The sequence below is a fragment of the Anolis carolinensis genome, chromosome 1 (assembly GCF_035594765.1).
Source record: "Anolis carolinensis isolate JA03-04 chromosome 1, rAnoCar3.1.pri, whole genome shotgun sequence".
In the NCBI taxonomy this organism is placed as follows: domain Eukaryota; kingdom Metazoa; phylum Chordata; class Lepidosauria; order Squamata; family Dactyloidae; genus Anolis; species Anolis carolinensis.
The window spans coordinates 319,326,552-319,614,909 of record NC_085841.1 but is presented as its reverse complement, the minus strand read 5'-3'; the positions used below and the strand labels follow the sequence as shown (position 1 = coordinate 319,614,909).

General features: G+C 40.8%; 1 protein-coding gene and 1 pseudogene across 6 annotated transcripts; one reads left to right on the top strand and one right to left on the bottom strand.

Moving 5' to 3' along the window:
• Positions 1–4,614: 4,614 nt before the first annotated feature.
• Positions 4,615–4,735, bottom strand: LOC134295738 (U2 spliceosomal RNA; annotated as a pseudogene).
• A 94,286-nt stretch (positions 4,736–99,021) lies between these two features.
• On the top strand, positions 99,022–218,933 carry stxbp6 (syntaxin binding protein 6). 6 transcript variants are annotated; one of them, XM_062968221.1, is made up of 7 exons: positions 99,022–99,203; positions 133,854–134,041; positions 185,772–185,902; positions 187,815–187,980; positions 207,149–207,306; positions 211,838–211,873; positions 213,981–218,933. In XM_062968221.1, exons 2-6 carry the CDS (start codon positions 133,888–133,890, stop codon positions 211,850–211,852), a joined length of 624 nt encoding a protein of 207 aa, XP_062824291.1. In that variant the 5' UTR covers positions 99,022–99,203; positions 133,854–133,887; the 3' UTR covers positions 211,853–211,873; positions 213,981–218,933. The 6 variants fall into 6 exon arrangements, with proteins under 6 accessions (XP_062824291.1, XP_062824290.1, XP_062824288.1 ...); XM_062968220.1 differs by lacking the exon at positions 211,838–211,873 and having other exon boundaries at positions 99,024–99,203; positions 133,858–134,041; XM_062968218.1 differs by lacking the exon at positions 211,838–211,873 and having other exon boundaries at positions 99,024–99,203.
• The last annotated feature ends 69,425 nt before the right edge of the window (positions 218,934–288,358 follow it).

Sequence of the window (288,358 nt, the reverse complement as noted above, 5' to 3'; positions counted from 1 at the left end):
GGGCTCCACAGAAAAGTGTACCTTCTAACATTTTACAGATGAAAACTGAGACAAGATTTCCCTACCCTAAAATGATGCATTTTAATATATTGGGTTTATGGTTCCCGTCCCCTTGATCTGGTCATGTAAGTGTTATTTATTGTTATAATTGTATTATTTTACTTTGTTTAATAATGTGTTATTATGTTGTTATGTAATGTTTGTGTTGCTTTTATGACTGTAAACCGCCCTGAGTCCCATCCAGGAGATAAGGCGGTATATAAATAAAGTTTTATTATTATTATTATTTATTATGTATCCTAGATACATCAAATTGTGATCAAATAGCAAATGAAGAAGAACATAAGCTAGAAGAGACTGCAGCAGCTTACTTTTTCCTGAATCTACCCCTCCTCCCCTCTCCCTCACTAAGTTAATTTAAGTAAGCCAAGAACAAAGGGGAAAAATTGAAAAGATGACAGAGAAACTGGGATATCATAAAAGCATCTGAAAAACTGGACTAATGGAGAATGGCCCCCATCAAATCAAGACAACTATCTTTTCTCCTTTTATATAGCAGGGCTGAAAAATAAATCTGTTCACATATGACATATGATGTGTACTATATTGCAATATCCTACTATATTCTCTCTTGTCTTGAGGAACAATGAAAGGAGGTATGTATATATAGTATCCAGCTCTCTTAAAGCTGCATATGGTTCATGAAGCTTCCATGGTTGAATGAATGTGCTCCAAATATTCCTTTGCTCAGTGAAAATAAACTGGAATGATGCTGGAAAGCTCCCTCGATGGATTGTCACCTTGCTGTGGTGAAGGGGCTTGTGTGTTCCAATGAACCTGCGGGCACAACCACTGGAGTCATGCACTCCCAAGAGGGCTCACAGGGGAGGATCCAGACCAAGAACAATCCGAAGACCCGAAGACCTCAACGGCGGAGCAAGCAGAGGATAACATGGTACATGTTACAACAGCTGTGAAGGCAGAAGAAGGCTGCAACAGACTGAGAAGCCATGTTCGTCATGTTAATCATGCCACTGGCTGGGACTTCACTCTGTGAAGACTGTGTGTTGACCGGCCATGCACCGACTTCCACACATTTAAAAAAATCACACACAGGCATCTTCCAAGAAAAATAAAAACAAGTCCCATGGCGATCAGCGAGTGGCGACGGGGGCAGGACTTTGAAATCTGGAAGCCTCTAGTCACAAACTGGCTCATGAGCAGTGGATACAGACTCAGTCATTCTACCTCAAGGTCCGAGGCAGTTGAGTAGTTCAGTTGCTCTATCCATGACTGAGCAGCCCTTTTTAGGATCCGCTCTGCTCACCCCACACAGGGAAGGGGCTAGAAAAGGTGCTCTAAACATAGTCTGCCTCTCTTATCCCTGACTGGACTGCCGCATCCAGAGGGGTCATCACTCTGCGACCTAAAAATTAAAATGAACTTTGGAACATGGAACGTACGGACACTGTTGGATAACACTGACAGTGAACGCCCCGAACGCAGGACTACTATCATTACAACGGAGTTGGGACGCTTTAACATCAACATAGCAGCCCTTCAGGAGGCCCGGAGAGCAGGAAAGGGACAGCTGAAGGAAGAAAAAGGAGGCTACATCTTCTTCTGAAAGGGACTACCTGAAGAAGAGCGAAGAGTACACAGAATTGGCTTTGCTATCAGAAATGACCTGGTGAAACACTTGACTGAAGCACCCATTGGCATTAACGAACGACTCTCAACCCTTCGAATTAACCTTGCCAAAAACCAACAGGCAACCATCATAAGTGCCTATGCACCAACACTAGATGCTGATGAAGACATCAAGGAAAAAAATTATTGTCAGCTGGACACTGTCCTATCAGAGATACCTAAGGAGGACAAAATCATCCTCCTGGGGAATTTTAATGCAAGAGTCAGACGGGACTCCGACCTGTGGCCAGGGATCATAGGAAAAGACGGGGTCGGAAACAGCAACTCGAATGGCATCTTGCTTCTCACCAAATGCGGAGAACACAACCTTGTCATCACCAACACACTCTTCCACCAGAAAAACAAGCTCAAGACATCATGGAAGCACCCCCGGTCAAAGCATTGGCACCTCTTGGACTATGTAATTACACGTGTCAGAGACCGCCACGATGTGCTTCTCACAAGAGCCATGACAGGTGCTGATGACTGCTGGACAGACCACAGGTTAATCCGATCCATGATGGCTATCAAGATCGCCCCCAAAATCAGACTCCAAGGAAGAAAAATAAGGCGCAAAATTAACACCCAGACTGCAGAAACTATCGCGGTATCTCCCTTCTAACCTCCGCTGGGAAAATCCTCACAAGAATCCTTGCAAACCGCCTTCTTCCTGTTTCAGAAGACACCCTCCCAGAATCCCAGAATGGCTTCCGCCCCTCCAGAGGAATACTGGACATGATCTTCACTGCACGACAGCTTCAAGAAAAATGCAGAGAACAAAATCAACCTCTGTACATGACATTCATTGACCTTGCAAAGGCATTCAACACAGTGAATCGCAGTGCTCTCTGGACCATCTTCCAAAAAATCGGGTGCCCTGACAAATTTGTGAACATCCTTCGGCTCCTCCATGATGACATGATGGCAACAGTCTTGGTCAGCAACGGCTCCCAAAGTGACCCATTTAAGGTGGAATCAGGTGTCAAGCAGGGATGTGTTATTGCCCCTACCTTATTTTCCATCTTCACCGCTATGATACTTCACCTTGTTGATGAGAAACTTTCCACCGGACTGGAAATCATCTATCAGACAGATGGCAAGCTATTTAACCTCAGCAGACTGAAAGCCAAAACCAAGGTCAACACAACATCTATTATAGAACTCGTAGTCTGTGCGCATTCAGAAGAAGACCTACAAGCCACTCTAAACACCTTATTTATTTATTTATTTATTTATTTATTTATTTATTTATTACAACATTTGTATCCTGCCCTTTTCACCCAAAAGGGGACTCAGGGCAGCTTACAATAAAACACATGTATATAAAAATATAAAATACAATACAAATCAATTTAAATAGTTAACTAATTAATTACAGCAACATTCATAAAATACAATACTAAATAGCAGATAGGCGCAATCAGATCTAAAAATACGAGTCTATCAAATTGAGTTCCAGCACATATTATAATACTTAATGCTGCTAGTGTTGTTCGAAGGCCCACAACCAGGTCTTAACTTTCCTACGGAAAGATAAGAGGGAGGGAGCCTGCCTGACTTCGCTTGGGAGGGTGTTCCATAGGCAGGGAGCCACCACTGAAAAGGCCCTGTCTCTTGTCCCCGCCAGCCGCACCTGTGAGGCTGGCGGGAGCGAGAGCAGGCTCTCACCTGAAGATCTTAAACTTCGAGGTGGGTCGTAGCAAGATACATGTTCGGACAGATAAGCTGGGCCGGAACTGTTTAGAGCTTTATAGGTTAAAGCCAGAAGAAGCATATGAGAAACTCGGCTTCTCATTGAACATCAAGAAAACCAAAGTGCTCTTCCAACAGGCACCAGCTAATCCCTCTGCAATGCCAGGAATACAGCTTAATGGTGTAACATTAGAAAACGTTGACCATTTCCACTACCTTGGTAGCCACCTCTCCACAAAAGTCAACATTGACACTGAAATACAACACCGCTTGAGCTCTGCGAGTGCAGCATTTTTCTGAATGAAGCAGAGAGTGTTTGATGATCAGGACATCCATAGAGATACCAAGGTGCTCATTTATAAAGTCATTGTTCTCCCAACCCTACTCTACGCCTGCGAAACGTGAACCATCTACAGATGTCACGTTCAACTCAATTTCCATCAGCGTTGCCTCAGAAAAATCCTGCAAATCGCTTGGGAAGACAGGCAGACAAATGCCAGCATGCTGGAGGAAGCAAAGACCACCAGCATTGAAGCGATGCTCCTATGCCTTCAACTCCGCTGGACTGACCACATTGTCCGAATGCCCGATCACCGTCTCCCAAAGCAGTCACTCTACTACCAACCCAAGAATGGAAAACGGAATGTTGGTGGGCAGGAAAAGAGATTTAAAGATGGGCTTACAGCCAACCTTTAGAACTGTGGCAAAGACACTGAGAACTGGGAAGCCTTGGCCCTTGAGCACTCTAACTGGAGATCAGCTGTGACCAGCAGTGCTGCGGAGTTCGAAGAGGCACGAATGGAGGGCTTAAGAGAGAAACATGCCAAAAGGAAGGAGCGTCAAGCCAACGCTGACCGGGACTGCCTTCCACCTGGAAACCGATGTCCTCACTGTGGGAGAACATGCGGATCAAGAATAGGTCTCTTCAGCCACCTACGGACCCACCCCCAAGACCCCACAAATGGAGGACCATCATCCTTGGCCTATGAGGGATCCCCTAAGTAAAGTAAAATGCTGGAAAGCATGGTTCATTATTTAATCCATTAGTTGTGTGTCATTAAACTATGTATAGCATATCTATGTTGTAGTGCTGGATTGTGCCATTGTATAAGTAAACACATAAATGGTCTCCTGATTATGAACTCTCCCCTTGTGCAGGAGTTACTTCAACTACCTATCACCAATAAGGATATTTCTTAGAGAACTTTCTAGGCTATGTATGTTTGCTTACTCAAGGGCTGATGTTGCTATCACAGGACCCATTTAAGATATAGTTCTCTAGAGAACACATCAGATATTAAACTGAAAAGAACAGATACTACAGTTGGTCTTAGCCAAAAGGCTGAGAAGTAATCAGAATACCATTCTTGTGTAGTGTTCACAAAATTTGATCTACTTGTGAACAAGCAGGATTTTTGTAAGCATTTTTTTTTAAAAAAAGATCCAGACCAATGTTTCTAGGTGGACTTAGGCCCTTTTTATATTGACCAATATTCTAGGATCCAATCCCAGATTATCTGCTTTAAACTGGATTATATGAGTCTCGACTACCATAAAATCTGAGATAAGTAAATAACCTGGGATCAAATCTTGGGATACAAGGCAGTGTGGAAGGGGCCCATATAGGGCTGCTTGGTTTTCCTGGGGAGAATGGTGGATAACAGTGATGTATCTAATTTTAAATGATTAGGAGGAGATATTATCAGCTGAAGTTCATGAAGTCAAACAATGTTCTAATGGGCACATTAGCTTTCTAGAATAAGCCACAGGAAATTTTAGACAATTTTCTGAAATAAATAGTTGCTATGTACAGATGATTTCATGATGTAAATTCCTGTGGTGAAAAACTAAATGTGGCATCTAGCAAATTAAAGTTATCTAAACAACTCTTTAAATGCAAAGAGAGGTATTAAATATTTGATGCTTAGAGTAGCTCAGCTTGGGGAAAATATTTACATATTCTTTTTTCATGTTCCCAGCTATTTAGGGTATAAAATCAAAAGGCTTAATCTATCTTGTGTTAAATTTAAAAAGCATAACCAAGCAGCAAATATAATTCTTGATTAATGTTTAATCATTAGGACCGCTGGTTTAAAACAAGAAAATGCATGAGTTTATTTGACTAACTGCTTGTTGAATTGGCTCTAGAGACCATTTTTCACTCTAACAGGGTTTTTTTTGTAATGCAGTAAAACCCACTGAATGCTTCAGTTTTGGTTAGCTGTGCAAACATACTTTACAATACCAAAGGAAAACACAAAGAATACAGCATGCTTTTGCAGAGATCTTAACTTCGCAGTCCATATTCAAAAGCTAAACTATGTTTGACATTTAAGCATCCTCATGACTTGAAACAAAAAATGCCAAAGGATCAACTCTCTCCCAAAAATATTTTAACCCCCCCCCCCCCCAAAAGCACATTCTCTCCACCTAAAATATCTTCTGCAATATACGCTTCCCTTTTACATTTGTTAGGTAGGATCAGCCCTGTCAACCAAATCCACCTAGCCGCTGAAACAACTGTGGAACAGACAAAGCCAGGATGTCAGTACATTGACAAACAAACCTGGTGGTGGAATACAAGTGTACAAAATGCAATCAAGAAAAAGAACCAGGCATTTTTGACATGAAGAAAATCACACCTCCAAATAGACAGGACAAATACAGACTATTGAAATCAGCAGCAAAACATGCAGTTACTGATGCAAAAAATGCCTACTACCAACATGTCTATGATGAATTAGATACACCAGAAGGAGCAAACATGGTGTATCGACTTGCTAACTCACACCAAAGGATGACATAGGACATTACTCATGTGATGTACATCAGCTATCACAGCCACTGAAGTAAAGGCAGCCATACAAAACTAGAAGAATGGAAAGGCTACCGGCCCAGACATACCAAATGAAATTTGGAAAATGTTCAAAGACTGTGGTGCTACCTTTCTAGCATCACTATTCAACAATATCATAACAGAAAAATTACCCCCGCCCTCCCCCAGGACTGGACCACCAGTGTAACTATACCAATTTGGGAGAGCAAAGGAGACATCTGCAACTGTTCAACATTCCATCCAATAGGCTTATTGTGTTATGCAATGAAAGTATTTAAAGAATACTGGATGAAAGGCTAAGAAGTCACGCAGCAGCAAATGGTGGCAAACTACTGGCATTCTTTATGACTCAAAAATGCCTGAACAATTCAAGGCTAAGATCTACACTACTATAGTTCACCCAGTAGCCCTCCACAGGGAAGAGTGCTGGCCAGCAACAAAGAAACATAAACAAATCCTTAACACAATGGAAATGAAAATGCTGAGATGGACACTTGGTTTGACACTTCTTGACCATGTGCCAAATGAAGACATCTGTCAAAGACTAGGAATAAAAATGATCAGCAAGAAAATGCAGGAAGACTATGATGGTATGGCCATGTAATGAGAAGAGAACCCACATCAGTAGCATAAACAGCAATACATTTGGAGATTGCAGGATGACAACCACGTGGTTGGCCAAAGAAAAAATGAATGGATACCATCAATGAAGACATGCGTGCTGCCAACTAAGACCTAAAGATAACTAAAACAAAGCTCTGTGGAAACAAGAGTCACAATGCTAACCCTTCCATTGGGAAAATAGCTTAGAAAGAAGAGCAGTAGGTGTCTACAGATGTGGGGGCTTTTGGGGGTTTAGTTTCATGATGTACTGTGGATACCAGAATCCATAGATGCTCAAGTCGCATATACAACGGATTAGAAAAATGTCCCTTAAACAAAATGGCAAAATCAAGGTTGGTTGTTTTGTTTGTTTGTTTGTTTGTTTGTTTGTTTGTTTGTTTTAATATTTTCAGGTCAGGAATTATTAAATACATAAACCATAGATGCAGAGAGCCAACTGTATCCATAAATTTCAATGCAAAAGAATTTTTAAAAAAAATGTTTTGCAGCCTTTTTGAGTATTGTCCTATCAGATGATACATTTTAATATTGTAGAATTCACACAGAACTAGAATTTCAAGACAGGCACTTCAAGATACTATCTCCCCAATACCTGTAAATATAACTCTGAATCTTATTGGTGGTAAAGATGCAAAAAAAAATTGAGGTTTTCCAAAGACCTGCGGATACTGTACTGAGGGATGCCTGGCGTGCTTCACTAACTGTGAATGTTTTGAGTCAGGAATCAGGACTCTCACCAGGTTGAAGGTAAATGACAGAAGCTTTATTCAATCTGCACAGAAGAGACACTTGTACAGCAGTAGGTGTTCAAAGGGTACAAGCATAAAGCACAAGGAAAAAGCAGGAATCTTAATACATAGAAGTTTTCATGCATTAACATTGCTATGGTTCGAAATTTCCTCCCATCTCCCTGACTGGCCAGCGCCAGAAAGCTGGCCTGTAGATAGCTGAGATCCCAAAGGTGAAGTTCAGGGTTGCAAGTGCATGGCCTCCCACTGGCAGACAGGAAAACTCTTTGTCCAACAAATTATGTCTCGTCTCTGTCTCCCAAACAGGATGTGAAAGGAGTATCTGGAATGGCTGAGATTGTCCAGCGGTTATCAGGGTTCATGCTGGTCTGCCTTCTAATTCATATACCTAGTTCAATAAAATAAAGTAATAAAAAGATATGAAAAACAGAATTCATATGATGCTTCAATACAAGTTCTTAGGTGAAAAGAAGGGTGAAGGGAGAAGGGTCTCGTCTTGGCTGCATAAAGGGCAGGAAAGGTAATTTGATTTATTTATTTCAATTCATTCCTCTGCACTCATACACATAAGAAAAAAGGGAAAAAAGAGAAAGATACTTTGTACAGGACAGAGTCTAGAAATGAAGCTATATGATGCAGTGTAGACAGCTAGGCTGCAACTTGGTTGTGGTAAGAGTGAGTGGGACTATGAGGTGATGTCCAGCAGAGGTCTTGATGATTGCAGATGCGGCCCAGCTCAGGCTGAACAGCTGAGCCAAGGTGTGCATGTGTGGGGGGAGTTGGGAGTTATGGGGGATCTGCTGTTACTGGTCCAGGGATTGCAGAGAGAAACTTGAGGGATGGAGATCAATGTGGTTCCCATTGACTTCAGGTCCTTAGGGAAACTATGCTCTCTTGGCGGAAGAAACACGGAGATTGGAAAAACTAAGGACCAGGAAAGCACATCTACTGTGCTCCCTGACCTTCCTTCTACGCTGCAGAGACACAGATACCATCCCACAATTTCTTGCAGCCAAAAGGACCTTCAAAACACCACAGGCTCATCGCATTTACAACCGCCTGGAACGCAACCTCTTGAGAGAGAGAATCCACACCATCCGTAAAGAACTCGCAAACACAGACAAAGAACTGCTGCACCTCCACATCAACATCAGCCATAAGATGAATACCCAGGACTGGGATAAAATAGACAGCCTTACCTACAAGAAAATGGGAGAAAGACATGGTTCTCCACACCAAGAGACAAAAACAAAAATTTGACAAATGCCGTAAGCAACAGCCAAAGCCAGAACTGGATAAATCACGGACCATCATCAACCTGACAGACAGACAACTCACTGAAGACCAAGTATCCATTCTAGAAAAAGGAGGAAATTTTGCAGTCACCACCACCAGGATCCCAGTAGAAAACATCATTGCCAATGTTGAATCAGCAATTTACCAGCTCCCTGAGGAAGAAGCAGAGGAGGTAAGAATGGAAACAGCAAGGATCCTGAGAAATGCAAAACTCCCCCCCAGCAACATAACGAGAAAAGAAAGACAGGCCATCAAAGATCTCAACTCAGATCCTGAAATCATCATTCTTCCAGCTGACAAGGGGAATGCCACAGTAATCATGGAAACAAAACAATACAAAGAAAAAATCAGACAACTTCTAGATCCCACAATTTACAAGAAACTGAAACAAGACCCCACTAACAAAATCACCAGAAAAACGAACACTCTAATCAAGAACTCCTCCATTAACTTTGACATACGCCAACAGCTGTGCAAATCAGAAGCTCTCCCACCCAGGCTTTACGGACTCCCCAAAATCCACAAGGACTCCATCCCACTCAGACCCATTGTAAGTGCCATTGGATCGCCGACTTACAACCTGGCAAAATTTCTGGCTACACAGCTACAAACCCACATTGGGCTCACTGCACATTATATCAAGGACTCTACACACTTTATAGAAAAGATCAGCAACCTCAATCTAAGCACCAAGGACATCCTGATCAGCTTTGATGTGGTGTCCCTTTTTACCAAAGTCCCAGTAGCTGACACCCTCACACTAATCAAACAAAACTTCCCAGAAGACATCACAGCCCTGTTTCACCATTGCCTCACCACTAGCTACTTTCAGTGGGACACTGGATTCTATGAACAGAAGGATGGAGTGGCCATGGGGAGCCCTCTCAGCCCAGTAGTAGCAAATTTCTATATGGAATACTTTGAAAAACAGGCCCTAGAAACAGCACCAAAAAAGCCAACTGTTTGGTTCAGATACGTAGATGACACCTTCACGATTTGGAGCCATGGAGAGGAAGAACTCAGCAAGTTCCTGGACCATCTTAACAGCATCCACCCAAACATCCAATTCACCATGGAAAAAGAAAAGGAAGGAAAACTGCCATTTCTAGATGTTCTGGTCATCCGCAAACCCAATCAACAATTGGGCCACACAGTTTACAGAAAACCTACACACACAGATAGATACCTTCATAAAAACTCCAACCATCACCCAAGTCAAAAAAGGAGCACAATCAAAGCCCTGACAGACCGTGCACAAAGAATCTGCGAACCTCACCTCCTTCAAGGTGAACTCAACCACCTAAACTGGGCTCTACAGGCCAATGGATACTCCACCACAGACATCAGAAGAGCTGCAAGGCCAAGAACAAGCCATGAGAGTCAAGACAAAGATCCACTCAGAGGAAAGGTGTTCTTACCATACATCAAGGGAACTACTGACCGCATAGGGAAGCTGATGAAGAAGCACAACCTACAAACCATCTACAGACCCACGAAGAAAATCCAACAAATGCTACGGTCAGCGAAGGACAAGAGGGATCCTCTCTCCTCTACAGGAGTCTACCGGATACCATGCAGCTGTGGACAAGTCTACATAGGGACCACCAAACGCAGCGCTCAAACAAGAGTCAAAGAACATGAAAGGCACTGCAGACTAATTCAACCAGAGAAATCAGCCATAGCAGAGCATTTGATGAACCAGCCTGGACACAGAATACTATTTGAGAACACAAAAATGCTGGACCATTCTAACAACTATCATGTCAGACTACACAGAGAAGCCATTGAAATCCACAAGCATGTGGACAACTTCAACAGAAAGGAAGAAACCATGAAAATGAACAAAATCTGGCTACCAGTATTAAAAAACTCAAGAATCAGAACAGTAAATAAAAAGCAATACTCTGAAAACAGAGGATTTCCAGACATGAATCAACCTAGGGCAGTTAACGACTCTAAACAAAGGATGCCCCAGAGGCAGGAAGAAGACAGCAGATAAGCTTTTCAATGCTAATTAAAGTGATTAACTACACACATTCACACTGACCTCTCTCACCCTAGACTTTCCACAGATATATATTTACCTCTTTGCTTAGTTTTCTCCATACCTCACAACCTCTGAGGATGCCTGCCATAGATGTGGGCGAAACGTCAGGAGAGAATGCTTCTGGAACATGGCCACACAGCCCGAAAGACACACAACAACCCTGTGATCCTGGCCATGAAAGCCTTCGACAACACGAAGTATGTTTCTTCTTTTTATTAGGGGTGCAGGTGGTCGTGTTCGATAACAGTAATATTTAAGATAAACCCATTGAATCAACCATTGATTTACCATTTAACAGTTGATTAATTCAACCACTCTAGTTAGAACTACCAATTGGATGCAAATCAAGCCTCTAATTTCCACATTTATTTTTACTACAGAAATTACCTCATGAATTTATACATGCATGGTAACTATTTCCTTCTTGGCCAAACCTGCTTATGGTATAACATATTCTGGGTTTGTTGTTTTTGCTATTGATAGTTGAAGCATACAGGGAAGCTGGTGAGAGCAGTCAGATGAGAAACAACACCTCCTCTCTCCTCAAAAGTGGGAGGGCATCCAGTGCACATGCATTCGATCTGTCCAGGAAGGGCAAAGCAGCAGCACTGATGTAATAAGAGGAAGGAATGAAAAGACCTCGCACAGACACCCACAGACACCACATTGTGGAGAAGGCAGAGACATCGTTGGGAAATACCCAAAGTTACAAGTAAAGAAACAATGTTAAAAGCCCCTTGAACTGCTCCTCACTGGAAAGGTTGAATCCCATCCCAGAGAAAAGGCAGAGTATAAACCCAATAAATAAAGCCTAAGGTGATAGGGGATGGAATTGCAGTGGATTGTGATTTATGCAATTTAATGCCACTTCTATAGGCCCTCTGCTTTTGCAGACGTTAGGAGCGCAGAATCTCCACCAAAGCAGAAATGTGCAAATTAAAATTCACTAATGTTTTTCTACTTGAGGAAACACCTCTCTAGAAATCTTTGTGTCCCTTGGGGTGACCCTCGGGTCAACTTCCATTGAAATATTCAAATCTGCACAATGTAAACATGTAAATAAGAAGAGACAACTGTATGGACAGGTTGCTCACCTGTAACCATGTTTCTTCGAGTGTACTCTGTGAATTCACACTAATGGAGAAGCTGCGCCTGCGCAGGTTCCGACGGAAACTCTTCCAAGCTGAAGTTCAAATTTTTGGCGGTAACCACGCCCCCCTTCCCAAGGGGCATATAAGGCAGCCCCAGGCGCCCGCTCTCCAGTTCCTACGCCGCCAAGGCAACGAGAAAGGGAGAGGTTTGCCAGAGGGGAAGGAAGGGCGGGTTTGTGTGAATTCACAGAGTACACTCGAAGAAACATGGTTACAGGTGAGCAACCTGTCCTTTTTCTTCGTGTACTCTGTGAATGCACACTAATGGAGACTAACACGCTAAGGTCCCGGATGGTGGGACAAGGCAAACTCGACAATCAGTGAATGTCCAAACACATGTTTATTAGGACATAGAAAAAATAACCGTCCCAAGGGACCAGTGCAATAAATTGTCCGAAAGGACCAGTGCAATGCAACATGAGCATCATAGAAGAGAACATAACATGGAAGGAATTTTTCAATAAACATGATAGAGAAAAATACACAATTGCGTAGTGCATATAAACGCTCTCCCAGGGGGAGAGGGACAAACACATCTTGGTCTTTGGCATATCCGCCAGGGCCAACGAGGCGGTACAAAGCAACAGAGCAACTGCTCAATACAATCATGGGAAAAAAACATATCCCTAGAGGTAGGTATGGGGAAAAAACCCCGTCCAACTTGAAGGAGAGGTATAGAGAGTCACCTGTGGGTGAATATGAAGAGAAAAAACGTCTGAGAGTCAGGAGAGGCAAGATGAGAGTACTGATCTTGCAAAGGCCGAGTCTTTAAGGGCCTTACTGTCCAGCCTGTAGTGAGAGACAAACGTGAGAGGGTTTGACCAGATAGCCGCTTTACATATGGAGTCAAGCGGAATACCCCTAAGGAAGGCGGTCGACGCCGAGAGGCCCCTAGTCGACCTCGGGCGGATGGAAGGAGGGGGAGGTCGCTTGGCTAGTTCATAGGCCAACTCAATGGCCTGAGCGATCCAGTGGGACAGTCTTTGGGAAGAGATGGGATTACCCAACTTGTCCTGGGCATAGGCGACAAAGAGTCTTTGTGACTTACGAATGTCCTTAGTACGGTCCCTGTAGAAAAGAAGTGCTCTCCGAACGTCGAGAAGGTGCAGTTTTTGCTCGAGAGGAGAGGAGGGGTTAGAGAAGAAAGCTGGTAAGACAATGTCCTGGTTGAGGTGGAAGGCTGACACCACCTTAGGAAGAAAGGTAATGTCCGGGCGAAGAACAGCGCGGTCATGGTGGAAACGAAGATAAGGCTCGTCGACTCTGAGGGCAGCGAGCTCGGATGGCCGTCGTGCCGACGTGATCGCCACCAGAAAGGCCAACTTCCAGGAGAGCAGGCGTAGATCGGTCGAGGCAAGCGGTTCGAAGGGAGCAGAAGACAGTTGAGAAAGTACAAGTTCGAGGCTCCAGCCCGGCGTAGGTGGTAGCGACGGCGGGCAGATGTTATTGTAGCCCCGGAGAAAGGTTTTGATCAGGTGGTGAGAAAAAAGAGATGGCTGGCCGTGGCGCTGAAAGGACCAGGAAAGAGCTGCGAGATAAGCTTTTATAGAGGCAAGAGAAAGTTTCTTCTCGACGAGAGTCATGAGGAAGTCGAGGACCACCGATACCGAGGTCGGGAAGGTGTCGACGTTACGGGATCGAAGGAAGGCATGAAAGCGAGAGAGTTTGTAGGAATAAGCCTTGGTAGTAGACGGCTTATGGGCTGCCCGCAGGACGTCTTGCAGATTCTGCGGAAGAGAGGCTAGGTAAGAATCCTCCATGCAGTGAGATGAAGGGAAGAAAGGTCCGGGTGAAGAATTTTGCCGTCCTCCCGTGAGAGAAGGTGCGGCGAGAGAGGCAGAGGGTGAAACGATCCTCTGGAGAGGCGAAGAAGGGCTGGATACCACGGTTGGCGGGGCCAGGCCGGAGCTATGAGAATCGCCGTGACCGAGATCGAGAGAAGTTTTTCGAGAACTTTCGGTATGAGGGGAAACGGTGGAAAAAGATAAAGCATCTCCGCCGACCAGTCCAGAAGAAAGGCATCCCCTAGGCAGCCGGGGAAAGAGTTCGGGGGGAGCCTCGCTCCGTAGCGGGGTAGCTGAGCGTTGTGGGGAGACGCGAAGAGATCCAGAGTAGGGCGCCCCCAGAGACGGAACAGACCGTCGAGGACCTCGGGATTGAGCTTCCATTCGTGAGAGGAAGAAGTCATCCTGCTGAGGGCATCCGCTAAGCCGTTTTGGGCGCCCGGTAGGTGGATTGCAGAGATCTGTACGCCGTGGGCTATGCACCAAATCCAGAGACGAGAGGAGAGGAGCATCAGTTTCCTCGAACCCGTACCACCCTGTTTGTTGATGTAGAATACTGCTACTAGATTGTCCGATTGAATGAGGATGGACTTGTGGCGGATGAGGGGGGAGAATGCTTTTAGGGCTTTGAGAATGGCGAGAAGTTCGAGGAAGTTTATGTGGTTGGCCCTCTCTGACGGGGACCAAAGATTTTGAACCGTTAGACCGTTCATGTGGGCTCCCCAAGCGTAGGTGGAGGAGTCTGTGGTTATGGTTAGCGATGGCGGGGCTGGATGGAAAGGAAGGCCCTTGCACACGTTTTGGTGAGACATCCACCATGAGAGAGACTGGCGGACGGACGACGGTACCGACAGGTATCTGGAGTTGTGGTGGTGGAACGGTTTGAAAGTGTCTATAAACCACCTTTGCAGGGTCCGAAGGCGCAGCCTGGCAAACGGGGTCGTGAGAACCGTGGAGGCCATGTGGCCTAGAAGGACCTGAATGACACGGGCTCTGACCCTCCGGGCAGATCGACAAAGGGCGATATGGTGGCGGAGAGCCAGGAATCTGTCGAACGGAAGTGACACAGTCTCTGCGACGGAGTCGAAGAGGGCCCCGATGAACCGGATTCGGGTTGACGGGGAGAGATTTGACTTCTCGGAATTGAGTTGGAGGCCGAGAGATTTTAGAAGACGCAGCGTGAAAGAGACGTGATTTTGGAGAAGAACCGGGTCGGGCCCGACGAGAAGCCAGTCGTCCAGATAAGGAAAGACCGTGATGCCATGTAGCCTGAGGTGGGCCGCTACGGCGGCGACAACCTTGGTGAAGACCCTCGGGGCCGTGACGAGACCGAAGGGCAAAACGGTAAACTGGTAGGTTTGGTCGAGAACTTTGAAGCATAGGAACCGTCTGTGCGCCTCTCGTATTGCCACGTGGAAGTAGGCGTCTCGTAAGTCTATGGAGGCAAAGTAGTCTCCCCGCTGCAGCATCGGGAGGATAGAGGCAATAGAGACCATCCTGAATTTGGAGGGGCGAATGAATATATTGAGTGCCCTTAAGTCCAGAATCGGGCGTAGCCCGCCTCCTCTTTTCGGGACTGTAAAGTATCTGGAGAAGAAACTTAAAGGGTCCAGTTCGGGAGGGGAGGGACGGATAGCGCCTTTGGCCAGTAGCGCTTCGACTTCGGCCAGTATCTCTGGGGAAGGGTTTGAGTGGAGAACGTGACCTGTAGGAGGGAGGTCCATGAACTCTAAGGCGTAGCCGTCTTGGACAATGCGGAGAACCCATGCATCTGAAGTAATAGAGTCCCATTGATTGTAGAAAGGGGCTAGTCGGTCTGCAAAGACACCGAGGGGACGAGGCAGCGTGGGCTCTACAACGGTAGCGGGCGAGGAGCTTTGGCAGGGGTTGGCGTCAGGTACGCCGATTAGGCTGCGGAGGAGCAGGGGTGGATCGACCGCGTTGCTTTTGCGGATGAGGTCCCCGGCGAGGTTGGTGATGGGCTTGATTGTTCGAGCCCGAAGGCCGCCTGAAAGAATGGTGTCTGAAAGATTGCGGCGGGAAACGGCGGGAACGGTGCGGGAACCAGCGAGTGCGCTGAGGTTGAGGTTGGTCGCCACATTTAGACGCAAGAATTTTAAAGTCATGATTAGACTTGAGTTTGTCATCGGTACCGGCGTGAAACAGTCCGAGCGCGTCAAAGGGAAGGTCCTCAATGACCTGTCTGGAAGATGAGGAGAGACCCGAAGACCTCAGCCAGGCGTGGCGGCGAATGGAAATCGCGTGGGCAATCATTTTACCCGCAGTATCACCTGTATGCTTCGCCATTTGTATTTGGTGGTGAGCGAGCGAGTCTGCCTCCTGTTGGAGGGTAGTGAGGACGGAGCGGTCTTCGTCCGACATCTTAGCGAAGAAGGGCTGCGCCTTCTCCCAGATAATTTGTTGGTAGGCACCCATGCAGGCTCCATAATTCGCCATGCGGCAAAGCAAAAGGGCTCCGGAATAAAGTTTTCGACCCACGGCGTCGAAGCGCTTCCCCTCTCTGTCGGCCGGAGTATTCGACTGACGACCTGAGGATTGAGAGGCCTTAACGACCAGGGAGTTAGGGTCGGGATGGTGTTTGAGCCACTCCAGGGTATCATCGTCGGTACGGTACCAAGTCTCGATCCTCTTCGAGGTCGGAGGAATGGAGGAAGGGTTTTTCCAGGAGGCCTGGATAACGTCCAACAGATAAGGCAGAAAGGGGAGTAGCGTGGCCGGCGGAGCTTGGGCCTGCACCCTTTTGAAGACTGGGTCAGACACTGCTTTGGAGGTTTGCTTGATCTCCAAACCCAGGGCGTCGGCCATCCTGACCATTTGTTCAGCGAAAGCACGAACATTGTCAGTAGGAGAAGGCGGGTCCGCCTCATACGCGTCGTGGGGAGGAGAGAGGTCGAGACCGAGAGAGACCACCGAGGCCGAGAGGACAGAGTCTGGGCGGTCGACATCAACATCTTCCTCCTCAGCCCCTTGGGGGGACTGAGGGGGAGAAGACAGCACAGTCTCGGGAGGAGGCAAGGCCTCGCGGGAAGAGAGGGCCGGAGGCCGAAGGTCCTTAGAGGCTGAGGCCTGGGCTGCCCGAGCCAGGCGAGCCGTTTGTCTGCCACGCTCCGGTGTCGAGGTGGGAGGGAAGAGCTGTTGGCGCGACGAGCGAGGCGGCGCAAGGGGCTCCGGCACCGGCACCCTGACCACCGTTTGGGTAGAGTGGTGGGGTGAGTCCTGCAGCTCCCCATCAGACAGGGGGTGCAATGGAGACTGAGAAACATCTCTAGGCCTCTGGGCTGGTACAATAGGAGAAGACCTTCTCGAGGAAGTTGTCGAGGAAGATGGCGGGTCTTTCTTTGAGGAGGCCGAGGAGGAGGAGCGCTGAGTTAGCCGTTTCTTCGCCGGCGGTTGCTTGGATGCAACCCTCAAGGACTTGCCAGGTGTGGGAGGAACCACAGCTGAGTCGGATTGCGCTCGACGAGACTCCTCGTGAGCCCTTTTAAAGGCTATTTTGATAGCAGAGGAGGACGGAGGGGAACCGATACGAGAGCGGATCGAGGTCACCGAAGCCAGAGAGCTCGACGTCGAGGAAGGTCCCACCTTTCCGGAGCGGGTCGACACGGTCGCCGTCGTCACAGTACACGGTGGTTTGACCGGTTTAGCGGCCCTGGAGGTCTTGGACGCTCTGGACGAGACCGAGGAAGCCTTGGCTGCCGGAGGCTTAGTTGGTGGCGCCGACATAGCTCTCGAAGCTGAGGACGCCGACGTACCCGACGTCGACGGAGTCGGTTCTGGCGCGAGAGATTTTTCGTAGAGCGCCGCTCTAAGCCTAGCGGCTCTGTTCTTTCTGGCCTGAGCCGTGAGAGCTAGGCAAAAACGGCAGGTACTGACCACATGAGCCTCGCCAAGACAGAAGAGGCACTTGGCGTGGCCGTCCGAGTCAGGAATTTTAGCAGCACACTGCGTGCAACGCTTGAAACGAGTAGTAGACATGCGAAGAGTCCGAAGTGAACCTTGCGGCGGAAAAAAAGGAACTGGAGAGCGGGCGCCTGGGGCTGCCTTATATGCCCCTTGGGAAGGGGGGCGTGGTTACCGCCAAAAATTTGAACTTCAGCTTGGAAGAGTTTCCGTCGGAACCTGCGCAGGCGCAGCTTCTCCATTAGTGTGCATTCACAGAGTACACGAAGAAAAAATATCATTGCCCCATCAGAATTAAAGTACCAAAATCATAATGATGAGTGGAGGAAGAGGTATAAATATAGCTTGTGTCTCCAGGAAAATGAATTGTAGAAGCCATTTCAGGCTTCTTCATAGTCAAATATTAATGGTTGTCCAGTGGCATACAAAGACTTACTTAGTATGTTGTAAGCACTACTAGGTATAATACTTTTACTTTAGAATGAGTGTTCAAGGATGTAGAGGCAGATCAGAACAGATTGTGGAAGTAACCTTTCTGTTAATATATTTGCAGAGTCCTCATAGGACAGAAGATGGGTCATACTTCTATACCAGTGATTCTCAACTTGGGGTCCCCAGATATTTTTGGCCTTCAATTCCCAGAAATCATAACAGCTGGTAAACTGGCTGGGATTTCTGGGAGTTGTAGGCCAAAAACATCTGGGGACTCCAGATTGAGAACCACTGTTCTATAGTTTTCTTTGTTTAGTTCTGTCTTATGTAGCCTTAAAGATTCATCTTGTATTTAACTGTGACACATTATCCAGCAACAAGGATCTGCAGTGTTGGGACTGGGATAATTTGATTTGATTTCATAGTTTAGGGATGTGGCTCTACCATTGGTTTGTGGGGCTACTGGAAACTATCCACAGAAGTCTTATAATGTTTTCCACGCGGTAGGCATCTTGCTGAATAATTTCAATCAATAAAACATTTCTTATAGTAATGATGTATGCCAGGTTTTGTTACCAGATGAAACCTTAGTGGGGGCTGGAATTGCAGAGCAGAGAGGCCAGGGAAGGACAAATGCACCCATATTTGCCAAATTATGACATATGACATCAGGCATCCTCCTTCCCCTTCAAATGTGACATTTTGAACCTGTATGAAACACTTTTAAAAAGATAATGGTCAGGTTTATTGTGGCATGAAAACTTTCTGTTGATGTTGGGAAATGAAGCTGAACAAATCTGGACAAGGAGCTTGTCGTTCGAATTGTCAGAAAGAAAGTGTGATGCTCCACATGCAAATAACCCCTGAGAGCATATCAGTATCCATATCTGATTTCTATGATGACCTTGATCCAGACACATAGAGCTGGCTAATTTGGACAGCATGTAAACATTGTTTCATTTGAACATCTTGCCCCAATTAGTCATTTATGTTTATGCATGGCAGGGGGTTGTACTAGAAGGCCCATGTGGTCTCTTCTAATTCTATTATGTTATGTTTCTATGAACAAGTACACAAAAAATTTTTTTTAATCTAGCAGCACATTCCTAGTGCCTGTATTAGGAATGGGGACAGATTCACCGTTCTCTTCCCGAATAGGACAGGGGAGAAACAGGCATATTTATTTTTCCTTAGTTCACATAAGTGATTGACTGATATCAACCTGTTCACTACATGAGACCTCATTAGTTGGCATCACATAGTGAAGAAGCCCTTTCAATTTGAGAGCATATATACCTGTATCAAAGCAGTAAAAGACCCTAAAGAAAAATGTCAATGAAGCTTCCAAAAGAGATACAAATTGTAAACTTTAGGTGGCTATTGAATGATTGCCATTCAAAACAAAAACAACAATCTAAAAAAATTACCATCATATATAAAATGTCATGATCAGGACATCACTAAATTAATTACAGGAAAAAGGAATCCTTTGAAATCTGTCACCGCTGCATCAAACTTTACAGCAAACTTAGAAACTCTTTGTAGAATTTCTCTATCTAATTATTCCTCTTTTTTCAGATTGGCTCTTTGCCAGGATAAGAGTAGATTACAGGGTGATAAAAATTTAATGCATACCAGTATGAGAAAAATTAAAGATAAAAATTGAGGAGAAATTGAAGAACAAGAGTTAGTTTATGCCAGTTTTTGTTGCACTTCTGTCTTATTTGCAGTGCATTGAAGATGAGATTATGTAATTTATTTCGGATATAATTTGACACTTTCATGAACGGCTCATTCTAAAATGAATAGGATTTTGACAGTTCTGCAGTTAGCGCTGAACCAGTTTTATGTTGCTCTGTGTCACTTCCTCAGACTGCAACCACACATGAAACAGGAAAGGAGGAGAGGAGAGGAGAGCAGAGGAGAGGAGAGGAGAAGAGAGAGCTTTCCTCTTGAGGAATGAATATGAATCCAGCTCCGCTTCGTTTTCCAGAGTCACAGTGTTATATTTTTATTGAATCTGTAACTAAGCTGGACGTGTAATGTCTGGATTGTATTTGACTATGCAGCTAAGAAAAAGCAAGATTAATCCAATGCCTTTAGAGAAGTTGTAGCACAGAAAATATAAAATAAAATTTATGTTCAAACTTTCAAGGCAAAACTGAGTTTGAAGGAGACAGAAAGAAAATGCATGGTTACAGGGTGTTTTTAAATGCTTTAGAGCACATCACTTGCACATAATAGAAATCTGCATGTTTCTGTTTGTGTACTTGCATGTGTGTGATTAATCCATATGCATGTTCGAAAATGTTTTTCCCCCAGAACATATGTTTTTTTTCATTTGTGTTCCCTTTTGCACTGTAAGGTGACCATATTGCTATTTTATGTTGATGGTCCTTTATTTAAAACACGCTCTGTTTGATGATCCATTTAATCCAAGCTCGGTGTGATGATAAAGAACCATAAAAGGAAAAGTAAGGTTTATGGAAGTAGTCATCAACCACCTGCAACCTGAAGAGCAGTTTGAACCAAAGACCAGGCATCATAGTCTCTCTGCTAATACTATTAGATTTCTATTTATATTAGATTATTATTTCTAAATGCTTCTCCCTACATATAAATCAACATATCCATTGTTGATGCAAATCTGTACCCTCTTTTCTTTAAACCTGACTTAACTGCAATATTCATGTTTTTAATTGTGTTGTAACCTGCCTCGAGCCATAGGGAGAGGCAGGTAAGAAATTAAATAATAATAATAATAATAATAATAATAATAATAATAATAATAATAATAATAATAATAATAATAGGACAGTCCTTCATATAGAAGATCTTTGATAGGAGGACTATCCTCTACAATGTAAGATACATTATCCTATTACCATGAGATATGGCATTATAATAAATCATGGTGTGGCTTGAGGCATAGTCATATTTCTAAACTGTAGTGAGGTATTGGGTTCATTGTGTGTTCTATATGGCTTGCAATCAGTGGTTCACATCCTATGGCTCTGTGTTTCATACAATTTCCCAGAATCCTTAACCACTGACTATGGTAACTGGTACTTCGAAGTCTAAAACAGTTCCAGGCCCAAAAGTCAAGAACCGCAGCCTTAAAGTTAGTACCTCTCATGTAGTGCGGAATTCTATAGGATTCAAAATGGGATGCACATTCTATGACAACCCTTTTAAGTGTAGTGTGATGAGGCACCAAAGTTCTTTTCAAAGTTGAAAGAAAGGTTTTAGACTATTTAAGTACTTATGGGACTGAGAGACAAAAATGGAGAAAAGCAGCCACATAAATGAAAAAGTTCCAGAAGGCAGAAGGGAAACAATAAGCAGAGTGCAAATTGTTTTGGGTGAAAAGGAAGTAACAAAACTTGAAGAAGTCTGGCACACATTAGAGAGCTGGGTCAAACCTAACAAAATGAATTTCAACAAGTAGAAATGTAAGATGCTCCACTTAGGCAGAAAAAAGGAAACACACAGATACTGGATGGGTGATACCTGGTTCAACAATACCTAGTACATGTGAAAGAGATCTTGGAGTCTTAGTGGACCACAAATTGAACATGAACCAACAATGTAAAGCAGCAGCTAACAAAGCCATGGGACTTTGAGCTGCATCAAAAGGAGTATAGTGTCTAGATCAAGGTAAGTAATTGTCCACTCTATTCTACTTTGGTCAGACCTCACCTGGAATACTGTGTCCAATTCTAGGCACCACAATTTAAGAGAGATATTGACAAGCTGGAATGTGTCCAGAGGAGGGTGACTAAAATGATCAAAGGTCTAGAGACCATGCCCTATGAGGAGCATCTTAAAGAGCTGGGTATGTCTAGCCTGCAAAAGAGAAGATTGATGGGAGATATGCGAGCTATGTATTAATATTTGAAAGGATGTCATAAGGAAAAGGGAGCAGGCTTATTTTCTGCTGCCTTGGAGACTAGGACTTGAGCAATGGGTTAAAATTACAGGAAAGGAGATTCCACCTGAACATTAGGAAGAACTTCATGATCGTAAGAACTGTTCAACAGTGGAACTCACTGCCTTGTAGTGTGGTGGAGGATAGGGGTGTGGAATTCTAGCAAAAACCAGTGCCGTTTTTGGTGTCTGGTTTTTGGCTGCCCTCGGTGCCATTTTTAGGGAGCTTCCCGAATTCAGGAGGGGTTTCTGTTTTCATGCTGAAAAGATTTGGTTCATTGCAGTCAATGGAGAAACTCTAGAGGCTTATTTCTCTGTCATTTTTAGGCCTATCAGCAAAAAAAAACCTCACCTCACCTGTAGGCTACATTTACTTCTGCAAACCTGTCAACCTTCAGAACATTTTATCACTATTTACAAAAAATTAAGTTTTTACCATAATATTTAAAAAACACACACACAAGAGAGGGTTCTGGGAATTTAAGTCCCCAGCACAGGCCACAAGAGAGGAAGATAATGGACACAGGAAGGCAGGCCTCTGATTGGCTGAGAAATAAAGTGAGAAACACACAGAGAGAAAAACTTCAGTTCCCATCATGCCTTGGGAGGGAGCACAATGTTCCTTTAATGCTTGTGTAACACAAAGTGCTGCTGGGAAAGTGTGTTCCCATTTGCCTCAAGCGGACACATGGGAGAAGGGATGGAGGAGGCTGCCAGGGAAGAAAGTAAAAGAGGAGCAGCAGCTTTCCTGATTAGCGATGCTGCTGTGCCCACACACCACAGCTTCCGCCTCAGGTGGAGTGCTGCTAACTCAGCCCCATTGGTTTCTATTAGCCCCCATTAGCTGAAAAGATCCAGGTGTTGTGATCAGTTCTAGCTAAGGCTTTGGCTGTCCCCTGCCTGACTCATTTTCATGGATTCGGCAGTCAAATCCTCCTAACCATCCCAAGCCCGTTTTTTAAAATGGAAATATGCATGCCCTAGTGGAGGCTCCTTCTTAGGAGATTTTTAAACAGAGGATGGATGGTCATTTGATTTGATTGTGCTTTTCCACAATGGAAGGAGATTATACTGGATAGCCCATGCAGTCTCTTCCAACTCTATGATTCTATAATTCTATTATTATATGGTTATGGGAATAGAACCAGGGGTGTTCTGGCATGATTCACTTGCCTCATCCATTTTTGAATGCGAGTGTGGTATAGCTATCCATCTGACCTGTGGTTGAGAGAAAAAGGAGGCCTTAATGATCCAATGAAATGTTCATACAGTCAATACAGGCATGCCACTTTCTTCACATATTGCCAATTTTTGTCTTCAACTTGTTTTTTAAAAAAGCTTTTATACATTGAAGTAGGGAGAAGGAAATGAAGCCTAGCTGGATACTGAAGTGTATTACATGGATTCCTGAACCCACTCCCCCACACCCTCCAAAATGTGGAAAGTCCTAAAGCTGGAATGAGTGTATGTTCAAGCACTTCACTAGCAACTGGTGCATTTCTAGGCACAATTCAAAGTAGTAATCATGATCTATAAAGCTATTTACAATCCAGACTATCTAAACTGTATCATACTGCTCCTTGCTTCTATTCCCAAAAAGTTTAGGTTTCTTGCTTTGCATACATTTGTCCACAAATGGGAACATGTGTTACTGAAGCTGTTGGTTTTACAGTTCTGCGGCACAACTTGTGAAACCATTTCCCTAGTGTTGACAGCATCTTCACTTGAAAGCACGCAGCATGACTGGCCGTTGAATCTTGCTGAATAATCTTATACTATTGCAAATTTTGTTTTACTTATTTTTTTTAATCATATGAATCATGAACAGACTTGGGCTCTACAGATTCTTACCAAGGACCTATCACCTCAAATAGCCTGTTTCACAGAGTGGCTAACAACATGGCTTTAGCATTCACAAGTAACATAGCCCTCTCCCACTGTTTCCCCCCAGAACAAGTATTCCGAGATAATTTTTCACCATGTCTAAATGTAATAGATACTTGTTGTGATTGGTAGCTATTTATGGGCATGCTGAATTTGTCTAATCCCTTTTAAAGGCATCTGAGTTGGAGGTGGCTATCAACACATTTTGTGGTAGTGGTTTCATCATGTTCTGTGTGAAGAACTATTTCTTTTTACTTGATTTGACTCTTGCACCAGTCATTTTTTGGATTAATTTGACTCAAGTTTTGTGAAAAGATGACTTTTTTTATATCTCCTTTCTATGAAATGGGCATTATTTAATGCATCTGAGCATGCCCCCCCTATTTCCAACCTAACTAGTCCTGAATGCTGTAGCCCATTCCATTCATTGTGTTTCCATGGCAGAACAGATATCTGAATTCTAGACTCCCAGTATCCTTGTCCAATACTCAAACCACAGGCAACTCTACACTAACCATTTACCTTGGGGCCAATCCAACGTGGCAAATGATTAATAGTTTATATTGATGCTGCCACAACCAACCTCCCCCCCCCCCCCCAAAGGTGTGAAGGTGGGAGGAAGTCCAGCAGTGCTGAATCTGGTTTGGTGCCTCTCAACAGCCATCCTTGCCATTCCCCCATAGCATTGTTGCAGTGGCCAGTGGGCAAGACGTATCTGGTCTAGATCACTCATTGGAGTGGGAGGGGAAGTGGGGAGAGGAGAAATCACCCCTCCTTTCCCTCTTTTCTTCTCTGGTTGCCTCATAACTCCAAGTAGCAACACTCCAAGCAACAAATGACCACCACTAGCCACGTTGTACCCAATGGCTAATGTGTCAATAGGGATAGCTCTAAGGGATAACTGGTGAGTGCAGATGTGTTCCACAAGCACACTGGTTCTTCAGTATTTGGGGTTTGTTCCGCCTTAGTTTACATTAAAATTTTCTGGCAGCTTTTCATTGACAGATTTTCTTTTTTCCGCAGGAATTAAAGCCGTATCTTCTGACTTTACATCATTTTTTATAGTGCCCAAGTCTAGATAACGCCAGGTGGAATGTTCATGCAGAAATCTTTGATAATATGGTCTGATAATATGAGGTTGAAAAAGTAAATATTGAGCAAGTACTGTTCTGTCCTTATCAATTTCATGTTTTACTCCTGAAACACATGGCTAAGTTAATACCTCAGCTATGCTGTCTGAAAAGTCCTACTCTATAGTGAATACATCAAAGTAAACATAGAAACCTTGAGATGTTAACATTGACCTTGAGATGCAAACTTAAAAGGAAGCATACATCTGAATACATCCCAAGCATACTTATTAAGATGTCAGTTCCTTTGAAATCAGTATAATGTTCATCATATGTTCATCATATGAAAGAGCACCACAAGTAAAATGAAACAGTGGAACCAAACTTTGTACTGGGAAACTTTAGACAACAGCTTCCAGAATCTCTTGGCCAACATGCTACTGGAGAATTCTGGGGGTTGTTGTCCAAAAGAGTAATTTTCTCGAGTCTAACAACTTCCAAGCTGGCTGCCTTCAGCAACATAGTTGATGAAAGTGAAAGTATGAATGAATGAATTTTACTATATGGTCACAGAACAGGAGTTTACAATATTAAAACATTAAAATTAAAAGTTCAAAACATCAAAAGCAGAACACTGAAGATATACAACCATCCTAATTGGCTTCATATATGACACTTAATTAAAATCTGTGTATATCGATATTAAAATCAATAGGTTAAAACATTATCCACTAAAATCATTGCAATTGGCCTCCTTAATTGTATAGCTACAGCACAAAACTTAGTCACTCTAAAAGTGATCCATGGTTCCTTATACTCTATTAGATGTTTTAAATAATAATTGTCATTTCTACCAGGGATCTTCTTTGCAATAGGAGTAATAAAAACAGATTAAATATCCCTATAGAAGTGACAGTGTAATAGGACATGCCTGGCAGTTTTGACTTCCTCAAAACTCCATGGTCATACTTGCTCATGATAGGGGATATGGGCAAACCTACCTTGCATTAGTGCTGATGGCATAACATTAAATCTGGCCAGGGTGAAGAATTTCCTGAATTTGGGAATGTCTAGCTTGGATAAGTAACTCACTGGAATAGACAACATCATGCTATTTTTAATTTCTGAGTGCCTGCCCATTGTTCTCAGATGCCCTTGCAACTCCACATTGCAAATACTTTACTTAATGGTGGATTTGGCTTTGTTATATCCTAGGATTATTAAAGCCTGAGGTGAAAACCCCAAGCTTCTCAGCTTCTCTTGCTACATAAATTTTCATTTTGTTTGAAACTTATCTATTAAAATGAGAGGGCAAGTCCCACTGGGGAAAAAAATCAATCTTAACCATAGTGGATCTTAAGGATCCAAACCAAGCTACAATCAAAATTTGACCTACCTCCAGTTGGACTGTAATATTTGAAACACAAGGAAGGACTCCAACAATGTGTGCACGAATTTAATTTGAAGGGTTTCAAAAAGGTAAACGTTTTTATAAGTGCATTCTTGTGCCCCATATAAAAGCCGAGGAATGACTGAAAGTGAAAGTAATGCCATATCACGTTTGCTTTCATTTTTGGCTGATTTTATTTGATATGTGTTTGGGGGTCATGAGTGCAATAGGCTATATTTTGTAGCAGTTTTGACCCATATGGAATGTGAGGGATGGGGGGGGTCACCCCAATTTTGTTTTAAAAAAAAGAATTAGTTCTGGAAGTTCTAAGAGGATTCAGGGACTATAACCTGAAGTCACGTGACCGAAAAGATGGACTTTGCCCACCCTTGCACTAGAGATTTGAATATAATCATGTGATCTTCAAATCATGAATCCTTCTTTTTCCATATTAGTGACTACCCTGTGACCCAGAAGAAGAGACTGGCCCACCTAAAATGTCCCAAAATGCTGTCAGGATGGCTGATTATGATGTTGATGAATAACCAGGAAATTAAATAACTTCAGGCCTGTGTAGTCAACCGTGCTTGCTGATTTCCATTCAGGAAGCATTGCACTTGATTATCCAGCATCCTACTTTCCCTGTGCTCAGGCAGCATGGGATGAGGGACGGCATCTACCATGCCTCTCTGTAACATAACCTAGCAGTGCCCACCAAGCAGCAAAATGGAGATGGACACTCCTCCAGGAGATCAAAGGGGCAACGAGAAGAAGGGGGAGTGATTCCTCCATTTTGGTATCCAGTGGGTACTCCTTAAGTAAGTCAGAGGGGGTAAAATGGAAGGCACGTGGTATCAAAGTGTTTTTGGCTTCATTCACCTGTGCAGTTGCTATTTAGCCACAAGGCTGTTCCTGGGGCTGATGGTGTAGCTTTCATGCAGCTCCCATGCTGTCTCAGGAGCTAACAGTGTGGTTACCATTGATACTTATCCAGACTAACCAACTTCTGATCAGCATGGGGATAACTGCCCCATCAGGATACACCAGTCACCTTGTCTCTTTTTTGTAAAATAATGAAGAAGATTTTAGTAAAGATTTCATAACATTTCATAGTAAAATGCTCTGTATTATGTGGTCTTCAAATACAGAGGGGGGAGAGAGAACTACAGACTACAACATGGGAAACAAAAATAATTTAATTCAAGCTGTGAACTAACTGGTACAGGAAGGGAGTGTGTGTGTGAATAAGACCCACAAAAAGGAAATTACATGAATATATGCTATGCCCAAATTCTTAAAGAAACATAGAAATTAGTGAGTACAGACTAACAAAGGTTGCTATCTCTGTTTTAAAAAGCCCAAAATAGAAATTTGGTATAACTTCTGATTTGTTTTCTAACCTCATGTCAACTAATTTTTAGATGGGCGCAGCCACTGAAAGCATGGAGGCATAAAATAGCTGAAACATCCTCGCTGGTTGCTTAGTCCAGAATTAGGCCTCCTTCATTTTCTAAAAAAAGTTCTTCCTCTGTTCAGTGAAAATGAGATATTCCAAGAGACATTCAATTACAGCACATTGGAATCAAGGCAATTGCTGGAATGGCCACCTAATCTGCTTAGATACTCTTTTTTTTTTTTTTTACCCTGAGTGGTGCTGTTCCCACTTTCTTCTGCAAAGACCCGCATTCTGGGTTTCGTTTTCTACACAATATTTTCCTATCACTTATCTGCCACATGTGTATGTTATTTTACAGGCTATGTTATTTATCAGAGAAGTGCATGCCTCATGGACGATGGTATTTAACATTAAAAATTCACCTCAGTTAAATAGTCTTAATATTTCATATGTGCTAATCTCCCAGACTACATTAGGATTGCAGGAGCTTTCTTCTTCACAAAAATGAAATGTTCACTTCCCTATCAGTACCCATTTGGTGTTATCCAATTTGCATTTATTCCAAGCAATTTCATCTTTCCCTTTATCTAACTGTGAAATGAATTTTTTGGATCAGACCAAAGGAGAAAACAGAAGAGCTCAAAGAGTTCTATAATAAAATATTAATGTCATCAAAGTTGCATATATTGAATGGACATGAGGATGCAAGCCATCAATGAAAGTGCACCATTATATGCAAAATTCTAAGATACATGCAGTTACAACTGTTTAGTTAACAACTGATTGTCCCTGGGGTACTAGATGAGGTCTAGAGCACATCTCACAAGAAAACCTAAATCTGGGGCCATTTTGAAGATTGCTGCTTCATATTGGTCCGGGATTCTGTTGAGGTGTTTATGCCTCTCTGCTCCCAAACTCCAGGGCAGTGGGAACAGAATTTTAGTTGTCCAATCAGATGGAACCCTTACCTTTTCATAGAATCATAGACTCATAGAATAGTAGAGTTGGAAGAGACCTCGTGGGCCATCTAATCCAACCCCCCACTAAGAAGCAGGAAATCGCATTCAAAGCGATTTTGTCCAGTGACCACAGAGTCCATGCCTTGCAGAAAGAAAGAGGGAAAGAAGAGGGAGAGCCCCCTCCTCTGTCCAAGCCATGAAGATGCCGTTGCTGACATCAGTAAAAGTGCCCAGCCATTGCCAGGAACACTACATAACTCTGCGGCAGTGACACAAAGGATGCAAAAGATAAGTGACATTCTCCTTTTCTCTGCACCATAGAGATCTGAGGAAAGGAGATGGTGGCATTGGCCCATGTGAACAGTGGGACAGGTTCCAAATTAGAAATGGCCACGCTGTTCACGCCAACCTCAAAATGCAAGGCTGCTTCAGAGTTTCAGGAAAGCTCTGGAACATCAACTTCTACTAATGCAGGATAAAACAGTTTTACACTGCATTGGGGATGGAAGTCCCTGTATGTTATATGGATGCCCAGGAGAGACTTCAGGCCTGATTCAGCATTTGTGACCAATGTAGATGGGCCACTACAAATATTGCAGAAAAATCTCAAATTGCATATAAAAATAATTGTCAGACTAAGTACCTGAGCCTTGTTATGTTGCTGGGGATGGCTAAAAGTTGTTGGCAGCAGCATTTTTCCTACTGCATAAAAGGAGATCTTCAGATCTCTCCTATTGTGTAACACATTGCTTCCTAGTGTAAGCAGCAGAGAGATATGGATTAACACATATTCAGTCAAGTATACTTAATAAATAAGTTAGTGTGCATCTACCCTATAGAATTAATGCTGTTTGACACCACTTTAATGGTCATGGCTCAGTGTTATGAAATCCTGGGACTTATAGTCTGATGAGACACCAGCCATCTTTGGCAGAGAAGGCAAAAGACCCTGTAACACAACTCCCATGTTTCCATAACATTGGCAGTTAACATGGTATAAAATTATATTAATTCTACATGTAGATCATTAGTTTTCAATGCTTTAACTCTGGTCCCATCTACACTGTCATATAATGCAGTTTTAAACTGCAATATATGGTTAGTATAGACTCATATAATACAGTTCAATGCAGTTAAACTTCATTATATAAGTCTGCACTGATCATACATGCAGTGTAGATGGAGTCTTGGTTCATAAACTGTCAGAATTTTTAAATAGCTGAATTTCCAAGTATCCAAGTTTATACTGATTATAGCAATGACAGAAATTCCTCCGTGATGTTATAATAATTCTGTTCCATTACATAGGCTATATTCATTTAAGCTATTATAGCCGTATAACAATGTTCATTTGACCAATCCTCCCTTGGGGAGAATCAATGTGGAAATCTAACTACATTTCATGGTCTGCTGCATAGAAACTATATGAGGCTTTCCCTTTATGATCTTCTATAGAGATATATTCTTAACAGGCTAAAATATTTTAAGCTCTGAGGGAACATCAGAGCCCCTTTTTTGAGGTCTAATATATCAATCACAATTGTCTTTTGTAATATTGTGCCTACTTTGCTAATATGTAGGCCTACTTTATTTTTGAATGGTTATTCTCTAACATGCTTTCTAATTCTTTTCTTTCAAATGTGATATTATCATAACTAACTCTGGGTAATTAAAGGGTTGAAATAATTAAAAAGAATGGAAGATAATTTGCAAAAAAAAATCATGAAAAATCAGACAATGTGATTTTCTGGATGTGTTTTCTCATGTTGTCTCTCATAGTTGAGATCTACCTATGATGTCAATTACAGGCCTCTCTCATCTTTTTAGGTGGGAGAACTTGTACAATTGGTATCTGACTAAATACCCCCCCCCCCCCACACACACACACACACACACTGTAATACAACTGGGATGAAATCCTGAGTGATCAGAGAATTTCAATTTCCCCCCTTGTCCAACCTTGCTGCTTCCTTGTTTCAGCACATAATTGGTAATGGATTATTGTATGGGAATGGAAAGCTTGAGCCAAAACTATAATGGACATGCCAGAATTGTGTTCTCTGCAGAGTGTTTTTCATTTAAACCAACTCTTTTGTAGTTCCAATGCAAGTGAAATCAACTCTTGAGTGAGTCCATTCCTGACTTGGGTCTAGTTTTCACTAGCTTTTCCATGAATGCTTCGAGCATCATTGGTGGTGTTAGCCTCCTTTTGGCACTTATATATTTGATGTTGAGTGCCTTCAAATCATTTTTAATATACGGAAACTCTATCATGAGGTTTTCATGAGAATATTTCTTCAGAAGAGGGTACCAGTGCCCTCCTCTGAGGCTGAGAGGGATTTGATTTGTCCAAGGTCACCCAATGGATTTCCATAGCTGAGCAAGGATTCAGACACCGGCCTCCTGAAATCTTAGTCCAACATTCAAGTCAATCTGCTGGCTCACTTAAACATTGCTAAACATATATCTAAGAGTCAATCAATCATTTTATTTGTTTCCTGCCTTACTCCCAGAATGGGATGCAAAGCGGCCCACACACTAAAAGAAATACAAGTATAAATATATAACTAAAAGCTTATACAATGTAATGCTTAAAATAAACTGTATGTAGAATTAATGCCATATAAACCACTAAGCTAAAAGAATAAATTAAAAACAATACAGCTCTAAAACAGAAGACACATTACAGTAAACAATCAGTTCCCAAACACCTGCTGGAATAGAAAGGACTTCACTTGATATTGAAAGATGTGGTCCATCAGATAGCCTGGACCCAACTCATAGAGTGTTTTAATGAGCATAACCAAAACCTTGAATTGTACCTGAAATTGTTCAATTGGCAGTGAAGCTGTTGTGCTAAGGAAGGCATCTGCTCCATGTAACAACCCTCATGAACAATCTGGCTGCTGCTTTTTGAACCAGATGAAGTTTCTGAATATTCTTCAAAGGCAGCCCCATCTAGAACATGTGGCAGTAATCCAAAGGAGGCATAACTAAAGTGCAGCTGCAACAGGCATACCTAAGAATGGACACAGTTGGCACACTAGTTTTAATTGTGCAAATATACTCCTAATTGCCCAAACCTGAGCACCTAGTTTCAAAGCTAATTCCAGAAATACAGCCAAGCTGAAAATATGTGTTTTCAGAAGCAGTGTAGGAGCCCCGTGGCATAGAGGGGTAAAGCCTTGTGACTTGAAGGTTGGGTTGCTGACCTGAAAGCTGCCAGGTTCAAATCCCACCCGGGGAGAGCGCGGATGAGCTCCCTCTATCAGCTCCAGCTCCATGCGGGGACATGAGAGAAGCCTCCCACAAGGGTGGTAAAAACATCAAAAATATCTGGGTGTCCCCTGGGCAACGTCCTTGCAGATGGCCAATTCTCTCACGCCAGAAGCGACTCAGGTTGCTCCTGACATGAAAAAAAGCAGTGTAACCCAATCCAGCACAAGTTCAATCGCTGTTCCCTGATTTTTGTTTTACAGAAGCATATATGTCTTATCAGAATTAAGATTCAGTTTGTTAACTCTCATTCAGATTATTACCATTGGCCAGCACAGTTTTAGAATTGAAACAGCTTTTCTGGATTGAAGAGAAAAGGAGAGACAAGAGTTGAATGCTATCTATGTTTCTGTGTACACCAGATGAAGGATGAAATTTTGTCAATTGAGTTGTGAATAAAGTAATACTCTCTTATCCAGAGGCTACACCTTATCTATAGGATACAACTCTAGACAGCATAGCCAATGGTGATGAATTTTGGGAGTTCCGATCCAATAATAACTGGAAGACCACTTGATTCCCTCTCCTGAATTTGGCACTGAATCACCCTTATCCATTTTCAGATTTTTCATTATCACATTAACATGAGATCTTTTGCCCATGATTTGATGAATTCTACCAGTGTAATCCTTGATTAGCACTGGTAACCTCCCCCAGGATGCTCACTAGTTTGACACCACTTTAGCTGCCATGGCTCAATGCTTTGGAATTCTGAGATTTTTGATAATGTGAGGCACTAGTGCTCTTTGGCAAGGAAGGTTATAAACAGCTTGTAAAATGACAGCTTCCATGATTCCATAGCATTGAGTCATGGCAGATAAAGTGGTGTCAAAACACATTAAATATATACAGTGATACCTTGACATACAAGTTTAATTTGTTCTGTGGCCAAGCTCATAACTCAATTTGCTCATATGTCAAAGCAAATTTCCAAATTGAAATGCTTATTAAGCTGTTCTGGAGCTTGGTCACGGAACAAATTAAACCCATTTGCCAAGGTCCCATGGGGTTCAGGGGCTTCACTCCTTCCCTTCCCTTCCCTTCTCTTCCTCTCTCCCTGAGTGACTCCCTCTCAACCTCCTACTGCCGCCCGCCCTTCAGAGGCAGAGATGGAAAAAAGGAGGCCTCCAGTTACCTGCACCAAGGCTCCTGAAATACAACACTGAAATACAACACTGCCTGAGCTCTGCGAGTGCAGCATTTTTCAGAATGAAGCAGAGTGTGATGACCCATGGGCCTTGTAGTCCTGCTCAGGACATTGTAATTCCTGATGAAGATGAAAACTTGGGTTTTTTACCTTCCCAGTCTGAACTGGATTCCTCTCAGCCAGATCTTTCCCAGGCAGATCTGGGAACCTTGCACCTGCAAGAAAGTTGTCTCCCAGAAGTATGTCAAACAAGCCCAGAGCCTACTTCTCCCGTATTCTTGCGCCGGGAGTTTTGTAAACAACAGAGAAGTTTGGATTCAGCTTCGCGCAGGAGTGCGAGGATTGCAGCTAAGAATGTGGCCAATTAAGACTGCTTCTCGTGAGAATCTTTGGGGAGTCTCACATCTGGTCTCAGAGTTAGCTTTCGGTTCTGATTCCCAGAGAACGGCTTCGGCGGGAAAGCTAGACTCTATTTAGGTGTTTTACCCGCGTAGTAACTTCGCGGAGTCAATTCGTCAGCCTTCGGAGCGAGTTGTTCTGGACAGCGCGCTCCGATTCAAGCCTCGCTCCTGCTCAAGCCTTGCCTTGCTATCCAGCCTTCGCCTTGCTTCCCAGCCTTGTTTATCTACGGACTTTGCCTTGTTTCCCAGGATCAATCCTTGCCTTGTTCCACGGATTTATCAAGTTATTCCACGGACCTTGTTCTTGTTCTTAGTTCCCTTGTTCCACGTTCAAGCCTTGTTTCAAGTATCAAGTTATTTCCTAGCCTCGCTCAAGTTTCATGGACTAAAGGACCTTGTCATCTCCCCTCACTTTGCTTGGCAAAGTGAGTGTTTCGGTTATTGGATTACAACTTTGGACCTTAATATTTCTTATTGGACATTGCTTTTTTGGACTAATTCTGACCTTTCCTGAAAGGTCTAATTCTGAACTATTTTCTACACTTGTTTTTATTAACTTTATATATTCCTTCAATAAAGATATTAGATAGATTCTGGCCTCTGTGTATGGTTATTGGTGCTCTGCAGCCTGGGTCGTGACAGTTTGACTCCGCCACCCTAAGCACCAATTAACCTCGGCCAGAATGTCTACCGGAGTCGTACCTGGGCCGAGCGGCCAGCCGATTACCTACACCATCGACAAGGAAGAGGTGGACCGAATCCGTGATAAGCTCAATGCACAGGATGGAGAAATAAGGGGTTTGAAGGAACGCGGAGTTCGTCTTCCGGCCATGGCGTTGCCAACCAAGTTTACTGGAGAAGCTTCTAAGGTTCATGTCTTCCGTCGCCAATGTCAAGCTTATCTGGAGGCCCGTGCTGCCGAGTTTCCCCAAGAAGACATCAAAGTGGCATGGGTTTACAGTCTTCTAGACGGGCCAGCGGCCAGCTGGGCGACGGCACTGTTCGACCAAGCCTCTCCACACCTAAGATCAGCGCAACACTTCTTGGACCACCTCAAGGAGACTTGGGGAATCGAGGACAATTTGGAGGCAGCCGGTCACAAACTCCGTCGCCTTTTCCAAGGAGACAGACCTATGTCTCAGTATATAGCCGAGTTCCGAGTGCTGGCCCACAACACCGGCTGGAACGATGTAGCCCTCAGGGGACAATTCCGGGAGGGTCTCAACATTGAAATGCTGGAAGAAATCTCCAAGGTGGATCCTCCCCAGACCCTCGAGGCACTCATTGATCAATGTTTACGGGCTGAAGTCATGATTGCCAACAGGAAACAGTGGGTTCGAGGCCAGGGCAGTAGAGCCGGGGCAAAACCCCCCGCTCCCGCCAGCGTTCAGCCACGTCCGGTGTGGAGACCCCCACCGCCAACCCCATACCCCAGAGGAGGCGAGGAGGTGCCGATGCAGTTGGGCAATGTGCGTCCCAGACTAGATGCCGCCGAGAAGGCCCGTCGTCAACGTTTAAACCTCTGCTGGTACTGCGGGAACGGGGGCCACTTCGCCAGAGAGTGCCCAGCCAAAGGGAAGCCTGCCGCCCGTCTTGCGGCGGCGTCCTCCACGGAGACGAAGGCGTCTGAGCCGACTGGCACACAGCCGGCGGGGGAAGCCAACGACCGGGTGTAGAGAGGCTCGCCAACCCGGTCAAAAAATCCATCCAAGAGCCGCCAACCGGGGTCCTGTTCCTTCTCGTGGTCACATTATGGTCAGCAAAAAGGGGACCCGTCATGATCCACGCCATGATAGACTCTGGAGCTACCAACAATTTCATCGATAGAGAGTATGCCGACTCTCTGGGATTACAATATCATGATTTCAAGAATGCCCGTGTGGTGCAAGCCATAGACGGCCGTCCCCTCAAGACGGGCCCCGTAAGTCAGTGGTCGGAACCCACCAGGATGTGGATAAGGGAACATATGGAAGAGATTTCCTTCTTTGTTACCGAGGTCCCCCATTTCCCTGTGATTTTGGGAATTCCATGGCTGACTCTCCACGACCCTAACATCTCCTGGTCCAACAGAGAACTGCAGTTTGCTTCACCGTATTGCCAAAACCATTGCCTCGTAGCCAAGGTATGCCATGCCACAGACACCGAGCCCATCATCACCTTGCCAAAGAAGTACTCCGAGTATTGGGATGTATTCAATGAGAAAGAAGCCGAAAAATTACCCCCACATAGACCTTATGACTGTGCCATTGACTTGGTGGAGGGGGCCCCGATCCCGCGAGGGCATCTCTACTCCCTGACTGAACCAGAGCAAGAAGCTCTCAGGGAATTCCTAGAGACAAACCTTCGCAAGGGATTCATCAGACCCTCTCAATCCCCAGCCGCCTCCCCAGTGATGTTTGTGAAGAAGAAGTCAGGGGAACTACGCTTGGTGGTGGACTACAGAGCATTGAACAATATCACCAAGCGGAACAGCTATCCCCTGCCCTTAATCTCGGATCTACTGGATCGGCTTCGAGGAGCCAAGGTTTACACCAAGCTGGATCTTCGGGGGGCTTACAACTTAGTTCGCATCAGGGAAGGGGACGAGTGGAAGACCGCCTTCCAGACCAAATTCGGATTATTTGAGTCCCGAGTTATGAATTTCGGTTTATGCGGAGCCCCCGCAACGTTCCAGCATTTTGTCAATGACATTTTTCAGGACTATCTAGACAGGTTCTTGATAATCTACCTGGACGATTTTTTGGTGTTTTCCAGATCACAATCAGAACATGAGAACCACGTCAAAATGGTGTTACAACGATTGCGGGATCATGGACTTTATGCCAAGCTGGAAAAATGCGCTTTTGATCTACAAGAGGTAGATTTCCTTGGTTACCGCATCTCGCCTCTAGGGCTTTCCATGGATCCAGCCAAAGTTTCAGCAGTATTGGAATGGCGGGCGCCAACTAACAAGAAAGAGGTGCAGCGTTTCTTGGGGTTCGCGAACTACTACCGCAAGTTCATTCCAGATTTTGCCCACTGGTCTGACCCCATCACTAGCTGCATCCGTGGAAAGCAGCCTTTCCGCTGGACTGATCAAGCAGAGAAAGGGTTCCAGCAACTAAAGAAACTATTCACCTCCCAGCCAATTCTACAGCACCCAAATCCTGGAACCCCTTTTGTGGTGCAAGCGGACGCCTCTGATGTGGCAATTGGGGCTGTACTCTTACAACCGGTGGGAGATCACCTCCACCCCTGTGCCTTTTATTCTCGTCAACTAACCACACCAGAGAGGAATTACACCATTTGGGAAAAAGAACTACTGGCCATAAAGGCAGCCTTTGAAACTTGGAGACATTGGCTAGAAGGGGCCAAATTTCCCATTGAAGTCCACACTGATCATCGTAATCTAGAACATCTAAGAACTGCCCGCAAACTAAATCAGAGGCAGCAACGTTGGGCTTTATTCTTTGAACGTTTCAACTTCCAGATCCATTATGTGACCCCAGCCCAAACCAAGCAAGCAGACGCCCTGTCACGTAAACCGGAATACGCTGCAGGACGCAAGGAGACCTTTGAATCCCAACTGCTACAACCTGAGAACTTTGCCACGCTCACGGTGGGGAACACCAAATCCATTCCCATTGGTTCAACTTCCCCTACTCCAGGACCCATATGTGCTCAAGAAATCAGGGCTAGTCAGCAAGCAGATGCCTGGGCGCAGGACCAACTTCGCCAAGGTCTGCATTTCCCCTTTTCGCTTAAAGATGGGCTGCTCTGCTATAGAAATCATGTTTATATCCCACCCGGACCGGGCAGGGAAAAAGCGCTTCGTCTGTGTCATGACTGCAAACCAGCAGGACACTTCGGACTATTTAAAACTATGCATTTGATCCTAAGGGATTTTTGGTGGCCCAAGATCCGCAAGGATGTGGAAAAATATGTCAACACCTGCCCAGTATGCCAGCGCTCCAAGATACGAAGGGAGAAGCCCTCAGGGCTTTTACACCCCCTTCCTACCCCATCTCGCCCATGGGAAATAATTTCCGCGGATTTCATCACTGACCTACCACCTTCCTGTGGATTCACCACGATCTTAGTGGTGGTGGACCTATTCACCAAGTTAGCCCATTTCATTCCCTGCGAAGGCCTCCCCACGGCCAAGGAAACTGCGGATCTATTTCTTCAACATGTTTTCAGACTACATGGATTGCCCAAGAGTTTAGTCACAGACCGTGGATCTCAATTCACCTCTCGTTTTTGGAAGGCACTACAAAAACTATTGGGCATAGACTCTCGCTTATCTTCAGCTCATCATCCCCAAACAGATGGGCAAACGGAGCGCACCAATGCCACTTTGGAGCAGTATCTTCGCTGTTATGTAAACTATCAACAGGACAATTGGGCTTCTCTGTTACCACTGTCTGAGTTTGCCTACAACAATGGAGTTCAAGCTTCTACAAAAGAAACGCCGTTCTTTGCAAACTACGGCTTCCATCCACGTTTCTTCCCCCCTGTCATTGAAACTTCAGAGGTTCCCGCAGCAGAGGATTGGCTGCAGGAACTCACAGCGGTGCAACAACTTTTGCTCCAGCAACTGGATCAAGCCAAGGAGGACTATAAACGCCACGCTGACAAACATCGCCAGCCGGGCCCCGAAATCAAGGTAGGAGATCGGGTTTTCCTGTCCACTCGCTTTCTGCCCTCCCACCGCCCTTGCCGGAAGTTAGATGCCCGTTTCATTGGTCCCTATCCAGTGGTGGCGCAATTAAACCCCGTGACTTTCAAACTCCAACTTCCGCGTTCAATGCGCATTCACCCAGTGTTTCACCGTTCCCTGCTCCTTCCGGCGGATGGTGTGCGACCTGATACAGACCAACCGGCCCCCCCTCCTGTTTTGATGAATGGGGAGGAGGAGTTCGAGGTTGAGGACATTTTGGATTCTCGCTTTCACCGCCGCCGCCTACAATATCTCATTGACTGGGTGGGTTTTGGCCCTGAGGAACGCTCTTGGGAAGACGCCTCCACAGTCCATGCTCCTGATCTAACCCGTCGCTTTCATCAGACCTATCCCACCAAACCACGACCTCGCGCCTCGGGGAGAGGGCCCCAGTTTGGGAGGGGCCTTGAGGAGGGGGATAGTGTGATGACCCATGGGCCTTGTAGTCCTGCTCAGGACATTGTAATTCCTGATGAAGATGAAAACTTGGGTTTTTTACCTTCCCAGTCTGAACTGGATTCCTCTCAGCCAGATCTTTCCCAGGCAGATCTGGGAACCTTGCACCTGCAAGAAAGTTGTCTCCCAGAAGTATGTCAAACAAGCCCAGAGCCTACTTCTCCCGTATTCTTGCGCCGGGAGTTTTGTAAACAACAGAGAAGTTTGGATTCAGCTTCGCGCAGGAGTGCGAGGATTGCAGCTAAGAATGTGGCCAATTAAGACTGCTTCTCGTGAGAATCTTTGGGGAGTCTCACATCTGGTCTCAGAGTTAGCTTTCGGTTCTGATTCCCAGAGAACGGCTTCGGCGGGAAAGCTAGACTCTATTTAGGTGTTTTACCCGCGTAGTAACTTCGCGGAGTCAATTCGTCAGCCTTCGGAGCGAGTTGTTCTGGACAGCGCGCTCCGATTCAAGCCTCGCTCCTGCTCAAGCCTTGCCTTGCTATCCAGCCTTCGCCTTGCTTCCCAGCCTTGTTTATCTACGGACTTTGCCTTGTTTCCCAGGATCAATCCTTGCCTTGTTCCACGGATTTATCAAGTTATTCCACGGACCTTGTTCTTGTTCTTAGTTCCCTTGTTCCACGTTCAAGCCTTGTTTCAAGTATCAAGTTATTTCCTAGCCTCGCTCAAGTTTCATGGACTAAAGGACCTTGTCATCTCCCCTCACTTTGCTTGGCAAAGTGAGTGTTTCGGTTATTGGATTACAACTTTGGACCTTAATATTTCTTATTGGACATTGCTTTTTTGGACTAATTCTGACCTTTCCTGAAAGGTCTAATTCTGAACTATTTTCTACACTTGTTTTTATTAACTTTATATATTCCTTCAATAAAGATATTAGATAGATTCTGGCCTCTGTGTATGGTTATTGGTGCTCTGCAGCCTGGGTCGTGACACAGAGAGTGTTTGATGACCGGGACATCCGTAGAGATACCAAGGTGCTTGTTTATAAAGCCATTGTCCTCCCAACCCTGCTCTACGCCTGCAAAACGTGGACGATCTACAGACGTCACTCTCAACTCCTGGAGCGTTTCCATCAGCATTGCCTCAGAATAATCCTACAAATCTCTTGGGAAGACAGGCGGACAAATGTCAGCGTGCTGGAAGAAGCAAAGACCACCAGCATTGAAGCAATGTTCCTACACTATCAACTCTGCTGGACTGGCCACATTGTCTGAATGCCCGATCACCGTCTCCCAAAGCAGTTCTTCTACTTCGAACTCAAGAACGGGAAACGTAATGTTGGTGGGCAGGAAAAGAGATTTAAAGATGGGCTTAGAGCCAACCTTAAAAACTGTGGCATAGACACTGAGAACAGGGAAACCCTGGCCCTTGAGCGCTCTAATTGGAGGTCACCTGTGACCAGCAGTGCTGCGGAGTTCAAAGAAGCACGAATGGAGGGCTTAAGGGAGAAACGTGCCAAGAGGAAGCAGCGTCAAGCCAACCCTGACTGGGACCGCCTTCCACCTGGAAACCAATGTCCTCACTGTGGGAGAACATGCAGATCAAGAATAGGTGTCTCTTCAGCCATCTACGGACACACCCCCAAGATGGAAGACAATCATCCTTGAACTACGAGGGATCACCTAAGTAAGTACCAAGCTCCCCCCCCCTCCCTTTCTTCCTCCATCCCTCTCTGAGATCTTGCCCTGCCTTTGGGGCTGTTTCTGGCTCTTCTCACCACTGATTTTTGAAAAATGATTATGTTGGAAACATCAAACAAATGTAATTGGTTGTCATTAACTGAAAGTTGCTGCATTGGAAGTAATGAAACTGTAGTTTGCAGCTAATCACTGATAGGTTTGGAACTTCATTGTAACCATTCCTGGGAAAGTGAGTTTTCCCAATGTTTTTTTATTCCCAATTAAGTCTAACCAAGGAAGTTCACATTTTTAGCGCTTCACTTTCTAGCTTTAGGCTAACAAGCTTATTTCTGCTGAGATTTGTTGAACATTCTATTCCAATTTTAAACAGTCTCTGGAAAGAACATTTTACTTCTGTACAAATGCAGTCTTCTCTTGTAGAATGGACACAGAATTCAACCCACAGTATACTCTTTCTAGGTCATTGTCACCTGCGCTGCCATAAACATCTAACCACTGATTGTTCAGGTCTTTCTATTTTCTGAGACTTAAAATATCTTCAAAAATCAATCTGTATTTTTACTGTGGGGTACTTTTTTTCTCAACAAATGTACAATACTTCAACAAAAATGCCTCATATGTTTTGAGGGCAAACCACAAGGTGAAGGGCTGTACTCTAAATATTAGCAGGCTGGCTCACACTGAATTCTCTGTCCATAGCATTGCTGCATCAACCATAAAAACTAGATATACAAACAAATATACGTGTGAAATGAAGTGACACTAAGGGTCAACATGAATATGTTGTAGGGCTTAAAATGTGTTAAAACTAAACTAAAAATCTAGCTGAAATTTTACAGAAATGGATGGCAGTATAATTGTGAACAGGCTATTTTTCTACAAGAAAGCTTGAGTGAAAATTCTCTTTATGTTCAACCTTGACCATGGCAGTTGCTCAAAGGCAGTGTATATAATTAATTCTCTTAGAAAAACCATTATTGCACAGCATGGTTCAGTATTAAATGCTTTGACCTCCAAGGCTTTTGAACTTCCAGACTCAATTTTAGATAATTAATGTAATCACAGAATGAGCTGTAGTTTGAGGCCAAACATGTGGGAGAATGGCAAGCCTTTTATATTTGAGGGTAAGCCTGAAAAATACTATAACATGGCTTTATCTGATAGAGGAACCATTGTTCCTAAGACTTGATAGTCATCAGTTAGATGTATAGGCAGATGCATATGTTGGCAAGCTTATTGTGACATATGCTTGTGTAACTGAGGATATATACATTTTTTGATCTTATGGAAAGAGATATCATCTTATCCTGAGACACCCCTACCCCAGCATGCAACAAAATTTAGAGGGTTGTTAGCCAGAGACTGGCTGAGCTTATATTTATGCTCCCTGCTCTTGAGGAAGGAAGGATCTACTTTAGGATGGTAAGATAGCACTGTAGCCAGAAACCCCATCACTAATACAAATCCAGGGGAAGAAATCAGACAACCCCTATCACCTGGATCTGTATTAGTGGTACAGACTTACACTCTATCATGGTGTAGGATATCAGCCCCCCAATCAAGTTTATTTGTTGTATGTCAATGTCCTAAAGCAGGCATGTGCAAATTTCAGCCCTCCAGGTGTTTTGGACTTCAACTCGCAGAAATCCCAGCCAGTTTACCAGTTGTTAGGAATGCTTGGAGTTGAAGTCCAAAACACCTGAAGAGCTGAAGTTTGCCCATGCCTGCCCTAAAGATATCAGATCCCATTTAATCTTGGAAGCTAAGCAGAGTTGGATGGGAGACCAATGGGAGTTGCCATAAGTTGACAGACAACTTGAGGGCACATGCAAACTCATAATATAGACAGGGAATGACCATAATATAGACAGTGAAGTTAGCTGCTACAAGTAAGTCAAGTAACATGCACAGATAATTCAAGAATGTAGCAGAAGATAAAGGGAGACATAAGGACAACATCTCAGACCAGGCCCATAGCCAGGATTTTGTTTCGGGAGGGGCTGGGATTTTGTTTCGGGGGGGGGGGGGGGGCTGAGTCTGAGCGATAGAGGGTCTACCCTAATAAACCTTTTTCATCATTATCTCAATACCCCCATGCATATATTGAGCATGGTGATCAGATCATGATATGAATAAACGTAACAGTTTAAATAATAAATGTAAGGCCTTGGACCAGCCTGAGAATTTCGGGGGGGGGGGGGGGGCTGAAGCCCCTCAAGCCCCCCCCCCCCCCCCCCGGTTACATGCCTGTCTCAGACAGTCCAGTATTCATTACACGAAGCCAGTTGTCTAAAAAGTTGAAAAAGTAAAGCAAGAAGACATTAAACCTAGCCAGTCCAGATATCCACTATTTTCCCAAAATACATAAGCAGTTAGAAAGATTGAATGACTGCAAGCAATGAGGAATCTCAGTAGATGCTGGGAGATTTATAGGTGACTGACTGAATGGCCAGATTTTGATTACTCAGCATTTTCTGTTTTAAAGACCTTGAATCTCATAATTCTGATCCTCCTCTTTTTACCAGACTTCTAAGGTCAGCATTCACATACTTTTCGATCCTGCTGGGAAAAAGGCCCCCAAGTTTCTCATATTTGAAGGGGGAGCCATACAGAAAACACTTGTAGCTCAATCCATCTATATCAAATTGCTTGAATTCCAAAGGGTGGTTTATGACATTAGGGTTTTTTTCTGATCTTTAACCTGCTAAAAAAACTGAGTCATTCCAGATGGAATTTGGGATTCATAAATCCAATTTAAGGGTTGTTTTAAAAATAGTAAATGTATAGGGATTACTAAGTGTGATAACCACCCAAAGGCAAATATAATAATATTGTTTATTTTATTCACATTAGAGAGTGAGTGACAGAACTGTACAATGGATAGATGGATAGAACAATCTCAACACAATTGTTAAAAAACACAAAATGTGGTTTTATGGAAGGCACCTGAAACCATATTACAATTTATACAATTCTACCAAGACATACATATAAGTCTCTCTAGATCAGAACTTCCCAAACATTTCATGTTGGTAACACACTTTTTACCCATGCATCATTTCGCAATGCAGTAATTAAGTTTTACTCACAAACCGGAGGTTCAACCAACTTCTTATATGATATACAGACACATACATAAATTGTAATAATGAAAAGTATGGGGACACAATAAATATCTTGAAAACCTTTTATTTGTATTTTTAAAAATATATTATTTCTAAGATAATAACATATTTTCAAGATTTTTGTCATTTCTCATTATGTTTGCATGACACACCAATACACTGCAGATGACACACTATCGTCTTGCAACACACAGCTTGAAAAGCTCTGCTCTAGACATTGGAAAGAATTTGATTTATGGTCTTTAATTGGGAATCACCTATAGAACATAAAAACTGACTCCAGTGAGTTGGTGAGGGACACACCTACAATAATTATGCACTGTTCCCTCACTTATTGCGGGGGTTACGTTCCAGGACCACCCGCAATAAGTGAAAATCCACGAAGTAGGGGCACTATATTTATTTTAATATTTACACATTATATTCATAGTTAGGTGGCCTTTCTCCCCTTCAAAAGCATTCTTTCTGAGCTTCTTCTTGGCAGCCTCCTCTCTGGCACCTGCCAGTTTCCCTTTTGCATGTGCACCTCCCTCTCGTTGGCATCCAGAGTGGTCCAGCTGGACACCGACAAGAGGGAGGGCACATGCACAAAAGGGAAACTGGCAGGCACCACCGCTCAGAAAAAAACCGCGAAGCAGTAAGGGAGTGAAAAGCGAACCACAAAGTAAGGAGGGAATACTATATATATTTACAATGAAGAATTGAACACTCAGTTGTTCTGTGGTGTAGAATACACTCTGTAGGTCTAAATTTAGGATTGTCTTGATAAGTCTAGACTAGTGATTCCCAACCTTGGGTCCTCCAGGAGTTTTGGACTTCAGCTTCAGCTCCCAGAAATCCCAGCCAGTTTAGCCGCTGTTAGGAATTGTGGGAGTTGAAGTCCAAAACACTTGAAGGACCCAAGGTTGGGAACCAGTGATCTAGGCTTATAGGTGTTTCTGCTACTTTTCTGTGAGAATTACATGCCTGCCTTTAGAGAAGAAACACTTTTTCTCAAACATAATATGATGAACTTTGAGCATTAAAAATGTTATATTCTCGCAATGGAATGATTCATTTGTGAGAAATACATTGTACAACAGCTGTACTTCTATTCAGACAAAAACAATATATGGAAAGGTTTGATAAAATGCTAAAAATCTTATCTATATCACCCAGAAAGGGAATGGCAAAAGTACCTTCAATGATGCAGATATTGCTGAGATTAAAGGCAGTGCTGCCTTTAACTCCTAAAACAACATTTTTCTGCTGGTGTTCTCCTAATTGAATGATTATTATTATGAGGAGGAGGGGGAGATTGCTATCACAATTTTTGCAACAATTAATGCAAACTCTACATAAAGATGTAGCCTACATTCTGTCATATGTACTTTTAAAGTGGTATTAGTTCATTGTACTGTATATCTGATTGCTCCTTGAAATGTATCCATTAGTTGAGATGAATGGCATGGGCAGAAGAAAAGCCTTTTCTCATGCAGCCTAGACTGCTTTATAACAAAACTGTTTCAAGACGTTATGAGAATGTCATTTCCATTAACTGTAGCCAGCATAACCAAAAATGAAGGTCACAGAGTTGCATTACTGAATCGTCATTAATTGCCCAGCTCTGCTCTTAAAGGAACAGGAAGGACAAATTATAATTACAATACAGGGGTGTAAAAGCTGTGCCTTTCCTGATGAACTTCAATATCAACTCCCATCATCCTGCCCATCAAGGCCAAATGATTAAGAATGGTAGGAGATAAAAGTCTGATGTCATCCAGAGAGCCAGAGCGTCCTCATGCCTGCTATGATGGACACCCTACTTAAAAAGTGCAGGAACCATATGAAATGAAGAAAGGATATTCATAACATTATTTATATGTGCATTCCTAACATCCTTTTCTTGACATAATAAAATCCATAAGATTTAAAGGGTGATCCCAACTTCAGGATGCACTAAAAATAAAAATTGCCAACTGTTTCTGCTAAGAGAAATGCTATTCTTAGCCAGGACTGAGATTGATAGCATTCTTAAAGTCTAAAAGAGCGTTTCCATAGTATAATAAACTCTATAATGGTCACTCCCACCTAAGGCACATAATGAGAAATGCCAGTTCTGTGCTGCAATGTGGCCAGACAAGGGCGCTGTCAGTCACCTCCATGGCAGGACACTGGTCCCACAACCCAAACATTTTAAAGCTGGTTCAGCACAACTGTGAATGGGCCTGGTTTCCACCCTTCCTTCACCCCAATTTTCTCCTCAAAAGAAAGGAAAAAGGGGTATACCTGATCTCCAACATCTTTCTTTCCTGGTGCCTCTCTATGTGGCCAGCTTCTTGACACAGAGGGTCCTTCCAGACAGGCCCCAAAATGCGGGGCCTTTGGGGCTTTTAACAGACGTATCCAATGACACCTACTGTAAAAGTGAATTAATTTGGGAGAAAGCAGGTAAACCCTGCTTTATCCCGTATTAATTAGGTACTCCATTAGATCTGGGCCTTCCTGAAAGGCCCAGGTCTAATGGGATATTGGGCCTGTGGGGATTCACCCTAGGTACTCCCGGGGGTGAGTTCCCATAGTAATCTTGCATCTTTTAGGCTCCTGAAGTCCAAAGGTGTGAGATAGACACCCCCCTCCCCTGAAGCTCCCACAAAAGCCCTTAAAATTTTAAAAAACTTACCGGGTCACAATTAAGCTGCTCTGACAGAGCTCCTGGCACATAGAAATGACATGCCAGGAGGCGAAGGGAGGAGGGGAGGAGCAAAATTGCAGCCCTGGAAGTTTTTAAAAAATTAAGAGCTATTTGGGGGGGGGGGGTCTGGGTGTCTGGGTACTTAAACACCCTCCCCCCCCAGGAAAGCCTGGATTTTGGGGTGAGGTGTGAGGACAAAAAAAAAACACTTAATAGTAGGTTTTCCCCCTGTCTGGAAGCACCCTAAGACAGCAAGAACATGTGGTATTTTCAATGTGTTGTGAGTGCTAAATGCCTTTCCTTTCTGTTTTTGTTTCAGAATATCTTCCATTATTTCTCTTTCATATTTTATAAAGTATATCCAGAGTAATAGAAGAAAACCAGGAAGTTCATTGGATAGAGAAGAGAAGGTAAACAGCAGCAGACTTTGGGCCCATCTGCACAGCACCTAAAGCACAGAAATTCCTGAATAAAAGGGTGGTGGATACATGACGCTAGCGCTTGTCAGGACCCAGGCTGCAGAGCACCAATAACCATACACAGAGGCCAGAATCTATCTAATATCTTTATTGAGGAAATATATAAAGTTAATAAAAGCAAGTGTAGAAAATAGTTCAGAAGTAGACCTTTCAGGAAAGGTCAAAATTAGTCCAAGAAAACAATGCCCAATATGAAATATTAAGGTCCAAAGTTGTAATCCAATAACCGAAACACTCACTTTGCCAAGCAAAGTGAGGGGAGATGACAAGGTCCTTTAGTCCATGGAGCTTAATGCAAGGCTAGGAAGCAAACTAGATTCTTGGAGAAACAAGGCTTGATTCAAGGCAACAAGAAGCGAGGAGCAAGAACAGGGTCCGTGGCGAATCCGTGGCGAGGTCCGGGGAACAAGGCAGGGCTGGAACGAGGACAAGGTCCTGGAAACTGGAGTAGCGTAGTCCACACACAATCTACTTCCGAAGCTGACGAATTGACTCCGCAAGGAATCCTTTGTGGCCAAGCATCTATATAGGATCTTGTTTTCCCGCCAAAGCAGACTTTCTCTGGGGAACAAGAACCGAAACCTAAACTGTCCAGATGCAGGACTCCTTAAACTTTCCCAAGGGAAATAGACTTAATCATCTAATTGTCTGGCAGCTATCCGGGCGCTTCGGCGAGTCGCCTCCCGCGCGTGTCTATCTTGATTATAATAAAGGCGGCGGGAAAATGGGGGAGATTTTTCCTCAAGGCTTGTTTGTCTGACTTCTTGTGGGCAAACATCCTGCAGCTGCGAGGGCTCCAAATCTGGCAGAAACGGTGGGAAACCCAAGTTTTCCTCTTCGTCTGTCACAACAGTACTAGGAACGGGACTACATGGCCCATAAGTCATCACACTATCCTCCTCCTCAAGGCCCCCCTCAAAAATGGGCTCTCTTCCCGAGGTGCGGGGCCGCGGCTTGGCGGGGTAGGCCTGATGGAAGCGGCGGGCTAAATCAGGGGCATGGACTGTGGAAGCGTCTTCCCAAGAGCGTTCTTTGGGGCCAAAACCCACCCAGTCAATGAGATACTGAAGGCGGCGGTGGTGGAAGCGAGAATCCAAAATGTCCTGAACCTCGAATTCCTCCTCCCCGTCCACCAAAACAGGAGTGGGGGCCGGCCGGTCTGCATCGGGGCGCACACCATCCGCCGGAAGGAGCAGGGAGCGATGAAACACTGGATGAATGCGCATAGAGCGCGGAAGTTGAAGTTTGAAAGTCACGGGGTTAAGTTGCGCCACCACTGGATAAGGACCAATGAAACGGGCATCTAGCTTCCGGCAGGGACGGTGGGAGGGCAAAAAGCGAGTGGACAAAAGAACCCGATCTCCTACCTTGATCTCGGGGCCCGGCTGGCGATGACTGTCAGTGTGGCGTTTATAGTCCTCCTTGGCTTGGTCCAGTTGCTGGAGTAATAGTTGTTGCACCGCTGTGAGTTCTTGTAACCAGTCCTCCGCTGCGGGGACTTCTGAGGTTTCAATGACAGGAGGAAAGAAACGTGGATGGAAGCCGTAGTTTGCGAAGAACGGGGTTTCCTTAGTTGAAGCCTGAACACCATTGTTGTAGGCAAACTCTGACAGTGGTAACAGGGAAGCCCAATTGTCCTGCTGATAGTTTACATAACAGCGAAGGTATTGTTCCAAAGTGGCATTGGTGCGCTCAGTTTGCCCATCCGTTTGGGGATGGTGAGCTGAAGATAAACGAGAGTCTATGCCCAATAGTTTCTGTAGTGCCTTCCAGAAGCGAGAGGTGAATTGAGATCCACGGTCTGTGACTAAACTCTTGGGCAATCCATGTAGTCTGAAAACATGCTGAAGGAATAAATCTGCAGTCTCTTTGGCCATGGGGAGGCCATCGCAGGGAATGAAATGGGCCAATTTGGTAAAAAGGTCCACCACCACTAGGATCGTGGTGAATCCAAGGGAAGGTGGTAGATCAGTGATAAAATCCGCAGAAATTATTTCCCATGGACGAGATGGAGTAGGAAGGGGATGCAGTAGCCCTGAGGGCTTCTCCCTTCTTGTCTTGGAGCGCTGGCATACCGGGCAGGTGTTGACATATTTTTCTACATCCTTGCGGATCTTGGGCCACCAAAAATCTCGTAGGATCAAATGCATGGTTTTAAATAGTCCAAAATGCCCCGCTGGCTTGCAGTCATGACACAGACGAAGTGCCTTTTCTCTGCCTGGTCCTGGAGGGATGTAGACGTGATTTCTGTAGCAAAGTAACCCATCCTTAAGTGAGAAAGGAAAATGTAGTCCTTGGCGAATTTGATCTTGAGCCCAGGCATCCGCCTGTTGACTGGCTCTGATTTCCTGAGCACAAAGGGGCCCTGGAGTAGAGGGAGTTGATTCAATTGGAGTGGATTTGGTGTTCCCCACTGTGAGCGTAGCAAAGTTCTCGGGCTGCAGCAATTGGGATTCAAAGGTATCTCTGCGCCCTGCAGCATACTCTGGTTTCCGTGATAGAGCATCTGCTTGCTTGGTCTGAGCTGGGGTTACATAATGGATCTGGAAGTCAAAACGCTCAAAGAATAAAGCCCAGCGCTGCTGCCTCTGATTTAACTTGCGGGCAGTTCTTAGATGCTCTAAATTCCAATGATCAGTATGGACCTCAATGGGAAATTTGGCCCCTTCTAACCAATGTCTCCAATTTTCAAAGGCTGCCTTTATGGCCAAAAGCTCCTTTTCCCAAATAGTGTAATTTCTCTCTGGGGCTGTTAGTTGACGGGAGTAAAAGGCACAAGGGTGAAGATGGTCTCCCACTGGTTGCAAGAGTACAGCCCCAATTGCCACATCGGAGGCGTCAGCCTGCACAACAAAAGGGGTTTTAGGATCCGGGTGCTGTAGAATAGGTTGGGACGTGAATAATTTCTTTAGTTGCTGGAACCCTTTCTCTGCTTGCTCTGTCCAGCGGAAAGGCTGTTTTCCACGGATGCAGCTGGTGATTGGGTCAGACCAGCGAGCAAAGTCTGGAATGAACTTGCGGTAGTAGTTCGCGAACCCCAAGAACCGTTGCACCTCTTTCTTGTTGGTTGGCGCCCGCCATTCCAATACTGCTGAAACCTTTGCCGGGTCCATGGAGAGCCCTTGTGGCGAGACACGGTAACCCAGGAAATCAACCTCTTCAAGATCAAAGGCGCATTTTTCCAACTTGGCATATAGTCCATGATCCCACAAACGTTGTAACACCATTCTGACGTGTTTCTCATGTTCTGATTGTGATCTAGAAAACACCAAAAAATCATCCAAGTAGATGATCAAGAACCGATCTAGATAGTCCTGAAAGATATCGTTGACAAAATGCTGGAACGTTGCGGGAGCTCCACATAAACCGAAATTCATGACTAGGGACTCGAATAATCTGAATTTAGTCTGGAAGGCGGTTTTCCACTCGTCCCCCTCCCTGATGCGAATTAGATTGTAAGCCCCCCGAAGATCCAGCTTGGTGTAAACCTTGGCCCCTCGGAGCCGGTCTAATAGGTCCGAGATCAAAGGCAGGGGATAGCGGTTCCGCTTCGTGATATTATTCAATGCTCTATAGTCCACAACCAAACGTAAGTCCCCTGACTTCTTTTTCACAAACATCACCGGGGAAGCAGCTGGGGATTGAGAGGGTCTGATGAACCCCTTGCGGAGGTTTGACTCTATGAACTCCCTGAGAGCTTCTTGCTCTGGTTCAGTTAGGGAGTAAAGGTGTCCTCGCGGGATCGGGGCCCCCTCCACCAAGTCAATGGCACAATCATAAGGCCTATGCGGGGGTAGTTTCTCGGCTTCCTTCTCATTGAAAACATCCCAAAAGTCTGAGTATTTCTTGGGCAAGGTGATGATGGATTCAGCGTCTGTGGCATGGCAGACCTTGGCTACAAGACAATGGTTTTGGCAATATTTAGAAGCAAACTGCAGTTCTCTGTTGGTCCAAGAGATGCTGGGGTCGTGGAGTGTCAGCCATGGAATCCCCAAAATCACAGGGAAGTGAGGAACCTCGGTAACAAAGAAGGAAATCTCTTCCATATGTTCCCTTATCCACATTCTGGTGGGTTCCGACCATTGGCTTACTGGACCTGTCTTTAGGGGGCGGCCATCTATGGCTTGCACCACCCGGGCGTTCTTGAAATCGTGATATTGTAATCCCAGAGAGTCGGCATACTCTCTGTCGATGAAATTGTTTGTTGCTCCTGAGTCTATCATGGCATGGATCATGACGGGTCCTTTTTTCGCTGACCACAAGGTGACCACTAGGAGAAATAGGACCCCGGTTGGCGGCTCTTGAGTGGGGTTTCTGACCGGGTTGGCGAGCCTCTCTACGCCCGGTCGTTGGCTTCCCCCGCCGGCTTTGCGCCAGCCGCCTCGGCCGTCTCCACGGAGGACGCCACCGCCAAACGAGCGGCGGGCTTTCTTTTGGCTGGACACTCTCTGGCAAAGTGGCCCCCGTCTCCGCAGTACCAACAGAGGTTTAAACGTTGGCGGCGGGCCTTCTCGGCAACGTCTAATCTGGGACGCACATTGCCCAATTGCATTGGCACCTCCCCGCTGTCTCTGGGGTATGGGGCTGGTGGCGGGGGTCTCCACACTGGACGTGGCTGGATGCCAGCGGGAGCGGGAGGTTTTGCTCCAGCTCTCCCACTCTGGCCTCGGAGCCATTGTTTTCTGTTGGCAAGCATGACTTCGGCTCGTAAACATTGGTCAATGAGTCTTTCAAGAGAGTTCGGAGGATCCACCTTGGAGATTTCTTCCAACATCTCGATGTTGAGACCCTCCCGAAACTGTCCTCTGAGGGCTATGTCATTCCAACCGGTGCTTTGAGCCAGCACTCGGAACTCGGCTATGTACTGGGACTGTAAGGGGTGATTTGGGCGTCCCCCAGACATTTATACATTACCTGAGTTCGCCAAGCCGCTATGAGACCACCACTCAAGAGCCCAAAATAGTTGAGGACAAAAACACCTTTATTAGGTAGCTACCGACAGACAGGGCAACATGGGCTGTTGCTGATCCAAACTGTCTGTCCAGAGCTAATCAGTATATACAATATATACCCTACTTGTTTACTACATTTCTAGTTCCCCTTTCTGGACTAGATTTACTGGAAATCCCCCAGTTCAGTTTGTGGTTAGCTAGCTACATCCTGCCTTGTCAACAACTCCAGGATGTGCTAACCACAACTTTCGACAGGTGCAAGCAGAACACATGTAATTTATATATTGCATACATTTCTCGGAATCGGCTGACCACAAGCTTGACCACAACTGAATTCTTGCTTAAACATAAAACACATGATGTCCTAAGACAGCAAGTTTTATCTTTAATTCAGAGGGGAGACTGATCTAGTTTCCAAGCAGACAAGCATTCTAAATTGGAGTCACTTTGGTGTCTCAGTGACCCCTTCATTCCCCCGTTTTTTCATGTAACCAAGAAAGACAATTTCTTGGTTGCACAGGTGTCCAATTACAGTGGGGTATTCCAAGGTATTCAGCTGTATGTAACATGTTGAACTTCTCTTCAAGCACGACCTGATACATGGCAAAAGAGACAAGGCAAAAATCATGATTAGCAACATGACAAATAATATTTTGATGAGGTCTCTCAGCCACCCAATCCACAAGGTAATCAGCGAACCTGTTCTAAATCCTTCTCCCTCAGTTAGATATCAGGATCATAGCCACGTTTTCATCATAAGCTCTTTTAGGCCTGTTTCACCGGTCTGTTGCCCAATGCCTGCAGGGGCTACTCTCGCGGGTGTATCTCAATATTGGTGGGGACTAGGGTACCAATGGTGCAGGTACCAACCCACTGTGGGGGCAAGACTTTACCTCCCCACTTCCCACATATCCAGAAATACCCCGGAGGCAATCCTCCCATGGCATGGTTATCAAGCAAAATACCGGGCCTTGGCCTTTCAGGAATTTGATATTCCATTGGGAAGTTTCCTCGTGTCCGGACCAGATCTTGCCGTGGTGGGGGTGCAGCTCTCACCACCGGTGATCGTGGTGAAGGTGCAGCACCACCCACAGGCGGTTGTGGTGGAGCTGCCGCTCCCGCCACAGGTGGCTGAATTGCTGCCTGAGGCAGCTCCGACCCGGGCTTAACCACATATCGTGCCGAACGAGAAGGTGGTTTCTTACCATCACCCTCTGGCAAGGAAGCTTGCCTTCTTGATTTTTTTTTCAGGTGACCATCTCTCTGTGGCTATTCAACTCTCATGAATATGTTGTCATAATATACAGGGAGAGTGAGATTACAATGAGGGTAATCTCCTACTTCTATGAGATTGACTTGGGGGAAGTTTTTATGATCAATTTCTGAGATCCCATCTGTGAATCTTGCCAAACAAGCTGATGCAGTTGGTGCAGAATCATCATGGGCCAACATAAATTGAGCCGAATCAGTCAACCCCTCTTGGTCAGCATATGTCCAAGGGGTGAACAATTTCCATCCAGATACATCCAGCAGTGGCCCTGCTTTCATGACCCAACCCTCATATTGAGAGTGAGGGCTATGGGCACAAATCCAGCAGTCTTTAACCTCTGCTTCTTTACTATATCTTTAATTAGTTGGTGGAACGTGTTTCTGTCCCAACCCATCTGGGCCTGCACCAATGGCATCATGATCAATATTAAAAAGCATAATTGTGTCCTCATTTTCACACTTGTGTTTGTCCTCAATATTACAGCACAGAGCACAAAAACAGAATACAATACAACCCACAAATCCCCACACCCAAAACCCAGTGTCCATTCGGTCTTTTGGGACACTCTCGGAAGTGTACCCTCCTTCCTTCTTCAAGGCGGTTCTAGGTAACCTGACCTCTGGGGCTAGCTCTAGGTAGCTTCGGGCCCCTCCTCTTCAGGGCAGCTCTTGGTAGCTTGACCCTTAGGGTGTGTGAATTTGAGTGGATTGTCCTTACGCAGGTTTACCTTCCAGATGTCAGGGTCTTTGGTGGTGTAGTCCTTTTTTTTTTTTTATGCAGGTGTAATGTACCCCCGGCTCCACATCGCTTAACTTCACAGTAGTAAGAGTTATTTGGACCACCTCCAGTGGTCGAACACCTCCAGTGGTTCCTTCCACCTTGGCCGAGGGGATCATACTTCCAATCTTTCAGGCAAACCTAGTCTCCTGGTGAGAAAAACATGTAGCGCAGTAACAGGGAAAGGGATAACGCAGCATTCCAGTAAGTTTATACAGTTTGTTTAACACCATATTCAGAATTTGGACCTCTTTCATCAATTCCTGTTTTCCCAATTCATGTATGTCTCATTGCAGAGGTCTAATTCTCAGAGAGGGTCTTCCATACAACAATTCATAAGGTTGGCAAAAGCCTGGTACTTTCATACATGTTGGTTAACAACCTGTCCAAAGATTGGACTTCTTTCCAGAGCCCTGTTCATTCTTTTACCCAAAGATTAGGGTCAATTACAATGCAATTTCCAAGCGGTGCCTCCCACCTGGGCTAGGCACCCAAGGACCTGGTGAACAAAGGCCGCGGGCCTCTGCCACCTGGTGACCAAATGACTGAGCCATTGTCACCCCAATGTGTAGAGCATCCCGTGCCCAGGGATTGCATCCCTTGACAAAGCACGCCTGACCTCTACAACTCTTTCAGCGGTGGTTGGAATCCACCCTGAATACTCCAGACCCTTGGCATCTTCGGCGAAATCAACTACTAAGGACTCAAAAGATTTAAAGGGTGTTGTTTACAAATTTCACATCCTGGGGCAGCAGCTCCGGCCAAGGCCTGCAAGCCATCCACCCAGAGCTGCCCCTCCAAGAGTGAAGCTATTCCAATTGCACCTAAATGGGTTTGTCTACTAATTTCTTTAATAATTTCCATCCCAAAGCTTTTGGGACATAAATTTTCTCATTGGGTAAGATAAAAACCTTACCCTTCCATCTTTCCCCTTCTGCTAGGGCCCACTCCTTCTCTTGTGCAGAGTAAGTCATGGACTCTACTACGGGCGTAACATCCAATTGTAAAACTGCTTCTTCTGATGTGCTTTCATCTGCTGCTTTCCTAGCTTGTTGGTCTGCCAGGCGATTTCCCTGTGTTACCTGATCCTCACCATACTGATGTCCTTTGCAATGCATGACTGCTATCTCTTTTGGTTCCCATACTGCATTTAAAAGTTGCAAAATTTCTGTTGCATTTTTGATCTGCTGTCCTGCAGAGGTCAGCAGTCCCCTTTCCTTATGAATGGCTCCGTGGGCATGCAAAGTGGTGAAGGCATATTTTGAGTCAGTATAAATGTTGACTCTTTTTCCTTTAGTCAATTGGGGGGGCTCTTATCAGAGCAATCTACTCGACCCGCTGTGCGGAAGTCCCCGGAGGCAACCCCTTTGCCTCTAGGGTCTCCCCATTGCTATTCACCACTGCATACCCCGCTCTCCTTTCGGAACCAACCACACGACTTGACCCATCTGTGAAAAGCACCCATTCCGGAGTTTGTAGTGGCAGATCTTTGAGATCTGGCCTACTTGAATACACTTCATCCATCACTTCTAAACAATCATGCTGCATCAATTCTCCTTCTTCCACTGGCATCAAGGTAGCTGGGTTCAAAGTGGCACACACTGTCAATTTAACCTGTGGATTGTCTACCAACATGCTCTCATACTTAAGCATTCGGCTATTGGTGAGCCAATGGTGTCCCCTTTGTTCCATTAAAGTCACTACTGTATGGGGACATTTTAAAATCACAGGCTGCCCTAAGGTCAGCTTGTTTACTTCTTCCACAAGAACCGCAGCAGCCGCTACAGCTCTCAAGCATGAAGGCCATCCACAGGCCACATTGTCTAATTGCTTAGACAAATAAGCCACCGGCTGAGTCAACACTCCTACAGCCACTCCTTTGCGTTCTCCTACATACATACATACATACATACAATGCTGGGGCAAACATCAAAGCTTTCTTCAATTGCTCAAACGCATCTTGCTGTTCAGTTCCCCATGCCAAGGGGTCTCCTGACTTCCCTTTGGTAGCCTCGTGGAGGGGTTTGGCATATAGTCCGAAGTTCGGAATCCATATACGACAAAACCCTGCCTCTCCCAGGAATTCTCTAACCTGTTTCCTAGTCCGGGGGGTAGGGATGGAGCAAATGGCTTCTTTGCATTCCACCTCTAGCCTCCGGAGACCTTTTTCCCAAAACCTTGTAACCTTTATCACAAAACAAAACTATAACAAAGCCTTAGTTCCTCTCAAACATTCTTCTCTACTATCTGTTCTAAGAACACGCAACAAACAAAGCATCTTAGGTTATAATGACACAAAACCACACTGGTCCCACAAAACTCACAAAACACACCTTGAGTCTGGATAGGGGAGGTCTTGCCTTCCCCTTTTCCTTTCCATTAGGATGCCAATTTCCATTTGGGAACCACCTGTAACTATAACTCTATTCCTTCCAGTCATCCCATTGTTTTCTGCCATACACTAACATTCTTCCACCCATTCTGGATCCTTTCGCACAACCTCACACAGATACACAAACTCTTAAAGTGTAAACAGGATCAAGTGAACCTTCGGAAAGTCACTGGGGAGTGAAGGGGAATGAGGGCCACTCTATCTCACGCGACACACGCAACTTGCATGCCTTTATTCCTTTCTATTATCCGCCTGCAAAGCTTCCAATAAGCTATAGTGTCATGCACTTTATGTTCTTCTCATACACACACAAATAACAGCCATATACATTTTCATACAATCATGCATTTTCACTCTTGTAGGGCACAATGCCCCAGCTCCCTTTCTGTTCATTTATATAGATATTCCTGGAAACTCAAATTCATCATCTTCTCTCAGAAAAACCAGCCCATGCTTCATCCAATGCAGGATCAACCAATCCAATTGCAACCGGACCCCTACTGGGCTGGTTAACAGCTCCACGGTTCTGTCTCCTTCCTTTCCAACTTCCACTCCCATTTTGCACTTTCCTATTCTGTCCTCCTCCAAGATCCACCTTACAATCCGCCGCCCAGTGCCTTTGCTTGTGGCACCGTGCGCATTTATTCTTTCCAAGCTCATGCCCTAACACAGCGGCTATAACCTTGGCCCTACGAGACACCGCTGCCTCTTCCCGTTTGGCTTGCACCACCTCCCGGGACAAATAAACCTGGTTTGCAATCTCCAAAATCCTTTCCAAAGTCAAGTGAGCCAAACCAGCATCTTTCTGTAACTTTCTCCGTATGTCTGGGCTGCACTGGCTAGAGAAAACACTCTTCAACACTATCTTTCCTGCCGCCTGATCCCTCTGATCATCCATGTCATATGGAGAAAAACTTTTCTAATGCTTCCCTGAGCCTTTCTAGAAATGCTACTGGACTTTCATTCTGCTCCTGCTCCATCTGGTAGATCTTTCTCAAATTTGGAACTCTTGGAGTCCCTTTTTCCAGGGCACAAACATTCAGGTTCTGATACAGCCTCAATGAGTTTCTACCATTTGCTGTATTCAGATCCCCTTGAGGGTCTACTCTCACTGGGAACACTTTCTCTTGGTATACATCCACAACATCCAAACTTCCAAACAGTGCACCGAGCACAAACACAAACCAAATACAGCATCCAAACCTCCAAACAAGGCACCATTCCTGCCTCGGCTGTGTACTCCTTCAATTGCTCAAAGTTATTCAACATACATCGGAGGGGGGTCATTGGCCCTCCTGTCCCTTTCGATTCTTTCCCACCCATTGGGGTACGCGGATTTGACCCTGGCCCGCACAGCCGGAAGATCAACGGTCTTTCTCCGCTTTCCCACTGGACGTGAAAGATTATTTTCCTAGTGGAGTATGTCCCCAGACCGTGGTCGGACCATCCTTGCACGTCTTGCTACTAGGGCCTGCCTCCGGACCTGGTCGGATTCCCCTTGCAGGTCTTTCCCAGAGCTCTCTTCCCTTTGGGGTTCTCTTGGTTCCCAAGGGATTCCTACGGGACCCCGAACTGCTTCTACAATTTAAAACTCTCCCTCCCCGCAATGCTAAACAACAAGCGGTTTTAAGAGGTATACTTGCCTAATTTTCGTTCCGTCCCGCGGCGGCCGGCCGACTTTCCCAGCGGTGGTTGTCTCACAACTTCTGTTTTGGAGGAGAGCACGCCTTTCCTTCGCTCGGGTGCCGCGAAGGGAACCACCGGTCTTTACCTCTATTTAGAGGCCGTGCGCACGTCTCGGCGCGGACCGTACGCAGCACCCCGGAAGGGGAAGTGGACACGCCTTGCTCCCAAGAGCAGCTCTTGAGTGGGCTACAACGGAACCTTGGCAAAACACTAGAAATCCCAAAATTCCGAAATCCCGGACGAGCCCCCAGAAATGTAAGGGGTGATTTGGGCGTCCCCCAGACATTTATACATTACCCGAGTTCGCCAAGCCGCTATGAGACCACCACTCAAGAGCCCAAAATAGTTGAGGACAAAAACACCTTTATTAGGTAGCTACCGACAGACAGGGCAACATGGGCTGTTGCTGATCCAAACTGTCTGTCCAGAGCTAATCAGCCCCGGACAATATATACCCTACTTGTTTACTACATTTCTAGTTCCCCTTTCTGGACTAGATTTACTGGAAATCCCCCAGTTCAGTTTGTGGTTAGCTAGCTACATCCTGCCTTGTCAACAACTCCAGGATGTGCTAACCACAACTTTCGACAGGTGCAAGCAGAACACATGTAATTTATATATTGCATACATTTCTCGGAATCGGCTGACCACAAGCTTGACCACAACTGAATTCTTGCTTAAACATAAAACACATGATGTCCTAAGACAGCAAGTTTTATCTTTAATTCAGAGGGGAGACTGATCTAGTTTCCAAGCAGACAAGCATTCTAAATTGGAGTCACTTTGGTGTCTCAGTGACCCCTTCAGGACAAGGGCCTGTCCCCTTGAGAAAGGCGCCGGAGTTTGTGGCCGGCCGCCTCTAAATTGTCCTCGATCCCCCAAGTCGCCTTAAGGTGATTCAGGAAGTTTTGCGCGGAACTTAGGTGTGGGGAGGTTTCATCGAACAGCGCCGTGGCCCAATTGGCCGCTGGGCCGTCTAGGAGACTGTAAATCCATGCCACCTTGATGTCTTCTTGGGGAAACTCGGCCTGACGGGCTTCTAGGTAAGCCTGGCATTGACGACGGAAAACATGAACCTTGGAAGCTTCTCCAGAAAACTTGGTTGGCAACGCCAGGGCAGGGAGACGGGTTCCGCGTTCCTTCAAGCCCCGTATTTCTCCCTCCTGCGTATGGAGCATATCTCGGATTCTGTCCACTTCATCCTTGGCGATGGTGTAGCTGAGTGGTTGGTCTCCCGGCCCGGTTCCGGTAGACATTCTGGCCTAGGTTAATTGGTGCTTAAGGTGGCGGAGTCAAACTGTCAGGACCCAGGCTGCAGAGCACCAATAACCATACACAGAGGCCAGAATCTATCTAATATCTTTATTGAGGAAATATATAAAGTTAATAAAAGCAAGTGTAGAAAATAGTTCAGAAGTAGACCTTTCAGGAAAGGTCAAAATTAGTCCAAGAAAACAATGCCCAATATGAAATATTAAGGTCCAAAGTTGTAATCCAATAACCGAAACACTCACTTTGCCAAGCAAAGTGAGGGGAGATGACAAGGTCCTTTAGTCCATGGAGCTTAATGCAAGGCTAGGAAGCAAACTAGATTCTTGGAAAAACAAGGCTTGATTCAAGGCAACAAGAAGCGAGGAGCAAGAACAGGGTCCGTGGCGAATCCGTGGCGAGGTCCGGGGAACAAGGCAGGGCTGGAACGAGGACAAGGTCCTGGAAACTGGAGTAGCGTAGTCCACACACAATCTACTTCCGAAGCTGACGAATTGACTCCGCAAGGAATCCTTTGTGGCCAAGCATCTATATAGGATCTTGTTTTCCCGCCAAAGCAGACTTTCTCTGGGGAACAAGAACCGAAACCTAAACTGTCCAGATGCAGGACTCCTTAAACTTTCCCAAGGGAAATAGACTTAATCATCTAATTGTCTGGCAGCTATCCGGGCGCTTCGGCGAGTCGCCTCCCGCGCGTGTCTATCTTGATTATAATAAAGGCGGCGAGAAAATGGGGGAGATTTTTCCTCAAGGCTTGTTTTTCTGACTTCTTGTGGGCAAACATCCTGCAGCTGCAAGGGCTCCAAATCTGGCAGAAACGGTGGGAAACCCAAGTTTTCCTCTTCGTCTGTCACAACAGTACTAGGAACGGGACTACATGGCCCATAAGTCATCACAGCGCTAAAGGCACTCTGATTCACTGCAATGGTCATAAAGCACGAGGCAAAAAGGTCCCTTTTATCCCGATTCCAGCCAGAAAATACACAGATTTACATCACTGTATATCCCCGCACTCGCAAAAACAAGTGATTTCCTTCTGTCCCCCTTGTGGAGACTGCTCTAGCAAACGCCCACTTTTTAAAAGCCCAAGACAGCTGATCAGCTAATTACGCTGTGAAATGGACACACAGCTGATTTAAAAGAAACACTAACCGAGAGCAATTAGATATCCCTGAAACTCTTTATTTTAAACTTTATAATATTAAACCGAGTTTGAATAAGCAATTGGTGAAGGGAGAAATCCTGCACAAGTTTTTTTAAAATCAATTTCCATTATTTCCATTATTTGCTGAACCTCATAAGCACACATGTAAATCTGCTTATATTTATATTAAAATATTTACATATATGCATAACAACGGGAAGAAATCCCGGGACTAACAGATCTGTGTGGGGACATGTATTCAGGTCCCGGGTTTTTTTTTTTCTCCCTTTAAAACCCGCATTTTCATGTTGTCTGGATGCGCCTTGATTCTCAGTTGCCTACACTGCCCTTGACAAGCAATTTATATTGATCAACATATGTTTATATCTCTGGTTCTTCAAAATATTTCTGACTGAGAAAAACATAATTGTTTGGTTGGTAGTTGTTTCTTTAAAATGATATCAATATTTTAATTAAGATGATGATGATGATGATGATGATGATTATTATTATTATTATTATTGGGCATTTGTAAGTAAATAGGTTTCCTGTAATCCACACAGTCATTTCATTCTCTCCAAAACAAAATACAAAGATGAAAGAGAGAAGAGTAAAAACATAGATGGGATTTTCCTTCTTTAATATGATAACGTGTTTAATGTAGCAATGTTGTTTTATTTAAACACCAGGTTTACATAGGTGCAATAAATATCCTCTTTCAAACCAAACATAATTAAGAAAATATGTGAGATTTTTAGTGTAAATGTGTGTACTTGCATTTCATCACTTCCTGACCTATTTCCAGCCAAGACACAGCTCTTAGCAAATGATAAATCCTTATCTAGCAAAAAAAAACAAAAACAAAAAAAACAACTTCCCATAAAAATGAAAGGAAACAAAGGAGTGGGAGGAAGAGGGAGGAGGAGGAGGAAGAATGAAAAGCAAGGATGGTGGAAACATAAAGATACTGTTGGAATGAATCTCTCATTTTCCTTCACCTGATGCTAGTGACAAAGTTTAACATCATTTACAGCTATTCCCCATTCATGTTTTAAAAGGGAAAAAATACATTATCTTTAACTGTTGTATGAACACTAAACTTATTTACATTATCATGTTTACCTAAATTTGAGTTACCAGTGCAGTTTTTCCTGAGCCACCGCAATGATTACAATTTGCTGTTGGATAAACGAGTAGAGAATCAATGCAAGAGGCTGTTACAAATATATTATTGCTACCGCAAGATTGTTGTATACGAAGAAATAGAAAACTACAGATATACCATCCCAGGAAAATTAGATGATGAAATAGCTGTAAATGACAAACATGGACAAACTATTGACTTTGATAAGAGAAAGGTCACTGAAGGAAATTTATATGTATATATTTTATAATTTTGCAAGAAGGAGGTGAACAGAATTTAATCACCGATTAACCTGAATTAGTAGTTCAGATTTTTTTTAGTAATAGATGACATCTATTATGTATCTAGAGCAGGCATGGGCAAACTTTGGCCCTCCAGATGTTTTGGCCTTCAACTCCCACAATTCCTAGCAGCCTGAAGTCGAAAACACCTGGAAGGCCATAGTTTGCCCATGCCTGATCTAGAGGAAATAGAATATATTATCATCAATTTCCTTCATAGGAAAGTTGTAAATCAACTTTTAACATCGATGTTTTTTCCTTTTTCCTTTTCTGTAATTTCTTTGTACTTTTTGGTGATAGTTTTAGTTTGTAGTGTAGAATAGTTGAAGCAGAAAATGGGATGTGTTAGTATTTTATTTTGGTTTTCATTTCTTAATTATTTAATAAATATTTTTTTAAATTATAAGTAGAATTTGCGTCTTGGCAGAACAGATCAATGGGGGCAAGGGAGAAAGAATCCATGAAGGAGGAGCTGTCATGTCTAAAGCTCTCCTGGCTGGTACTGACCAGAACAGAGCAGAAATGGGAGTTCCTGGGACTCCCTCTCTCCATTCCAACCTTTAAGTTTTTCCATTATTGAAGTAAGTAGACCTCCGGTGGCCCCAAAATGCCAGAAAATGTGAGTGTAAACTATCTCCCAAGTTGAAACTGTAAGTTTTTGCAATTTGCAATTGGGAGTCATGCTTGGAGTCCCCTACCTTACTCTTTGTAAAAACTGCCTGCATTGGATATATCTTGGAGTAGCCATCTTTTTCATAGTGGGAGAAGAAACCACGATAACAAGAGCTACTCAAATGGCTTGGAAGGTGCTTTTGCCCTTTGTCACCTCCAAACATAGAGTTGCCACAACACTAAAATACTATTATCGCTGAGTTAAAACAGATATGAAGACTTTTTCTATAGTCTTGTTATGATGTATTCACTTTCAGTTTTCAGCTGTAATTGGGTATCTAATGGTTGGTTACAAGTTATGAATATTTGTAAAATACATGTATATTATCAACTGCTTAATATACATTATGGACAATTCTACATTTCATATAGAAACATTCTAATTAAATTGCTGATATTTTAGGGCAAAATACTAAAATACTTTTTACATCACAGCTCAATTATATTGTCAGCACAGCATTCAAGATTATTATGCTGCATTCAAACTATAAAAGGTCTATGGATGCAATGTTCCTGAAGTAGATAGTAGGTAAGGAAATGAACAAACAAAAGAGTCAACAATTTGCTGGAACTCATCATTTTGCTTTATGTAACATCACCAAATAAAGACATGGGGGGGAAAAAATCAGCTACAAACCTTATCTTTTCCCTTATACCCTTATCACCCAACACAAATCAAATTGGTCCAATTTTTATGTCACATATGACCTTTCATAAAAATCATTTGTTGCTTTATTCCAATAAATGACTAGATGTTAGCAGAGTCTTAAAGATCTTAAAAAGGAATATAATATGCTTCGCAGACAGATAAAGTTTATCATTCAACAGCAGATTCTGTATGTATGTGTATAATAGTGAGGGGAAAGATTATGCATTTCATACTCCATTGTTACTAGAAGATGTGACATTGTTGGTTAATACTGCTTTACCCAAACCTTCTGAGCCCTTCCATCTAAAATGGATAGACAGATTGTATGCATACTAGTTTGAAAAACACATAATGCTGTTTAAAAACCCATTTTGGTTTAAAAGCATATAAAGACAATGCAGGCTAACAACAACCCTTTCATAGTTTAAAACCCATAATTTAAACATCTGAATATTATTTATTTCTCACATTTATAACCCGCCCTTCTCACCCGAAGGGACTGGGGGCGGCTTACAGTAATGGCAGCAATTCGATGCCCATACAAAATCAATATCAAACAGTGCATAAAACAGTTAAAACTATTAAAATACAATATAAATTACAAAATATAAATTTCAAACATAAAATCAGGTCCGTTCATCCTTATGCTTTGTCCGTAGTTCAATCCATGTCATCTTTGCCATTTATTGATTAAAAGCCTGGGCACACAGCCGTGTTTTTAGGGCTTTTCTGAAGCTCAACAGGGTTGGAATTTGACGCATCTCTCTTGGGAGGGTGTTCCACAGCCGGGGAGCCATCACCGAGAAGGCCCTGTCCCTCGTTCCCACCAACCGCACCTCTACGGCAGGTGGGACCGAGAGCAGGGCCTCTCCAGATGATCTCAGGGATCTTGCTGGCTCATAGGAGGAGATAAGTTCAGACAAGTAGATTGGGCCAGAACCATTTAGGGCTTTATAGGTCAAAACCAGCACTTTGAATAGGCCTGTCATAACAGATTAGTCTTAGATGCTGTTTTAAATTCATACAGGGTACCCAGCAGTCTTCTGGCAGGTCATTCCACAGTTTGGAGTGGCTGAAGGAAAAGTCTCTGAGTGACTGATGCCAATCTAGTCCTTGCTGAATGAAGTAAAACTTCCCCAGAGTATCTGAGTGTATGGAACAGATTACATGGGAGAAGGCAATTATCTAGGCAATCTTGGTAGTCTGTGGAATGATTTCAATTTTGGTGTAATATGATTACTCCTAGATATACCTGCAGCCAATCTGACTGCCATGTTTTGAACTAATTAAAATTTCCAAATTTGGGAACAGAAGTGATCCAATGTATAGGGTATGGCAGAAGTCCAGCCTTGAGGTAACCCAGCATGTGCATTACCATCTTTAGGTCCTCTAGCTCTGAGAAGTTGGCATAATGACTGAAACTGATAGTAAACACACCTGGCTCGGCTAACATTTAGAGTGATCGAACCAGAAGTATCCCAAGCTGCAAACGTAACATTTCAAAGGGTGTGTAACTCCATTCAGGACTATTTGACAATCCTTCAAATCTAGTTAGAGCGCTTGACAGTAAACACTCTGTCTTATCTGGATACATCCTTGGTATATTTTTTCTCATCCGACTCACAACTTCTTCCAAACATTCATTAAGAAGAAACAAACTATCTTTAGCTGATACTGTTTTTTGAGAACATGGAGAAGTATATTTGGATGTCATTGACACACATCCCCTCTTTGGATGATTTATCCGAGTAGTTTTGTTGGGGATGCAATGGCACCTTTTATTACAACATAAAACAACTCATTTTTTTGAGAAAAAGCTGTTGGCAGGGAGCACCATCTGGAATCTAGCTGAGTCATATGACCAGAACCTTTGAAGTATAGTGTTCACAATTCCCAAAAACTCCAGGTATTCCAAAAAGATACCATGTTTAATAGTCCTGAATGCTGGACCAACAGGGGCACAGTTCCCTTTGTCAATGCTCAAGTGAAGATCATCCAGTAAGATAACCACAGATGTCTCATCTCTGTGTCCTGCTCTGAAGCCACTTTGAAATGGGTCTAGAAAACATATATCATCCATGACTGCATAGAGTCGGAAGACAATTGCCCTCTCAATTACTTTACCCAGAAAAGAAAGATTCAATAATAATCTATAGTTGTTATAGTTTAAAAGGTCCACGCAAATAGTGGTATTCTCCAGATGGGTTGCTTGGCTTTGTTTTAATACACATCCACTAAAGGGAAAGTGACTGCTTTCCTTTCCATAGAAGACGTTAGTTGTGACATAGTTGATGCACAAACACATATGTTTCTTCCACCCAGGACAATCATAGGAGCAAAATAGGCAAGTATATGCAACCCAAAATGACAGGGACATGGTTTCTCTAACTGTTGTATCTGTGTATTTTACAGGGGGGGGGGGGGGAAGAGGAGACATGGCCTGCTTTTTAGAAACAGATGCCTAAGGGCTGATTTGTTTGGGGATATCCCATCTCTTCTAGAGGGTAAAATGTAATAGCTTTCTAACATCTACTAGCAAAACAAGCATATAAAATAGGCAAAATAAAGAGGATGTCAACATCATAATCAGTTTAAGGGGACTTAATTCTCATTGAAGTAGCAAATCAATTTCATATTCTAATCCAAAGATTACAAGAGCTGTTTTGCAGTAAGACTTTTAGGTAGCACCTTGAACATCTGAATTAAACCTTGGAGTGAATTAATTGCCTTACATATGTGGAAGCCATCGCCATTTCTGATCAACTGTAGCAAAATTCCAGCAATGCTAACTATATTGGAGGCTCCTTCTTTGGAGGCTTTTAAGCAGAGGCTGGATGGCCATCTGTCGGGGGTGCTTTGAATGCGATTTCCTGCTTCTTAGCAGGGGGTTGGACTGGATGGCCCATGAGGTCTCTTCCAACTCTACTATTCTATGATTCTATGATATGCCTTGCATCTGATATACAATAAGATCACATTGCAAAAACCTAATAAAAGAATATGACAGCTCTCAACATATATGGATTCTGCATCCATCGATTCTACCATTCATGGCTTGAAAATATCTCCCCTCAAAAAAAATTCCCAATACAAACCTTGATTTTGCCATTTTGTATAAGGGACATCAGGGCCCCCGGTGGCACAGCGGATTAAACTGCTGCGCTCCTGAACTTGCTGACTGAAAGATTGGTGGTTCAAATCCAGGGAGCGGGTTGAGCTCCCACTATTATCCCTAGCTTCTGCCAAACTAGCAGATCGAAAACATGCAAATATGAGTAGATCAATAGGTACCACTCTGGCAGGAAGGTAACAGCACTCCATACAGTCATGCTGGCCACATGACCTCAGAGGCGTCTACAGACAATGCCTGCTCTTTGGCTTAGAAATAGAGATGAACACCAACACCCCAGAGTTGGACATGACTAGACTTAATGTCAGGGGAAAACCTTTACCTACTAGTAAAAAATGGAACTTGAGCATCCATAGATTTTGGTATCCATAGGGTTCCTGGAACAAAACCAAAGAATATACCAAGAGCCCACTGTATTAAAAAAAAATAGACGAAGGACATTTTGAAAAGCCAAAGCTATGAAAAAATAAGGAGACATGTATCTTTTCAGCAAATCAAGTGCTTGCCAAAACCTATTACCAGTAGCAGCCCTTCCACATCTGCTTTTAATATAGACACAGCAGCTGCAAATGCTGGACTTAGCTGGTATCCTGGCAGGCGCCCAAGATGTTCAGAGCATGTTACTTGGGAGGGCAATCTCTTTTTAATACTATTTTATTTTACTATTACAAATGTACTCATTCCTCTCGTCATCAAAGAACAACCTGCATCTGAATAGTCGGCAGAATCTTCACACTTATTAGCCATGACAAAGAAAGGTGGCCTCATGCTTCCTCTGGACCAAGTGGAGATTACTAGAGCAATCAGGGACTGTTACTGAACAAGCACAATTTCTTCATTCCACATTAAAAAAAATACCTGCTGAAAAATAGGAAACAGGAAAATGTAACTAAGAAGATGAGATCTGTACCTAAAACCATCTCCAGGGCAGTAAGTAAATCAGTGAAAGAGACAATCTTTTAACTAGTGCATCTTATACTTGCCAAGCTTCCTTGCTTAAAGCTAAAGTGGATTTTCTACTCATTGACCTTGTGATTGGTCTTGATGCATAATCTGGACTCAGGTCAAGAGGTGACATAAAGATGGACTATGGAAAAGCACAATAGTTTCCAATTGGCAAGTGGGTCAGACAAGTCTGTTTTTGTCACCGTGTCAGTTTCATTTGTATTCTAACACTACACATTTTTACTACTTTGTCTCCACTTTAATTGCCACAGTGACATCCCATAGTGGGGCATTAGAGCTCGCAATCCTAAACATCCTTGAACTTCAAATTCCAGGATTGCAATAATACAAAAGGATACCTGGATTGGGAAAATAATTTTGCCAAAAAAGCTTATGAAACAGAATGAGGACTGGTGCAAAGCATGGTCCAAGTCTTACAAAAGAGATTTTAGTGGCATTACAGGAAAATTCAGTATGAGATGCCTGGGTTATTCTCAGTCCCAGATCCTGGGATTTTGGTTTTCACAGCATTTTGATTGTGGGTGAATGAATATGGATGATTAACTCATTAAGGGGTAAATGCAGGGAAACTTTCAGATCTCTCGTAGGAAGGGTAAGTGAAGAATCTCACAACGTAGACAACCAAGCAAATTATGCTGCAGAGTTTAGATGTTGGTGAGTTGATGGTCAGTGCTACATAACCAAACCAAACAATCTTATTCTGTTTAGTTATTTCTTCCTATCCTTCCTTGTGATTATTCTGATATTTCACTTTGCCAACTGAAAGGAAAGGTCCTGTCAATACCAAGAAAAAAATGACATGTTATAAATGTCCTTTACTCAAGGAGATAATATCATGGTCAATATCGCAGTCAGATCAGATAAGTATTTATGGACAATGTTTTAATTGTTATCACATTGGCTTCAATTTATGGCAACCCTATAAATGAGAGACCTCCAAGATACCCTCTTATTAACAGTCCCATTCAGGTCCTGCATAGGTAGGACTGTGACTTCCTTTGATTGAGTCTATCTACCTATAATGCAATCTTTTTTCTGTATCCTCCTAGTTAACCAAGCATCACAATCTTTTCTAGAGTTACATTGCTTCATGATATGGCCTAAGTACAATGGCAAAAGTACAAGAGCCTCAGTAGGGTCAATTTGTCCTAGGAACCATTTATTGATTATTTTGACTGCCCGTGGTAAACTCTCATCCAATACCACATTTCAGATGAGTTGGTTGTTTACCTGACAGCTTTCTTCATTGTCCACCTTTCAAAGCCATACATTAAGTACATTTAAGATTCATTTGTGTATAAAAAGAAATTTATATATAATTATAAGTGGGGAGATTTTAATTTGTTGATAATTGGGGGAGTTAATGAATTTCATTATATCTAACGGAGCCCCCAGTGGCACGATAGGTTAAACCCTTGTGCTGGCAGGACTACTGACTGAAAGGCCGACAGTTCGAATCCAAGGAGCGGGGTGAGCTCCCATCTGTCAGCTCCAGCTTCCCATGCAGGGACATGAGAGAAACCTCCCACAGGATGGTAAAACATCTGGGCATCCCCCGGGCAACGTCCTTGCAGATGGCCAATTTTCTCATACCAGAAGCGACTTGCAGTTTCTCAAGTCATTCCTGACATGAAAAAAAATCTAATAAAGAATTTATTTTATTAAATGCCATCTAAACTTTAATCTGTTTTACATGTATATTTTCTATCTGTAAAACCCTTTTAAAAAAACAAAACAAAACAAAAGCATGGCTTCAAGCACTTGACAAATTTAAAAAGGGATCCCTGGCAATACGCTTTTAGCATTTTTCTAGGAGTAGATGTGCTAACTGGCCTTTATATGATCCTAAAAGGATGAGACACATAGGAAAGTCCAGTGTGCTAAAACCTGTTAAAGAAAATGTAGCACACTGGTAAATAAATTACCACTTCTCTTTCATTTAATCATCTAGCAAACTGATCTAGACAGCAGCACTATCAGCTTTGGAATATCAAATAAACAGCTAAGAAGAAATCAGATTGAGAGAACAAACTATTTATTTATTTCAAGTTGGCCTCCCATAAAGGGAATAGGTTGAATTCCTCATTTATAAATGTGGGTATGTGAATTTTACTTGCCTCTGATTAAGTAATATTGGCAGAAAAGTCTGAAATGTAATAATTTAACAAAATTAGTTAACTATCTCTGCTCAAAATCCTCCCTAGCAGTTGAAATATATTGTTTTTCTATTTAAACTATAGTAATTCTAGCTAAATTTAAATCAATACACATCTATCTGCACAAGTAATTTTGATGTAAATTGGTGGCTTCTTTTTTCCTTTTATCTAGTGAGTCATATCTGCTTTTCTGGAAATATCAAAAAAGCCACCCTAGGAACAGAGGAAATAATGAGATTTTTATCAAATCAAAGACATTTTTTGCATAAATGAAATACATTTTTCAGTATTAAGGACTAGTTTAGCAGCAACCGTTTTTGCTAAGAATAACTACTTTGTTTCAATAATAAAAATAACATACTCAACAGGAAGGATGGATAGAATATGACACTTTCACAGGTTTTTCTTGTCAGGAACAACTCGAGAAATTGCAAGTCACTTCTGGTGTGAGAGAATTGGCTATCTGCAAGGACGTTGCCCAGGGGATGCCCGGATGTTTGATGTTTTACCATTCTTGTGGGAGGCTTCTCTCGTGTCCTCGCATGGGGAGCTGGAGCTGACAGAGGGAGCTCACCTGCTATCCCCAGATTTGAACCGCTGACCTGTTGGTCGGCAGTCCTGCCAGCACAAGGTTTTAACCCATTGCGCCACCAGGGGCTCCACTTTTTCTGTAAACAGTATGAACATATTTATTACACTGTTTTAAGATTTACAGAGTACATAACAGTGCAATTCTTTATGTTTCCTGAGATGTTCATATTCAGTATTCTTTCTCCAAGAGTGGGGGAAGGAAAACTGGGAGCATTGCTCCAGCAATTAAGAATACTACCCCCAAATGATTTTTTCCTTCAGCCCCTAGATTTCTACAATTGCAATACCTTAAAACTAAAGTTAAACATTTAAAAATGAAGTTTGGGCATTCTAAGATATTGGGCAGATAAAGTTAATAAGAAAAATTGACAAAGGAAATATGAAGAGTTGAAGGTGTGAAGGATTTTCAGTGCCTCACTCTCAGCAATGCCAGCAATTAAGGGAATGAAGAATATTTCAAGAATTATTGTTTGGAGAGAAAGACTCTTATTTTGCATTACAACTGCCAGTAGCTACATCATGGCTTTCTATCAGGCAACTGTCACACTTAAAGGATTGCAGCGAATACTGTATCATAGGATTCAGGGCAGTACAGTGAACCTGAGACCCTTTTACACAGGCACTAAAATACAATTTGAGGTAAAATCCAGCTCGAGGTTGTATTGTTTACAAACACACACACACAACCTAATGCACACTGTAACACACATCTAGCTAGAAACAGCATATTAGAAAAACTCACCAGAAATTCCAGAATAAACCATAAAATCCACTTGAAGCCGAGCATTGTATGGCCGCTGCAGAACAGGAAGCTGATGTGCGTTCCCATGTGAACACTTCCTTTCCCTTTCTTGCCTTGCCCTGATTTGTTCCAGCACTGATTGTCATCAATGCGCTGCATCATTTCAGTACATCTTGCTGGAGGAGATGCGGGGGGGGGGGGGGGGGGGGAGGTATTCCTTGAATCAGATCGATCCACATTCAGCAGATCTTTGTGGCTACCCTCCCAGCTACCAGATGGTTCTTGGGGTGCCTGTGTAGGCACTTTGCAGAGAACCAGTTCTATTTAATCCACTGGATTAAATGGCTGCTTAGAAAGGGCCTAAGTGTTAGGGTAGGACATTGGGAGACCAGAATTCAACTCTCTGCTCAGCTATAGGAACTCAGGGTGCATCAACACTGTAAAAATAATGCAGTTGGACTCCACTTTAACTGCCATAGCTCAAAGCTATAGAAGCATGAAAGTTGATGTTTGATATGATCTCTAGCTTCCTCTGTCAAAGGGTGTTGGTGTCTCACCAAACTACAAATCCCAGGATTCCATAGCAACAGAGCCATGGCAGTTAAAGCGGCCAAACTGCATTAATTCTACAGTGGAGAGGAGATACAACCTCAGTGAATGACTTTGAGTAAATCATATTCTTTCAAACAAAGAGAAAGGCAATGGCAAACTTCCTCTAAATACCTTTTACCAAGATAGGGTTAACATAAGTTGGAATCAAATTTTAGGCACATAACAACAACAGTAACATCAGATATAGTATCATAGCTCACACTTATATTTTCAGGATTTCCTATTTCTCTGGGGAACATTTCATTTTCAGATTACATAAACACACTCTCATAAAACACATACGTCTTTATTGCCAAGCATTAAAGTAATTCTAAATTGTTTTATTGGTAGATGCCCTTTTAAGAAATTGATTTTCTGTTCTTCTAAGTGAGCCAGATATTGCAGCAGTCAGAGTACCATTGCTAAAACTAGATATTAAGACTGCAATCATAATGTCATCACTGTCCATAGCAGCTGCATTATCTGGGTAACAGCAAACTAGAAGCATTAAAAGGATAACAACAGATTATGTAGATTTTGGCTTGAAGCTTTAGTTTATAGAGGATTCATATTAATAAAATAATTGAGAATAATGGATTGGGTGATGTATGAACTGAACACTCTTTAGTGTCATCCTTTCCATTTTAATAGCTTATTTAAGCTGATAGCTTTTCCATTCCTTACAGCTGTTTGTTTGTTTGTTTGTGCATTTGATTTTGAGAATTAAATAGGGTTTGCTTATGGCAGATATCTGTGTTTACATAGGCCAAACCAGAAATGGGCTGTTATCAGAACACAAACATGTGCATCAATAGTTCTTCTAGTAGCTTTGATGCTAAGCCACACAATTTCAAGGGATCGCAGAAGTAATACAGTTCACGTCAAAAGGGCTGTGCCTTTTTTTAAAATATATTATATGTGGAAGTAGGGCCACTTCAGGCATTCTTTTACCTGAGGAACAGAAGCAAATGATGATGATGATGATGATGATGATGATGATGATGATGATGATGATGATGATAATGTTATACTGTACCACCCTATCTCCCCAAGAGAACTAAGGGCTGTTTCCAACGTAAGGCAAAACATTCAATTGCCAAAAGAAAACCATACAACAAAATTAAACACCATAAAACAAAACATACAATCCTGCTAAACTACCATCAGACGGGTTCAAAATACCAGTGGCCAGAATTTCAGAATTGACATGGCCAACTATAAGGCCTAGGCAAGGACTAGTGCACAGAGTAACATAGGGCTGGGGAAATAGATAAGCCGTCCTAGTTGACACCCAAGGGAAGGGCCTAGGAACTTACCATTCTGGAAAACCTGCTGAAACCACCAGGTTTTCAGGTTCCTATGGAAAGAGGACAGTGTAAGGGCTTGCCCAATCTCTCTGGGGAGGGTGTTCCAAAGTCGGGGGGGCCACCACCAAGAAGGCCCTCTCCCTTGTCCCCACCAACTGCACTTGTGATAGTGGTGAGAGGGAGAGGAGGGCTTCCCCGGCAGATTTTAGAGCCCATTCCAGTTCTTATAGGGAGATGTGATCATGAAGATCGCTGGGCCTGAACCGTTTAGGGCTTTATAGGTCATCACCTGCACCTTGAATTGGGACCGACAGCTTACCCTGTTGCAGAAAGGCAAAATATATGGCATAGAAGTGATCAAGTTATTGTGGTATCTAAGAGTGACCCTCCTACAAGATCCTCTCACCTTCTTTTACAAGGAATAATCTTTCAGTAATAGTAATAACAATTATAATATAATAATAAAATTTTATTTTAGACCATCCTGTCTCCCCGGAGGGACAAACTACCACAACAATAAACACTTAATTTTAGGCATCATAAATGGGCAGCAAATTATTTGTCTTGCATAATTATTATGAAACATTGTTGATGATATAACAGTTATTATTTCCCTTATTCTACATTATTGTGCAATCATGACATGGTGAAAAATATATCTTTGCAGTTGCAGTTAAGCTTTATAAAATAACAAAGAGCTTCAGCTGCAGGGCAAGCAGACAGGAACACAGTAAGCTTAAGGGGGGGGGGGGGTGTAATACTTTCCTTGACTAGTTTAAAAGGGAAAAAAATCATTCTTCTGAAAAAAAGAATTGGTACTAGAAGGAAATCACCTATTACTTTCATTACAGTATTTGTGCAGCCCCCTTTCCCCAAAGCAGAACATCTGCAGTATCTAGAACTATTAGATACTCCTTCCACCCAGTGCTATCTGCATTTTGAAAAACTTGCACATTTAATGCAAAGATGCAGTGAAAGTCATATTTAGTTTGAATCTGCCACTTTTATATTTATAGAAAGTGAAAACAGCAGTTATCCTGAAGAAAAATAATCTACACATACAATCTCTATAAAAGACTTTCTTATTGCAGCGGAATATGGCAAAATTCCTTTTCTCAGGCAGAAAATGTCTTGTATGATTTGCTGTGAACCATTTTCTTTTCTAACTCAAGCATCTTACTTTAAAAAAAAACTTTTTGAATTTGTATTTATCCGTGCACAGAATACCAGAAAGCAAATCCAGGTGCCTGACTAACTGAACTGAACAAACCTTAAACTGTCAAATTTCATCTGCTAACAATTTTAAAAACATATTTGCAAAGTTAAGTTTCCCCCCAGGAATCTACCCTATTTTCAGTTTGCTGCTATATTTTTTGACAGTTATATATTATGTAAGCAACTACAATAAGCACATCTTAATGTGAGTCATGTCATATTCTTCTTGTGGGTCAAAAATTGTTGTTCACTGTCTCACTAAGGGCACATCTTCATTATAGAATAAATACAATTTGATGCCACTTTAACTTCCATGGATCAATGCTATGGAATCCTGAGAACTATAGTTTGGTGAGGCACCAGCACTCTTTGGCAAATAAAGTTATAAAGCTACAATTCCCATGGCAGTTAAATGGTGTCAAACTGCATTAACTCTGTATTGTAGATGCATCTTGAAGTAGGCTGTACTTGTAGAATGAAAGCAGAGATTCCACAACTCAACCCAGCCCCACCCAGAAGACCACTTAAGATTGGTAGTTACCAGTGACAGGGCAGTAGCATCAGTGGGATCATGAATCTGCTCTGGACTGCTTTTATCAACATTATTTCTTTCTTTCTATTCCTCTTTCCGTGTTTTTGTTTTAAATGTTCTGTTCCTTGGAGGAAACCAGATTTCAAATTTTGGGAGTGTTTTCTGCTCTGTTGCCAGCTCCAGCTCTTGTTTTACAGAAAGAAAACTGCTCAGACATAGAAACAAAGCAGAAAGTAGAGATTGGGGGCAGAGTATCTAACAGATCACGCTTTGTTGTTGTTAATTGTCATCAAGTCAATTTCAGTGTATGGTGACCCAATGAATGGGAGAGCTCCAAGTCACCTTATTGTCAACAGCCCTGCTCAGGTCTTTCAGACTTCATTGATTTGTGTCTAACCATCTGGAAAGTGGTCCTCCACTTTCCTACTGCCTTTGACTTTAGTAAGCCTTTTGTAGTGGGTCATAACTTTTCATGATGTCTCCAGAGTATGATACCATGTCTTCCATGAAAGAATTCAAGATTGATTTGCTCTTTGGTTCTTAACTGCTATCAAGTCAACTTCTTACCTCATCACATGGATGAGGTTCTGTGGGGTGATTTGCTATCACCCATGGCAAATTAGTGGGGCAATCTCGGTTCCTCGCCCACAGCTGATGCTTCCCCATTCCTATGTGGGGAAACATTACCACTAAGGGAAACCTTCTGCGCTGCTTTTGGTACACTTCCTCCCCCAGTGAAAGTTGCTGTACATCGTGTGATGGCAACCAGTGAGAAGTAAGTGTCTGGAAAGTGTCCTAGGTCACTTAATTTGCCTCATGTGATGAGGCTGTTCATAACTCTGCCATCAACCACGTTGTCCAGTTGTTGCAGATTCAGGGCTGTGGTCTTCTTGATTGAATTTATCCATCTTCAGTGAGATCTTCCTCTTTTTCTGCTGCCTTCTACCTACCTGGACAAATCACATTTTGCCCCCCACTAAACACAGCAAAAAGGTTTTTTCACAAAAGGCAACAGCTGTTACTCAGAGAAATGTACACAGATAAAACATGGTCAGCCATAACACAACATTAAAAATAAAACTGGAGGATTGAAATATACACACACCAGCTTAAATAAAGGCAACACCTCATTCTCTGTTGTGGTAGATAAAATAGAGATTTGTGCTGGAAAAAAAAGTTTGGAATGTAGCCTTGAAAGTCTGGCTTAGACAAGAAAGTAATCACTGCTTTACTAAGATAACACTTTGAATGTTCAGTACACATGCATAATTAGCTAATTAATATTAACTGACACACCCCAGGAGGGGCTTACCTGAGATTTTTAGTACATGCGATATATGATACATATGTTGGGGGGGGGGGGGGGCATAATAAGGAGACATGCAGGAGGTGGTCAGACAAGACTGTGACTTCAACGTCGACCACAGGCAATGGGAGTGAAGGAGGAAACTTGCAGCTGGGAAAAGGGAATAAATTGAGAGCTTTTGATGTTTGCCAGCTGTGCCTCTGTATTCGAGACACCCAAAACAGCTGCTTTACAAATAAAGGAGATTGTTCTCTGACTTTGTACTTAATTATTGTTCACCAAATCGATTCTCCCAACATCTGTCAAACTGTGTACCTCTTCCCACCCCACCACTCCCCTTCACACACTAGAATATTTCCCTAAGCTTCAGAATGAAATGCTACAATATCCCCTCATTTTTTAATTTATTTCATCTGAGCCCTACATATGGATCAAATTTGTTATTGGGCTGGGCTGTGGCGCAGCTGGTTAGTAGCCAGCTGCAATAAATCACTACTGACTGAGAGGTCATGAGTTCGAAGCCAGCCCACGTTGGATTGGAGGCCAGACCATTAAAAATAGCCCAGCTCATTGTTGACCTAAGCAACCGGAAAGATAGTTGCATCTATCAAGTAGGAAATTTAGGTACTGCTTATGCAGGGAAGCTAATTTAATTAATTTACAACACCATAAAAATCATCCAGCAGCGTGTGGAAAGGAATGAGGAAGCAATCCATGAAGGACTCGGTGTCACAGGATGATGAAGCAGCAGCTCCTCCTGTGGTCGGCATCGAGTATACCCTCATGAAGCAGGAAGCTGGAAAATGTTAAATTGCATCTGTGTCTCTGTCTTTATGTCGTATGTTATTTAATGTTTGCCATGTATATGTACATTTTGATCCACCCTGAGTCCCCTTCAGGTGAGAAGGGCAGAATATAAATACTGTAAATAAATAAATAAATAAAATTGGAAACGAAAGCAGGGCTGGAAAATGATCTTTTGTAGTGTATCAACTTTTTAAAATATTGACTGAGATGCTAGATCAGTTACTTAGGGTACATCTAAACTGTAAAATGAATGCAGTTTGACACAACATTAATGGCCATAGATCTATGCTATGGAATCCTGGCAGTTGTTGATTTACAAGGTCTTTCACCATCTCTTCTAAAGAGTTCTGATACCTCACTAAACTGAAAAACAAACAAAACAGTATCCCATAGCAATGAGCCATGACAGTTAAAGTAGTGTCAAACAGCATTCATTCTACAGTGTAGATGCACCTTAAGTTATTTGTTTAGTATCCTTAACTAAGTTATTGATGTTTTAAAAGGTGCTTTTAGGATGTTTTTAAGATGTTTTTTAAAGATGTTTTTAAGATGTTTTTAAATTGTTGATTTTAGCCGGTTCTTGTAAGCCGCCCCGAGCCCTAGGGGAGTGGCGGCATATAAGTTTGAAAAATAAATAAATAAAATAAAATAAGTAGAGTCTCCTGGCCCTGGTTTTACAAGGCAGCATCTGTGGTGAGTCATAGATATCTGTTCCTCTGCCAACTGAGGTGCATCTACACTGACATTTTCACCACCTGGAAGCAACAATCGAATTAGGATCCCTGTCAAGTCTTCCTCATACCAGTGTGCTGATTGGTCAGGAATTGAAATGTCGCTATGTTACTTCCTGATCTGTAAGGGACTTCCATCTCTGGTGGTCACTGTTGCCTAGAAAAGCTAGGGTCTCATCTACACTACCATATAAAATCCAGATCATTTTCTTTGAATTGGATTATATGGCAGTGTAGACTAATATAATCCATTTCAAAGCAGATAGTCTGGATTTTATATGGCAGTGTAAATGGGGCTAGGGTTCCACTACTTTTGTAGTCATGTCATAAATGCCACAATTGTAAACATGTAGGGACCATAAAACATTGCAGTTATGGGTGTGGAATTCTAGTTTATGCATTTGTAACTATGATAGTGAAATCCAGCCATAAAAACTAAATTAAAAAGAGCTGGGGCAGGCACCAATGAATATATGTTTGGGTTTACCAATGCCTTTTGGAACCAGACTGGGGAACAACTATGTGTGTACATTTCCTGTTTATTTATGTTGAGTTCCATTAATAGTCTGTCTTTCCTCCTCTGAGTTCAAAGCAGTATACTTGGTTTCAGAGGTTGGAAAGTTACTTTTATGATTAATAAATATAACGGCAAGCTGAAACTATCCCTGAACACTGGAAAAATGACATAAAGACAAAATGGATTTATGATTGAACTCATGCAAAAGCAGCACAGACCAGGAATAGACTGATCTATCCCTGTGAGTGCTAACATGAGTATTTTAAGATAGCTCTGATGCCTCAGAAGAACCATCACTGTCTCTCATTGCTGAGTAAATCCTATCATGATTACATCTCACTGTTCTTCTTAGGATGACAAATTTGTGATTATTCCAAATTCATTCTCACAACAGCCTGTAAAGTAGGTTAGCCTGAAAGATATTAAATGACTCAGCTTCACCTAAAAAATTTCAGGTATACACAGTAGGTCTTGGAACGTATTCCAGAGAATACAAGGCTTGTACTTTTATTTTAAACTGTGTGCTGCTGGTACCACCACTGCAGATTTTATGAGTGGGGGTCTCTGTCTGACTCAAATGTTCCTCAAATGTGAACTGGCTCCAAAACTTAGTAGCAGGGAGTGGGAAGCACAAGGGAAGACTAACAACATTAGTTTCCACTGCCTTAGAAATCATCCAATATGATCCACAAAAATGCTTTGTGGATGTTCCAAGGTTCCAAATTATGTGGAAAATCTCAGGACCTGGAATACTGCTGATCTGACAATCTGACTGGACATTATTAAATCGGTCTGAAAACTTAACCATTGGGTGCCACTAACCCTAGTGATGCCACTGCAGGGGCGACAAATTCACTCCCACATTTATCACCTCTTTCAGCTCAGATTTAAATGTGAGTCTTTCTGATGTTGATGAGCTTCTGAAAGGACAGGCCCCATCACCGGAAAAGCTTCATGTAGGAGCAGCAGTGGCAGCGAATCCAAGAGTAGATTTGCCACTTCAGTGGTGACAGATCTTCTGGCCACCTTTCAAGATTGATTTTGCTTTATATCTGTTGTTTGCTCCACAAGGCAATATATATTTCCATGTTTATATCCTACTGTATATCACAAAATCTCAGGGAGGCATAGAAGTAAACATACTTACTAACCCAGAGGTCCCCAAATGAAGGCCTGCAGGCCAGATGTGGCCCTCCATGGTTATTTACTCGGCCCGTGCCCTAAACTTTAGACTTAGGGTCACTCTAAGCCTGAAATGACTTGAAAGCACACAACAACAACGCTAAGGAACTTGACTATCTCATCACCCAAAAGCAGGCTTACACATTCCATTGACATACTGGTAAGTTTATGTTGGTTAAAAGTGTTCTTCCTCATCCTTCCATCTCCCCTGAGCTTCCTTCCCAGTGGAGTGCTGGACCTGTGTGCAGTCACAAGGAGGCGCCATGCTGAGAGAAGGATGGCGAAAGCTGTGCCCAGTCTCCCCACCGCCAACAGCCAACTGCCAAAGAGAGCCAAGGGGGGCCAAGCTACAGACAGAAACAAAAAGCACTCCCAGAAGGCCAGACAGGCAGTCAAGTAGGAGTACTGTACTAAAACCTGCTGCCAACTGTTCCAGCCTCCATCATCTCCAGACCTTCACCATCTCCACCCTCATTCTCCATTTCCCATGATGCCAAACCATCTGCCGATCATCTGCCGTGTGCTTATGTTAATTAAAAGTATTCTTCATTTTAAATATTGCAGTGTTCTTTCATGGTTTTTTGCACTACAATCTTACATTCACCCCAAAGAAAGAACAGCATCAGCCAAAAACACACCTCACACACAGCTGACAGGAATCTTTAAAAAAATGCCTCTAAAATTGCCCAGAAAAAAATACTTGCAAATGTCTCCCCTTCATAATATTCTAGTTAATGGTGTGACTTGTATTGTGTGTGTGTTAAATTATATGCTTCTGTCTACTATGGGAATAATGTAATCAATGAGAGAGGTATCTTTTGGTGCATCAGTTTAAGAATTGTGTACATTTGTTAAGTCTTGTTTAGGTTTTACATATTATTATCTGACTCAATGTTCAAAAAGGAAAATAAATGAAATAACAGAAATTCATATATGTATATGTATTATCTAAACAAAATGAAAGGCAACTATACTTGATTTTAAGTATTTGCAATCTGTCCAGATTAACTGTGGACCATGAATCACTGTCCTCACCAGTGCCCAAATTATCCTTCTTAAAATAAACACCATCTAATTTGAAATGTAATGAATACGCTGTGCAATGAGCCATGCAGGCACTGACATGTAGTTCAACTTTAATATATGGCTTAAAACATATTATAGCTAAGTAGAAGGGGTTACTACATGGATGTCCTCTTTGGTGCTTATGGGTCTATTCAACCTGACCAAATGTGTGTTGCTTTATTAGATTTTTTTTTTCAATTTCAGCACTTTGGCTGACTCGCTCTCAAAATAAATCCTTAGTAAGCCGAAACCCCCCAAAAATGAATCCTGATAAATGGAAAAGCCTGACAAACTCAAAGAAAATGATCCTAAAGGGCTTCCTAAGCTGTGGCTGCAGTGGCTGACTGCTGGCTGGCTGCTGGGTTAACAAAATGATCCTAAAGGGATCCTAAATTGTGACTAGCCACTGGTGGTGGTAGTCAGCTGTGGCTGCTAGACTGCTAGGCTACTGGATGTGACTGGATTTAAGAGAAACACCTGCAGCCGACCCTGCTGCCTCACTTCCCCACTCCCTCAGCCCTGATAGGCTGAGGAAAGCATGTGACGGAGCATGTTTGGTTGTGCCTTTAAGGAAAGTTTGCGCTCAAAAACAAGCGGACTCATAGAGCCATACTAAAATAAACAAACTTCTGAAAATTTTGGAGATGAGTGTTTTGATTCACCTGTGTTCAGTGGGGTTCGTAAGTCACATTGTAAATATGAATTTGCCGAAATAATTACGACACGACCCGCATCCAATTTTTTACACAGCTCTAGTATATATATAGTTAAACTTCCATATCCATGAGCACTGTATTCAACCATCCACAGCTTGAGAAGACCACCGCAGCCTCCTCCGTGCCCCGCAGGCCTCAGGGCGGCCCCGGTCACGAGAGAGCCAGAGCCCGAACCTTCCCCCCCGAAGAGCCACCTCCGCCTCCCGACAGGCCGGAGGAAGGCTGCAAGGCCGCAATGTTTATTTTCTTTTAACTATTTATTTTCTTTTTGAGATATTGGCCTGAAGGGGTGGCCTCAAGGCCAGGAAGCACCGCGGCACCAAGGAGGGAGGCCGCGAGGCCGCAATGTTTGTTTTTTTGTTTGTTTGTTTTTTAGATGGAGGCCTCCAGAGGCAGAGGCAGGCGTGGCCACAAGGCCGGAAAGAGCCCCCCCCACCATGTCCTGAAGGCCCTGAAGAGCCGGCGAGGGCCCAGGCCTGCCACATGGGCCAGGCCTGCAGAGTTAAACGGCGGCCGGAGGCCATGAAGGCCTAAACAGGGCCACCCGGGAGCAGGGCCTTGGCTCCTTGCACCCCCCTCCCTCCCCTTTTTCCCTCTTCAGACGAGGTCCCTACCTTCCCAGCCTGTGATGTCCCATGGACCCTTGGGCCGTGAACCTGACTCCATTGTGGACAACAGCGATGAGGAAACAGGTTTAGTGCCAATTCAGCAAGACTCTGCCCCGTTCCAGATGGACCCTATTGACAATTCCAGTTCAGTGCTCATTAAAAAGGACCTTGGAACGGAGCCTTCTCTTCCCAGCTCTCCTCCCTTTGATAGGAAAATGTTTGTACAAACGAACAGACAGGAGAAAGCGGGACAAAGACGAAGCGCGCGATTAGCAGCAAGGGAATCTGCTGATTAACCTATTTTTCCCTTGAGAACTCTCGGGGAAGATCGCATCTGGTGAAGATGTTGTGTTAGCTCTTTTCCCTTGGGAAAAGAGCATTTGGACACCTGCTCAGTGAAGAGATTTGAAGTTCCTTAAAAGTTCTGTGCGCTGGCTAGCCAGCGCGGAGTCAACGTGTCAGTTTGGAGGATTAACTTCACTTCCAGCCAAGTGTGGACTGCGTTTAAGTCCACTGCTTTCCAGCCTTGTCGTGCCTTGCCAAGCCGTGTTCCTTGACTTGTCTTGCCGTGAATCCAGTCTTGTCTTGTTGTGCCGTGTATCCAGCCTTGTCTTCAGTTTCTTGCCTTTGGACTTGCTTTGAACTCTAGTGAAAGATTTGGACGTTTTCCCCACTCAAACTGCTTGGAAATTTGAGTGTGTTTCGGTTTTTTGGATTACAAACTTTAAACTCTTATATATTATATTGGACAATATATTACTGGACTATATTTGACCTTTTCTGAAAGGTCTATTGATGGACTATACTTTCTACTTGTTTTCGTTTTAATTTCTTAATCCCTTAATAAAGATATTAGACTGTTTATTGGCCTCGGTGTATTGGTTTCCAGTGCTCTCGCAGCCAGGGGCGTCACACAGCCTCACTTGCCTGGGCCTCTATCTCTCTTCCAGGGATTGGAAAGAGGGGCCGCCTGCCTGTACTCTCAGGCAACAAATATAATATCTAAAATTACTGTGGTGTAATAATACAGAACAATATAATCTCTAAAATCAGGACATTAAATAAAGAACAACACTCTGAAAATGGGAATTCCAGAAAGGAAACAACCAGGGCCAGCTAACACCTCCCGACAAAGGATTCCCCCAGGCAGGAAGCAACCAGGCTTGCAAACAGCAAGGCTATTCAGTGCTGTTCAACCTAACCAAGCAAGATTTCCCCTTGATAGTACACCCTCAGAGTTTCAAGCCATGAGGCTACTCCGTCTCATTCAACCTGCCCAAGAAAGGATGCCCCTATGTAGAAAGCAGTCAGTCTTTGAAACAGTGAGGCTATTTAGTGCAATTCAAATTGGCTAAAAATCCATTTCCCTTCAATGCAAGTACCCAGCCTTCCAAGCACCAAACCTATTCCATTGTATTCCAGCTCACCAAACAAGGATTCACGTAAGGAGAAAACACCCAGACTTTAAGGCTGCAAGGCTATTCACTGCTATTTCACCTGGTCAACAAATGATTCCCATCAGCCACAGCAACGCATGGCCGGGCACAGCTAGTATTATATAAGATATAATTTATTTGCCTTTGCCTAGATTCCTTTATTGTGAATTCTTCTAGAGAATATTGTCTCTCTGATTTAGAACAGAGATTGGAACATTAATAGAGAAAGCTTAATTTTTTTAATCAGCCATTAACACATTTAAATGACCATGATGTCAGTCATTGATGTCAGTGTTAGAAAACAAAGACCGAAAGAGAAAGTGGCACACTAAACTTAGGTTTAAAAAGTTGCCTACCACTGGCACATTTGACTGTTGCATTTTTGGAAAGTACACATTGGGGATTTTAAGCTGTTTTACAACTTGGCACTCTCTGGATGTAGATAAACCCCACACCTGATTGTTGGTGGAGAAGTGAATACTAGCCATGGGCTGAGTATCTGTATCATCCATTTAATTCGTGCTTCCATTTTGTTCTATACATTCAGATGGCAATAAGGCGTGCTCCTTATTCAGTGCTTGGCTGCAGGCCCTGGTAGGTCCGTGTGCGTAGGCCCAAAGCGCGCAGGCTTGCCAGGGCCTTTCTGGGCCTCCACGGTTGTCGAGCAGTGGAAGGCAAGCCCCGACAACTGGCAAGCTGCCAGCCCTGTGCAAGGATCTCCGAGGAAGAGACCTCAACAGAAGTGGTGCAAGGTAGGTTTCCCAAGTGAATTGGGAAACAGCAGCAGCCCTAAAACTATAGGGAAGGGGAGCATTTGTATAGGATCACCCACCATTTGCTGCCTATGGGATGAAAATATTCATTTTTTTCAGATGTGAGACAAAGAAGTTCATTCAGAAAGGCGCCGTTTTCGGAAGTGGCGCTCGAAAACAAAAATTGGGCCATACGATGAAACAAACAGAAACAGATAGCGATCCTATACAAATGCATGAGACTAGTTAACACTCCAAATAATCTGGAAAGTACTCACATCTGGTTAAGGAAGTATGTTCTTAAAATGTGCTGCCTAACAACTTGCTCAATTGAGTTTTGTCATTGCATCTTCTTTAAACACTCACTTTCAGCCCCATCTAGTATGTTTGCTTTTTTTCTCCTATCCTATGATTGCTTATGAAAAAATGGTTTCAAATGTGAAAAAAAATCATTCAAAGGACGCTTTTAAATGCTTGAAAATTCCTTTTAAAATATATTTTAATAATAAATAGTCATTACTCATTATACTAGGAACAGCCAACAGTGTTACCACCCAACACTTTATTTTTTTAAACATACCATAACTCTATTATGCCCATGTCATCAAAACCAGTAACTAATTATTGATATAATTTATGTCTTCATGTATTTGGTATAATACCAAACAGTTAGGTGCAAAAGAGCTCTTTCTTCTGCTGCTCCCATTCATTCCAGCATTATTTGCACAGGAGATATTCCCAGCAGACTATGTTTTCTATCCCAATTTTGATTGGATTTTTTTCTCCCCAAAATAAGCCAGCAGGTGACCAATTCTGTGTTCAGATTCAACTGAATGAATTAGGTACTCTGGCAGAAGCGCACTGCAGTCTTGGCATGTCACTTACCCAAGCAGCAGGATCCTTTCAAACTAGGATGTTTGCTTTTCCTTTTTCTGGCAGACCATAGCTTGATACCCTAGCTAACTGAAGGAAAGCAAACATTTAAATAAAGCTTTAAAAAGACTCTTGGCCAGCTATTCTCTATTTCACAAATTCCAAGGGCATAAAGGGAACATTAGTATCATCTGGGATTACTGGGATAATGTATCAAAAACTCATTGAACACTCAAAATGTGATGTATAATTGCTAAGTATTATCATTTTGCCTGATTTCCTAATGCATGCTGCCCAAATTAGCCTTGACTGTACTTTGATGCATTTGACCATTGCACATATTTGAGCGTATCAATGAAGATGAGAGCTAAAATAGGATAAAACCTTTTAACGCAAGATTATACAGTGTAATATTGTAATGTACAATCTTGTTGCTTTTCATTTTATTATTTTATCATCATTTATGTTTGCTTACCAGCTGCTGTGACATCTGCTTGAGCTGCTATAAACAATTCTTTTTGTCATTATGGCCTTGAGGTCTTTAAACAGAGCTTGGGTCAACATCTTTCATAACTGCTTTAGTTGCATCTTCCTGCATGGATCCCCTGGTCCCTTCCAATTCTTAGATTCCATGATGAGTGTTTTGTTTTCTATCTCTATGGATATTTAATCCAAGAGTTCCCTCAACAGTTTCTCTTCCAGTTTGATCCCAGTCTTAACACCAAGCTAGAATTAACTTCAGAAGCCAAAGTATGATACCCAGTAACAAATAGTCCAAGGTTAAGAAGCCCTAAATCAGAACAAAGTCCAAATAAAGGAGTCAGAAAAAGCGCAAGGGTCATAAATCCAAGACTTATGATAGCAGAGTCAGATTGTCAGGCCACCAAGAGGTAAACTGAAAGTTTGTGTCTAGTAGCTAGTTGGGGGAAAACTTGCCTGCTTTAATAACACCCAGCTCAGCTCATGTTCACATGCCTGATCCTATTCAAAGAGCATGAATCACATCTTTAGGAACATGGCCTCTTGCTGCGTCAGTGAAGTTGGTCTCCTCCGTAAGCTGGTCATTTTCTCTCATGAGGTCTTTTTTCAGCTCTCCTTCTTGGTGAACTGGAGGAGGACTCAACTGTGCATCTGGCTGATCTTGAGAAGAATTTGGCTGTTCATCAGGCTAAACTGCTAGAAAAAGACTTGGCTGCCCTATGTCTTCTGAGAAGGATGAACTTTCCAGAACGGACATGATAAATTCTCAGCTTAAGAATATCTAGGTTTTCTGTGTGCTGACCAAATATAATTATTTTTCCCTTCTCAAAACAATAGACCAGCCAGGCCAAATTAAGAAACAAAAAATAGCCTGGTAGAATCTGTGTGAACTTAAGGCAGTTCTGGATCCCAGTACTGAGCTGCTAGGACAACAGCCTAGGTCAGATCTCACATTCTTAGACCAACAATCCATTATTGTATATTAACTGCGTTACATTTGTTAACAAGAGATTTTCTTGTTTATCAAGCCACAATTTACTGTTGTGTCCAAACTGGGGAACTTTTTAGAAGTCCTTGAGATGGGATTTTAAAGCTCAAGATTTCTAATTCTGGTTTACTGAGGCATCGTAAATTAGTTTTTGGTTTTGGATACCATAGAAAACTATTTTAACAACCAATACATTTTGCATTAAGATGACATGGACAGGGACATTGTGCAGGCATTTAACAAGTATCCAGTCTAAATCTAGATTGCTGAATATGGACTGTAATAGCTGAACTGGGTCAATATGTGACATTTCTCATATCCAAAAACCTCAGCACTTCAATGGAATATATTCTCTTAAAGGACATGGGAAAGGAAAATGAGCGTGAAATTTGAATGATCTATTTGAAAATGTTATGATTAACACATAAAGAAAAAATGTCCATCAATACAATGAGGGAAATAACTGTGGTGATGTCTTTCTAAGAAAGATTTCTTTAACTGCCTTTTTCTATTTTGTCAAAAATTATAATATAGGGAAAGGTAAACATCATCATTAAAATAATGACATTGGCTCCCACAGTGCAAAGCCTGGCAGGATTGTGAAATTTTTCAGAGCTCTCCAAACATTTTCAGTTAATATTTTCTGATTAAGTGTGCAAATCTTACTGGAAATTGGTAGAAAACTTATCTCATCATTCTATCCCTAATGATGGATCTGGCCTCATCAGCAGACTGAGGAAATAATCCAAATATCATCTGGGAAGTAGTATCAGCACAGAGCTTAGAAAGCTAGCTTGTCAAAGTAATTCATCACTATCACAAGTGTATAAAAGGAACTCTGTTGCTTGTCAATGCAGTGTTTAAAAAGGAACTCATTGGATTACGATTATACAGTATATCCCTTTAATGAAATAGATGTGTTCTTGGGCATTTCTTCCTTAACTGAAACCTTTATATGAGAGGCAGCAATAACATGTCCTTTGGGGATGGACAAGAGATTCCATATCCATCCTGGCAGATATTCAACGCAGACTCAGAACATTTGAGGATGGACCTTTCAAAACAACAGAAGCATCTAATGCTAGTTTCCCAGTTCAATTAAAGACTAACCATACACAGAAGCATCACTTCCTTAATTTGTGCTTTTTATCAGTGTGAGCCCTTGCCCAGAGGACTGACTCCTAGAGGCAAAATTAATGAGCACTGATGCAGCATCCACTGAATGTAAAAAGGTAGTATCTTTCCGTTTCCTCTTTGTGCTATGAAAGACAGCAGGAAAAGCAACTTTAAAAATGAATCTAATGTAATTTAAAATGACTCTAATGCAAGAAAAGTCTCTGTTAATTTAATAGGATAGCCACATCCAGAGCTCCAATCAGTATCAACAGGAGTAAATCTTGCAATTAAGTACCAAGATACATGACCTTGGTGGTGCTCTCAGCAAGGGGATGCTAGATATGGCCTTTCTAACTATAATGAGTTTTAAATTATTACCCCCAACTCTGAGCCAATGCTGTTCATCTCTGAAATATGATTTTCTGTGATTTTAACTGTGCTGATTATTTTTCCTGTTTCTCCTCCCCCACTCCAAGAAAAAGTGTGATCAGAGCAGCTCAGAAAATGAGAATAGAATCTTTCACAATAATAAATTCCAATTGCACACCATCGGTCACCTAGGAACAGGTGTAAAGGTCTATCATTTATGCTGTCTGACATCTGACAGTTTCTGCAGTCAGATAAAGATATGAGGTTCAAAGAATGCCAGCAAGGTGAAAGCCCCTGCGATTCAGAGGAGAGCTTTGGATATTAGTTATACCACCTGTAAGGCATAATAACATTATTCTTTACATTTTGATATTGACAGAGAACACTCCAAGACAGCCGAGCCATGGCTAATGATCCATTTATTTATTTAAAAAGTTTATACATAAGCCCTTCAGTAAGTTCCCAGGGTGGTTTACAAGGAATCAGTTTCATAATAAAAGCAATTGAAAGTGAAAACATTAAGGGCAACACATTTTAGAAAGGCATGATAATACGCGTAGCAACCAATATAAATGGAGCAGATTCAAAATAACATTAAAGCGTTTCACAGAGAGAACAAAGCAGATTTTCAAACTTGGGAAAGTAAAAAGGGCTTGCTTCTGAAAGTAAGTGCTTCTCAGCTTTGGAAAAGCAATCCATAAACTAGGAGGAAATACAATCTGCAGCAACCAGTCACATCCAAGGCCCCTTCTACACAGCTGTATAAAATCCACATTGAACTGGATATATGGCAGTGTGGACTCAGATAATCCAGATCAAAGCAGATATTGTGGATTATCTGCCTTGATATTCTGGGTTATATGGTTGTGTGGAAGGGCCCTGTGACACTGAGAGCATCCAATGGAGTGTGTATGCTTTCTTGCATGTAAAGGTATGCAATCCTTCGATTCTCCTGTGCTGTGAAAAACTGCAAAGGTCAGAACTTTGAATTATATCTTTCACCAGACTGTGAGCTAATACAGTTGGGGATAGCACTGATATAATATAATGATAACGCTAGGTGCTATTTGAATGTAATACCAGTTTCTGAACAATGTTTCCTCATAGAGTGCATTAATGTAATTTAGATCATATCTACACTAGAGATGGAGTATCTGAAGCTTCCCAGCCTCCTCCATATGTGCAGAGGAGCAGTTTGGAAGGGAAGGAGATGGGCAACTTGTTTTGAGTACAGACAATGAACCTTTGAAATGATACCATTTATATTTCTGCCACAGCTATATATTTTTAAAAAAATCTACCAAAGCAAAGAGTGCAAGGATCCTGCCTTTTCCAGGTTTGTAATTTGTGACGAAATACATTGGGAATATCCTAACAAACAGCTAGAAACTGGCAGAGAAGATTCTGAGAACAAGATTTTGAGCACAAGGTGTATAAGATTATAACACCTATGCTTCCTCAGTTATCATGGATACTAGCCATGGCAAGCTGTAATCCAAAGCAATAATTCTAGTTCTGAGCCTAGGAAAATTATAGTGGCTGGAGCTTGATTTTAGAAATCCTTCATAGAAGCAAGTAGCACTGAAATGGAGTCCATAAAATTAAAACCTTTTCACCCAACCACAGATGAGATAAATGAAGGGTTCAAGAGGCTGGATAATAGATTTCTGCTGCCTTTTGAGTCCCCTCCGGGGTTGAGAAAGGCGAGGTAGAACTGTCATAAATAAATAAATAAACAAACAAACAAACAAACAAATATGTGCTGGATCAAGACAGCAAAGGCACAGACAGCAGGTTGTGCTCATAATACATTCAGGACAAATACAGAAAGTCTCCCTTATCCAACTTTTGCTCATCCAATGTTCTGTATTATCCAATGCAGTCTGCCTCCTGCCCAGATCCACAGCTGTTTATCTAGACAGCAACACAGTTGGCCAACACGCCCAACCACAACACAAGTGCCGTCACGCTCCCAAACAAGTGGCAGACTTGTTGTAAAACATGATGTTTTGGTGCTTAATTTGTAAAATCATAACGTAATTTGACGTTTAATAGGCTTTTCCGTAATCCCTCCTAATTATTCAACATTTTCGTTTATCCAATGTTCTGCCGGCCCGTTCATGTTAGATAAGCGAGACTCTACTGTATATGAGAACAAGGTTTTCTAAACACAAAAGAGACCAAAAATGTAAAGGACAGAAAGATGCACTAGCAGCCCATATGGTATGTGGCTTGCCGAGACCAACAACATGTGACTGCATACAGCTAAGTGCATTAAATGTTGCTGTTTTGCAGCTCAAGGAAGGAAATTAGAAAGCTGCTGTTTTAGGCTGGATGGGATGAAAATTGTGCAGGTCTGAACCCAGTTAATTTAATTTTTTTTTCGTCTCAGGAGCGACTTGAGAAACTGCAAGTCGCTTCTGGTGTGAGAGAATTGGCCGTCTGCAAGGACGTTGCCTATGGGACGCCAGGATGTTTTGATGTTTTATCATCCTTGTGGGAGGCTTTTCTCATGTCCCCGCATGGAGCTGGAGCTGATAGAGTGAGCTCATCCACACTCTCCCTGGGTGGGATTCGAACCTGGCAGCTTTCAGATCAGCAACCCAACCTTCAAGTCACAAGGCTTTAATCCACTATGCCACCAGGGGCTCCACCCAGTTAATTATAGGCACTTACTAAGGACCACTTCACACGCGGCAAAAATGCTCTGATTTGTCGCTTTATTTTATGGCTTAGATGAGACTTACATCACAAAACGTATGGCAGGCCCCACCCACTTTCCTCCCAAAGTGGAGGTGCTTTGTCCTCCACCACGGGGACGAAAGTGCTGTTCGGGTAGCTCCGATGGACTTTTCAGTTGGAAACATAGCCAAAGTGGAGTAGAGGGAAAAATTACACTACAACACTCAAGTACATTTACCTTCAGTCTGGCAAGTCATAATTAGCTTCTCTGAGTCTAATGGGAGTAATAATACATGCTCAAAGTTAACAGTGTGGTAAATAAATGATAAATAATATGTTGTTTTGCTGTAACATAACTTTATTTCACATCATGCTAGAATTTGTGTGACTAAGCCATGTCTATATTTGTTACCCACCAAAAAGGCTCACTGGTAATCTTTCAACCTTTTCCCACAGAGCTCTTGATCTTTCTATCTCCAGACATGGAAGGCTGCACTTTTCCCATTTACTGAGCTAAAAGTCATGGTTCAACTTGTAAACAGTATTATAACAACAACAGAGAAAGTGCATGAAATTATACAACCGTGACTGTGGAATTTGTTAAACAATTTGAAATCTTGTCTAGCAGCTCGCTAAGTCAGATTTTCCAACAGCCAAGGAACGAATACAATTATTTGAAAATCTCCAGTTGCTGGCAATTTGCCAAGTCCTTTCAGTGCTCCCATCCCATCCAAATCACATTTCATTTTCTGAATTTTTCAGTTGAAAGATCCTGATTTCCCAGCATAGTAATGTCAGCAGTTTTACAAAGGTATGTCAATGCAAAACTACTGTAAGACATAAATTGGACACATTTGTGACCAGATCTGTTGGTGCATAACTAATTAATTTCATTTACATTTTAATTGGTGAAGTGAGGTCTTGGATTGAATCTAGAAAGGTGATCAGAATGGAGGTTTATATTTGTGGTGTGGACGGTAATAAAAAGTTAGTGCAATAGATAACAGGTAGGTGTGATACTAATTGGGTTAATTCTGGGGCTAAATAATCTGAATTATAACTGTGTCGTTTTGGTTGTGTAGACATGTCCTCAGTCATGGATATTGCACCCCTAGGCTGCATAGGCACCTCAAAACCACACCGGAGCCCCAGAATATAAGCAAACAAGCTGTTTATTGAAGATTATATGCAAGCAACAGCAAATTAAAGTTCAGAGTCAATAAAATGGGTTTAAATCCACAAGAACAAAGTACTTGGAAATCTTGAAGCAAGCGTCTATAAAGGTCTCCCAAAAACCATAGTCCAAACTGGATATCAAAGTAAGTCCCACAAAAGATATCACAAATATCACACAAGATTTCAAGGATTAATCCAAGGCATGAATCAAGCTGGAAACACAGGAAGGTACACTGGAATGCAGGAACAAAACTCCAAATTTAGTCCAAGGTACAGAGTCCAAGCTGGAACACAAAACAAGGGTCTTGGCTGGAACACAAGGCAAAGGTCTTGGCTGGAACAGAAATCCAAACTGCAAAATATCAACTGGAATCACAGGAACAAGCAAGGCTGGAACTTGAATCAAGATACAAGGCTATAGAAATACACACGAGGCAAAGATCTTCCTTCTTGAATTTGCAACATTACCACCTCTGACTGTGTCAGAGAAAACAAGACTTCTTATGGAAAATTCAAGGTCCCTTTCCGTGAGGTTGCTCATTATTTCGTTTCAAAAGCAGACGTCTACTCCTTCTAACACACTCCTTTTCTTTTCTCAACTGAGTTATCGCTCTCCACCTCTCAAGCTCATTATCCCTCTCCACCTTATCAGTTCCTACATCCAAACTAGAATGTCCATCTGGCACCTGGAGATCCGACCTTGACTGCTTTGTGGAATGTGATTCAAACTGCCTGCTTGCAACCAGTCTGTTTCTGGTCCCAGAATCCACTGGGATAAACTCTAACTGCATCTCAGTCCCAAACTCAGAGTCCTCTGGCAAGGCAGGTAGGGAAACAAATTCTGGCTGCATAGCTGACAAGGCAGGTGCAGGGACAATCATAGGCTGAATGGAGCCAACCTCAGGCTCACCTGACAGCTCAGATGGAGGCTGGACTACAACAATGGAAGACATGGCCCTGAGTTGTTAATGACTGGGGGAAGGCATGGAAGTCTCTCAATCATTGGATTGCCATAAACTGAAGGTGACTTAACAGCAAAAAACCACAACAGCAGCAGTAGCAGCAGCAACAACAACAAAAATTATTTGTTGACTGTTTTTCACTTCTTTTCCAGATTTACTAGCCATTAGGATATGTGACATAAACTTCTTCTAATGCATTTTGTTTATTGATATGATTTAGATTTGTATCATATTAGCTCTGAAAGGTTTCTGCTACAATTAAAACTGTAGTAAATATTGGCCCTCACAATGAAGAATCACAATAAAAAGGCCACAAAATCCTCATACCTTGTGAACACTGATTTATCTTCCCTGTACTAGAAGTAACAGAAAAGAACTACATAGAAGATTTTATATTCAGAATTACGTATTTTCTAGTTCTGACAATGTGTTTGTGTGTCATCTTATGCTGACCCTATTAATAACTATTGTAAAATGCATGATCTAACCAAAATTACGCATTTCAATTTTACTGTTTCTAATAGGAACAAGAAGCACATGTCTATAAAAACACAATTACATAGGAACGTGTCCTACTAAACATAATCAGAGAGTAGATATAAATTGAAGACTGCATTGTAAAAATGCATACCTATAACTGTGTCACAACCATTCCACATATTCTACAAAACATAGATACAATCCCAGTATCCATGGGACTTGTATCTGCAGTTTCATTTATCAATATCTGACAAGATATATCTTCTGTAGGCATTTTAGGTCCTCCAGCTCAGCCCTATTGTATTTTTGGGCCAGATGTTTGTTTGTTTTTAATTTCCATAGGATTTGCTAATATTCATAGCTTCTACATGAAGTCCGAGAACATATTCCCTGCAAAAATGGGGTTCATACTGAATTTTTGAAACTGGTGTTTTTTATCTACATTTATTTAAGTCTGCCATTCTTTTGTGTTGTCAAGCACATTTTTGTCTTTTGGTAGGCAGAGTTGGCTTGTTACATTAGGAAAGCATATTCACAAACATGTGATAGAACGGAAGAGAACATGCCAAGTGATTGCCTTGTTGTGCAATTCTGCATCAGACTCAGTGGCAAATAAGCTGCCATGTAAAACAAGACAGCTATTCAGTTAGGGGAACTTAGTCTGACAGCATCATAAAACAGGAGACCGAAGCCTCAGTCATTTTAAGTATGCATAAGAATCCCTCCTGGTTTTTAGAAAAAAACTTAAAACCTGGCTCTTGTCGCAGGCGTTTGGTGAATAGGAAACTATGGAATAAGACTTTAACACCTTAAATAACGGACTATGGATTTTGGAAAACAATTCGGTTATGAGATATTGACTCGGCATTTTATTTGGTTTTAATCTGTTTAATTGATTGTTATGTGTTTTAATTGCTCATGTTTTAGATTGTTGATTTTGTTGAGATGCATTTTAATGTTTGTAAGCCGCTTTTAGTCCCCTTTGGGGTGGGAAAAAGAGGGATAGAAATGAAGTAAATAAATAAATATATCAAAGACACCACTTCTATCCATGGATGCTTTCCTCTGACCACCTAATAGATGGAAAATATACATCCTTATTTATCTATGTTGCCCCCTATGATAAAATACATATCAGACCATCTCTGAACCAAGAACTAATTTCTTTTAATGGAAACTCATGTCTAATATTTCTGTTCATGGTGTTCAAAGGCAATATGTGCATCAATCTGAAATGATGAGAGGTGAAGGAGGGAGGGAGAGCAGGTTTGTATCATGATGTATAGAAAAATGAAACTGATGTGGATAATCACCATTTGTAAATCAGTATGGCAGAAATTATTTTATTCGCATCACTGCAATCATAAGCAATACCTAAAAGTGAGATTTTGGAAATGTCAGTAAGCATAAACAATTAATATTTCCAAGACTTATAATTTCGTAGCTTCACTAACTTTCACTAATGTAATAGAACCTATGATAGAGTAGATGCCTTAAACTTTGTAGTATTGTATTCCACCTTTTATTACACTAGATTTCATTTCAGGTATCTCAGAAAACTTAGAATACTGATACAAGCCTGGTTCCTTCCCCTTTCTTCTCTCATTATTGCATTTCAAACTGGTACACATCTTACCTTTGAACACCATTGACACAAATATCAGGCATCAGTTTCCATTGGAATATTAGTTCTTGGATCAGCCAGTTTGATGTTGCAAGACGCTTCCCAGCAAGCGAGAGTTCAAAAGTGGCAAGCTAAAACCCAGAACCTCAATCAGTGGCTGACACCAAATGACAAACTTCCTCCTGGGCACACTGAACACTGGGCAACTTGGGAGTTGCTGAACAGACTGCACTCTGGCACCACGAGATGCAGAGTCAATCTTAAGAAATGGGGCTACAAAGTGGAGTCCACGACATACAAGTGTGGAGAAGAGCAAACCACAAAACACTTACTACAATGCAGTCTGAGCCCTTCCACGTGCACAATGGAGGATCTTATAGCAACACTAGAGGCACTTCAAGTGGCCAGCTACTGGTCAAAGGACATTTAGTATAATGCCAAGTTTTTAAACTTTGTTTTCTGTTTTCAAATACATTACAACTTGTACCCTCGGTTCTCTTCTGACCCGATAAATAAATAAAGCTAGTTTAATGAGTATTTTATAACCCCAAGAGAATCATTCAGCTTGTCCTACATTTTATTTTCTATCTATAAATTATTACTCATTCTCTGTATAAGAGTAATAAAAGATAAACTCTATTCCTTTGAGTACTCACAGAGTGGTATATACACTTTATAGCAATATAGAGAAAGACAGTTTATACAGATCTATAGATGTTCTTAAAACCCAGCAATAACAACTAAACTGTAGAAATGAAGTCTATGAAACAACAAAAACTTTCACTATGGAGCTCATGGAGACATTATTATAGACTTCAACAAAATCTGCATGTTCCCCAAGAAGTATGGCTACATACATATATTACTGCAGGGGCAAATTGCGTTGGATAACACAGAATGTTGGATAAGCGAAGGTTGGATAAGTGAGACTCTGCTGTATTTCGATATTTAAAGTTGTTACTGTAACATTATTTTTGTACATGCTCTATCAATTGGTTGAATAAAATTGAACAATGTAAATAATGTGCATTGTGTCCAATCTACGTATTAGTTAATGGATGCCACACTTTTTCTCACAGACAAGAGATAGTTTTCCAATGCTCCAGTCATATGCACTGGAAAACCATGAGAACTGAGGATATTTGAATCGTAAGTCAGAAGGTTAGACCATCACAGTGATATGGATTAGGCTTGAATGTTTTATATTATCAGTTCTTCAGCTAGTAGCCAGCTATCGGTCTTTCAGATGTTTTGGACTTCAGCTCCTAAAATCACTTCCTTTTAGCCACTAAAACTCCCAAACCTCTGGCAAATCAAATGCTTGGCATTTCAGCTCTAGATCTTATTGAACTCATTCACCATAAAACCTTGTCTACATGTTCAATGATGAGGCACAATGGTAATAGAAATTCACAAACATCTGGAGGGCTGTTTGTTGCCCACCATTTTTATGATTTGGTTCAAATGAAGTCTTACATATGGGGTTATTTGTTTCTATTAATGTGAAATATGTATTGAAATCTACAAAGCTGTGTGTTCAGCAACTTCAGTCCCTGGTGCTTATTTATAAATTGGAAACTTAGAAATATTATGTTTTTTATTACAATGCCCCAAATGACTAATTGATTTGTAAATTTGCAGAACAGTAACTTTCCAAATTCACCAGAAACCCACAGGGAATTTGAATTCGGGTGGAATACAAGTTTCAAAATGAGAATAATTAAATAAGGAGTGTGGTGGGGAAAAATGCCATAACAGGCCTACTCCTTGAGTAACTTTTATTTTTGCTTTTTAATAGCAGGGTAAATGACCTTCAATCTCAAATATTTTTAAAGCATACATTTTATTGAAGCATCATTGGGAGCAACATGGGGAATTTTGATTGGAAGCTGAATTTCTCCTCTTCCCTAAGGAAGTAAACAAGATGAGCTTTCTATAGGGAGAAGAAAAATGAACCAGTACAGTATAAGGTAAAAGATGATCTAATTAAAAATAAATTGGAGGATGGTCAATGTGGCTGGAACCTTTAAACTCTCGCTGTAGTTAAAAGGCATATTCCAGAACTATGAAGTAATACAAGCAACATCAATACTTCAATAGCCAGAAGATCTTTCTGCTTAGACATGAATGGACATATATCCTTCTGATGTCAACTCTATGTAAATATTTTTACCATATATAGTCAGTTTATTCATAAGCTAACATGTATTTCTTCTTTCCTGTCTTTTCTCTTTTCCTATTAGTCTGTTTTGTCTATTTACATTTTTTTAGAATCCTAAATCCTAAGCAACTAAAAACAGCAGCATTCACCACTTACTGGGAAAACTTGATCACTGTCTGTGCAGAAGACACAGCTGTTATTCCAAATTGTCTTTTCTCTCTTCATTTACTCTCCTTTCAAGGAGACGTGGTAGGGGAAAGAATTGGGCTCTTTGGCTTGAATTCCAACTGTTGCGCCACTCAAAGAATAAACTCTGCTGAGCAAGTAAGAAGATGAGAGGGTTTCCCCCTACATGACCAATTCTTTAGGCTGACTACCCACAAGAGGTGGGGATGGGGAGTGACCTTTCTCTATAGCAGGACTAAGAATGATGCAGTACTTCAAATGCTGTGGAATTGCAATCTCAGAATTCCTCACTTGGGCTGCAGCTACACTGTACAATTAATACACTTTGACATCACTTTAATTGCCATGGCTCAATTATATGGAATCCTGGAAGATAAACATTTTACAAGATACCAGCACTCTTTGGGCAAGACAGCGAAGGACTTTGTAAAACCGTGACTCCCATGATTCCATTCCATTGAGCCATGGCAGTTAAAGTGGGGTCAAACTGCATTAATTTTACAGTGTAGATGCACCCATGGACTCGCAACATAATCTGGAGAGAGGCACCATCTCCATCCTTGGCATAATGAACAACTTGCTTTGACAATTTTATGTTAAGTGAGACTGAATGAAATTAGTATTGACGCTAGTATTGTATTTATTTAATTTATATGCTGTTTTTCTTTCAGAGCAGGACCCAAAGTCATTTACAAAACAAGTCTCCTGCTGATTAGAAATGTAACTTATTTGAACTAAAGCTCCCAAATATTTCTAATCAAATCTGTAAAGATTATTACTAATATATTCATTTAAATATCACTTTTTTCTCTTAAAAATTCTCAAAGCATGAACAACAGCAAAAACAATACAATATACAATTCAAAACTTGAAAACTATCAACATTAAAATAGAATTAAACTTAGACCTGTCTAAAGTGAATTAATAAAGCCATTAAAACCAATGTAGAATACGTAAAACAAACTTAAAAGCTACAAAAATCAAAACCCTATATGTGGAGGGACAACTATACATAATCACCCTCATTGTTGTTGTTGTTGTTATTATTATTATTATTTGATACATAACAAGATTAGTACACAGAAAACAAGATCACTATGCTGGCTGTTGTATTGAATCACATCAGACACTTCCCAAGTATCTAGGCCTATGTGATGTACTGGCGAATAATGTGTGCAGATCCGAATAGGGTAGCCTTTTGCAGCTGACAGATGATGATTTTGTCAGGGCCGGTTGTTTTCAAGTGCTGGCCAAGGTCTTTAGGCATTCCACCCAGCATGCCGATCACCACTGGATCCACCTTTACTGGCTTGTGCCAGAGTCTTTGCAGTTTGATCTTTAAATCCTCGTATCGTATAAGCTTTTCCAGGTATTATTATTATTATTTGATACACAACAAGATTAGCACACAGCAAACAATATCTCTATGCTGGCTGTTGTATTGTAGCACACGTCAGCCACTTCCCAAATGTTTAGGACAGTGGTTCTCAACCTGGGGTGCCCAAATGTTTTTGGTGTATAACTCCCAGAAATCCCAGCCAGTTTACCAGCTGTTAGGATTTCTGGGAGTTAAATGCCCAAAACATCTGGGGACTATGTGATGTATTGGTGAATAATGTGTGCAGATCTGAGTAGGGTGGCCTTTTGTAGCTGGCAGATGGCAATTTTGTCAACGCCAATTGTTTTCAAGTGCTGTTCAAGGTATTTAGGCACTGTACCCCGTGTGCTGATCACTACTGGGATCACCTTTACTGGCTTGTGCCAGAGTTTTTGCAGTTTGATCTTTAAATTCTCATATTGATTACTGTTGATTATTATTAATATTATTTTGAATGCAACATTCCAAAAACAAATTAAAACCAGTTACAGTAGAGTCTCACTTATCCAACGTTCTGGGTTATCCAATGCATTTTTGTAGTCAATGTTTTCAATATATCATGATATTTTGGTGCTAAATTAGTAAATACAGTAATTACAACATAACATTACTGCATATTGAACTACTTTTTCTGCCAAATTTATTGTATAACATGATGTTTTGGTGCTTAATTTATAAAATCATAACCTATTTTGATGTTTAATAGGCTTTTTCTTAATCTCTCCTTATTATCCAACATATTCGCTTATCCAACGTTCTGCCGGCCCGTTTATGTTGGATAAGTGAGACGCTACTGTATAATAAAACAAAACCGAAATGCACCAAAAACAGCTCTAATATTGGAAAATAAGGTTTTTTTTCCTTCATCGCAGACGTTAGAACAGTAGTTTCCAACCTTTGGGCCTCCAGGTGTTTTGGACTTCAACTCCCAGAAATCCCAGTCATCTTACCAACTGTAGGGAATTGTGGGAGCTGAAGTCCAAAACACCTGGAGGCCCAAAGGTTGGGAACTTAGAATACTGCCAGAAAGGAAGATTCCTGCTGCCTTGACACACCTCCACCGCCTCAGGTGAGTCCTCATACCTGAAGTTCAGCGCTTGTCCCGGTCACGTGGTACCAGCAGCGAGGGCGGGGGGAAGTGCGGATGGAATGGCTCGGCGAAGCTTGCTATTGGCTCCGCGCGGGCACGTGGTGTCCCTCTCTCCCGCCTTCGCCTCACAGCTGGGTGCCCCCTCCCCTCCCCTGCTTCTGCTGCTGTTGCGAAGCGCTGGCAGCGAAGGCAAAGCGGGAGCCGCTCCAGCACAGACCTCACCGCGAGGCGGGAGCCGGAGCGGGACTTGCCCGCGCTCTGGGGCGCTGTCGCGCTCTCTCTGGCCGGAGGGGAGGACTGAGAAGGTGCGCGAGGAGGGCAGGGTCGGGTGGGGGGTCGGGGAGGCTTGGGCTCCGTTCCCACCCTTTCCTCGATCGGCTTAAGTTGGGGGAAGAGTCCTTTTCGCCTCCCCTCAGGGGACTCTTCCCCCCGCGCCTCCTTTCCCGCGTCCGGACTTGACTGGAAGAGCTCGCTTTCAGGGGCACCGGGGGGGGGGGGGGGGAGAGAGACTTGTGAGGGAAGGAAGATTGGGTGAGGGACGGTTTCTGAGGGGAGACTTGAGAAGCAATAATTGTGAAGGAACACTTGGCGGGAAGATTTGTGAGGAGAGACTTGTGAGGAAATATATCTGAGGAGACATTTGCGAAGAAATATTTGTGAGTGAAGATTTGTGGTGGGAGACTTGTGAAGAAATATTTGTGAGGAAATATTTGTGAGAGGCGACTTGGGAGGAAGGATTTCAGAGAGGACTTGTGAGGAAATATTTGTGAGGGGAGACTTGTGAGGACATATTTGTGAAGGGAGACTTGTGAGGACATATTTGTGAAGGAAGACTTGTGAGGACATATTTGTGAGGGGAGACTTGTGAGGACATATTTGTGAAGGGAGACTTGTGGGGAAAGATTTGTGAAGGAAGACTTGTGAGGACATATTTGTGAAGGGAGACTTGTGAGGACATATTTGTGAGTGAAGATTTGTGATGGGAGACGTGTGAAGAAATATTTGTGAGGGGCGACTTGGCAGGAAGGATTTCAGAGGACTTGTGAGGAAAGATTTGTGAAGGAAGACTTTGGACATATTTGTGAAGGAAGACTTGTGAGGACATACTTGTGAGGGGAGACTTGTGAGGAAAGATTTGTGAAGGGAGACTGGTGAGGACATATTTGTGACGAAAGATTTGTGAAGGAAAACTTGTGAGGACATATTTGTGAGGGGAGACTTGTGAGGAAAGATTTGAGAGAAGACCTGTGAGGGGACATATTTGTGAGGGGAGACACTTGTGAAGAAATATATTTGAGGAGACACTTGCGAGGGAAGATTTATAAGGGGAGACATTTGTGAGGGGGAGACTTGTGAGGAAATATTTGTGAGGGGAGACAATTGTGAGGAAATGTATCAGAGGGGAGACTTGTGAAGAAATATATCTGAGGGGACACTTGCGAGGGAAGATTTGAGGGGAAAGAGTTCCTTCCACTCAGGAGGGGCCAAGCTTGTTTTCTGCTGCTTTGGGGACCAGGACACTATGGAGCAATGGATTCAAACGGGAGGGGAAAAGCCTCAACCTAAACATTAGGAAGAACTTCCTGACGGTAAGAGCTGCTCACCTCCTCGGAGTGTGGTGGAGCCTCCTTCTCTGGAGGTTTTTAAGCAGAGGCTGGGTGCTTTGGTTGTGTCTTCCTGCATGGCAGAAGGGGGTTAGACTGTATGGTCCTTGTGGTCTCTTCCAACTCTGTTTCTAGGATCTTCCTCGGTGGCAGTCCACCGGGAGCCTCTTCCTGTGTTGTGTTGGGAGAGAGGGAGGGGAAAGGTTCCCCAGGCCGTGGTCTGTGAGGTGGAGGCGACGAAACGGAGAGTTGGGCACCGAGGCGCCTCCATTTTCCTCCACCGCGCTTTGGGTGAAAGCGCTGCCAAGGATGAGCGAGAGCCCCGAGTCAGAGGAGTTGAATCTGGCAGTATCTATCGACCGCTCACACTGTTTGTTTTGTGTTTGTGCTGTTCCATGTAGAGACACGCCTTCCTTGTGGGATTTGGTCGTCAGTACTGTCGATATAATGCTGTTCGTCCCTACGTTAACTGTTGTGGCTTAGTGCTATGGAATAATGGGATTTGTAGTTTAGTATGGCACCACTGCTCTCTGGCAGAGAAGGCTAAAGACCCTGTAAAGCTACAACTTCCGTGATTCCATGGCTGCATCTGCGCTGTAGCATGAATGCAGATTGATATCACGCTTAACTTTCATGGCTCAATGCTCTAAAATCCTGGGAGTTGTAGTTTTGTTAGGTGTCAGTGCTGCTTGCCAGAGAAGGCTGCAAACCTTGTAAAATTACAACTCTTATAATTCCACAGCAGTGAGCCATGAAAGTTAAGAGTGGTGTCAAACTGCATTAGTCTGACAGTGTGGATCTACCCTTAGAGGCACCCCTCACTTAGTTATGAAATTTAGGGTGCCCCTACAATGTATAATTAATGCAGTTTGGGACCACTTAACTGCTGTTCCTCAGTGCTATGCAATCCTGGGAGTTGTAGTTTTTCAAGGTCTTTAGCCTTCTCTGCCCAAGAGTGCTGGTGCCTCATCAAACTACAACTTTTATGATTGCACAGCATTGAGTCATGGTGGTTAAAGAAGTGACAAACTGCATTAATTTGGGATGTAGATGCAGCCTATGCAGATGTGTTTGTTTGTGTGTGTGTGTGTGTTTCTTTTTAAAAATGTGTTTAAGGTTGAACGGTGAGATGGAAAATCTTTAGCTCTCTGGTTGTTTTGGACTCTCACTCCCTTACCTCTGGTCATACTTGTTGAGGGATTCTGGGAATTTAAATCCAAAAAAGGTGGAGGGTCAAAGGGTGCACATCTGGGTTTAAAAGTTCACTCTCCTTGTATGTTGAAATACAGGCAGGAAAATAGATTTTGCATGTGAGAAATCATTATATTATATAGAATTGTCCCCAATTCTAGAAGTGAGTTTTAGGGCCCTTCCACACAGTCATATCACTCAGAATATCAAGGCAGATGATCCACACTATCTGATTTGAATGGGATTTCTTGAGTCCACACTGCCATACAATCCAGTTCAATATGGATTTTATACAGCTGTGTGTAAAGGGCCTTAGTGGTCTGAGTACTGCACTACAGTCTGGAGTTCAATCACCAGTCTTCTGGGAAACCCGTATTAGGCAAGTCACACTCTATCAGCCTCAGAAGAAGACAATGGCAATCCTCTCTTGAGCAAATCTTGCCAAGAAAACTGTGATAGGTTTACCTTAGGTCACCATGAGGCACAAACACCAAGTAGAAGTGGCATTCTCAGCTCAAAAAATTGTACAAGGCTGTTTTAACCTTCTCACTTTCTTTTGCTTCAGAATATTGGGGACTCATAACAGTCTGGCCAGGTGGTTGAAAATTGGTACTAGATTCTTATGTGATCTAGAAAGAGACCACAAGGGCCAGGAAAACGCAATAAAAACACTCTCAATACCCAGCCTCTGTTTAAAAACCTGAGAAGGGGATTCCACATTGCTATCAAACAAACAGCTTTTCCCATCATTAAAAGCTTGGAAAGTTACTTTCACAAAGTAATCCATTATGTAACTCATCTCAAAACCTGCAAAGTAGCTTCTTTGCTGTAAACAAACATTGCCAAAGGCTTAATTACATGTCGGTTTTTAATATCTTTTTAAGAGGCCTTAATGTTGATAATGGAGCAACACTTTTCAAAAATTAGCTCAAAATGTTTCTAAAATGCCCATGAAAGTAACATAATATGTTACTGAGAACCCAAAAAGTAGGAAAGTTGACATTCATTAAGTTAACAATATAATGCCTTTCTCACAAAAAAGTCTCAGCTATGGTGTTTGACTCATTTAGCCATCCCTCCATATTCACTAATTTTAGGACCACAAGACCCCTGTGAAAGCGAAAACCCTTGAATTAATTTTTTTCAACCTGTGAGAACCTATCTCTAGGAATTTCTAGAGACTTGACTTTGTGGTCAATTTCCACTTGGAGCCTCACCGGAGGACCTAGAAATTCCTAGAAAAAAAACATTTTAATCAAGTCTGCAAAAGTCAAGCCTGCAAATGTGGAGGGCCAAGGGTGCATAATATCCAAACTCTAGTAATACTCCATATCTCGATAAGGACACCAAAGTATATTCATACCACTAAAGAGGCTTCCTTACCAAGTGGGTATATTAAGAACTGGAATGTTGTCATGCATATGAGTCATGTGTATCAGAAATCCTACTCAGTTCAATGGTACTTGCTTCTTAAAAAAGCTCTTAAGGATTGGGATTTTAATTAGGATGCATCAAGCTAATAATCAAATAAGTGTTTACTGTATTTACTTTTTTAATTTGCTTGGTTACAGTTAAATGGTTAATTAGAAAAATTGATCACAACTTTTTGTTTTATTCCAATAATAATATTTCAATTAAAATACATAAATACTTAAAGGCTCACATTAAAATATTCAGGCACTCCTTTACTTATCACTTTCATCAAAAACAAAGCACTGTTTCACAAACGTTGGTCTTTCGAGTATTTTGAAGTTCAGCTCCCAGAATTCCTGATAATTGGCAAGGCAGCTGAGGCTTTTGGGAGTTGAAGTACAAAATACCTGGAAGACTAGTTTGGGAATCACTAATATAGAATGTTACTAACTTCAGTGTGGCATTGTTTTTATTCCCTCATTTGAAATGGAAGTGGGTTACCATCCTAATGTTGTAGCCCACAAAGCAGCAAAATCAACATGTACTATATCTCACACAAATGCTTCTTAAGACTCTTAGGAATCTAAGGCCCCTTCCACACTACCGTATAATCCAGATTATCAAAGCAGATAATCCAGATTATTTGCTTTGAACTGGATTATATGAGTCTACACTGGCTTTTATATGGCAGTGTTGAAGGGGCCTAAGATGAAATGGAAAAAAAATATGGTGATACATATTCTTTTGGTTCTTTTTTATTGTGAAGAATGGATCTCGTTGAAAATACTTTTTGTTAGGAGTCTTCAAATCATTTCCAATTTATGGTGAATTTATCATGGAGTTTTCTTGAAAGGATTAACTCTTGGTTTGGCTCATAGAGGGAGATACTTCAGACAGGTAAGCTGGACTGGAACCATTTAATTTTTTTAATAGGCTAAAGCTAGTACTTTGAATTTTCCTTGGTAGCAGACTGGCCGCCAGTGGAGTTGACATAGCAGGAGGATTGTGTGCTCCTTGTATGTCGCTCCGGTGAGCAACCTAGATGCCAAATGTTGGATTGTTTGGCGCTTCCAGGCTATCTTCAAAGGCAACCCTACATAGTTTCTTGCAATAGTCTATTTGAGATGTAACGAGAGCGTGGACTACCATGGCCAAATCTGATTTCCCAAGGTATGGGCACAACTGGCACATATGTTTTAATTGTGCGAAAGCTCCCTTGGCCACCGCTGAGACCTGGGGTTCCAGGCTCAACAAGGAATCCAAGAGAACTCCCAAGCTGCAAACTTGCTACTTCAGGGGGAGTGCAACCCCGTCTAACACAGGCTGTAACCCTGTACCCTGTTCGGCCTTTCAACTGGCCAGAAATACCTCCATCTTGTCTCCGTATAAGTCTGTTTATTTTGGCATATGTTGGTTTATTTTGGGTTTTGGTTGGTTTAGTATTGTATCATATTTTGTGTTTGTATTTATTGTTGTTTCAGGCATTGAATTTTTGCCTTTTTGTTGGAATCTGCCCAGAGTCCCCTCGGAGAGATAGGGAGGAATACAAATAAAGTTATTATTGTTGTTATTATTATGATTACAAATGTCTCCTAGTTAAGAATGGGATGAAACAACAGGAAGTGAGAGTAATCTACCTTTCAGAAGGAAAATTGACTCCTGAAAGAGTTATCATGGGGAAAAGTTGTCTCCATTGAAGGTTTATCACCAATCCTTATTTCTACAAGCCAAAATTTTCAAAATCACAGGGTCAGAAAGTGAGGTGAAATACTCTGAACAGGGGCTCAGACAGCAAAACAAATGCCAGAGGGGTGTTAACCCTTCCCTATGCTATCCAAAGCTTATATATATATAGGTATCTGGCTGGAGTTGCACTAATTTTTTTTTTATCTATTCCAACTTGCATACAAATTCAACTTAAGAACAACCCTACACAACCTGTTTCATTTGTAACTTGGGGACAGCTTGTACTATGTTTTATCCATAAACTGTTTTTCCCCTTTTAATTAGTAGAAGAGAAAGGTGGTAAAATTTCAGAAAATGTGGTGGCATGGGTTATGCATAGAGTATGTATGCATAGATGGCATCTTCGAGATGTAACTTGCCATTTGTTGTTTGTTTGTTTTTCTTCTATTTACCTTTCTGTCTTGTTTGACCAGCCTATACGATGTTCTTAATCTTGTAGAATGATACAGGTTTCATGTCTTGTTTTGGCTAGTGGCTATTACAACACAAGAAAACTTACATCATATCCTGTATGTCTTGTAGCTTCTGTCCTGAATCAACCTGGACTTGGTTGCAATGCTGATTTCTGTTGCCTGTATTCATAGTTATTGCATGTGTGTGTTAAAAAATTGTCTCTGTTTACAATTTTACTTTTACTTGTTCTGCTCATCTATAAGGAACTGCTTACCGTGTTTCCCCGAAAATAAGACAGTGTTTTATATTAATTTTTGCTCCCAAATATGCGCTAGGTCTTATTTTTAGGGGATGTCTTATTTTTCCATGAAGAAGAATTCACATTTATTGTTGAACAAAAAAATGAAAATTTTTTATATACTGTACAGTAGTTGCCATCATAAACCAGCATAACCAGACAAACTGTGAATCCTATCAAGAATTTCTTGTTACTACCAATATTTCCATGTACCACACTTTATGGTATGTAAATTTACCGATCCTGCATGCTCTGGTGTTCTGTTAGGCGGTCATGCTTCCAAACAAAAACTTTGCTAGGTCTTACTTTCGGGGGAGGCCTTATATTTAGCAATTCAGCAAAACCTCTACTAGGTCTTATTTTCTGGGGATGTCTTATTTTAGGGAAAACAGGGTAGTTGTTGTGAGTCTTCTGCCATATTGTTTGGATATTGTTATTTGTGAATTCATCTGGAAGTCTAACTACTGGAATTGAAATAGCAATGGCTTTGTGGAGACCAGAGTGAAGGCCTTCTCAGTGACTGCCTCTATATTCTGGAAGGGCCAAATGTCCTTCTGTCAGCAGGCTAAAACCTTTTATTCAGACTGGAATTTAAAACAAATTTTTTACAGAATGGGGCTTTCTTGTTTTAACTGAAGGATTTTAAGAGGTTTTTACTGTATATTTTTAAATGATGTTTTATTTGCTTAGCTTCTTTACAGTTTTTATCTGGAAAGAAACAATGTTAACAATATGAACATAGGTGTAGGACTCTAGCATGTCTGGAACAGGAAGTGCCTGGAAATAGTTGTTAGGACTTGCGTAAAATAGGACTATCACGAGAAGAGAACATGAAATTATGTCTTTTTCTTTTCCTTTTAAAAAAGCTTTCCCTCAAGCCTATCTCCTGTGCTGTATACAGTAATTTGACTACTCAGTAGCTGACCTCCTGGAACCTGAACATTTCATTGCAATTGAAATTTATTTTGTGTCAAAAGCATTGCATAATAAGTTTAAAAGTGATAAAATAAAGGAATCACAAACAGCCAAATTGCAATTGAAATGAGTGGAGAGATATTACTGGAGACTGAAAAACTGTTAGTGTTTTTTCTTTTTCTCCCTTATGAAAACTCCAGGTATAACATGGTAGAATTAATATTTTCTTATCTGAGCAGAGGCCACTAGGGGGTGCTAGAGAGAGAAGGATAGTCCATTTTACTGGGGGGAGGGTTGAAGGAGTTGGCTATTTCTCCCTGTGTTCCTGTTATACCCCCCCCCCCCCATGTCCCCATCATGGAAACAACCCTAGTTTATATGGGAAGGGTGGGAGGGGGAATAACCAGCAAAAACGGGGGAAATTGTTTTCCTTAACTCCCCACCCCCCATAAAATGGACTATCCTATCTCTAGCGCGCCCTAGTGGCCTTTACCCAGATAATGGAACAATATCGGATATTTTTAGCCTGATGGTATGCTAATGTCAAGATAAGGTTAGGATAAGTACAAGATACTTCTAAGGATTTGGCAAGTCAATTTTCCTCCTCCCCAGCTTCATTTCAATATTCTGGTGCCTTCAACTTCCCAAGGGGTTTGAAAATAAGTGATCACAGGTCCTTGCTTGATGTTTTAGGGAATTCTTGATGTTTCATTGTGATGCCTCATGGGCTTTGTAGTCCTGTGCCTAGTAACATTGTGACAGATGAGGATGAAAACATGGAGTTTTCTCCAGATTTACGGCCAGAGTCTGAGTCTTTCCAGCTGCCTGAAGTTCTTGTCCAAGAATCAATTAAAACTGACCTTGGTCAATGCTCACCTCCCTTTGAGAGAAAACAGTCTTTCTCGGCGGATAGGGGAGCGAGAGAGAGAATTCGGAGGAGTGCCCGTATTGCTGCCAAGCAAGATGCTGATTAGCCATGTTTCGCCTGGGAAAATCCAGGGAGTCTTACACCTGCAAGCTGGGTCTTTCGTTCCCTGTTCTCTAGGGAAAGGGATCGCTGGACGCCGTTTGGCGGGAAACGAGACCCAGATAAAAGTATCGGGCTCTGTTAGTTCTTTGCGGAGACAACAGCTCAGCTTCGAGAGTGAATTCCATGTTCCCAGCCTAGTGCAGACTTTGCCAAGTCCGCGATCCAGTTTCCTTGCCTTGCCTTTCCAAGTTTTCAAGAATTGCCTCGCTTCGTTCTTAGCCACGGATTATGCTTCTTGAGACAAGTTTTGGACTACCTGCTTTGTTTTAAACCACGGACCTTGCTTCCTAGATTCAAGCCTTGTTTTCCAGTTTCCCTTCGGATTTACCTTAAGCCTCGAAAGACTTTGGACAGTTCCCCACACTATTGCTTGGCAAATAGTGTGTGTTTCGGTTGGATTTTACCTTTGAACTCTAATATCATTTATTGGACAATACATTTCTGGACTATATTTGACCTTATTTGAAAGGTCTGCTTCTGAACTATATTCTCCACTTGATTTTATTACTTTTATACAATTCCTTAATAAAGATATTAGATAGTTTTATTGGCCTCCGTGTTGGGTTCTTGGTGCTCCGCTGCCCTGGTGCATGACATTTATTTTAATTTGCAAACTAGTTCTGATGTTCTGGTATATGCAAGGGTTCCCTAAGCAAAACAACATTGTTTTTGATTGGCCCTGTTTCCCTTCTGATTCTGATACTTGGCACTTGGTTGTGTATTTTGAGAATATCTCATATATACTTTTATGAGAATCCTGTAATGTTTGGACAGGGCCGGCCGGAGATATTTTTTGATGTGAAGCGGGGGTGCTGAAAAGCGCCCCCGCCACCGGCGCCATGGCCCCGCCCAGCGTGCCCTGGCCCTGCCTCCCACGCTGCGTGGGAGGCGGGGCCAGGGCGAATAGTGAGGGGGCGGGGCCAGAGTTGGCCCCGCCCCCGCCCAGCGTGCCCTGGCCCCGCCTCCCACGCAGCGTGGGAGGCGGGGCCAGGGCACGCTGGGCGGGGGGGCGGGGCCAGAGTTGGCCCCGCCTCCCACGCTACCCCCGCTCGCCCGTCTGGCCTTTTGTAGCAGGCCAGACTTCAGCGGAGGTTCCTCCAGGCCGCAATCGCGGCCTGGAGAAACCTCCGCTGAAGTCTGGCCTGCTAGAAATGGCCAGACGGGCGAGCGGGGGTAGCGTGGGAGGCGGGGCCAGCTCTGACGCCGCTCCCCCCCCGCCCAGCGTGCCTTGGCCCTGCCTCCCACGCAACGTGGGAGGCGGGGCCAGGGCACGCTGGGCGGGGGGCGGGGCCAGAGCTGGCCCCGCCTCCCACGCTACCCCCGCTCGCCCGTCTGGCCTTTTGTAGCAGGCCAGACTTCAGCGGAGGTTCCTCCAGGCCGCAATCGCGGCCTGGAGAAACCTCCGCTGAAGTCTGGCCTGCTAGAAATGGCCAGACGGGCGAGCGGGGGTAGCGTGGGAGGCGGGGCCAGCTCTGACGCCGCTCCCCCCCCCCGCCCAGCGTGCCTTGGCCCTGCCTCCCACGCAACGTGGGAGGCGGGGCCAGGGCACGCTGGGCGGGGGGCGGGGCCAGAGCTGGCCCCGCCTCCCACGCTACCCCCGCTCGCCCGTCTGGCCTTTTGTAGCAGGCCAGACTTCAGCGGAGGTTCCTCCAGGCCGCGATTGCGGCCTGGAGGAACCTCCGCTGAAGTCTGGCCTGCTACAAAAGGCCAGACGGGCGAGCGGGGGTAGCGTGGGAGGCGGGGCCAGCTCTGAGGCCGCTCCCCCCCCCGCCCAGCGTGCCTTGGCCCCGCCTCCCACGCTGCGTGGGAGGCAGGGCCAAGGCACGCTGGGCGGGGGGGGGGAGCGGCGTCAGAGCTGGCCCCGCCTCCCACGCTACTCCCGCTCGCCCGTCTGGCCTTTTGTAGCAGGCCAGACTGCAGCGGAGGTCCCTGCAGGCTGCGATTGCAGGGACCTCCGCTGCAGTCTGGCCAGCTAGGAAAGGCCAGACGGGCCAGGGCGCACTGGGCGGGAGGCGGGGCACCGTCAGGGCGGTGCCCCGCCTCCCGCCCAGCCTGACGGCGCCCCCCCGGGCCTGCGCCCGAGGCGGCGGCGTCAGGGGCCTCAATAGTGGGGCCGGCCCTGTGTTTGGACAAACCACAACTCTGGACTTCAGCAGAATCTAGTTAGTTTTTCTTCCTCACATAGCATTCTCCATGTGCATCTCTGGAGCCATCTTTAGGGGTTGAAGGCTAAAAAAAGAAGGGAAGTTCCAACTTTCTACCAACAGGCAAAGACCTTTTTATTTAGGCAGACCTTTCATTTTTAGCAAATTGTAGCAGAAGGAACCTTTAATGGGGTATGTTGTGTTTATTCTTATGGCTTTTAATTATGTTTTAAATTACTTTAACTGTTTAATGTTTTTAATATAATTATTTTGATAGTTTCTTTGACTTTTGTACTTACAGGCTTCTTTTTAAGCGGTACTTTGTTTTAACTTGTTGTAAGCCACATGGAGTTCTGTGCTGGAAGAAAAGTGAGGTATGATATTAAGTGCTATATTGAATTTGAGCCTGTGTTCATATCCACATATGGTATTTAGGGACATAAAGATCAAGTATTTCTTTTCCAAAAGTCTAAAATCTGAAAGATTCCAAAAAACCTAAATGTTTTGGTGTCTCTGCCCCTTTTGCCTTTGAAAAAGAGTAAAAGCCTCATCAGATGTAGAGTTCACTCTGCTTCTGTACACTTCAAAGCCAGAGTTCCACAGAGACCATCAAACATCACAAGAGTTATTCTGTGAGTTTTCCTTGGTACTCCATCTTTAAACTGTGCATAGAAACAGCTAAAGCCAGGTATTTTGAGATGGGTAGGGAACTGTTGTTAAATTTTCAGTTTCCTTTGGAAACAGAATGTCACACTAAGATAATTCCACCCACTTTCCTCCACTTGTGGGATGAGGCCCTAAGTTACGCATCCTGTGCCCTGCTGGATTGGCTTTCCAGAATTTCTCTACCCTTTCATCTGCTTTTTATAATGGCTTTGTGCAAGTCAAGCCATAGGACCCAGAATCCTCCTTCCACTTTGCTTTTCCCACATCAAGTTTCTGACAGAGTTGGAACAAGAGCTCCTTCAGAAAAATTCAATGGGTATTGAATGTGTATCTAGCCCCTTTCTCATCTATCTTCATTCATTATAGATACTCAAAACACAGCTATTTCAAAAATGGAAAAAGATATAAAGCCTCTTTTAGATACATTTTAGATAAATGAAACAACATGTATATTGCAGAGGTTGGGGAAGGCTTGATATTATTGCCTCCTTGCTTTGTGGATTAGCATTTTAGCTACTCCCTGGAAACTGCTAACCTTTTACAAAGTAATGAATTTCAGTAGTTTTCTTTGTGCTCATGCTTAGAATAACTACTGCAATCACATTGTTCGGGAAAAGCTGATATTTGAGTAATACACATAAGTATCAGCTAATGCTTTCTGAATAAAAATACCTTTAGGTTAATTAAAGTAAACAGGTTAATGGAAAGTAAACAGAAAAAAAGAAACAGTATTGACACTGTTACTTAAGCAGTAGTAGGTTTACTTAAACGGGATAAGGAGTATTCTTCTGTTATGCTGTAGGTTTGGCATAGTTTATATACAAGCAGTATGGATACTCATGCTTACCTGTTGTTTGAAGATTGCAAGGAATGTTAATCAGTTGTAATTTCTTTGACTTAGACTGCCTCATGCAATTCAATCATTGCTTCCTCAGCAGCCTTTGAATGCAATCACTTATTCTTCTGTAGCCTAGCTATAAATATGACAAGAAGACATTTACATTTACATCCTCATCGGAGCTGGAGTCGCCCAACGTCCCACCAAACCCACCTCCAGCTGTTGCCCTTCTACGATCTCTCCAGCCAGTCCACCTTCTATCCAAACCCATAACTCCCCATCCCTCAAATGTACCACTGCTTGTGGGTTCCTCACAAATATCCCGGATCTCTTGAACCCTAGTCCAATCCATCTCTTCACTTCCAGAGTCCGATATCCCATCCTCCTGACTCCCAGCCCCATAATCCCCTTCAAAAGACGTCCGTAGACTCCCCCAAGGTCATGTGGCATGACTGCATGGAGTGCTGTTACCTTCCCGCCGGAGCAGTACCTATTCATCTACTCTCATTTGCATGTTTTCGAACTTCTGGGTTGGCAGAAGCTGGGGCTAACAGTGAGGGCTCACTCTGATCCCCCAATTCAAACCTGCAGCCTTTTGGTCGCTTTAACACACTCAGCACTCAGCGCTTTAACACACTGCGCAATCGGGATATTATTTCCTAAAGGTTGTGAATATACAATATTTCTAGGTTTTTTTGTCTGTTGGAGGGAAGTATGAATGCTGCAATTAGGGAAAGTGATTAGCATGTAATGGCCTTGCAGCTATAAAGTCTAGCTGTTTCCTCCCTGAGTAATTTTTTTGTTGGGAGGTGTTAGCTGGCCCTGATCGTTTCCTGTGTGGAATTCCCCTGTTTTCAGAGTGTTCTTTATTTAGTGTTCTGATTTTAGAGATTGTATTGTTCTGTTTTATTATACCACAGTAATTTTTTATATATTCAGATTTTAGTGTTTTTGAATACTTGGAGCCAGATTGTATTCATTTTCACAGTTCACAGCAACACAATAATAATAATAATAATAATAATAATAATAATAATAATAGTAATAATAATGACTTCGGTAATACACACTGCCTCACTCCCTTTTCAGTTTCCTTTCTGGAAGAATCGTTTCTTGGGAGATGTTACCTGGCCCTGATTGTTTCCTTTGTGGAATTTCCAATTTCCCTGCTTTCAGAATGTTGTTCTTTATTACTGTCCTGGTTTTAGAGATTATATTGTTCTGTATTATTCTATCACAGTAATTCTTTCATATTACAGTACGATCTCACTTATCCAACATTCGCTTATCCAGTGTTCTGGATTATCTAATGCAGTCTGCCTTTTAGTAGTCAATGTTTTTGTAGTCAGGGTTTTAAATTCATTGTGATATTTTGGTGGCAAATTTGTAAATACAGTAATTACTACATAGCATTGCTGCACATGGAACTACTTTTTTGTGAAATTTGTTGTATAACATGATGTTTTGGTGCTTAATTTGTATAATGATGACCTAATTTGATGTTTAATCGGCTTTTCCTGAATCCCTTTTTATTATCCAACATATTCACTTATCCAACGTTCTGCCGGCCTGTTTATGTTGGATAAGTGAGACTCTACTGTATATTGATAATCTTATATTATCTGCTTAGAACTGGATTATATGAGGCCCCTTCTACACAGTTGGATAAAATGCACACTGAAGTGGATTATATGGCAGTGTGGAGTCAAGATAATCCAGTTCAATCAGATAATATAAGATTCTAAATGGGTTATATAGCTGTGTGGAAGGGCCTTGAGTCTACACTGCCATGTAATCCAGTTAAAATCTGATAATCTGTGGAAGCGGCCTAACAATGCCTGTCCCCTGGGCTGAGTAGGTTGCTACGACACCAAGTGGGCGGAGCTTAGCCTTGTAACTGGCAGCAATTGGATAAAAATTATTATTCCTCTCCCTGTAATTAGGACTTCATTTTTCTTTTCTTTTTGTTGTATCAACCTAGAGCCATGGATGATGGGTTGTGTTGTCAAAGTTCGAGGTTGGGGGGCCTGTAGTTTTGGTGTTTTTTCCGCTGCCCTGATGCCATCACTCTTTTATATATATATATAAAAGATAGATAGATTATTATTAACACCCATTGGTACACATCAGCTATAATGGGAAAGCAGCCCTCTGTCAGTACCTGCTTATTGTTACGGGGCCAAAAGGAAAACGAAAGCAAGCACAAAAAATGTCCTCATTAGTTTTGTGTTGACAAACGGTCAAAACGAAATGATAGCACAAAGGAAATGAAGGAAAAATTTTCACACACATCTCTACATACTAGAGATAGATTGGATGTGTCTGGCAACAGACTAAACCTTTTTATTCAGGCAGGCTTTTAAAGAAGAAGGTTTTTAGTTTTGAATGTTTTTATGTATTTATACTGGTTTTTAAATACCAATGATATTTAATGGTGTTTTAATGTTTGTATGGTTGTAGATTTTAAATTATATTGAAATGTGTTTACTGTAAGCTGCTTTGAGTTTCCTTGTGGAGAGAAAAATATAATGATAGTAATAATAATGCTGAGTCAACAGACAACTGGAAGAATTTAATCTCCCTTTGTACAGTTGCCCTCATCCCTTCAATGCAATAATAGCTCCATTATTAACAAAAACCCAAGCCATCTAGCTAGTACATGGGGGACTGTAGAAGTTGACATAAGGTGTTTGCCTTGTAGAGATCAAAGAAATATGCTGTTTTACTGTTGAGATAAGCAAACCATTCTTTATAGAAATTGGTACTAAGTAGTCAAGAGGAAGTGGAATGATTTCTTGCATTGACCAACTATAACATACCTTTTCTGCAGAAGATGTTAACTAAAAAGTTGCTGACTAGCGTTTCTTCCTGACACTTTTTATATGCAAGCTTTGCATAGCCAGCACCTTATCTAGTAATACATTGGTGCTGAATAAAATAAATTACATGCTATAATAGAATGTTCCTGTTTCCTTAAAGATCATTTGCTCAATAATTAACTGAGTTAAAGTCAAATTCCACTTTGTGTGATTATAAGAAATCGTTGTGTGCTATCTTAAATTAATTTCTCAATTTTAACACTTAAAATAAGTGTTAGCATATTGAATGCTAATTTCTAAGACAAAGAGATCCTGTGAGAATTCAGATAAGAAAAAAACAGGCTTGTTTTGCTTCCAATGTTAAATATTATTAGTTGCTTTGTTTAGATGCAGAATTAAGGAGAGTCATGCTTTTTGGTTGCTGAGCTGTCTATACCCATTCATTCCCGCTTGACTCCTACTCCTAGTACAATTAGCTAAGGTGATTTGAAGTGTTTTGTACAGACTGCCATTCAAAGAATTCTGGCATCTTTATCCTGTACAAGTCAGGAATTGGAAACCAAGGACACAATTTGATTAAAGATTTTCCCACCATATGGAAAACAACAAACCACAAACTTGCATCTGGATGACATGGAAAATAAACAATTACTGGTTTGTTTAGTTAGTTGTGCTACCACAAAAAAGTCTAGTCATCTCCAACTCTGGAGGATGGTGCTCATCTCCATTTCTAAGCTGAAGAGCCAGCATTGTCCATAGACTCCTCCAAGGTCATGTGGCATGACTGCATGGAGTGCCGTTACCTTCCCACCGGAGCAGTACCTATTGATATACTCACATTTGCATGAGTTCTGTGGGTTTGTGTTGTGCTTGGTTGGTGTTTGTGAGGCATGTGTTTTTGTTGTTGTTGTGATGATGGTGTTTGTGTGGAGGTGTGTATGTGCCTTGGCTGTGATGGATATGGGAGGTTGTGATTGCTTTGGTGTGTCATTTGTGGGGTGAGAGTTGTGTGGGTGTGTATTGTGCCTGGCTGTAAGTGTTGTGGCATGCTGGAGTCTTTTTGTGTTGTAATGATGACAGTGATTTGTGTGTTGGTTTGATGGCCATCTGTAAGGTGTGGTTGGATTGTGATCTGCATGGTTGAAGGGTTAGGCAGGATGCATCTTAGGGGTATTTTGAAAGTCTTGGGTTGTTTTGTGGTCTTATTAGTATGGCTCTTCCTTTTGTTTCCCTCTGTACGTTTGCAGTGTTGTATGTGTATTTGTCAGGAATGGCTGTTTGTTCTCATGCATAGTAGAATGTAGTTTATGTGTTGTTTGGTTTGGTGTGTCTTGGCAGTTGTAGTTTGTGGTTTTTCAAGGTTTTTTTTAGGATGTTGTTGGATGGTGGTATATGATGGGTAGCAATGTGTAGGTTGGGTTGCTTTAGAAATGTTTGGTTTGTGTGTGGTGGTGGTTGTTTGTTTTTTGTTTGTTTTTTATTGGATTGCTGGCTGTCTTTGTAGTGTGTTGAGCAAGCCTTTTCCTCTTTGTGATTTACGCGTCCCCCCCCCCCTCACTCCCTTCTCTCCTTCGAAGTTTTGTGTGGTCCGCAGTTTGTGAGGGGATCTTGTTCTCCTGTGCCATCCCGTTTCCCCTGGTGAGGGCCGTGAGGGCTGCCATTTCCCATGTACCTTGCTCCTGAAGTGTGATGTCTCCTGTTGTTGTTCCATCTTCAGCGGCGGGGAGGGGGGGGGAAGCTGTGGAGGCCAAAAGTGGTGAAGGCAAGGTGAGTGCTGGTGGCTCGATGTTTTCCCCGGGTGTCTCATAGATGTCTCTCTTTTGTCCTCCCTGTCATTTAGGTGTGTGCCCCCTCTGCCCCCTTCTCCCTGTTTGTGAGGGTAGTTTGTGAGGGGAACTTGTCCTCCCGTTTCGTTCCTTTTCCCCTGGGCAGGCCCCTGAGGGGCGCCATTTCCAACGCACCTTGGTCGTGAAATTTGATGTCTCCTCCTCAGAAGTGGCTTTTTTTTGGCTGGCTGTTCTCTTCGGGTACCTTGTGTAGGAGTGCCGTTCTTGTGTTCCCGAGGGGGGGGGGGAGAAGTTTGTAAAGAAACGGCATGGGCCGGCTGGTGAGTTTTTGTTGGCGCGCGTTGCCTCAAGGATGGTCGGCAAGATGACGGCAGCTGGAGAAGGGGAGCGCGCAGGAGCACCTGTTGAGGGGAGGGGTGGGTGTTGTTCTGTCTGTGTGCGGGCTGGCTTTTGGTGCAGGCGCACATGGAGTGTGCTGGTTTTTTTGGTTTTTTAGGCCCTGTGGAGGTTCGTGATGTGTAGTTTTGTTGTATGAACCTAGAGGCGTGGATGAGAGGTTATGCTGCCAAATTTCGAGGTTGTGGGGCATGTCGTTTTGTTGTTTTGTCCAAGGAAGCGATTCCATTACCCTTTTATATATATAGATTGTTCTGAGCTAGTAGTATTTATCCAGTTGTCCAAGTTGCTCTTTATTAACTAAACTATAATGTAACATTTTAAAGCCATCAAGTTATAAGTGTCCATATATAGCAGTATTGGGTATGTGAAAGCCTTAAAATAATTTCTGATATTTTGCTTATTATTGTACTCTCTCCCCCGCCCCTTCGTGTATGCTGATTAAAAACCAATATATAGGCAATATGCAAGTTATGAACAAGATAGGTTATGTAGGTTTGTTTTTAAATTGAATTTGTATGTAAGTTGGAACAGGTACATTCTTTAAGCCTTATGTGTGTGTGTGCGTGCATGTGTGTTTTGAAAAGCATTGGGAAGGGTTAACACCTTTGTGGTATTATTTTGTTGTCTGTACCACTGTTCAGAAGATTTCACCTCCCTTTCTGTCCCTGTGAGAATTTGATTTTGAAAATTTTGGCTTGTTGTGGAAATAAGGATTGATGAAACTGTTTCCCCAAGATAACACTTTCACGAGTGAAATTCCTAGAGGTAGATTTATCTCACTTCCTGTTGTCTCATCACTGTTCTTAACTATGAGTTGTCTGTAAGTTGGATGCTTGTGACTCGGGGACTGCCTGTTGTCAGAGAAAATTGTGCCAGCAAAAGAACATTGCTAAAAAAAAGGATTGAAATAATATAATTACGCTTCTTTAAAAACTTTTAAAATGTGTGTATGAGACTGTTAGTGGCTTCACTTTAAAAATAATTTAGCAACAAAACAGAAAGGTAATTAAATCTAGCTTTGTCTACTCCATCTTTGCCTTCTTTGGCCCCAGGGATTCTTTAATTTCACTTTTCAGTCTTCGCAGCAGCTAATGCATACAGAGTTTCACACACACACAAAACCCTAACAGAATTGGAAATCAGCTGGATAGTTTCCCAAGTATAGCAGTTGCTCTTATGTATGCTATGTTTCGTAAAAAATGTCTCTTATTCTAAAATTTTATCTTGCTAAATCTGCTTTCAGATTCACAAACTGGTGAATATTAGAAGATTAAATTTGCTCAGAACTAAAAGCTCATGAATCTAAAAATTGCATATATGTGTGTGCATGTGTGCTCATGCACATCTGCCATGTTGTACCCCACCTCAAGCTGTGTGGAGCAGTGGGTAACAAGATAAAAATGTCATCATCATTATATCTGCTGCTTCTACTGCTACTATTAGAAATTAAATCTGTTATTTTTTTCTGAATCACTTCAGTTATTACTGATTCTGTTAATGCATTGGTGACAAATTCTGTGCCCACCAAAATGTCAAAATTTAAGTTAAACTAAGCAAAATTATCCTTAAGCCCTTTTGGACATACTTTTGACGCTAAACATTATTTTAAAAAAAATACAAATCTCAATATTGTTCAGAGCAAAAGCAAAACCTATATTGTTTCACAGATAGACCAATGGTTTATAGAGTTTAATTGTGAGCAACAACTATGTGTGGATCCACATGAATGTTATTATCCACCTATTAATCTTTGCCCACTTTTTTTGTACAAATCATTACCTACTTCCTGCTACTGATGTATTGAGTTGTTAAACTATAGCCTTCACATGAATTATGAAATAGCTGGATTCATTCCGTCTGCATGAAATCATATTTGTTACCTCATTACTATAAGCTGAATGAAAAAATGTGTTTGTGCTTTACAATGTGATGCAATTTTATGACTAATCATATAAACAAGACACTAGGCACAGTGGCTGGATCTTACTGATGTAGGTCACTGGGATAAGCTGTCTTTTGTTTACAAGATAGAGAATGGTAGTGTCATGGTTCCCTCCCTACCTCTTTCTTTAAAAAAAGATCTACTTGGCTGGATTTAGTGGGATGCCACCTGTGTGGCATCTGGTCCTTATTCTACCACTTGTCCAGCTGGATGAAAAGTGTTGCTTAAATCTTTGTTGCCACTATATGTGAAGACCATACAGCTACCAACAGGACTTTGGACTTTCCCTTATTTCCATCTCTGTCAACAATGTAAGGACCTCATCCTGTCACAATACTGTGGCCATTAACTATGAGGGCCTACTAGACGCCCTCAGTGTTCTTGTGTGGTATATTATGAATTTTTTATCTCCAGTTCACTGCTACCACCCCAGACACTGTCTGAACCCAATCTTTATAGTCTTGCTAGAGGCCAAAAGCATATAACACAAAACCAGAAGTTAAGCATAATAAAATACATTTTAAACACATCTAACATGTTCTCATACACTCATCTTCTAATTAACTCACTCTTAAACACAACTCATTATTAAACCTGACTAACGTTTTCAGCCCTAATCCTCACTGATTCACTCCATTCACCATACCACAGTTCTCTAATCCAGCGGTTCTCAAATTGTGCTCCGAGGGGGCACCATGGGTCCCCTGCTCCCCCTGCCTAGGAAGCACACAACCTGCGGAGCTCCATTGCTGTCTGCACAGTCTGTGGGGAATCTGTAATGGCATGCCCTGAGAAACCCCACTGTGTTTTACAGGGCCTCTCCAACACCAATGCTTGTACGGTCTATGGGGCCTCCAATCCTACTAGTGACACATCCTGTGGAGCCCCGCTGCGGCCTGTGGGGCCTCTCAAATGCCAGTGGTGCAGCCTGTGGAACCCCGTTGCAGCCTGTGAGGCTTCTCCAACACCACTAGTAGTGCAACCTGCAGATCCCTGCTGTGGCTGCATGGTCTCCCCACGACTGCCTTGACTGTGCTTTTCCTGCATGGCAAAAACAGGTTGGACTGGGTGGGCTCTGAGGTTGCCCCTATTATTATTATTATTATTATTATTATTATTATTATTATTATTATTATTGCAAAGGCTGGATCGCCCCTGGGGTCTTCCACTGAAAAGTTAAGTTTATGTTGGTTACAATTGTTCTTCATTTTAAATATTATATTATTCTTTCTTCCTTGTTGTGCTCTACAAACAAGATACATGCAGTGTGCATACACATTTGTTCATGTTTTTTCCCCATTAGTTCACACAAACATTTTCTATCCGTCTGCCACTGGCCTGACCCATCTGTCAAATTTTAAAATGCAATGCTGCCCCTGTGTCCAAATGTTTCTTGGAGCTCCACGGGAAACCTTTCCTTCAAAAAGGACTCAGTGGCTTTAAAAGTTTGAGAACTTCTCCTCTAATCCAGCTGTCATTCATCAGCCCTATTCAAATCCCATCAAATCTTCCATTAATAACCTCTCATTCTTAACATTTCTTTCGTTCATCCCCATGCCCTTCTCAGACACTCTTTACCTTGTTACTATAATACTTAATACATAAAATAGTGTTTTCCATCAAAGGTCAATGACATTGCGACACCCTCCATTGGCAGTTTCCTTCATTCTTCATAGCCAATGGATGGATGGACTACTGGATGAACTACTCTCTTTGCTTGTTTTACTTTAGAAGGGATGGGAATGGAGTGCTTTTCTCCTTTGTCCAGTGGGTATCCTTAAGAGGAAAAACCCTCTTAACAGTAAGCAAAGGCACTTATATGTTCCAATCTTTTAATTCCATTTCTATTTCATATTTGGCTTCCTGCCATTAGCTTTCTGTCTTGGTTTCATGACTGGGAGGAAGCCAACTACAATTCTAGAGTTCTGAAGTTTTAGTGGATTCTTGCAAAACAATACCACAGAAATGCTTCTCCGTGACTAATTCTACAACTGAGAATCTTTCATGCTAGAAGGATTAATCTTAATTATGTAAAATATCATGCACTAGATGAGATAAACAATTGCACTGTGCCCATTAGCCTCTTAAATATTTGAATGCTTTCTGATATATTCTCCTACTCATTATTTCCGATGGCTGGGAGATACTCTTTTCTCCAGCAGTCTCTCTCATTTGACTTTCCCCCTGTGTTATGATCTTTCTTTCCCTTAAATCATTTATTCCAATACTGGGTTCAGTCCTGTGATCTATGCTTTTGATGTAAAAGAAGAGTGTCCACATATTAGTATTTTATGTATGCTTGAAAGATCTCCTCAGGTATGCTTATTTATACATCTAAAATAACAATATCAAGATAGCTTAGGAACTGAGAGTGGTCAAAGTTAAGGAATGAGTGGGAGGGAGCCCAATGGGAGGAAAAATTGGCTTGCTGAGAGCCTAATAGTATCTTTGAATTTGTGATTAGGATGGGGAAGAGTATGTGTGCTATGCTAAGTTTTTAAAAGTCTACCCTAGGACAAAATAACATTCTGAAACCATATCCCCTTCTGCCTGCAGAAGAATTCCTGTTAAAAGCTGGAGAACAAGGCAGCATTTGGTGAAAAAACCTGATAGTGTGCAAAATTTGGTTCACAAAAATTGGTGCTCCAGTTTGAGGATCCTGTCTCCACCCCACACATTATCACACACATATAACTTAAGTGGTGGTATGAAATAATGTGAACTATTGGAAATGTAGCACTACACTGTGGAAACTAACCATTCCTTATAAATATGTTGTTTAGATTAGGGATGTGGCATATTTTCATCCCTGCATTAACTGGATTATTAATGAAAATATTGGCCCTGAAGATTTCCTGTCTCTGCTTTTGCATACCTTCCCTTCCTCATATGTTTGCATTTGTAAAATGTGCAATCTAACAAGGAAGTATTTTGAAATGCACCTTTCCACATCTAGGTTGGTTATATTTAGTAATTCTATCCTCTAAATGAGGGGTGTATGGGAGCAAACTTGCTATGACCTGCAAATGTCAAGGAAAATACCATCATTACCTCTTAATGCTTGTTTAAAGTCATATGAATGTTTGAGAAGAATATAGCATACGGTTGAAAATACCTCCCCTAATGACGGAATCCCATTGCAAATAACATTCTGTACATCGTCAAGTAGAATTGTGATGAATAACTATAGTGCCTGAGGAAATATTTTGAAGAACTTTGCTGAATACATGAAAATTGATTGTAGCACAGAGAGATTGTAACAGATGTACAATTGTAGGTTGGGTTTTTTATAAATAATTTTAAATGTTTTTCTACTGCCCACTTGACTGTTATTTAGGATGTACTATTTGCAAATATTAAATGAAATCTCAAACAAGTAAGTTAATTTAAACATTTCTTGGCAACTGTCTGAAGGAGAAATATAATGAGAAGAAATGATACCGTTTCCTGAGAACCTGGTTGCACAGCCCAGCTATCTGTGCAGCTGGGTATGCAGCCAACATATTTTGCTTCAGCTTTTACATAGGGTGCATCTACCCTGCAGAATTTATGTATTTGGCCATCACTTTAGCTGCAAGGGCTCAATACTGTGGAATCCTGGGATTTGTAGTTTGGTGAGACCCCATGATGCTTTGTGAGAGAAAACTAACAATGTCATAAAGTTACAATTTCCAAGGTTCCATAGCATTTAGCCATAGCAATTAAAAGGGTGTGATACTGCATTAATTGTACAGTGTATGCACCTTCAGTGGTAGCAGTCCTTCAGTTTTTACAGGCCTTTGTGGGCCATTTCAGACATGATGCTAATGGAGTCCTTTTTGGGGATGGGATCTTTCTTATCACATCTGCCTGACAGGCATTATACATTTTTTACAACAAATACTTGTTTCATTCTAATGTTAATTGTTCAGTGAAAAGTGAAACTGTGAAGCTGTTACCTTTGTTACAAAATAAATAAGGAAACAGATACTTTGTGAATATAGAAATATAGGGTGCATCTTTACTTAAAAGATTATATGCCAGTTGTTTTACATGCTACATTTGGATTTGGCTGCTGATGAAATGTGTCCAAACATCTAATAGTTAGGTTGGCACAATTGACAACATAACTTTTGTTTAATTTCCTGTTTCTGTTGGAGATTTTTGAGCTGTGGATTACTTCTACAGGATTTTCCAGCTTGTGCTAACCTTGTTTCCTGAATAATGCTGTAAGAATGACACAATAAACTCTATGTCAGACCTTCCTGTATGAGAATGCTATTTTTTCTACATTTATTTTATTGCACACCTGCTATAGCTTTGGACTTGCCTTTTTTAGAAGAAAATTCTCTAACCTATTTTCAAACAGAACCAAATATTTAAAATATATAGGTGATACATTTAAATCAAGGGATGAAATGCAAGTCAGTGTATTTCAGATCTTGATTCTGCTAGCCTTTACATCCTGTCCCATTATTATTGCAGTACTTCAATTACACATTGAGATCAGTTTATTTGTTGTATCTTACTTAAACTGATCTGAATGCATAATTGAAGTAAGATACAACAAATATTATTCAGACAAAATATTTAGTCAATTAATTATGCAAAACATAGATCAGCACTAATATACAGAAAGAAAGAATATGGATTGAAATTCCACTCATTCAAATATTCTGTAAAGAATGGCAACAGAATATATCAAAAGAGATCCACTCCTCTGATTGACTCGGTAATTTAGGGATAATGAGTTCTAAATTAAAATTTCAGATAATTTTTGATGTATGCACTTTTGGAAAATGCTCATTCTTGCTGGATTATTTTGTCCGAAAACAATGAGAATCTAAGCTGCATCAATAGTATAATGTCTAGATCGAGGGAAGCCATAGTCCTGTTCTGTTCTGCTTTGGTCAGAGCTCACCTGGAATAGTCCTGGGTAGCACAATCCAAGAGGGATATTGACAAGCTGGGATGAGTCCAGAAAAGGGCAATCAAAATTACCAAAGTTTTGGAAGCTGGACCCTACAAGGTTTTAAGAACAGGTATGTTTAGATTGGAGAAAAGAAGGCTGATAACTATATTTAAATTCTAGCTATACCCGGCCACACGTTGCTGTGGCCATGTGTGGATTAATGATAATGAATGAAAATAATAAGAGCTGGGTTCTGATAAACATAAGTTTTCCTTCCCTCCTTCTCTACCTCTTTCTTTCCTTCCTTCCTTCCCTCTTTCCTCCCTCCTCCTTCTTTCCTTCCCCCTTTCCCTCCCTCTTTTCCTCCCTCCTCTCCTTCTTTCCTTCCCTCTTTCCCTCCTTCATTTCTTCCCTCTTTCCCTCCCTCTCTCCTTCCCCCTTTCCCTCCTTCATAGAATCATAGAATAGTAGAGTTGGAAGAGACCTCATGGGCCATCCAGTCCAACCCCCTGCCAAGAAGCAGGAAATCGCATTCAAAGCACCCCCGACAGATGGCCATCCAGCCTCTGTTTAAAAGCCTCCAAAGAAGGAGCCTCCACCACAGTCCGGGGGAGAGAGTTCCACTGCCGAACAGCTCTCACAGTGAGGAAGTTCTTCCTGATGTTCAGGTGGAATCTCCTTTCCTGTAGTTTGAAGCCATTGTTCTGCGTCCTAGTCTGCAGGGCAGCAGAAAACAAGCTTGCTACCTCCTCCCTATGACTTCCCCTCACATATTTGTACATGGCTATCATGTCTCCTCTCAGCCTTCTCTTCTGCAGGCTAAACATGCCCAGTTCTTTAAGCCGCTCCTCATAGGGCTTGTTCTCCAGACCTTTGATCATTTTGGTTGCCCTCCTCTGGACGCATTCCAGCTTGTCAACATCTCCCTTCAACATCTCCTTCATTTCTTCCCTTTTTCCCTACCTCCCTCCTTCACTCCTTCTTTCCTTCCTCCTTTTCCTCCTTCATTTCTTCCCTTTTTCCTTCCCTCCCTCCTTCTCTCCTTAGCATAAGCAGCAGCATTAGCAAAGGTTTCTCTTCACACACATTTACAATCCAGGAACATGAAGCATGTCTGTTTGTGATTGTCATAGAATTCTTTAAATTCTGGAACATGACCATACAGCCCAGAAAACACAACAACCCTGTGATTCCGGCCATGAAAGCCTTCGACAACATTCTTTAAATTTTTGCAGTGTTGTCATCCAGTCTTCTATTTTTGAAATGGAAAGCTAGCCCTTCCCATTTCTCCCATCTGCATTATTCGTATTATTCTTGTCCTATGGATCTGGCTTCAATTACGCAGGACTTGCCAAGGCTTCCCAGGTTCCCTGGCATTACGTTTGGTCCTGTTTTTTCCTCTGACATACCTCACACCTCCCTCCCTCCTTCTCTGCAACTTTCCTTCCTCCTTTCCCTCCTTTATTTCTTCCCTCTTTCCCTCCCTCCCTCCTTCTCTCCTTAGCATCATCAGCTGCGGGAGCAAAGTTTCCTCTTCACATGGAGGAACGGAGGGAGGGAGGGGTGGTGGCGGAGGAAGGGCAGCGCTGCCTTTGAAATGGCAAAGGCTTTCTTTCCCTCACCTTCTGATTGGGCTCAGCTGTTCCACAGCCTCACGCCCAGCAGTGTGGGCGGCAGTGGGCCGCAACATCGTAGGTGCACCGGGAGGGGTGGGTGGGTATGGTGTGTCTTCACCCATTGCATCACTTTGTAAAGGGGAGTGGAAGTGGGAGGGCGTAGTGTGAGGGAATAACTGACCTCCCTCTCTCAAGTTGCTCCTTTCACGGCTGCTTGGTGAATTTATTCCCTTGCGCAGGAGGGGGCAGGGCCAGGGGAGTCATTTTTACACATGCACAGTATTGCTTTTTAGCTTTTTTGGAGTATTAAGTCCTTGTCAATATGTTTTTAAAATTTTTATGAGTGATGGTCACTTGTTGGATTGATAGATGTATTGTATCCAAATGTCATGTGTGTTCATCCAGTAGTTTTTGAGTTATGTTCTGCCCACGAACGAACATTACATTTATATATGTATATAGATTTGAAAGGATGTCACATTGAGAGAGAGAGAGAGAGAGAGAGAGAGAGAGAGAGAGAGAGAGAGAGAGAGCGAGCTTGTTTTCGGCTGCTCTGGAGACTAGGATATGGAGCAATGTATTCAAATTGTAGGGGGGGAAATCCAGCTCAACATTAAGAAGAACTTCCTGTCAATAAAAGCTAGTCTGCAGTGGAATATACTGCCTCAGAGTATGGTGGGATCTCCTTCTCTGGTGATTTTTAAGCAGAGGCTGGATGCTTTGTTTCTTCCTGCATGGTAGGGGGTTGAGCTGGATGGTCCTTGTGGTCTCTTTCAACTATATATTCTACAACCAAGAACATTTAAATAACAGTGTCAATGTGAAGAACACCAAGGTAGTCTTATCCTATATCATGCGCCTTATTTTTAATAGTGTTTGTTATGTCATATGCCTATATGGTGCACAAAAATACTTTTTTGTTGACTATCTCAGGTTGGAATTAATCAGCATTTTTATTTATTTTTTTCTAATTCAGTAGGAACCATAACAACGTAACTGAAAATTTGATGCCATCTGAACACAAGGACTTTAAATGTAGTTGAGCATTCATTATTAGAAAGAGCAGATTAACCATTTTTAATAATTCTTTTTGGTCTATTTTCTGAGCTTTGGTGCAACCAAAACATTTCATTTTGCTGATATTTGCTCATTTATTCTTTAAAATTTAGCTTTTTTCTTTTCTATGTTTTTGTTTTTGTTAACAAATCTAAAACTAGTTTCTGGGCGTAATCCAAAAGTTTTATAAATTACTTGGATGATGGAGTAGGCGGAATAAACAGGTCTTCTTTGCTCACATCCATAAAAAGAACAAGGAGGCGATAGGGCTTCTGCGAGGAGAAGATGGGGTGATAATGACAGGGGATAGGGAAAAGGCAGAACTACTTAATGCCTTCTTTGCCTCAGTCTTCTCACAAAAAGAAAGACATCCTCAACCTCAGCAACATGGAATGGACAAAGGATTTGGGGAAATCCAACCCCAAATAGAGGAACAAGTCTTCCGGGAGTACCTGGTCATTCTAAATGAATTCAGGTCCCCTGGGCTGGATCAACTACATCCAAGAGTAGTGAAGGAACTAGCGGAAGTCATTTCGGAACCACTGGCAGTCATCTTTGAGAGTTCTTGGAGGATGGGACAAGTCCCAGGAGATTGAAGGAGGGCAAATGTGGTCCCTTTCTTTGAGAATAGAAAAAGGACAACCCAAACAATTACTATCCGGTCAGCCTCGGGTCGATACTAGGCAAGATTCTGGAAAAGATCATTAAGGAAATGGTCTGCAAACACTTAGAAACGAATGCAGTCATTGGTAATAATCAACATGGATTTATCAAAAACAAGTAATCTCAGACTAATCTGATCTCTTTTTTCGATAGAGTTACAAGCTGGGTAGATGCAGGGGACACCGTGGATGTAGCATATCTCGACTTCATTAAGGCATTCGACAAGGTCCCCCATGACCTTCTGGCAAACAAACTAGTAAAATGTGGGCTAGACAAAACTATGGTTAGGTGGATCTGTAATTGGTTTAGTGAATGAACCCACAGGGTGCTCACCAATGCTTCCTCTTCATCCTGGAAAGAAGTGACGACTAGCATGCCACAGGGTTCCATCCTGGGCCTGGTTCTGTTCAACATCTTTATTAATGACTTAGATCAGGGGTCCCCAAACTTTTTAAGCAGAGGGCCGGTCCACAATCCCTCAGACTGTTAAGGGGCCGAATTATCATTTGAAAAAAAATACAAATTCCTATGCATACTGCACATGTCTTATTTGTAGTGCAACAACAACAACAACGAAAGAATACAATATTTAAAAATGAAAACAATTTTAACCAACATAAACCTATTAGGATTTCAATGGAAAGTGTGGGCCCGCTACTGGCCAATGAGATAGTCAAGTTAATTAGGATTGTTGTTGTTGTTGTGTGCCTTCAAGTCATGTCAGACTTTGGCCGAGCCTAAGTCTAAAATTATTTATTTATTTACTATATTTATATCCCACCCTTCTCACCCCGAAGGGGACTCAGAGCAGCTGTATGTACATACAATATATTATATTATTAGCATAACACAATATTAGCATTATATATTACTATATTGAACTATACCACTATACTATTATATAATATGTAATATATAACATATAATTAATATAATTATATGGTATTACTATTAGTATTATATTGTATAACATAAGCTTATTATCAATATTATATGTATATACAATATATTATATTATTAAAACTGATATAAAAATATTATATTATAAAACTGAGGGCGGGGGCCAGGTAAATGACCTTGGAGGGCCGCATCCGGCCCCTGGGCCTTAGTTTGGGGACCCCTGACTTAGATGAAGGGTTAGAAGGCATTATCATCAAGTTTGCAGACAACACCAAATTGGGAGGCATAGCCAATACTCCAGAAGACAGCAAAATTCAAAAAGATCTTAACAGATTAGAGAGATCGGCCAAAACTAACAAAATGAAGTTCAACAGGGACAAATGCAAGATACTCCACTTAGGCAGAAAAAATGAAATGCAAAGATATAGAATGGGGGACACCTGGTTCGATAGCAGTATGTGTGAAAAAGATCTAGAAGTTCCTGTTGTCTGCCTTGGTCAGACCACACCTGGAATATTGTGTCCAGTTCTGGGGACCACAAATGAAGGGAGATGTTGACAGACTAGAATGTGTCCACAAAAGGACGACTAAAAGGATCAAGGGTGTGGAGAACAAGCCCTATGGGGAGCGGCTTAAAGAGTTGGGCATGTTTAGCCTGCAGAAGAGAAGGCTGAGAAGAGACATGATAGTAAAGGTTTCCCCTGACATTAAGTCCAGTCATGTCTGATTCTGGGGTTTGTGCTCATCACCATTTCTAAGCTGAAGAGCCACCGTTGTCTGTAGACACCTCCAAGGTCATGTGGCCAGCATGACTGCATGGAGTGCCGTTACCTTCCCGCCAGAGCGGTACCTATTGATCTACTCACATTTGTATGTTTTCAAACTGCTAGGTTGGCAGAAGCTGGAGCTAACAGCAGGCGCTCACTCCACTCCCGGATTTGAACCTGGGACCTTTCGGTCTGCAAATTCAGCAGCTCAGCGCTTTAACACACTTCGCCACCGGGGCTCCTAGACATGATAGCCATGTATAAATATGTGAGGGGAAGTTATAGGGAGGAGGGAGCAACCTTGTTTTCTGCTGCCCTGGAGACTAGGACATGGAACAAAGGTTTCAAACTACAGGAAAGGAGATTCCACCTGATGGAGTGTGATGGAGGCTCCTTCTTTAGAGGCTTTTAATCAGAGGCTGGGTGGCTGTTTGTCCGGGATGCTTTGAATGTGATTTTCCTGCTTCTTGGCAGGGGGTTGGACTGGATGGCCCATGAGATCTCTTCCAACTGTATGATTCTGTTCTATGAATGCATGTAGAATTTGCATGCATGAACTTGGAGGGCAGGGAAGACAGAAACATGGTTTACAATGGCTATAAAGGACTGGACCAGGACTAACAAAATTAATTTGAACAGTGGTAAATGCTTTCATACAAATAAGAAAAAACAGCAGTCGATCTCAAAAGAATCTAGAGATCTTGGTAAAGCACATGTTTATTGTGGTTCCACAGCATGATATAGCAATCAAAAAGACAATGTAGTTTGAAGCTGCATCATAGAACTACAGTAAAGTAGAGGCATACTCAGTTAACACAGCATCTGACAGAAACTTTTTTTGTACAGTTTTAATACACTCCCATCTCTCTTCCATCCTCTTCCTCTGTCTAACTGATCTAACAGATTTTTTAAAGCAACATCAGCATTGGGAAGAGGATTAACAAGAACTGCAGAAAGACAATTTTTTTTTTCATGTCAAGTTGCAGCAGCATGTCTGCTTTGAGAGTTTGTAAAGTTTTTCAGTTGGAGCCTGCACAGGCTCAGTAAACCCAATTGTTATAACAAAGGTTTTTTGAGATGGCAGACATGAACAAATTAGCTTTGGCTTTACCACAAGCAAACACACAAAAAATTTAGAAAAAATGGAAACCCTTCATGACTAATTTTGGATTTTTTAAATAGAGATATACAAAGCTTTTGTATTGTTTTAAAAAGGAAGAAATGATAGTGAAACATTAAAAATTTTGCTTTATACAATTCTAATTTACTAACAGATAAAATCAAAATTTTAAATTTATCATGTAATAACTAAAATTAGATAAAGGATTTAAAACAAATAATTTCATAATAATAATGGGGAAGGAGACTGGAAAATCATGAAATAATACTTGAAGGAGATACGACTATAGCACTTAACGTTTGGTGACAATATTAGTCCTCTCTTTAATATAGTTGCTATGTAGAATTTTTGGTATTTTAAGTAATTCTTGTCATTGTAATTGATATGAAGAAATAGAAGTATACACTGACAATTGTCTCTTCTCCCTCTCTTCAGCTACCTCCCTCCCTTTTTGCAACATACTTGATATTTGTAACAATTAAACTTGCTAATAATTACTCCATCCTCCCCACTTTTTTATTATTATTTCATTAACTTCTTTTTTCTCTTTTCTGCTTTCTCTTTTCCCCTTCTTGTGTTGTAAAAATTGGAAATTCTCAATAAACACACACACACACACACACACATATATACTGCTCTCCTGTATGCTCTCTTTTTATGCTAAAGAAAATTCATTTTCAAGAGATAGATGTCTAAAATATCATACAAGTGAAGATTCTCTATCTGAAATTCCAAAATCCAAACTACTAAAAAATCTTGGCTGAGATAGTAGTACATTTGTATTCTGTTAATTCAGTGTACACAAACTTTATTACATGCTCAAAATTGTTAAATCATAGAATCATAGAATAGTAGAGTTGGAAGAGACCTCATGGGCCATCCAGTCCAACCCCCTGCCAAGAAGCAGGAAATCGCATTCAAAGCACCCCCGACAGATGGCCATCCAGCCTCTGCTTAAAAGCCTCCAAGGAAGGAGCCTCCACCACAGCCCGGGGTAGAGAGTTCCACTGTCGAACAGCCCTCACAGTGAGGAAGTTCTTCCTGATGTTCAGGTGGAATCTCCTTTCCTGTAGTTTGAAGCCATTGTTCTGTGTCCTAGTCTGCAGGGCAGCAGAAAACAAGCTCCCTCCCTCCTCCCTATGACTTCCTTTCACGTATTTGTACATGGCTATCATGTCTCCTCTCAGCTTTCTCTTCTGCAGGCTAAACATGCCAAGCTCTTTAAGCCGCTCCTCATAGGGCTTGTTCTCCAGACCCTTAATCATTTTAGTCGCCCTCCTCTGGACACTTTCCAGCTTGTCAACATCTCCCTTCAACTGTGGTGCCCAGAATTGGACGCAGTATTCCAGGTGTGGTCTGACCAAGGCAGAATAGAGGGGGAGCATGACTTCCCTGGATCTAGACGCTATACCCCTATTGATGCAGGCCAGAATCCCGTTGGCTTTTTTAGCTGCTGCATCATATTGTTGGCTCATGTTTAACTTGTTGTCCATGAGGACTCCAAGGTCTTTTTCGCACACACTGCTGTCAAGCCAGGCGTCCCCCATTCTGTATCTTTGATTTCCATTTTTTTTGCCGAAATGAAGTATCTTGCATTTGTCCCTGTTGAACTTCATTTTGTTAGTTTCGGCCCATCTCTCTAGTCTGTCAAGATCGTTTTGAATTCTGCTCCTGTCTTCTGGAGTGTTAGCTATCCCTCCCAGTTTGGTGTCGTCTTCAAACTTGATGATCGTGCCTTCTAACCCTTCATCTAAGTCGTTAATAAAGATGTTGAACAGAACCGGGCCAAGGACGGAGCCCTGCGGCACTCCACTTGTCACTTCTTTCCATGATGAAGATGACGCATTGGTGAGCACCCTTTGGGTTCGTTCGCTTAGCCAATTACAGATCCACCTAACCGTAGTTTTGTCTAGCCCACATTTTACTAGTTTATTTGCCAGAAGGTCGTGGGGGACTTTGTCGAAGGCCTTACTGAAATCCAGGTACGCTACATCCACAGCATTCCCTGTATCGACCCAACTCGTAACTCTATTGAAAAAAGAGATCAGATTAGTCTGGCATGACTTGTTTTTGGTAAATCCGTGTTGACTATTAGCAATGACCGCATTTGTTTCTAAGTGTTCACAGACCACTTCCTTGATGATCTTTTCCAGAATCTTGCCTGGTATCGATGTGAGGCTGACCGGACGGTAATTGTTTGGGTCGTTCTTTTTTCCCTTCTTGAAGATAGGGACCACATTCGCCCTCTTCCAATCTGCTGGGACTTCTCCCGTTCTCCAAGAACTCTCGAAGATAATTGCTAGTGGTTCTGAAATAACTTCCACTAATTCCTTCAATACTCTTGGATGTAGCTGATCTGGCCCTGGGGACTTGAATTCGTTTAGAGAGGCCAGGTGTTCCTGGACAGCTTGTTTCCCTATTTGGGGTTGGATTTCCCCCAATCCTTCGTCCATTCCATGTTGCTGAGGTTGAAGATGGCTTTCTTTTTGTGAGAAGACCGAGGCAAAGAAGGCATTGAGCAGTTCTGCCTTTTCCCTGTCCCCATCACCCCATCTTCTCCTTGCAGAGGCCCTATCGCCTCCTTTTTCTTCCTTTTTCTACCAACGTAAGCAAAAAAGCCTTTTTTGTTGTTTTTTATGTCCCTGGCAAGCCTGAGCTCATTTAGCGCTTTAGCCTTGCGAACCTTTTCCCTACAGGTGTTGGCTATACGTTTGAATTCTTCTTTGGTGATTTCTCCCCTTTTCCACTTCTTGTGCATGTCACTTTTGAGCTTTAGCTCAGTTAGAAGTTCTTTGGACATCCATTCTGGCTTCTTTGCACTTGTCTTATTTTTCTTCTTTGTTGGCACTGTTTGCATTTGCGCCTTGAGTATTTCACTTTTGAAAAACTCCCATCCATCCTTAACTCCCTTGTTTTTTAATATTGGCGTCCATGGAATGCCGCTCAGTAATTCCTTCATTTTTTGGAAGTCAGCTCTCTTAAAGTCGAGAATGCGTGTTTGACTTGTCTTATATATTTGATATATAAAATTACATTCAGGTTGTGTATATAAGGTGTCTATGATATATAAATGCATTTTATGTTTAAACTTGTGTTCCATCTCTAAGATATCTCATAATGTAAATCTAAGTATTTAAATTGTTTTGGAAAAAACTAAACACTTTTGATCCAAAACTGCATACTCCTACAAAATAAATTAATTTTCCTTATAGTATGTTAAATGATTTGGCAATTGTACAGGCCTGTGGGATGGAATGTGATAAATGAGGCAATTACGTCATGTAATGAACTCTTACAGTGCAAAGTGGAATTGCAATTTCAGGAATGCATCCCTTCCCAACTCCTGCTCTGTACACCTCATCCAGATTAGACAAAGTTATCTCATTAGAATGCTATTTCTATGATCGGGATGTCTGAGAGACACATTTTACTGGAGAAAATCACCTCTTCTTTTTCTTTGCACTTTGTAAATCCTCTTCAAATAAATCTGGTGATGTTTGCTACTAAATTTGGGGGGGGAGGGTTTGATTAATGTCAATGCAAATATTTGTTGTTGTTATTTGGCATCAAGTTGACCTTAAGCTATGGTAACTCTGAATGACAGACTTCCAAGTCAAGACCTTGGCTTCCTTAGTTGTGTTTATCCACTTATATTGTGATCTTCCTCTTTTCATTTTGTAGTTTGACAACTATAGATATCTTAGCGCACTGCCTTCATTGGTTCATTGCTTTATTTTTGTATAGCTAACCCCCAAACTTTTCAGTTTTGGAAATAAGAACAGTGACATTGACATCTGTCATATATACTCATGTATAAATCAGCTTCATGTATAACTTTAGGATAGGCTTTTCGGGCAAAATTATGGATTTTGATATGACCTATTGATAAATGGATGGTCATGCCACAGAAAGGGGAATGCACCAATGTCAATTCATGAGGTAGCCACCCCTGACTGCTACTGCCATTTTCTTGCCCAAGCATTCAAGGTCAAAAGTAGTGCCACAGTGACGAGAGTAAAGAGAGTCAGATCTTCTTTCAGTTCTCTTGGGATGGACTTGCCTTTCACTGCTCTACTCAGAAAAGGGGATAGTTGCTTTCTTAATAAGAGTTAAAGTTCAGTACTCACATTGACCCGTAGATAAATTGACTCAAATTTGAATTGTGATTTTGAATCTATAATTGATAATTGATTTTGAATCTATAATTGTCACTGATATTACTTAACTGTAGTTTACCAAAGGAAAGAATAACTTTAGTTCACCTTCCCCTATGGCAGGTAAATATGAAAGACCACTGATGGGGTCTTAGAGAAAAGACCTTGATGGCATCTCTTAATTTATTTATCCTTCTATTAGGTAAAGTCAGGAGATGCTCCATAATTTCACAAAAACTCCAGAGCAACCCTGTGGCTTCAGCACAATGTGAACAGCGGGACTGGTTCTGATGCAAACTAATCAGCTGTCCACACAGGCCGTCACTGCCACCATTCTCTTTTCCCTGTTCTTAGCTGTGCAGGGGAAAAGAGATGGATTGGGCCTGTATTTCCACCATAGCTGTTGCTAGACAGTCTCAGAGCTCAGTGAGAATGTATGGGTGTCACAGGCAGCCAGTGCAAACATCAGTGAAGGCACCCATGCAGCCAGGGAGAAGGGGGGAATTTTTACTTGAACTGGAAATAAGATAAAAGAAAGCCTGTGCACTATATAAGCTGAAAATCTTGAAGGAACAAAAGGTTTACTATACAAATTTATTTTAGGAAGGCCACCTATCTCTTCTGTCTCTGATCTACAATGAGTGCCAAATCTGCTATCAGCAAAGAAATCTTCGCTCCACATGATGAAAGGATGTTGGGAGCAGTCCAAGTAAAAAGAAGAACTAAGAAAAAGATTCCTTTTCTGGCAACTGGAGGTCAGGGTGAATATCTAACCTACATCTGCTTGTCAGGTAAGATAAATAATTTTGACATGTAGTTGTACTTTCAGTTTATCTTTGAAATTCGATTAACTGATTGGATGCTGTCCGTTGTTAAAAATAATGTACCATGAATTTTAATGAAACCATGATAGGATGCATCTTTGATCTTCATAGGCTTGAATACTTGAAATAAATGCACCTACCGTTAGAAGGCAATACATATTTGTAAATTTCACAAGTAGCTCTAGTGCAGCGGTTCTCAACCTGGGAGTTGCGACCCCCGGGGGGGGGGTCTAGGAGCAATTTTCCAGGGGTTGTGGCATCGCCTAATTTGGCCCCCGCCTCATTTGTATCCCCAGAATGGCTGTCGGGCAACTTCTGGCAGCCAAAGAGACAGCCAGTACCTGTGCCTGAAAGAGAAGGATGTCCCTTAGTCTGTAACTGGGGCTTTGGGGTGGAGGTGGGGTGGCAGGCCTTTGGCCTCACTCCCCTCAGTCCGGTGGCCCCTGGATGCAAATGGGTGCATGAGGGGTGGCTTGCTTGCTGCCCCTCGTGTGAAGTGGGTGCGGGGGCCGAGTGTGGTGGGGAGGACCGGGTGGGGAGGGTCCATTCCCCCCCATTGGGGCCCTTTGTTGGCCCCACCAAACAGAGACCCCTTCTCCTTCTTATCCCCCCTGCGAGGCGAGTGGGTGGCTTCTCCTTGTGGTGCATTTCCCTTGCCTAGGCAGTGGCGGGAAGAGAGCCTTGCAGCCCTTGGCCTTGCTGGGACCACTACGGGGTGGGTGGGGTGGTTTTCGAGGCAGGCTTCGCCCAGTGGCAGCTATTTGTTCTTCTTTTTGCCATGGCCGTGGGGCGCCTTCCTGCCTGTTTGGTGATGGGCGCCGTGGCCCCAGCAGGTTGAAGGCTGCAAGGCTTCCTTCTCACAAGTGCCCAGGCAAGGGATGGTGTGGCCTGGCAAGTGGCCTATCCTTTGCCTGGTGGGGGGAGGGAAGGCACCCGGCAGCTGTGGCAGAAAGAAGGGGCCTGTGCCGGGCAAGTGAGGCCCGCCTCAAAAAGCACCCCGCTCTGGGCCTAGCAAGGCCGAGGGCTGCAAGGCTCCTTTCCCTCCAGCATCCAGGCAAGGGAAGGTGAGGCCTGGCAAGGGACCTATCCCTTGGCCAGTGGGGGAGTGAGCCTTCTCATCCCTAGCCCTACTGGGACTAGAGTTGTGCTGGCGTGCGGGCAGGTGGGCACCTCCCATGGCAGACCCTTGCCCGGTGCCAACTCTTTCCATCAGCTAGGTTCAGTGCTCTCTGGATGCAGGTGAACTACAACTCCTATTCTTCTTATGCTTTGATTGTGCTTTTAATTTATGGCAGAAGTAGGTTGGATTGATTGGCCCATGGAGGTCTCTTCCTATTTTAGGATTCTGTTATTGTTGTTGTTGTTGTTGTTGAGCAGAGGCAGACTGGCCATCTGTCAGGAGTGCTTTGATTATGCGTTTCCCTTATGGCAGAAGGAGGTTAAACTGGATGGCCCTTGGAGGTCTCTTCCAACTCTAGGATCCTATCATCATCACCATCATTATTATTATTAAGCAGAGGTTGAATGGCCATGTATTGCGGGGGCTTTGGATGTGCTTTTCCTGCATGAAGGCAGAAGGGGGTTGGACTGGATGGCTCTTGGAGGTCTTTTGCAAGTCTAGGATCCTATTACTATTAAATCACAGTGAATTCCTCCCAAACCCCTCCAGTATTTTCTGTTAGTCATGGAGATTATGTGTGCCAAGTTTTGTCCAGATCTGTCATTTGGGCTGTGGGGGGGGGGGGTGTCATCTGCTGTCCATACTCCCCCAAACATACTGTTTTTGTTATTAATCACTATGCTTTAATTATGTTCAATTTGTAACAATGAATCTATATCCTGCCTATCAGATATTTACATTACGATTCGTAACAGCAGCAAATTACAGTTATGAAGTAGCAACAAATTTAATTTTATGGTTGGGGGTCACTACAACATGAGGAATTGTATTAAGGGGTCGCGGCATTAAAAAGGTTGAGAACCGCTGCTCTAGTGTGTTTGAAAAGAGATTATTACCAGGCAAATTCACTTTGCCATTTATATGCTTGGAAGTGAGGGCCCTTCCACACAGCCCTATAACCCAGAATATCATAGCAGAAAATACCACAACATCTACTTTGAACTGGTTTATCTGAGTCCACACTGCCATATATTCCAGTTCAAAGTAGAAAATGTGGGGATTTTATTAAGCTGTGTGGAAGGGGCCGGAGAGGGGTTACAAATAATGTTACTGATACTGCAGTAACAAATTATTTCTGTGGTAAATATTTCATACAGGCTTACAATTGTCACTAAATATCTCATGGAAATATCTGCTTTTTCTAAGAAATTATTAAAAAGACAAGAACATAAGGACTAAGTTGTAAGATTGTTTACAAGTAAACCAGCCCCCCACCTGCCAACCATAACCTCCTGGTATTTTTGAACCCATTTCTCAGTGCTTCACTCTGCATAGAGAAAGTCTGGCCTAGGGAGTGTGGCTGACTAGCCATAGATGAGGAACACCCATGAGCCAGAGACTACTCATACTTGACATAAACAGAAAGGTCAACCTCCCTCTTTCTTTGCCACAGACCAGGGTATAATCTGCCAATAGGGAAAAAATAAAAGTCTGGGAATTTTTCTCTTTGTGGATTCATGTAACTAAGCTGTTATAGGGGGAAGTCTTTTCTTTCCACATCTGAGCTGGGATTCAACCCACCAATTTATCACAAGAGAGAATTTTAAGTAAGAAGGAGATGGTCATATGCAGCAAAACTAACGAACACCCTTAGCACGTGTTATAGACTAACACCTTTTATTTGACGTACAATCCAATCCATTTCATGCTGCGATCTGCCAGAATTCGCTATGCTAAATTTGTTAGTTTTTAAGTAAGTTGCAGCAAAACTCTTATGTTGTTAAAGTCAAAAGTCACTGAGGTAACTTTTGCATAAGAAACCACAACTGGTTGTCTTCTAGCCTGTTAATTGATTCCAGCCCTGCCATGGATAATGTAATAGCTGTCATCATGCTGTGAGTCGTCTTTAGTCCAGTGCTTGCAGACACAGAAACAGCTGGAATACTGACTGCTGCCTGGAGTCATGTCAGTCAAAATTGATATCTGTTGCCAAAATATCTTCAGTCATTGCCATCTCAATCATAGCAGCTGATTAATGGCAGGATTTTTCTTCACTGTTTAAATATGCATATTTTAATTTTTTCCTGAAAACAGTTTTTTATTTTTTAAAACTTGTCTTTTGCACACTGGAAATGTAATTCTCTACTCTCCAGTTGTCATCGTGTTCTAAATAATAGGAAATGGTTGAAGCTGCTAACCATTTCTGGTGATATAGGTTACAATGAAACTATCCTGACATACTGCTTTCAATGAACTTCCAAATCTGCTGAATACTTCGATTTTAATTTGTTGTAAATCTGCCAGCCAGGCCTTGTATAGAAGGGAGGACTAGAATACCAATTTATTTGTGCTTTGACTGATGCCTTATGCAGCACTTGATAGTTTGACATTTGAAGACAATGAAAATTAGTCTTGTTGATGTTGTTAGTGTTGCTCATTAAGACTTCATTAATTGCCGTAATTAAATGATGATAATGGTTTTATCAGAAGTAGGTTTTACCTTATACACTAAGTAAATCTTAGAGCATTAGGAAAATATATGTGCCAAGTGTGTGTGAGAGAAAAGAAACTGGAGGAGAATGTGGGGCAAATGTCTAAATGAAAATCACCACCTGTTGGATTGCGGAAGACACTATCAACATAAACTTCAGTTGATGGTAGCCTTGAGGCCAAAGAATGGCAGAGAAGAATTTCAGGTGCTGTTCCATTATCCCAGAGGACTCCAAAAGGAAGCCTAGACAGAGAAGGATAGTCCATTTCAATTGGGGGGGGGGGGGGCGGTTGAATGAGGAAAAATCTTTCCCTTGTTTTCACTGGTTATTCCACCCGCCGCCCCCCCCCCCCTCAGATTTTCTTTGAAAAACAGGTGTATTCAGTATTTTAACAGTTATTGGTGATGTAGAAGTACCAGCATTTTACATGGCATCTCAAGCTTAATTTGAGTTGTTTCAGAATACTTTGGATACAACCAGGGCCGTAGCCAGAAAAAAATTTCGGGAAGGGTTTTAAAATTTTCAAGGGGGGGGGGATGAACCCCTGACCCACCCACCCCCCCAGGTTCAGACCTGTCAATATCTGCTTGAGATAGTGCCTGGAGGGACTCTTAATGTTTTACGTCTCATAGACTTAGCATGGGGATTTGGTTAACCAGTTAAAATTCATGAGTAAACCAGGTTTTTTTTTTTTAACCTGAAAAATTTCGGGGGGGGGGGGGGGGTTTGAACCCCTAACCCCCCCCCCCTCGCTACAGGCCTGGATACAACCCTTGCCTGACTTTCATGGGAATAAAAATAGAGCTGCACTATTTATCAGCCTTCAACCAGCCACATTTATCAGAAAGCCTTCTAATAGCTTCCTACATCAGCAATACTGAAAAGAAGTGATCAATAGATAGCTCTATATATAAGGGTAACCTTGATAAAATCACATTTTTAAGACCAAAGTAAAAAAGAATGGGAGCACTTTTGTAGCTACTGTTATTGTGTTGTTTTAAAGATCTACTGTTATAAAGTGTTTCTTGACCTAGTTCTCAATAGCTTTTCACATATGTTCATTAAATGCATTTCCTTCATATCTTAGTACTCCGGGATATGACACTTACAGAGAGATCTACTCCCTTGTTTAAGGAGCTCCACTGGCTGCCGTTTATTTTCCGGGCCCAATTCAAGGTGTATACCATCACATATAAAGCCCTAAACGGTTTGGGACCCACCTACCTTCGTGACCGTATCTCCTATTATCAGCCTACCCGATCCCTTCGTTCATCAGGGGAAGCTCTCCTGGCGCCACTGCCAATAACCCAGACCCGCCTTGTGGGAACAAGGGAGAGGGCCTTTTCTGCTGTGGCCCCCCAATTATGGAATTTACTGCCCACTGAGATTAGGCAAGCCCCCACATTAGTAGCCTTCAAGAAAGATTTGAAAACATGGCTTTTCCGTGGTGCCTTTGGAGAGTAACTATTTTACATTCCTTTTCTGTTGCTCCCTCTAATATCTATCCTCTAGACTACACCACTTCCTTGACCCTGATTGCTATGGTTTTATTTTATGTTTCTCTCACCCCGAGTTTTAATTTAATGTTCATGCGGACAGCCCTTGTTTTTATTGTTCTCTTGATTTGTATTGTAATGGATATTTTATTTATTGTACTGTTCATTGTGTTCTGAAATGTTGTTTTTTTATATGCTGTTTATTTTGTATTGTTTTGGGCATGGCCCCATGTAAGCCGCCCCGAGTCCCCGTTGGGGAGATGGTGGCGGGGTATAAATAAAGTTTTATTATTATTATTATTATTATTATTATTATTATTATTAATATTATTATTACAGTATGCCTGATTGTTCCCCCGCTCTCTTTATACTAGATAGCATTTTAAAAAGAAAGGCTGCAATTTTTCCTTCAGATTCTCAAATGGTTATCCGTAAATTTATCAAAGGTGTTATTTCCCCCCTCCATTTTTGAGTTTCAAATCCATTTATTAGTCTAAATCCTTGATAATCATTTTTACTCTAGGTAGATCAAACTTTGTGGCAGATCTTCAGTACCCAGGTTTTATTTAACAAAAAGATTTTAAAAACCATACTTTTTTGGACCCTGGCTAAATATTTAGATTAAAGTGGTAATTATAGAAATTCAGCCTTTGCTGACTGGGGTAAATTCCTTTGAAATCTCTGGTTTGTAGCTTTGGCATTGTCCTAGATTTTACCATAAGTCTGGAAGCCTATGCTTTGGCAGTGTCTGGGAGTGCTTTTGCACAAATAAAACTGATATGCTGTTTGATTACATACTATTTGGATTATTGGAGCATACTTTCTCTTCCAATTCTATGATTCTAATTTCATCAGGTTGAAAATGCTGCTGCTAGGCTGCTGTGGTAGTTATAGGTAGCATACTGCCGAGACAGCTGGACTGGTTTAGCTCAAAGTGTTGATTATGAGTAATAAACCCCTGTAGGACTTGAGTCGCTTAGTTCAAATTGCTGCCTTCCAGCTGTTTGGGCCTGCAACTCCCAGAAACCCTAGTCAGCTTTTTGAATGGTCAGGAATTCTGGGAGCTGGAGGAGTGCAGTTTGAGGATGCCTACCTTAGTTAATCTCTAAGGTGCTACAGCAGTGATTCTCAACCTGTGGGTTCCCAAATGTTTTGGCCTTCAACTCCCAAAAATCCTAACAGCTGGTAAACTGACAAGTTGAGAATCGCTGTGCTACAGGATCCCTTTCATACTGTTTTGGATTTAGATTGTGTCATCAGACCTGGACAGACATATAGTTAGTTAACAATCTTAACTGCGGTTTATTGAAGCAGTCCAACTTCTAACTGTATTTTGTTAAGCTGGATTATTCTTTGTGGTTTTTGTGCCAAACTATGATTTATCATTATATCCAAATGGGACATTAGATCTTTTTTGAAATAGTAAACATAGTAAGCTATCCATACAATGAATATACTTGGAAGTTACAAACATGTTACATGTTTTGCTTTAATTTTCTATTGCATAAAAGTTTGCTGCACCATTCTAGCTGGAAATATAGAGGGTTTTTTGTTCTGAAATGTGGATTGTGAGCTAAAATTATCTGGCTGCTTTATTTCCCTTGAGTGAATTGGCTTAGACTTCAGCCCTTGCTTCAGGTAATAACAATACTAGTTCATTTTGGAGAGCTTTGCAATTTCATTGTGATTTCCTACAATCCAGTGTTACAACTTTAGTGTTCTTCAGAATTCCTGCTACAAAGCAATGGAAAGTTAATTAAAATGGAAGTTAAAAGAAAGGTGTTGAAATGTAGGAGTTGTGACCTGCCACTTAGTGGTGATGCTATTGATTGAAAGCATGCTATTATTCATTGCAAATCAAATTTTAGGATAACACTGCATCTAATTTTAAGAAGCTGTGTATCTCTGTACAATTTCTATATTTAGGAATCCAGTTTTTGAAGAGCTGGTTGGTACATTTGGAATCTGAGAGTATTTTGTAGGCTCTGTCATAAAATGGTCAGTATCGTGATCGTCCATTCACAAAGTGGTAACCATGATGTTTATAACTTAAAAACAAAACAAAGATTTCCTAGATAGCAAGTTCATGTCATTAGGAGAAAAATAGAGTGTCCATTCAAAAATAGATACATAATTTGAATTCCAAAATGTAAGACTCTTCCTTGACCACAAGTTTTCCACTGTTTTCTGGTATACACAATGAATCACTTTGACCTGGAGGTCATGAGTTCGAGTCCCGCTTGGAGCCTATGTTTGTTTGTCTTTGTTCTATGTTAAAAGGCATTGAATGTTTCTATATGTGTAATGTGATCCGTCCTGAGTCCCCTTCGGGGTGAGAAGGGCAGAATATGAATGCTGTAAATAAATAAATAAATAAATATTAACCAGAGCTGCTTGTGCATAGCTTCCAAGATTGAATGGAATCTGATGTTTTTATGGTATTTAGATTTGAAGGTAACTGTGCTACTTTAATAATAGCCCTTTAAAAGTTTTTTTGAGCTTCTAGGCATGTTTCACAACATAGTGCACGCCTGAAACTACCTTCCATTTTCACTGAAGAATAGGTTTAAACTTTATAAGAAACTAACTAAACCCAGCCATGCTTTGCTGTGACTCAGTTTGATATGTAATGAATGTGTAAGCAAATCATAGTATTGTTGTGAACATAGATTCACTGAGAAAACACATCATTCAATTCAATTCCTTGCCTTGCATTGCTATGTCTATGTGGAATAAAATTAAAGGAAGGAAAAGAGATTTTTTTTAAACAAAAAATCATTTCTTATTATAAAGCTAGTGGATTGACTATATTTTTGGTTTGTCCGTTTTCTACATAAACATTTAGTTTAGACGATTTAATGACTCTGGAGCATACAATGTATATTTGCCCATGAGAGAAGCCTTTGTTTTCAAATTTCTAACTGCACACTTGCAAAGATTACCCCTGTGCTTTATTGATAGTCATTGCGAACTCAAGGTGTATTGTAATTGTAGTCATTCGTACTCGAACGCCATGTTGGTTGGAATGAGTGGGATTCCCAGGGCAATCATCCCCAGCTCCTGCTGTATGTAGAGTTGGACATGTTGGGTCTGTGCGTCAAGTTTGGTCCAGATCTGTTGTCGGCTGGATTCAGTGCACTCTGGATAAGGGTGAACTACAACTCCTTTATGGGGGTCGCAGTTGTCTGTGGGAACAGTTTCGGGTACCAGGATGTCAAGTGGTTCACGGGGGGCTCTGTGTGCCAGGTTTGGTCTTGATCTGTCATTGGTGAAAGCTGCAGTGGTCTGTGGGAGCTGAAGTGATTGTACATACTGCATATCCCATCATCCATGGTTCCCCCTCAAACTCATTTTATTCTAAAAACCTATGCGTATTAGAATACAACGTTGTGTCAAAATTTCAAGTTAATTGGCCAACTACTTTTCGAGTTCTGTGTGTACAAACATATGCAGGATCTATTTTTATATTTATATATAAAGACTAGCTGTGCCCGGCCACGCGTTGCTGTGGTGAAGTATGGAGGTATGGGAAATAAAGTATTGAGGAATTGGTGGTATTTAAGGTAAAGGGTAAACATTTTCCCCTGACATTAAGTCCAGTCATGTCTGACTCTGGGGGTTGATGCTCATCTCCATTTCTAACCCGAAGAGCCGGCATTGTCCGTAGACTCCTGCAAGGTAATGTGGGATGACTGCATGGAGCGGCATTACCTTCCCACTGGAGCAGTACCTATTGATGCATTCACATTTGCATGTTTTCAAACTTCTGGGTTGGCAGAAGCTGGGGCTAACAGTGAGGGCTCACTCTGATCCCCCAATTCAAACCTGCGGCCTTTTGGTCCAGAAGTTCAGCAGCTCAGCGCTTTAACACGCTGCGTCATCAGGGGATATTATTTCCTAAAGGTTGTGAATATACAATATTTCTGATTGTTTTTTTTTGTCTGTTGGAGGCAAGTATGAATGCTGCAATTAGGAGAAATGATTAGGATGTAATGGCCTTGCAGCTTTAAAGCCTGGCTGTTTCCTCCCTGAGTGAATTTTTTATTGGGAGGTGTTAGCTGGCCCTGATCGTTTCCTGTCTGGAATTCCCTTGTTTTCAGAGTGGTGTTCTTTGCGATATTTTATGTGCTTCTACTGTCTGTGGCCCTGAGAAAACAGAGGATTTGCCAGACTTTGATTATGAGAATACTTTGTTGGGAGGTGTTAGCTGGCCCTGATGGTTTCCTGTGTGGAATTCCCGTTTTCAGAGTGTTGTTCTTTATCTAGTGTTCTGATTTTAGAGATTGTATTGTTCTGTTTTATTATACCACATTAATTTTTATATATTCTGATTTTAGTGTTTTTGAATACTTGGGGCCAGATTGTAATCAGAGGCGTGGATGATGGGTTGTGTTGTCAAATTTCGAGGTTGGGGGGCCTGTAGTTTTGTTGTTTTGTTGGTTGCCGTGATGCCATCACTCCTTTATATATATAGATAGCTAATCTGAAACACTTGAATCTTGAAGTCAGTTTTTTTCCTATTGTCAAGTAGCCAAGAAGTGTTTTTTCTTCCTTTTTTAACACTTCACACAGAAACTATGTGCCACTGAATATTTTATATTCAGCAGCAAGTAGTTTATTGAAAAGGATAAATAGCTAAAGATTAACAACAATTACTTTGAAATAGTTGTGTTTTGTTCCTTAGAATTTATATAATTAGTATTTCCTAATGGAAAAGCCATGATAGAAAATTATGCTCCCAAAAGGCAGTCTCTGCTTCAAGATGAAGAAAGGAGAAAGGAAGGAAGGAAGGAAGGAAGGTAGGAAGGAGAGAGAGAGAGAGAGAGAGAGAGAGAGAGAGAGAGAGAGAGAGAGAGAGAGAGAGAGAGAGAAGGAAGGAAAGAAAGAGAAAAGAAAAGAAAAGAAAACACTGCCCTATATCCAGGATCTGCACCCAGATTATCTGCATATCCCAGATTATATGACAGTGGGGACTCACATAATCCAGTTCAAATCAGATACCATGGGACCAGATCCTCGGATATAAGAATACTCTTGAAGGGTCCAGAGAGTGAGTGAAAGGAAGGAGAGGGAGAGGGAGAAAGGAAGGAAGATGAGAAAGATAAGGGAGATGGAAGGAAGGGGGGAGGTAGGAAGGAAGGGGGGAAAGCAGGCTGAAGAGGTGATAATGGCAATGTGCACAGGGCAGGAGGAGCCAGGCGCTGAACGGAACCTTCCCTCCCTCCCTCCTTTCTCTCTTTCTTTCTTTCTTTCTTTCTTTCTTTCTTTCTTTCTTTCTTTCTTTCCTCCTTTCTTTCTTTCTTTCTTTCCTTGCTGGGTCTTTCGCATATGCACCAAAGAAGAGGCCAGAGAGAGAGAGAGGCAAGCCCAGAGTTAGGAGTGGAGCCAGGGACCACCATCTGGGGCTTCTGGAAACCCAGGCGAGAGATCAGCCAAGGAGCCTTTTGGTTTTGGACAGACAAAGGACTCCCTGGGGGTCCAGCGGGAGGTTTAGCCCTCGGGTGAGTGGACTGGCTCTTCTGCCTCTGTAGACACCCCCCCTGCCCTCCCTGGCTCCTGGCAGGAAGTCATGCCTCGTCTCACACCCTGCTACCTTGCCTTGTGCCCTGCTGCCTCACTTCACACCCTGCCACCTCTCCCAGGATCAGGCGGAGGATTGGGCTTGCGATCCAGAGAGATTCCCTGAGAGATCTCCAGAAAGTCTTGCTCCATGCCGCTTTGCTCCATTCTGACTTGTAAGAGACCTGGAGATGTATAGAGGAGTGGTGTCTCGGTTCCTAAGACCATTGGAAATATGTGTTTTCCAATGGTCTTAGATGACCCCTGTGAAAAGGTTGTTTGACCCCCAAATGGGTCACGACCTATAGGTTAAGAACCATTGTTCTACAGGAATGGGACAAAAGGTAGTCACTGCTTCATTGACTACCCAGATATAATATACACATTTTTTCACAATTCAAAGTGAAGGGGAGTGGCTGTCCCATAAATCTGGATATCGTGTACATAAACCAAAATTAGGAGATAGTGCGTTGCCAATAATAGTTGTAAACCTTATTAACATGAATGGCACCATAGTAATAATGTTATGGTTGAGCCTTCGGGCTCCAGTAATAGAAGAAGGGGTCATAAGACTCCTCGAGAGTCAGACTCTTTCGAGGAGCGTGAACGAAAACGGCTCCGGGATTTGTTTACAGACCCGACAGATGAGGACTCATTTGAGGGTTTTTCTGAGGGTTTGGAGGAAGAGATGGCCAGCTCGGAGGAGGACGACATGGAATGGACTCGTGTGAGGGAGGATTTGGGTGTTGGGGAAACAGGCAATGAAAGCATGGGAGGTGATTGGCGGGTTGCAGGATCAGACCCATGGACTGGCTGGAGGGATGGAGCGGGATCCACAGCTGGGGATGCTGTGGGGCATAGTCAAAGGTGCTTAAGCTCTGATGAGGATGATGATGTTGGGGCACCTGGAATTGGGATGGCAGCTGACAGCAATGATGAGCTTGAACTGGGATAAATTGGGGTTTGGGACCAATGTCTAATTGCGTTGGGCAAGGTAATCTGGACGGACGCTTGGGCTTTTGTTGGGGAACTTCCTGAAGACGGGTGTGATTCGTTACTGGATACGTAAGTTTACCAAGGACACTGGGCATCGACGGCGGGAGGAACTGTGCGGGGTTTTTCTCTGTGCAACTTGTGTTTAATCTCGATATCTTGGACCTCCGTCGTCTTTTTGACGGGCAATATCTACTCGCACTGGATTGACGCTGGACTGACTGACTTCGATTCCGGATTATCCCTTCTGCTGGCTATCGGCGAGACCTTTGGATTTCTAGACGACTACGCTTGGCTATTGACCTCTGGACCGGATTGGGACCCTGCTGACTGCCGTTACCCTGACTGCTGTGCCTGGACCTGGATATCGTTGGCCGCTGAACCTTAAACTGAATCCTGACTACGACCACGCTTTTCATTCGCTGCAGGAAGGAATAAACAAGCCTGGTTTATTCTCCTGCTGTTTCTGAGTAGCAGAGAGGAATCTGCTATCAGTCTGTTGTTTACATTCTGACTCCTGTTGATCCTCTTTTGTTTGCATTGTTTGCCAGGCTGAAGTAAGCACTTTTGATTTAATCCGGATTATACTTCTGTTTAACCCGGTTTATCCCTTTGAACCGTTTTAGCTCAAACTGAGCTGTTTTTTGTTACTTATCACACTGAAGTCAAGTGTTTGCCCTGTTCTTTGTTTCCTACGGGCGTTTTTAGTTCTGTAACCTCAATAAACTGAGTTTTGTTTTACTCGCTGGCGTTCTGTCTGTGACAAATAATGTCTAAAGAATGAAGATCATACTGGGAGGGGCATTAACTCCAAAATTTGAAACTTTTATATGTAAGTGTATTCACTGTAGTTGCTTCCAATATAGAACATTTCATGTGTACAGTGTTCCCTCATTTATTGCGGGGGTTAGGTTCCAGGATCACCCACAATAAGTGAAAATCCACGAAGTAGGGATGCTATATATTTATACATTATTCTAGTAGTTATACACTATTTTAAGTCTTTATCAACCAATGTTGTGTTAATAAATCACCTCCTCCTCTCATTGCCACTTTGATTCCTTTTCTCTCCCTTCGGCTTCTCCTTCCTCCCTTCCTTAGGGTGCAAATTGTAATTTTTTTATGATTTATAATGTTTTAGAGTTTATTGAAAAACCGCAAAACAGCGAATTCGCAAAAAGCGAACTGCGAAGTAGTGAGGGAACACTGTACTAAGTAGACATTTAATTGCTGTAATGATGACTAAAGATTTGTTCTATTCCACTTCGCTTTAAAGCTATGTTCTACAAAACCTAATAATTTAGTAAAAAAAGAAATAATAGCCAGCAGTAATGCTTTTTAGAAAAGGGATGCATGGCTACTTGTCAGGAATGCTTTAGCGGTAGATTCTTGTACTGTTTTAGACTTCCTTCCGCCTCTACAGTTCTCTGATTTTATATTGCTGACATGCATATTACTTCACACACATAATGCAATTCCAGTGGAGAGTGTCTAAAATGTTGAGAAGATACTGACAAATGTCATAATCATCATAGGCGATCCTTTTTGGCAGAGTATGATTGCCTTCCAAGTACAGTAGAGTCTCACTTATCCAACGTAAATGGGCCAGCAGAACGTTGGATAAGCGAATATGTTGGATAATAAGGAGAGATTAAGGAAAAGCCTATTAAACATCAAATTAGGTTATGATTTTACAAATTAAACACCAAAACATCATGTTATACAACAAATTTGAGAGAAAAAGTAGTTCAATATATAGCAATGCTATGTAGTAATTACTGTATTTACGAATTTAGCACCAAAATATCATGATATATTGAAAACATTGACTACAAAAATGTGTTGGATAATCCAGAACATTGGATAAGCGAATGTTGGATAAGTGAGACTCTACTGTATATGGTCTTGGTGGTGGGTCTGTAGGTGACTGTAGTGTTACGGGTTTGTAGAAAAACAAACTGCGTGCAGTCCTGTCCAGATTTATCCAGTCCTTTGTTGTATCCACAATGAGCAAAAGAAAGACAAGCCACGAAAGTGGAAGAGAAAATCAAAATTTACTCTTAAGTAGCAGAGTCAAAAATCATAATAAAACTTCCAGCAACAAAACTCACATAAAGTCTCTGGCATTAAATTCATGCATCTTCATAATAGGCTCTCAGCAAGCATTCAGTAAGTCCCCAAGTAAGTCCCCAAAAGACATTGCAAACATTTCCCAGATATACCCCATTCAGGGAGTGGCTCAAGCCTGTTAGCCCTGATTGTTCCAATTACTCAACCATGAGTTGTAATTAACCAGGTGTTTTTCTCTTAACACACACTTACACAAGTAGTGATCCCACAGAAACTTAGTCACATACATGCATATACAGTAATATGTAGAAACCTATTCATGATCAAACTACAGGAAAGGGGATTCCACCTGAACATCAGGAAGAACTTCCTCACTATGAGAGCTGTTCGACAGTGGAACTCTCTCCTGTGGCTGTGGTGGAGGCTCCTTCTTTGGAGGCTTTTAAGCAGAGGCTGGATGGCCATCTGTCGGGGGTGCTTTGAATGCGATTTCCTGCTTCTTAGCGGGGGGTTGGACCGGATGGCCCATGAGGTCTCTTCCAACTCTACTATTCTATGATTCTATGATCTGCATGTTCTTTCGCAGTGAGGACATCGATTTCCAGATAGAAGGTGGTCTCAGCACGGGTTGGCTTGCTTCCTCTTGACATGTTTCTCCTTTTCATCCTCCATTCGTGCCTCTTCAAATTTCACAGCACTGTTTGTAACAGCTGGGCTCCAGTTAGAATTCTTGAGGACCAGGGCTTCCCAATTCTCGGTGTCTATGCCACAGTTATTAAGGTTAGCTTTAATCCTATCTTTAATTCTCTTTTCCTGTCTACTAACATTCAGTTTTCTGTCCTTCAGTTGAGAGTATAGTAACTGTTTTTGGGAGATGGTGATCAGGCATTCAGAAAACGTGGTCAGTCCTGCAAAGTTCATGGGGAAGGATCATCACTTCAATTCTGGTGGTCTTTGCTTCTTCCAGAATGCTGACATTTGTCCGCCTGTCTTTCCTAGAGATTTGCAGGATTTTTCAGAGGCAATGCTGATGGAATCGTTCTATAAGTTGAATGTGATGTCTGTAAACAGTCCATGTTTAGCAGATGTATAACAAGATTGGGAGGACAATAGCTTTATAAACAAGTATCTTGGTATCTCTGTGAATCTCCCAATCCTCAAATGCTCCCTGCTATATTCAAAAGAATGCAGCATTCACATAGCTCAAACAGTGTTTTATTTCAGTGTCGATGTTGACTTTTGTGCAGAGGTTGCTGCCAAGGTAGCGGAAATGGTCAACATTATCTAATGTTACACCATTAAGCTGTATTTCTGGCATTGCAGAGGGATTGGCTGGTGCTTGCTGAAATAACACTTTGGTTTTCTCAATGTTCAGTGAGAGTCCAAGCTTTTTGTATGCTTCTGCAAAAGTGTTTAGAATGACTTTTACATCTTCTGAATAAGCACAGACTACATTATCATCAGCATATTGGAGTTCTATTAAAGATGTTGCTGTGACCTTGGTTTTGACTTTCAGTCTGCTGAAGTTAAATAGCTTGTCATCTGTCCAGTAGATGATTTCCACGCCGGTGGGTAGCTTCCCATCAACAAAGTGCAGTATCATAGCAATGAAGATGGAAAATAAGGTTGGGGCGATAACATCCTGGTTTAACACCCGATTCCACCTTGAAGGCTCACTTTGGGAGCCACTGTTATCCAAGACTGTTGTCAACATGGAGGAGCTGCAGGATGTTCAAAAATTTGTCATGGCATCCAATTTATTGGAGAATTATCCAGAGAGCACTGTGATTCACTGTGTCCAATGCCTTTGCAAGGTCAATGAATGCCATGTACAGAGGTTGATTTTGTTCCCTGTATTATTATTTTTTTTATCCTGTCGTGCAATGAAGATCATACCCACTATTCCTCTGGAAGGGCAAAAGCCATTAAGGGATTCTGGGAGGATGATTTCTGAAATAGACAGAAGGCAGTTTGCAAGGGTTTTCACAGTGGAGCTTAAAAGGGAGATACCTCAATAGTTTGTAATGATGGTGGCATTCTTGAAATCTGCTGGGATTTTCTCCATTGCCCAGACTTTTTCAATGAGCTGGTGGAGTTGTTGTGTCAGCTCAGGTCCACCCTCTTAAGATTTCAGCATGGATCCCATCAGGTCTGCTGGCTTTGTTATTTTTTTAGTTGACTCATGGTTTTGCTGAATTCTTTCAAACTAGGCAGTGCTGCTGCGCTCATCTCTGGTTTGTTTTTGTGGGATTTGCGAGATAACCTCTTCAGCCGTGTTGGAGCTGAGGCTGAGTGTGACTTGTCCTTATACGAGGGTTATCCAGAAAGTAGATTACGTTTTGGAATTAAAAATGAACAAAGTATAGGAAAAAATATTGATTATATGCAGTTGAAAGCCACACTTAAATACTACTTTTAAGCATAGTCCCCATTCCAATTTAGGTACTTAACATAGCGATGATTGAGCTTGGCAATTCCTTCCTCATGAAATTCTCCCGCTTGCGTCTTCAACCATTTGGTCACTTCTTCCTGCAGCTGCACATCGTCCCTCGTGGTGCCGGGGTGTCAGGGAGGGCACCATGGGCTCACCTCAGAGGGCTTCTTCCCCTTGGGGAATCCTAGAGGGCTAACTCTGTCGCCTTCCCTCCCCACGTTGCCTGATCCTCGCCTTTCCCCATTGCTGCGGCTCAGGGGGGAAAACCAGGCCAGCGTGCCAAGCACGGGCAAAGCCACCTGGACTCAGGTGTGCCCAGCCTCCTAATCCTGAGCTTTGCCCCTTTGGGTCGGAGTATCAACAGCTGAACAAGGCGCCAGGTCCCAGCAGCGGTAAGCCTGGGTTTGTTGTTGTTGTTGTTGTCCTTGCGGGGCAGGAGGAGGAGGAGGGAGCCTGACCTGGGCAGGAGTTCACCACGGTCGCCATAACCTTCCTTGCCGACATCGTTTGCAAGCATTTGCAAAACCTTCGAAGAGCGATTTGCGATAAGTATTTATCATTTTATGTGTAGAATGTATGTATGTATGTATATACACACACATATGCATACATAGATACATATTACATATTCATATAGCTCACATATGTAAATACAGACACTAGTATTTCCATAATAAATCAATAGAAATAATAAATACATTTTATTTATTTATTTTAACTAATAAACATGTATACAAAGTATTAATTAATTAATAAACCTTTATACCAATAATGTTTATGAAATAATCAAAAACATGGCTACTGAAGAGCAATACACACAAATAGTTAGACTATACCAGGCATGGGCAAACTCTTCGGCCCTCCAGGTGTTTTGGACTTCAACTCCCACCATTCCTGGCCTCAAGCCCCTTCTGGAGAGTTTGTCCATGCCTGGACTATATTCCGCCAGAATATGATCACGTATCTTCCTTCCCCATTTGGAAACTCTTATGGCTCTTACCCAGCGAAACCTTTCTGCGTGGCCTTGGAACCTCTGCCGCTCTGAGTCCCCTCGGGGAGAAGGGCGGGGTATAAATGCATGTAATAAATAAATAAATAAATAAACCTGGGAGGGCGCGTGTCCGTCGCTGCAACATTCCCCCACAGATGGATGTTTTCCCCGCTCTGGCTAGGCCTCACTCTTGTTCCGAGCCACCTTTGATGGGATGTGACTTTTTAGGGGTGGGCTGGGCCTCCTGCTACGTCCGGGAGTCCACCGAGGGCCCGAGAGGCTGCTTTACGAGCAAGGCCAGAGCCCCTCGCCCCAGAGCCCCTCGCCCCCCTCGCTTAACTTAATAAAGTTAAGTACTCATTATTTAAACCATAACTGTTGCTGCTGTTCTTTTAGTCAAAATACTGTGAAATCCAATATCATGATTATGTAGTATTTCAGCTTTTGTTTAATGGCTGCATGTAGTTTAAAAAAAAAAAAAAAAAAAAACACTGCACAGATATATGAACATGAACACATACACATCACTAAGACAGAAAAACACATAAATTATATTTTAAAATAGGACAGCAGAAAAGAATAAAATAGTTCTTTTGTGTTTGAAAAGAGTCCACCGAGGGCCCGAGAGGCTGCTTTACGAGCAAGGCCAGAGCCCCTCGCCCCAGAGCCCCTCGCCCCCCTCGCTTAACTTAATAAAGTTAAGTACTCATTATTTAAACCATAACTGTTGCTGCTGTTCTTTTAGTCAAAATACTGTGAAATCCAATATCATGATTATGTAGTATTTCAGCTTTTGTTTAATGGCTGCATGTAGTTTTTTTTTTAAAAAAAAAAACACTGCACAGATATATGAACATGAACACATACACATCACTAAGACAGAAAAACACATAAATTATATTTTAAAATAGGACAGCAGAAAAGAATAAAATAGTTCTTTTGTGTTTGAAAATCACTACTGCTGGTTTTTATAGTGTTCTTATAAAATCTCTGGCAGTATTTAAAAGAGATTTATTGCCTCCCTGAATGAAAATACCAATTAATTTGACTTCCCTTTCTTCTTAACATGTGGCCTCCAATGTGAATGTTAATAATAGCTCCAAAACCTGAAGGTGATCATTATCTTTTAGTGGATGCTAAAAACCACCCCACAAGTACAAGACTGTTTTGAAGAGATGGGGAGCGATTTGAATGTCTTAAATTGAGACAAAAATGAGTGCTACTTCAAGGAGTGTGGCATTAAAATATAATTTAATAATCTTTTACAACAGCCCAAAGGAGGATATAAAGGAAGCTCAACTAAATAAAGAGGAATAATCTTCTATGACATAGTGATGCAAGTATCTCATTTAGAGGAAAGCTCCATAAGAAAATTTAGCAGTGATGTAACTTCCTCAAGCCCCTTCCACACAGCTGAATAAAATCCCACATTTTCTGCTTTGAACTGGAATATATGGCAGTGTGGACTCACATAACCCAGTTCAAAGCAGATATTGTGGGATTTTCTCCTATGATATTCTGAGTTATAGGGCTGTGTGGAAGGGCCCTCACTTCCAAGCATATAAATGTCAAAGTGAATTTGCCTGGTAATAATCCCACCTCCCTTACCGTCAAAACCCATTTTTCCTCATCTTCCTCACTGCCTAGATCCTTTCCCCCTTCCTTCCTTCCTTGCTTCCAAAATTTTTCCCTCCCACTACTCATGGGGTGATTTGATTGTGCGTTTGCTGCATGGCAGAAGGAAGTTGAACTGGTTAGCCCCTGGGGTTTCTGCGGTTGTGGTTGTGGTTGTTGTTGTTGTTGTTACTATTATTGACACAACGACATTGTATGACACAGCAAACAAGATAGATATGCTGGATCACAAAATCACAAGTCAAACACTTCCCAAGTGTCTAGGACTGTGTGATGTATTTTCGGATGATGAGCGCAGATCCCAGTAGGGTGGCCTTTTGCAGTTGGCAGATTGTAATTTTGTCAATGTCTATTGTTTCCAAATGCCGGCTGTGATCTTTTGGCACGGCACCCAGTGTGCCGATCACCACCAGGACCACCTGCACTGGTTTCTGCCAGAGTCTTTGAAGTTCAATCTTGAGGTCCTGATAGCGGCTGAGTTTTTCCTGTTGTTTTTCGTCAATGCAACTGTCACCTGGGATGGCAACATCAATGATCCAAACCTTTTTCTTTTCCACAACTGTGATGTCTGTTGTGTTGTGTTCCAGAACTTTGTCAGTCTGGATTCGGAAGTCCCACAGTATCTTTCCGTGCTCATTTTCCAATACTTTTGCAGGTTTGTGATCCCACCAGTTCTTTGCTGCTGGAAGGTGGTACTTGAGGCAGAAGTTCCAATGAATCATTTGGGCCACATAGTTGTGCCACTGTTTGTAGTCTGTCTGTGCGATTTTCTTACAGCAGCTGAGGATATGATTAATGGTTTCGTCGGTTTCCTTGCACAGTCTGCATTTTGGGTCATCAGCTGATTTTTCGATCTTGGCCTTAATTGCATTTGTTCTGATGGCTTGCTCCTGGGCTGCAAGGATCAGGCCTTCTGTCTCCTTCTTCAGGGTCCCATTCGTGAGCCAGAGCCAGGTCTTCTCCTTATCAGCTTTTCCTTCAATTTTGTCAAGGAACTTTCCATGCAGTGTTTTGTTGTGCCAGCTGTCAGCTCTAGTTTGTAGTGCGGTTTTCTTGTACTGGTTTTTTGTCTGCTGTGCTTTGAGGAGTTTCTGATTTTTGACTTCAATCAAAGCAGGTTCTTCACTTTGCTTTAAATATTCTTCCATGGCATGTTCTTCTTCTTTGACTGCTTGTTTTACTTGTAAGAGTCCTCTGCCCCCTGATCTTCTAAGCAGATATAGCCGGTCAACATCACTGCAGGGGTGCAGTGAATGATGAATGGTCATGAGTTTTCTTGTTTTTCTGTCCAAATTGTCCAGTTCCATCTGTGTCCAGTTTATGATATCCAGTATATCTTATGACAGGTATGGCCCAGGTGTTTATGGCTTTGATGGTGTTGCCTCCATTGAGCTTGCTTTTGAGAATTTTTCTGACCCTTTGTGTGTATTCTTTACTGACCACAGTCTTCACATGTTCATGCTTGATGTTGTCCAGCTGTAATATGCCCAGATATTTATAGGCCTCTGGCTGGTGACACTTTATTGTTTGGCCATTAGGCATATTTATGCCCTCACTTTCAATGATTTTTCCCTTCTTCAATGCCACTGTCGAACATTTGTCCAAGCCAAACTCCATGCTGATATCAGTGCTAATAATTTGGACAGTGTTAGTCAGAGACTGGATTTCAGTTTCCGTTTTCCCATACAGCTTCAGGTCATCCATGTACATCAGATGCGAAATTTTGTGAGATTTCTTAGATGTCTGATAGCCGAGATTTGTTTTTTGTAAGATTGTTGACAGAGGGATCATGGCAATAATGAAAAGCAGAGGGAACAATGAGTCTCCCTGGCAGGTGCCACCTTAACGTGGCTTAATCATTCCGAGGACGCTGAGGGCTGTGCTGGCGGTAGTGTAACTACCGGCAGGTCCAACCAAGCCAGAGAGGCCTCAGCTGAGGAATGCAACCAAGAGCACCTAACCCATTAGCATTATGGAGAATCAAACCAAAACGAAGTCTGTACTGGCTCGGTCGTCGCCCAGGATAAAAAGGACCACGGTGGATGCTGCTGATTCTGGACATCCATTGACAAGTGGACTACGGAATCATCAAAATCCCAATGAACAGTCACAGAAGCGGCAGAAATATACAATGCCAGAAAACCGCACAATTATTCTTATTATTATTATTATTATTATTATTATTATTATTATTATTATTATTACAAAGGCTAGGTGGCTATCTGTTGGGGTGCTTTGATTGTGCTTTTATTGCATGGCAGAAAGGGGTTGGACTGGATGGCCCCTGTGGTCTTCCACTGAAATAGTGTTAAGTTTATATTGTTCTTCAATATAATTGTTCTTCATTTTAAGTATTGTCTTGTATTGTTCTTTCTTTCTTCCTTTTTTTGCATTACAAAAGAGATATGTGCAGTGTGCATAAGAATTTGTCCATTTTTAAAATTAGTTCACACAAAGTTCTATGTCCATCCGCCATTAGCCCAGTTTATCTGTCAAATTTTCAAATTCAGTGCATCCAAATGTTTGCCCATTCCTGATAGATAGATAGATAGATAGATAGATAGATAGATAGATAGATAGATAAGTAATGTACATAGTTAGGACCGAGTTTACAACAAAACCACTGGAGTAAATGCCACCAAATTTGGCCACAATACACCAACACATCCAAGATATGTCCATCACTCAACCCCTCCCCCCCAAAAAAAAACCCAGATTGGCCTATATCTATTTTTCACTTCCCCCCCTCCCTTTTCGGCCAGAATGGTAAGCTCCCCTCTTTTCCCTTCACTCTCCATACTTGCCTTGAGGGGGGTGACTGTGTTTTCAGCTGACGGGGGAACCCAGCAGATGGAGAAGAGCAGGTAGAGAGAGAGCCAGCCGCCAGGGCTGTTCTTCTTGGAGGGGCTTTCCTCCCTCCTTGCACACACAGGAACACATAGACATCAAATTAGAAAACGGGGGAGGGAGGGAAGGATGAGGAAGAGTCGTTCTCTCCCTGAGTGCCAGTCAGAAGGGTAGGCCCCGTCCCCTTTAAGCCCCACCCCCTTTGTGTCATAGCAACCCCCTCAGCCACAGTGGCGCCCAGGGGACAGGCAGAGTTCACTTAGGCCTCTTCCACAAAGCCTGTAAAATACAGAATATCTTATTTGAACTGGATTATATGGCAATGTAGACTCAAGGCCCTTTCACACAGCTATATAACCCAGAATGCCAAGGCAGATAATCCACAGTATCTGCTTTGAATTCAATTATCTTGAGTTCACACTGCCATATAATCCAGTTCAGTGTGTAGAAGGGGCCTCATATAATCCAGTTCTAGGCAGATAATATACGATTATAAATATAATATATAATAATTACTGTAGTATAATAATACAGAACAATATAATATCTAAAATCAGGACAGTAAATAAAGAGCAACATTCTGAAAACAGGGAAATTCCAGAAAGAAAACAATCAGAGCCAGCTAACACCTCCCAACAAAGGATTCCCTCAGGGAGGAAGCAGCAGGCTTTGAAGCTGCAAGGCCATTAAGTGCCATTCAAGGTGACTAATTGCACCATTAATACATGCCGCACCCAGACTATTCATTGCTATTCAACCTGGCCAACTAAGGATTCCCCTAGATTACCTCCAGTCTTTGAAGCCATGAGACTACTCCATCCTATTCAACCTGGCCTAGCAAGGATGCCCTATATAGAAAGCAGTCAGGCTTTTAAGCTGCAAGACTATTCAGTGAAATTCAAGCTGGCCAAACAAGGATTCCCCTACCAAGGAAGTAGACAGGCTTCAAATCGGCTCTTTGATTGAGGGTGCTACTTCAGTTCGCCAAACAAGGATTCCCTTAAATAGAACACAGTCAGGCATTGAAGCTGCAAAGCTATTCAGTGCAATTTAACCAGACCAACAAAGGATTAACCTTGGTAGAAGGCAACCAGGCTTTGAAGCAGCGATACTACTCTGTACTATTGAAGCTGACCAACCAGATCCCCTAAGAAGAAAACAGACAGACTTTGAGGTTGCAAGGCTATTTACTGGCCAACAAAGGGTTCCCATAAGCCACAGCAATGTGTGGCCAGGCACAGCTAGTTGTATATAATATATAAACATTTAATGGGGCCCCCCAAGAAACTTTTGCTTCAAAAACGGCTTTGTGACTGCAAAGGTTTTAGGACCCCTGCATAAAGCATAATGGAAATATAGTGGCAACAGTACCAGGTTGTTTAAAAAAAATACAGCTAGCTGCTTAATGTGACTACACATTCTATGTAGATGATGTGTCCTGGCTTTCTCTTTCATATTTTTTTAAATTGCGTCTTGGCTTTTTTTTGTCCACAGCTGACTCATCTACAGGGATTTGATTTGTTGGACTGGTGAAGCCAAAGGTGGCTGGACGTCACACTGTTGATAACATTTCCCTTGTATGCCCTGTGTGAAGAAGTCCGTATCTTTTTTGCCTCAAAGCTTAGTGCAGTGAAGAGTGACTAGAGAGCAGGAATCTATATTGACTGCATAGAGTTTTAAGTCCTTCCTAGTTAGAGCAGCGGGATGGGGAAATAGTTGAGCAATTTGGCAGGTCAGGAGACAAGAGACTAATATAAAGAATATTTATTCATGTGCAATAAATAGAGTAATACAATTAAAATAAGTGGAAGGGGAGGGAACAGCTTTGTTTATGATGTTTGTTTTAGAAGCAACTGTGGTGATCTGAGGACACTTTTCTGCCCCTGAAGGAGTGCCATAATTAAATAAAAACCCTCGGCAATAGTCAAAAGTCCACTAGTAGTTTCTCCAAAAAAACCCAAAAAACATTTTTATTTGTAAAGAATATTAAGCAGAGCACATGTGAGTAGAGAGCTGCTGCTTATTTAAAAATGTGAACTGCTTTTCTAGGGCCTTCCAGAAGAGAAAATTCACTTCTTTTATAGACAGAAAAAAATTAGTTGAGCATATGGATCAAAGGTTTTCAAAACAACAGTAACAGACAGTCAAAATGTATTAGGTACAAAGTTGTGTTACACCTAAATATCAGCACTGTTATTTCAGTCAACATAGCCATGCATTTCTTTGTAAAATTAGTCCACATATAGTCCACATTATCCAAGCAGAAATTACATGCTGTACAAAGTCTGTCTGAACAAATAAATCATTTCTGTTTTGGTATATATCAACAGTTCCAATTTATTTTATTCATATAAAAATGCTTTACAAATGTATTTAACATTGAAAGTAACCTGAATCACAGATTTATTGAGGTTTCCAATATCTCACAATTCCGTTTTATTTTTAGAATTAAAATAAATTCTGTGAAATTATTTGACCATGGAATGATTCAAAGAACAGGTAGTAAGCTGCAACAGCAGTTAAGACTCAAATTCATATCCAGAATTAAATCCAGACGATTTTGGAAACACCAAATGCTAAAGCTTTTCCATGTAAAGAAATACATTTCAACTCTGATAAATCTTTTTGCAATTTTCCAAACTCAGACTCTCCTATTCAAGTTTGAGTAAAAGAATAGAACACAAGATAAACCATATCATAGCTGTTGCCGTTTAATAAAATGGACAGTGAAGTTGTCAGATTTTCAAAAGCACTTCCATGGGGGCATAACTCTTTGTTGCCTCCCTGCCAGCTACCACCAGTTCCCGTTAATGGCTCATTTGGAGGTGGGGGTCAAGAAAAGCAGTACCACAAAGGGAATTACGCAATCATTGAAAACAGTAACTATATGTTCTCTGTCAAAGAAAATAGGGGATAGTTGTTATGTAATGTATTCTGGCATATGGCAACCCTATCATAGGATTCTCTTAGCAAGATTTATTCAGAAAAGGCTTGCCACTGCCCTACTCTATAACTAAGAGAATATGAATTACCTATGGTCAGCTAGTGGGCTCTCATGCCTGAATGAACCCTGTTCTTCCAGAATCCTAATCCATCATTCAACTACACCTTGCTAGTGCTGTGTTTTTGTCTGCTGAAGCTGTCGACATACTTTTGGAAGAGAAGGAATGAGATTAGGAGACTAGGTGGAATCCTGGAGAGTCTACAGTAGGCATTGTGAAACAGCATGCAGCATAAAGACCTAGCAGTATACATAATTTTTGAAAGTCTTTTTCTCAGGGTACTACTCTCATGCTGAATTTTCCCTCCATATCCCAGCTTTCAATAAAGAGGGCCCAGGTCCCCAGAATCAAGACCAGGACATAAGAGTGGTGAACTCTATGAATCCACTTACTCGGATAATAATAATAATAATAATAATCCCAGCAGTAAAGAACTGGTGGGATCACAAACCTGCAAAGGTTGTGGAAAATGAACACGCAAAGATACTGTGGGACTTTCGAATCCAGACTGACAAAGTTCTGGAACATAACACACCAGACATCACTGTTGTAGAAAAGAAAAAGGTTTGGATTATTGATATCGCCATACCAGGTGACAGTCGAATTGATGAAAAACAACAGGAAAAACTCAGCCGCTATCAGGACCTCAAGATTGAACTTCAAAGACTCTGGCAGAGACCAGTGCAGGTGGTCCCGGTGGTGATCGGCACATTGGGTTTACGTTACCTGAGACAATGGCTCTTTTAAGTTAAGGATGTTTTTACAATGATTTCAAAGACTTCAAACTTGATCCGGGAAGCAGGGAACAGGGATTACGAAGTCCACACACGATCTCTCTCCTCAAGCTGATCAATTGACTCCGCAAAGTTTCCCTTGCGACAAACACCTATATTGGGTCTCGTTTTCCCGCCAACAGAGCTCTTTCCCTAGAGAACGAGAAGCGAAACCCAACTCTGTCCAGATGCATGACTCCTTAGAATTTCCCAAGGGAAGCAGACCTAATCAGCCAGTTGTTTGGCAGCGATTCTCAGGCTTCGGCAATTAGCCTCTCTGACTCCTCTATCTCTAGTATAATTGTCCCTCCGGGAAAACGGGGGGGGGGGAGTTCTGCCCAAGGCCTGTTTGGCTGAATTCTTGAGGGCAAACATCCTCCAGGTGGAGAGGCTCCGGCTCTGGCTGAACCGGCAAAAATCCCATGTTTTCCTCTTCGTCTGCCACAATAGTACTAGGAACAGGACTACAAGGCCCATGAGTCATCACACTATCCCCGCCCTCAAGGCCCCCCTCAAACTGGGCCCCTCTCCTCGAGTCGCGGGGCCGCGGCTTGGTAGGGTAGGCCTGATGGAAGCGGCGGACTAAGTCGGGGGCATGGACTGTGGAAGCGTCTTCCCAGGAGCGTTCTTCGGGGCCAAAACCTACCCAGTCAATCAGATACTGAAGAAGGCGGTGATGGAAGCGAGAATCCAAAATGTCCTGAACCTCGAACTCCTCCTCTCCATCCACCAAAACAGGGGCGGGGGCCGGCCGGCTCGCATCGGGGCGTACACCATCCGCCGGAAGGAGCAGGGAACGATGGAACACCGGATGAATGCGCATGGAGCGCGGAAGTTGGAGTTTGAAAGTCACGGGGTTAAGTTGCGCCACCACGGGGTAGGGACCAATGAAACGGGCATCTAACTTCCGGCAGGGACGGTGGGAGGGCAAAAAGCGAGTGGACAACAGAACCCGATCTCCTACCTTGATCTCGGGGCCCGGCTGGCGATGACCGTCGGCGTGGCGTTTATAGTCCTCCTTGGCTTGATCCAGTTGCTGATGCAAGAGTTGTTGTACCGCTGTGAGTTCCTGCAGCCAGTCCTCCGCTGCAGGGACTTCTGAGGTTTCAATGACAGAAGGAAAGAAACGTGGATGGAAACTGTAGTTTGCAAAGAACGGGGTTTCCTTAGTTGAAGCCTGGACCCCATTGTTGTAAGCAAATTCCGATAGAGGTAATAGGGAAGCCCAATTGTCCTGTTGGTAATTTACATAACAACAAAGGTATTGTTCCAAAGTGGCATTGGTGCGCTCAGTTTGCCCATCCGTTTGGGGATGGTGAGCTGAAGATAAACGAGAGTCTATGCCCAATAGTTTTTGTAGTGCTTTCCAGAAACGAGAGGTGAATTGAGATCCACGGTCAGTGACTAAACTCTTGGGCAATCCATGTAGTCGGAAAACATGTTGAAGGAATAAATCTGCAGTTTCTTTGGCCGTGGGGAGACCATTACATGGGATGAAATGGGCCAACTTGGTAAAAAGGTCCACCACTACTAGAATCGTGGTGAATCCAAGGGAGGGTGGTAAGTCAGTGATAAAATCCGCGGAAATTATCTCCCATGGACGAGAAGGAGTGGGAAGGGGATGCAGTAGCCCTGAAGGCTTCTCCCTTCGTGTCTTGGAACGCTGACATACAGGACAGGTATTGACATATTTCTCCACATCCTTGCGGATCTTGGGCCACCAGAAATCTCGCAGGATCAAATGCATGGTTTTAAATAATCCAAAATGTCCTGCTGGTTTGCTGTCATGACACAAATGAAGTGCTTTTTCCCTGCCAGGACCTGGAGGAACGTAAATATGATTCCTGTAGCATAACAGCCCATCCTTAAGTGAGAATGGGAAACGTAGTTCTTGGCGAATCTGTTCTTGAGCCCAGGCATCTGTCTGTTGACTGGCTCTAATTTCTTGAGTGGAAAGGGGTTCCGGTTTAGAGGGAGTTGGTTCAATTGAAGTGGATTTGGTGTTTCCCACTGTGAGTGTGGCAAAGTTTTCGGGTTGCAGTAATCGAGATTCTGAGGTCTCTCTGCGTCCTGCAGCATACTCTGGTTTCCGTGATAGAGCATCCGCTTGCTTGGTCTGAGCTGGGGTCACATAATGGATCTGGAAGTCAAAACGTTCAAAGAACAAAGCCCAGCGCTGCTGTCTTTGATTTAACTTTCGTGCGGTCCTTAGGTGTTCTAAATTTCGATGAGCAATATGAACTTCAATGGGGAATTTGGCCCCTTCCAACCAATGTCTCCAATTTTCAAAAGCTGCCTTTATGGCCAAAAGTTCTTTCTCCCAAATAGTGTAATTTCTCTCTGGGGCTGTTAGTTGACGGGAGTAATAGGCACAAGGATGAAGATGTTCTCCCACTGGTTGCATGAGTACAGCCCCAATTGCCACATCAGAGGCGTCAGCCTGCACGACAAAAGGGGTTTTAGGATCAGGGTGCTGTAGAATTGGCTGGGTCGTGAATAACTGCTTTAGCTGGTGGAACCCTTTCTCCGCTTGCTCCGTCCAGCGGAAAGGCTGTTTCCCTCGGATGCAGCTGGTGATTGGGTCAGACCAGCGAGCGAAGTCTGGGATGAATTTGCGGTAGTAGTTTACAAACCCCAAGAAGCGCTGTACTTCCTTCTTGTTGGTTGGCGCCCGCCATTCCAATACTGCTGAAACCTTTGCCGGGTCCATGGAGAGCCCTAGTGGCGAGACGCGGTATCCCAGGAAGTCTACCTCTTGTAGATCAAAGGCGCATTTTTCTAACTTGGCATATAGTCCATGATCCCGCAAGCGTTGTAGCACCATTCTGACGTGTTGCTCGTGTTCCGATTGTGATCTAGAATATACCAAAAAATCGTCCAAGTATATGATCAAGAACCGATCTAGATAATCCTGGAAGATATCGTTGACAAAATGCTGGAATGTTGCGGGAGCTCCGGATAATCCATAATTCATGACTAGGGACTCAAATAATCCGAATTTGGTCTGGAAGGCGGTTTTCCATTCGTCCCCTTCTTTAATGCGAACTAGATTGTAAGCCCCACGGAGATCCAGCTTGGTGTAAACCTTGGCCCCTCGGAGCCGGTCTAATGGGTCCGAGATCAGAGGCAGGGGATAGCGATTCCGCTTCGTGATATTGTTCAATGCTCTATAGTCCACAACCAAGCGTAGGTCCCCTGACTTCTTTTTCACAAACATCACTGGGGAAGCAGCTGGGGATTGAGAGGGTCTGATGAACCCCTTGTGGAGGTTTGACTCTATGAACTCCCTGAGAGCTTCTTGCTCTGGTTCAGTCAGGGAGTAGAGGTGTCCTCGCGGAATTGGGGCCCCCTCCACCAGGTCAATGGCACAGTCGTAGGGTCTATGTGGGGGTAGTTTCTCGGCTTCCTTTTCATTGAAAACATCCCAAAAGTCCGAATATTTCTTGGGCAAGGTGATGATGGGCTCTGCGTCTGTGGCGTGGCAGACCTTGGCTACTAGACAATGGTTTTGGCAATATCTTGAGGCAAACTGCAGTTCTCTGTTGGACCAGGAGATGTTTGGGTCATGGAGCGTCAGCCATGGGATTCCCAAAATCACAGGGAAGTGGGGAACCTCGGTAACGAAGAAAGAAATTTCTTCCATGTGTTCCCTTATCCACATTCTGGTGGGTTCAGTCCATTGGCTTACTGGACCTGTCTTTAGGGGTCGGCCATCTATGGCCTGCACCACCCGGGCATTCTTGAAATCGTGATATTGTAATCCCAGAGAGTCGGCATACTCTCTATCGATGAAGTTGTTTGTTGCCCCTGAGTCTATCATGGCATGGATCATGACGGGTCCTTTTTTCACTGACCACAGCGTGACCACCAGGAGAAATAGGACCCCGGTTTGCGGCTCTTGAGTGGGGTTTTTGACCGGGTTGGTGAGCCTCTCTACGCCCGGTCGCTGGCTTCCCCCGCCAGCTTTGCTCCAGCCGCCTCTGCCGCCTCCGGCTCCACGGAGGACACCGCCGCCAGGCGGGCGGCGGGCTTCCTTTTGGCTGGACATTCTCTGGCGAAGTGGCCCCCATTCCCGCAGTACTAACACAAATTCAAACGTTGGCGGCAGGCCTTTTCGGCAACATCCAGTCTGGGGCGCACATTGCCCAACTGCATCGGCTCCTCCTCGCTTCCCATGGGGTTTGGGGCTGGCGGTGGGGATCTCCATACTGGACGTGGCTGAACACTGGCAGAAGCGGGGGGTTTCACTCCGGCTCTTCCACTCTGGCCTCGGAGCCACTGTTTTTTGTTGGCTATTAGGGCTTCGGCTCGTAAACACTGGTTGATGAGTCTCTCAAGAGTCCCTGGAGGATCCACCTTAGAGATCTCTTCCTGCATCTCGAAGTTGAGGCCCTCGCGAAACTGTCCTCTAAGGGCTATATCGTTCCAGCCGGTGCTCTGAGACAGCACCCGGAACTCGGCTATGTACCGGGACAACGGCCTGTCCCCTTGGAAGAGACGCCGGAGTTTATGGCCGGCCGCCTCCTCGTCGTCTTCGATCCCCCAGGTCTTTCTAAGGTGGTTCAAGAAATTTTGCGCGGAGCTTAGGTGCGTGGGACCCGCATCAAACAGCGCCGTCACCCAATTGGCCGCAGGCCCATCTAGGAGACTGTAGATCCACGCCACTTTGACATCTTCTTGGGGAAATTCGGCTTGGCAGGCTTCTAAGTACGCCTGGCACTGGCGACGGAAAACATGAACCTTGGAGGTTTCTCCAGAAAACTTGGTTGGTAGCGCTAGGGCAGGGAGACGCACTCCGCGTTCCTTCAAGCCCAGTATTTCTCCCTCCTGCGTTCGGAGAGTATCACGGATTCTATTGAATTCTTCTTGGGAAATGGTGTAACTGGGCGGTTGAGCCTCCGCTCCGGTTCCTGTAGACATTCTGGCCTTAGGTTGTTTGGTGCTTAAGGTGGCGGAGTCAAACTGTCAGGACCCAGGCTGCAGAGCACCAATAACCTTGCACAGAGGCCAGAATCTATCTAATATCTTTATTAAGGAAATATATAAAATCAATAAAAACAAGTGAAGAATAAAGTTCAGAAGTAGACCTTTAAGATAAGGTCAAATATAGTCCAGAAATGTATTGTCCAATATAAGATATTAGAGTTCAAAGTTTTAATCCACTTGACCGAAACACACACTTTGCCAAGCAATAGTGTGGGGAAATAACAGAGTCTTTAAAGTCCAATGAAGCTTGACAACAAGGCTGGAATAAACTTAATTCTTGACTTGATCCAAGACTTGAAACGAGGCAAACATGAAGCATGAACAAAGTCCGTGGCAAACTGTGAGACAAGGAAGACTTGAAACTTGATCCGGGAAGCAGGGAACAGGGATTACGAAGTCCACACACGATCTCTCTCCTCAAGCTGATCAATTGACTCCGCAAAGTTTCCCTTGCGACAAACACCTATATTGGGTCTCGTTTTCCCGCCAACAGAACTCTTTCCCTAGAGAACGAGAAGCGAAACCCAACTCTGTCCAGATGCATGACTCCTTAGAATTTCCCAAGGGAAGCAGACCTAATCAGCCAGTTGTTTGGCAGTGATTCTCAGGCTTCGGCGATTAGCCTCTCTGACTCCTCTATCTCTAGTATAATTGTCCCTCCGGGAAAACGGGGGGGGGGGGGGGAGTTCTGCCCAAGGCCTGTTTGGCTGAATTCTTGAGGGCAAACATCCTCCAGGTGGAGAGGCTCCGGCTCTGGCTGAACCGGCAAAAATCCCATGTTTTCCTCTTCGTCTGCCAAAATAGTACTAGGAACAGGACTACAAGGCCCATGAGTCATCACACTGCATTTCCTGTCTCCATTTGCTCAAATTGGCCCATGTTCAACTGAATGGTATCATAAATAAGGGCAAAGGAGACAAAAACACTACTCAAGGGACAATGTTTTTATAGGGGAATCTGCTCCCACTCTCTCGTCAGTGGCATAAAGAGCTGTTTGTCACCATAGACCCATGCATTAGAAAATATGCTGAATTCATGTTACAAGTCAGACATTTATAGCATCTGGCACAAAAGAGAACTACAGTCAATTTTTGAAGATAACTGTCATCCTTGATAAATAAAATGATCAAACGCATCCAAGATATTTTAGTACTTTGTGTGTTCCTGCATAGCAGGGGGTTGGACTTGATGGCCTTTGTGGTCTCTTCCAACTCTGTGATTCTATGTTAAAGCAAAGAGTATCGAGCTGGGTTAGTAGGGCACTGATCTTCAGATAGTTAACAGTGTGAAGTGGGAAGAATCCTAGCTTTCCTCAACCACACATCATTGATGGGTTGGGGCAACATCTCCAATGCACATAATCAAATGGAACCTTAACTTGGGAAGATGTTGTATATATAGGCAGATTTCTGTATTGCATATGTCCCCCCAATTCATGAGATGGAAATAATAGGGTAGGGTGGTAGGAGACGCAGGGGTGGGGCCTATCACCAGAGCCTCACTTTCACCTTCATGTTTGTTCCCCTTACTAGAGCATTGTATGTGCTACTGTAAACTATTTTGAGCATTTTTCATGGAAAAATAATATGCATATTTGAGATAAAGTGTCAGTGTATCATAATTGTAATTAACTGCAGCTCATTAGTAGATCACATGCGTTGTGCACATGAAAAGTTCTCAGGTGCAGTCCTCATTCTCTCCAGGTATGCCAAGGAAAAGTTCTGACTTGATGTCCTAGACTTCTGTTAGTCAATGATTGCTATCCTGCCTGAAAGGGCCTAACAACCAGTCAGCTTCCTGTGTCTCAGTCACTTAGTGAACATGCACAAAGATCTTTGAACACTTGACATGGACTATAAATACTAACCTACTGTATGGTATTGTTGATAATTTAGTGTTAATAAATTCTACCTGTAAATAAAAAAAAATTCATTAATAATAAAATTGCTTGTTCAGTTATTTAAAACATAATATATGCATATAGGCCAAAATGTCTTGAAAAGCTGTTGTTAGGAGGAAAAAACCAAGCTGAAGCATTTCTGTAACAGTAAGCCCTCTAGAGCTGTAAGATGATGGATAGTGATTTTTTGTTACCCAATAATTAAATCACTATGCATAATTTGCTAAGATGTCTGGGTTTGGGAATTTATGTCAATTAAAATGCACACAGTTGCTTACTTTAATGAAGGATTCTCGCTACAAAAAAAAAACCTTGTTAATAAAAGTAGTTAAGCAAACTGCTTTTAGAGTTAGAGAAATGGACACTCCTGATAACTAGAGGGGAAAGTAAACATGCCTCATATGTTTAGTCTGGTAGGTTCAGGGAGATGGTGTTGTGGTTCAGCCTGATGGCCATGAGGGATGTGTGTCAGGGCCTGGGAGACTGGTGGTTCAGCCTGATGATGATGAGGGATTTGTGTCAGGGCCTGGGAGACTGGGATCTGCAGTTGCAGAGCCCGGGGGAATGCTGGATTTAGATACAGCTGGACAGGAGGTGCTATTAGAGCAACTGTGTGAAAGTACTGATGTTTTGGACTCCCATCAATCAGGGACGTGAACTCTCACCTAGTATCTGCAGCTGAGATACCATGAGCTCATCCAAGGGAATAATGGATTTAGATAAATATTCTTGGCTGGCTCTCAGGAAGGAGGGAATCAGGTGCAAACGAAGTGAGAAACTTCGTGGGGGAGAGAGGGGCAAGCAGAGAGTACAGAAGAATGTGTTCATGTTTTGCAGCCCTTAAAGTCCTGTGAGATGATTGTAGATCTGCCAACTAGTGTGCATTTGTAAGGAATTGTGTAGTTTCATTCGTGTTCTCTGATTTTCGTATTTGTGTCCCGCTAACTAAAATTGGCTGCCTATATGACACAAATTTTCATCTCATTAACAAAAAACACGGGGGGGGGGGGAGTTTTGAACTACACACACAAGTTCACCAGCCAAACCCACTTGATATTGTTATTAAAGTATTTTTAAAATAAGGTAGCTCTCTCTGCAGCCAGCCACTGCGAGGCAGGCAGGCAGGCAGAACTGTTTGTTCCCCAATCCCCAGCAAGGTCTCCTAAGATCCTGTCCACTTCCTCGGGCCAAACTACCTGAAAGGAATCCATTAAACAAGGACAAGCAGATTCCTCGGTCACATCCTGGAGACTGCATTAATACTGGCGTCTAGGTCAGAGTGGATCAGAGTGACTTTATCTGCAAAACAACAAGCAAACTCTTCATAATGAGCTGCCAATTGGTCAGGGGTCCCCAGATGAGCAGGGTTTAAAGGTCCCCTGACCACTCGAAACAGCTCTCTTAGGTGGTTCTTTGCAGATGCAATGTTGGCAGCAATAAACGATTTTTCTGCCACCTTCATTGCCATGGAATAGGCAGGGCATTCTTTCCCTCAGCAGTGTTGCTGCCTCTGAGGCCAGAGTGGTGACGCTGCTGCGAGAAAGACCCCGGCTGAGCCTAATATGGCTTCACCGTTCTGGCCTCAGATGTGGCAACATGCAGAGCAGGGAGCAAAGGGCATGTCACCGCCACCCGCGCTCCATATCTGCAGGCCACGGGGTTCACGGAGCGCCAGAAGTGGCATGAAATAGCATCAAGGTAAGTATGCCAAGTTTGGTTCAATTCTATTGTTGGTGCAGTTCAGAATGCTCTTTGATTGCAGGTACAACTGCAACTCCCAAATGTCTGGTTCTATTTTCCCTGGACCTCTCCAGTATTTTCTGTTGATCATGGGAGTTCTGTATGCCAAGTTTGGTCCAGGTCTGTAATTTGTGGGGGTCTGTGTAGTCTGTGGAAGTCAGAGCTGAATCGGTTGAAGGTACTGCAAACCCTATTATTCATTGTCCATACTCCCCCAAACATACTGTTTTTGTGATTAATCACTATGCATTAATTATGTTCAATTTGTAACAATGAAAATACATCCTGCATATCAGATATTTACATTACGATTCATAACAGTAGCAAAATTACAGTTATAAAGTAGCAATGAAAATAATTTTATGGTTGGGGGTCATGGCAACATGAGGAACTATATTTAGGGGTCACAGTGTTAGAAAGGTTGAGAACCACTGCACTAGACTGTGCTCAGTCGGACTCGCTGCACATAGTAAGCCAATGCTGCTGTGGTCTCCATTTCACTTCCTTCATCGCCACCAGCTCCCTGGTGTACCAGGAGCTGATTTGGCTTTGCATTGTGAAAGGGCACAACTATTACTTGAAATAAGAAAAATACTAATCTGGGGGGCCAGAAAATGGAGTTGCAGCTATTATGCAATGAAATATAGCATTACATTAGCGTGAACATGGTTCTTAGAATTACCTTGGAGAAAATTGCTCATAACTGTAGTTTCAAATAGAGATACTGTTCCGTATGCTGAATATCCAGTACTTATCATTTGTAAAAATTTAGAACATTCCTTCTGACTATACTTAGCTTTTAGTTCACTGTCATTCTACAGTGCCAGGGGTTGATGTTGAAAAATATAATGGTACATTACTCGCTTCAACATTGAAAGGTGGCAGAAAGGCTGTAATTCCATTTTCTGTGGAAGAAAGTCTTGGAATTGCTCAGTGAATTTCTGAAGTAGATTTGCACACTCCATTGCATACTTCGCAGCTGTGCTTTCCTGAAGGGTGAAGATAGACCTATCTAGCCTTTTCCAATTGCATTTGAAGTTTTAACTTTGCTTCAGACATTCTTATATTTCAATACTGTCCTGCGATGCAAGTGGACACTTTGAAATAAAGTAAGTTTCTCAGGCAACAAACTTATTCTCAAAATTCTCTAAATATCCTCTACATCCCATCATCCTGGCCATCTCTGCACTTTTTTTAGGTGAACATGCCTTTCTTTGCATCTAAAGGTGTGATTTTTAACTATTGTAATGTTTAAATTTTATGTCTAATTTTTTAAAAATATTTAATATTTTAAGCTTTGATTTTTTATGTGTTTTGGGGCATCGAATTGTGCCACGTGTAAGCCGCCTTGAGTCCCCTTCGGGGTGAGAAAGGCGGGATATAAATGGGGCAAATAAATAAATAAATAAATAAAATTCTTCTTCAGTGCTATTTTCAGCATGTATCGCCCTTGATTTTATTACATTTGTTGTGCTTACTATTGTAATAACTTCATGTTAGCTTTGTTCATCTTATTTATAACAAATGAGACAATTTATCTTGCTTTTAATATCCAGTACATATACAACTTACTTACACATAAAACAGCTTATTCAAGCTACTGTTCCCCATTCCAGCTTTCAACTCAAACAAAACTACAACGCAAACCACAGACACCTCATTGGGACATATTTATTTGCAGCCTCTTTTTCTCATTGAGTAGTAATGCAAAAGGTATGCATCACATTGTTGGTTGATGTTCAGCTAGTGGTCCACTGAAATTCCAGAATCTTTTTCACATGGACTGTTGTTGAGTCAGGTTTCACCCATCCTATATCTCTGCATTTCATTTTTCTTGCCAAAATGTATCCTACATTTCTTGTTGAAATTCATTTTATTAGTTTTGGCTAAGCTGTACTCTGGTAAGATCATTTAAAATTCTGATTGTGTCATCTGGCGTATTAGCTATCCCTCCCAATTTGGTGTCATCTACAGACTTGAAAAGCATGGCCTCTAAACCTTCATACAAATTATTGATAAAGATGTTGAACAGCACTTTAGTCTAGGACAAAACCCAGTGACATTCAACTAATCATTTCTTTCTAGGAGCAAAGTAAATCTTTAGGACAATTATTAGGTTTCTCAAACATAACAGAAACAGACAATTACATAAAGTTATTCATGAATAATCTCACTGAGTTGGACTCCATGTAGAATATCCTCCTATAGATTTGTTGACTGCCTATATGTAATTTTTTATTAGCATCTTGTGCTGTATATGATATTAAGAGAGTTTTTTTTTCTTTCTTTGCAGCATATTAGATATTTGTAAAGGGTTAACCAATTAATAACTCTTATTATCCCCATATCATCCTTTGTTCCCTTTCCATCACCTCCATTCCCTCGGTGTGAAATTCTTTTATTTTTATTTAGAAATGCATGATAACATTTTTACCACAAAAAGAGTTGATCTCTGCTAAAGAATTGGTTTACAGTGTGATTCTTTCTTGTGGTTCATCTAGATCAGTGGATCCCAACTTTTTTTTTACCAAGGACCACTTTTGTTTTGTTTTTTTGTTTTTTGTTTTTTTGCTGTTAACAGTAACCACAAGGTTCAATAATAATAATATTAATAATACAGTAAAACCCTGCTGGTCCGGGCCCCGCTGGTCCGAGCCGCCATGCAATCCGAGCGGGTGAATGGGGAGAGCCACAAAAGCCCTCCCCGTTCACCTGCTCGCTGGCTGGCTAGGTGTGCATGTTGCTAGGTAGATAGCAAGCTACCTAGCAACACGCACAGGGCACCTCCCAAGGGGCGAGCGCCCCGTTCGTGCTGCTAGGTAGCTTGCTATCTACCTAGCAACAGGCACGGCTGGCTCCTTCGCCACGCCGGGCGCTGGTGCTGCCGGCCCCCAGCGTGACGGAGCCGAGGCACGAGCCCGCTGGCTGGCTGGCCCAAACACCTGCCAAAGGGATACGTTTTCTATCCGGCGGGCACTTGGACCCAGGGAAGTGCGAAGCGTGCCAATTCCTGCTTCCCTGGGTCCAAGTGGCAGTCAAAGTGAGAGGAAACCTCTCCGTTCGGTGGGTGCTTGGACGCAGGGAGGTGCGAAGTGTGCCACTTCCCGCTTCCCTGGGTCCAAGCGGCCGCCAAAGGGAGAAGAAACCTCTCTGTTCAGCAGGCGCTTAGACCCAGGGAAGCGCGAAGCGTGCCACTTCCCGCTTCCCTGGGTCCAAGCGGCCGCCAAAGGGAGAGGAAACCTCTCAGTTTGTCGGGCGCTTGAACCCAGAGAAGCACGAAGCGTGCCGCTTCCTGCTTCTCTGGATCCAAGCGCCCGCCAAAGGGAGGACGCTTGGACCCAGGGAAGCGCGCTTCGAGCTTCTCTAAAGGCCCAAACGCCCGCTGAAGGGAGGAAACTGTTCTCTTCGGTGGGCACCTGGGCCTGGTAATCCAAGTGATCCGGGTAAACCGAGATGAGGTCTGCCCGTTTAACTCGGATTACAGAGGTTCTACTGTAAAAATACTTTATATTCCGACACCATCTCCCTAAAAGGAACTCAGGGCAGCTTACAAAACAGCACATAACATGCCATAACACATAAATACATCAATATCCATAATAATAACAGTTACAATTACAATTACAACGTCAATGAACATAAAATAACACTTACAAAAATTACATCAAGAATAATAAACTGTATTAATCTAAAACTAAACTTCAAGCAAAACTTTTAAAATATTAAACTTAATAGTAAAATGAATTAAGCGTACTATTATAATTTTAAAAAGAACATCTTAAATAGAAAATAAAATTTGTTTTGCATCAGTGTGATTTTTGAGCTTGCATCTTCTTTACAAGTTGGGTAATCCTGGGGCTAATAGTATTGCTCAAGGAAGCAGGAAGGAGGGAGAAAGGAAGGGGAGGGAGGAAAGGAAAAAAGGACCAAGGAAGAAGGGAGAGGAGCAAGAAGGGATGGAGTGCTGGAGGGAGAGAAGAAAGGAAGGAAGCGAGGGAGGAAAGTGAGCATTAGATTTGAGTAAATATGGTACGTTTTCATTAATTGTATTACTAAGGCTTCAGATATGGTGATGTGTTTTAACATGGATTTATTTAAGCCTAGAGTGCAGAACTTTGCTGATTTTTAAAAATTGCTTCTCAGATCTGCCTTAGGCATAATCAATAGTAAGAAATGCTGGAAGTTGCATTACAATACCACCTGAAGGTATACCTTTACTGTACAAGACTTTAAAGGGGGAGGCAACAGTTGACACTGGCTTTAGGTTGGCTTAGAGCTTAAGTTAATTTTAGGACTAAAACTCCCTCAATTCTACCAAGAGTTTGGGGATTCTGGGAGCTACAGTGAGGAGAAAAATTACAAGCTTCTCATTGACTGTACAGAGGCAGCATACTATTGAATGCTGGTTGCCGGAAAGGGGATTGTGTCTTCAAATCTTGTTTTGGAGCAGCAAGTTGATCTCTAGATTTGGGAGTAAGTGGTCTGACTGGTAGGTTTGCTGTTATGTGGAATGTTATGTTCTGCTTTGAAACCTCCTGGTTTGTACGTAGTTTCTTCTCACAACAAGAAGTGCTGATTAAATGTAGATGATAACGTAGATTGTACTTGACTACTGCAGATATTTCTGTGCAAGTGGCTGCATTAGAAATACATTTTCTCTCATGACTTCATGTGCTCTCATAGCAATCATGTTCTAGCATTATAGTGTTTAGATAGAAACATAAATTATAGTAGAGTCTCACTTATCCAACCTTCGCTCATCCAATGTTCTGGATTATCCAGCCCAGTCTGCCTTTTAGTAGTCAATGTTTTTCTACATTGCAATGTTTTGGTGCTAAATTAGTAAATACAGTAATTACTACATAACGTTACCATGTATTGAACTGCTTTTTCTGTCGATTTGTTGTAAAACATGATGTTTTGGTGTATTTGATGTTTAATAGGCTTTTCCTTAATCCCTCCTTATTATCCAATATTTTCACTTATCCAATGTTCTGCTGGCTGGTTTATGTTGGAAAAGCAAGACTCTACTGTATATTCATTCACATTGATATTTTGGGGAATGTGTACTATTATTAACTTAGTAAATAAGGGAATTTTTATTTTGCCCTTTACTTTGGAACAGCATCAAACACTAGTATATTCAAACAAAGGCTCTGGATCAAATAATACAGTTTGTAGAGTGTGCAGAGAGAAACCATGTCTTCGACATTATAAATTTGTTCTCATGTACTTTATCTTGAAGGCTGTGAATGTGAGAATTAAAACCTGACATTCAGATAAGAGAAAACCTATAGTGTGCCAGAGAAGACAAAGATTAATGGGATTGCTTGTTTTCAGCTGTACTGCTGAGAAGGGATATGGAAAAAGAAGAACATTAAAGCATTTTTGGCAGTACTGTCTGTATCTGTTGTATCTGTAAATGGAATTTCCTCTCTCCTCCACCCCACCTTACTGTTGCTGCTGCTTACTCCTGTCTTTCTCATACCGCACAGTAGCACTAAATAACAGCCACTGTGGATGATCAAGAATATAATAATATAACTTAGTGATTAAATCAAATTATTATTGAAATGTTTGCTAGACATTTTGTGAAATTAATCATTCAAAATGCTACTAAGGTTTATTTTAGAGTTTTGTCTGATACTAGTTTTAAGAATGTGTGGAATTTTAATTACTGTTTTTATTGTTATTTCTGGTTTTGTCGATATTATTGTTACATATGTGATTCTCTTATAAACATAGCTGCTGCAATGGCATGAGGTTGCCACATCCTACTCAATAACAACAACAACAACAACCTTTATTTATATCCTGCCACCATCTACCTGAAGGGACTCGGATGGCTTACATGGCAGGAAAAGTGCTACACAAAACACATAAAATAAAACAAAAGTTTTTTCCCAAATCAGTGAGCAACACCAAATAACATAAAATAACAACTTACAAAACTTAACATAATACATCTCAAATTCAAATAAAATAACCAATGACAACACAACAATAGATTGAAGTTAAAAATGAGCTATAGAAACCAGAGATATTAACATATTTGGTTAAATAATCAAGATTTTTGAAAGTTAACTCATTTCCTAAACATCTTTACGTAAATGTCACATACATGAGATTGAGATTTTTTAAAAACCAGTCATTAACTCATGCACATAAAATCACTAACAAATATGTCCTAAAGATCAACACATAAAGATCTTTTCCTTGGCTATAAATACTGCAGTTAAGTTTTCTGTTGCCATACCCTATAAGAGATGTGTCACTGTGAATACTTTCTTCAGTCGTTTGTGTTCTCTTCTGTGAAGGCTAAACGAGGCTTTCCCAATAGGAGGCCTATCACATCTCCAAAAATGTTACTATCCCTCTTTAATTTAGCTAAATGACCCACCCAGAATTTTCTTCGGTCAATAAAAATATTAATATTGTTATGGGAAAGGAAAATGGAAAGAAAATAGGAGCGAAGAATAGCTGTCACAAGGATCTCAAGAACTACAGCATCTAAACTTTTGAATGTAATGCATTGGGACAGTTAATTTTAGTCTTGCAGAGTGTGTTTGTGACTTTCTTAAAATAAGAAACCACGTGGTTTGTCAGTCTTTAAAGAAATAAAGAATTCTAACTCAGGATCTGTTGTTATCTATTACATAGTACAATAAATATTTTTATTTATTCATTCATTTATTTAATTCCCATACTTATACCCCGCCCTTCTCACCCCCGGAGGCGGCCTCAGGGCGGCCTCACTGAGTTTGATTTAAGAATTATTAGGCTCATGTTAGGTTCTGAGGTATGGTGTATTCGTTTTTATATTATGTTAAGCTATAAAAACTATTACTTTAATTGTGCTTTCTGTATTTTTTTGTATAATTATGTATTTCTAGTGCAAACAATATTGTTAGATAAAAACAAAATATAAATACGAACTATAAGTAAATTATTATACGAGGCATATAGGAAGCGATGTTTTCATTATACTTCATTTCGGCTGGGAGTAGGAGAGAAATGAGAATAAAAAACGTATTTAAATATCACTTAAAGAATTCAAATTTTAAATTATCAACAATTATTTTATTTCCCCCCAAACTGTAATTAGTGACATTTATTATATGACAAATTTTAGGCAAATAGCATTTCTGAAATTGCAACCAGGCAGAGAAAGGGATTCACACATTTATGATGACCAATAGCTACTCTGATCCTTTCTCAAAAAAGTTTCATACAAGATAAAAAAAACAAAGCAAGTGCCTCATCTCTTTGTTTTGCATTTCAGGGGCACTGGAAAGATCTCTGAGGTGTAGTGATCAGACATAAATTGGCTTTCCTCTGTGCCAGGCTGCAGGTTTGGATGCAAAGCAGAGTTTTGTAAGTAACTTAGGTTTGAGGCATGGGAAAGGACAATCAGTGGGACATTGAGAACAATTGTGAATCCTAAGGTTTATTGATATATTAAGTGCTCTGAAACTGAATCGACACTGAGCACTGAACAATGACTTACTAGAAGTTGAAGATCTCCAACCTCTGACTCCCATAGTAGAAAGCAATCTGAATTACTTCATAGACTTTGAGGACTTGAATGACAGTTCTCTCGTCAGAGAGAGATTTTGGTATTGTTCCGTTATCTGGGCAGACGCCACCAGGAGGCGCTAGAGAGAGAGGGTACATTTTTGGGGGGTGGAGTGTGGTTGAAGGAGTAAAATCATTTCCCCCTCTTTTCCTGTTATTCCCCCTCCCTCCTTCCCATATCATAAACAAGGGTTATTTCCACAATAGGTCTTTTTTGATATCTTTTCATATATACAAAACTTATGAATTACATACAACTTAGGACTAAAAACAAAGATTTGCACACCCCATATGTATGTATATGTATATACACATACACACATACACTTTTATTTATCCAGCTGTGACTCACAAAATATGAGATTGACCCCCAAAGAAGGCAAGTTATTTAAAATGTAAAACATTGAGAAACAATTGAATCTGTTTAAAAGCTTATTAATTTATTTCATAATTTGCAGTAAATGTAAAAAACACATTGGAAAAATAAATTTTTAATAAAAAATTAAAATATATGCATGCTGTCATATAGTAATAGTACATCATAGCAAAAATCATAATACAAAATGATTAAAGGGGTGAGAGAAGGATTCATGCATGTCTATTTAACCTGGTTATTTTCAAGCAGTGGATGGTTGAATCTATGAATATAAAGGTCAACTGTATTTGTAAAACAATTGTTGTTTTCGGGCACAGCTAAGACATAAAGGGGGAGAAAAAACGTTAAATGTCTGAAACTTGTGGGAACCTAAAAGTCTTTTGGCAGCTAAAATGTAAACAATTGTAATCATTTCCTTTTTATAACAGCTCTGAGACATCAAACACTTTTATTCTTTGCTTCACTTCTCATATCGATGCCTTTAGCAATTTATAAATATATAGAAGTCTTTTCCAGAGATGCAATCAAGCCATTTGTCAAAAGATTTCTGATTACCGAAAGGATTTTAAAGTGTGACATTGCTGGCTGTTAATTTTCAACAGTCTTTGTATTTGAACATGAAGGTTGGCTTGGATCCAAGAAACCACGTAACTAGTTCCATATCCTCAAGGAAGCTTTCATCTTGTCTTTTTCAAGGAGCTGTTTGGCAAACATAATTTGAAAGAGATCAAAGTTTGAAATGGTTTATAATATGGCATTGAGGGAGTCTGTGAGGAAAGTCAAAATCCCAGTGGGCATATCTGAGCTTTTGACTGCACCAAAAATGCTTCCTTGAATCCACTGCATAATTACTTTTTTATTTTTAGAGATAGAATGAATACCTAATTTGAAATGAGATAAATTGTTAATTCCTTTAAAATACATACAAAAATTTTGAAATAAAAATAGGAATCTGAAAATCTTCCTTATACTGTGGTTTCCTTTTTAAGATCAGCTTTCATTATGATGAATCCCATTAATCACAGAATAACTCTTCCCATCACAAGGAAGGAAAATGTATTTTGGAAGCTCAAGAAAGCCTGAATATTGATCACTTGAATTGTGCTGAGACAGTGACCAAGGATTAGTGGGTATCCTCTTTTGGCCTAAGAGCAGAGATATCTACCTTATGTTTTAGCCGCCACCACATGATATACAAGGCCCTGAACAGCTCAACCCAGGGCTTAAAGAACCATTTCATCCCATCAAGGGAAGCTCTACTAAGTGTGCTCTATAGTTGTATGGTCTATAAAACTACAGTACTATGTGTGGCAGGGTGGTAGCACCACAGTTACGTTACTCATTTCAAGGTATCATTCTTTCTCCATGTTGCAATCTATTAGTGCAGTCTTTCAGGTAATAAGAAAGTGATTGCTCATCTTTGTATTTTCTCTCTGTCTTGTATTTATACTACTTTGGCAAATAATTGTAATTTATGATTTCAGATATTTGTAATTTTGGATTTGATTTTAGCTGTTGTAAGAAAAGCAGGTAGTCTAGTCTGTTCCAAAGAAGACGAAGTAGATATATATCTTTTCTTTACCACAAGTGAGAGAAATATGGGTGTGGGAGCCCAATCAAAAATTACCTTGAAAGAGCATGAGGAAAATCATTAACTCAAGAAGCCTTCAGATTTAGGGCCATAAGTGCTATTATTGTTTTGCTCTGGTAGGGATGTGCTAGGGACAGGATTGTTGTATACAACAGTTCTTTGTAGATTACTGCAAATGCATATAAAGCCAGTCTTTAAGGCATTGATTCATTGACCTGATGAGATCTTAAAAGACCAGGCAGTATCTACACAGATTTATAGAATAAGCTTTCATGTTAATTCACTTTCTTAGGAATATAAAAAATAACCCACCTGTGAAGTCTATCCTAAAGATACTAGGTTCTTGTTTCTGAACATGGTAAAATTTACAGGTACCATATTAAGCAACATAAACTATTTTCTAAACAGCTATGTGTAAAAATCAGAGGCAACTATTTGCATATTTGCACTTTCCCAGTACTTTGCAAGATGTTTCACTCTTTTAGCTAGTCTAGATGTTTGTATTCCTCATGGTACTCTAAAATATATAGGACTTTGATTTCTTGGAAGTTATCTTACCTATGATGATGCTTACTCAGTTGACCCAATCTTGCCAGCCTTTTCTTTTTTAAAAATTAATTTCATATAAAGGTAATCTACATATGGAATTATGGGTGGCTGTTCACTGTTGTCTATCTACTCTGAGAAATAGATAATCTACAATGCAGTTGTATAAGTAATGAGAAATACCAAATTAAAGGCACAAAACATCTAGTTGAGATTGCAATCTTCAGTTCTAACTGAGCTGTGCTGTTTATGTTTAATAAAGGATACCGATCTGAAGAAAGCTTCTGATATGCATAAACTTTTTGTTCTACCAGATAATTAATATAGACTCAGTCATTCTTATCTGATTGATGTTGAAGCAGTAAGATGATGATTACTCAATGTCTTTTTACCGACCTAAATTTAAATTGCTTTAATTAGCATATTTTGATCAAAGCATAGACTATTTCCAGTGTGTTTAAAAAACTGACTGATGTAAGGCTAATCATATATATAGTACAACTCTTCCAACAGGATTTTTATATCTTATTTGTCTGTCTAGATCAGGCGCGGGCAAACTTTGGCCCTCCAGGTGTTTTGGACTTCCAGTTCCCAGAATTCCCAGCCAGCTTACCAGGTGTTAGAAATTGTGAGAGTTTTAAGTCCAAAACGCCTAGAGGGCTAAAGTTTGCCCATGCCCAGTCTAGATAACATGCACACATATATGCACAATTAACAACAATTAATTCTTACTTGTAAGCCCTGTTCAGGTGTGCCGAAATGGATTCAATCAATATTCCTGGTTAAGCACGATGAGAGTCTCATATATACACAGAGAATCACCTTGAAAGATCTGACTTGCTAGATTTCTGAATCATGTGCTGATACTCTACATAAAAAAGAGATTCTGTTTACACTATTGCTTTCCAGGGTCACAGAAAGAAAGAGGGAGCAGGAAATATTGCTTTAATCTTTCTTTCTTTTAACAAATTTGCATGGATCTGTAGTATTAATAGTTTTCTGTGTTCACCCATCTGACACAGCTGCGTTCTAAACAAAGGCTGTATTATGTTTGTGTTCACATGTATCTGTGTGTTCTTTCAAGTCCACTTATAGTGACCCATTAATTTCATAAGGTTTTCTGTGGCAAGGAATATTTAGAAGTGGTTTTGCTGGTTCTTTCTTCTGAAATATAGCCTAAAGCACCTGCTATTCATTGGCAGTCTCCCTGCTCCTAACTCCATACTGCATTAAAGTCCAATGTGGTTCTGTCAGGACCCAGGCTGCAGAGCACCAATAACCTTACACAGAGGCCAGTCTCTATCTAATATCTTTATTAAAGAAATATATAAAATCAATAAAAACAAGTGAAGAATATAGTTCAGAAGCAGACCTTTCAGATAAGGCCAAATATAGTCCAGAAATGTATTGTCCAATATAAGATATTAGAGTTCAAAGTTGTAATCCACTTGATCGAAACACACACTTTGCCAAGCAATAGTGTGGGGAATATAACAGAGTCTTTATAGTCCAATGAAGCTTGACAACAAGGCTGGAATTAAACTTGATTCTTGACTTGATCCAAGACTTAAAACGAGGCAAACATGAAGCATGAAACAAAGTCTGTGGCAAAACCGTGAGACAAGGCAAGACTTGAAACTTGATCCGGGAAGCAGGGAACTGGGATTACGAAGTCCACACACGATCTCTCTCCTCAAGCTGATCAATTGACTCCGCAAAGTTTCCCTTGCGACAAACACCTATATTGGGTCTCGTTTTCCCGCCAACAGAACTCTTTCCCTAGAGAACGAGAAGCGAAACCCAACTCTGTCCAGATGCATGACTCCTTAGAATTTCCCAAGGGAAGCAGACCTAATCAGCCATTTGTTTGGCAGTGATTCTCAGACTTCGGCGATTAGCCTCCCTGACTCCCCTATCCTTAGTATAATTGTCCCTCCTGGAAAACGGGGGGGGGGGGGAGTTCTGCCCAAGGCCTGTTTGGCTGAATTCTTGAGGGCAAACGTCAACATCCTGCAGGTGGAGAGGCTCCGGCTCTTGCTGAACCGGCGAAAATCCCATGTTTTCCTCTTCGTCTGCCACAATAGTACTAGGAACAGGACTACAAGGCCCATGAGTCATCACAGGTTCTAGCTCTAAGGTTGTTCATTCTGCCCAAGTATCCTAGGTTAGCAATCCTTTTGAATAAACTGAAACTTTAGATCTGTTTTCCTAAGAAGCCATCTTATAATATATGGGAGACATGAATCATCATGGGTCAGATATGACCTCCCATAACATGAGTATAAGCTAGAACACAAACTTAAGTTGTGCAAAAGTACCTCTTGCAATGGCTGTCACTTATGCAGTCAAGTTCAAAGCTGGGTCCAAAAGGATTCTCCAACTATGAAAATGTATTTCTGAGTGCTGTTTGATTTATAAAAAAGACTCCTGTTTTTAGGCAGGCTGCGTGGGTCAGGGTTCAGTCTTTATATCTAGGAAAATAGACATTTATACAGATTACACAACCAAAAAGCATGTTCATAATGAGGAGGATCTGTATATATTGTGGAAGGAAACTATCCAAAGGTTGAATGTCAACATGCAAATCGAATGAAATGAATATGATAAGGCCCCTGCTACTACAGCTTTAAAGCTCATTTTCACAGCTGGAACTGAATATGCTCTGAAACCATAGAGGGAAGGAAGATTAGTTTCAGTGGCCAATGTCTCTTGCAGGCAAACAATTTTAAATTGTTGCAGATAAATTGCAAAATCTGCATCATGGAACTTATTTGTCCATCCCATTATATTCCAGGATATCAGGTGTAGTTAGCACACTGGTGTAAATAGGTGTGAGTCATTATCAATCTCCAGAAGTTCAGTTTGAGCAGAGGCTTTTTGATTGAGTGGCCATCCATGTATTGGAGGTATCTGATTTTCCCTCCTGGGCTTCAGGGGGTGCATTGGACTTATAGTTGTGATGGTATCCTCATTCATTGCTAGTTGTATGTCAACAGAGCCCCCAGCCAAATCCCTCATAACATGTGTTGGCTCAGCAGAGGGAACTAAGTCCATTAACGGTTCAGCCATGTCTCTGATAGTAAACATCATGTTCTTAAGGTGGTCCAATCTACAAGCAATGTCATGTTGTTCATTGCAGGTTGGCCTACTTAGGTCCAAAGGCTGCTTCTCTGTTAGGGTACTAGGGGCTTTGGCTGGGCTGAACTGTAGCATGTTCTTGCAAAACATTTCTTTGGGATTTATCAAACAGTTACTGCTGTGCAAAAGAATTAACAAAGGGGCGATGCTTAAATCTCGGAACACCCTTGTTGGTGTTATTGGAAAACTGGACAGAAAAAGCTTAATCTTCATCAGCATCCTGGGAATTGTCATCTGCTCAAACGACATGAGAATCCTGTCGTGAGTCAACATTCTGGGAAGCCAGACCACCGTAAGCATATTTATGCTATGTGGGTGTATGTGTAATAGGTGGATCAAAGAAGTTCTGATAGCTTTAAATGCATTCTATTTGCCCTTATTTATTCCAATGTGGGCAATTTGCAGCATTATTTGATTTGCTTGTAAAATTTTATTGCCGTTACGTTTTTGTAGCTCCTTACTAGGTATTATTGAGAAGCCACTAGAGGCATTTTCATGCACCATATTCTCTTCTCTTTGGCCCACATGCTGTTATCTTTAGCTGAATTTTCTTTTAAAGTAATATTTTTCTGAATGAACCGATCAACAGCAAGTTTAAGAAGCTTCAACTATCCCACATTTTTTTTCTAGCTGTTCAAAGATAGAAACCACAGTGTGAGCTATAAGAAGACGTTGGTTCATCACAAAGTCCAAAATAATTGTTTGCCCTGTATATTGTTTTATCTCAGTAATGAGGAAATTCTCTTCAGACACATCTTTTTCATTTGAATCCAAGGACACTCCTTCATGATATATAGCCAAGTTGCTATCAAAGGATGATTTCTTTTTTTATTATTATTTCCATCATTTTAAAATGTATTTGTTGTACAATGCTTTTGACACGAAATAAATAAATAAATCAAAGGATAATGATAGAGGCTCATTAGCTTTATTGTGGAGAGTTAAATGAGTAGCATTGTTGTCAGTAGCAATTTCAAACAGGGCGTTTAAGTGAGGTATACTCACAGTTCCCTCCCCAAAGAGTTTATCAATGTTCAGTTGTTTAGAAGTCTTGTTGTGTGTTATTGATTTGGGGCTAGTCCTATTGCGTTTTCTGTTCCCCATTTCAAGGAGAGGGAGTAGGAAAAACAAACATACCAGAGACCATTAAATAATGTCCTATCATGCTGACACCATCATCAACCCCCCAGTCTTTATATAGTAAGTGTAGTTGGTAGAATGTTTTTTCCCCCGAAATACACAACCACCTTCCCTCTCCCACTGAATACAGACAATTCATTCTCCTCTTCTCTTTGAATAATTTCCTTAAAAGATCTCGCAGTTTGCTATTGAATTTTGAAATATGAATCCTGTCATATTTGTTGTGAAAACATGAAATAGTTACATGTAAATATTTATGAAACCTTGTAAAACATACTTTTTAACTCAAACCTAATTAATACTTGCCAGCTATACGAGGATAAATATGTCAGTTTCAGTAGTGTACACAGAGGACAACCATAAATGTCCAAAATTTGATTTCTTGCCCTTCCATGACCTGATTGTCTTTTGTTTGCTTATACAAGGTTCATTCTGTTTCACCAAGGAGACACAGATAATCCATATTTAATATTTGCCAGATGTTTGTTTTGCTTTTATTGACAAGTCACTATAAAAGATAGACATTTATAATGAGACAATATCTTAGAAATCATATCAAAAGGAGAGCTCCATTTCTAACCATAAAAATATACCTACCCTGCTTTTAAGGACATTTTTTTGGTTTGTTTTTCATAGCTCCTCTGTTTAACAGTTTGTTTTTTATTATCTTCCATCCTTAGTGGTGCCTTCATCATGTATTACTGCTGTGTGTGTGTGTGTGTGTGTGTGTGTGTGTGTGTATATATATATATATATATATGTAATTGGAGGAAGTGTCCTGCTTTAAAATGGCATATTCTACCCCCCCCCCCCCCCCGGTCACAGACATGGTCCTCACCCCTAAAGAGTGCCCCCCTCCAAATAAGTACATCGACCCATCTTGGCTTACTTCCAATTCTTGTAGAAGCCAGATAAACTTCTGCCCATTAAATACTTCCCTTAAACATGGTAGAAGTATCACAGGGGACACTCCTGTCTGTTTGATAAACTGTGAGAGGATAGACATTCCCTGTTTGAAGGATGATCCAATCCAAATCTGGCATAACAAACTGTATGGCAGATGAGGCATAACCTTGAACTTATGGGCAGCAAACTGAGAGGAAACAGAAATCAACAGAATCATTAGTTGGGGCATCCAGTCCAGTCCCCTGCCATGCAGGAAAAGCACAAAGTATTTGTGACAGATGGCCATGCAGCCTGTGGGTAAAAGCCTCCCCAAGTCACAAACATGGTTCTGTAGATTTGTTTTAGGTTGAATTTGTATACAAGTCAGAACTGCCACATTCTTAAAGTGTAACTCTAACCAAAAATATATATTCTTTGCCTTTGGATAGCATAGGTAAGGTAAAGGTTTTCCCTGACATTAAGTCTAGTCATGTCTGACTCTGGGGGACTCTCCATTTCTAAGCTGAAGAGTCAGCGTTGTCCATAGACACCTCCAAAGTAATGTAGCTGGCATGATTACATTGAGCGCTGTCACCTTCCCGCCGGAGCAGTACCTATTGATCTGCTCACATTTGCATGTTTTTGAACTGCTAGGTTGGCAGAAGTTGGGGCTAACAGCAGCTCGCTCCGTTCCTCAGATTCAAACCGCTGACCTTTCAGACCTTTTGGTCAGCAAGTTCAACAGCTCAGCAGTTTAACCCACTACGCCACCGGGAACTCCAGGGAAGAGTTAACACTCCAGTGGTGTTTGTTTGCTGTCTGTGCCCCGTTCAGATGATTTCACCTCACTTTCTGTCCTTGTAAGAACTGGATTTTGGAAAAATTGACTTGTTGTGGAAATAAAGATTGGTGAAAAAGCTTCAGTAGATACATCTTTTCCCTACAATAATTCTTTCAGAAGTGGGTTTCCCCTCCAAGAGATAGATTTCTCTCACTTACTGTTGTCTCACTCCCATTCTTAACTATGACTCATTTGTAAGTCGGATGATTGTAACGGAGAGAGAAATTGTTGGATAATCCTGTTTTCAGACCTTGTTGGAATTTCAATAGAAACTTGCTATGACAGAATTCCTCAATGCGGCAAGTTCTCAATCTTAATATATCTGCTCACTGTAGGTTACAAAATGGGTGGTCCCTTCCAAAGTTTCACAGCACTAAACTCAAAACATTTATATTTGAAAATTTCTATGTGAAAGGCAAGATCTGTGGAGAACAATTATTGACAGAGAAGAACGACTGTGATAGGCTAGGGGCCTGCTCCAAAGCGAGAGAGAGAAAGAAAGAGATACAAATACACTATGGCCAATCTTTATATATTGAGGTCATTTGTTTGTGGATATAAGGATCTGTCAGGCAGGATGAGAAAATGAATGTTGATAGTGTATGGTGGTGATTGATAAACTGTCTGAGGGGATTTGAATAAAGTTGGTTGAATGATAATTGGGATAATAGTTGAGATAGGGTAGTTAGATGAAAGGAGTGACTGAGCTGAGAATTAGGGAGAGTGAATTAGAAGTGGAGTGTTATACTGGTATCACAAAGTGCCTTTTGCCAATTCTAACTGGTACACCAGTTGCAGCTGTTTCTGGCCACGTATAATCTATGATACATGTAGTGGTAGCCTTGTGGTTGAATTATTACCATTGACCTATATTTGAAGTCACCTGAGAAACTTGAATTGGCCACTCCAAAAACCGATAGATTTATGCCTATTTTGACAAGGTTCTTTTATTTTCTCACTTCCAAGCTCACTTTAAGTGTTGCATGTACCTTTGATATCCTAACCAGTTTGAGCCCCGTTCTCCTTTGTTTTATATGTTCAGGTGCAGTCTGTTTTGCCTATTATCTTGGCAGGTGCCCTTATCAGAGCAAAAAAAAAAGATTTTTTTATCAGTGGCATCTCAGTTTTGGAATGCCTAACCTTGCAGAGGCTGGTCTAGAATGTTGCTATAATTTCAATGCCAGTCCAACATGTTTTTCCTCACTCAAGCTTTTCAACTTGTGCATTTTTCATTATGAAGGATTTTGCTTTTTTGTTATATTTATATTTTAATAATTTGTTTATCTTGTCTTAAATTTGTACAAAGGAAAAAGGATGATATAGAAATGTTTAAAATGAAATAACCTTCCTGCAGAATGTTTGACGAGAAATCTGTTTATTTCCTTTGGCAGTTGTCTGAAATACACTGTGATGACCATACTGTTAAACTCTTTCCCCCTTATCTCTGTCTCCTTACATCTCTGTATATTGAGACCCCTTTTCTGAAAATTATTATCCCATAAGAATGTGAGCAGTTACAAAATCTATTTGTATGCTTATACACAGTCTCCTTTGTATTTGTGGACAGTGACGAACAAGAAACCTGCACAGGCATCTATTACAAAAGTCAAACAGTTTGAAGGTTCTACATCTTTTGTACGAAGGTCACAGTGGATGCTAGAACAGCTTCGCCAAGTAAATGGTATAGATCCTCATCGGGTGAGTATGTTATGGTCCTCTAAATGCTTCTCATTTAGTTATTGTTCTTCACTGTAATTCTTAGGCATCATGTTCTAATCAGCTATCCCTGTCCTTTTCTCGTTTTACAAAATTAAAATCAATTTTTTGGTGTGCATTTGTAAAACCAAGTATTATATTGGATGTTTTTAAAATACTAATTATAGTTCTTCGTGATCTCAGGAATCTGCATATGTTTCCTTTCTAAACCAAGTAAATCTTTTTTTCATTTTGCCTTTTTTCTGTCTATTTTTATATATTTAAAAATAGCTTGACCCATCCTACAATAGTAAACGTCTTCATCTCTTGTAGACCCTTGTGTCTTTTGCTGCTGTTAACCTCCTTACCAGAATAATCTTATAACTATGGTTTATGATTTTGTCTCAAAATGGAACACTTGGGACAATAAAATATTCCTGCATGAATGCACTGACAGCAAAATAACTATTAGAAAAACTACAGGTTTAATCCTCCATTGTGGAAAGATATATTCCATTCTCTTTATATTCTGGATTTGAACTTTAATCTTTAAAAAGATTAATTTTGAATTACTTATTGCCTGTTTGTTACTTCCCATCACTTTTTCAAAAGTGATTGGTAAAAGAAATGTAAAATTTTCATCAGAGTGCCTCTGAATGCCTAAAACGAGTTTTTCAAGTGACTTCATTATTCATTATAACAGTAAAATAATTTCATCCCACTGAAGTTACTTTGGAAATCCTATTTATTTATTTATTCATTGTCATTGTTGTCTTTACCTCAGTAGTTTCTTGTAGGTACAGTGCCTTGCAAAAGTATTTATTCCATCCTCTTGGAAATTGTATTTTTGTATGTTACATCCTGGAATTACAGTTGATTTAATTGGCTTTGTTACTACCTAATGAACACAAAATAACAAACAGTGTGAAGGTACAAAAGTTATTACACAAAAGTTAAGTAAATAAATTTATTTCTTCAAGGCACTGCATGCTCTGTTTTTGTTCAGGATGTGATATAGAGCATACCTACCAAAAAGGTATCAATAGAAATAAATATTATATTTGGCACAGTCCCAGTTATTGAACATCTCTGGTACTTAAGGGTCATTCAAGTTTTTAGGGAGTTCTAGTCCAATGTATCTTAGGAGTGCAAGTTGAGAAATATACATGCTATATTGCTGCTATATTGTGCAATTTAACACTACTTAACTGCCATGGTTCAACACTGTGGAACCACAGGAGGTTTTTTTTGGTGAGGCACCATCACTTTTTGGCAGAGAAAGCTAAAGACCTTGTAAAATTACAACTTTCATGATTCCATAGTATTGAGATTTTAAAGTTGTGTAAAACTGCATTAATAATACAATGTAGCTGCACCCTTAGAGATATAAGGAAGACCAGTGCTCTTTTTCTGCCAAGTTTTGCCAAGACTGCTAGCTGAAATAATAGGTTGTCATGACTTCACACGGGGCCATTTCAGATCCAAATGAATTCAGTAACCCAAATCTTGTTGGTTACACCCAACAAGAGTAGTCCTGTTGAATGCTGATTCAGTTGATTCAATTATTTTGTTCCATTTGCCATTCCCATATAATATTGTAGAAGAGTTGGCTTCCACCTCAAAATGGAAGTTATTATATTATAATTACAATATTCTGTATCTACTCTAAATATTGTTATGCTGCTGATATTACTCATTATGGTTTGTATAATAATATCTATATTATATCTACTTGCAATGTTCTATATTATGATGTGGAACAAAATGTTTTTTAAAACAACACAGCTCTTGACTGCAAATTATCAGTTTATAGAACATTTTCAAAATACTATGTTTCAAAAGAAATACACTGTAGGAAGAGTAGCTTTATAAAGTTCATGTATGTTTCTAGTAATAGTAATATTATTCTTTTCAGGATTCCCCAGAGTTTGATTTACTATTTGAAAATGCTTTTGACCAATGGGTAGCAAGCACAGCCTCTGAAAAATGTACATTCTTCCAGATTCTTCATCACACCTGTCAACGGTACCTTACAGACAAAAAGCCAGAATTTATTAATTGCCAGTCTAAAATTATTGGAGGTAAGTTTGTCTGCTTTCACCTCAGTGGCTCAGTACATTTCACCAACTTCATTTGCCTAAATAATTGCTATGGTTCAGTTAGTTGTACATGATATTATACCATATCAGATTGGATGAAATTAACCAAATTTAACTCAAAAATATTCTTAGAACCATCAGATAGGCCTTGAATTCTGATTACTTAGTATTTCAATTCCCCAGCTACCAACCCATGATGAAAGCTGTTACTTACATTGGAAGAAATTTTTCCTATATAATTATTGTTTTGGTATTTTTTAATTTGTTGTGCTTTAATGCACAGGAATACTGCCTCCAGTACATGTCTTAATACTTCCAGATATTGATTTAGAAGGCTGCAAATTTAATTCCTTTCTGTGCTGATTTCCTTATTTCCTATTTAGCAAACATTGATTTGCCAGTATTTCTTTCAAAGAACTAAACTAGACTGCCTTTTGTTGAACAATATCCAGTTCTCTTTGCAAACTGCTTTATTATACCCAAACACTTTCTTTGATGTACCAGCTTTTATTGATGCCATCAGAGGATGCAAGTACACAGTTGCATGTAGTTGTTTCAAATAATGGCGAGGTCTTTCTAAGGTCTAGAATGACCATTTTATCAGTTGCATCCTATAAAATTCCTTGTACTTAGATTTTTCAGTTCCTTAACTAATTGAAATTGTTGTGGAAATCTTTTAATTTAGAATATTATAGCTGTTGTAACATGGGCTTCCAGCATGGGCTGCTGCAATAAATATATTTCTTTTTCATATTCTAAAGTTCTGATGCTGTTAGCAGCATGATTATTCATAACCATTTTTGTTCACAGCAAATATATTTTGCTTTTAACTCATAGCAATATGTATCCCTAGATCATGGGAGGCAGAGACAAAGGCTTTTTAAAAAAAGTTTTGATAGGTTACTGGCATCTAGCTTAGGAAGAAAATGTTTTAATACAGAGATGCTGTAGTTTATTTTATTTTGTTTTCTTTTAAGTGGTCAAATTGTTTTTAATGTGGTTGTTTTTATGATATTTTTAATTTTATATTAATATAGCTTGGTGTAATTTTAACTGTACATATCAGGATTTTAATCATACTGTGAGCTGCATTGGGATAAAATAAAATAGAGGAGACTGACTGATGGCATTGAGTCAGGGGCATGAAACATGTGGCCCTCAAGGTGGTGTTAGAATGCAACTGTCATCAGTTTTAGCTGGCAAAGTCAGGGGTGATGGATGAGACCTGCAGTCCAACAATTGTCACACCACATTTGCCATTTCAGCTACTTGAATCCATCAGTAACTACCAAGTAGGATAATATTCTAGATTCACCATGAGGTTTACTGTAACAGACCTTTTGAAGATACTTTGAAGAGTTGCTTCTCTTTTGTTCCTAGAAACAAATACATACTAGAGCTTTAAAATGGGAAATAATATTTGCTTAGATGTTATGAAACTAGCCCTTACAGCTAAAATTATGGAATTGGAATCTTCTGTAAGGCTTCAGTTTTCTCCATCATTACAAGTGGAATGTAAACAAATAACAAACAATGTTACTCCCACAAGAATAATGCTTACCAAATATTTTCTTATCTTCTTGTGAATATATCGCATTTATTCAAACATTAATGCTCACCTTTTTTGGCTAAAATACCTTCCTAAAATTAGGGTGCGCATTAGATTCCCATAACATGGTAATCTTAGTGAGGAAGCTACTTCAGGAGTACCTGGAGCTTCTATTAATGTTAAAGTGTATTCATTCTACAGCATAGATGCACCCAAAGATTTTTTTTCCATTGCAGAAAGCTTTGGTGTTCTAACACTTTTATTTTTAAAGAAGGAATTATAATCTTGCAATCACTTTAATTTGCACCTTTTTGTCCAGATTACATCGTGCACCTTTTGCCGCTATGCATTACATTGGCCAGCAAATACTTTTTTCCAATTTTTAAAAATTGAGGTGCACATTAGATTGGATGGCACATTAGACTTGAGTAAGCACAAATACTTTAGGGGTTTTTTTTTCAAAATAATTTTTATTGCAGAAGTAAGATAGTGTTTTTTCTATATTAAAATCAGGGAAAGGGGGGAAAGTTGGGTATACTCCAGAAGTGGAGTACTAAAGGTTAAAAAAATGAAAAAAACATGGTGAAAAAGATGCAAAAAAAGCTGATAAAAAAGTTAAAAAAAAAGATTTTTTAAAAGTAGAATTGACTTCCAATCTTCTCAATGGATGTTTCTATTGTCATATTTTCCCATTGTTGCTTTACCACTATTGCCTCCTCATGGGGAACCTATTTGGTTTAATTAAATAATATCTTCTGTCCAGTTCATTTTTTCTTGTTTCATAACGTACATCAATGCTGACCAGTCTGTTGCTTCGTTTTTCTGCATGCCTTGAGTAATTGCATGAGTTAATATGTCCATTTTTGTTTTATCTGTCACTTTCAATATCCATTGGTCCATTAATAGCAATTCTTTTGAGTTCTGCTGTTGCCATCCCTTTCTATTTGCTTTTAAGATGTATCTTTTTGCCTATCCTATTTTTGTTCCTTATAGAACTCTTTTGCTTTCTCTTCTGAGGTCAGGCCAAAGTGTGCTATCGCGTCTCGTGGGACTTTGTTCCTTTCTTGTTGAATTTCTAGCTTTTTGTTCATTTCTTCCAATTTATCTAATTTCATTTCAAATTTTACGTGTTCTTTTTCCATTTTTTGTTTATCTTGCTTCATTTTTTTATGTCCTGTTGAAACATGGTCATCTCATTTTTTTAATATTGATAATTCTCCTTTGATTTCTCTTTTCAAACTACTGATTTCCTCTTGGATTAATTTTTGGTGTGTGTCTTGTTTCTCAGAGATCTTCTGTACCTCAATCAGTATATTTTTAAATTTGAAATTCTCTTGTATTGAACCCCTTTTTTTGAGATTTCTTATCTTTGTCCTTCATTGATTTCACTTTTGGAGTTGCAGTTTTATCTTATTGTGGATGTGTCCCCTTCCTTAATGAATAACTGTTGTTTTGATCATAATGATCCCTGCTTGTATCTTAGGTTTACTTCTATTTGCCTGATCTATTCAATTCAGATCTTTTCCTTTCCTTCCACTGTCTCTGTTTGCACTCTGTTTAGTCTTTTCTGCCTTCTTCCTTCTTCCTTCACTTATCCTTTAATTTCATTGATTTATCTGCTGCGGATTGCCCAGTACATCTATTACTTGTTCTTTCTTCTTTCGTCACACTGGATAAGTCAATCTGTATTTCTGGCTTTGGCTAGCTCTAGCTTCCTTCTAGTTCCTGTGTCAGTTCCTGTTCACTCTAAGAGCTGACATTTATTTTCTTTGGCTTTTTCAGTTTGTTTAAAGAAGCCTCTGCTTTAGTCAAAACATTATCCCTCCAAGATCAGTTATCTGTAATGGCAATGTATAACCCTTTTATCTCTTTCTTCCTCTTGCCTTCTGTTTGTTCTTAGGTAGCGTTAGATCAGTTCTTCAGATTTTATTATAGTTTATATTGTTCTAATTTGTTAGTAATCCAAATAATTCAATTTCTTAAATCCTTTGCTTGCCCTCTTTTCTCTCCCCCTCCTCTCTTTAGTAGGGGTAGCTTTCCTCACCCCACGGATATATTTTATTGGTTACTTACCATTTCATGTGTGGATTTCTCCTCTCCTTTCTTTGTATTTAAAATAAACGCTGGCCGATCCTTAGCGCTCCGGAGCACATTTCTGCAACTCGCTTTCCTCTTTGGGCACTTTATCCGGAACCTTCTGAGTCACTCCCTTGAGTGGAATGTCCTCTTGGTCTGGTGCTTGTGAGGTTTTCAGTCTCCCCAGCATCAATCCATGAGGAAGAGGGAGCCAGTGCTCTACCTAGTCACTCTGCAACGCTGGCACCCCAAGAGACTCAGGGTGTCCTGCCGATCGCCATTGTGCCACCAGAAGTCTATGAATACTTTGGTATTCTAAGTTGTGTTGATTCCCTAGATGGTTAATATTTCAAATATTTAAACTAAAATGATGTGCAAATCAGCTTTTAAATATGCTAATGTTTTGCCTTATCACCAGCTCACAAAAAATGTAAAAAAAAATCTGCTACAAAATAGAAATGGTTTTACTTAAAGTATTATTTTTTTTCAGTAGTAAAACTGTGGTCCTTCCATTGCTGCTTACATTTTACTGGATTCAGTAAAAATTGGTAACACTGGAAACCATTCTCATACTTTACTTCTTTATCTTGCTCACTGATATTCAGGATATTTTTCCACTTGCACACTCACCTATACAGGCAATTGGTGGGAATATCACACCTTGGCCATAATATCAACACACGTCTTTCTTAGCTGGTGTATTTCATTTTACCTAAAACACTAACAATTTTCCTTTAATTATTCTTAGTGGAGCATATTTATGTGATGCAATAAATAAATCATTACACATTAAAACATTAAAACATTTTACCTACTGGGTGAGATTATTAGAGGGTGTTTTTTTGTTTTTGTTTTTTGCAGATTTCTAATGATGATGTTTGCCACTCAGAATAGCATAAAATGAATTTTTGTGGTAAGAAAACATTTTTCCACACAAAAAGGTTTAATGCAAATATTTCCATTTTTATGAGAATCTGTTTTGGGCTAATTAAGGGATTAATGGGACAGAGAAACTACCAGTCTTTTCATTGCTGTCTTTGTGTTCCTTCAAGTCATTTCTAGCTATTTGTGGGGTTTGTTCAGAGTGTATTTACCCTTGCCTTCCTGAGAGAATGAGAGTGTGACTTGTCCCAGATCACTCAACGGTTATCTATAATGATGGGATTTGAACCCTAACCCCCAGAGTCCTAGACCAACAGCCAACACAATTACACTATATTTATTCTATTCATTCTTGAACAGGACCAAAAAAAATCCCTGATAAATGTTTATTGAATGTGTCAAGATACTTTTATTCAATGGAAATAAAATTGAATAAATATTCTTTACATCTCTACCCTAAATTAAATAATTTTACACTGACTATTAAAGCAAATAATTGTTGGATTTAGAACCATTCTGCCTATCAATATAGGTCAGATTGGTGTAATCAGTTATTTTACATAATGACTGTTCTAAGAAAATTGATGTTTATGCTATATAGTGAGTTTATGATTTATTAATAATTTTAGGAGAATAGTTAATACACCAAAGAAGGTGAATAAATGTAATTTTCAACAGTGTTTGCATCAATGATTTACACTCAGTTTTATTCACTTCTGTATCACCAGTATTACATAGATTCACTCTATTCTAAGTATTGTAGCTGATACTAAAACTGGCTCAGGACCACTGGTAAACAGAGAAAGAAATTGTATCTTGCATAACTTCTTCTCTACAGTACTCCCCACTTAGGTTATTTTGAAATGAATCCCTCAGATTTGGAGATGTCATCTTCCATATGGTTCATAAAGAAAATAATGAAAGATTATTTTTGAATGAATCTCATTGATCTTTTTTATTTGATTGCCCCATTTTTAAAATATAATTAATTACTTAATACCAAAGAGTACATTTCTCTGGAAGACATCAAAATCATGCTACAAAGTCCTAAATAGGTTTTCTCAAAATGAGTCCTACTAAGTTCACTTATTCCTAATAAAAGTATATTCAATTGTAGTTAAACTTACCACTGTGTTCAGACCACTGGAAGTAATGCTGAAAAGAATCTATGATGGTAGGGACTATGAATTCCCAAACATTTATAATTTGATTTTTCTCATGACATTTGCAGGAAATGACTTTCAAGATGTATTTTCATTCAGTGTAGGAAGTATGTATTAAGAAGCATTCATCTACTTTATAGTCTTACTTTGGATCTGGAGCCCTGGTTGGATGCTTTTTGAAGAGGAGAAAATGGGCAGCAATAAATCCCGCATCATGGGTTCAAAGACGTGGCAAAATTTTGTCTAATGTTGACTCCGTTCCATTGTTATTGCTGCTTTTTTCAGTAAAGGCATGTGAACTCTTAAAGAACAGAGTTGCTGACATCTAAAGGCAAAACCCAGAACTGCAAATTTCGGTAATCGAAGGTGGATGTTGCACACTACTACTCTTTTTTAAGAAAGAAAAGTTGGGAAATTGGGGATGAGAGCCAAGAACCTCAAAGATGACGATCAGATAAACTGTCGAGAGCTGTTTTGATTTGCTCCCAGATTTCGGAACATCAGATTTCAAAAGTCATCTCCTCCAATAACACATGCTTGTATGAAAAAATACACATGCAATGAGAGGAGGAACGAAATAGAAAAGTGAACAAGTTGTCCTCCCAATTTTTCTCCAGGACAATTTGCTAGAGTAAATAATGGATAATCCAGTTATTTCTGCTCAGAGAATACTTAGCCACTAATGTGTCATTTGCTGCTTCTTCTTTTCGCTGTTAGTTGAGATTAGCAAGATATTCTCTAAATCAGGAGATCCTCAAACTTTTTAAGCCAAGAACTGGTTCACAGTTTCTCAGGCTGTTGACGGGCTGGACTATAGTTTGAAAAAAACACGAATGAGTTCCTTTACACACTGCACATATTTTTATTGTAGTGCAAAAAAGAAAACGAAAGAACAATACAATACTTAAAATGAAGAACAATTTTAACCAACATAAATTTACCAGTATTTCGATGGGAAGTGTGGGCCTGCTTTGGCTGATGAGATAGTCAAGTTAATTGGGATTGTTGTTTTGTGTTTTCAAGTCGTTTCAGACTTAAGGCAATCCTAAGTCTCAAGTTGAGGCTGGGGTTTGGGTAAATGACCTTGGAGGGCTGTGTTTTTGGAAAAATTGATATGTTTTTGGAAAAAAATGTATTTCTTAATGTTAAACAAATCCAGGGTACCTTTTAACCTATTAAAAGGGAATTGCTGCTTCTCTTGCCTGGATGGAAGAGGAGTCTAATTGCTTAAATCCTTTATGAGAGAATAAGTAGACACCGAAAACATTTATGAATGGTCAATGAAAAATCAATTAGACCTAATTCAAACCAGGAATCACTGTGGTAATAGGAACCCATGGAGAAATCACCCATTGTAAAGCCTGGTTTTTGACCTTTGGCCCTCCAAATTTTTTTGACTTCAGCTCTGAGAAGCTCCAGCCAGAATAACCAAAAGCAAGGAACAATGGAAGTTCAAAACTCATGAGGTGTAAGTGTATTTTGTCCCTGCTATTAAGGTAGTTAATAGGCTTGAGCAAATTTTTCGTTAGTTCGTTAAATTCGTTTAAAATTCGTTTCGTAAGTACTTTTGAATTGACATTTGAACCATCTGCCCACTGCCTTACAAATATTACGAATTTGAATAATAAAAGTACCTTTTTCGTTTGTTTCTGATGTCTTCGGATGTAGCTGTAGCCCCTCTGAGAGGAGAAGCCATGTTGGCATGCCTCTCAGCCAATCAGAGCGGAAGAGGGAGGGAGGGAGAGGCATGGCCATCGATCTGCTAGCATTTTAAAAATGCCATTGAGACGCCCCCCCCGCCCCCCCGCGGGGACCACGGGCTCAGTAGAAGCCTTCCGCATTGCTCTCTCTTCCCTTCTCTCTCTCCCCTCCCTGCTTCTCTCTCTCTCTCTCTCTGAGAGAGAGAGAGAGAGAGAGAGAGAGAGAGAGAGAAGCAGGGAGGGAGGGAAGAGAAGAGAGAAGAGACATGCCTGCCTGCGCTTGGCCTTCTCCTCGCCCTGCCTTGGAGCCGCATGTTTGGTTTTGCTTCTTTCCAGACTTTCCAGCCAGGCTTAAAGGGGAATACCAGAGCCAGGCAAGCCTTCCTAAACGGAATCCTTAGAGCCAGAGGATATCCCTTTAAGAGATATATCTCCAGGAGGAGATCTCCCGGAAAGGATTATGGCACCAGCTCAATTGCAACAGATTCAGTGCCATGTAATCATGTGAGCTGTAGTTTTACAAAGTCCCTAGCCTTCCCTGCAGAAGAGAGCCAGTACCATGCCAAACTACAACTCCCAGTTTTCTGTCAAATTGTTTTGGATTTCAACTCCTACAATTCCTAACTCCAGACATGGGCAAAATTTGCCCTTGCCTGGTATAGAAGCATTATATTCTTCTTCTCCAGACATGCCAACAGTATTAAGTGATAAAATCTTGGGCATTTTTTCCTTTAATGCTAAAAGTTCATAGGTTGTTCAGCAACAGCCTACTGGCTGGGTTGCTATGAGTTTTCCGGGCTCTATGGCCATGTGCCAGAAGCATTCTCTCCTGACGTTTCACCCACATCTGTGGCAGACATACTCAGAGGTTTTGACGTCTGTGCGAAGCTAGGCAAGTGGGTTTTATATATCTGTGGAAGGTCCAGGGTGAGAGAAAGAACTCTTGTCTGTGGGAGGAAAGTGTGAATGTTACAATTGGTCACCTCGATTAGCATTGAATAGCCTTGCAGCTTCAAAGCCTGGCTGCTTCCTACCTGGGGGAATCCTTTGTTGGGAGGTATTAGCTGGCCCTGATTGTTTCCTGTCTGGAATTCCCATTTTCTGGGTGTTGTTCTTTTACTGTCCTGATTTTAGCTTTTCTGTTGAAATTGTCCATGTGCTTCTTGTGAATTTCAGTGGCTTCTCTGTGTAGTCTGACACGGTGGCTTTTAGAGTGGTCCAGCATTTCTGTGTTCTCAAATACTGGCTGTTAGGAATTGTGGGAGTTGAAGTCCAAAACATCTGGAGGGCCAAGGTTTGCCCATGCCTGATTTAGATCCATCTCAAAAAAGGGTATATTTGCCAAGCCCTTTGAGTACGACCTTGGAAATATCTGGTGGCTATAGTGCAAAATGTTCTCAAGTGTTGGGTTTTGGAAGCTGCACAAGATGGCTTTAAGGCCATTTCTGACCCTCAGACAAAACATATGCAGCCAACTTCAGTAAGCTGGAAATAATGTCTTGATCATGTATCCAGCTCAAAAGCAGATTGTGATGGGAAAGTTCTGGAAAGTGCAGTATAGAGCAGGCATGGGCAAACTTTAGTCCTCCAGATATTTAATAATAATAATAATAATAATAATAATAATAATAATTGTTATTAATCTATTTCTAACCTGCCCTCTCTCCACAAAAGGACTCAGGGCAGCTTCCAAATGCAAAGGCAAATATTCAATGCCTTATACAATAATAAAAACACAACACAATAAAATAGCAAATAAATCATAGCTAAAAATGCATATAAAATTGATTCTATAGGGAGGATAAATGATTGGATTTCAACTCCTACAGCTTAGCTTTCTCTGCCAATAATGGTACCATACCAAACTAAAGCTCCCAAGATTCTGTAGCAGTGAGCCATCTTGGATATTGTAAGGGATTTATTATTATTATTGTTGTTATTATTATTATTATTATTATTATTATTATTATTATTATTATTAGACCTTGTTCCCAGAAAGGTGCCTTCGCTGTGGCTCCCAACTTATCTATCTACCTTTCCACATATTCTCCACATTGTGTGTATGTGTATGTATATTATATATACATGAGCCCCGATGGCGAAGTGTGTTAAAGCACTGAGCTGCTGAACTTGCAGACCGAAAGGTCCCAGGTTCAAATCCCGGGAGCAGAGTGAGTGCCCGCTGTTAGCTCCAGCTTCTGCCAACCTATCAGCTTGAAAACATGCCAATGTGAGTAGATCAATAGGTACCGCTCTGGCGGGAAGGTAATGGCACTCCATGTAGTCATGCCGGCCACATGACCTTGGAGGTGTCTATGGACAACACTGGCTCTTGGGCTTAGAAATGGAGATGAGCACCAACCCCCAGAGTCAGACATGACTGAACTTAACATCAAGGGATACCTTTACCTTTACCTATACACACACACACACACACACACACACACACACACACATATGCAGGGACTATATATATATATATAGATAGATAGATAGATAGATACAGTATATATCACACACACACCAATTTAACAAAGTTTCAGCCACAAAAACAAAGTTTCTGAAGTAGAACAATGACTTTCACAGTAAAGACAACCCAATGAAACAGGAAATAAGACTTTCAAACCAGGAACAGATTTCTGCAATTATTAAAAAATGGTTTATTATAAAAGCTATGAAAATTCGCCAAAAATCAGAGGATAAGGGAAACGTTCCAAATTTTGGTGAGCTATCAGTGTTAAATGTGTTCTACCACTGTACCAAGTTTGAAGAAGATCACTCAAAAAATGAGGGCGGGAGAGTCCTGTAAAATCTCCCCTCGTGCTGTTTTTTTTTGCTACTGCACATGCGCGTCCGCCATTAACGAATTACTTTTGAAACTAACGAATTTTCGTTAAATTTCGAAAAATTTTGAGGGCAAAATTCGGAAATGACATCAGAAACGAAACGCTGGCGCCCCCTACTTTTGAAACGAGTTTAGAATCAATTTTTTCATGGATCGCTCAAGCCTAGTAGTTAACTAGTGTAAGGTATCATGCAGTCTGGCATCATGTTGGTGGGTCTCTTAACCTATGTTTTATCCTCCCTATGTGTGGCATTTCAGAAGGATGCACTGTATATATAGAAACCAATATGGAAACCAGTCATGTGAGTTTGTTACCAGTGTCCTAATATCAAAGCTTGGTTTCTTGTTTTAAAATAGTAAAATTAATAAAATTAATTTAAAAAAATAAAAAGCAGCATTCTGTACTCCAGAAACATGAGTTGGTGAACTGTTTACTTAACATCATATTGTGATTCATCCTTCCCGGCAATCACATTTGTAACACAAATCTTGCAGTATAACAGATGCATGATGTAATAATAAACAGTGCCAGAAGCTAGAGTTCCTTCATGCGTTAATTGCTGTATATGCCATGACTTTTTGAACTCAGCGGCCAAGGCCTTTGCCATAGTTAAAATTCTTCTTTATTTGCCGTAATCCATGTACATAACAAATATAACATAAGTACATTAAAAACCTATCTGGCTTTTGACAAACGTAGAGGAGGACTGGGCCTGCCTAACCTGGAATTATATGCAGAAGCATGCTGTCTTGAATGGGTCAGAGACTGGACCATACTACAAAATAAAAAACCACTCACACTAGAGGGTCACGATCTCAGAGCTGGGTGGCACGCGTACCTATGGTACGGGGGGGAAAAAACCGAGAAGAACTTTGGAAACCACTTTATCCGGTCCGCCCTATTGAGAACATGGGAAAAATATAAAACAAGATTTTACAGCAAAACCCCATTGTGGGTCTCACCAATTGAATCGTTCCAAAGAAGAGAGATGGGGTGGAATATGTGGCCAGTCTACAAGGACATACTGAGAAAAGAAAACAAAGACTTCAGATTGAAATCACACAATGAAATTAACACAAACCTCACCAAGATATCTTGGCTCCAATACTACCAACTGTAGGAGTACTTCAACAAGGATAAAAAAGTAGGATTCGCTACAGAGATATCCTATTGAGACGTAATAATTAAAGAGAAGAAGAAAGTTGTAACAAAAATTTACAAAACCCTACTTGAATGGAGCACCGAGACGGAAGTTGTCAAACAATATATGATAAATTGGGCTAGGAATATAGGTAGATCGATTACATTAGAGGAATGGGAAACAATTTGGAAAAGAAAAATGAACTATACATACTCCTACGAATTAAAAGAGAATCTAATTAAGATGACCCATCAATGGTATTTAACCCCACACAAATTGGCCAAAATGTCGAAAGACCTGAATGGAAACTGTTGGAAATGTGGCCAATTTGAAGGAACCTTTCACCACCTCTGGTGGAACTGCAATAAGGCCAAACTTTACTGGAAAGAGATACATGAGATCAGTCAGAAAATTCTGAAAATAAAAATCCCTCTAAAACCGGAATTCTTCCTACTAGGCTTAACTAACACTGATTGGAGTACAAACACAGACAAGCTTTTCACCTATATTACTACTGCCGCAAGAATTGTATACGCTAGAGCGTGGAGACAGAAAGTGACACCAACAAAGGACCAATGGCTAGAGAAGATGCTGGACATCATGAATATGGACGAACTGACTTCACGGATTGCAACAATGCAGTTAAAGACTAGAAAAAAGACTGACTGGACTGTATTCAAAGAATGGATGAAAGAAAACAAGGCTAAGCTGATTATATAAACCCATCATACAACAAATCTGGATATACAATAGGACATAGTAAAGAGAAGGATGATGGAGTTTTTTTTTCCCTGCTGAATTTATGCCCTTATACTCTCTTGCATTTTTGGGGGTTTTTTTTCCTGCACCACCCCCACCTTAATGAAGGAAGGAAGCTTGACTATTCTTTTTTTTCCTTTTTTCTCTATCGACTTTCTTTCTTTCTTTTTTTTTTCTTTTTCCCCTCCCTTTTTGTTTTCCAGCTTTTATCATATTGCTCCCGCTCCCCCCTTATCCCAGCGGATGGTTTTTTTTTTTCCTCTCTCCCCCCCCCCCCCCGCCCTCCTCCCTATCCCTAGAAAACCCCTTCAATAAAAATTATTGCAAAAAAAAAAAACCTATCTGGCTTTTGAGTATGCAGTAGAGCCAGCCTCACTCTTTCCTTTCCTGACAACAGCTACAGAGGAACAGGAAAACATTGCCACTGATCATTTTATTTTCTTTACTTACCTGATAGATAGATAATTTGTTTTATCAGTGAGACAAAAGCACTACTGCCCATGTTGCTTCAAGCATCTCTAGAAGAGATTTTTAAAAAATCATTTCATATTCTTTTGTACTTGCTTGTATTAATATGTATTGTAGCAGAGGAATTCCCCTACTAAAAAAGAAAAAATCTGTTTCAACCTGCTTTGTAGGATTGCATCTGGTTTACCATTTCTGTCCCTTTTGATGCATTGAACACATTACCACACAATGACTGACACACAGAACTTCACAAATTGCCCTCATCCAGCCTCAGATACACTTGCCACATATCTGCCTCATCTCTTCTGATTATTCCAGCAACATTGCTTTGTTGCTTTTTTCAGATGCTGAAAATCGAAACATTGAAATCAGTGTCCTTCACCTACCCAGCCAACTGTTACGGTTTTATATAAATTTGCATCTCTTTTGCACATGTATTATGACCACAGGAGAGAAAGACTCAACTACTATATAGAATAATGTTGCTCAGTTTGGCTTGAAAGTCGGGATGTAAAGTGAGCATTTGAAGTCCTTTTGCCCTGGCGGGGGAGGGTTGAGGGCAGAGAGATCTGTACATGTTATTTTTAAACATTAAGTTAGCAAAGAAAAGTTAAATGAATCTTCCTCAAGAGCCTCTTGAGAAAGAGGACTCAGATTTCCTTATATTTTTTCTCCAAGTTTTGGTTCAAGATAACACACAAGAGATCATCAAATCAATTTATATTTTTTCCTCTTTAATTATTTTTAATTGAAGTACCTGAGGTGTTTGGATAATGGGAAAAGCAGTGGTGAATGTTAGGCTGCATATTTTTTGTGCTCTGCCCATTCATCTAGTCTAGTGTACAAACATGAGGCATATGTGGAGTCTATGTGATTGGATTCTTCTGCCTAAAACCATGCCTATTATACTGTGCCATAACCTTGCCCATGTGAGCAGATATTTTGGTGCTATTGATTGCTGCAAATATTTCATAAGGAGAGAAAGCATTCAAAACTGTTTCTGAGAAAAGTTTGCTTCCATTTTAGCTTTTAGTCATCATTCTAAGATGCTGTGAAGTTAGGTTATTTATAGGGTTGTTTAAATGATATGACAGACTTATGAGACATTTAGGATTAGAAAACTTTTTCCAGAGGATTGCGTGTGTTCACCTTCAACGCAGTTGGTTCTGGCAAGTTCCCAGCAATGAACACAGTGCAGATCTATTGTCAAGAAGGTGAACAGAGCACCACCTTATTAGACAGAAATAATTACAGAGCCTGCTATACTTTTGGCTTCCTTCCACTACTAATTTAATGAACAAAATTGGGTGAAAGCTAAATTTAGCTGTTGCTTCATTGTTAGAGCACAGAATTGTTGTGCCTTGCTTGTCATCAAATCGGGCATAATGTCTGTGGACTCATTGAGGAGCAGAACAGGCTGAAAGAGAAGACAAGGTCATTTTTAAAAGAGTCAACCCCCTCAGTAATAGTCTGAAGTCCATCTAATCTCTTGTCTCTCTTCTCTTGCAGAAAACAGGTCTAAGGCAAATTTGGATTTATGTCTAATATGTATACTACATTAACCACAAACTACTCCAGTGACCTAGAGATGAAAACTCAGAAGGATATAAAATTCCATCTTTCCTGTGAAGGGCTCCTGGGGACATAAATATTCACTGTTATCTTCCCCAAACAGCCCTTTTAGGTTGGGAAATAATGATGGGCCCATCATCCACTAAATTTCATAACTAACTATATTTGAACTACCTTCTCAGTCTGGCAATGTCAACCACATTGATTATCTTGATGCCTTCTGTGTTCCTTTTACCAAGGAATAGCATGTATGTGTACCTACATGTGATAACAAATTAAAATGTTCAAGTAATATGCAATACAAGCCCATGGACCATAGTGGTTCACCAGCATGATTCCTTCTCTTCAACAACCCATGGCAGCCCCAGTAGATGTTACTGCTTTTTACTGATGGGAGAGGAGGGGGGCAGAAAGGAAAGAAGGAAGCAATTCAGAGGATAAAGAACTGGTTAATGTTGTTGTTTGGTCTGTAATTTCAATCTAGATTTCTTTCCTGACCTTTTGTTCTACCAAATATTTATTTTTAAGAGTTTGCTTGCTTAAATTTTACACTTGGAGGCCAATGTTGAATTAGGAGAGTGAATGTAGAGGTTCATGCCTACCCTTATAATTTGCGTTCTTTAAATATTTCATCGCATCAGAAAAACTCTGCTTCATGAATACGTGCTACAGAGTTTATTAATTTGTTATACGGTAATTCAGACACTGGCTAGCCATCACAAAGTATTAGCAGACTAATTGGAATGTCATGGATTGGTCACACATACTCTGATTTATGTGGGGATAGAGTTATAACATTTTATTTTGAAAGGAGCCACTGTTACTTAAGCAATTTGGTTTTATAATATTGTTGACAAACATAAAACACTTACACAAAAGTAGTACAATATGACAGAAAGTAGAGCTAAGGAAGAAATAGTTGTTCTGTGGTGATGAAGTCAATCACAGCTTTTCCTTTCCTTTTTTAAAAAAAATTGCTGAACATATTCAGTACAAGGCTTTGACTTCTTTCAGATACTTTGGCAGTTTCTCTATATATTACATAGTTAGACTGAAAGTGAGGCAAAGAAGGAACAATATTCATTCAGATTAAACACAATAGGTATGAAAACATTGAGCTATTATTTTCTGTGAGGCTTAGTAGGTTTAAATCAAGAGATATCAGCACAAATAAATTGTGCTCTCAAACTTGACCTGAAAGTACAAAGAACATTTTCCGCCATCTTGAAGGCTGACTTAGCTTCCCAGTTGCCTACTGAAACAATGCAGAGCAAAAAATATTGACATCAAATCTTCCCTCCTAATGTACCTGTTACACCCCTAGGCAGCGATAGCACTGAAAACCAACACAGAGGCCAATAACAATATAATATATTTATTGAAGCAAATAAAGTTCCAAAAGGAAATAAGCAGCAAAGTTGAATAAGCAATTGACCTTTCAGGAAAGATCAAAATTAGTCCAATAGGTGAAAGTCTTATGTCCAGTATTAAAGTCCAAAGTCCAGGAACCGAAACACACTCAAACTCAGCTTGAGTATTGAGTGAGGAAAAAAGCAAAGTGGCATGAAAGAGTTCTCTGGAGTAAATGTCAGAAAGCAGGATTTCAGGGCAAAGCATGAACTAGATGTGCAGGAACTGAAACGCAGTCCAAACTTGGGCAAGGAGGTAGACCGGAGCCCAGTCTACTCAAGAGTAAGCGCACCTTCAGGCCGCTTGGATTCCAAGAGCTAGAGACAATGATGCTTCTCAGTCAGAAGTAAAGTTGACACCGCGCAGGAAAGTTCCCAGCGCAATACTTTTATTGAAGTTCACAAGCTCCCTCAAACCAGGTGTCTGACTCCCAAATTCTTCTCAAGAGAACTGGGCTTAGCCATAGTCACCACGCTCCGCTAATCTGGCGCTTCTCCTCAAACTTGTCTCTGCAATCTGTCTGTTTTCAAAAAGGCCCTACGATCAAACACTAAACCTTCAGGAGAATCTGGGAGAGCGGGTGCTGTTTCAAGGGCATCCTTAATTGGCTCTGGCTCGGAGATGTCAACAGAAGGCATCTGGAAAGGAGTTGATTCTTGCTGACATGGGAGAAAACCAAAGTCTTCTTCGTCCTGGACAGTAATGGCCACAGGGATCACAGTACCTGAAAGCGCTACATTGTATCATATGTGGTTCTCATTGTGAGTAGATCATCCCTCCCACACTTCATTCATTGTAACCACATCAGAGAGCGTATATGAAACAAGCAAGGAATGGGTAATTGAACAATCACAGATTACAGAAATGTGTATGTGTACTGGTATAAACATTGACAAAGAGTGTATGCACAAGGAACTTTTTGTCAGGGTGGGTTTTAAAAACATCATCTCCAGCAGCATCCTGATTTATTGGTGATCCTTTGACTCTCACCAATTCCTCCTTGGTCAGACTGCTTCCCATCCAGAGAAGCAGTACCGACAAACGACACCTCAGTCGCAAATCAGCTGAATGCAGCGATTCTAAGGCTTTATTCCAAATATATACAAAGATATTTATAAGATACAAAGTCCCTCACTCATTGCAGACATGCTTTCTCCTTGCAGATCAGCTAAGCACACACACACTACTGATAAGAGCACATTCCACACAGAAAGATGAACATCCTCTCCGGCCAGAAGTCACGACCTATTGGCTGTAGCAGGCTATCACTCAAACTGGCCTGCTGTTAACAGTTAAGTTGCTGGAACACATGTCTGGTATACACAGTTGCAGACAGTAAAAACACTTGATTCATCATTTCATCCTTACACCCAAAATAAACCAACAATTCCCCTCTAAAATTTTAATCAATGTTTTTCCACTTAACACTCTAAACACTTGCTTAAACTCTTTTTTTTTTTTAAACCATTTCTGGCGCTTTGGCAATACTTGTGTCAATTTACATATTGGAACCCACCAATCATCCGATTCAATTTCAGGCTTGTAAAAATTTTCTCTCCCCTTTGTTCATCATGTAAGCCTCCTCATCTCTTTTTATACTTGATAGCTCAAATTGATGTAGTCCTCCAATAATGACCAATCGGTTGTTTTTACTCCTCTGCCAGGATTCTTTTTTAATAAGTATCTTAGTCTATCCATATCCTCCAATACCTTATTTAGCCAATCTTCTTTATCCGGAATCTTCTCTAGTTTCCACATTTTAGCAAAAACCATTCTTGCTGCTGTCGTTAGGAAGGTAAGTAGTTTTTCTTTGTTAAGATTACCTACGAGTCTTGTCTCAAACATATCCGGTAGATAGATCTCTGGTTCCATTTTGTAGTTCACTTGTAATATTCTTTGACACTCCTTATGGATCATATTCCAAAAAAATCATTGTCTTGTCACAGGTCCACCAAGCATGATAGTACGTGCCTTCTTTAGTCTTGCATTTCCAACATTTGTTATTGGTCTCTTTGTACATCATACTTAACTTCTTAGGTGTTAGGTACTACCAGTGTAACATTTTCAGTCAATTTTCTTTTAAGTCCATTGCATAGGTAAATAATTCTAAATAATTCTTAAAGGTTTTTGGCAACATAAACATGTATTTTAGACTTGCTTTAGAAGCCCGTGAATCACATATAAACCATAGAGAGGATCCACCTTTTTTTACAACCCCCCTACCAAATATACTCATGGTGCAACTCAGTATCTACTTATCTGAAAGTTAAGTTCAGTTTCTCTCATTTGGACTTACTTTTAAGTAATCATCACTGGATTGTGACATTAATTGTATGCATTCAAATGTACCTCTAGTTGTAGAATCATAAGCCTTGGAATTGGCCTTGAAGACAGTTCAACTGAGTTGAGGATTTTTTTTAATTTTTTTTTGGCCAAATTGGGAAGGATCTAGGAGTCCGTGTTTTAAGAAGTAGTTGATTATTTGGTCATTTTCACAGCATGGATAATATTGTTTCATACACAGCACAGTTAAGTTTTATGCATATCAACCAGAAGTAAGCTCAAGTGAAACAATGGGTGTAGCCACACTGAAACAGTTAAAGTGGTTCAATACCACTTTAACCAGTATGGCTATGGAGGCCCCGGTGGCGCAGTGGGTTAAACCCTTGTGTCAGCAGGACTGATGACTTGAAGGTTGGGTTGCTGACCTGAAGGTTGCCGGTTCAAATCCAATCCAGGGAGAGCATGGATGAACTCCCTCTATCAGCTCCATGTGGGACATGAGAGAAGCCTTCCACAAGGATGGTAAAAACATCAAAAATATCCAGGCATCCTCTGGGCAACGTCCTTGCAGACAGCCAATTCTTTCAGACCAGAAGTGAGATGCAGTTTCTCAAGTCACTCCTGACACACACAAAAATCCCAATATGGCTCTATGTTATAGAATTCTGTTATTTAAAGTTTGTTGTAGTGCCAGACCTCTGACAGGGCTAAATCTCACAAAACTATAAATTTCGGAATTACATAATATTGTGCTTTGGCAGTTAAAGTAATGTTAAACCCCTGTAATTCGGCTATGTGTCTACATCCAGTTTCTCAAGACTGCAAATTGAGGGGTCTTCCTTTGCTAGCAGATCCAGATTTTGTTGAATTTATTTATTTCTCACATTTATATCCCGCCCTTCTCACCCGAAGGGACTCAGGGTGGCTTACAACAGTGGCAACAATTAGATGCCCATACAAATTACAACTAAGCTTTTGTTTCCACTTGAGGTTCACCATCCCTTTCGAGTGAGATTTTAATGGGATTATTACTAGAAGAACATGCTTATGAAAACTTTACTTCTGACTTTTAAATTGAAGAGCCAAATCTTTGTGCCAAAGCATTTGCTTTGAGTGCAAATGACCTCAAATTTAATCACTGCATTTTCAGGTAGCGCTAATAAAGATTCCTATCTGAAATAGGAAGCCTCAAAAACAACAAAAGGGAACAGCATGTGCCCCACTTTCTCTTTCTTGCTATGGTCCAAACTTCTTTTAATTTTAAAAGAAATTTCTAACTAGAAATGTGCTATATTTTTCAGGAAACAGCATATTACATACGGCAGCAGACAGTGTGACCAGCGCAGTACAGAAGGCAAGTCAGGCTTTGAATGAACGTGGTGAAAGGTTAGGTCGAGCAGAAGAAAAAACAGAGGATATGAAGAACAGTGCTCAGCAGTTTGCAGAAACTGCACACAAGGTACGAAGCTAATTAAAAAAGCTAAAAGAATAAAAAAATATTTTTGCATTCTTTTCCTTTCCTTTTCAAAAAGTTAGTGCTTCTGATCTCTCACTTCTGCCCAACAAGATGTTGGGTTTATTGGGTTCTGTTTCAAAATATCTAAAATTACTTACTGCATTTCAGGAAGAAAACACTGAAAGATTATTTTCTCCCGGAGAAATAAATTATTTGTGTTTAGGGCTCCCCTATCCTCCAGGGAATATTTCTACATTTCTGATGGATTTTGAATGGATTTTAACTGAATTTTTTTGGTGTTGTTTGTATTTAATTCTGTTCTAATTTTTGTATATTTGTATATTTTAAATTCTATGCTAATGCTTTTATGTTAAGCCACTTTTAGTCCCTTTGGGAAGATAAGGTGAGGTATAAATAAATATAATAATAACAATACATGTCATCTGCTTTAAAATGTAATATATGTAATCTACCTTTCGTTTGTTTGTTTTTTACAAATATTGGTAAGCCAATTAAAAAATTTCAAAGTGATCTACAAAAATAATATGTACTCTAAATAACATTTATTCATTAACATGTAGTATACACTGTAAAAATAATTAAGGTACAGTATTTCAGTTGTCTGTACTACATCATAGGTTGCTGTTTCAAATACAAAAACATTTTCAACATGTCTAAAACAAAAAATGGTGGGGCATATTGAATTTCAGAGGGAAATATTTCTCCCTTGTATGGGCTATTTAAGATAGCCCATACAAGAATACAGACCAGTACAATAGAAGTGCTAAATATTTTTTTAAAAGTAGAAGCATGAAAAGGAAAAGTTAAAGAAAAAGAGAATACTTAAACTTTAACGCAAATCAGGCTCCATCGATAAACTTCAGTGGACACTCTAGACAGTTAAACTTCAGTGGACACTCATGGGGATGTAGTTAACCAGTTATAATTCATGAGTAAATCAGTTTTTTTTTAATTAAAAAAACTGAAAATTTTCGGGGGGGGGGGGGGGGTTGAACCCCTAAACCCCTCCCCATGGCTACAGCCCTGCTCAGTACTAAATACTACTAACACACACTAACCCACTGATTTAAACTGTTATTAATTACTAAGAGAAAAATACCAAAAAGGAGATAAATATTCTACCACTACAGATTCATATCTTATTTAAGAAGAATCTCCTTTAATTTTAGATGAAAACTGTCATATTCCCAGTACAAAACCATCCTTGATTTTTAACTTATTGTTTCCTAACAAAGTTTCCTGCAGTGATATGGCTAATATTGTGTTAGAGGAAAGCCTTTGCTTATATTTATCCCAGACTTGTCTAAGGGCCCATATACATTACAACATAATGATATTTACATGCAGCATGTATCTTAATATTAGTATACGAAAGATAATCATGCCACTCATATCTTGAGCAATTTCCTTAAAATTCTAAAAGTATCTTGTTACTAAGTACAGTTCAATCATTTCCTTCAAACACACGAAGCAGCAGACCTCATAATACGATGCAATATTCAGAACCATTCCTTTCTTTAGCATCCTTCAATGTCTTTTAACCTAGATTTTCTGTCATTGCATAAAAGGGCATTCCATATCTTATGGGAATTGTTTGGAAATGCAATAAACATTTTGGTAACCATTTGTTTTACCACTACAGTTCTTTGCACAAAAGATAAAGAGAATCTTCACTGATACTAGTAGATTTTCTGTAGTATCACAAGATTAGCTGAATATGCCCTCAATCCATACTGTCCTTTTTAACCTTTCCTCTGCAAATTCTGTCTTCTTGACTGATATCTCTAAGTAAAGTCTTCAGTGCCAAAATAAATAGCACAGGTGAAAGAGGGGCAATTATGTCTAATTCCCTTTTGTCTCTCAGTTGACCAATATCTGGGCTTTTTGACTGAATAGCCTGGATGTTTTCTCCAAAATCCATTCTCTCAAATGCTTTCACTATAATCAAGAACATCAAACCAGCCTTTTTCTCGTTAGGATGTTTAGTGTAGTTTAGTGAGGCATCAGTAATCTTAGGCAGAGAAGGCACAAGACCTTGTAAAACTATAGCCCCCATGTCTCCATAGCATTGAACCAAGACAATCAAAGTGGATTCATTCTACAGCATAAATGCATCCAAGATTTTCCTTTCCATTGCCGGAAGCTTTCATCTCCTAAATTACAAAGAGTGAACTTTTTTCACTGCACATTACATTTGGCAGCAAATACTTTTTTTTTAATTTCAGGGTTTTGAAATTTGAGATGCGTATTAGATTTGAGTAAACATGTGTATGAGCATTTTCCCAAGACTCTGGCATCTGTCCTTTACTTAATAATCCATTACAAATAATTTGTATGAAGTAATCAATCTTCAAATTTCTTATAATATACTACTTTCCCAGTTTTTGTCCTTTTAATTGCCTCAACAAGCTCCATTATTGTTACAAGTTCTTACAAACTGTCTTGATTCCAATTGTAATTAATCCAAATATTCTTCCTTATGTCGACTTCTCTAATATTTCTTAAAGATATTTCATTCAAAGTCTTTTATTGATCAGGCTATCATTTTAGAATAGGATGATCCAGCTCTAGGTAGCCACAACTCATCTCAGGCTTAATTATGTTGTTTTCTATTCAAACAATTTCCTGCCTATGCCTGAGACATCACTCTTCTTAAATGCACTCTTGTTGGGTGCTTTCAAGTAATTTCTGGTTTATGGTGACCCTAGGACAAATATGCCTTAGGATTTTCTTCAAAAGCTGTGACTTTCCCATAGTCACACAATGGATTTCCATGACTACATGGAAATTTGAACCCTGATCTTCTAGAGCTACACTCCAACATTCAAACTACTAAACAAAACTGTTTGTCTTCTTACATTCTCAGCCCAAATCTTGTATTTAGTCTGTGTTAGCAATCATTTTCTTAGTAAGCAAATCTTCCCAATCAGGCACCCATCCTTATTTCTATTCTTCTGTTCCTTCACACATGATCCAGAGAGTTGACCCATCTACTCTTGTCCCTGCTGCCATGACTGATAGCTATCTGACAGCATTTTGCCTTGAAAAAAGTTCACATACATAAGTTATGGTAATAACGATTTTTCAGTTAAAAAAATTAAAATTTGAGGTCTATGTGTTGGAGTTGTTGTGAGGAGAAATAATACTGAAAATCAATACATAATAATGAAACATAATTTTTGCTTTCTGATATTATTGTTTTCTTATCTTAATCAACTTTGTGAGCATTAATCAGTCTTCAAGTGCTCTAGAATCTGAAACAATCCTCTTTTTTAAAAAATATTTCTGATGCTGTACCAAAAGTGGATACTATAAGCAAAATCTTGCTCTAGTTTAGTTCTTCAAAATTACTTCAGTTCTACTGTATTTCCCTTTTTCTGTCACTTATGATTAAGAACTGAATTCTACTAAACAAGACTTAATTTCTATGTTGTTCCAATCACTACAAAAGAAGGAAATAAATTAATTATTTTGATTCAAGTTTGCTTAGAAACACATTGAATTAACTTCACAAGAGCTGTTGCTACAGTAGTCAATTATTTATACAAAATCACAGTTTGTACGCAGTTCATCAAATACTTATCTGTGAAGTACCTGGCATGTAAAATACACTGGGGAAAAGTCAATGATTATATTCATTAACTTTTTTAAGAGGGTTGGAGGCAAGTGTTCATTTTTCAATAACTTCATTTTTAACACGTATTCCAAGGCACACTCAAAGACTTCATTTGAAAAATGTGGCATGAATGCTGTGAGATGTCCAGTGCTTCTGATACTGCCTTCAAAGTGCTGTGACGTTTTAGTGAGTGGCTGCATGTCAAATTATTTGCTGTGGGAAGAGAAAGAGACATGGTGAAGGATGTTTGCTGACACCTCTCAAGGATAGGATTCGCTGTGTGTGTCCTAAAATAGCCAAATGATAACTTGCCAGTGCAGTTAAGAGCTGATAATTGAAAGATGCAGCTAGTTACTGGTTGTTTACTTCAATTTTTCAAAAACACATATTGCTACAAGTGGAGGAGATACATCAATAAATGGATGAAATAGGCAATAGCGTAGCGTGTTTTTGCACAAAGAATTGCCTAATATTCAATCCCTGCCATTTGTAGAGTTGTTAAAGATACCTGCTTGGCAGTCCTAGCAGTGTTAGAAAATGTAGACAATAATTAGCTAGGGAACCAGATCAGGAATAGGGAAACTAATAAGGCCCGTTGACACATGCAACCACTGGAGACTTTGTTGGATTCCCAAACCCCTAGCAGACCCCTTACAGCTATCCAATGATCCACCACTAAATGTGGCAAAAAGCCATATGGCAAGAGTCTCCCCTCTCCAAAAAAAAAACCCCTGAAATAATTGACTACAGATGGCCAAAAATAGAAAACAGAAATCCTGATTTCAATCGCACAGTAATGGTGTGAGGCATGCAAACATAACTTAATGCATGCAGTATTGTTTGTGTAGATTATCTGGCTAGGTAAAGGCATCTTCCTGTTTTTGTCTTTTTACACAGGTTTGCTTAGCATAAGAGGCAGCACCTCAAGCTTAGGTATGTCCTCATGTGATCCACATCCAATAATGTAGGGCCAGATATTAGGCATAGATCCAGACAGAGTGAAGAGAGACTGTAGTGTATCCCATTACTTATGGCTTGTTTATTGTTTAGCCTAAAGAATAGGATAATATCCATTGTTCATTAGGAGGGTGGTGAGCAAGAGTCTGTATGTGGTTTGTCTTTTCCTTGCACAAGGGATGCTATTTTTTTAATTCCTGTAATTTGAGAAAATTCTTGAAATTAGGATGCATGGTTTGTTAATATTTTTCAGTCCCAGACTAGAGAGATAACCCAGCTGACAGGGACCTGAGAGAGGGTCTTTTCAGTGGCTGCCCTTGGCCTTTGGAACTTTCTGCCCAGGGAAGCCAGAATGGTCCCCACTCTGTTGTCCTTCTGATAGCAAGCTAAAATCTTTTTAATCAGGCAGGAATTTAAACAAGAGCAAGCCAAGAGGTGCTGTATAATATTTTAAGAATGTTAACTGTTTTTAATGTTTTCAGTAACCAATTTGTATGTTTTATCCTATTTTAATATTTGTATGTTGGATATTTTAAAATATTTTTTTATTGTGAGTCGTGTTGTGATAAAAGCAGGATACAAATAAATATATAATAATAATTGTCAGGATGCCATATATCAGCCTTGAATATACAGTCACCCTGACATGGTGGAATGCAAGGAGGAAAGGAGCCAGCTGAAGCCAATAAGGCCATCTGACCATTGTTATGGGAAAATAGAAAGTAGAAGGAATTGAAAGAGAACTGGAAAGGGGGGGGAGTACAAAGGACTATAAAATCTTCCATGTTGATTGCCTAGTTAGAACTGTCTTGCTTATACTCTGGTGACCAAGAATAAAAGGTATCCCGTGTTTGCTGAACACTGTGAGTGGTGTTTATTTTGAGAGGTCCCAGGACCAGACATAATAATAATAATAATAATAATAATAATAATAATAATAATAATAATAATAATAGCAACAGCGACAACAACAACCTAGACTGTGTGTTTAGTTCTTTACTTGCAGTGGAGGTGAGGGATTTACTTCTATTTCATCTTCCCATGCCATTTTCTTTAAAGCAGATACAGAGAATTACCCACTAGATATTTTAGATTTCCAGAAACTCCCATCATAGTTGATTTTATTTATTTATTTATTTATTTACAGTATTTATATTCCGCCCTTCTCACCCCGAAGGGGACTCAGGGCGGATCACATTATAACACACATAGGGCAAACATTCAATGCCCATAAACACATCAAACAGAGACTGAGAGAGACACACAGAGGCAAGTTAACCTTCTTCTGAGGGGATGTTCGATTCTGGCCACAGGGGGGAGCAGCTGCTTCATCATCCACACTGACGGCACTTCCTCATTCCAGGTCGTAAATTAGTTAATCTTGCCTCCCCACTTTATAAGTGGTACCTTATCTCCTACTTGATAGATGCAACTATCTTTCGGGTTGCTAGGTCAGCAACAAGCAGGGGCTATTTTTTTATTTTTAATTGACGGGTGCTCACCCCGCCACGGGCTGGCCTCGAACTCATGACCTCATGGTCAGAGTGATTTAAGGCAGCTGCTCAACAGCTGCGCCACAGCCCGGCCCCCAATTCATTGATTTTATGAATTGAGATTCAATATATCTGGAAAGACTCAAGGTTCATTCTTTAGAGTTTTGACTATCATTGTATTTAATTTAATGTAGATTAATATATTAAAAAAAATTCTAGTTTCCACTGGTGCCACTTCAACATTTAAACATTTAGCTTTCTTCTCTATTGATAAGATGTTATAGACAATGTAAAATCACAAATTAAGAGAAAGTTTAATTTGTGTTTCAGACAAATGCACACTTTTTTGAAATGTTGCTGATCATTATTCATCTGGGACCCCTTCTACACTGCTATGTAAAATCCAGATTATCTGCTTTGAACTGAATTATATGGCAGTGTAGACTCCTATAATCCAGGTCAAAGTAGATAGTGGATTATTTGCTTTGATAATCTGGATTATATTGCATTGTAAAAGGGGCAATATCTGACAGTAATTTTAAATAATTGCCTTAATACTTTTCTTTTTCTTTTTTCTCTTTTCTCTTTAGCTTGCCATGAAGCACAAGTGCTGAAAATGCCTAATGTAGAGATATTTCTGAGAGGAACTGAAAAACTAGATTAATATGTTTTTACTGGAGATGCTTTTTCTTACAATTCATTGAAACCCAGTTAACTTCAGTTACTATGTAGGAAATAAGTTGCATTCCTACCCCTTCTATTGTTAAGCAATTCTGCTAAATCACAATTTTTAAACAAAACTTATTTAAAGTAAGAGATGGTGTTAACATAGAAATTGGACCAACGGCTGTACTTAACTGCATGTATCTGCAGCATCTCATTGTTCCCAGTATTAAGTAAGAAGGAATAAATTTAGCTACAAGAAAGATTACTGAATAAAAATAATATCCTACCAGTTGTTTCATAATAGCCTTCTATAATACTTTTTTGCAGCTACACATTATATGGCTTCTGTTATTGGGCAAAGCCAAGTAGTTTGACATGAAAACCAGCCTGGCTTTTCATTTCTGCCATTTTTAGTAAACACATTTTGCAAGTACCATCACCAACATTACAGTGTAGATTTGAATGTGACATGTTACCCTCTTGTCAACACTGTATTCCATTCTTTCAACTCTCTGGATGTATTGTTTAAACTATTCAGTAATATCATCAGGGATGCATTCCTCAGATATGAAGTTCTAAAAAATCTGATGATTACATTTCTTACTGCTTCTGTATCTATTCTGGAATTTAATGGACATGTAGAAAACATACTTGTCTTTTATATAACATTTTTGTAATATAAGACCTTCAAGGCTAAATGCAATGTTAATCTTGTAGAGTAGACCATAAAAATAATGGGACCTATATTAATTTTAACAAGTCTTATTCATTTCAATGAGTTTAGGGCATAGTTTCTCAAACTTGTTGGTCCAGATGTTTTGGACTTCAGCTTCCCCCAATTCCTAACAGCTGGCAAACTGACTGGGATTTCTGGGAGCTGAAGTCCAAAACACCCGAAGGAGCACTGTTTGAGAAACACTGCTCTAGGACAGTGGTTCTCAACCTGTGGGTCTCCAAGTGTTTTGGCCTACAACTCCCAGAAATCCCAGTCAGTTTGCCAGCTGTTAGGATTTCTGGGAGTTGAAGGCCAAAACATCTGGGGACCACAGGCTGAGAACCAGTGCTCTAGGAGAAACTAATGTTGGATTTAGCCCCACAATATGCACAAATTAATCCAAAATTTTAATATAACCCCAAACACTCCCAGTGTCTGTAGTTCTCCACTGTCTAGGAATGTTTTAGCTTTACTGAGTCCATATTTTTCATCATTTGTTGTCTTTGTTTTCTTGGGAAAATACATGATTCCACTTGGAGGTATATAATTAAATATACCTCATCACCATAACCATTTGTTTAGTAAAAATGCTTGCCAAAGACATCCTAGTTCACATTTGTTACGAAGTTATGCTTTCTGATTTACATGTGCAGAAGCCTCATGGGTTGGGAAAGACACAAATGGAAGCTGCACATAGAATTCTTGGTATTGGAGCTCTGTATCCAGAACTCAGATCAGAGTTTCCTATGGAGTTCCCAACATTTGTTATGGGAGAACATACCTTGAACATGGGGTCAATTCTTTCAGCTTTCAGCGTGAGAGCGGTCAGATGAAGGGCAAAGTCCAGGCCATTCCCCTTCAAAGGTAAAATTGAATGAAATCCTGTTTTCTGCTGTCATACGTTGGGCTGGGTGAGCAGCATGGGAGCAACAGCATGTTGCACCTGTGAAACTATGGACTGGCACTATGTAGTACATTTATTTCCAAAGGAATGTTTCAGAATTTTCAGATCTTTTGCATTTTTGTCTGTGTTTGAAATTCATAATTACATTTTTAGGCCACAAAAGATTTATCTAATCAGTTGCCATTACATTATGGTTGGCAATTTAGAATGGGTAATAATTTTCTAATAAAGCAGTCTAAGCCAAAAGAAAGGCTTTGAGATATACAATATCTTGTTTGCACAGGCATAACAAAAGAAGCTAATTCAAAAAAATCTTATAAATCAACAGGAAGAGAACACCCAGTTGATTCAATCAACCCTCAGTAAATGTGGGCGTGCTATTTAATAGAAATTGTTTAGAACCATTAGAATGTCTTTACTCACAACTATAATAACAAAATCCTGCCAGCCAGACATTTTTGAAACCAGAATAATTTATTTATTGTAAACCTTTAGCTGCGTGGTTCATTTGCCACTCAAACGCCAATAATGTAAGGTTATCTTTTGAAATTAGATTTAGAATAAAAAAATGAAGTATTTTCTTTTGTAAAAATTATTGCACAGCTCTCCCAAAGCAAAATATACATCAATATTTCATTACTCTCGCTAGTTAAGATGTAAAAGTATGGCTAATTGGAATACAAATAGTACAAGTTCCCATAATACATTCACAGTATCGGTTTGTTTTCAGGGTTAGCAATTAATCTAGGATAGTTGGAGGACTTGCCTGTAGTGCCCACTGCATGTAGGCCATGAGGGAGTGAAGTGAGCTTTCTATCATCCTAATCCTAAACGGCTCTGGCTAATTGGCACAACTACATGGGCAGAATTTATGGTCAGTTGCATCATAAACAACACACCTGCAACTTCCATGTGGACATAGCTGTATCTAAAGGAAGTCCCAGATTAAATGAATATCCAGGAAACCTCAAGAAAGATTAGATAACAGAGTGGATTGAATACTGTATATCATAAGCCATATATTTCTGCCAAGTCCCAGGGTTTTTTATTTTTAGACTATGAATCATTATTTAATGCATTTACATGATGCCACTATTTATTTTGTACATTTTACACTTTTTTGTATTTCAGCTAAATTAGAATTTTGCTTCTTGTCAGGCTTGTTTTCAGACTGCCAAACAAAACCCTAATAATTTCATTAAATTTGTGCATCAAAAAGGTAAATCTTAATTATGTTTTCTGCTTTTGAATACATTTATGTTACATGGCAATCCCTTAGGATAATTAGAAGCAAGTGTGCTGACATCCAATGCTGAAGATAAACCTAATAGTGTTAAATGTCCTCCTGGAGAAGAGCCGTAGTAATACAATTCTAGTATTAGATATTTGTGTACATGAAATATACAGTAATTTGGATTAATGTTTCATATTCAAAATGGTATTTGTACAAAGTAACATGATCAATAGTTTCCTTATTAACTTTTTCAAAGCTCTTCAAATATAACTCATGCATTACAAGACTTAAGACTGTCGTAGCTGCAAAATCAGTCTTGGCAACCTACTTTTGTGGCTAACTAAACATTGTGCATTAATGTGAAAATATTATCAGAATTTGCTCTCTAAATAAGTGGTCTTAAAGTTTGTTTTGCTTTCATATTCCAAAATTGTAATACTTGTTGTTATTTCTCAGAAGTTACAAGGGAATCGCAAAAAATATTGTGGGAATTCTGAAGTAAACTGGACCATCTCACTTATTTATCTTTACAAACTTTATTTTTTGCCATTAAACATTTTGTCATTGAACAAAACATAATTCTTCTATATTATTTAATGAGTTTGGACATGGATGTAAATACATATGGCAGTTTCTAGGACAAAGGGAGAAATCATATGGCCCTCTAGATGTCTCTACTCTGCAGCTCACCAAAAATCCTGCTCAACATAACATAAGAACTCTTGGGATTTACGCTTCAACATCACCTGGAGGGCTACATGTTTCACAGATGTTTGCAAAGTCAAGAGATTGAATGGCAGGTCTCTGGGTTTCTCACCATTGGCAGTGCGAGTTAGGACAATGGGTTGACAGTCTAGCAACATCTACAGAGATGCTCTTTGCCAATCTAGGGTCCATTTCCTTTTGAAAAACTCAACTGGAGAAATGTGTTCTGAAATGAAAGTCTGCAAACACACAGGTGCACAAGGGCTTATTCATGCATCCCTTATGGATCCACTAGACTCATTGCCTTGTTGGTTACCAGCACCTTCAGACTCACAGGAAGCAGTCCAGTGTGGTGTGTTATTGTTCTGGCTTACCTTGGTTTAGAGGCAACAGGACAAGTTTTTCACATGGCCATGATTGTGTGACCCTGTGTATAGATGCACTCTCTATTGTTCTCCTATCTCCGATGTCTTTTCAGAAGTACCCTTTTCCCATTGCTTTCCCCCGTACACATATATATACCTGACATAGATTAAAATGTGATGTCAGATCCCGTGTATGTGTTCTGTCTTTCCTCAAGAAAAGCTTACAAGTGTGGATTGCATTAACAGAGCCTATATGTGTATGTTGTATGGTGAACTGATTTGTGTGCTATATTCATTTCAATGCCTATTTCTTCTTTTGTCAATATAAAACCTTACATTGTATTTGTATCTGCTGGCAGAAGTGCCTGATAAAATAATATGTTAAAAGATCTGTTTGGAATCAGCCATTCAAATGGAAAGTTTCATGGCTCTTTTTTATTATATAGATGCCTTAATTAAATCATTTACAATTGCCGACAAAAATGTGATGTTGATTCAAATTGTGCAGTTTCTCCAAGAAGTTGGTTGCTGAAGAGTGTTACATTTTGCACAATATCATTTAAAATTATTGTGGTTTCTTATACACATATACTGTAAATATTCCCATTATTGCAAGATAAATTAGAAGTGTGCTCCATGCACAGTATGAAATGTTGAATCCATCCACTCTCCTGAAGAATGAAAGCACTAAAGCTATCCATGCTCATGGTGCTCCGCTACATTGCTGAATGTTATGAATGCAAATTGCAGTTTATCCCTTTTAATAAATAGCTGTTGTAAATCCCTCTGCATCTAAAAATATTTGGACTCTTAAACTGGGATATTGGCCATGTACAAAGTGCAATCTGGCAAAATTAGAATTTATGGTGTGTAATATTTTGTTATGTGTGATTCATATAAAACTGTAAAATTACAATTTTGTTTTCATAATAAAGATTTTAATAAGAATATGAATATTGATTTCCATTATTATATTCTTGGGCATCTTGTATATTGCTAAAATGTAATGAAACTCTAATAATCTTTTCTGTAAACTGGGTTGTTGATAAACTTTTAGTACTCTCAAGTACTAAGAATGAAGTTGGAAGGTTGTGTGTTATACAAATGCCCAAAAGTGTCCAAATTCTTCTTTTCTGTGCAGTAAAAACTATAATAGGTTTAGAAGAAGATATCCTGTTGGGGAATGCTTTAAATTCTTCCAGGTGTGGCTCAAGTGTCTATTTTCATAATAGCTAGTTCATGAGTTCATGTACTAGCTCTGGAATGATTGTACTCAATGTGACTGTAGATCTGAATTCACATCCATGTCTTCTAGTTCCCATCATCCTACTTGTTTTACAGTAATCCTTCTTAGAATGGTGAGATATACGTGTAATCCCATCTTCACTGATTGCCTGTTAACTTTCATTGTTTGTGATTGAGCCATGCCAAAGTGTAAAAGAAGGTTTAGAATAATAGGACATTTTTTTTATTGCAGAGCACTTTTAATATGCTGCACTTATATATTCTCTCCTTCTGTTTTGCTTTAACTGCCCACCGCAAGCAGTCATCAGTTAGCCTGCTCTATTCACAGGCAATCATTTGCTTCATAGAATTGTTCTGGCACTCTGCCAGAACTGAAGGCTACACCTAAAAGAAATCCCATACTGCTCATTTGCAAGAGCCACATTTAATGGCTGGTATCAGAGTCACTCATACTAATGGAAGGTACAGTGAAATGGGCAGTGTTTGTCGTTATATTGAAAACTGGGCATTGAGTACAATTATAGGTGTACACATACATGCTTATGCATACTATTTTTAGCATTGCTATAAGCTTCCATAATGAAAATTTGATGGGCATCTCGGGAGAAGCTTATTGAATATCTCTGTGCTTCTGTAGCCTCTAGAAATACCCACAGCCTTACTTTTTTGCTGAGCCCATCTGAAACTTGGACTGCTGTGCAATCTCATTTGCTAATTTTGGCATTTATTGATTGCAGACCATATGGCAAGATGGTAATGTACCAATAAAACAGATCTGGAACTAATTTAATGCTGTTGTACCTCAGAAATACTTGTCAGGTGTAGTACTGTGCACTCATTTGTGTATACCTAAATCTGAGCTGCTTTTAATTGATTATAGGATTTAGAAAGAAACCATGGGGGTTTTATGAGAAGCATGTGTGGTCAAGATTCAATCAGGATTATTCCCAGTTTAATAAGTGTGGCTAGGACTAATCATTTTTACACTGAAGCAAGAAATAACTTATTTGTGTGATAATAAAGTAGCATAATGGTACAGGAGAGTCTCGCTTATCCAACGTTCTGGATTTTTGTAGTCAATGTTTTCAATATATTATGATATTTTGGTTCTAAATTCATAAATACAGTAATTACTACATAGTATTACTGCGTATTGAACTACTTTTTCTGTCAAATTTGTTGTATAACATGATGTTTTGGTGTTTAATTTGTAAAATCATAAACTAATTTGATGTATAATAGGCTTTTCCTTAATGCCTCCTTATTATCCAACATATTCGCTTATCCAACATTCTGCCGGCCCGTTTATGTTGGATAAGTGAGACTCTACTGTACATAGCAAGAAAAACAAAAACATTCAGCTTGATTCTACCTTTTTGGAGAAAAATATATATTTGCTGTCAGTTGGCATGCACACCAAGCTTCATACTGAGGGGGTTGCTCATTTGTCGTAATCCTAGATTTGGAAAATTAATAATTCCTCTATGATCCACCTCTGAGATTGAGATCTTCTGGGGAGGCCCTGCTCTCGATCCCACCTCCTTCTGCTACAGTGTCCCACCACTTCTGCAAAGGGCCTGATCACTGATCGCAGCAGTGTTGAATATGTGTGCAGAACACAAACAAAGTTTAATTGGCTTCTCCTGGTTAAAAATACTAAGAAGTAAGATTTGTAATTTAAAGTAGCCTTATCTCTCTAAGTGTATGTGACTTCTTTTTTAGAGTTGTCTTTGCCATTCTGCAATCTGTATTTGGAAAATCTTCTCCGTTTCCAAAATGATTTCCAACCTGATATGCAGCATGGGGGGGGGGGGGGGTATGTCTTTGGGGCATGTGAAATGGGCAGGAGTATTATTTGAATCCTAGCCAAGAAATCTAATTTAGAGTGAAACTACTGGATAGTGCAGATGCATCCTTCCTTGAACTATGGTCCATATAAGACGATTCCAAAGAGCACAAGAGTCAGGCAAACTGAGGCAAAGATTAAGTTATTCACACACCAGATGGCAGAAGGCAGCCTTATCATGTTTTCTCCATCATATGTATAAGATTTTATGAGAATAATGTACACAATTGCAAATTATACAAACAAGCACTATATATGTGATCCATTCACTGTGAAATAGGGGTGGATAGCTTACACGTGTAATAAGTATTCAAGCTTATATGCTTGTATCTGGTTCCCTGTGGATATGGAGTAATGGAGGATGCATAAACTCATGTTTGGATTTTTCACCTGTCTAATCTACAAATTTGAAGTCAGATTGAAAGAGTCCAAAGATTATTCATAGATGCAGCCATTTATTATCATGTTATTTCCAGTCTTTGACATCTAAAATCCTGTTCTTCACCTTGTATCTCAAACCACATCCACTGCCATCTGTTTCAGGGATGAAGCCAGAAAAAGAGAAAAGTTGTGCTTTGCCTCACAAATAAATTCTGTCCTCCATGACTTTTCCTTTTGTCCCCAAATGTCTAGCACTTTAGTAACTTAAAACATCACGAGAGCATTTGGGAATACAATTTAAGCATTCAAACAAAAAAGGCAGGCAAAGTTCCTAGGAGAATACAAATATAAGAGTGTGAGTGATTTTTTAGGTGTGAATGATTTTCAATATATAACTTTGCAATGCTAGAAATTTGAGACTGAAGAAAGATTTCATGGGGAAGGGATGAATTCTTGGGGAGGGGGCTCTAATTCCCACGCACAGCTACATTCCTGTGTGTTCATATAGGCATAACTGATTATTACTTTATTTATTTATTTGCCTTATTTCTATCCTGCCTTTCTCTGCCCCAAAGAGGACTCAAGGCAGCTTACATATGGCAACCATTAGATGCTTTAAAATACGTACAACAGAGACTATTTATGTCCCTGCTATTTTTATATCTCACCAAATCCAAAGAATAAGTTCCACAAGTTCATTGTGTTGAGAAATGCCTCTTTTTACATTAGACCCAATGCCTCATTCGTGTTGTTCAGCATATCCTTGTTCTTATATTTCATAGCAGTTCAAGTTCCTCTTTTCCACCCCATAACTAATAAAATTTTGTATCAACATTTTTCTGCTGCTGATGATTTTTAAACTAAGTTAAAATATTTCCCCTTCATTTCTGTACCACTAAAGTTTGTTGAATACTTCTGTTTTTATTTTTGAATGCACATTTCCCCCATAATAGCACTATGACAGGATTAATAAAACTGTGCTGTCTTGGGATGGTGTTCAATGTCCATTGAGGGCATAGTTTTTGCCCCTTCCCCATGGCCTCCTCACACCCACCTGCTCCAGGATCAATGAACTCTCTTGAGCTGATAGGATAGTGTGCTCGGATTGAGAAAGTGAAGAAAGCAAGTGTGGAGAAGTCATAGTTATTGTTTTAATTCTGACTGTTGGAGTATGAATTTGTGTTCAGTTGACACAGTAGCTGAAACAGAAGCCATCTTGTTTCAATCCACAGAAGTGCGGTTACCAAGGAGATGAAGCTGGCTAGCTCATCAGAGGGAGAAGTGGGCGGAGCCAAGAAAAGGAAAAAAGGGCAGTTTTAAAAAGAGAAGCCAGAGAGTGAAAGTGTGTGTGTGCGTGGCTGGAGGTTTTTCAGTCAAGAAGGGCTGAGGAGACAGGCCTGGCCAAAAATCTTTAGTCAGGGCAGACTAAAGGGAGCCTAGTTAAGATCTCTAGTTGAGGAAAGACTAGTGATCAGGGATTTGATCGGTATTAGATCAAATTAAAAGCTATTATTGTAGTTGGGCCATTGTTCACTAAGGAACTCAGCTGAGGTTAGAGTTCGCTACAATTTATATCATCAGTAGGAGAGTGAGAGTGGATTTACACCAAAGACTACTGTTGTGGTGGTTATAAGAGTTATTAAACCACTTGTTTATTTATTCCATAAGTAAATCAATAAACCTGCAACCATAAGCTTTGTACACAATAAACTTGTTGTTCTTTGTTAACAACTGACTCATTTCATCTCATCTGCGTCTGTGGAGCCAAATTTCATTGGTGATAATTCAAAAGCCTCACGTTGGTGGCAGTTACCTTAATAAATCACTTAATTGGGGAAGAATAATAGTCGCAGTTACCTCAGAAAGGGAACCACAACACAGAAATCCCTAACTACCGAGACAGAGGCTGGGATCTTGAAATAACGATCACCCCCTGTTATCCTTCCCCTCATATAAAGGTGATATATATATATAATCTAGAGGGATTAAAAGATTCAAAAATCCCCTCAGCAGTGGAAACAGCATTTACAATTGGCTTTCATCACCATCTCAATCATCCATCATCCTCTATTACAATTGGTGGCAGCGGTGGGATCGAAAGGATTCATCCCTGTCACATCATCACACATCAATTACAGCAAGGTTTAGCAGTGGAAGTTAATTTGTATGACACTGGATGAAACCCTCAGTTTGGATTGACGTCATTCATATAGAATGATGTTATTCTCAATATTGTTTGTTTGTTTGTTTAGCACCATCACTGTACATTGCCCTTTACAAGTAAAAACATGATACAAAAATAAAAGAGCATGGCAGTATAGGGCGGGATTAAATTCATTGGATACTGCCTTTTCTTGTCTTCCTCCAAGGCCAGGGCTATGACAATTGAGATGGAGGGAAGGGCCTTTCTTCTTCTACTGGGCCTAGGTATGATGGAGCTGTGTTTATTCTTCTCTCTTTCCATGGTCAGGGACAGTATCAGTTAAGATGCTTCTGAGCCTAAGCTCTTCTGAGTCAGAGCAGTGGCACTTGAGATGTTCACTTTTTGCGGATTCGCTGTTTTGCGGTTTTTCAATAAATTCTTAAAAGACTTATAAATCATTAAAAAATTACAATTTACAGCCTAAGGAAGGGAAGAAGGAGAAGCCAAGGGGGGAGAAAAGGCGCCCACACAGCCATAGGAGGAGAAGGAGGCGATTTATCAATGCACAATTGACTGATAAAGACTTAAAATAGTGTATAACTACTAAAATAATGTATAAATATTAAAATAAATATAGTGTCCCTACTTCGCAGATTTTCACTTATTGCGGGTGGTCCGGGAACCTAACCCCAGCAATAAATGAGGGAACACTGTATAATGGTTGGACTAGAATGCATTAAAAAGAAAAGCTAAGGAACCTGAACAATATTGGGAGAACGGCTAGAAGCAAATGAAAGCACTGAATAGCCTTGCAGCTTCATAGCCTGGCCGCTTTCTACCTAGGGGAATCCTTTGTTGGCCAGATCGAGTAGCACTGAATAGCCTTGCAGCTTCAAAGCCTGGCTGTTTCCTACCTAGGGGAATACTTGGTTGGCCAGCTTGACCAGCACTTTCTCATTACGGGGGAGAGAGAGAGAGGGGGAGAGAGAGAGAAAGAGAGAGAGAGAGAGAGAGAGAGAGAGAGAGAGGATTGATTGATTGATTGTGGGCTCTGAAGTAGAGAAGAGTAAACAAACATAGTGACATTATGCCTTGGTCCCAGCAGCTAACAAGATGCCCTCCCTCATTTCCAATTTCCACTCTTGTAACTTCAGGGAGAGAAGAGCAACCAGCATCAGTTGGACTTAGAACTTTATCAGATGAAGCCACTATTCCATGGTAGTTGCAGTCGTCCATAGTGTTTACATGCCAGCATGAGCACCTTAGCTGTTACACTTTTCTCCATTTGCTACAACTACACCAATTTGCAAATCCATGGTGCCACACTTTTACTTTCACATAACCCCACAATCCAGAATTTCCATTGTTCCATAATTTTTTAAGCAAATGCACAATTCTATATATGGCATATTAAAAACTAAAATCAAGAAATTACTCTGGAATAGTGAGGGGGAAGGAGGAATCCCATCCTTGGCATCATTTTACTGCTGGCATGCCAGCACAGAAGCAGCGTGATCCCATCCCACCAGGTAGATGATGGGAAATTGGCAGAATCAGCAGCTATTCATGGGTTATACTTGTCAATAGCAGTGGGCAGATTGACAATAGAAGGCAGATCAGCAATAGGATGCACTCGGTGTCATGCAGTTGAAACCATCACCAAAAGCCCTGCTTCAATGCCAGTTTACCTCTTTCATGTGATAAAGTTCTTACTTCGCTACTGCACTGCCATCCCATTCTCTTGTGTGCTGTGTTTTGTTGGATGATAAGCCTGAGGGCAGGAATCTGTCAAATTAACAATTTGTAGTCCATTTTGGGAACCCTTTTGGGTGAAAGGTAGGGCATAAGTGCTCTAAATAAATAAATAAGGTCTGGGAAAAGTTAGCCCCTTAACCCATGAGAGAACAAATTACTTCCTCTGTAGATGTTGAATATTTTTTTTTCTTTCCAAAGGACAAGGCAACCTTCCTTACAATGCTGTTGCATAGCAGAGCAAAACATAATAAATATACCACCTCCAGCCTTGTATTCGCATCAGTGTGTCTACCATGTGCCATTCCACTGCCTCTCAGACAAGCTGCAAACAGGTCTGTTTAAAGCCATCACGCTTCCAGCCCTCTTGACAGCAGCTATTCCTCATTGAGTCCATGAACAATTGTAGAGCCACCAGTGTCTGACCGAAATAATAGCTGTACATACAGGATCATTTGCAAGACAGATGGCTCAGGCAGGTTTCATTTATCTGCCAGCATCCTCATCACTCTAAGCCTTCCCTGAAGAAAGGAAGCATTGCAAAAATACTCAACCTCACTCATTAACACTTAAGTATTAATGAGTGTGAGACAATATAAAGAAATCCCTTCCTATCTTGAAGAATCTGAATCCCACCAATTGGATTTTTAATGGAGAAAAACAGGTGGTTACATCTGAGAGCAGATTTGCTTATTCTTTCACATCTTATTACCTGGTTTATGTTTACTTTGCATATATTATTCATTGTATTTATTTATGTTGTAAGCCGCCCCAAATCCTTTCGGGGAGATGGGGCAGGGTATAGATGATGATGATGATTATGATAATTAGTTTTTCTGTATTTCTCAGTGGGTTAGTGAAAGTGATTGAATTTCTTTTATGAGCTTTGCCCTATTTGACTCTTCTTTATTTTCTCTTCCCAAAATCCACAGGTTTGTATTCTGCTTAATTTTTCACTTTCTAGATGGTTTTCTTATTAATCCCATGGACTGCCAGGAATAAATAATCCTTTATAGAATATAATCTGAAATGTGTCTTTAGCCAACTCAGTTTTAGTGGTGGTTGTTTTTTATTTTATTTTTAACAAGCAAAATTTCTTTCTGAGATGAGTAGTACAGAAGGACAAAAGAAGTGTGTTAAATCTCATAAGAAAGAGAGAAGTAAAAGGCCACCCACACCAGTTTTGAGATTCCCATCAACCGAATTCATTTATTATCAAAACTTGCTTGTCTCCATTTTGAATAGAAACAGCTGCTATATTATCATGGCTGCCAGCTGCAAGTTTTCAAAAATAAATGAAAAAGAAGAAAAATTACAAAGTACCGCAGGAAATTGTGCTGAAGTTCACACTACAAATTATTTCATTCAATATAAATGATAATGCATGTTATGTTGTTATTATTCTAAAGGAGCAGAACAGATTTATTTATTTATTTATTTGGATCCTGCTTTCCCCCCAAGAGTGAGACTCAAAACGGTATACAGTTTTAAAAACAACAGAAATTACAAATGTAACATTCAACAAAAAAAACCCCATCATAAATTAAACAAAAAATAGCACATTCTACCTCTCCTCTTCCCATAGTTATCCTCTGCAATCGTTCCTTAAGGCTACTCCACCCTCAGTTTATCCTGGCTTTGTAACAAGGGCAATTCCTAGCATTAGGGAAAATTAAGTATTGGTAGTTGTCTTAGACAATAAATGTTGTGGGAAGTAACTAGGAGTTGAAGGATTGAGCTATAAGCAAAACAATGCTCCAATGTTGCACATGGCAGTACAACTCAAAGTAGTGGTCTCTGGACCAGTTCTGGTCCTTGGTGAGTTCCTAGGAAGGAAGGAAATGTTCCCAATGGGCACTAGTGCCAGTCTTTGGAATATTAGAGGGAAGGGAGAGATTGCTGGCCCTCTACATAGTATAGCATAAGCTATGACATAAGTCATGAAAGCCCCAATGTCAAACAGATCTACACATTCAATGTCCACAATGTTGTTACAGGTTGAGTCTCCGTATCATAAATACTTGAAACCCAAATTTCTGTTTTGGCATTTTTTTGCAACCTGTATTTTGGTTTTGTTCATATTTTTGAAAACCTTTATTAGGGAGGAAAGGGGACTAGTAACACACCTAGCACCTACTGAGTTTTTCTTCAAGGAGCCTTGATTGTGAGAAAAGATGGGGAGGGGCAGGACTTTATTTACACAAGACCATGTAAAAAGCAGATGTCCAAACAATCACTATGGAAGTATTTACACTGTAGAATTAATACAGTTTGAGACCACTTTAAATGCCATGACTCAATGTTATGGAATAGTGGAATTTGTTGTCTGGCGAGGCATCAGCAATCTTCGGCAGAGGTTAAATAACTTATAAAATTATAACTACTACAATTCTATAGCATTGAGCCATGGCGGTTAAAGTGGTATCAAACTGTATTAATTATATAGTGTAGATTCACCCTGTTTTTGTTGTTGTTTATGTGTTCAGTCGCTTCCGACTCTTTGTGACCTCATGGACCAGTCCACACCAGAGCTCCCTGTCAGCGGTCACCAGCCCAGCTCCTTCAAGGTCAAGCCAGTCACTTCAAGGATACCATCCCTCAACCCTATGTCTCAGTAAAGCTATCTCTATATCTATCTGCTATCTGCTGTAATAGCAGAACAGGAACAATGCAAAGTAGCCATGTAGATGTTGTAAATGACAGAGGCAACAACTACTTTTATCATACACAGACACTTGTGTTTGCCATCAGGGTTTTTACTTTCTTACTCAGTGGGAGAACTCTACTTCTACTTTAACTCTATTAAAGGGGAAATGAAACTTGATTTCCCCTTTAATAAAAATGCATACTGTTGCTACAGCAAATACGTCATGAAAAATAGCAGACTGCATGGAACCGTAAATACTAATCCACATATTCTAGGTTTGTCCCCTGCCTGATTGCATCCTTTCTGCTTCACTGCAATGGCTTCATTGCTTTTTGTACTGCATTGCAATAAGTTTTGCAAAACAGACTTCAGCCAGACTTTCCTTGAAACAGTGATTAAAGCATTGATTTAGTAAACTGGAGTTTTCAGAGAAAATGGTTTTGGCTAATATATATCTCTAAAGTATGCCTCATCCATTCTTTGTAAGAACTTCAGTTGCCTAACCTTTATCCGAAATAAAGCTTAACCAGGATCTGAGGTCTGACTTTTTGGAAGGAAGATCCTTATTTTCATAATTAAACTTGGCAATTAGAAATATTAGGCCTCTAATGCTTACAATGATCCAATTGCATAGGATGACCGACTATCAACTATGAATTTAAGGGAAATTTAGTCATGACAACTTTTTTACATTTTTAGTGGAGCTGCATCACTCCTGCAAAATGATCGTGGAATGGATAATATTAATATTAAAAACAACTTTTTATGTTTCATATATTATATAGGCTAAAATATAGAATACAAATTTGCATGTTTCTCAGTTCTAACATATATGTATTTGTCCACTGATGATGCAGAACTAAGCATTTTTTAATCTTGTACAAATTTCAAAAGCTCTTTACAACTATAGTCATCATTCATTGCTACATTTAACCTTGATTTTTTTTTCTAAATGTGATGAAGGGTCAAGGGAAGGAAAAAGAAAAATTTGGGGAGAATAGATTAATTATTGGTTAGTTGCATCTTTACAAACATCTAATCTGTCATGAGGAGAAAACAAAGAGGGTGAAGTTGCTAGGGAATGAGGGGTTCTTTTACAATATTAATATTGTTACAACAAGTCTATCTATTTCTTTAATACATATTACATAATATATTGAGGATTCTAACCATTTTAATTTTAAGTCCATTGGCTGTATCTTCTTCTGTCTTTTCACATTGTCTCCTGGTCTTCATATATTCTTTTCTAATTCTTCTTTAATAGAAATTAAATTGAGTTTTTCATAGCAGATTATTTCACATTAAAACTTTTCTTAAATTATTTATTAATATCTGTAAAGAAGGTTCTACAATTTTCATTTAGGTTGTTAGCAGGTTAGTGTTTTTATAATGTTATCATTATAATGCCATCTCTCTTTCTGTATTTACATCAGATATACATCTATAACTCTTGGGGTCAAAAGCTCTTCTGACCCATTAATGATAATTTGGAAAGGATTTTCCATCTCATTAGACTACCCTTTGCAGTATTTCCCAACCAGCTGCTGATAAATGGCAATTATGTTTTTTCCCATTTCTTAAAAGTGAGTAAAGCATGGAACTTCCCAGGTTGGAGCATTAGAAGTACCCCTGGGACCCTACACACATACACACCAATGCACACTGAGGGAGGGATCTTAAAAGCAGTTGTGCTTGTGTGTGTGCGTGCACATGCCTTCCATTCACCTACCCTGTTTCCCCGAAAATAAGACATCCCCGAAAAATAAGACCTAGTAGAAGTTTTGCTGAATTGCTAAATATAAGGCCTCCCCTGAAAGTAAGACCTAGCAAAGGTTTTATTCGGAAGCATCTCCAGCGTCTGCCAAACAAAACACCAGAGCATGCAGGATTGGTAAATGTCCATACCAGTTGTACATGAAAATAATGGTACAGTAGAGTCTCACTTATCCAAGCTAAACGGGCCGGCAGAAGCTTGGATAAGCGAATATCTTGGATAATAAGGAGGGATTAAGGAAAAGCCTATTAAGCATCAAATTAGGTTATGATTTTACAAATTAAGCACCAAAACATCATGTTATACAACAAATTTGACAGAAAAGGTAGTTCAATACACAGTAATGTTATGTTGTAATTACTGTATTTATGAATTTAGCACCAAAATATCATGATATATTGAAAACATTGACTACAAAAATGGCTTGGATAATCTAGAGGCTTGGATAAGCGAGGCTTGGATTAGTGAGACTCTACTGTAGTAACAGAAATTTTTTGATAGCATTCACAGTTTGTCTGGTTATGTTGGTTTGTGATGACAACTACTGTACAGTATATAATAAATGTTCATTTTTTGTTCAACAATAAATGTGAATTCTACTTCATGGAAAAATAAGAAATCCCCTGAAAATAAGACCTAGCACATCTTTGAGAGCAAAAATTAATATAAGACACTGTCTTATTTTCGGGGAAACACGGTACAACTAACATGTTTTTTAATTACACAAAAGTAAAGCTTAAGCTTTGCCCTGCATGGCTTTTCCAGAGATCTATCAGAAAAAGAGACCTTATTATTGCCCAAATTTAATGCCTATTTGAAAAAAAACTTTTTATTATTTGGTAAAATATACCAAGTGATATATAATAAAACCAAGACTTAAAGCCACCCATCTGGTTAAAAACAAAATATAAAACAAGCAGCAGTCTAGAAGCTATAAAATAGCCATGTAAAAACAGCTTTAATTCAACCAACCAGCAATAATGTTTTAAATTTTCAACCTAATTATGTTCTTTCTAAAATGTTTTAACCTGCCAACAAATTGAATGAAAGGTTGTAATATGGCATCCTTCACAAGGTAGCAATTCTAATGGAAACCATAAAAGCCTGCTTCCATTTCATAAGGAACTATATAATATAGTAATGACAGCTGTCATCTTGTATCATTTTGTCTGCAAATTGTCTGTGTTTGTTCACCTTCCATTTTTGTAGTCTACAGTTCTTGGCTCTCTTTTCCATCTTTAAAGGCCACATGTTGAAGAGCCTCTTACCATGATATGTTATAAAACTTTCCATACTTGTAAGTAAATTTGTTTCATATGTTTTTACAAAGACTAAGATCTGTTTTATTTCTCTGCTAAACCCTGTGTGGTGGGGTGGGATTGGTGTTACCTTCTGCTTAGTATTAATTATTCTGCTTGTGAGGTATATTACTCCCACATTATCCAACTTAACAATCTGAAGGTTTTATTTTGGCAGCCTGACAACTGGTACCCTTTGATCCTTGTCACGATATAAGGTACCCATTGTCATCCAAGTTCTTTTGCCCAAAGACTGAGAAGACCACAAAAGTCTCTCTCCCAAACTTGAGCCAGAAGCCAACTAATATGAGTGTAGACATTTTATATTTGTGGTGTTAGCCTGCTTACATTCTGTACCACTGTATGAAGCTTTTAAACTTTCCTTAGAAGCAAGTATCATGTCAAGTTGATGAAGGAACACCTGGCCACTCTAAACGAATTCAAGTCCCCAGGGCCAGATCAGCTACATCCAAGAGTATTGAAGGAACTAGCGGAAGTTATTTCAGAACCACTGGCAATCATCTTCGAGAGTTCTTGGAGAACAGGAGAAGTCCCAGCAGATTGGAGGAGGGCGAATGTGGTCCCTATCTTCAAGAAGGGAAAAAAGAACGACCCAAACAATTACCGTCCGGTCAGCCTCACATCAATACCAGGCAAGATTCTGGAAAAGATCATTAAGGAAGTGGTCTGCAAACACTTAGAAACAAATGCGGTCATTGCTAATAGTCAACACGGATTTACCAAAAACAAGTCATGCCAGACTAATCTGATCTCTTTTTTCGATAGAGTTACGAGTTGGGTCGATACAGGGAATGCCGTAGATGTAGCATATCTAGATTTCAGTAAGGCCTTCGACAAAGTCCCCCACGACCTTCTGGCAAACAAACTAGTAAAATGTGGGCTAGACAAAACTACGGTTAGGTGGATCTGTAATTGGCTAAGCGAACGAACCCAAAGGGTGCTCACCAATGCGTCGTCTTCATCATGGAAAGAAGTGACAAGTGGAGTGCCGCAGGGCTCCGTCCTGGGCCCGGTTCTGTTCAACATCTTTATTAACGACTTAGACGAAGGGTTAGAAGGCACGATCATCAAGTTTGCAGATGACACCAAACTCGGAGGGATAGCTAACACTCCAGAAGACAGGAGCAGAATTCAAAACGATCTTGACAGACTAGAGAGATGGGCCGAAACTAACAAAATGAAGTTCAACAGGGACAAATGCAAGATACTTCACTTCAGCAGAAAAAATGGAAATCAAAGATACAGAATGGGGGACGCCTGGCTTGACAGCAGTGTGTGCGAAAAAGATCTTGGAGTCCTCGTGGACAACAAGTTAAACATGAGCCTACAATGTGATGCGGCAGCTAAAAAAGCCAATGGGATTTTGGCCTGCATCAATAGGGGAATAACGTCTAGATCCAGGGAAGTCATGCTCCCCCTCTATTCTGCCTTGGTCAGACCACACCTGGAATACTGTGTCCAGTTTTGGGCACCGCAGATGAAGGGAGATGCTGACAAGCTGGAAAGCGTCCAGAGGAGGGCAACTAAAATGATTAAGGGTCTGGAGAACAAGCCCTATGAGGAGAGGCTTAAAGAGCTGGGCATGTTTAGCCTGCAGAAGAGAAGGCTGAGAGGAGACATGATAGCCATGTACAAATATGTGAGGGGAAGTCATAGGGAGGAGGGAGCAAGCTTATTTTCTGCTGCCCTGCAGACTAGGACACGGAACAATGGCTTCAAACTACAGGAAAGGAGATTCCACCTGAACATCAGGAAGAACTTCCTCACTGTGAGGGCTGTTCGGCAGTGGAACTCTCTCCCCCGGACTGTGGTGGAGGCTCCTTCTTTGGAGGCTTTTAAGCAGAGGCTGGATGGCCATCTGTCGGGGGTGCTTTGAATGCGATTTCCTGCTTCTTAGCGGGGGGTTGGACTAGATGGCCCTTGAGGTCTCTTCCAACTCTACTATTCTATGATTCTATGATTCTATGATTCTAAGTCTCCTAATAGAGAAGTTATCAATACATGGGTGACATTTTCAAAGACATTTTCAGAGGACAGTCTGTTAGGTAACTAAGTAAAACTAATATTCTGGCCATGGCTGTCTCTTGGAATTTAGAAGCAAAATATGTTCTGAAGGTTCAAGTTTTTTCCCCCTTCAGAAGAAATAATCCATTTTGCTAGCAGTTGCAAACATCATTGTCCCCTGGTTACCTAATCCCAAATTGCCACTGTTGATTAATAAAGAAATCTGTTATAAAGTATTCAGTAAAGTTATATAAATGTTTCTTAGTCTAAAATAATTTCACAAATAATTTAGAGCATTACTTAATGATAGAAATAGTGATAGAACTCATAATGGGATAGAAATCATTTGTTACCACAATAACTGATGTCTAACCATTGATTGCAAGTAAAAAAAAAAACACATACGGACATGATATTTTGTAGCAGTTCCAGGTTGAGTTTATTATTAATTAGATTATGTGGATGTTTCAAGATTCTATTTTGCAAAATATTACATGCTTAAAGTCAAACCATTTACTATCCTATAAGACTGTCTCACTTCCTTGCTATTAAAGATATAGCTACATAATTCCTCCTCTCACCTTCAAAGTTGTTCATATCAGCAAACGGCACACATCTTACTATAATATTGACAACTAGGGACTAACTTGTTATTGCTTCTGGTTATGGCTGCTTTAATTTCAGCTCCCTCCTGTGGGTTAGAAGCAGAAAAATTAAACGACTTGCTGACAAAACTGAGAGTCACTCCTTCTAAATTGGCCATAACAGACCATCTGCTTTGTTGCAAAACATTGTTAGAAATATATATAATTTTGTAAGTCCAAAAATATGCAATCTTTTTTCTCTTCCTGTTTAAGGTGTTACAGGTTTGAGTAAGGTGCTAGCATGATATAGTGATTTGGGTGTTGAACTGCAACTCCGAAGAGCAGAAGTTGAATCCCTATTCAGGTATGGAAACCCAATGGGACTGGATCTAAACTGCCATATAATCCAGTTTCTGATCCCAGATTATCTGCTTTGAACTGGATTATATGGCAGTGTAGATTTAGCCTGGCTTCAATGGGGTTGATCCAGCCCTACACTGACCTAAATGGCCACTGTAGATGTGTCCTCTCTCAGCCTTTGAAAAAGGCAATGTCAAACCTCCTTTGAACAAATCTTGCTAAGAAAATACCATAATAGATTAATCTTAGAGTCACCATAAATTGGAAACAACATGAAGGCACACAACAGTTTTCAGTAAGTCTTTATGCATCTGAAGTGTGGATTGTTCTTTGTGCTGTCTTAAACCTCTCGCACCAGGAGCTCTAGTACTATGATTTCACTTCAACAGCCATGGAAACATCCTATTGAACACTGGGTTTTACAGTTTGGAAAGGAGTATTAATATAGCTGTGTGTATCCCAGCCAACAAGATCAGTGTGGATTCTGCAACCAAGCAGGACTGTAGAGGAGTAAAATTAGCAGTTCCGATGTATTAAGATTCACATCAGTTGACAATCAATCCTTTACCCCCAAAACCATGGACACAGTGGTAAGAAGGGATCTTGGAATTTCTAAATGAATGCTCAAGTTCACATCATTCTTTAAATTAATGTGTTTCATCACCTTATTTATTTAACTTGTATGCTGGACACATCATATGTAAAGCAGGATTAATTTCAGAATAATGTTTTTACATTAATATTTGTTTTATCACCCTATGTGTTTGACTTGTATGCTGAACATATCATGTGTAAAGCATGATTATACTTGGAGGAGCAAGGCATGAAAACAGGGAAGGAATATCAATAAAGATATAAAGATGATACCACACTACTTACAGAAAATAGCAAAGACAGAACGATTACTGAAGAAAGTCAAGGAAGAAAATACACAAGCACGTTCACAATTAAACATTAAGAAACCTCAATGTAATTTAATAGAAAACTGAAAACAAAATTAATTATAATGGATGATTTACATAACTTTAAAGTAGACAGTGAAAACATTGAAATAGTTCAAAAATTTTACCTTACCTTGATTCAGTCATTAAAATGGATACTGTAGTCAAGAAATCAGAAGAAGACTAGAACTGGGAAGTGCGGCTATGAAGAAACTAAACAAAGAACTTGGAGTGGGAAGATATATCACTAAATATTAAAGTTAGGATTGTCCATGCCATTGTATTCCCCTTTTCTATGTATAGCTGTAAGAGGGAGACACTGAAGAAACCTGATCAGAACAAAATCAAACTCACTTAAAATATGATGCTGTCACAGAGATGTTGCTAACTTAGACATCTCACATTCATGGGATTACTGAGTTGACTTGAGAGCAGTTAATAACAAATCTTGATATGTTTCCAAATTAATATACCAATGAAGCAACTTTTTTCCTGACCTGATCCTTCATGGCTTTCTCTGGTTTTATGATCTACTAGCTGTGCCTGGCCACGCGTTGCTGTGGCAAAGTGGTGGTGGTATTGGTTAAAAATTGTTGTGTAATTTTTATTTGACGTTATTTGCAATTTTTTATTAATTTTATTGTAAGTTATATTTTTATTTATTATATTTTATTATTTTCTTGTATTATTTTTAGTTATTTTCTGTTATAGTATTTTATTGTATTAATTTTTAGTGTTTTTTATTATTTTTTATTGGGTTGCTAGGAGACCAAGTTGGAGGAGCTTAGCCTTCTAACTGGCAGCAATTGGATAAAAGCAATTATTCCTCTCTCTCTAATTAGGACTTTATTTTTCTTTTCTTCTTGTTGTATCAACCTAGAGGCGTGGATGATGGGTTGTGTTGTCAAATTTCGAGGTTGGGGGGCCTGTAGTTTTGTTGTTTTGTGGGTCGCCGTGATGCCATCACTCTTTTTTATATATATAGATTTATCTTCAGCCTTGCAAACATTAGCAACAACTAACAATTGCGGTTATCATGGAACTGAAGGAAGAACAAATACTGTGTTTCCCCGAAAATAAGACAGTGTCTTATATTAATTTTTGTTCCCAAAGATGCTCTAGGTCTTATTTTCAGGGGATGTCTTATTTTTCCATGAAGAAGAATTCACATTTATTGTTGAACAGAAAAATGAACATTTATTATATACTGTACAGTAGTTGTCATCACAAACCAGTATAACCAGACAAACTGAATCCTATCAAGAATATTTTGATACTAACATTATTTCCATGTACAACACTCTATGGTATGTACATTTACCGATCCTGCAAGCTCTGGTGTTCTGTTTGGCTGGCATGCTTCCAAACAAAAACTTTGCTAGGTCTTACTTTCGGGGGAGGCCTTATATTTAGCAATTCGGCAAAACCTCTACTAGGTCTTATTTTCTGGGGATGTCTTATTTTAGGGGAAACAGGGTACAAATGTAAATATTTTCCTAGCAGCATAATGTGCTGAAAAGTCAGGTTGAGTCAACACTAGATCTAAATCTACTAAATAAGTTATAATGAAATAATTTATATTACAGTGGAATGTAGGAGAGAGACAAGAATGTCTGACCCCATTTTGGTTACCAAAAGCAACAGCAAATTGACTTCTCTCTTGCTCTAAATTATACTCTTGAGCTAAAAACACTTTGGAGGTAAACTGATGAGATAGTTTGTCTCATTTCCTTATATCCAAAAATGCATAATAACTAAAGCTAGCCATGTTATTTTGACATGTGAGGCAAAATAACCCCCCAAACACACACACACACACACACACACACACACACACACACACACACACACAAAATTGCTGGCAGTAATTAGCCATCCATATTTGCAGGCTGGAGTAGCAGGTTTAACTTTTGCAGATTTTCAGGTTTAACTTTTGTAGATTTTCAGGTTTAACTTTTGCAGATTTGATTATACACTGATTTGATTAATATGGGGCCCTTCCACACATGCATTATAACTAAGGTTAAACTGGGTGAAAGGAGGGGGGGGTGAAAAGTCAAAATGCAGAAGGAATTGGGTTAAAGGCTGGAAAACACGTGTTTAAAAATTACCCTTTAAACCCGATTCTTCCTGAGAAACACATTTTTCCATGTCTGTGTAAATCTGCAGGAATGGAAAACAAGGGATTTCCTTCCTTCCTCCCTGCCTGGACTCCTTCCCTGCCCCCCCCCCCTCCATTTTCCTCTCAACTACCAGAGGAAGCCTTCCATGCAGGCTTGAAGCCTTTGCCTTTCTTCCTCCAACAGAAGATCCAACAGAGGGTCTTGGAGGAGGAATCCCCCCTCCGCTACCCAACCCCCCTTCTGCTCTTTCAAAGGAGGGTGGGAATGGAAGGAGAGAGGCTTCGGGCCTTGTCAGAGTGGAATCTTTTCCTGGTGATAGCAGGGGGAAATAGGGGGAAGGGTGGGGGAAGGTTGGCAGTGGCAATGCCCACTCTTACTGATCTCAGATCAGCAGGAGTGAGTGTCTAAACACACACACCCTTGCAAAATCCCAGGGTTTAAGCCAGCTGTGTGGCCTCCATCCCAAGAGGAACTGGGATTTAAAATCCAAATTCCTCTTGCATTTTTTGCCTATCTGGAAAGGCCGATGGTCTTTTAGCAATCTACATCCTCCAGTGTGACTCCTCAGTCAACTTCCACTGGACAATAGAGGCCTCTGGACATTGATCTTAGGGTTGTACTGAAAGAGCTAGAGATACCTAGAGAGGTGTTCCCTCAGGTTTTGAAAAATAATATGCTTTTATTTGCAGGTTTTTAAACGTTTGTGGCAATCTTAACCCCAGCAAATATGGAGGGCTGGCTTTAATATAACAGGAATAATTGAACTAATGACCAGTCTGTGGTCTTTTCAAAGTGCTTCCAGTATATGATCTGAATATTTTTGTTCTTGAGAGATGGAAACTGTGGATCCTGAATATTGCCCCAAACTAAAACCAAAGCACTCAATTAAAATTGCTTTTCTGTAATTCACGCAATCAGATTCACTCTCCTTAATGTAGGTTGAGTATCCCTAATCCAAAATGTTTGGACCAGAAATTTTGAGTTTCGGATTTTAAAACTAGAACCCAAATAGGACATTCTAAAAGGCCATTGGAATGCATTCAGACAAACTAAAGCCCCCAAAATTCCATGGGATGTGTCTATGACAGATAGAAGTGGAATAATAGTACAATAACTGCATCATCATCATCATCATCATCATCATCTTTATTTCCACAGGGACTCAAGGCAGCTAACAATCCACATTAGACAAGTTTAAAAAGTAAAATATCTGCATGTTGTGAAAAAGCTCGAGATTTCAGCGAGGATACCCCTTAAAAGCAAGTACAGTGTTCTCTCACTCTCTATTGCTGAGGTTATGTTCCAGGACTACCCGCGAAAAGTGAAAATCCGCGAAGTAGGGACACTATATTTGTGTTGTTTACAATCTCACTGATGCTGTCCGACTGTGTTGTTTACAATCTCACAAAGCTGCTTCAGCCTCCTTTTTTCTCCCTTTGGCTTCTCCTTCCTTCCTTCCTTCCTTCCTTCCTTCCTTCCTTCCTTCCTTCCTTCCTTAGGCTTCTCCTTAGGCAGGAAGGAGAAATAGAGAGAAAGGAAGGAAAAATCATAATTTTTTTATGGTTTATTATATTCGTTTAGTGTTTGTTGAAAAACCACAAAACGGGGAGTAATTCTATATATAGCAGGAAAATTCAACCCGGTAGAAGAATTCAGGGACCATGAGGGTAGGATCATCGCAGTTAAAATAGCAATGGGTAAAGAATCTATATTAATATGTAACATCTACATGCCAAACGGCCCAAAACAGAATTTTGTTAAACAATTAAGAATCAAGATTAATGAGACAGAATTCGATCACCTATTGATAATGGGTGATTTCAATGGGGTTATTGACTTCAAAATGGATAAATCATCACACAAGGACAATAAAAAAAACATTAAAAGCTCTCTTCCGAGAAACCTATTTCAATTTATGAATGAATTTGACTTATGGGACATTTGGAGACTAAAGAATCCCAACCAAAGAGATTACACATATTACTCGAGCAGACACCAGGTATGGACCAGAATCGATATGATCTGGACCTCCAAAAGCCTAGCACCCAAGATTGAAGAAATGAAAATACAGGCAAGGGACCTCTCGGACCACTGCCCCATAACGATGACAATAAATAAGAAAGACCATAGAGTAAATTGGAGATTAGACAATAATTTGATTAAACAGAAGAAAGATATCGAAAGCTTAAAGCGGTTAACTAAAGAATACTTCCAGTTAAATGATAATGAAAATGTCGCCCCACAAATTGTGTGGGACGCATATAAGGCGGTGGCAAGAGGTTTCTTTATACAACAAAAAGCAAGGAACAACAAAATCAAAAGCCAAAAATTACGATCACTCCAAGAAGAACTAGAGAAACTCGAGCATAGACTAAAAATAAACCCTAAGGAAACTAATATACTCGTAAAAATAAAACGATTACAAAAAGAAAGGACCAATATACAATTGGAAACCCTAGCCAATCAATTAAAATGGACGAGACAAAACTCATTTGAAAATGCAAATAAACCGGGGAAATGGCTTGCCAGATTAATTAGGAAAAAGAAAAACAAACAACAAATTATTAAAATCAGTGCAATGGAAAAAGAGGTGTTTACAGACGACGAAATTAAAGCAGAATTCCTGAATTACTATAAAAATTTATACAAAAAAGAAATAGTTAACCCAGAAGAGATAACAAGTTACATATGCAGACAAAAACTACAAAAAATATCTGATACCCAAAGACTAATCCTGAATAAAGAAATTACCGAAGAAGAAATTAAAAAAGCTATCAAGGACTTAAAATCAGGTAAATCACCAGGCCCAGACGGCTTTATAGCCGAGTTCTATAAAATTGAACAAATAGAAGTAACCCATTATTTAAAGAAAATCATGAATATAGCATTAAAGGAAGGTAAAATCCCTGACTCATGGAAACAAGCAGAAATAATTCTAATCCATAAAGACGGAACAGACTCGAGTAATGTAAGGAACTACCGGCCCATATCATTACTGAATAACGATTATAAAATTTATACGAAAATCCTTGCTGAAAGATTTACAACTTTTTTAAAAGACTGGATCTCAGAAGACCAAGCAGGTTTCTTACCCAACCGTAGTACTAAAGATAATATTAGAATTATTCTGGACGCTATAGAATACTACGACCAAAACCACCAAAAGGAAGTGGGATTTCTATCACTAGATGCGGAAAAAGCCTTTGACAACGTCAATTGGGAATTTTTTAAATTTTTATTTGCAGAATTAGACATGGGAGTTTTCTTTCAAAACGGGATAAATGCAATTTACTCTAATCAATTTGCAAAAATTAAAGTCAATAACGTGTACACTGATAATTTTGAAATACAAAAAGGAACAAGGCAAGGCTGTCCGCTCTCTCCCCTAATTTTTATATTTACGCTAGAAGTTCTGATGAGAGCAATAAAAGAGGATAAAAACCTAACAGGCATTAAAATTGGAAACCAAGAGCTAAAACTACGCGCCTTTGCCGACGATGTTATATGCATATTAGAGAACCCTAATGAGACTATTAAGGATTGGCTAAGAAAGATTGAGGAATTTGGCGTATTAGCGGGCTTTAAAATAAATGCTAATAAGACAACAATACTTACAAAAAATATGACAAAAAAGAGACAACACGAACTAAAAGCGATCGCGGGATTAGAAATCGTCAATAAAATTAAATATTTAGGTATTTGGATTACAAATAGAAATAACCAACTTTTAGAAATAAACTATAGGACAAAATGGCAAGAGATAAAAAGAGACATAGAGGGCTGGAAGCATTTAAAGATATCACTCATGGGAAGAATAGCTATAATTAAAATGAATATTCTGCCCAAACTGCTATATTTGTTTCGTAATATTCCCATTATCAGAGGGAAAAAACTATTTGTTGAATGGAACCGGGAAATAAATAAATTCATCTGGCAAAACAAAAAGCCTAGAATCAAATTCTCCACCATGATCACACCCAAAGAAAGAGGGGGCTTCGATGTACCAAGTCTACAATTATATCATGATGCCTGTGCACTGGAATGGACAATAGATTGGGTTAAATTAGAAAAAATTAAATTACTAACAATAGAAGGATTTAATTTGCGTTGGGGCTGGCATGGATACCTATGGCAAGAAAAAGAAAAAGTAGATAAACAATTTGGAAACCATTTTATAAGATCAGCCCTAATTGGAATCTGGAAAAAATATAAGAGACACCTATATGAAAAAACCCCCCTCTGGTTTGCTCCTTTAGAAGCCACACAGCGGAGACTACTAGGATGGCAAAAATGGCCCACGTATAGAGAAGTCATTAAAATAAGTAATATGCCGGGAGTCGCACCCCCCTTAAAGGACATAGAGGAAATTAAAAAACAGTACAAGAATATTACATGGCTCCAATTCTATCAACTAAAAGAGTGCTATAAAAGAGATAAGGAAATTGGCTTCAACACAAACACTAACTTCTGGGATATTTTACTTAAAAGAGAAAAAAAAATTATAACACTAATCTATAATAAAATACTAGAATGGAATACTGAAATGAACATAATTAAAGATTCGATGCTAAACTGGTCAAGGAATATTGGAAGACCGATAATGTTAGACGAATGGGAAACTATTTGGAACAAGAATACGAAATTATGTTACTCTATTGAATTAAAGGAGAACTGGCTAAAAACCATACACAGGTGGTATATAACACCCAAAAAACTAGGCCTTATGTATAAAGACGGCTGTAAGATTTGTTGGCATTGTGGAAAACAAGTGGGCTCATATTTCCACATGTGGTGGGGATGTAAGATAATTAAAAAATTTTGGTTAATAATCCATAGAGAATGTAAAAGAATTCTTAAAGTTAATTTTGAATGTAAACCCGAATACTTCCTTTTAGGTCTATATAATTTCAAAATAGAGAAAATTGATAACCCAGAAATAGGGAAAGAAAACAAACAAAAACTATTTATTTATGCTATCACTGCAGCTAGAATAGTACTAGCCAGAAACTGGAAAGAAGGGAAAAATCTCAGTAAAGAAGAATGGATGGAAAAATTATTGGACATCAGAAACATGGACAGACTGACCTTTCTTCTTAAAAAATCTACGGGACAACCAATGAAGGAAACAAACTGGACACTACTAGATAACTACCTACAGGAGACAACGCTCTGATGTGAAACATGGACTGGAAGTTAGACGATCGGAAGTCTTCCTCTAATCCCCCCACCCCCTTCAAGCCTTTCTCTACCTTTCAACCTTTCCCTCCCCCCAGCCGAGCCCTCCCCTCTACCTTTCTACCACCTTCACCCTCACTCCAGTCCCCCCTTCCTATCTCTCCCCATATCCCCCTATTATGGAAACTTCGTTTTGTTTTCAACCCTTCCCCCTTCTCCTCTTTCCTCCCATTCTTCCCCCCCCCTTTTTTTATACCGATGTTAACCATCAAAACTTAATAAAAATTATTTAAAAAAAAAAAAAAAAAAAAACCACAAAACAGCAAATCCGCGAAAAGTGAACCGCAAAGTAGTGAGGGAACACTGTGATTTTCATGAATTCCTACCTAAGAGTCGCCATCAGGCTTGTTCCTTTTTCAGCCACTAACTTATTTTTCCTTTCTTCAGCTGCCTAACTCTTTGCTTAGATCACAATTGATAGGCAATGCATCTAGAATAGGGATGGGAATCGTATATTCCTCCAAAGGCTGTTCCATTGCCATTCCCAGCATTCTTTGCCATTAGTTATGCTGACTAGGACTGGCAGGACTTGTAATCCAGGAATATCTAGAAGGACCCATTATTCTCACTCCCTATCTAGAATAAAACGTAAACATAAATGTGTCATAGCTATAGAAAAAAATGGTGCCTCGGCTTTTCCCCCATCACAGATTAAAATCTGCTTCCTGTCTGGAATAAATTAATTATATGAATTAGAAGTCTTGAAGAAGCTTTAGGCAAGCCTCAAGAATAAAATATAGTGTAATGCTGGGTTGGTCTTTGGAAGACTGCATTAATGTTTCTCTGGGCGAGAGCAAAAAGGCACACTGACAAATATATTTAAATTAGGAGGAATTAATACACTGCTAAATATTATGAGTGTAGTTTGTTGGATTCCTATTGTACTTTAAGAAATGAAATAACTTAGCTTCTCTGCTGTCCTTCATCATTCAGCAACCCCCATATGTTTTCTCCCAAAATGGCGTGAAGCATTCCCATTTATTTTTGTACACCCCTAATTACTTTTTAATTGCAGCAGCTGTTTTTTATGTGCACAAGGCATATTCAATCAATCTCTCTAATCTACATTTCCTTTTCCTTATGCTCCCCCAATCCCAACCACATCTTATTATCATTCTATTGTGCTGGAAACCCAAAACAATCAGCTGACATTTCACTGTAACCTCCAAGATTCCCAGATGAGCCTACATGTGGGAAGCCAATCTGAGGTGACAAAGGGGAAGAGACAAAACAGTCTAAATGGAGCACACATGCTCTGTTTTTATAGTCTTCTGGCATGATTTTTAAAATGTAAACAAGTTACTAGGGATGAAAATAAATTCATTGGTTTCACATTTTCATCTAATGAAATCCCCTTTGCACTTCCCAGAACTGGCAACAGGATTGACCATCTTTTACTCCAATCTATATTTCCAAAGTGAGTGGTGCATTTCAGTAAAGAAGAATATGCTCAATTGATAATGTGTATAATTGGTATAAGTAAAGGTAAAGATTTTCCCCTGACATTAAGTCTAGTTGTGTCTGATTCTGGGAATTGGTGCTCATCTCCATTTCTAAGCCAAAGTGTCGGTGTTGTCTATAGACATCTCCAAAGTCATGTGGCCGGCATGACTGCAGGGAGCTCCGTTACCTTCCCGCCAAAACGGTACCTATTGATCTACTCATTTGCATGTTTTAGAACTGCTAGGTTGCCAGAAGCTGGGGCTAACAGTGGGAGCTCACCCCACTCCAGATTCAAACCGTTCAGCAGCTCAGCGGTTTAACCCACTGCACCGCTGGGGGCTCCATAATTCGTATTTGTAAAAGTGTATACAGAATGTGTTTATGATGTGAAATATGTAAAATACTTACTTTGTTGTTTTACAAATTCAATAAACAATCTGGCTGCCATTCTTTGGGCCCTTTTGAGCAATTTTCAAAGGCAGCTCCCCATAGAACCCATTACAGTAATTCAAACAGGAAGTAACCAAGGTGTTTGTCACCATGGCCAGACCAGAAAAGAGTAATAGAACATAGTGCCACACAGGTGACATTCCACCCCCAAAATCTGGACAACTTCTGCTGGTGGTTTCATCTATAGATTACAAAACATGGGGGACAAAAGAAAACTTCTCAGGCCAATGGGTAACAGATCAAATAGGATTCCCCCTCCACCACCTTCTTAGTGCAGTCCTCCAGGAAGGAGAGGAACCATTGTAAAACAGTGCCATAACATTCCATCATAGCTAGGCAACTCAGAAAGATATGATAATACTGAAAGCTGCTAACATGTCCAGCAGAGCCAACAAGGACACACTCCCCATGCTGATCATCCAACAAGATGATGAAAACTGTTTTTTGCTCCATAACCTGGCCTAAAAACAAAGTGAGGCCCCTTCTACACTGCAATATAATCCAGATTATCTGCTTTGAACTGAATTATATGGGTCTACACTGTCATATGACAGTGTAGAAGGGGCCTAAAATGGTTCTCGATTATCTATATCAGTGATTCCCAAAGTGGGCGCTATCCCCCCCCAGTGGGCGCTGCAGCGATCCTGGGGGCAGTGAGGGCACCTGTTAGGAGACGGGGGTGGGGCCAGGGGAAGGGCGTGGTTTCCCAGGAGCCCGACCTCGGGCTTCCTCCTCCTCCTCCTCCTCTGGGCCCCCCTCCTCACCTCTCCTTCCCAGCCAGAGTTCATTTGCAGATGCGGGAGGGCTCCTCCCAGCACATCCCTGCCAAAGGCAGCCTATCCCACGCACCAGGGGGGGCCATTGTGCGCTCAGGTCCGGCCCTGCACTCTTAAAGGGACACACGCCTCCAAAACAGGCCCACCAGCAACACGTCCCCAAGCGGAAACAAAGGCCCCCTGGCCATCTCCAGCCCTTTCTCCATCACACATAGGCACAGAGTCCTGCTTGTAGGCAAGCAATTGAGGAAACTGGGTTGCTGTGAGTTTGCCGTACTGAATGGCCAGGTTCCAGAAGCATTCTCTCCCGAAGTTTCACCCACATCTATGGCAGGCATCCTCAAAGTTTGTGATGTATATTGGAAACTAGGAAAGTGAGATTTATATATCTGTGGAATGTCCAGAGTGGGAGAAAGAACTCTTGTCTGTTGGAGGCAAGTGTGAATGTTGCAGTTAATTGCCTTGATTAGCATTGAAAAGCCTTGCAGCTTCAAAGCCTGGCTGCTTCCAGCCTGGGGGAATCCTTTCTGGGAGGCATTAGCTGGCCCTTATTGTTTCATGTCTGGAATTCCACTGTCTTCTGAGTGTTGCTCTTTATTTACTGTCCTGTTTTTAGAGTTTAATACTGGTAGCCAGATTTTGTTCATTTTCGTGGTTTCCTCCTTTCTGTTGAAATTGTCCACATGAGTGTGAATTTCAATGGCTCCTCTGTGTAGGCTGACATGATAGTTGTTGGAGTGGTCCAGCATTTCTGTGTTCTCAAACATGCTGTGTCCAGGTTGGTTCATCAAGTGCTCTGCTATGGCTAACCTCTCTGGTTGAGATAGTCTGCAGAGCCTTTCATGTTCCTTGATTCATGTTTGGGTGCTGTGTTTGGTAGTCCCTATGTAATAGGCATAAAAGTGAGATATAAATAATAACAGCAGCAACGTGTTGATTTTTTTTCGCTTCTCTGCAGCTATGTGACAGCTTAATATAATCTCAGTCTACCATCAAAGCACCCCTGACAGATGGCCATCTAGCCTCTAGTAGACAAGGAGGCAGGCTCCCAGGCAGCATAGTCTACCAACTGTCACCTAAAAATGTTCTTCCTAGTGTTTAGGTGGAATCCATTGCTAGGTGAGGCGCTTGTTGTGACACAGAGGGAGAGCTCCTTCCAAGAGCTCGAGACAGGGCTGAGCCTCTGTACCTCTCCTGAGGGGCCTTTTAGGACTAAAGGGCGGGGCTAGGGGCGGGGGTGGGGTCTCTTCCCAATAGCCTCTGTATACTTCCCCTGAGGCACTTGTTAGAACATGGGGGCGGTGTATAGAGGTCCAGCCTTGTTAGGCACTTGGGAAGAGGCCCCATCCCTCCTTTAGCCCCACCCCCTGTGTCCTGGCAGGCACCGCAGGACAGGGATAGAAGCTCAGCCCTGCCTCAGAGCTAGTAACTCCGCCCATCCCAGTCCTGGCCACCCATTTGTGGCCCTGCCCACTTCCCCCTCCTAGCCCTGCATCTTGGACTAGGGCAGAGGCTCAGGCCCACCCTCTTGAGCAGGAGCCACGCCCACCCCTCTAAGCCACGCCCCCCCTTTCCAGGGGGCGCTGAGTCATATTTTTCTGGAAAGGGGGCGGCAGGCCAAATAAGTTTGGGAACCACTGATCTATATCCTTCAAAAATCCCTGGAGCTTACATGTCATCATATCCTCCAACACCATGTTCCAAAATGAAATATTTTTTTAAAAAAAGTCAAAAGTTATTCAGAATAGATAGGTGTCAGGCATTTTTTCACAGTGAGTTATTGAATACACTTCTAACTGCATTTCATTGTATACGACATGGTGAACATTGTTTCCAGCTGCCATTCTGGGGGTTTTCCAGATTCTAGGGGACATCATGGGTCACACTTAGGGGTCGTAAGAATCACATTTAGACCATGGACTGCATGTTGTCTGTCTCTGATCTATAGTTTTAGAGGAATTATGCTTCAGAATACCATTTCCTGGTGAATGGAAGCAGGAAACTACTACAGGTGGGGCATCCCTTGTCCAGAATTCCAAAGTATTCTAAACTCTGAAATTGTTCACATCAGTAGCTGAGATAGTGACACCTTTATTCTCTGATGCTTCAGTATACACAAGCTTAGCTTCATAATCAGACCTATTAAAACCATTATGTATCATATTACCTTCAGGCTATGTGCACAAAATACATATTAAACAAGGGAATTACATGTTTAAACTTGGGTTCCACCTCCAAGACTTCTAGTTATTAAGTATATGCAAATGCAGGCATTCTAAAATCCCCAAAAATCTGAAATCCAAAACACATCTGGAACCAAACATTTTGAATAAAGGATACACAATCTGCATTGTGCTTATGCACTAATTGTTGGCTTCCCATAGGCATTTGAGAATGCTGTGAAGACAGCCTCTTGAGTTAGTTTGATCTAACATATCTCTTCTTGCCTTTTAGTAAGAACAAAATGTCCATCATTATGATGGATATAATGATCCACATAGTACATATATGTGGATCATTCAATTTCTATGGAATGCAGATCTATCCATCATCATAATGGATTGCAAAGAAGGCTGAAAGAAAGAGGACTCTTCTTATGTGCATCCATTTTTCTTCTATCACATTATAATAGACACCACTAGACTTGTTATCCAGGAAGGCAACTTATTGCTGTCATGCTACTGCAGACTCTCAGGTGGGCCAATACACATGCTAAATACATGGAAAATAGAAGCGTGCAGAAAATTGGCGTGTGTTACAGTTACCCTTGTGATCAATGTCTTACATAAACAATGGAAAAATCATTAAGTACAATTGCTTCATTTGCCAAATAACTCTCCTGAGCCATCCTTTAAATCTGTTTTTTCAGCTTGCTCAGATTAAAAGTGTCATTTCAGCTTGACATACAAAGCAAAGCGTATATTTCAAGCTATATCAGTCTCATTTGAAAACTTTTTGAGAACATTCCCCTGAACAGTAATCACAATTTATTCAAGAATCCAGTAATTTATTAAAGAAGAATTTATTTCTTCACTCATAATTTGTGAATAAAAATATATTATAATAATAAAAAAGAATCCAACATGTATGTTTAGGAAAATTACTTTTTTAAAAACCCGACATTCCCCTACAATCCGCCAGCCAACATGGCTAGAGATCTGAAGTCCAAAAAAAGTAGTTCTGAAGTCCAATTAAAAGAAAACCACTTTTCATAAACACATAATTCACAAAATGGTTTTATTGTGAAGGCATATGGTAGCTTAGAAACCTGATTTCTCATGTGGAGAAAAACTGGATAGATATTAACCTCATAAAATATTCCTTTGTACTTGTCCATTATGCTCCCATTTACTTCTCTGATTCTTAGTAGTTGTATCCTTATGAGATCGATGTGTTTCTTGTTGCATAAAGATCAAAGAGATAGGAAACTTAATTGAAAGAGGTTAGTGTATTTAGTTAAATAGTAATAAGTTTAGAAACCTGTTTTAATCGCATTGACATTAGAAAGAGTAAACGTGACTATCAGGTTTATGTTAGGTTATAATTTAAATGTAAGTAAAATTCCTGCCAACCTAGCAGTTCGAAAACATGCCAATGTGAGTAGATCAATAGGTACTGCTCCAGCAGGAAGGTAATGGCGCTCCATGCAGTCATGCCGGCCACATGACCTACAGGTGTCTACAGACAATGCCAGCTCTTCGGCTTAGAAATGGAGATGAGCACCAACCCCCAGAGTCAGACATGACTGGACTTAACGTCAGGAGAAAACCTTTACCTTTTTAAAATTCCTACGCTAAAAACCTATTAGAATATAGAAGAAAAAAATGCCTTGTGTGATTTTATACTGCATCGACAACTTTATTTACAGTTTGGCAAGAAGACTACCTCCCCTTCCAAGCCATTGAGTTTAAATTTTCAGAGCCTGGAACTAACTAAATTATTCTCGAATCACAAGCTAAGTTGAACCATTTGGGTCTTTGAACTAAACATTGTAATACCCCAATACTGTATCCAGCTACTGGGGAGGGGCTTGAACCTTTTATTGTTATTTAGAGAAGGCACAGACCTTCTCAGTGAGGCTCAGTGCCCAATCCTACATGTGCCCCAGTGAAAGATTTATGTAATAAAACTTAATTACATAATGAATATCTTAAAAATTAACAAAATCCTCCAGGGAGCACAGAATCTCACAACTTTGGAAATGAGTGAATAAATAAAATGGTGAGACCAGGCTTGCTAGACCACAGCACCCACCAACCTGTTCTGTCCTCCATCACTCTACCCCCAATTCCACTCTGATCTTGACCGGGTGCACAGGACACATTGTGACACCTCAGGCATCGTGAGCACTGGGAATCAGACACGAAGGCCAATAAACAGTCTAATATCTTTATTAAGGAAATAAAGGAGACAACTAAAAATAAGCAGAGTATATAGTCCAGCAGTAGACCTTTCAGGAAAGGTCAAATATAGTCCAGTAATATGAAAGTAGATGTCCAGTATTAGAGTTCAAAGTTTTAAATCCAATAACCGAAACACACTCAAACCTTAGGCTGTTTGAGTGGGGATTAAGGCAAGATCTGTCAAGAGTTCCAGGGCTCGAATCCGAGGCTAGGATGCAAGGCAAGGCAAAGTTAGTCGTGGTAAAGCTGAATCGCTGTCCAGGCTTGACAGGGAGACGAGATGCAACGCCGGTCTACTCGAGAGTAGCGCACTGCAGAACTAGAGTCGATGTGAATTCCTCAACTGACACGTTGAACACCGCATCATCCAGTTGGTGCCCAGAACTTTTATGGGACTTAGCTCTCCTCCCCAGCCAGGTGTCTGAACTCTTTCCCAAGGGAAAATGGCTAAAGTCAACAACTTTGCCAGCTGCAATCCTCCCTGAGAACTCTCAAGGGAACTGGCTTAATTAACGCTTGCTTTCTCCGCTAAACGAGCGCTCCTTCTCAAAATCTGTTTTTCCGCGCGCGAAGCCTCCCAAAACAACTTGCGGTCAAACCCAGCATTCTCTGGAGAACCGGGCTGTGAGCCAAGGCCCTTTTTTATGAACTGTGGGCTAAAACTGTCAACAGGGGACATCCGGAAAGGAGCGAAATCGTGCGGAAATGGCAGAAACCCCATCTCTTCTTCAGTCTGCTCCGTAATGGCGACGGGGTCATGACTCGGAGGTCTCTGAGACACTACACACATGTTAAAAAGCCATTCCCCCTTAAAATGTAGAGTAAAATTAGTTGTAAAAATTGCATTAAAACCCACAAGGTGTTGAAAATAGAATGACATAAAAGCCGAGCTCAAGAATTGGAAAAAATTAAAAATATCATTATGGGGCAGAATATCAGCTATAAAAATGAACGTCCTCCCCAAAATGTTATACCTATTTCAGTGTCTACCTATATTGAGAAACCAGAAAAAAATTTATAACTTGGAACAAAGATTTAAGTAATTTCATTTGGTTAGGGAAAAAACCCTGTATAAAAATGAAAAATCTAATTGACGATAAGAAAAGGGGAGGCTTCGCCATGCCAGACCTCAAAACCTACTATGAAGCATGTAATTTGATATGGATTAAGGATTGGCTACAAATTAAAAACAGGAAAATTCTTACGGTAGAGGGCTTTGACCTACGTGTAGGTTGGCACTCATACGGCTGGTATGATAAAATAAAATCAGGGGGAAAAAAATTGCAAACCACTTTGTTAGATCGGCCCTTATAAAAACATGGAATAAGTATAAGAATAGACTTTACAACAAAACCCCGCAATGGCTATCCCCTCTCGAGGCTACACAAAGAAGGCTACTGGGCTGGACCCAATGGCCTAAATACGAAGACTTAATAAAGAAACATTACTCAGATTACACATTAAAATTACAATCGGAATTAAAGGAAAGATTTACAAATATGACATGGCTACAGTATGGCCAACTAAGAGATCAGTTCAAGAAAGATAAGACAGTGGGTTTTATGGATAAAAATAATCTATGGGATAGAGTCTTATTTACTGAAGGTAGAGCAATATCTAAGATTTATAAGATCTTATTAGAGTGGAATACAGAAACGGAACTAGTAAAACATTGTATGGTAAAATGGTCCAAGGATATAGGTAGAGCAATTCATGTGGATGAATGGGAAGCATGCTGGGGGAGAAGACTTAAATTTACATATGCCTATCAATTAAAAGAAAATTGGATGAAGGTTTTCTATAGATGGTATATAACTCCTAAAAAGTTAAGTATTATTAAGAAAAGTAGCTACTTAAAATGTTGGAAATGTGGAGAAGAGGAAGGCTCTTACAATCATATTTGGTGGAAGTGCAAAAAGGCTAAAGAATTCTGGTCTATGATACATGACAATGTCCAGAAAATATTGGAACACAAGTTTATTAAATTACTGGAAATTTATCTATTGGGAATTGTTAAAAATACTAGGGAATTAAATGAGGAAAAATTAATGACTTATTTTACAACTGCAGCCAGGATAATCTACGCCAAACACTGGAGACAGAAAGAAATCCCTACTAAAGAGGAATGGTTAATTAAAATCTCAGAAATTAAGAACATGGACAGGCTAACATTTCTAATTGCTAAACACCAGGGAAAATCAAGGAAAGAAACTGACTGTAAACAATTAGAGAGATTCTTAACGGAGGAAAAACTGGGAAAATAAAATGGAAAAAAAGAGGAGAATAATAAGGGGAAAAAAAGGTTCCAGAACACACCCATACATCAACAAGAAAACAGAAGGAAGATGCGGGGAAAACTGCTGAAGAAATGAATGAGGACAAAATAAGAAGAGGAATTAGAACTCGAGACATTACCCCCCCCCCTTCCCGGAAGAGAAGTGGAAGTCCAACACAATATTTTTTTTAATCTCTTAACCCTCCCTCCCCCCTACTCATCCCCCCACCTTTCCCTCCACCCCCTAGCCCCCTTTCCCCTTTCATACCCCTTCTACACCTGCCCCTTCTCTCAATACCCCAAACTCCCTTCACTACCCCTTACCCAACTCTTTGTTTTTATATATTTGTAATAAAGAATTCTCAATAAAAATATATTTTTTAAAAAAACCCATAAGGTGTTGAAAATGGAAGAATATAATGTTTTCCAGAACACTGAGAGTGGCATAAATGCAGCCTGCCTGCCTGCCTGCCTGCCTGCCTGCCTGCCTGCCTGCCTTCCTTCCTTCCTTCCTTCCTTGCTTGCTTGCTTGCTTGCTTGCTTGCTTGCTTGCTTTTGGCTGATGTGGATAGATTCCGCGGTACTGAAGCACCATCAATTAACTTCGTACTTGGGACAAGAGTTTCATTTCCTTGATTGAGGAAAAACTACTGTAGGCCTGTGTTTAGACAAATGGGGAAGTTGGATATAAACTTATTAAATAAACTTGTGTGTATAATGAATAAAAGAACAAGGATCAACAAGCAACATTGATCTCATGATATATAATTCAGTCTTTGCAATGAATTTCATTTTATTGGACGCCATCATTTTTCCTTATGTTTTGGGAGCTTTTCACATTGAGCTTCACATAAATACACCAGAAGGACTTCCATTTGTGAATGACAGTAGGATTCTATGGGATTATAACATTTTGTTTCCCAAGCACTATGTCTGTCTTCATAACAAGGCTTTTTCCTCTTTGTGGGTTGTGCTGAAAAGGTCAACAGCGTTGAAAAAGATGAAAATGTAAAAAGATATTCTTATATCAGCACCTACAATTACATGCATTCCTAGTTGGTCACATTTGTCAGAATAATGGATTGAGCACACATTTTCTTCTATAGGACTGAGAACGGGATATACTCCCCCCCCCCCCCCCCCCGCGCTAGTAAAATAAAAGCTGGTTCAAATTGTTGAAGAGCCTCAATTATATGTTTGCTTTGCAAGAGCTGAGGAAAAAGGGATGAATTTCTCTATGGGACAAAGTTAAACTGTCAATCTTAATCCTTTGTTCAGTATTTTCTATATAAGTTACAAGTTCTCAGAATCATTAAGGGATAGTAGAAACTATCATCATATTATTAGATCAGCTCAGATAGAGAAATAACCAAGAGTAGAATGCCAGGTTCACTATGTAACATGATTTTTGTTCCTGGGTTATAAATGTTCTATCATATCACGGAAAAGGTGTATTAAACTGCAAAACTTCTTGCTATAGTTTTTCAATGAATATCTCATCCAGTCTCAAGCAGTTCAACATAGTTTGCGGCAGCCACGAAAATGAAGTAGGTATTTTCAAAGTAGGTACTGCACAATTAAACAGGAATAACACTTTCAAACCAAGAACAGATTTTTTTCAGATTTTGTTACATAGTGTCTATCGATTAAAGAAAAGTTTGTAAATGTATCTTGAAAGTTCAGCAACACAGGTAATTTTCTTGGAGGTCTTCCAAAATTAACCAAGTAAGTAAAAGTTTTTTCTTTATTACAGCTCCCAGAATCCTCTAGCCAACTTGTCCCGAGAGCCATTTTCCTATACTGTGATTACGAGGTGAAGCTTTTGTTTCCTTTAAGTGAAATGCAAAAACATTTCTAACAACTATTTAGAATGTGGTTTACATAATTTAAAAAAAATCTGTAATTAGTCAAATTAGTTTGTTTGTTTTTTATAAACATACCTTTCTCTAGTCTCCCTTATGGAAAGTAACAAACCAATTTTAATGTAACCATCCATTTTATTATATTTCTTTATTATAATTTTTCCATAGTATATTCTGGGTGTTATAAAGAAAGAATACAGCAATGAATTCTACATAAATGCAGAAAATATCATATAAAAGCCACAGCATTATGAATACAAAATGAAACATTCAGCGGATTAAAATTCCATGTAAAAGGCTTATGAAAAAATTAAGTCTTTGTTGGGCCTCAAAAGTCAGGGCAATCAAAAGGATTATCTCAGAGAGCTCCAAATGTTGGAGCCTAAAGATAACCAAAGCTTTGAAAATCCTACACCAGTAGAACAAGTAGGAGATGCAGATTTTTTTGTTCCCCCTTTATCCTCCACCCACAACCCTGTTTCATCTGTCTAAGCTGGGAACAAGAATTTGGAAATTACATATATATGTTGGGAAATGTGTGAAATAGTCTAGGATCTCTAGAAGAGCAATCAGATTGGCAAGGTAGAAGCTGAACAACTATGCATTATCTCACTGTCTGTCTCTTTCTCTTTTTCTCACACCTTTTGAAACTTGCATATGGCATAGGCTTAGGGGCTTAGGGGAGGAGAGAGAGAAAAGATGACAAATAGCTTCATGCTGGACTGATGCAGGAAGAGAGCTGATATGGAAAAGGAAACAATCAGGAAGTCAATTAGGATGCAAACAAGCAATTAGCATAGGGACATGAAAGAGGTATGTGAAGATGATCAACAGGTAGGGAAAGACCGATCCTCAAGATGCATCTCATACAGGAAAAAATCTGTAAGAAATAGTCTCCAGTTTTTCAATGTGTTTGATCCTCCTATCCCAGTAGCCCAAAAATAATTATGATAGTGTTAGTTAAATTTGTAGAGGAGGGAAATCTGTAAGTGGATATTTATTTATTTATTTACAGTATTTATATTCCGCCCTTCTCATCCCGAAGGGGACTCAAGGTGGATCACAATGTACACATACAAGGCAAACATTCAATGCCATATAAACATAGAGACAGACACAGAGGCAAATTAACCTTCTCCAGCTTCCAGCTTCCTGCTCAATTCCAGCCACAGGGGGAGCAGCTGCTTCATCATCCACTGTGATGCCGACTTCCTCATTCCAAACGGTAGCTGGACCATTTTTATGATGTTGTAAAATTAAATTAGCCTCCCCACATATAAGTGGTACCTAAATTTCCTACTTGATAGATGCAACTATCTTTCGGTTTGCTTAGGTCAACAACAAACAGGGCTATTTTTTATTTTAATGGTCGGGTGCTCACTCTGCCACGGGCTGGCCTCGAACACATGACCTCTTGGTCATAGTGATTTATTGCAGCTGGCTACTAACCAGCTTGCGCCACAGCCCGGCCCATATCAGCTTTAAAAAGACCCTTTCTCTGCTAGCTATGGAATGTCAAGTTAGATGTCCCGCTGAATAGGAATTTCTCCTACGTACATGTACATAAATATAGATGGAGGAATCAGTCATTATTTCTGCTCCATTTTGTATATATTCCATCATAAGTCTATTCCACTCACTTTCCACATCAGTCTACAATTTATTTTCATAAGCAATTTTCTCCAGCAAATGAAGTTAGTATTCAATTTACCCTTACATATACTTTTGTCTGCAGCATTCATTCATATATACATTTTTGTACATACATTTTCAGCTGAGATTTACATTTTAAAAAGTTCTGAGAAATTGCAATGTGCAAAAAACTGTATTCTAATATGTATATAAATCCAAGCAATACAAAATAGGTCAGTTTCTGTAAAAGTATGAATTCATGTACTATTCCTTCCCTATCCATATATATAATCCTAATCTCCAAAGGCAATGGAGTCTTTTCACAGCCCACAGATAAAAATCGAAATGTATAATACATTCATATGTGAGAAGATGGAGTGGTTTAAGTTTGTTTCTACAACAATTCTTATGTGAGATGCTGAGTTCATGTGTTTCAGGCATTCCCATCACCCTTTGTTCCTTTAACTGTAACATTACCAGAGTGGCTCACAATAAAGAGTTGAACAGACTGAACAATAAAATCAACAAATAAAAACAATACCACATTTTCATAATATGGTAAGAAAACTTGAAATCTGGATGCCTGGATGGATAGATAAATAATTGTATGTCTTACCTGCCTCTCCTCATAGCTTGAGGCAAGTTACAACACAGGTAAAACACAAACATCCTGCACATTCTATAAAATACTCATATTAAAACTTATTTCTATAAAATACAAATTAAAATACACAGAGCAAAGATTAAAACACAAAATGCAAAAAATTCATGATTTAAACTGACTGGGCCTGCTGGAAGAGATAGGTCTTGAGATGTGTTTTAATTTCCAACAGCTCATTTAGATAGATAGATAGATAGATAGATAGATAGATAGATAGATAGATAGATAGATAGATAGATAGATAGATAGATCGATAGACAGATAGACAGATAATAGAGGGTTTTGTGTGACGGTGAAATGATAACAAGGTAACAAATAAATATTAGCGAGAGGATGCCACCTAGAAGACCAGGACTTTGTGTCACCAACCAAACCAAAACAAGAAGTCATCATGAGCTCCATGAGATCACCATGGACACCCAGGCCCCTTTCTACACTGCCATATAAAATCCAGATTATCTGTTTTGAACTGGATTATATGGCAATGTAGAAGGGACAGTGTCCATGTGTCCTAATTACTTTGCAACCCCCCCCCCCAATTAATTGAACATCTATCAGATGACAGTATGCTATCAATAAAGAACCAGAAGAGTGGAAAACAGGAGCCTTGATGTTTCCCATCAATAACTACCGGTAGTATCTGGACAACAGATTGAACAGAATGCATAGGTCACATTAAAGCAGTGATTCTCAAACTGTGGTTCCCCAGGGTTTTGGCCAACAAATCCCAGAAATCTCAGCCGGTTTACCAGCTGTTAGGATTTCTGGGAGTTGAAGGCCAAAACATCTGGGGACCCACAGGTTGAGAACCACTACATGGCAGTGTAAAAGGGGCCTGAGCACACCTAGCAGACCAAGGTAGGATTTCTAAATGAAGACAAAACATTATTTCTGTTCTTCCCAAAAGAATGGGTTGGTGAAGTTATAGATAACTGTGGAAGGAAGATGGGATATAGATAACTTTGGAAGAAGCTGAGGCCAAGCAGAATCTTATGATATAAGCACTGGTTTGTGTTCATGTAATAACTACAATTTACCTAAAAGAAAATAAGTAGTTATGCTACAATGGAGGAAATATTGAAGTTAATAAACGCTGAACTACTAATTAGCTGAACATAAGTACTTTATGAAAAAGCAATTTTGCTACTATCAAGCAGTCTATTTATATCCTGCTTGCTCAAATGGTTGGTGCCTATTAGCAGAATAGACCAGGAATTGTAGAGGGTTCTGTTATTTTATTTGTTTATTTATTTCATTTATATAACGCTTTTCTCATCCCTAGGGAAACTCAAAGCAGTTCACAACATAATAAAAGGCAAAGATTCAATGCCTCACATCCATATAAAAGAAACATTACAAATCTAAAGGCAATCACATATTGATATGTTGATCTGCAAGATTTCTCTACAGGGTCATGGTTATGCTGGCCTTCTATTTCCTCAGTGGTGTGAAATAACTTTATATTTGTGTAAGGCTTCCTGCTTTCACATAAATAATACCCAAGAATAATGTTGTTTTTTGAAAGTTGTAATTCAAGCACTCATACAAGATCTTTTCCCCACCAGACATTGCCATGCATGTGTGAACCTGCCCTGTGTAGCTGCTTGTTCAAAAAAAAAAATCCCAGTATATCCAGTAGTATCACTTGCGAATCATGCCTCAAATGCCATCCTGCCACTTGTTTATTTGTTTCTAAACTGGTGGATGGCTCTTTATCCCAGTCCCATTCCTTTTACCATAGTTACCAAGTGACTGCCTTTCTGCCGTCTCATCAATTTAAAGCACAAAAAAATAGGAGGCGATCTCACTATTTTGTTCTATTATTAGAATGTAATTACCATCTGGTGTTGTGCTTTTGGGAAGTGTTATTTTTCTGTGTCATCAAACAAAAAGTGCAGCAATTTGGTGAACGTATAAGGGAGGTTAATGCTCAGATGTAGAGAAAGATTTGCAATAATATTGTTGTCAGCCAAGAAATACTTGTATGACGGCAAATTCACTTGCTAGGAAAGATAACACAGTAGCTGCTGAGTTGTCCATTTTGCTGCTACCAATTGAAAAGCGAGGTATTTTTCTGGCACAAAACATCCACATATTCCCTCTATCTATGCTGTAGGTGTTCAATTGAGGTTCAAGATTTTCAAGCTGGTGACACTGTTGTTTTTGAAGGCATGCAAAGACTTGTAATTACTTCCTTTGGAACCTTTCTAAAACAGCCACATCCATTTGTTCATCCATTTTCTCCCTTTGTTATATTTCTGAGGGCAGATCTATTTTTGAGAGAGCCTAACATTCCCTTTCATATATAGTTTCACCACTGTTTAATGCCGAAGCAACAACAATCAAAAGTATTGATTTAAATCACCACCCAATACACACTGACCTTTACAAAGCAGCAGCAGTGGATTCTGAAAGAGGAGTTTTTTTTATTCACTAAAGCACTGTAAATCAGGGCAATGCCCAGCAGGTATCATTCCACTTCATTGTAATAATATCCCAGGAGAAATTTCATTGGTGGGACTTTGGACTTTCTTGGGGTTCTACTGAGTATGAAAACAAAGCATTTTCCAACAACAACTTTGTAAGCTTGGCAAATCAATGCACAGTGAAATACTAACACATAAGCAATTTGATGAAGGAGAAAATGAATCTCTGGTGTGTTATGAGACAAGAATGAAGGAAATACCTACATTACCTATATCAATAGAACCATAGCATTATGAAAGGGATTGCAAGGGCCATCTATGGATGCATCTACATTGTAGAATTAATGCAGTTTAATATCCCTTTAACTGATGTGGTTTAATGCTATGAAACTTTGGGATTTGTAGTTTGCCGAGGAACCAGCACATTTTGAATTTAGAATTATTTTTCTTTCACAAAAAACCATATTATTAAACTTTATTTGATATTCTTAATAAATGTTCCCCAGTCAAAATAAACAATGTACTCATTTTCACAACAACAATCAATTCCAGTATAAATGCCCGTGATATAATCTGAAATGATTCCCTCTAATCTTCATTTTCTCTAGACAGCAGTTTTTAGTGATTTATGTGCAAACAATCTTAACAGATATTTGTGGGCCAATGTTCACATTAAGCCTAAATAAAAATTCAGTTCTAATTAATACTGAGATAAATATGAATCCTGGTGTCGAGACACAGAGGCCTTAAAGAGCCACACACGCTATTTAGTCCAACAAAAGGTTTATTGCAGAAACAAATAAAAGCTCAGATACACTTAGCTTCAGTGTCTCTGGCCAAAACTTAAAGAATTTACCCAAACTGGGCTCCAAAAGGCAAACGGAAAATAATCCGGATTAAACAGGAGGAAAAAACAGATTAAAAAACAGCAAACCAGCAAACAAGCAGCACTGTATACAAAGAGTTCCAACAAACAGCACTGCCCCCCAAAGAGTTAACTGCAAAAAGGAGTTGCCAAAGCCAGCCGTAGTCCAAGAGTCATTGCCAAAGAAGCCAAAGGATATGTCGTTTCCAAGTCTGTCAAACAAAGTTGTCATCAAGTCAGTCCACAATCCAGAGAGGGAGAAAGCCACACTCACAAGAAATCAGTCCAAGTCGAAGATCCACAGGTAACACGAACTCCAGGCTGCAGAACCCGGACCCAAAACCCAACACGAGAACAGGCAGCGACAAATACACACGACATGTAACTGACACTTTGCCTTCTGCAAAAATTCCCCATTTCAGAGTCTACTTTTAACTTACACATCATCATCTGATGATGAGCTGGCCTCCACCCCATCATCATCTCTTACAGCTGTCGTCTTCACATGTGAACCCCTGTTTCCATTCCTCCAGTTCCTCCATCTCTTGTCAAGACTTAGGCTTTCCCATGATTCTGATGTATCTCCCCATACCTCACAACCTCTGAGGATGCCTGCCATAGATGTGGGCGAAACGTCAGGAGAGAATACTTCTGGAACATGGCCACACAGCCCGAAAGACATACAACAACCCTATCTCCCCTTTGCCAATCCTCATGTCCCGAAAACCCCACAAACGTGACACTAGAGGTTGGCTCTGCACATATATCCCTTATCTCTTGTACCTTAGTCCAATCCATTGTGTTCTCCCCATCCTCATCACTCCCAAACCCATCATTCCCAGAGAAACCCATAAACGACTCATCATCTGTGGGAGCAGTAAGTATATCCCTGATCTTCTTCCTCTCCCATTCTTCATCTGATTCCTGCTCCCGAGTAACCCTCTTTGTGCCTCTATTCCCATCCACCACATCTCCTTCATCGCTCATTGACTCTTTGCCACTTGAAAACCCTTCAAATGTGTCTTCATCAGTAGGTGCCATAAGTATATCCCGGATCCTTTTCTTTTGCTGTTCTTCATCTGACTCCTGCTCGCGAGTAGCCCTTTCCCCCCTTCTGGTACTCATACTACTGCTTGCAACATTACTTTACTGGCTCTACTACAACACTTGATGCTGATCATTGGAGGAAACCATGTGCTTTCCATCTTCACCACGTTATTGTGCTATTTACAAACATACCAAAGCCATGGAGCAGCACTTTGGAAAGAAGACTACCATGGAGATTGGAGATTTGTGTGTGTGTGTTGTGTGAAGTCCCAAATGTGTGCTACTTCTGGTTTCAGACTGGGGAAAAGATGCTTAAAAGTCCAGTATAGATGGGATATATGTCAATGAAGATCCTCTCCTGTCAAACACTCATATTGTTATATCACACTGATTCTCCACAGTCATTATTTAAGGCAACCTCCACACATATCTTGTTGCAGGTAACTGAATGATTTTGAAACATTGCTTTCTGTCTTGGATTAAATGTAACTAAAACTTTTTTCTTTCAAATTCTCTTTGGAAAAAAAGGGCTCCTTTTTTCTTTCTCCCCTGCTTCCCGCTTCCTCCCACTTCAAGATGTAAGAAGAGCAACTTAAAGGAATCTCAGATGACAGAGTGAATTAAAAATAGCACATGAGGCTTCACTCATCTTTCAAATGTGACATCCAATGTACTGGTAGGTACTGTGATCCTCTGTGTGCAGTGGTTTGTTTGATGTACGTCTCATGTAAGAAGGTTCTGTGCTTCCATCAAAAGAACAAGCTCTCTAACGCATCAATACCCTTATAATCGTAACAGAAGCATTCATTGATTTTTCTAGTAGTGAAATACATATCACAGAAGAATTTTCTAAACCAGATATGAGAAACAACCCTGTCCACTTTGTCCGCACACACAGAGCTCATCAGTACTTTTCACTAGGATGTCTATATTTTATTTTGTCTCCAAAGGAATGAATTCCTTGGCCATGAATCTTCCAGCAGACTACACATGTAATCAGATTTTTGCTACCTTATGCCTTTTTATATGTATGCATATATGTTAAAGAGTGTATGCTCAAGATCCCATTAATTTTCAATTACCATTGTTTTAATTTGCAGTTATTCTCCTGTTTTAAATAATTTTGATAAACCCAAGAAATTAAGGGATCAAAGGATAACTCTACAAAGATAACATTATTTACAATATCTTGAACCTCAGCCTCCTTCAAGAAAACATTTACTGCTATACTGTCTAGCCAGTCAGTCCTCTCCTGGTATTTTAGGGGCCTTCCAGACAGGGCCCAAAATGCAGACCCTGTTGAACATTTACTGGAGGCGTTCATACGACAAAGCAGGAAAAGCCTGTTTTATATCGAATTAATTAGATACCCATTAGATCCGGGCCTTCCTGAAAGGTAGGGGTCCTGTGGAGCCAGACACCGGGGACTGCTTCTGCGGTCCCACAAGTCTTTCTCCACAGCCCAATTTACGTCTTAGGGCTCCATGAGCCTGGAGAAGCAAAGAGGCAACCTAACCTCCCCCCCCCCCCCAAGCCTTAAAATAAAATAAAAACTTGTTGGGTCACCATGAAGCTGCTCCGGCAGCCCTCCTGGTTTTTTAAAATGATGTGCCAGCCTCATGGTGACCCGGCAAGTTTTTATTTTATTTTAAGGCTCTGGGGAGGGGGTTAAGATGGCCCAGTTCCAGCACAGTAACTACCCCCGGGAAAGTCCATTTCTTTTGGGTACCTGTGGGGATTTAAACCCGCTCTGAAGCAAGTTTAAGCCCTGTGTGGAAGCACCCCTAGATCAGCCAGATTAGAGAGACAGTTTGGGGAGTCCCAACTGGGCTGCTATGCAGGGCCAATCCGGCATACAGAATGCCATATTGGTCCTGTATTATTGGCCAGTGTTGAAGGACCCTTGGAGGAAATAACACCCTGGTCCTTTACACAATTGTTTAAAATAAATTTAGTAGAGTCTTTTTCCAACACAATATCAGTTCTGATAATTGGAATCACATTGTCTGTGCATGTCCTGGCAGACCAAAAGACACTAATTTGAATGGCCACACTTTAATATAGTGTGAGGTGGGCTAGAAGCTCATTGGTTTAGATCTGTATGGAAAACTTCATTGAGTGCAGGCTCTAACTATTCTCCCTAGGATTCTCTGGGTGAGTAAAGCGTTGAATTAAGACTGATTTAATTCAATTGGCATTCATTACACACATACAATTCAAATCATGTGCTTCGATTTTCATTTTGGGCAGCACTCGGGATTCACTGTCCTCATCTAAAGAGTACATGCTGCCCATTAAAGCACATGACTGTAACCCTGTTTAATCAATTTGTCATGATTTTTAATTGTCTTTAAAATCATTCTACTCCAGCCTTAATCTCTTTTGATCATGCATACATTTTCCCTCTATCCAGAGACAGTCTTACTAAAAGACAGACTGAAGCAACTATCTCAGAGAAAACATTTTTTTTTTTTGGGGGGGGGGGGGGGAGGTTCCTGAAAATCTAACAGTTATGTGGTTATTTCAGTTATTCTTATTGTACTGTTAGTTACAACAATGGGATTTGTGGGGGGAAATGCCTTATATGTCAAAATAACTCAACAGGCATTAGTTACTACATACATTTGGGTGTTTGGACAGAGGAGGGGAGCTCTGTAGCTGCACCTTAGGCACCAAAATGTCTTCGGCCAGTCCTGTCCTGCTGCTGCTCATTTCCAGTTTACTTTCCTCCTTTTATTTCTCCAGAGACTTTTGAACAGATCAGTGAGGCTGAGAATCAAGACCCTTTGACACTATGCAATTATAATACTATAACTCTACTTTGTCTATCACATAGAATTCTAGGTTTTATAGTGTGGTGAGGCACTAGAATTCTCTGGCTGAGACTTCCACAAACTACATGTCCCAGGATTCCATATAATGTCACCGAGGCAGTTAAAGTTGAAGTGGAATGAGAGTTGGCAGTTATTCTCATTGTCTCCTGGTAACAAATCCCCCAAAGTGGGTTTGCTCTTGGGTTATTTGCCCTGTGCTTTCCTTTGATTTCAAATCCTCTCTGAGAGCGGATACACTTCTCTTAATATCTTCATAGCCTTTTTTTTTTTTACTTTCAAGCAATTAAATTTGGCACAGCTGTGACTGCTGTTTCCTGATCAAACATTTCGGACAAGGACTGAAGTTCATTTATTACCACTGGAGCGACTGTGTCCAAGTGCATTATGCAGACTGGTGGCTAAGAAGGCGTATCTGCTATCTGTGCTTGACAGGCACATTTGCACATTCATGAGCTCTTCTTTGAAATTCATGAGCCCCCTCCTACCTTTTCCTTTTTAAAAGAAATTATTTTGTTTCCTGAAAAAGTGGATCCAGGAGACTCCATTATAGTTTTCTCTCTTCCCAAAGCATGGTTTGGAACCACCAAAACTAATGAATTCAACCATTACTTATTTCTTTCTTCTTTGTTTTCTTTTGCTTTCTATTATCTGTCTGCTGGTAAAACCAAGTCCTTCTACATATGACATCTTTTTATTCTATCCCCCTTAGCTATGCCTGTCACTTTTTTTAATGTTATCCATCACAGGGTATTTCAATTGCTGTGTCTTGTGGATGATTGGCATTTTTTGGCTGAGAGTCCCTTTAGCTTGTTCTAGAGTCAGGGATGTAATGCTGGACATATCATAAGGGGAGATTTTGTTTTTACTAAATTCATAATATAGGCTGAGATCTTGCATCACAGTTGTAACTAGAAAAACGGAGCTACAATAATAGATGACTGATGATGCCCCCGAAGCCTATCTGCCCAACCTGGCAAGACCCTAGCCAAAGAGTTTCTGAATCATTAGGAAATAATATCTGCAAAATGTCACCAATTGTTGGCTGCCTTGATACCTGGTGTAACAGATTAGCCTACCTTACAAGGTTGGTGTACAGGTAGCTTCAGGCCTTGCTTGCAAAAGCTAAGCAGAGCAAGGGGGAGGAGCGATAAAGCAGCCATTACTGGAAGTGCAGTCTTATTGGCTGATGTAAATGGAGGGAGTTGCTTAGCAACTAGAGATGGGCGGAGCCAAAGTGACAGTGAAGAAGGGCTAAGAACTATATTGAGACTCTATAGTTTAGAGTGCTGGTGTCAAGCAACAGGAGAAAAGGTTTTTAAAAGGGTTTCATAAACCTGAACTGTACTCTTCTATGAAGGAACATATCTCTACAGAATTGTCACGCCCAAGGCAACGGAGCACTAAGGACCAAACACAGAGGCCAATAACTATCTAATATCTTTATTAAGGAAATATATAAGAATAATAAAAACAAGTAGAAAATATGGTCCAGAAGCAGACCTATCAAGTGAGGTCAAATATAGTCCAGAAATGTTTTGTCCAATAAATGATATTAGAGTTCAAAGTAGAATCCAACAAACAGAAACACACACTATTGCCAAGCAATACTGTGGGGAAATGTCCAGATCTTACAAGGTCCAAGGTAAATCCACAACAAGGCTGGAAACAAACTTGATTCTAGGAACAAGGTCCGTGACTAGGAACAAGGCAAGGCAATTCTTGAATACTTGGATAGGCAAAGCAAGGAGACTGGGTTTGCGGACTTTGCGAAGTCCACACTAGGCTGGAAACACGAAATCACTCCTGAAGCTGCTCTGTTGACTCCGCACGGAACCTACCGTGCCAGGCACATTTAACTAGGTCTCGTTTTCCTGCAAAGCAGGTGTCCAGCGCTCCCTTTCCCTAGGGAACAGGAAACGAAACACAGCTCTCTCCAGATGTGAGACTCCCTAGATTTTCCCAGGGGAACATGGCTAATTGTTTCTTGTTTAGCTGCAAGTCTCAAACTCCTCCGAACCTGCTCCTTCTCTCCCCTGCTCGCAGCATAGGACTGTCTCCTAGCAAAAGGAGGTGAGAACTGCTCAAGGTCTGTTTTAATGGGTTCTTGGGCAAAAACATCAACATCAGGCATCTGGAAAAATTTCGACTCTTGCTGAGCCGGCGAAACCCCCATGTTTTCATCTTCATCAGCCACGGTGGCACTGGGAGCAGGACTACAAGGCCCATGAGGCATTACACTATCCTCCCTCCCAAGGCCCCCCTCATTCAGGGCCGTCCCCCGAGATCCGCGGGGGCGCGGCTTGGAAGGGTAAGTCCGGTGGAAGCGTCGAACTAAGTCAGGGGCATGGACTGTGGAAGCGTCTTCCCAGGAGCGTTCTTCCGGTCCATAACCCACCCAATCAATCAAATACTGGAGGTGGCGGCGATGAAGGCGAGAATCCAAAATGTCCTGGACCTCAAATTCCTCTTCCCCGTCCACCAATGCAGGGGCAGGGGGTGGCCGGCTCACATCTGGGCGCACACCATCCGCCGGAAGGAGGAGGGAACGGTGGAACACCGGATGAATGTGCATGGAACGTGGAAGTTGGAGTTTGAAAGTCACAGGGTTAAGTTGCGTCACCACCGGGTAGGGACCAATGAAGCAGGCATCTAACTTCCGGCATCTGGAAAAATTTCGACTCTTGCTGAGCCGGCGAAAACCCCATGTTTTCATCTTCATCAGCCACGGTGGCACTGGGAGCAGGACTACAAGGCCCATGAGGCATTACAAGAATTCAAGTTATAAAACCATTCCTTGTAAGAGTAAAGCCTAATTTTTTATTAAAACCACAACACATTTTTACTGTTCCAATATAAATAAACATTATGTTCTTGTTTTACTTCATCTAAAGAGTTTGTGTGTCTTCCTGAACATCCCAACAAAGAGGTGGCCTGTCAGTATAAAATCCTGACAGAGGAAATGGCGGAGGTGTAATAAAATGGTGACAGCTAAAGAAACCTGAATATTAATTGGTGGCAGCAAAGAAGAAATATAAATTAATGAAACATATAACACCTTATGTACAAATTATCAGTTTTGTGCATTCCCCCTGCTCCTGTCCTCTGCACCTGGCAACTTGAGAAACCCTACAGTGCCCCATAACTGGGAGTGCACATCAAACATCGTTTTCCAATTCCCTGACCTTCAGCACCTGGGAAACGATTTGGTTAGGGTTCTGCTATGCTTCGGAGGTTTGAGGAGTCATACTCAACCATTTAGTACAATAAATTCAACAGTTATGATATCCTGTGTCTCTTTTATGATGTCATAACTGCTTAAAACAACACTGGCAAGAATTTATCTTTAGAATCTGTCAGGGTGATGCCTCCACCGAAGATCTGAAATGACAGGTAGGTTGATATAGGAGGACATTCGAGTCTAAAATCAGGTCCCTGGGCTTGCTGGACCAAGTATTGATCTTCTTTGGCCCTTGTCATTTCTCAACACAAATAGCCCACTGAGGTAGTGAGAGATAGTAGTGTACCCCCAAAACAGATTGATTAATATTCCAAATGAGCAATTACATTAATTTTGCATAGAATTCTTATCTAAATTTACAGTGGCAGCAATTGAGCAGATTATACTTGTAATTTCACACATTGTTCACAAAATATCTACATCACATTGGTTCTTTGTATCATTTTCCTGTGTTCTAGCTGTGAAGATGTTCTGGAATCTACTCAGAATGTTCTGTACACATTGAACTTAACTTGAAATCATAGGAAATTGCTCCATTCTTTACATCTAAGCAGATTATTTCCTTCAACATGGTTCTAAGTGATGGTCTAAGTCATTTAGGCCTTATAGTCACTTTCAGACTTTTCCTCTTATACAGAGAGCCTGTGTGGTGTAGTGGAAAATGACCAGTAGAGGAGGAAACAATCAATTGTGCCCCCAGGTGGCCAACTGACCCCCTGCAGCCCAGTCATGTCCTTGGGGCATTTTTGGCAACCTCTGTTTGGGATCTTTCCCTGACTTCAGCAGGGGTGAGTTTCTACAATGCACTTCACATTTCGCAGAGCCAATTTTGCCCCAGATCTGGGATATACAGGGATCAGCTGCAGCACATTTTTGACAGAGCCTGGATTATCCTGGGACATTTTTAAAGAACTGTATCATTCTTGATGTGTATTGGAGATGTGCGTGGGGTGATGGGTTCCCCACACCTCCCCAGGCCCCACTGGTTTCACCATAATCTGTAGCAAATCCCCCCACTATTGCCCGGATTGGGGACCTCAATGTGAAGAGGTCCTAAGAAGATCTGAATTTAAGTAATATATAAGATTGCACTGAAGAAAATGAGGCATTTCACAAGAAAGTCACAAATATGAAGGAAAGCTCCAAAGGGAGTTTAAAAAATATATAGTGTACATTAAGAAACTAAGAAAAAAGACTCCACAAGGTTTTGTGCATCCAGCCAGAAAGAGCCAACATGCTGTATCAGAGGTCAATAGCAGTGCCATTTAATCATGCAGGGTTGCCTTGGATGTCCTGCTGCTCTAAAATAAAAGCTAAATTTAAAACTGAATAAACAAGATAACCTGAGAAAGGATTTCTTAAATTCCTTTTAAATTGATAACATTTGCAGTTTTCTTGAAGGCACTGTCACGACCCAGGCTGCAGAGCACCAATAACCATACACAGAGGCCAGAATCTATCTAATATCTTTATTAAGGAAATAAGTAAAGGCAATAAAAATAAGTGTAGAATATAGTTCAGAAGATGTCCTTTCAGGAAAGGTCAAATATAGTCCAGGAAAACAATGTCCAATATGAAATAGTAAGGTCCAAAGTTGTAATCCAGTAACCGAAACACTCACTTTGCCAAGCAAGGTGAGGGGAGATGACAAGGTCCTTTAATCCATGAAACTTAGGCAAGGCAAGGAAATAGCTTGATTCTTGGTACACAAAGCTTGATTCAAGGCAACAAGGAACGAGGAACAGGGACAAGATCCGTGGTAAATACTTGGCAAGGTCCGGGAAGCAAGGCAAGGTCCTGGAAGGCAAGGCTGAGTCCTAGGAAACAAGGCAAGGTCCGTGAAGCAAACAAGGCTGGGAACGTGAACGAAGGCTTGGAAACAGGAACGAGGCTTGGAAACGGGAGTAGCGCTGTCCACACACAACCTACTCCAGTAGCTGACGAATTGACTCCGCAAGATTCCTTCGGGGCAAGGAACCTAAATAGGGTCTCGTTTTCCCACCAAAGAACACTTCTCTGGGGAATCAGAACCGAAAGTCAATCTCTGTGTCCAGATGCATGACTCCCTAGAATTTCTCATGGAAGCAGTCTTAATCAGCCGAATGCCTGGCTGCGATTCTCAGGCTTCTGCGATTAGCCTGCTGAACTCCTTTTTGTTGTTGATAATAACTACGGCGAGAAAATGGGGGAGATTCTGACTCAGGGCTTGTTTGGCAGATTTCTGGAAGGCAAACCTCTTGCAGGTGCAAGGGCTCCAATTCAGGCTGGGAAAGTTCCAATTCTGGCTGAAATGGTGGAAACCCCAAGTTTTCCTCTTCATCTGTCACAACAGCGTTAGGAACGGGACTACATGGCCCATGAGTCATCACAGGCACAGAGATTTATTTTTAAGACATTAATATCCAAAAATTTAAACCCAACCACTGCATCTTATATTTAAAATATGGTATAGTTGGAACAGTAAAGTATGAGGGGTGCAAAAGTGATGACCCAATAGATATTGTTGAACAATACTGCCTGTCATCCTTGATTAGATGTCCATGCTGTCTTGGCCTGAGATAATCTCAGGTCGAGTCAAAATGGACAATCATCAGAGTTTATGGAAGATGTAGCCCAACAATCTCAAAAGGGTCATAGCTTTTTTCAAGAATCTGAAGTGCTATCTAGGAAAATCTAAGGTATAAAACATAGGAGATGCGCCCTATACTAGCTCAAATTATTTGTTCATCTCTAGTACTGTCTCTAATACTCTGGGGTCTCTCAGGCAATATATTCCCCATCACCTGTGACCTGACCCTTGTAAATGAGAATACTATCTTGCAAAGCACACTTCTACCATTAAGATATGGTTTCTCTCATAGCCATTTCACCTGTGCTGATTTCCTAGACCATTAACCTACATTTAGCTCCAAATTTCAGGCATTCTATTCTCTAATGTTTTATGAGGCTAGATAGACCGAGGGCCCATCTACACTGCCAGATAATGTAGTGTAGCTGACCTGTTAATCTGGGGCGTCCAAATAGCACACCAAGTGAATGCGATGTAATCCAGGATAAATCTGCAATTCCAGGAAGATCCGGACTTCTATTGCTGCCTTAGCTGTGGAGACTGCTATCAGGGATCACCATGTGTGATCCCCAATGTTAGTCTCCACAGCCATTCCATGCTCCTCAGGCTCAGGGATTTTGGGGTGAAACAGGATGGCAATGTCACCCTCCCCTCCCTGCATCCTGTTTCACCCCAAAATGAAGAAAAAGATAAATTATGTTTACTGATGTGAGAGGCTTTCCCATAGCACTGTGGCACTCAGAAATGGTGTGATGGAGCTATGGAGAAAAGAGGGGGATTTGCTCGCCAAAGCTCTGACATGTTTATTCTAAGCAGTACGGAAGTATAGGGATGTCTGCTGCATTGGTAAACAATCTGTTTCTTCTGTTTTGGAATGAAATGGGCACAAGGATAGGAGAGTAGTATTGGCTATACCTGCTTGTGCCAACAGTGCATCAGTATGGCAGGTATGTCTGGCTATGCACCCTGCCACACATGGCTGCAGGTTTTTGTCACATTTTGACCAGTGTAGACAGGCTCTATGTATGTGGAGAAGAACAACACTAAGCTATTCCTTCTTCACATTTTTCTTCAATGTTGTTCATTCTTTTTATTAAACTGTACATGGGAATCTGTAAGTGAAGTGAATGGGTAAAATACTAGCATCACCAGCTTCAGCAGGAACCAGTTGCAAATGATTCCTGGTTCTTCCCATCTCAGACATTTCTAATTCAAGTGGAATGTCTGTGTTTCCTAAAGTTCAAGAGTGGACTGATGATTTGCTGGAGTGCAAATGGGGAGAAAAGGCCAGCTGTGTATGCAGCTGCAGCGTGGGATAATTATTTCCTTGCTAGACACTCAACATAGATCCTCTCCGTTCAAAACACATGACTTTTTTCACTGTGCTGCATTGTTCATCTCCAATTTACTGAGCTTGACTAGAGGCTGCTTTGTTGATTGAAGTTGCTGACATGCATCCTTTGCAGCTTCAAAGTTGACATCTTTTGTAAGCTGCCAAGATCATCATGGGACAATCATGCCTTGCATGTGTTGCTCATCTTGTACTTTTCTAGAAAAGCTTTGTTATTCATCATTCTATAATAAGTTAAAATTAGTCAAAATGCTGAAAAGTTTAATAGCCTGGATCCTGACTTCATGAATATACTCCTAATCTGATGAGATGTTCATTATGCTTTGGCTCTGCCTTGGCAATCTCATGAATGTTCTTGTGGGGGCGGGGGGATCAGCAACTATTGCATAGTCCTTCATTGGCTGTTTTAAAATCTATCTTTCAAATATGTTCATAGCCCAATGTTTTTGAGAGGTATGCACAGGGTATCATTATTAGGTATAGTGGTTTCTTTATCCATTGGTTCTCCATCCAAGGACTCAACATTCACATCTTGGAAACATACCTTTTTAAAAAACAAAAAAATGTTTATGTAAGGGACATTATTTTACTATACCATTGTAAATGCAGTAATGTGACTTAAGTATCTATAGATTTTGGTATCCATTATGAGTCCTTAAAAAAATTCCCAGTTGGTACCAAGGGCCCACTGTCATAGTAAACAGTAAACAATGAAAGACAGGTAAAGTAACAGTACTGTATGTATTTGATCCACACACACACACACACCCCGCCCCCAGTTAATTACACAGAATGGTAAAACATTTTTGCACATACTGCAAATAAATATATATTCATATATCTCATTGTAAAAATGCAGCAATATTACCTGAAATAACTAACAATTTCCTGCTCTGTTATTGACATTCAAAATCAATAAAAGGTAGCTGATGCTCTATGTATTTTTATTTTAAAAACATTTTTAATAGCTTCTAATTCTGGAGTGTTCCCATCAACTCCCTTTGTGTAATGGTCCCATTCTGTTTCTGTGCCATCCCCTCTCCCTCCTCCCCATTGCTATTCCATAGTTGTCGCTTTCGCATTTATTATATACTAGCTTGGGGACCCGGTGGTGCCCGGGTTATTAAAGAAAGGCATTTTTTGGCTGTGTTTAGTCTATATCAAATGTCAGCTGGGTGCAGTGGGTGCAGGTGAACTTCTGCTTCCATAGGTAAGTCCCGTTATCCATGGTCCATCTCCCTCCAAACAGCGTCAGGATGTAGAATGAGTCATGGGGGCTCAATATGCCAAATTTGGTGTTGATCAGTCATTGTTGGGGGTCACAGTGCTCTCAGGAAATTAGTGAAGATACTGCGAGTCCCATCATCCATGGTCCAAACTCTTCCAAACTGCACCAGGATGTAAAGTGGGTCATGAGGGTTCTGTGTGCTGAGTTTGGTACTGATTCGTTACTGGTGGGAATTGCAGTGGTCTCTGGAAGTGAGTGACGGTATTGCAAGTCCCATCCTCCATGGTCCAGAATCCTCCAAATCAACCCAGGGTATAGAGTGGGTCATTGCGGCTCTGTGTGCCAGGTTTGGTCTTGATCAGTCATTTGTGGCAGTTGCAGTGGTCTCAGGAAGTGAGTGAAGGTACTCCAAGTCCCCTTATCCTTGGTATGTCCTCCCCAAAACCACACCAGGACTTAAAATGGGTCATGGGTGATATATGTGCCAAGTGTGGTCCTGATTCGTCATTGGATAGAGTAACAGTGGTCTGTGAGAGAGGAAGTGTTTGGAAGTACTGCAAATTCCATAATCCTTGGTCCATCCTCCCCCAAACTGCTGCAGTGTGTAAAGTGTGTCATTTGGGATAAGTGTGCTAAGTTTGGTTCAGTTTTCTCATTCCTGCCAGTTGCAGTGGTCTCAGGAAGTGAGTGAAGGTACTGCAATCCCATCATCTGTGGTCCACCCTCCCCCAAACTGCAACATGGTGTAAAGTGGGTGATGTGGGTCCTGTCTGCCAAGTTTGGTCCAGTTCCATCACTGGTGGGCATCGCAGTGGTCTGTGGAAGGCAAAGCAATTGAAAGTGCTGCAAATCCTATAATCCGTGGTCCATCGTCCCCCAAACGGCACCAGGCCATAAAGTGCATCATGGGGGTTAAGTGTGCCAAGTTTGGGCCAGGTCTGTCATTCCTGGTGGTCGCAGTTGCCTGTGAAAGTGGCGGCCAATCAGAAAGTTGCCACATGCAAACATACGCAGAAACATACCCACAAACATACATACAAACACTGACTTTTATTATATACTAGCTTGGGGACCCTGCGGTGCCCAGGTCATTTGAGAATGGTATTATTTGTCTTTTAATGTTTGTATTCTGTTTGGAGTGGGTGAACTACAATTCCCAGAATCATGGCTGAATCCTCCCCAAACCTTGCCAGTATTATAAGTTGGCCATTTTGGGCGTGTGCTCCAGGTGTGGTGCAGTACTCTCTGGATGGGGGTGAACTACGGCAACTTCCAGATTCCCGGTGCAATTGCCCCGAAATATCTATCAGTATCCACAGCAGGCAATATTCAGTCTGTGTGCCAAGTTTGGTCTAGATTCGTCATTGGATGGGTTCAGTGGTCTTTGGATGGAGGTGAACTACAACTCCCAAAATCAAGGCCCCTTCCCACAAATACCCGGAGTATGTTCAGTAGGTCATGAGGCTTCTCTGTGTGAAGTGTGGTCCTAGTGCATTGTCGGTGAGGGTCAGTGTTTATCTGGCTGCAGGTGAACTATAACTCCCTTTTTCCCAAACATGTCCAATATGTTGTATTGGTTATGGGGGCTCTGTGTGCCAAGTGTGATGCTCATTCATTGCAGGTGAACTATAAATCCCAGTACCTACTACTCCTCAACTTCCAGTCCAGTTCCCCTCCAAACCCACCAGTAGTCAAATCTGGGCATATCAGGTCTGCATGGCAAGTTTGGCCGAGAGCAGTCATTGTTTGGGTTCATAGCGTTCTGGGTGTAGGTGAACTACAACTCCTCTATATTCCCCAGTAGGAGTGACAGTGCTCTGACTTGATGCAGGGTGAACTACAACTTCCACCATGTGGAGTCAATCCCTAAACTCCTCCAGTAAGTTTAGTTGCAGCTCAGTTCTGCTCTGTTTCTTATGCAGAGAGATTGGAAAGAAAAGGGCAGTGGGCGTGGCCGTGCAAATTCCACAGCAATGGAGAACCCTGGGATGCCTGCCTGTGGTGGAAGAAAAAGCAAAATCTAGGATGAAATGGTCCACAAACGAAAGCATTCCTTGGGTGGTGGGCTGTAGTGTTTGGGAAGGACATTGGCAGGGGCTGGGCTGCATGTTCATGGCGCTCGCTGTAACCGCAATGTCAGTGGAAAAGAGTGACTTGCTGGATTCTTAACCCTGGGAACTATAGCCTGCTTGTGGAGGCTGGAAGCTGTCTGTGTGAACAGACATCCGTACCACATACACACATACGGGTTTTCGCTTTTATTATGGATTTAGAATTTAGAATTAGAATTTAGAATTAGAATTAGAATAGAATGTTTTAAATTGGTACTTTTAATAAGATTGCTTATGTAATGGTTTTTAAAACTTCTTCATCCTTATGGCTTCACATATACTTTATTATAAACTATATGTTACTACTATGAGAAAGGTGGGAGAAAGGTGGGGTGTAAATTACATACATAAGTAAATCTGCATATATACATGCAAATTTTATGCAAATATGTGCCCACATTTGTTCTCTGCCTTACTCATATCCAAATAGCCTGCACCCACTACAATATAAAATGCAATTTTCACAATAAAAATATGACATAATACATATACAAGCATAAGACAGACAGTATTATACAATGAATTGTGCAACAGCTGAAACAGAACACAACAGAAATTCAGTGAAAGCACGCGATACAATCAAAGAACAATGGAAGCCTTTCCATTGTCCAGTGTGTTTGTATTTTAAAATGATTGGAATGCTGTACAATAGAAGCCCATGCTACACAACAGAACCAAAACACAAGCCCAGTAGTCAAGTGTTTCACTTATATATTGCATGAACCATTGTATAATAATGTCCTGTGCTTTTATGCCTGTGATGGTATATGGTCTATTATAACAAATGCATTTTATATTATATGGTTCGTACTATGTGGGTGTGACTGTCCCTATCTTCTCATCTATCATTTGGATGTGTAAATGGCCACAAAGCCCTCTTTGCATGCTTAACCCTTTGATATATTTGATTGCAAGTAGCAACATGGAAAGCAGACTTCACATTTATGTCTCTGCACAAGCTGTCACCTTCGCTTTTTTCCATTATGGCCTAAGAAAATAATAGACCTTGGATTCTGAGGATAAACACAGGATTTCATTATTAGCTCTCATTCCATACAAACACTTATCCCATCTCCTCCCTCTTCTTTGTCTGCTAGCCTTTTTAATACAAAAACATTCATTTGCCACAGGAAAATTGAGACAACATTTACAAATGGTATTGCATTGGCTATTTGATTGTAATTATAGGGTTTTGCCTACAAGTTGGAATAATCACACAGGACATGCTATATTGCTAAACAGTATCTATACATTTTCTAAATTAAAAAGAAATGTATGTGTGCCATTTCCTTTTAAAGGTGTGGGGTTTTTTTGTTGTTGTTTTGTTTTCTGAATAATGCATGATCCAAAGTCTTCTATTCTTTGGGCACCATTGAAAATTCTGCTATTTTCAGTGCCTGAAGGTGACCTTGGAGCAGAAACGGCAGGACGCGTTGCTGAATCAATTGTTGCCATTATCAAATATTGGCTGCAGATTGCAAAAGTATGAAGACAGTTGTCCTTGCTGGCAGTTGCTGCTATTTTCTGCTTTCTCTTGCAGCTCTGCTTGGAGAAGTTACACAAAGAAAATAAAGTCTGAAAACACAGGAAAATGTATTCCTAATTTGTTCAATTCCCCAGACTCATTGGATTGGCCGAAGGACCAGATTTAAAATATCTGGGATGATGCAATCACTGCAACATTTGTTTCTGCAGGGAAAGCTTGTGCCAGCATCCCACAAGATAGCACTTTATATAAATCACCGATGGCTTTTTTTCCTGGGAAATGCTGCCCTCTTGTGCATCGTGCCTCACAAGTCTGAAGGCTGAACCTGTGACTAAAGCAGCAAAATATTCCCATTCCATCCCAAAAATGGTAACAAAAAGACGATAAATGAACAAGTGGAAGAGCTGTCAGTTTAAGAAAGATATATTAGCAAGAATAAAAATCTAAAGAGAAGGTGCAACATACAATAGACATAAGCCTTCTACCCTGTTTTCCCTGAAATAAGACATCCCTAGAAAATAAGACCTAGTAGAGGTTTTGCTGAATTGCTAGATATAAGGCCTCCCCTGAAAGTAAGACCTAGCGAAGTTTTTGTTTGTAAGCATGCCCAACGAACAGAACACCAGAGCATGCAGGATCAGTAAATGTACGTACCATAAAGTGTTGTACATGGAAATATTGGTAGTAACAAGAAATTCTTGATAGGATTCAGTTTGTCTGGTTATGCTGGTTTGTGATGACAACTACTGTACAGTATATAATAAATGTTCATTTTTTTGTTCAACAATAAATGTGAATTCTTGTTCAACAATAAATGTGAAAAAATAAGACATCCCCTGAAAATAAGACCTAGCGCATATTTGGGAGCAAAAATTAATATAAGACACTGTCTTATTTTCGGGGAAACACGGTAGGGTCCCATCTACACTACCATATATTGCTGTTTGAAATGACATTATGTAGCAGTGTAGATGGGGTTCCAAACTATTCCATGCTAAGTAATTAATGAGTTGGTAACCTTCTGAAACTGGGGTCCTTTTAAACTTCATTTGAGCCTTGGTGAGAGGTGGGTAAGAAAAACCATTTTAACTTTAATTGCTGCCATTCCATCCTGTGGAATCCTGAGGTTTTTAGATTAGGGAAAGAAATTTGGAATTCTGAGCTAGTCCCTTAGCAGACTGGAAACCCCAGGTTGCCACCATGGAAGTTAAAATGGAATCATAGTGCTATAATTGTGTATTGTGAAGGGGTCCTTAGGTCCCTAACTTGCAACCTCATCATATGGGGCTAAAATCAGTGGCATACGCCAATCTAGCCCTAGTCACCCATGGAGCTGGCCAGCTCCCATCAGATGACGTTGTGCCGGCTCCATAGGTGAAGGAGGGCAGAACCGGCGTACTGTTGTGGCAACACAGGAGGCTTCCCGTGTTGCTATTGACTTTAATGGGGGAAAGCCATGCCCTCGCACAACTCTTCCCCCCATGGGATCAGCTGCCGGAGGAGCCTGGTAATAAAGGACATGGGGCGGCAACTTCCCCACGCCCTGCAGCAAAGAGGACTGATGTGGAACACTTTGCCCAGTCTGAGGATACCCATAGGATGCAAGATCGGCATCATTGACTAAAAAGACAATTGATGAAATTAATCTTGATGAAACAATGTAAGCTAACTCCCAATATGTGGTCATATGCCATAATATCAAAAATTAGAGCTAATTCCATCATGCTCTGGTGGAAGAGGAAGTAAAAACTACTATATACCAAGTCAAAAGTGTTGGACTATGACCCCGAAGACCAGGGATTGATTTTCTGGGTGACCTTGGGAGAGTCACACACCTTCAGCCCCAGAAAACTCCATAATAGGTTTGCCTTACGGTTGCCGTAAATCAGAAATGACTTGAGGGAGTACAACAACAAACTACCACTCTTGTCAACATCTGATTCGCCCATTCCTAGTCCATTCCAAACATGTCAGGTTGCATTTTCCATCATCTTTGTATGATGGAAAATACAGTTCAACATGTGTGGAGTCCATCAGATTAGGAAAGAACGATCAACACTAATACCTTTAAAGGATTTCAGGCGGAAGTATACCTAATGATACTAGAGATTCAACCTGGAATGTACTCTTCTCACTAAGTTATAGGCTCTTTCCATGCAAGTCATCGAAACACATCATTTTTTAATCTTTAAAACCCTTTACCTGAACCAGCACACAAGGAAAGGGGGTGAAGGGGACACCATCCTGTGTCACTGGCCACCCGAGAGATGTCAAATAGCAGTGGGGATAATTCCAATTGGTTCCATTTTAGAACTAACCCAACCAATCCCACCAACCCTAAATCTGGTAGAATTTGATTTTTCCCCAACTTTGGCTAGCATGACTTTGCCCTGCATTCAGTACCGGATTTAGGACAAATGAGGCCTTGTGTTAATTAAGTTATGAGGCCCCTTGCTTGAGCTCTGAAGGAGGGAGGCCCAGTAGGCCTACACTACCTGCTTTGTGACACACTCCCATTAACTAGCAACTCTATCATTATGTCTGGAATCACTCTGAAACAGAACGCCATCAAATTGTACCACATAAGCAAAAACTATCGTAAAAATGGTTGGGGGGAGAGATGGGGCCCCCTGGCCAATGGGGTAACTGCGCTTAAGCACACTTAAACACAATGGTAAATCTGGCACTGACCACATTATGCCAGATCTGCCCCATACATAAGGCAGATCTGTCTATACATCAGTCTAAGTGGTCAGTGTAGATGGGGACTAAGAAATATTACGTTAAATGTACATTTCATTTTGGTTCAGATATTTTGCCTCTGAACTTAAGGTTCAGACAGCAATATTCTCATGCTGAAATACTATGTTTGAGTAGCATGGAAAAAACACAACAGCCCAACAAATATTTTTGCACAATTTTTGTATTAGAAATATGATATTGCAATAAGTCTTGATTTATAGTTTAATTACTCATGCTTAGTTGCAGAAGATGGCATGAGGCTGAGCTTCAGTAAACATGAATAATTACTCCATAGCTCACATCCAGTCATGGTTTGTTGCCTAATTAATACTGAATTATGGAATTCTTACTGAGGGATCATAAATAAGACCAAGCTCCATATTAACACAATATTTCACCTTGATATATTTTAGTGCAATAATTCTATAGTAGGTTAAACCCATGTTAAGCCTAAAAAGCCACTCTGGACTTCCATTGGCCTCTCCAAAAGGATAGCCCTCCAATAGAGACAGATGTCATTGCATTACATATATCATTAAGAGTCTGGTGATCTATCCACTTGATAACATATTAACCAAGACTTATCTATATTATGTTCTTTTATTAATCTTATACCACTTGAACTGGCTCTGTCCTATGGAATTTTGGGATTTACGGTTGGGTTGAATCATTATAATTCTTTGCTAGAGAGCTCTAACGCACTGACCTTAACTACAACATTTAGGAATTTCTATCAGTGAATTCCATGCACCACAGCAAAGATTCCATGATTTCACCAAAGTATAGCAGTTAATCATACCAGACTACTCTATAGTATAGCCCTTCAGATTTGCAGTTTTGCCTTTTACAGATTTGATTATTCACAGATTTGATTAAAATTTTCTGCTGGAAGTTGACCACAGTGTCACGCTGGAGGACCTAGAGATTCCCTAGAGGTAGTCTCCCATTTTTTTGTTTTTGTTTTAAAAGGTGGGGTTTTTATTTGCTACATCCCCCACTTTTGTGGGGGTCTTGTACCTCTAACCCCTGAAAATGTGGAGAGATAACTGTGCATTAAGAGTACTCAAAGTAAAAGTAACCACCTGACATACCATTATGTTACTGTCCCACCCTTCTTTCAAACACAGTTCAAAACAGGCAAAACCATCTTATCCCATTTTAGCCTTGCAGTCCATCTGATGATGTGACTCCAACTTGCCAAATATATTTATAACTAAACCAGTACTACATCTGTTGCCAATACCTATCCTTTGATATTCATCTACTAACAAAAACATGTAATTTTCTTTTCTTTCCTTATTTTCTTGCAATAACATTTCAGTTTCTAAATTTCCAATACTAGCTTGGTTTTCAATTAGTGGTTCAAAACATTTCTTTTCCAAGTTAGAAGCTTCCATTGATTCCTCATCACTTTAATCCTCTTGTTCTTCTGCTTTATTGATCTTTTTTTGCAGTTCCACGGTTTATTTGAATAATTTGTCATATTTGGTCACATAATCACTGCTTTGTTACATTAGGGAATGTTTCCTTCCAGATCGTATAACATTATCTTTTGGTGATCTCAGGCTAATGGATTTGCTTTCTAATTATCTTCCCTTTCAAATCTGTTTGCTGCTTCTGTCCTTTTAAAATTATTGTTGTTATTATTGTTTGTTGTTGTTTTGCTGTGGTTCGTCTTCCAAGAGGTCACAGTATATCAGGCCCTGTTTACCTAGCAAAGACATTGACTTCTTTAGCCCATTTTTTTCTGATGTTCAGAAACTCCAGCATCAGACACAATACTTTTTGACTGAATGTTGACTGATCTGAGCTGGGATTTGGTTTTAGTGGCTTTATTGTTATTTGCTGCCAAATAAACTTCAGTTTATGGCAACCTCTTCAATGAGAAACTTCCAAGATCATCAGTTGCCTTCATCAGGTCTTGTAAAATCATTTCTTGGTTGAATTAATCCACCTATAATGTAGAATTTCTATTTCTTCCCTCTTTACCAAGGCATTGTCATATTTTCCAATAAGCCATGCCATCTCATGATATGCCCAAAGTACAACAGCCTCATTTTAGTCATCTTCACTTCTAGTGAGAGTTCAGGCTTGATTTAGTATTCGACACCATACATTTTGTCTTTTTAGCAATCCATGATATTTGTACACCAGTGGTTCTTAACCTTCCTAATGCCTCATGTTGTGCTGACCCCCAACCTTACAATTATTTCTGTTGCTACTTCATAACTGTAATTTTGCTACAGTTATGAATCGTAATGTAAATATCTGATATGCAGCATGCATTTTCATTCACTGGACCACATTTGACACAAATACCAGATACGCCCAAATTTGAATATTGGTGGGGTGGAGGGGGGTTGATTTTGTCATTTGGGAGTTGTAGTTGTTGGGATCTACAATTCACCTACAATCTGAACTCCACCAATGATGGAATTGAACCAAACTTGGCACACAGAACTCCCATGACCAACAGAAAATACTGGAAGGTTTTGGTGGGCATTGACCTTGAGTTTTTGGAATTGTAGTTCACCTAAATCCAGAGAGCACTGTGGACTCAAACAATGATGAATCTGGACCATACTTGGCACAAATACTCAATATGCCCAAATGTGAACACTGATGGAGTTTGGGGATAATAGACCTTGACATTTGGGAGTTGAAGTAGCTGGGATTTATAGTTCACCTACAAAGCGGTTCCTAAGACCATCAGAAATATGTGTTTTCTGATGGTCTTTGGCAACCCCGCTGACACCCCCCTTTGTGACCCCCCAGGGGTCCCAACTCCCAGGTTGAGAAACACTGCTGTACATGTTTCTCCCGCAAAACATTTCAATTGAGTTGGGTTTTTTTGTCAGCTTTCATCAGTATCCACATAGAGAAATTAGAAATGTATGGTCTGAATGATTTGGACTTTTGTATTTATTGATATGGATTTACACTTGAGGATCTTATCTAGTTCTTTCATTTAATTATCTGAGCTGTAGTTTCCATTTTAATTAATGAGGTATAGGAAAACCTCACTAACTTCTTGAAAATAAGCTGTTATACTGAGAAAAGGAGTGGAGACAGAGTCATAACAAGCAGAAATGTAAGTTGGCAGCCAAATTTTCTAGAGAAATCCTCTATTCAAGGTTTGAAACATGGAGTAAAACAGAATTCCTTCCATGGTTTCAAAAAACCCTAGTCATAATGTCATTTTAAACACTTAACTGAACTTACCCATGGGCAGCCACAGGAATAACCCAGATGAACTGCAATATTTAGTCTTAAGCTGATTTAATGTAATTAAATTCATGTCGGTTATTCTAGAAGTACAGGGAAGATTAGTGTAATATTCATGGAAGTAGTACCCAAATTAATAATGCAACCAAGCAGAGAAAGCTAAGAATAAAGAAGCAAACATTTTAGCTGTAACTTTAGATGTCAGAGCCGGCTGCTAGTTGAATAACAGATGTACTGCTACTAATTAGACTGCAATTTCAAATATCACAATTTATTTATTTATTTACTGCATTTATATCTTGTCCTTTTCACCCCGAAGGGGACTCAGGGCGGCTCACAAAAAGGCACAATTTGATGTCATATATAAATACATAGAGTAAAACAAGACATATACATTAAAATCAATAATTAAAACATCATAATCTTAAAACCAATTACTTAAAAACCACACAGTCCAAAGGCATATTCCAGGAGTGAGGAGGGGAAATATAATATTAAAAGGTCTTAGGCCCAGACTATCTAAAAACAGTATGTCCTGATAGGAGTCTGCTTGGGTTTTATGAACCTTCAGGAAGGACTTTTTATCAGCTTCACCATCATCACAGGCATATCTGGTAAGAATATGAGAGAGAGCCAGTCTGGATCCCATTTAGGGAAAAGATGGAATTAAAAATGAAATGAAAAAGGTCGGGTTAGTAGTCTTCTTGAAAAAGTTCCCATAGGCATTATGTTTAACTACTGAGGCACAATTATGCATGTTTAATATTTATTTATTGTATAACTTAATAATACATCGCAGGTATGTCATCTCCCAGACATGCATTTTGGAGCAATATTGCATATTATCCATTAGAAGTGTGTGTAAGTGTGTGCCTTCAGGTTGCCTGTTGATTTATGGTGATCCCATTAACTTCACAGGGTTTTCTTAGGCAAGGAATACTCAGATGTGGTTTACCCAATTTAGTAAGTAGTAGGCATGCCATCAATAAAAAAAGTTTTAAAAGTCAAAAGCTTGGATTATGATTGTGAGATTAGGTGTTATATTTTAACAGTTATTTAATTGTATTTATATGCTTTATTTTGATTTTAAAGTTTGATGTGTTGTGTATTTGCATGCTTTTATGTTTCAATGTGTTTCAAAAAATTGTTACTACAATGAGAGTAGATATTTAGCTGTAATGACAGGAAGGCTAACTCTTATTGAGTCATGCTAAGTTTATCATCTGTCTGTTGAGTTACCTGTAATAACTGTATTAGATAAATGTTTTTAAATATGTTCACTCATTTTATTGTAAGTTGTTTTTATATGTTATTTTTTTACCTATTTATGATGTCTTGTATTGTTTTTTACATAATGTTGTGAGCCATTTTGGGTCCCATTTAGGAAGAAAAGTGGGATATAAATAAAGATTTAGCAGCAGTAGTAGTAGTAGTAGTAGTAGTAGTAGTAATTTTGTTACTTTTTCGTTATAATAATTGTGTGTAATTATTATAATTGTGGAAATTTCAGGGGTTCCTTTCTCCCTAATTTGTACAGCTATTGGGGTGAAACTTGCTTCAATAATAGAACAGATTTGCCACTGCTAGCCCACCAAGTTTCAGAACGTGTCACTTATCCACAGATTTTTGGGGAATTGTCAAAGTTTTTATAAACAACATTTTTAACAATAAAGAAAATATGTTCCTAGTTTGAAAGCATTATTTCTTGTTAGATGGTGTAGTCCTTACTTTGAAAGTAGTTGTTCTACACAAACTATGTTGATTTGGTTGAGACTTGATGACGAGATATTCATTGAAGAACTATTCCGCTATAGCAATGCTGTTATCTGCACAAAGCTGGCACCTCCCACATTCTTCAGTTTATGAGGAAAGATCAGGCCAGACAGTTCAAACGGAAGCCCTGACCTATTGGTCCTGTGGGCAATCAATCAAGCTGGCTTGTGCTTAACCCTTGCACTGCTGGAATTTTTTGCTGGAAAACACACAGTTGCAAACACCCAGCAGCATAACTTGATATAACATTTCACTTTAACAACAGGATACACTTAACATATATCCCAGGAACAAAAATTATAGTAAATACACAATCAAAGCACCCCGACAGATGGACATCAGCCTCTGAATAATATAATAATAAAGAAAATATGTTCCTAGTGTGAAAGTGTTATTTCCTGTTTAATGGTTTAGTCCTTACATTGAATGTAGATGTTCTACTCCATAAACTTTGTCTTTGTGACACAAACTCCGTTGGTGGAGACTCAACAAGATACTATAGCAAAATGTGCTATAGTACAATGTCCCTTCCACATTTATTGTAACTCTGGCTAACTATGGAGGGAAATCTTTATTTCTCCCCCTTTCCTGATTGGTGCTTTATGATGCTGATGCATTCTGAGAAATGTAGTTTAGGGCAGGGCCTTTGGAATTATTTGGCATAGAGCTCCTCCCTTCCCAAACTACATTTCCTAGAGTTCTGTGTTTTTCCCAGCAAATTCGTCTCCCTTCTTTTCCACTACTAATGTTGAGAGGCTATAAATTGACAGAGGAATGGGAGCTTTTTTTGGCTTTCCTTTGCTTGCCTGCCATGAAAAAGTAGATCAAGTTGACTTTGGGAGGGAGCCTTCCAAGATTTACAATACAAACAAAAATGTATTGAGTAAATTTTGATTCTAAAGGTTTTGGCATGGGCCACCCGCGCACTTTAGATATCTCATCATAAGTATGAAGCTAATGAATTTCTTACGACTTACCACAGGATACGACATTTCTGCACCAGCCTAGTAAGTAGGTGATATCAATCAAATCAGATTGACATGGCTTTTCGTTACTTGTGTGTGCTTGCCTTGATATTTGTCTTCATATACTCCAAAAAAAGGTTGAGATTAAAAAATAATCTAGGAGTTGATTAAAATGCCGTGCTAGAAAATGAAAATGTTTTGCAAATGTTTTATCAAACACAAAGCAGAACTGTTTTGTTTTGGAAAAACAGCACATAAATAATTAATATTCGTTATGTTTCTCGTTTCGTAATTATTTCGGATTGTTCTCGTTTTTTGAAACGAGTATTGAAACGTTTTCCCTGGGTGCAACTGGCAATGTAATTTGAACCATCGTTGGCCCATTCTCTAATTGTTTCTTAAAATTTTCGTTAATTTTTTTCCTTCCAAATTTTTTTTTAATATTTTTTAAAAGTTATTTTTTATTTTTTTATTTTTTGTTTCTGCAACCTAACATGAATGGAAGCCTAGCGCAGCCTAACATGGCCGCTCCCTGGCCAATCAGAGTCTTCCACGATGGCTGCCAAATGTGGGGGCTAGCGTCCTCCGTGTCCATGTGGAGGATCTCTATAAAAATCCCCAACCACAGCCGACCCAAGCCATTCTGGGTTGGGATACCGAGGAGAGAGGGTGTTTGGCACGCACTGGGAAGCTGCTGCTTGCTTGTTTGGGGGAGAGAGGTAGAGTGTTTCTGTTGTTGCTGGTTCGATATTGTGTTTTTTGGGGGGAAAATTGGCTGGGGGCTTGGGGCAGAGTCCTTGCTATGGCTGGCTTTAGGGAACTTTTTTTTCCAAAGGACGTCTGCGTCCCTGCTAGTGCTGAGCTTGGGGTGCTTTCCATCTACTCCTGAGGGAGACCTTTTGCCTTTCTGTTTTCTTTTTTGGAATTTAGCAATCACCACATCAGCCCTTCTTTGCAATCCTGAAAGGGGGGGAACTTGAAAATAATAGTTTCCAAAGGACGTCTGCGTTCCTGCAAGTGCATTGCTTCCCTCCCGCTCCATTTGTAATCCCAGCCCCCGGGCTGAGTGTTATTGCAGCAATCACAAAGACACACATTGTTTTCAAACCTAAAGGGTACATTGGAAGAAATAGTTTCCAACGGACGTCTGCATTCCTGCAAGTGCATTGCTTCCCTCCCGCTCCATTTGTAATCCCAAGTCCCCGGGCTGAGTGTTATTGCAGCAATCACAAAGACACACATTGTTTTCAAACCTAAAGGGTACATTGGAAGAAATAGTTTCCAAAGGACGTGGGGCACCCGTCAAGGCATTGCTTCCCTCACGCTCCATTTCTATTCCCAAGCCTTGGGCTGAGTTTTATTTCTGCAATCACAAAGTCAGACATTGATTTGATTCAATAGAGGGTCCACAGCAATTTATAGTTTCCAAGGGACGTTGCCAATCCTGTCAAGGCATTGCTTGGCGTGTGCTGCATTTCTAATCCAAAGTCTACACAAGTAGAAGAGGGACTTTTACAGTGATAAGAACCCAATTGAACAGGAAATAAGACTTTCAAACCAGGAACAGGTTTCTTCAAATATTGAAAAATAGTGTATTATAAAAAGTTATGAAAATTTGCCAAAAATCATAGGAGACAGGAAACATTCTGCAATTTGTTGAGCAAAGAGTGTGGAATGTGTTCTCCCACTGTACCAAATTTGATGAGAATAGCTCAAGAAATGAGGGCGGGAGACCCCCAGAAAAGTCACCCCCGGTTTCCTGTTTTTTGGCGATTGCGCATGCGCGTCCGCCATTTTAGAAACATTTTAGAAACATTACGAATTTTCGGAAATATCCGAAAATTTTGGGTGAAAAATTAAGAAATAATTTCTATATCGAAGAGCCGGCACCCCCTACTTTAGAAACGAGAATTGAAACATTTTTTCCATCGATCGGACAAGCCTAATAATTATCATAAGGCAAGGGTGTAGTTATGACAGAGGGAATGAGAGCATTGCCTCCTAAATTAAATTTTTGGCCCCCAGGGAAATATTCTTTCAGGTCCTCAAATTCTTGGCAAGGAATTTTTAAATTTAAATCTTCAGAACTTGCATCAAGCATTTAATAATGCAGGTTAGGCATCCAAAGAAAGGGAAAAGCAAAGTTACAAAGAAACATGGATACAGAAAGTAGAAGAGTTATAGAAGTAAATGATTTTCACTGTCTGTAATGCTAGAAATTTGGTGACTGAAGGAACATTTAATTTGGTGCGGAATTATTATTTGATGTAAAATGTTTCTTTCACTGCCCGCCCGCCCCCCTACCCAATAGCTACACACGTATCATGAGATCATTATTTATTTATTTATTTAAAATATTTATATTCACCCTTCTCACCCCGGAGGGGACTCAGGGTGGAGCACAACATATATACAGCTGGAACATAAAATAAACCATAAATATACATAAACACTACAATCAGTTATCTTCACATTAAAAGCATTATTTAAAGCCATCACAAGTCAGCCGTACTGTATCCGGTCAGCAGGGTGAAATTTCCTATTGCTGCCATTATTGCATTGTCCCAAAGGCTAGGTCCCTCAGCCAGGTTTTTACCATCTTTCTAAAGGACAGGAAGGAGGGGGTTGATCTCATCTTGCCACAGAGGGAGTTCCATAGCCGAGGGGCAATCACTGAGAAGGCCCTGTCTCTCATCCCCGCCAATCATGCCTGTGACGGTGGCGGGTCCAAGCACAGGGCCTCCCCAGAAGATCTTAATCTCTGAAGTAGTTCATAGAGGGAGATGCGTTCGGACAGGTAACTGAGCCAGGGTCGTTTAGGGCTTTATAGGTCAAAGCCAGCACTTTGAATTGTGATGTTACAAAGAATGGCATTAAGGCTGAAATCACATACACATTTTCTTAGGGAAAAGTGCCATTGTTCAACAGTGTGATGTGGCAGCTTAAAAAGTCAATTCTAGGCTTCATCAATAGGAGGAAAGTAATAATACCAATTTGATCAGACCTCACCTGGAATACTGTGTCCACTGTCCAGTTCTAGACACCACACTTTAAAAAGGAGATTGGGAAGCTAGTACACTTCTAGAGGAGGGTAACTGAATGAATCCATGCCCTATGATTAAGGAGCTGCGTATGATTAACTTGGAGAAGAGAAAATTAAAAAGGGACATGATATTAAATATTTGAAAGGATGTCGTATTGAAGATTGAACAAGCTTGTTTTCTGCTGCTCCTGAGACTAGAACATGGAGTAAGGGATTCAGATTGCAGGAAAAGAGATTCCACCTAAACAATAGAAGAACTTCCTGACAGTAAGGTCTGTTCAAAAGTGGAATACACACCTTGAAGTGTAATGGATTTTCCTTTTTTGGAGGTTTTTAAATGGAGACCAATTGGGTATCTGTCAGGAGTACTTTTATTGTGTATTACTGCATATCAGGGAGGTAGATTCAACATGATTCTGTGATTGAGCTTAATGGGGCATACATTTCAGCTGAAATGCATAGGATTATACTATAAGCTAATAGAGTGTTAACAATGATGTCACAGGAAAATGCACTGGGTCAATTAAAATTCTGTAGAGGTGTGCAATTTGGCCAAAAGGCATGCTGTTTTGGGGTCTATTGTTGACTGACCCCTCATTCTGTTTACCGGGAAATTACTCAAATGGGGAGAGGCAAAGATCTGGCCATTTGGCTATAACTCTAAAAGCTCAATCCTCAGCCATTTTAAGGCCTATCTGCATGAAAAAACCTACCTCAGTTTTAGATCCCATTTACAACTGCAGGCCTGACAAATGTTGCACCCCAAAGCAGTGTGATCACACGAAAACCAGACAAGAGCCAATATAACACACTATATCTTTATTAAAACAATTATCAATCCAAAAGAAATTAGGTATAGAGTCTGAGTAAGGAATAGTTCTTTTCAGAAAGTCAATAACGGTTTCAATTGTCTGAAGGAAAAGGTATGATATTATAATCCACAATGAGAAATTGATAGCTATCCCAAGAAATCAAAGTCCATGAAGTTAAACAGGGAAACAAGGCTGGCAGAAAACAGAGTTCTATCCACTGGAAATGCTTCTTAGCAATCAAGGCAGCAAAGTTGTTAAAGCTGAGGCAAACTTGGAACAGGAACAAGGAATACCATCCAAAATAAAAGCAAGGTCTACTCGAGAGTCGCGGCACAGCATGGCCCGACTGGAACTGGGAAACTTGGCTTAGAAACAGGAGCTAGAAACTGAGAAACCTTTTTCCAAAAAGCATCGTTGACACCACAAGGAAATCCACCAAACAAAACACTTTTAACAGATTCTGAGCTGTTCAGAATTTGGAGAGTACAAACTCCCAAAACTTTCCCAAGGGAAACGCTACCCATTATCCCATCTATTTGCCAGTTTCTGGCTGCAGCGAATTTCCTGTTTTGCACTTCTTTCTCTAGTCACAAAATCCCTACGATTAAAAACCCTGTTCTCAGGTATTTCTTCCACATCTGGCTTTATCTGTGAGGGAGGACTAGAAGAATCCTCTCCAATTAACAAATCTCCAGCGTCAACATCTTCAGGCATCTGCAGCTGTAAAGGCCCCTCTGTGGAGGGTGCAATGTCAGTAAATTCCTCATCATTATCTTTGTCAAAGTGCAGGTCCCGAAACACTGCAGGC

Bases quoted from the DNA above. Each gene is read 5' to 3' on its own strand.
- stxbp6 (XM_062968220.1), top strand. From the start codon at position 133,888: ATGAGTGCCAAATCTGCTATCAGCAAAGAAATCTTCGCTCCACATGAT. The intron at 134,042-185,771 runs GTAAGATAAATA...ATTTGTGGACAG, and splicing joins AACCTACATCTGCTTGTCAG to TGACGAACAAGAAACCTGCA. The intron at 207,307-213,980 runs GTACGAAGCTAA...TTTTCTCTTTAG, and splicing joins TTGCAGAAACTGCACACAAG to CTTGCCATGAAGCACAAGTG.